The sequence below is a fragment of the Anabrus simplex genome, chromosome 1, assembly GCF_040414725.1.
Source record: "Anabrus simplex isolate iqAnaSimp1 chromosome 1, ASM4041472v1, whole genome shotgun sequence".
Lineage (NCBI taxonomy): Eukaryota > Metazoa > Arthropoda > Insecta > Orthoptera > Tettigoniidae > Anabrus > Anabrus simplex.
The window spans coordinates 924,532,778-924,821,135 of record NC_090265.1 but is presented as its reverse complement, the minus strand read 5'-3'; the positions used below and the strand labels follow the sequence as shown (position 1 = coordinate 924,821,135).

At 39.5% G+C, this 288,358-nt stretch overlaps 1 protein-coding gene across 1 annotated transcript; it reads left to right on the top strand.

Moving 5' to 3' along the window:
* The first annotated feature begins 116,962 nt into the window (after positions 1-116,962).
* Positions 116,963-259,865, top strand: iPLA2-VIA (calcium-independent phospholipase A2 VIA). Its single transcript, XM_067136657.2, has 12 exons — positions 116,963-117,637; positions 134,061-134,151; positions 161,858-161,982; positions 162,083-162,260; positions 165,823-166,062; positions 166,144-166,433; positions 166,511-166,932; positions 183,274-183,424; positions 201,085-201,270; positions 218,472-218,643; positions 233,980-234,075; positions 258,476-259,865. Exons 1-12 carry the CDS (start codon positions 117,414-117,416, stop codon positions 258,695-258,697), a joined length of 2,397 nt encoding a protein of 798 aa, XP_066992758.1. The 5' UTR covers positions 116,963-117,413; the 3' UTR covers positions 258,698-259,865.
* The last annotated feature ends 28,493 nt before the right edge of the window (positions 259,866-288,358 follow it).

Here is a 288,358-nt window from a genome sequence, read left to right as displayed (position 1 = left end):
GCAGAAAATGTTTATTTTTTAAATTAAAACCCAGCGAGTTGATCTTATGGTTAGGTAACGCAGCTGTGAGCTTGCATTCGGGAGATAGTGGGTTCGGACGCCACTGTCGTCAGCCCTGAAGATGATTCTCCGTGGTTTCCCATTTTTACACCAGGCAAATTCTGGGGATGTACCTTAATTAAGGCCAAGACCGCTTCCTTCCCACTCTTTCTTATCCCAGCATCGCTGCAAGAACTATCTATGTCGGTGCGACGTAAAGCAAATAGTAAAAATGAATTAAACTAAAATTTCACAACTCAAATTAAACTTTCTTCTGGTTACCCCATAAACTTCCACGCTAAATGGATCCGCCCGGGGTCATTTGTGTTTTGGTCTAACACTGCGTGAATTTTCAGTTGAAAATGCCAACACAGGATCGACCGGGATTCGAACCTCGGCCATCCATGCAGAAACCCAGCATCTAAGCCACTGAGCCAATCACGTCTCCGAAACTGAAACGACACAAATATGTAAATGAAAAATGTTATTTACAATATTTATTATCCGACTTCCAAGTAGCATCCATTCATCAATTCATAATGCAAGAAATTCTCTCCACAGTTGGCGGCTATGCGCGAATGAGAGAGAGGACTTGGAATCCAGTCCTTTCATTCATGCACACATTCATTCATCCAGTTATTCATTCATTTAGACAGTCAGGATTTCATTCATAATGGAATGTTCAATTCAGTCTATCAAGATATTCACGCACCCAATCAATCACTCATTCATAAGCGAATGCTCCCTCCCCAGTTAGTGGCTATCCGTGACAGGGTGAGAAGAGTAATATTCATTCATTCAATCATACACAACCACAATTCCACCATGAAACCATCCATTTACCAATTCATTCAGTCATCCACTTATTCACTTCAGTCATAATGTATGTTGTAATGGTAGGATAACTCCGTAAGACTTGTGACAAAAAAGTAAGCACAAAATAAGCTAAGGAAGGGGGAAATACATGTTGTCCTAGACTACATAGCATTGTTAACGTCAAAAACTTATATATCTAGTGTGGTAATAGTCAAATAACTCTAAGAGGAAAAGGTAATGCATATATCGAATTTAATAAATTGCAATAAGCGATCCGGAACTAGGGGATGGGAGTATATTATATAAGATTTATCCGTCTTCGCTCACTCTTCTTTAGAGGAACTTCCACTTAACTTATCCCAAGTATCAGCTACCAAGTTAATAATGTTAATGGCTTTACGTCCCACCAACTACTTTTACGGTTTTCGGAGACCCCGAGGTGCCAGAATTTTGTCCCGTAGGAGTTCTTTTTCGTGCCAGTAAATCTACCGACACGAGGCTGACGTATTTTAGTACCTTCAAATACCACCGGACTGAACCAGGATAGAACCTGCCAAGTTGGGCTCAGAAGACCAGCGGCTCAGCCGTCTGAGCCACTCAGCCCAGCACCAAGGGATTAAGCTCGGACGCTATTTCAATAATAATATCAATTTAACTACTTATAATTTGTGTGTATAATTATTACTAGTATTACTATTTTATTCATATAGACAAGTATTACTTTCAGTAGTAGTGTTTAAAATACGCCGATAGATTTTTCTTTTTACTATCTGCTTCACGTCGCACCGACACATGACAACGATGGGATAGAAAAGTCTAGGAGTGGGAAGAAATAGTCTGTGGCCTTAATTAAGGTACAGCCCCAGCATTTACCTGGTGTGAAAATGGGAAACCACGGAAAAACATCTTTAGGTCTGCCGACAGTGGGGTTCGAACCCATTATCTCCCGGATGCAAGCTCACGGATGCACGCCCCTAATCGCACGGCAAACTCGCCCGGTGGATAGATATATGAAACATGTAATATATAAATAGGCTTATTTTTCACCACAATCGTGAAAGTTGGCTGCGCGCTTCGGGTCACGTACCTGCAACATTCTGTTCGATGAGTTTTAATCCCACCGTCTACAGCCCTGAATATGGTTTCCCGTGATTTCCCATTTTCACACCACGAAAATGCTGGTGCTATACAACATTCGTATGTAGTAGATGCGTGCCTTAATGCATAGGTAACGCAAGTCCTTGCAGATTTCAAACGGGTAAGCTAGCGCGTTCATTTTCAAGTTCTTTACACAAACAATATCAGTCCTGAATTTTTTTATGCAATAGATTTGAGATGGCAGCAGCAATCTATTTTTATGACGCTGGCGTCAGTTGATAGTCCTCTATGTTTTCTATTTTTAGCTCTTAATATTACACTCTTGCTCGACATGTTCAAGTGTTTAATAAAATGCAAAATAAATTTAACCATGATAGGTTAATATTGTGTTTGGTCCGTATTGACTAGTCTGAATGTATAATATAACTATTTAAAATAGTTTATTTGAGTCCGCCTTGATCAATACACTCATTAAATGAAAGAAAAAATATTTATTAAACCAAACATGTTTCGGGAAATCTCAACCATTCCCTTCCTCAGTGGTCAGATCAAAGAACAAAACAACATCACACAATCTTTTGTTTTACAATTTAAAGAAGTATTGTCCTAATACACCATATCAAAGACTAGCATATGATCATTTAAGGATCAAAAAGAAGAAAAGATGAAAAACTTGAAGATCCTAACTTTATATAGTATTCTCATTCAGTTCAACCAAAATTTTATGTATTGATCATTTTTATAATATTTCTTTTTGCTCTTTGATATGGTGTATTAGGACAATACTTTAAATTGTAAAACAAAAGATTGTGTGATTTTGTTTTGTTCTTTGCTCTGACCACTGAGGAAGGGAATGGTTGAGATTTCCCGAAACATGTTTGGTTTAATAAATAGTTTTTCTTTAATTTAATGAGTGTATTGATCAAAACGGATTCAAATAAATTATTTTAAATAGTTATATTATACATTAAAATGCAAAATGTCAACGAATTCATTGATTTCATTGACGGTTTTATGAAATACAGTTCTTCAGTTCGATGCAGAAAAAACATAGTCAAAACTTCCCGGAGATGGAACTTACAATGATAAGTTACCAATATTGTACCCTCGAACACGGGATATGGTTGCGATATATGTTCTAAAACCGCGGGACAGAACAAAACTAATGTATTACTTTTCTGAGGAACCTAAGAGCATTTATGATGACCTTGCTAACTGGCTTTTTACAGACATAGCAGAAGAATGTCAATACCAAGAATAATGCTGTTAAACAATTTAGTTACATCTAAAGCAAAGCCACCTCCGTATAGGCCATAGAGCCCTCTGGAGGAGTAAATAGTAAAAGTTCCCACTATCAGCAACCTCGGCACCAAGCGGAATACAGTGTTTAATTCTATCCAGCCGCCTTTTCCCCACAGAAATTAACCTGTTATTCAGTTTTAGCATAGGCTGAATGAACCTCAAGGACCGTTTGTATCTCCAGAAGCTGAAATTTCGTTTGTAAAGTTTTCGGCTTTCTGACGAAGTAACGAACTCATATCCTTCCAGGTGAACCAAGTACACCTTTACATCTTCGACTTGGTAGTCCCTGTTTAGTTACTTAAGCCTCTTGTTAATAGAAACATTCACTTTTGATCCAATGAAGAAGGCGTTGGTTGGTATTAAACCCACCACCTTGGGAAGGACGACAACTAACTCGACTGCTCACCGAGATCAGCAAACATATCGTAGATGATTTCAGTGAACATTTCATATTTTGGTTTTTACTAACTCCTTAATTACTTTTTGAAGCCCTTTTTTGTCTAAGCCGTAAAATATTTTACTAACTGATGCTTTTCCACTTATCCAGTAATATGTGAGCGACCTTCCGTCTTACACTCTTGGTCTCCAAGATAGTCCAATACCTTTATCTGCTATATGAACGTAATTACGCTCAAAATTCAGAAAGAAACGGCCATAATCTTAAAAAATGTACCATACCGTAATTTTCACAAAATTAAAATTGAAGATCTCAGAATAGTATTTCTAGAGTGATTATGGTACATATTATTACTCATACCTGTGTCCCCTGCTCGTCTCAAACAACCTCACCACGCTGGTTAGCACTTTACTCATCCATTCCGGTCATTGAGCGGATAGAAACATACAATAACAAAATCTTTATTCAGCTTATCCCAGTTATTTCTGGGGTCGTTGGAGCTACCCAGGCTCATTTTGAATTTGACCAGGTTTTAAAGCCGAATGCCTTTCCTAACGCCACGTGGTTTTTGAGGTGAAAAAACCAGGAACGACTGGTATTCGAACCCTAGCCTCCTGGATCGGAAGCCAGCAGCTAAACTAAGCCACTGAGCTAATCGAGGTCCCCAAGCGCATATCATTCTAACGGAATTCATTAATAACAAACAAAATCACAGACTTTGTGACTGTTAACCAAGTGAAATGAAATGGCGTATGGCTTTTAGTGCCGGGAGTGTCCGAGGACATGTTCGGCTCGCCAGTTGCAGGTCTTTTGATTTGACACCCGTAGGTGACCTGCGCGTCGTGGTGAGGATGAAATGAGGATGAAGACGACACATACAGCCAGCCCCCGTGCCAGCGAAATTAACCAATTAAGGTTAAAATTCCCGACCCTGCCGGGAATCGAACCCGGGACCCCTGTGACCAAAGGCCAGCACGCTAACCATTTAGCCATGGAGCCGGACGTTAACCAAGTGATCATAAGCCACTGAACTTACAGTTTCATGTGAAATCCCAATCACAGTTTGACTTTTGACTTCAGAAATTCTAGCCGTCACAAGATCTCATGCTCGTAAAAAAAAAATTGCACAAATGTTAAAATAACAGGAAGAATTTCATGACTCCGCCATCCCCATTCTTCATTGTAGGCCTATACAGAATTCTAGGTTAGGTAGTGTATACGTTGTGAGCAAGATTGTATTAAATTGCATCTCTCTTAACGTTACCCTAGATATGTGATGGGGAAGTCACCAAACGTCTTTTTTTTTAATGTGAAGACTGGGTTAGGGAATATTCATTGTAATGGTAGGCCCGCTTGCCTACCATCCAGGATGGGGAGTTTTCATTATAGTGGCAGACACTCACTCTCCACCTGCCTTTTTACATCCTCAGAAAGACTGTATTAATGGTTTTCTCAACTGAAATGAGCATAGGTTATTACAATGACGTCAGTAGGAATAGCGCGACTAAAAGTAATGCTTGCATATGAAATACTCGATCAAATGAAAAACCACACATTTTCTCACTTTTAATGAACAGTACTAAACTGCCGATCTAACAGTCCAAAGTTCCAGAGCTGGAATGACCAAGCCGCAGACAGTCGTGATCCGTGAACACTCTTCATACTTTTTCGGCGCGAGGAGGGAGCAGTTCGAATAGTGGAGAGTCCCTGGGCTGAAAACTGTGCTCTTTTATTGCTCTGCTTCCCAGGAGTACCCGATGAGTCGGAAAATCTCAATTCACTACACTCGCGGCGTTTGAAAAATCTATCTGACTTGGAGGCAAATTTTTCCTCCAAGCCAGAGAGAAACCCCTTCTTCACTGCTAATTTGGAATAAAATGATTGTAGAATTTAATAAAAGTGAAGAGAAAGATGCTTGTCTTGAGAAACGGCTCTTTTCAGACTTGAATTTTGAGTTATTTAGTGCATTGTGGTACTATAATTTGGAATAGGCCTAAATTGTAATTCTGGACCAGGTCATACTACTACTATTACTACTACTACTACTAAGTGAACCTCTGCCTTAGGCCTAAGTGTGCGCACTGCTCATTCAAAACAGCGCGTCAGAGTAGGGATCGAATAGCTGGAAAATACTACGATGAACCAGTGTGTTACGTACCAACGGTATCAGAAATTTATGAACCAGAAATGATCAGAAATTTAATTCTATATAACTTCAGTTATGTAGTATTTATCGATAGGACTACTAATGACATAAATATTTGTGAATTAAATTTTAGGCCTTCCCCTAAACTACCATTTCGCTCAGCGTGAATAAAATGATTCTTAGCTTAGATTGTAGCGGCTCATCCCCCGACTTTGCATGCCGATTTTCATTAAATTCTCTTCAGCGATTTCCTCGTGATGCGTATACGTACATACATACATACATACATACATACATACATACATACATATAGACAGACAGACAGACAGACAGACAGACAGACAGACAGACAGACAGACAGACAGAAATTACGGAAAAGTAAAAATTGCATTTCCTTCTTACTGTGGACATGAGCGATACAGAAATACCATTCTTTTCAAATTCTGAGCAATGTACAGACAAAACTCTTGTTTTATATATATAGATTACAAGGAATCGTACACTTGTTAAGCATCAGATCGACGTGTATGAAACCCGCTTCTGTCTAAATCATTCTCAAATTGCACTTCGCCTTAATGGATGCCTCTGTCATACTGCATTCTTTGACGTCTGTCACAAGCAGTGAATCTTTTTTTCTGCGCCCTATTACACTTGGAGATTTTAAGCTGATTTCCTTGGAGACCACAGCTCACGCGGTAATCCTGTGTGCATTCTTCCATTGGGTGAGGAAGTCAAGAAATGAACAGGGAACGTACACTCCGTTACCAATGTCGCCCTTAAGACAGAAGGAAATGAACATTAGTCATCGAACTGATTAAACAAACTGCCAAGCAAATTTTGAGATTGTCGAAAAATACTTTTGAGCTAGAGTTAAGCAGTAGAAATGTAGACAAGAGGAAAATGGTTCTATTCAGTCAACAAGTGACTATCGTGGTGTGAAAATAGGGCACATGGTCATTGATATTCTAAAAGAATGACAGTACCAAAATTATAGAGGGGGAACATGGAGCTCGAATTTTATTTATAGCAAAAAATGTAAAGAGTAATGACAGTAAAAGTGCAGAAATAAAAACAAAATAAATAGGTATATTTTATAATATGTCTTCACATATTTTATTATTATCACAGAGTAGCACAACACTATCCATGTATTTGCACAACTGAAAAGTTTTCTGTCCGCCTCTGTGCTGTAGTGGTTAGTGTGATTATCTGCCACCCGGGAGGCCCAGGTTCGATTGCCAGCTCTGATATGAAATTTGAAAAGTAGTAGTAGGACTTGAACGGGGTCCACTCAACCTCGGGAATTCAACTGAGTAGAGGAGGTTCGATTCCCTCTTCAGCCATCCTCGAAGTGATTTTCTGTGGTTTCCCACTTCTCCTCCAGGCAAATGCCTGGATGGTACCTAACCTAAGGCCATGACCAATTCCTTCCCTCTTCCTTGTCTATCCGTTCAATCTTCCCACCCTCTACAAGGCCCCTGTTCAGCATAGCAAGTAAGGGCCCCTGGGGGGCGACAAAAAACTATTAATGATCGCTTTACAGGGTGTATCAGAACTATACCGACAAAAATAATCAGGGAAGCTCTTCGTGTTATATTAAGAACGATGTTGCAATCGGATTGGCGGAGAAAATGTTTCTTGTAGAGAAAATGAATATACTTTGTTACTTCTGGGCACGTGATTCAAATTGACGAACTTGCCGTAATTGCTGTGCCAAAGCACAAGTCGCTGCCGTGCTTCAGCAAAGAGAAGGGGAGGGAGGGGAAGTGGGAGACAGAGGTAATGCTCGGTGCAAATGTACAAGTTTCTCGTTCGTTTCACATAGTCGCCTCCCAGTCCCAGTAGGCAGTGTGCATTTTGTTCTGTACAAATTGACTACTATGTGAACCCCGTAGAAAGAGAAGATGAAATGAAATGAAATGTCGTATGGCTTTTAGTGCCGGGATATCCCAGGAAGGGTTCGGATCGCCAGATGCAGGTCTTTCTATTTGACGCTTGTAGGCGACCTGCGCGTCGTGATGAGATGAAATGATGATGAAGACAACACATACACCCAGCCCCCGTGCCATTGGAATTAACCAATTAAAATTAAAATTCCCGACCCGGCCGGGAATCGAACCCGGGACCCTCTGAACCGAAGGCCAGTACCCTGACCGTTCAGCCAACGAGTGAAAGGGAAGATGAACTTTTACCAAGAATACAGGAAGCTTTCCAGGTCATTGGCGACATACCACACGTCCTGAACAGAGTCCAAAGGTCACTACTACAACTTTGTGAACTGTGCATCGAAGTAGATGGGGGCATATTGAACATCTACTGTAATCAAACCAATACAAAATCTAGGGCGGCAGCGTTGTATCTTCGAGCATGTTATATAACAAAGAACGATACTGCGACCAACAATCGAGAGGTGAAACGGTCTGGTGCATTCCTTGAATGACAAGTGTGTCTTTATTGCAGTGTTTTCTTGTACTGTGTGTCCAGTTACGGCGGTTTAATAAACGTACTGCACCTGTGCGAGTCGAACGAGGAAATCTCCATCATACACCCCATTTCCCCTCCCATGAATTTTTAAGCACAGTTGTGTTCATGAAATTGTGGCAACTGGCGACAAGATGGAAGGACATGGCCAAATTGCAGACGACACGTGTGTTGTAGTGATGGGAGATTCGATTCATTTTACTGAATCGATTCATTTGATTCCGTTCACGTTACTGAATCGATACAGTGATCCGATTCACGGCTCATTGGTCACCGCTCCTACTGCATCTGTGTAGTATGTGCTGGTAAGACAGCAGCAACAGCATTCAGTGCTCGCAGCTGCCATCTGGTCTTCATACTATGAACTCCTTTCTTAGAAAAAATGCTAGTTACTCTAATACATCGAAGGTTTCCTGCGACGCAGGGTGGGAGAGGTTAGGATTAGGAAGGTAGCAGCCATGGCCTGAATTAAGGTACAGTCCTAGCATTTCCTGGTGTGAAAATGGGGAAACTACGGAAAACCATCTTAACGGCTGCCGACGGTGGGATTCGAACCCACCATCCCCCGAATGCAAGCGCATAGCCACGCGATATTAACCGCACGACAACTCGCTCAGTCATTTTTGAAAATATGTATTTTTCTATCAGCTGAGGATTTTTTTAATCGTCATATTTTGTACAGGCTACCCAAGATGTACAGTAGCCCGCTGGTTTTCTGATTCAACATACTGTTATTGCGTCTGTCCACATATGATTGAAGTCTTATGCAACGATGTGACATATGAACTGAGAGAATACTGAGCCGTTCTTCCCAATATAAAACAGGTACTTTTGAAAGGTCATGAGCATGACTCTTAGTCATAGGGCAGGCTAGAGTCGAGTTTAGTTGTCAAATGTCAACTGTTATAATACTGATTCATTAAACTAATAAATAGTATAACCTAATAGCCTACCTACTTACTAGCTACTTCAGAATTATGTTGTGACTACCTTTTTAACACTGCAAAAATAAATCCATCTGTTATTTAAACCTCCCTCTAAGAAGAGGACAGTGAATGCAAATGGGTATTATTTTCAAATGAGCTGAGCTCGAGAGTCTATTATAGCATACGATTCTTTCAGTGTAGCATGGCTCACTGTATGTCTCGCTGCAGTGAGCCGGTAAAGAGCCGTGCGTATCTTGTGTCTCACTGAGTCGTGCTCGTTCACGATTCTTTCGGTGTGCCATGGCTCACTGTATGTCTCGCTGCAGCGGAAGCTCGGCTCTCCGCGTGTCCAGTGAGCCGATAAGGAGCCGTGTGTATCATGTGTCTCACTGAGCCGCGCTCGTTCACGATTCTTTCGATGTGCCATGATTCACTGTCTCGCTGCAGCGGCAGCTCGGCTCTCCGCATGTCCAGTGAGCCGATAAGGAGCCGTGTGTACCTTGCGTCTCACTGAGCCGCGCTCGTTCACGATTCTTTCGATGTGCCATGATTCACTGTCTCGCTGCAGCGGAAGCTCGGCTCCCCGTCGACGTCCAGTGAGTGCGCCACTCAGCACTGTCCGCTGGGAGTAAACTGAATCGTGTGCCGTGAGCTCGCCGTTCCTGTGAATCGATTCACTCGGACACTTCAATGAATCGATACACTGCTTCGAATCATGCATTCAGTAGCCAACACTAGTGTGTTGTGTTGTGTGTAACCACAGAGGCATTCTGGAACATCACATTATCGCGTATGTTAACGCTGCCACATTTACCGCCTGAGGGGCAGTGCCCTGGAGTGTGAGACTTGTGGTCTGGGCATACTACTGGGAAACCTCGCCCAGGCGGCCTTACCTGCAATGCTGAACATGGACCTTGTGCAGGGATGGGAAGATCGTAAGGGATAGATAAAGAAGAGGGAAGGAAGCGGCCGTGGCCTTAAGTTAGGTACCATCCCGGCATTTGTCAGGAGGAGAAGTGGGAAACCACGGAAAACAACTTCGAGGATGGCTGAGATGGGAATCGAACCCACGCCCCTCTACTCAGTTAACCTCCCGAGGCTGAATGGATTCCGTTCCATCCCTCGTACGACTTCTCAAATTTCGTAGCAGAGCCGGGAATTGAACCCGGGCCTCCGCGGATGGCAGCTAATCACACTAACCACTACACCACAGCGATGGACCTATGTTACAGTTAATAAATAACAATAAACAAATAGGCAGGTCTTATTCGCTTTGTAAAGTCTCATGAGAATGTATGTGATGTATTACAGTACTTGCGTTAAGGCTTCAGGGTAACCTTGTTAAAACCATTCAAGCTGTGTGGATGGTGTTTTCCTCCAAGTGGATATGAAACACTCAGAATGAACGTGATAGGTTGAATGGCGATGAGAGACCTTGTTCCACCTCCTCTTCTTCTCTGCCTTGCCTTTCTACCGATCTCGTACGTACCACAATCACACGCATAAATCTCTTTGCGTGTGGCTTGCGTTACCTGGCAACAAAGACGAACGCTTTTAAATGTGCATGTAATGGAACGATATTCATTCGTACCGGTATCTGAATTACCGGCCAGCCTGTTTACTTGGAAATGACTTGAGGATTTACAGTGGAGAAAGAATTGGGTATCTATATGCCAGAGGCTGTTTCCACTCTATCTGTCATGTTCTGTCTAAAATTATATTTAATGTTATTAAAACCTTGATATACACAGTTCTTGAGTAGGACGCTTAATTTACTTTTTAATGGTGTGAAGTTAAAGAACTAGCGACTGCTTCATTTCAGTTTTATTACATCAATTAATGGATGTGCTTGATAATATGTATTCTGAGCCCTGCTCTTCTGAATGTGGCTTCATTTAACATGAGCGCATAACAACGTTCTAACTACGTATTTCTCCAGCGGCGAATTTAATTCTGTGCCAGAGAAGGATGAAGATAGTTCCTGTGGGCGCAGCAGTCTACAACCAGGAAGTGACATTAGCATTTGGGGCGAGAACTGTGGCAGAAGAAAATTAAAAACGAGTCCTGAATTGACAGGATTGTTTTGATACTCAGTAAGTTAGCCCTTCCACCGTCATTTGAAGATTAGGTTTATCCAGTCATGAACAATGAGGATTTCATTAGCGTAACCAATAAAATGGATGGATCGTTCTTCAGGTATGCTTAACTGGACTTAATTAAGTGGTGTGGTCAGCTTCCTTCCATCCACTCTTCTGTAACGCAACGGTACAAGGCCACTTACTTAAGTACCAACCACGCTTATCACCACTCGCCATCTAATAATAATAATAATAATAATTTCTTTATGTCCCACTAACTACTTTTGCGGTTTTCGGAGACGCTGAGATGCCGGAATTTAGTCCCACAGGAGTATTTTTACGTGCCTGTAAATCTACCGATACGAAGCTGACGTATTTGAGCACCTTCAAATACCACTGGACTGAGCCTGGACGAACCTGCCAAGTTGGGGTCAGAAGGCCAGCCCCTCAACCGTCTGAGATACTCAGCTTGGCAACTGGCGATCTCACAATATTCCATGTTTCTATACGGCTACATTGTAAACCACTTGCTATTGCATTTATCAACTATGTTCGTGTGATATATTGAAAGATACTTTCGGCTCCTTTGAAGTTTGTCCATTTACTTTTTGTTTCCAGAATAAATAGTTTAATTATAATGATGGGTGATGTTGATTCGAATTAATAAATAAAGACGTAGGGAAAAACTATCAATGCAGAATGTGATAGCTGGCATAATTCTTTAAAGTTAGTAAGAATGTGACAATGAGAAGTGAAATTTCTACTAAAAACGAAATGAGAGGGATAATGTCGGTGACTGAAGAGAGTCTAGAAGAATAAAGCTACAAGAAAAGAAAAGAAAAGAAAAGAAAAGAAAAGAAAAGTCCATGCATTTTGTGTGATATACAGCGAAGTGCTACGCTTAATAAAAGACTGTGGGGAGACAAGAAAATTCAAAGGAAAATGTGTAGATGAGAAAAATATATGCCGAATTGAAAATAAACTTAGTCCGTCTCTATGGTGTGGTGATTAGTGTGATTAGGTGCCACTCCCGGAGGACCGTGTTCGATTCCCAGCTCTGCCACAAAATTTGAAGAGTGGTACGGGCGATGGAACGGGAGGTCAACTGAGTACAGGAAGGGGGGTTCGATTCCCTCCTCAGCCATCCTCGAATTGGTTTACCGTGGTTTCCCACTTCTCCTTAAGGCCACTTAACTTAAATTAAGGCCACGGCCGCTTCATTCCCTATTCCTTGTCTATCCCTTCCCATTCCCCCACAAGTTCCCTGTTCAGCATAGCAGCTTAGGGCGCCTGGGCGAGGTATTGTCCTCCTTCCCAGTTGTACCCCCCGACCCGAAGTCCTACGCTCCAGGACCCTCGCTCCAGGCGGGATCCCTCGCTGAGTCCGAGGGAAAACCGAACCGTGGAAGGTAAACGAATTAAGAAGACAAGAAGAAGAAAAAGAACCTGAACTTTGTGCTCATGTTAAGTTATTAGAAAGAGAATGGAACTAATCAGATAGAACAGCAAAGTTATGTAGACATACTGCCATCAGGGGAATGTGGAAATTAAATCGAAGAAATGTGAGGAGAGATGCACGTAGTAAGTAGTCAGGATAAACATGTTTTATGGCATGTGACCTCTGAAGAGGCCTGACACCTGATAGGCGACCTACACGTTTCTGAGAATGGGGCGCTACCTATGATGAATACTAACACTGAAGAAGGCACACACACCCACCTACCAAACCATCGGAATTAATCAAAGAAGGTTAAAATCGCCGACCCCGCAGAAATCGAACCCGGGTCCCCTTGGACTAAAAGACAGCACGCTGGCCATTTAGTCAAGGAGACATAGGATAAACATGACGAGGTATCCTAGTCTAGGAAATACTTCATAAAATCTAGTATGAGTAATATATTAAGAAATACTTCAGGGAATGATTCATGAAGTATATATAAATTTTTTTTTTTTAATTTTGTTGAATGGAATATTTTCCAGATTTCAACTTAAGATTAAAACAACTTCATGCATTATTAAAGGTTACAATAAGTACTCTCTCCCGCCTACGAATTAATACTTTAAAGTGAATCATCATCATCATCATCATCATCATGTGGTTTGGAGATGTTACATAAAATCAAATGTTCAACGAAACCTCCAGTGCTGTAGCTCAATTAGGAAAACCGACAGATTTGGCTGTTACTTAAATCAAAGATCAGGTATATAAAAGCAGGACGCTTCAAAGAGAGGGTGTTGTGTTGTGTTGTGTTGTGTTGTGTTGTGTTGTGTTGTGTTGTGTTGTGTTGTGCAGCCAGATACGTGTCGTGAACTGAGAGTCCACTGTGTGGAGTTGTCACTTAAGTAGATTATGCAAGTTATCGGCTTTATCTGGAGTCGAACCAATAGTATATATATATGTGTGTGTGTGTTAACTGGGTATATTATCGATTAAATTATTTCAGTACACAGTACAACAGTCAGTTCGTAACAATATTGATATGTTGGAAACTAAGGCACATTTATCTCCTAAAGTTACTGTCAACATTTACTATTCCATGTATCGAAACGATTTCATTTGATTGAAAATATTTCGAGATATTGTAAATATTTGCTAAAAATGCTAAAATGCAAAGGTATAAAACACTATCAATTACATTTCCCATTATTTACGATTCTAAATGTATTATTGTCATTGTACAACCTCATCGACCTTGTTTCAAGCGTTTTAATTGGACACCATGTAGGCTGCCTGAGTGTCAGTTTCAAAGCTTCTATTTACTTTACCAGGCGTCAGAGAAACAAGAAGTCTTAGGAGCAATCTATGACTGAGTTTCAATTAATTTTGTCAGATAAGTACCAAATATGTCACCAGAGTTATTTTACATGCCGACACTGTACGACATGGAGTGCAGAATGGATTTTTCCTACCCTTAAAAAATCCGTCTACCTCTGCCGGGATTGAACTGATGACTTAATATCCAGAGGGTAACACACTATAACTGTTCCACAGAGAGTGAAATATCTGCATCTGATAGTATAAGTGGCGAAATTTGGTACCCTCTCATAAAACGTTTTCCGAAAAGATATATACTTAAAGAAGCTTCCATTATGTGACATATTGTTCTTTTTTTTTTTTTTTTTTTTTTTTTTGCTACTTGCTTTACGTCGCACCGATACAGATAGGTCTTATGGCGACGATGGGATAGGAAAGGCCTAGGACTGGGAAGGAATCGGCCGTGGCCTTAATTAAGGTATAGCCCCAGCATTTGCCTGGTGTGAAAATGGGAAGCTACGGAAAATCAGCTTCAGGGCTGCCGACAGTGGGGTTCGAACCCACTATCTCCCGGTTGCAAGCTCATAGCTGTGCGCCCCTAACCACACGGTCAACTCGCCCGGTGTGACATTTTTTGAGAAGTGCGTTAGCATTTCTTGATATAAGAAATGCTTTGTTTACTGTAGGTCAGTAATATTTTACACGCCGAGATGAATAGCTCAGATGGTTGAACGCTAGCTTTCTGAACTCAGGTTAGCGGATTCGGTACCGGTTTACTCCAGTGATATTTGAGGGTATCGCCGTCTCTGTGGTGTAGTGCTTAGTGTGATTAGCTGTCACAGCTCCCCCCGGAGGCCCAGGTTCAATTCCCGGCTCTGGTACGAGGCCTGAAAAGGGGTTCACTCAGCCTCGGGAGGTCAACTGAGTGGAGAGGGGTTCGATTCCCGCCTCAGCCATCCTCGAAGAGGTTTTCTGTGGTTTCCCACTTCTCCTCCAGACAAATGTTGCGATGGTACCTAACTTAACGCCACGGCCGCTTCCTTCCCTCTTTATTGTCTATACCTTCTAATCCTCCCATCCCCGCACAAGGCCCCTGCTCAGCATAACAGGTGAGACCTCCTGGACGAGGTACTTGTCCTCCTTCCCAGTAGTATCCCCCGACCCAAAGTCTCAACCATCCTCTCTCTAACATCAATCAGAAGGGAGAATGGAAGGGTTCCAAACCTCCAAAGAATGCAGGCAAATAAGAGGAGCAACGAAGGGCGTGAAAATGAAAGGCCTCGCAAACCTAGTACCGTCGGGGTAGGAGGAGAACAGGAACTGACCAAGGAAGGTCGTATAGGAAAGACAAAAGTGAGGAGCCTCGAACAAACAAGTTGAAGCATTCCCAGTCTCAGCTAGGGGTCTTATGATCACCAACCCGCCGGACTGAGTGGTTCAGACGGCTGAAGCGCTGGCCTTCTGACCCTAACTTGGCAGGTTCGATCCTAGCCCAGTCCAGTGATATTTGAAGGTGCTCAAATATGTCAACCTCGTATCGGTCGATTTACTGGCACGTAAAAGAACTGTGCGACTAAATTCCGGCATCTCGGCGTCTCCGAAAACCGTTGTAAATGTAGTTAGTGGGACATAAAGCCAATAACATTATTATTATTATTATTATTATTATTATTATTATTATTATTATTATTATTATTATTATTATTGTCACCAACCCACGTTAAGAAATTGGGAGGATATCCATTCAGTCGCCTCTTACGGCAGGCATAGCGTACTGTGATGTACAGTATAATACCGCCCCCAATTTTGGAGAGAATAAAATTCAAATTAATTAAGTCTTGAGTAGCTTTTCATGTCTAGACCCCCTTAAGACCGTCAGCAGTTCGAATGGACGTTAAAACAGAGCTGATTAAGGGAAAATCAGGCATATCTTATGTTAAGCAGTAGCAACAGCAGCAACACTTTCGTTTCGACTCACTCCCTACGGACCCAACACTGTCAACGAAAGATGTATTCATATCACGTGAATATCGAAGCAAGAGATGGTTTCCTTTCTCTCTTGAGCAATTCATATTCCAGTCCAGAAGGTAGGTGTGATCTAGTTCGAATGCTGTGCGTGTAGCACGTCCTAGGGAGGGCTTGCTCTGTCCTATACCAACAGACGGCGCATCGTAATTTACAGCAGTCGGTGCCTTGCTAGGGGAAAGTCAGCGAGGACAGAATGACTTCTCATTTCTGCTAGCATAGGGATGCGCGTCTACCCTCAAACGCAGTCATTTGTACCCCAACTTAAGGTGCGTGGGATGGCAACCTCGAGGAGCTAGGTAAAAGTTCGCTTATTATTATTATTATTATTATTATTATTATTATTATTATTATTATTATTATTATTATTATTATTATTATTCCCTTAATACTGCAATTGGCTTTTCGTCACACAGATAGGTCTTATAGTGACGATGGAATAGGACAGGGCTAGGACTGGGAAGGAAGTGCCTGGTGTGAAAATGGGAAACCACGGAAAACCATATTCAGGGCTGCCGACAGTGGCGTTTAAGCCCACTATCTCCAGAATGCAAGCTCAGAGCTGGGCGTTCCTAACCACGAGGCCAACTCGCCCAGTAAATTCGTTGCAAACCATGAATATTTTAACATATCCCGAAACTGATATGACGTACACGACTCCAACTGCCATTAAGACTGTCACCAATCAGCCTAGTGACCCCGAAAACTGTGGAATCAAAGCCAATCTCGCTCATTTTAGATATTTTAATTTTCATTCCATCTCAAACCATCTGTCAATGGAGGCTGAAAGAACATGGACTTACGACCGAGCGAGTGTGCAATAAATAAAAAGTTATATTCCTCTGGTTCGGATTCCATGTATAACTGGAGGTCTTGTACCTATAATCGCAGTAACAAAACTCACGTAAAACTGCAAGCTTCCACGGTTGCTTGCATTTTGTACAAAAGTATAAAATAAGATAAATAAATAAACCAAAAATAAGATAAATATAAATAATGTGTCACAAACAAAGTTTGCAGGTTTATGTTCGACGTAGTTCAGTGTGATCCAACAGTTTTCGCCTTGGGGGTCAAATTATTATTATTATTATTATTATTATTATTATTATTATTATTATTATTATTATTATTATTATTATTATTATTATTATTATTATTATTATACCATTTTTCCCATATCTGTGAGGTCGCGGGTGCAAGCTGTGTCGCACAGGTGAATTTGTCACTGTCTTGCAGCCGGATGCCCTTCCTGACGCCAACTCTACATGAAGGGATGTATTATTATTATTAGTATTTGCCGTCCCTTCAATTACTACACGTTTCAAGGGATGTCGAAGTGTTAAAATGTCATTCCCCGGGAGTTCCTTACGTGCCCGAAGTCAACAAGGAACTATCGCATTCAAATAGCCGCAAATGCCACTAATTTCTGCTGGGGTCGAACTCGCAATCTCGTAAACAGAAGGAGCACGTCTAACCGATTGCACCATTGATAGAGATTTTTGAACTGCATTCGTGTAACTGGATAAGTAGCATTCAGTCTCAAACTTTCATTAGTACAGTAACATATGTAGGTGAAAGGTGTACGATTGCTTTGATTGTAACTAATATTAGCAATGCTCTGGAAAAGATGGAATTTAAAAAATCCCAAATTGAATTTTTACATAAAGAAAAACATTATTTAATGCCGCATGTTTCTATGAATGAATGGCAGAATGGTAAGATGAAAGGAAATATGTAACCAACTGAATGAGTGAACGAATGGGTGATTGGAACTGATTACCAGTAGTTAACTGGTTGATTTACAAAATGAATAAGCAGTGATAAATAGTGTGTACATATACATTTACGCACTATTTTTATATAATACATGTAAATAAAGTAAATAATATTTCATACTAAGCATTGGTCTAATTCCAATATAAATGGTCCATTATTGGACATTATAAATTTTCCAGCGAACTCATTCTTGGTTGCCGGCGTTTCGCCCCAGTGTGCCAATTTGGGCTCATGAGTTGGTAACTAGCACACCTACCAAGACGCGTGGCCAGAGCACACAGTGGAGACCTACTACTACTAAAATGTTTTCATTCCTCCACTGAAGAGGGAGGCGGGCCTCTTAAACGGTAACGCCGTCGCTCAAGCTGGGAGATTTGTTACGGTGAAGGAGATTCTCGGAGAAAGGGGGCTGGCGGCCGTGGCCTATACTAGGAACTGTCCCGGCATTCGCCTTAGTGCAACAGAATGGAAAACCACGGAAAACCATTCTCAGGACAGCCGACGGTTGCGGCCAGGCGTAAGGTCCAGCCCTGTCCCGTCTCCCGAATGCAGAGGCGTAGAGCTACGGTAGAGCCGTGGCCACCCCTCCTCTGCTCGGCTGGCCGGTCAGAGTGCAGAGCTGTTGGACCACGGGCCAGCCGTGGCCACTTATGGGACGAAACCCACTCTGCATCTACCGACGTCGTGGAGGCTTTTTTTTTTCATTCCCCTCCCAAAGGGCGGGGCGGGCCCCCTAGATCGTGACGCGATCTCTCGGGCCAAGAGAGGTGAAGATAACTGAGAGATGCGATAAATGAAAAAGGTGGGTAAACGATTTGACAGATTGAAGGAGAAATGGCCCCGGTTTTGTTAATGAAAGAGGATGTGCATTAGGCGTGAAGTTTTTAAAGGAGATGGGAAAAGTGAAGATTTACACAAGAGTGGCGGTTTGAAATTTGCTGGGAAGGGTGAGGTGGTGAAGTGTTGAGACGATGTGGTAGAGGACGGTTGTGAAGTATCGTAGATGTTCAAGTGTCGGCGGTGGGGGGAAAGAGATATTCAGACGGGGAGAAAATGGGCGGACGTAGTGTGTAGGTTGAAAGGATCAATGATCTAGCCGGGTGTGACGGCGTGGTCTAGAGCGGGGAGGAGAAGGTGAAGAATCGACTTTATGAAGACGGCCGTAGAGGGTTGCACCGTTGGCGATGAGATGGTCGACGGCTGCTGCAGTAGATAGTTGAAGACGCACTAAGAACGTGGGGCCATAGGTGTTGTAAATCTTCCGGACTGGAATGGCGTGAAGACGGAAGTGACGTTGAACTTCTGTTGCTGAAAGGAGAGGGTTAACGTCGCGAACGACACAGCTGTAGACAGTAGTAGTAGATGAGGTTGACGGCGGTGATGACAGTTGACTGGCGGCTGCTGCTGGTGCGGTTATAGATGGTGGTAACGGAGTCGACGGTGGTGCTGGTGTAGCATCAGTCGGTGGTCGGCGTAGATTGCTGGGGGGGGAGGAGATGGAACACTGATTGAACGAAGAGGTAATGGCATAGAATGAAAGGCGGACATAAGCGGTGATGGATGGGAAGACGTAAGAGTCGCCATAGGATAGTAGGAAAAGGTGAGGGCAGAGGTCGTGGTGGTGGTCATGGTGTAGAAAGGTAGTGGGAAGGCTAACATCCAACGAGGAGTCGGCCAATGAGCTTTGTTCGGGTCGGCGAGAGCTTGCAGTAAAGATGGATAGCCACCCGGCCGATCAAAAATAACGAGTTTCTTCAACGGAGATCAGCGAGGTCCGCTTCAGAGATGCATTGTCAATAGAGGCCAATGCGTAGGCTACTTGGAGCCACTGGCAGTGCCAATGCACTATGAGATACTTGGTCAGAATTATGGCAAATAATATAATCTTGGGAGCGAGATAACCGAAAGTACAGTCACTAGCTTCTCATCTAGACGGCCGTTATTCAAATCTTCTTCAATGCACGTCGGTTTTTTTAAATGTAAATGACCGTACTGTATATGTGGTTCGGATTCCAAGTAAAAGTGGAACTCTCGCGGTTTTAACCAAGATATCGACATTTAAGTGTAACTCTTCGGTTGCTTGCTTTAATCCTTGTCGTATAACCCGTCAAAGAAATGTCTCCCGTTTTACACAGATACAGTTCTTCCCTAAAATATCAGAATTAATTATTAACAAGCTGTGAAATTCGCAGTTAATATTTATAGGCAATTCAAAATTAATTTCACAAATGAATCCCAAATATGCTGAACTCTGGAAGTCTACCCGACTGTGACATGCAGAGCGAGGGTCATTTGATTACATCTTGTGGAAATGTTGTATTGTATATTCGAAGGTTGGTAAAATGGTCTACATGGGCTGAAGGTTAGCCGCAGGTCGGAAGCTCGACCAGGCTCTGTAGCCTATAGCTGATTCATTTTAAGATACATTAAAGTCACTCCCATGACTCCCATGACTAGTTTACTGAAGAGAAAGTTATATAACCTTCCGAAGAAGGAAGACATCCTGTAAGAAAATGCGGTTGTGGTGGTTTAAAATCGATGCTCGTGATTCTCACTGAAGTCAGTCATCCTTGAAAATTCTTCAGTATTCACTTCACTGTTTTCGAACACTCGTTGGAAGACACTGTCTTTCTTAACTAACCAAATAACTCAATGAATAAACGCAATTACCGCCGTCTTGGGAGCCTGTTATCGTCTCCATGTCAAGTATTGATTCGACCGCTAACACCTACAGTGTACATCAGTTGAACACAGACTGGGGATGGACACACATTCCACGACACTCCGAATAGAAGAGTCAAGAAATGAGTGTGGGTGGAGAGTGCTTTACACTTCTAGATTTATACAGATCCTATAGCACAATTGCTTAGTCTTTTGTAATATATGTCATTCGGGAGATGGTGGCAGCCCTATCTCTGAAGAGAAAGTTATTTAACCTTCCAAAGAAGGAAGACATCCTGTAAGAAAATGCGGTTGTGGTGGTTTAAAATCGATGCTCGTTATTTTCACTGAAGTCAGCCCTGAAATTGTTTTCCGTGGTTCCCATTTTTACACCAGGCAAATGCTGGGGTTGTACCTGAATTAAGTCCACGTCCTATTCCTTCCCACTCCTAGGCCTTTCCTATCCTATCGTCGCCGTAAGACCTATCTATGTGGGTGTGACGTAAAAAGCAGATTGTAAAAGAAAGTAATCTGTGCTCAAGGCTAGGAGATCGAATCCCATCACAGCAGGTTGCTACTTATCCATAAAGGGATCCATGAAGGGATAAATGGGACACCTATAGGATAACGAGGAGGTTGCCATTTCAGAATGCTTAAACATGAGAGATCAACTAGATTTACCAGCACGTAAAAGAGTCCTATTTCAACACAATCTACAGTATTCCGAGTCTTGTAGGGTCGATATTAGTTGTAAAACTAAAACAAAGCTAGGTCACTTACGGCCTATTGAGACCCATTTTGGAATGGAAGGCAAAGATTTCCACTATTCGTATTCAGTATTCGGATTCAGTGATTGGCTCTAGGCTCGGCTCACTTTGCTCACTTTCGGCTTCTGGATACCAAGATTTCGCGTTCAAACTGGCAAAGATAGTCGGATTTTTGAAGGGCGTGAAAAACATAAGTATATTCGGCATTCCACGTCGGCATGTAAACTATCTCTGCTGACACATTCGGTGTTCATCTGACTAAATTAGTAAAAATTCTGTCATAGATTACCCAAAAAAGTTCCACTTTCTAGAAGAGTAAAACAGAATGTTGAAATCGACATGCAGGTAGTCTAAATGGCATGAAGTTGAAATGTCTGAAACACTGTAGCTAAGGGTGTATTATGATGATGATGATTATTATTATTATTATTATTATTATTATTATTGTACCTGTTGTTCAACTTCCCCGGCTATTTAAACTGCGCGCCTTCTCTAAAAGCCATCTATACCAACGGACTCGAACTTGTAAACTTCCAAAGATTTTTGTCGTCTACCGTTAGATGGCTATACCATCGATTTGTAACTACTTGATAGAGTAATATTTATTTTTAGTTGGTAAACCTGATTATGAGGATTTTTTTAATGTATCGAAGTTGTCAACACTTCAGCTGGTTCCTCTTCGACTGTACTCTACAGTACCTATCAGATACTTGGAAATATGTTCTCTAGCCAGTTAAAACCGGAGGTGTGTACAGGAATCAAGCCGATCAGCAAAGAGTTATGGAAGCTTCCCCTTATGGTACTATAAAAGCAGGACACTTTAGGACCGTCTTGTATGAATTGTCCAGTACTTGGGAGTCCGACTTGACCTACGGGAAGCAGGGGCGAGGCCTGCGTGAGGAAGATCCAGCGGCACAAGGTAACGGCAGAATTTACCAAGACATGTGATAACTCATGCGGGTAGTTTGATGGGAAGGTTTCAACCTCTTTTCTTTTAATGTAATTTTGTAAACTAGTGGTTTCAATATAGAATTTTCGGCGAAGTCGTACGACTCTAGACCTATTAATTCAATTTAAATGATTTGCTCATTAGGAGGTATATATGGTTTTGTTGTGTTTTATTTAATATTGCTTGGGTTGGAGTTTAATGTGTTCTCTGTAAGGATCGACTGATTTAATTACTGTACTATCTGGAAGAAATAAATAAATGTAGAATATTCGGCGAAGTCTGAGGACTCTGGTTCTATTCCCTACTGGGAAATCTGTAATGTAAGAGAAGAAAGATTGATGACCCTCTGTTGTTTCCCATTCAACCCTGCATTAGGTGACTAAAGTTTTTAAAACTTCAAAATTTGGTTAATCGTGTCTCGGCCTTAAATGTTCCTCCTTTAGTCACACCTTATGGTATAGGATTAGCCTCTGTATCATTGGGCCATATGCCCACTAAGGGTTTTAAGAATTTCTATAAGGAGTTCTGGTGTTTGGCCTCTTTTGCCTTTTGTTTATGGCCGGTTATGAGCAACCTTCTTTTTACCATTAAGGCCACATAGTATGGGCAATTGTGCCCCTTTTATTTATTTCAGAGTGTAAATACTCCTTTATGTTACTTCCCTTTGGGAACAGTGACTAATGTGACTGCTGAGCAAGAATAAGACCATATCGGGGCAACTGCGCATGAACACTTTAATGTGAGGTGGAATTTTTATTGCGTCAAAATAAACTGTTTGCCTCTGCGAGGCTAGGCTATGGTATTTTGGTGCTCTGACTCCTGTGAAATGTAAATGCTAGGAGCAAAGCTTTATCTTGTGAAATATTTGTACCTTCCCGGAGCAAGAATACCCCTCTATATGTAAACTAACAACTTGTTAAACTATTTTTCGTTATCATTCAGATTTTCTATCCATCAAAAAAGAGGAAAGAAATAAAATGTTCAAATTTGTTAATTTAAAAGTTGCTCTAACTAATTCCTTGTACATCCATTCAACCCAAACACTTCCTAATCCTCGGTGAGCCACGGAAACCCCTAATAATTATTATTATCGATGATTGTCAATTCCTATTGTAGAATGCGAGGTCATATACCTCACTAAAAGCAAAAAATTCGTTTCTAAATTTATCAGTTTCCCGACGGTGAATCCAGGCCATGTCCTTGTTTGAATTATAGATAATATTACTTGAAGGCGATTGCTTATCAAAAACCTACGGCAATGATACTCATCGTTTGTTTACTTGTTACTAATATTGTAACAATTTTAGGCATGCCGTTAGTTTGAGATTGTGAATTAATATTGGGTGAAATGTAAGAGAGACAGTGTTTCCAGAGGAAAAACAAAAGAGACTCAGATTAGTGTTTCCAGGCGAAAAACAAAAGAGACTCAGATTAGATGAGCACAACAAAAACATCCAAATGGAGGGTACAATATATCTCTGGTATAGAACCCAAAAGCCTTTGCTGGCAGGACCTAGTGTTTACAGTGCACTATGTCTTCTGGTATAGGCTAGAGCAATTTTGTTACTTTCATAGATCTGTCTCTGTCTTATCCTTGGCTTTGACAATATGAAAGTGACTGAGGTATGAGCGATGCTAGGAATGCCAGTCCTTATGCAGCCAGTCCCTGCTATGAATGGTGTGAAAATATCGCTCATAGGGTCGGTTGGTGTATGCATTTCAGTGGGCTTGGCAGACTAATATGTAATAGCAACTCTGGCTCGGTGAGGAAAGCAACGGGGAACTACCTCACTCCTCATTTCCCTAGTACGCCTCCTCAGTGATGCCTAGGCCATCTATGACAGCTGATAGCAGAGCTGTTGAGGATCCCACCAGCGGAATCGCTGACGGACTGAACATACATACATAGAATCCAAACTTTCTATGTCAAAATCGTCAACGAATGGAGACAGAAACAAAAATTGAATTGAATATTATGGCATAAGTGTTGTGAATATAATACTGTATTCGAAACTACTAGGAGAGAAAATGACGAAGGTTGTTCGTGCAACAGTTCAGCGAAAAATTGTGAATGTGTACATGTCTTCATGCAAGAACTGACATACGGTAAGAAGTTTGCATTCTATACCATAGATATAAATCAGGAGCTTTCTAAAACAATTATCATCTATATATATAAAAGAAGAGTTTTGTCTGTACATCGCTCAGAATTTGAAAAGAATGGTATTTCTGTATCGGTCGTGTCCACAGAAACAAGAAAATGCACTTTTTACTTTTCCGTAATGTCTGTCTGTCTGTCTGTCTGTCTGTCTGTCTGTCTGTCTGTCTGTCTGTCTGTCTGTCTGTCTGTCTGTCTGTCTGTCTGTCTGTCTGTCTGTCTGTCTGTCTGTCTGTCTGTCTGTCTGTCTGTACACGCATCACGAGAAAACGGATGATGAGAAACTAATGAAAAACGGTATGTAAAGTCGGGGAAAGCCACTACAATCTAGGCTAAAAATCATATTAATCACGCTGAGCGAAATGGTAGTTTAGAGGAAGGCCTAAAATTTAATTCTCAAATATTTATATTATTAGTGGTGCTATCGATAAATGCTGCATAACAAAGGTTATATAGAATTAAATTTCCGATCATTTATGTCTTATACATTTTTACTGTACCGGCTATGAAAACGGAGATATTCATGAATTTGTATTTTTGTTGCTAAGTCCATATCAACGCCCGAGCCACGAGGAAATGGGTAAACAGAATTTAATAAAAGTTGATATATTGAGTCGGGGAATAAGAAACTACAGTCTAAGCTATAAACAATTTTATTCGCACCGGATGAAATGATAGTTTAGGGAAAGGTGCCTAAAATTTAATTTTTAAATACAGTACCTATATTATTGGTCATATCGAATAGTACTACATAACAGAATTTATAGAGAATACTGTTTCCGATCATTTATGTTTTATTCAGTTTTACCGTACCGACTATGATAAGAATTGTATTTCAGAGTCGAAAGAAAACGAAATGTGAACGCCTACAATATCGAAAGCTCATAAAATTGATCAACAATAACATTACGTTGACCATTGTTTGTTGTGATGTTCTTTGTCTCTTATGTTGCCACTCATCTTCGATAGGTGGGAATACTTCTGCGTGCCGAGTATAACAGCTTGCCTGAATATTGACGGGAAATAGCAGAGGAGTTATATAACCTTCTTTTCTAGTATACGATTCACTCTTCACCTGCATTTTTACATCCTCACAAAGATTGCCTCAGTAGCCTCTGATTCATACATTTTCTGATACTGCTGGTCCGTAACACACTGGTTCATCATGGCATTCCAGCTACTCAATCCCTACTCTGAGGCACTGATCGGTATGAGCAGTGTGCACATTTAACGGAATAATGGCAGAGAAATCTTCACGGATGTCTGTGATCTGGTCATTCCAGCTCTTGAACTTTAGACTCTTAGATCGGCAGCGTACTACTGTTCGGTAAAAGTGATAAAATGTGTGGTTTTCATTTGATCGAGTATTTCATAGGATAGCATTGCTTTTAATCGCGACATTCCTACTGACGTCACTGTGTTGACCTATGTTGATTTCAGCTGGGAAATTTACTGAGGCAATCTTTCTGAGGATGTAAAAAGGCAGGTGAAGAGTGAGAGTCTGCCATTATAATGAAAATTACCCATCTTGATTGCGATCGATGGTTGGCAAGTGAGCCTACAATTACAATGAAAATTCCCTATCCCAGTCTTCACATAAACAAAGATGTTTGGTGACTTCCCCGTCGCGTTTCTTGAGTAACGTTAAGAGCTATGCAATTTAACACAAACTTACTCACAACCTGTAGACTACCTAACCTAGAATTCTGTATACAATGTAGAATCCGTAGCGAAGCACGATTACATCAGCTAGTAAGAAATATAGTTAAGCATGTACAACTAAATATCTACTTTCTGAGAACCCGTCTTAATAGAGTAAAATACTTCTTGGATACACTATTAAGTCCTTATTGTAGGTACTAGTGCTATTCACTTTCACAAAAGGAATCATAGCCCATAAGGGAATATCTTCCATGAAAATTGTACCAGAAATTTGAATTTTTAAATGAGGTTTGCTGCTATTTGCATCCCCGTTAATTAAATAAGGAAGATAGTTCACATAATGAATGTATTTTTCCGAAGTTGGTGTTAAAAGGTGAACAAATACCTAGTTCATTAGATATGAACCTGAAAAATGAGTCTTAAAACATGTAGGCTTCACGACCAGATGTCCTTATGTCGTAAATCGACAATCACATTATAGCAATACGTTTTTACACCAAGTGTACATACGAGAATAAGAGAGACGTGTTCCGAATTTCAAAAGTAAGTTTTAAATGAAAATTCGTGCCTTCGTACGGAGGTAGTGCAAATATTTTCAGGCGCATCCCCAACGGAAGTGAGCTGCATGTACTTTTTAACCACATACCAGACCTCCTAGGAATCCTAAATTTCTAGCAGTTCCGGGAATCGAACCCGGGTACCGAGGATGGAAGCTAACAGCGGTAACCGTACATACAATCAAAAAGTGTTTATTCCTCCACTCGGAAGGAGTGGGGTAGGCCACCTAGACCCCACATCCTCTCTCTGGCCAGGAAGCGCTAACATTTATACTACGGAGGTAGACATTTCAAGGGCATTATTCAAATTATGGAGATACTGGATATTTTCTAACATGTATTCCCACTATAGTATAAACCACCTAAAATTAGCCCTGTAATTTTTCTAACAAAGTAGTACATAAAAATAATACAGCTTCGTAAACCAAGGCACTCATGTAGAGACAGAAAAATAATCACAATAATGGGATATGGAGAGCCTCCGTGGCTCAGGCGGCAGCGCGCCGGCGTCTCGCCTCTGGGTTCCATGGTTCAAATCCCGGTCACTCCATGTGAGATTTGTGCTTTACAAAGCGGAGGCAGGACAAGTTTTCTCCGGATACTCCGGTTTTCCCTGTCATATTTCATTCCAGCAACACTCTCCAATACCATTTCATTTCATCTGTCATTCATTAATCATAGCCCTAGAGGAGTGCGACAGGCTTCGGCAGCCGGCACAATTCCTATCCTCGCCGCTAGATGGGGGCTTCATTTATTCCATTCTTGACCCCGTCGAATGACTGGAAACAGGCTGTGGATTTTCATTTTTTTAATGGCATATGGGGGACGAGGTAATGACAACACGGCACCAGGTCTTTGAAGAACACTGTGAGCATATGATAATTGCGTCGAGAAGTGTATATACGCACAGGCTCCTGCACAATGTGTTCTACTTACTTGCTAGTTTCCCCTAGGGCCCTCACACTCTGGAGGCGTAAATAACAGCGAAATGACAATAGAAGACGGGAGTCATGCTCCCTATCGCAGAAACAAAGCGCGACTTCTAGAGAGGAGAAATGAAATTACGAGATACATGGCTGGTGCGGAGATAAAAATACTCCTCCCCTCAGCTCACTCCCGTCTATGCCAGGTGGATTTATATGGAAGAAAGAAAGGCGCGTCTGCTCGTAACATTAAAACTTTGGACCGGACCGTGGAAGGTTCAATTTCCTTTCAAGATTAAAATCGTTATTCCTTTCACGCTTATGCATCACCTGTGGGTTGTAATTCGTGGTTTGTGATATCTGCCGAGATCACAGAAGGAACCTAGATCTTTTAGTGGATATCATTCAAGCATAAATAAGTCTGCAATGGATAGTAGTAAGAGCAATATTTTATGTTTGTTAATAGCAGCTTTTCTGTATCATCATGGAAGGTCCTATATTTTATTTCTTCCTGAATAAGCCATTTTTTCAATTAATTTCGAAATAGCAGATATTATTTCATTCATTATAGGATAACCTGTTTTTCTTATTCTATTGTGTAATAATATTTATGTAGATGGATATAGTCGTTTTATTATTATTATTATTATTATTATTATTATTATTATTATTATTATTATTATTATTATTATTATTATTATTATTATGGAACAACTAGTATTTTGCCCACTCTGGATTACGCTGGTATTTTAGAATATCAGATAATCTCTGATAACCTGTTTTCCATATTTAAATGTGAAATCGTCTTAATCCCTTAAATATAATACGGTACATTATATGAATTATTATGGAACAACCTGAATTTTACTCATTCCAGTACAGGTTAATATTTCAATTAATTTTAGAATTTAATTCATTCTCTGATAACAATTTCCTCCTTTAATTGTGGAAACCTATTAATCCCTTTAAATAATATAGTTTATTTTAATCATTATGGAACAACCTGCATTTTACCCATTCTAGATCAGGGTAGTATTTCAATTAATTTCAGAATAACAGATATTATTTTCATTCATTCTCCGATAACCTGTTTTCCTTATTCAACTGAGGAATAACCTGAATACGCATGACGATTTAAGAATAGTATAGTTTCCATTAATCATAATGGAACATTTTATCCGTTCCAGAACATGCTAATATTTTTGTTAATTACAGAATATCAGATATATTGTACTCTTGGAAACGTTGAATTGGCGATAATCTGCTCTAGGGTTCTGCCACGGCGCTCTGTAATAAAATATACTTACTGCTCGCAGACTCCCATCTGATTGGGCCGCGATCAGTTCAGGATTCTTCATCAAAGTTGGTACATAAGGGAACTAAATACTGCGGGTACTATCGCTACTAAATGAGATTGGGCCAGACCAAACTTCTAATTAATTTATTATCATCGTGAAGTTAATTATATTTCCAAGAATTTAAGCAGACAACAAAATTATTCACAGTTACTCAAATTGTAGAACAACAACCAACAGTTAGGTTACGCCATAGGCAACAATTCTACATAAATCTCTTAACCAAATACTCTTACAAGATCACCATCAATTAAAATGAAAAACTAATTTAAAATTGATTGACGACACCAAAGGCGTGCAATACTGATTAATGATTGGCGTAATCTTAGTTATATTTCATTTTAAAATGTCAAACAAAGTAATCGTGACATAAGGTAACTCTGAGCAGTGATAAAGTTATCTTTAATTAAACTGAGAGTTATTAAAATTAAAATAATAAAAAAGTTACACCGAAATACATGAATTAAAACTCCTCCAATACATGAGAAGAGTTTCCTGAGAACACGCCTCAATTTGGGAGTATACTGCCCCTGCTATACTATCGTTATTTACATCAACATAAAAATACTTATGACCGAGATCGATAGCTGCAGTCGCTTAAGTGCGGCCAGTATCCAGTATTCGGGAGATAGTAGGTTCGAACCCCACTGTCGGCAGCCCTGAAAATGGTTTTCCGTGGTTTCCCATTTTCACACCAGGCAAATGCTGGGGCTGTACCTTAATTAAGGCCACGGCCGCTTCCTTCCCACTCCTAGCCCTTCCCTGTCCCATTGTCGCCATAAGACCTATCTGTGTCGGTGCGACGTAAAGCAACTAGCAAAAAAAAAAAAATACATATGGCCTCAACTGGCCTTTCATGATCTAATATCGAATAGATACTCAAACAAAATTACATCAACTTCTTACATTGCATAATCGACCTGAGTTGGATATGAGCTGAATACGAGCTATCTATGGCCTGTATAATTTGCATATGAACAGGTTTTTTAAGCACTTATGAGCACTTATGATCACTGTGTTGTACACATGGATTCTGTAGGTAAATTACTTTTTTTATTATTTCTTTAGATCACCTGAACAAACCTGCCTAACATTGACATATTAACATTTTACACGCTCACTTTTCACCCTATCGCGTCTGCATAATTCGCAGATATTTTACCACAGTTATCAAGGAGGCGTCTCCGAAAACCGTAAAAGAGAAGTTAGTGGGACGTAAAACAAATAACATTATTATCAGTTATCAAGGAAATGCCTTAGTCTAAGGTTTCACATTTGCAGTCTTATCTATTTACACTTTACAGAGGTCTGTTCAGTGATTGTGATTTAATTATTCATTTGCAATTTGCTTGGATACCGAAAGTGAAATGTTGTTTTAAAAATAGTAACCAAGCTTCCTTCCTTCCGCAAGGTTACTGACCTCATATTTACGTTACAGTGTAGGTTAATCCTGCCACTTTGACCATAAAACAAACTAAATGAAACGAGAAAGAATCAGCTAAGCACCTTTTACCCTAATTATACCTTCTAAACACACTTCCGAAAGAGAAGACATCCTAAAGCACGCCTTATGCAACTATCAGTGATGGGAAAAATACAAGAAATAAGTAATCGGGATGAATTACAGTTACTTGAGAAATATTGCACTAAATTTTCAACAGGTAGTCGGTAAAACTATAACGTACAATTACTTCATAGGAACTCGCTGACATTGTTTCGCATGGGACTGTAATGTTAGACTAAACAGGATATCTTGATATTTTCATAATGATTTTCTCCCAATAATTTTGATGTTAGTGACTTTTACTACATTTTAAATAATTTTCCATTTCTTCTTCTTCTTTATCTGTGCACGCTCCAGGGTCGGTTTTTCCCTCGGACTCAGTGAGGTATCCCACCTCTACCGCCTCAAGGGCAGTGTCCTAGTTCTTCAGACTCTGGGTCGGGGGATACAATTGGGGAGGATGACCAGTACCCCGCCAAGGCGGCCTCACCTACTATGCTGAATAGGGGCCTTGCGGGGGGGATGGAAAGATTGGAAGGAATAGACAAGGAAGAGGGAAGGAAACGGCCGTGGCCTTAAGTTAGGCACTAACCCGGCATTTGCCTGGAGGAAAAGTGGGAAACCACGGAAAACCACTTCGAGGATGGCTGAGGTGGGAATCGAACACACCTCTACTCAGTTGACCTCCCGAGGCTGCGTGGACCCCCTTCCAGACCTCAGACCACTTTTCAAATTTCGTGGCAGAGCCGGGAATCGAACCCGGGCCCCGGGGGTGGCAACTAATCACACTAACCACTACACCACAGAGGCAGACTTTTGCCAATTACTTTACAAAATAATTCCCTCTTTAAATTTTCATCGCTAAACCAAAGTAAATCTTTGCATTTGCTGAAAGGGCACTCTACAGGGGCACTTGAGGGAATACCTGTGTGTAATCCCCAGCAGTGATGGATGTGTTATGTACTCAGATATCATTGGAAGTACCGTCGGCTCCATGGCTAAATGGTTAGTAAGCTGGTCTTCGGTCCAAGGAGTACCGGGTTCGATTTCCAACCGGGCCGGGTATTTTAACTTTCATTGGTTAATTCCATTGATTCGGAGACTGGGTGTGTGTGTGCCGTCTTCAGCATTAGAATTCATCACAGGTAGGGTCCCATACTCACAGACGCGTAGGTCACCTATCACACGACATTATTATTATTATTATTATTATTATTATTATTATTATTATTATTATTATTATTATTATTATTATTTGAAGCACTAGAGAGGCAAGAAAGTTTATGCTCCTCGTGTGTCAATTTCGACGTTCCGTTTTACTCTTGTAGATGGCAGAGAATCCTGAGCTTAGTTGGACGATCTATGGCTGAGTTTTAATTCATTTTCCCGGGTAAGCACTAAATGTGCCACCGGAGATCTTCCACATGCCTTTTTTTTAAATTTCGTGTGGATATTGTCAGCCCTGTACAGCCCTTGTGAGGCAGACCCTCCGACTAGGGTGGGCAGCATCAGCCGTGTGGAGAAGCTGTATGTTACTGTATTGAAGGATAGTTTTATGTGTGGTGTATAAGTTGCAGAAATGTTGGGGACAGCAAAAGGACACGTTCCCCGAGCCAAGAGAATTAACCATTTAAGGTTAAATCTCCGATCCAGCCGAGAATCGAATCCGGGCTCTCTGAACCGAAAGCAACCAGTCAAGGAGCCAGATTTGGCATGCTGAGACTGTACGGCATGGATGCCGTTTGGATTTTATTCGACTCTTTAAAAATGTGAATTTCTCTGGTAGGTTTGAACCCAAGATCTAGAATCTGGATCCGACACTATACTATTTTTGTCCAAGTAATTTCAGGTTGCTCGTTCTCAAATGGTTTTTTGGCGACGATGGGATAGGAAAGGACTAGGACTGGGAAGGAGGTGCCAATGAATAACTGAGATTTTCCTGGCATTAAAATGGGAGACCATGGAAATTCCTCTTCAGGGATGCCGATGGCGGGGTTCAAACCCACCTTTCCCTTTATGCAAGCTTACAGCAACGCGGTGCATTCCAGACAGCCAACTCGCTCGGTGACTCCAGTCATCATAATAATAGCTCCAATCCTCTATTAGAATAAAAATCATATTACGAGCAATACAAATGCTCGCGAGTCATATTCATTGTGCTCTGTAACAGAATGAGTATCCTACAGCAAAGGAAAATGTCAAGAATAAAATATAGGCCTATATCACACCGAAGAGAAAATATAGTATACGTACCATAATTGTGTATATGTAGTATTTTAATGAAATAACAAAAATGTTGGAGAAGATAGTAACATGGATAACTCAGTCTCAGCACTGTAGTTGAATGCTAATCCAATCTCGTCGCCGTGTGATGTATTCAGTTCACGTAGAGGTGTTATATCAGAATATCGGTGTCTGCTTCGCTCTTAGGAGACACAAACACAAGCAATCTGAGCCGTAAGACTGCGACAGAGTGGCTTAACTTATGTCATTCCGGGAGAATTATTAGATTCGCTCTGAGATATATAGATTGCAGCAATACATAGACAGTGCTGCATTTGGTAGGTGTATGTATGAAAGGGATGAAATTCTAAAATCTCTCCCATTTATTGCATGCAGCCATATAATGTAGAGGTCTCCTGCCTGGAGGCCCCGTGTTCGATTCCTAGTCACTCTAAGTATTTTAATTCTGGACTGAGGATGGAATTAGGTTCATTCAGCCTCTTGAGACCACTGAAGAGCTGTCTGTGATACGAAAGGCAGTGAACCCTGTCATAATACGGCTTAGGTTGTTGTTTCACCGACCACGTAGAACTCCAGTATATGAAGGTTATTAATTTTCGCGGTCTAAGGCCCTTGTATCTTTTCTTAATGTTACCGTAAATAATTGTAATATCATAATGGCGTGTGGCCTCTGAAGAGGCCTGTTACAGGTCTTTCAAGTTGATGCCGTATAGGCGACCTGCGCATCTATGTGGATGGGGCCCTGCCTATAATGAATTCTAGTAATGAAGTCATCTTCGAGGTGAGAAAATCAAAATTTATAGAGCGATCGACTTCAAGCATTCTAATAGCGCCCAATGTTGCTTACCTAGAGTTGTCTTTGCTGATTAGATAAGCTCGACAGTGCAAGGCTTCTTGAGAGTGAAGTTTGAAATATCCCCCCCCCCCCTCACCTGTCCGGCTCCATGGCTTATTAGTTACCGTGCTGGCATTTGATCACAGGGGTCGCGGGTTCGATTATCGGCGGGGTCGGAAATGTTAACCATCACTGGCTAATTTCCCTGGCACGGGGGCTAGATGTATGTGTTGTCTTCATCATCATTTCATCCTCATCACGACGCGCAGGTCGCCTACGGGTGTCAAATCAAAAGACCTGCATCTGGCGAGCCGAACCCGTCCCTGGGATCTCCCGGCACTAAAAGCCTTACGCCATTTCATTTTCATTTCCCCCGGCCTCTAAATAACTGTATTCTTAGTCTTATTTATGACTAGCAGTTACCCACGACTTCGCTGGCGTGGATTTCGTAATTTGATAAAAGTAATCGTTCCTCGGGACTGTACTAAGACATTATCTGAAAAATCTCTAAAGCATAAAACATCGCTGAAAAACTGTGTTTCATTTACCCCAGAAACTCTCTGTAAGTCACGTTTGTGTTATTCCCTTTTGGGGCTAAGATGACCGTGCGACATAAAACTGTACACATGAGTCTTCTCTCAAGTCGAAAAAAGAGGTTTCTTTATTTTTAAAGGAGATTCCAAATACGTATTTCCACGTCTGTAACATCTTCAGTTTCTGAGATATAAGTATCCTCATAAAAAAATCAACTTCTTCACTTCTTTCCACGCACCTAAGGTGGAATTTCCGAAAACAAAAATTGCGTGTTTCTTTATTTTTAAAGGAGGTTCAAAATACCAACTTCCACGTCTGTAACATCTTCAGTTTCTGAGACATACGTATCCTCATAAAATGAATTCAACTCCTTCTTTACTTATTGTCACTTCCCTCCCCCCCCCCCCACAAGTCGATTTTCCGAAAACAAAAATGGGCATTTCTTTATTTTTAATGGAGATTCCAAATACCCATTTTCATGTCTGTAACATCTTTATTTTTGAGATATTTCTCATACACAGAATTTAACTCCTTTTTTTCAATTCATTCACACCCCTCCCTAAGTGCATTTTCCGAAATCAAAATAATACGTGTTTCTTTACTTTGAAAGAAGATTTCAAATAAAAAAATCATGTCTGTAACATCTTCAGTTGTTGAAATATCAGTATCCTAATAAAAATAATTCAACCTATTTTTACAACCCCGCCCCTCATTGCCCATTAAGTTCACCCCCCCCCCAAAAAAATGCGTGTTTCGTTATATTTAAAGGAGACTCAAAACACAAATTTTCACGCATGTTACCTTCAATTTTTGAGACATACGTATCCACATATAAAGAAATTAATTTTCTTCACTTCCTTTCACCCTCCCCTTAACTGAATTTTCCGAAAACAAAATATACGTGGTTTTTTTATTTATATAGGACCTTCAAATACGAATTCCAAGTACCAATTATCACGACTTAACATCTTCAGCGTTTGAGATATATGTATCATGAAGGAAAGAATTCAACTCCTGTTTCTTTGGTGGGGTGATAGTTGATTTTTCCCCAAAATGTGCTTTTTAAGGATATTCCAGATACCAAATTTTACTTCTGTAACATATTCGGTTTGTAGATATAAGTATCCTCATAAAAATAAAAATAAAAATAATTCAACTAATGTTTAAATTATTTCAGTCCCTTTAAGTGGATTTTCAAAAAACAAAAGAATACGTATTACTTTATTTTGAAAGGAGATTTCAAATACCAATTTTCACGTCTGCATCATCTTTAGTTTAGTTTTTGAGATATAAGAATCCTCATGCAAAAAATTCAACTAATATTTCAATTCTTTCATCCCCCCGCCCCAAGTGGATTTTCCGAAACCAAAACAAGACGTATTTCTTTATGTATAAAGGAGACTCCATACACTTATTTTCACGTCTGTAATATCTTCAGTTGTTGAAATATCTGTATCCTAATAAACATAATTCAACCCCATTTTCACAACGCCGACCGTCTTTGCGCATTAAGTTCATCCCCACCCCACCCCCACCCCCGCGCCAAAATGCGTGTTTCGTTATATTTAAAGGGGACTGAAAATAGCAATTTTCACGTCTGTTACCTTCAATTTTTGAGATATACGTCACATATAAAGAAATCCATTTTCTTCACTTCCTAAAGACTCTAAAGACTAAGCCTTGTTCCTCCAATCACGGAATTCTGTCTTGAGCTTTTCTGAAAAAAATGCGTGTTTCTTTATTTTGAAAAGAGGTTAAATATACCAGTTCCACATCTGTAATATGTTAAGTTTTTGATATATATACTGTAGATATGCTTATTTAAAAATCCATCCCAACCCCCTTTCAGTCTCTTTTACCCCCCTCCCCTCCTCAAGTGTTTTTTCCATAATACATGTTTATTTATTTTCAAAAGATAAAAAATACCATTTCACATCTGTAACATGTTAAGTTTTTGTGATATACTGTAGATATGCTCGTTTCAAATATTCACCCTCTTTTTCAGTTCCCCTTAAGTGGATTTTCCTAAAACAAATTATCTGTGCTTCTTTACTTTTACAGGAGATTACAAGTACCAATCTTCATGTATGTAACATGTTACGTTTCTGAGATATGTTGTAGATATAGTCTTTTTTAATTCACCCCCTTTGTCACGCTCGTTCAGCCCCCATTAATTAGGTTTTCCAAAAACAAGAAAATAAATGTTTCTTTATTTTTGAAGAACATTCCAAATACCTACCAATGTTTACGTCTGTAAACTCCTAAGTTTTTGGGATATACTCATTTAAATAATCCACCCTCCTTTTCACCTCCTTAGCGACGGAGGATACAAAAACCTTCCCTTAATAAGCACCTACTCTCTAATATAAATGTATTCCCAAAATTTCGTTTCTCTTTGTCCAGTAGTGTTGGCTCGGCGATGATGAATCAGTCAGTCAGTCAGTCACTCAGTCAGTCAGTCAGTCAGTCAGGACATGTTGTTTTATATACAGAGATTTTCTACACTTGTTGGTCCTTTTCTTATTTCTTGCTTTATCATTTTCAAGAACTATTCACAGGATTTTAATGGGACCAGGCAGCTACTTTCTCCATTTTAAGGCAAAATATTAATAATGACTTTTAATATTCATTCGTTCGTTCTCTAAAGTCTAAGCCTTGTTGCTCCAATCACGGAGTTCTGTCTTGAGCAATTGGCTTTATTTCTAAATAAGACGCACAGATCAATCCGGTGGACGAGATTTTAAAATAAGACTATTTTTGTCATCCTCTTCCCCGCTTGCTTACAACTGTTACTCAGACGTGTTACAAAAGTCGTCTTGTCTAAAAATATGACCCGAGCGTTTTTCCTGCCTTCTTTCACTCTCTTTAATGACAATGTTTTCGAAGCTGGGTGTTATTTTTCTCTGTGTGCAACTTTTCGTCTCATTAAAATTCGAATAAACATTTCCAGCTAACTATGGATCCTAGCGGAGGCGATAAAGTTGTGCTTAGTTCACCCAGAAGGAGGAGGGTTCGATTACCCGCCAGGAATTCGAAACATTTAAGAAACAAAATTTCAACTTCTGAAGAAGCTCATGGCCCTGAAGTTCACCTAGCATGCAAAAATGAATACCGGGCAAAGACGACCAGGCATACTTACTACCGAGGTTACAGATGGTTGAAGCATTTACCTTCCACTCCTCCAAGGTCCTTCATGGCCTGTACAGAGATGGCTTTGTTTGTTTGTTTTCTTTTTCAGTTAATGAAGGTTCTGATGCAATTCATCCAAATTTGCCAGAATACGATGTTCATGACGATCATGTGGTCCTGTGATCTCGACACATTTTTTTCATATACCGTTCTCCTGATTTTTTAAACAAGGGTTGTGCTAGAAAGTATTATATATTAATGACCATTAATTCAAAGAACATCAAGGAAGTAATGTCAATCGCTGACTACAAAATCCTACTCTACTTCTTTTACATGCTAAGCACGTCCCGGCCAACGCGGTGGTTGCTCTCAAGTGATGTAATTGTGTTTGAAGTTCAGGGTGTGGTCCTAGTCACGATCGAAGATGAATCACCTCACCTTCTATATATGCACGGTATCCTTACATCGTCAGAAAATGAGTACCCATTGGGCGTAATCACGTTTAAACAATGTCCAAGAGGTCAGTTGTTTTATTCTAGAAAAATATATTTATTTTCAAATCAGAAATACAGTGACTCACGGAACAGTATATCAGACAAAAGACTTCTATCTATTAATGCTTCTGGAGATTTTCGAAAAAATTATAAGAAGCAGTACGAAAAGGTTTACAATTTAATTCTTCCTTAATCCATTTACCCTCCTGGTTGGTTGTTCCGTCGGACTGAGGGAGGGATCCCACCTCTAACGCTCCAAGGGTAGTGTCCTGGAGCGTGAGACTTTGGGTCGGGGATACAACTGGGAAGTGGGACCAGTACCTCACCCAGGTGGCCTCACCTGCTATGCTGAACAGGGGCCTTGTTGGGGAATGGGAAGATTGGAAGGGATAGACAAGGAAGAGGGAAGGAAGCGGTATTAAATTAGATACCATCCCGGCATTTGCCTAGAGAACAAATGGGAAACCACGGAAAAACACTTCGAGGATGGCTGAGGTGGAAATCGAACCTCCCTCTACTCAGTTGACCTCCCGAGGCTGAATGGACCCCGTTCAAACCCTCGTACCACTTTTCAAATTTCGTGACAGAGCCGGGAATCGAACTCGGGCCTCGGGGGGGGGCAGCTAATCACACTAACCACTACACCACAAAGGAGGACAAATGTTTACATACAAAATGTTCCCATCATCCTCTACGTTATGTTTACTGATGCAGGACCAGGGATAACTAAATTCTTGGTTTCTTTGTTATATTTGCAAACTGATTTATCTATTTACCATTCTCAACAAAAATAGCCTACTGTTTGTACATTTATTTTCAGTATAAAACGTTCAACATTCAGTCTACAAGTCTCTGTGGATTAATAAGCGCCTCCACAACCCTTTGTTTCCAAGCAGTTCAGTGACCTCGTTTAATTCCACATCTATAAAGTTTACTTTTTAAATGATTAAAAACTAGCCATCGACCACCTTAGTCTCCCTCTGTTTCTCTTACCTTCCATTGCCGAGTCCATTGTTCACCACCGAAACCCGTTTATGTGTATAGCTTCATCATCGAGCGTTATCTTCTCAAAAATTCCAATGTTTTTATAACAGAGGAACTCACAACTTGCGAGTTCTATTCCAGTGATAGAAATTGACGTCTTGCAATAAATATTTTTTATATATATTTTAGGACATGAATTAAAAAATGGAAACTTAAGTCCAACTGTAAGATATCTTATATGTGTTCGAAAAAAGAAGCAAATACTGGTTGTAAAGCAGTAAGCTTACATCCTGGAAATTGTTGGTTCGATTCCTCCGTCAGCAATTCTAAAGATAGTTTTTGGTTTCCAGTGTTCCTACCAGGCAAATCCCAAGGCTAATTAACTGAAAGCAAATACAGTAGAGACAATACGCAACACTCAGCGAGATAACGAGGGGCAGCTATTAGAGCTCTCTCTAGCGGATTGACCTGAGAACTACGGGTTCTGTCATAAGAGCACGTGTATTTGTATGTGAAGTTCTTGGTGTTATTTATGCGTTTTCAGTGAGTTGCCATAATTAAATAGTAGCGTGTGTCATTCCTTGATATCTTCTCTGAACATGAGGGGATAGGTATGTGCTGTGTTTGGCTGCAGTAACTATGAAGTAGAGAAGAATGCGCGATCTTTCTTCCGTTTGCCTCGTGACTGAAAATGTAAGTAATATTGTGTTTGCATATATATTCTTCTGACTTGCTCGACCCATATTTTAACTGGCTTAAAATATAATACGCATATTTTATTGTATAGTGCAGCAGTTAACCTTCAATACCAATGTGTTGTTGTAGGTGTGATCTGTGGGTTTGATTTAATTCAGGAAAATACATGTACATATACATATACATATACATATGTTCCAAGTTACCCTATTTGGAATGCCGCAATGCGTTGTCAAGCTCTGAAGGAAATATGGGTGATTTAAGAAATGTACATATTTTGTTGAAACAATAGGATGATGCAAATTTGCCTAACCCTAATGCAATGGCATTATTGTAAGTACATCTTATAGGGAAATTTTGAATGTTTTTGAGGCTACATTTATAGATTTTCTTTCTGTTAGTAGGCTTCAAGTTAAAAGGAAAATTGTCCAGCTCTTAAATGTAAATTCATTGAATCATGTGTGTAAGGATATCTTTGTTGACAAGTGTTTTAATATGATGATACAAAGCATGTAAATGAGAAAAAAGAACAATCTAGCCGTAAACGTCCAGACAGGAATTCTAAAGCTAAAGAAGTAATGCATAAATGAAAGGAATCCCTTTGACAGCAGTCCATTTCACATCTTGATTATACGTCTAATTTCAGTCTTTAAATAATAACGTATTAAAAAATTCTTCATTCATTTATCCAGATTGCTTCAGCAACTTTGAAGTTAATATCTTAGTAACACTTTCTTTCTAGACGTAATTTATTTAATCCATTTCCGTATATATATTTCCACTGGTATTTGAATTTAGCGCGAATCTTCAGGTCAAGCCACTAGGAGCGCCACTTGTGACTTGTCTCCCATTTTAACAAGGCTAAATCCGGAAGTGTCGTGTATTGTCTCTACTGTATTTGCTATAAAGCATGACCGTTATTTTTTTCGGTCCTGGTCCTCTTCCACAGTACCCGAAGTTCTTCAAATGTCAATGAGACGTTAAAAAAGACGACTGACTACATACATACATACATACATACATACATACATACATACATACATATATTTACAACTAAAAACTGTATTGTGATCACGATAAAACAAAGCTAGTGTGTAAACAGTGCACATATGAAATTATTACTATTGTTACTTATGATTGTTATCAGACGCCGAAGTGACGGATTTTTTCCACAAGAGTTATTTAGCATACGGAATCCAACATTCATTTAACAAAATTAAATGACATGGACCACTACGGGAATCGAACCTGCTTTCATGGGAACATATATCCAACGTCCAACCGACTGTAGTACTAAGGTCAGACAAGGGATACGAATCCAGTAGATTCTAGACATCTTGTGATATCTGGGACTTGCTCACTAATAGGGAGCTTTTGTACGGTAATCTGGAGTTAAAAGGTCATGTCATGAATGTGGCTTACTGATTAGAATGAATGAAGATAGTAGTAGTTATCTAGAAATGAAGAGGTTATCATGGGTTACAATTGTATCACACTATTTTTTTTTTGCTAGTGGCTTTACGTCGCACCGACACAGATAGGTCTTATGGCGACGATGCGATAGGAAAGGCCTAGGATTTGGAAGGAAGCAGCCGTGGCCTTAATTAAGGTACACCGAGCTCGATAGCTGCAGTCGCTTAAGTGCGGCAAGTAACCAGTATTCTGGAGATAGTAGGTTCGAACCCCACTGTCGGCAGCCCTGAAGATGGTTTTCCGTGGTTTCCCATTTTCACACCAGGCAAATGCTGGGGCTGTACCTTAATTAAGGCCATTTCCTGTCCCGTCGTCGCCATAAGACATATCTGTGTCGGTGCGACGTGAAGCCAATAGCAAAAAAAAATTAAGGTACAGCCCACGCATTTTCCTGGTATAAAAATGGGAAACCACGGAAAACCATCTTCAGGGTGACCGACAGTGGGATTTGAACCCAATATCTCCCGGATGCAAGCTTACAGTCGCACGCCTCTAACCGCACGGCCAACTCGCCCGGTATCAAGAACAACGCCAATATTAGGACTCTAAAGCAAAACCTCTATTAGCCTGAAACTGAACTGACCTTAATTAACATAAAATCAGTTCGTTGACAATTTCTTCTTCTTCTTCTTCTTCTTCTTCTTCTTCTTCGCTCATGCCCTGTATCAGGTTTCCCTGATGTTGGCTACTAATTTGATAAGTTAACATCTGTTCACAGGTGTTCAAAAAATCCGTCCTGCTGCCCAAACTCCTGACCAGTCCTTGATTTTCACCAGCCACGATATTCAGAGAGATGCATTGTCTGATGTTTGTAACTAAGAGTGTAGTATCTGTAACTCGTGCCGTACCTACAAGCTGCCACTACTTCTCGTCAGACGCAGATAGTAGATACACAAACTAATACTGCCGAAACCTAAAGTGATAGATTAAATCAGGGCCTCTCAGAGTGCATGCACCGGTGCATTGCGCGGCGCAAGGTGTAAAATACGACTTTGCTAGGTTCACCAGAGGGCAGACACCCACTCCTGGATTTTAAGCAATAGCTCTCTCTCTCTCTCTCTCTCTCTCTCTCTCTCTCTCTCTCTCTCTCTTTCTCTTACCCTAAGCCTGTCTTGCCCGCTCCGCCTATCTCCCCCTTCCTCACTTGTTCTGCAGCGCTCTACCATCGGAACAGAGTTGAGCTTAATTTAGCCGAGTCACCCAGAGACAAAACGCTGGTCCGAGCCGAGCCGACTCGGGCCGATGCACAGAACCTCTGCACCTCGATTTGCACGCGTGACATTTCGGCCATTTGAAAGGACCTGGATTAAACGATCAGATGAACCGTTTCGGGATTCCATGTCTTTGAGTTTCAGCATTCACATTCTAAACATGTCGCCTTCCATTTCTTACTATTAAATTTTATTTGTTAAACACTGAAATTAATTAACAGCCAAAACCGTTCAGCCATTTTGAGTAAAAAACTAGAATGGAATATTTCTTAGAGAAGCAATGGCCTTTACATACCACCGATCCCAACCGCATCGAGGCATTGGAAATGTGGTGCTATCAACATGTATTTTGCATTCCGTGGATGGCACACAGAATTAACGCATCCGTTCTCGAAAAATCCGACCGCAACAAATATTGTCAACCCTGATACACAAGAGAATGAAATGAAATCAATAAAATCAGTCGCCACTGATCTGGATTTAGAGCAGTCGCCCAGGCGCCAGATTCCTTATCAGTTGTTTATCTAGTCTCTGTTTTAAAAAAAATCAAAAAATTTGGTAAATTATTCCAATTTCTAAATTCCCTTCCTATAAACGAATATTTGCCCCATTTCGTCCCCTTGAATTCCAATTTGATCTTCACACTGTGATCTCTCCTACTTTTAAAAACATCACTCAAACGTATTCGTCTACTAATGTCATTCGACGCCATCTCTCCACTGACAGCCCGGAACATATAATTTAGCCTAGCAGATCGTCTCCTTTCTCCCAAGCCTTCCCAGCCCAAAGTTTGCAATATTTTCGTAACGCAACTATTTTGTCGGAAATCACCCAGAAAAAATCGAGCTGTTTTTCTTTGGATTCTTTCCAGTTCTCGAATCAGGTAATCCTGATGAGGGTCTTATACACTGGAACCATACTATAGTTGGGTTTTTACCAGAGACTTATATGCCCTCTTCTTTACATCCTACTAAAACCCCCAAATACCCTCATATCCAGACATCGGATTTTTAGACAGTAATAGGTTAGATTGCAAACTAATTTGATTAGTAGGAAGTGTCGTGCAACCCGTTCTTCCACAATGTAGCAAGAGTAACATAAATTCTAGGAGTTGTATAGGTGTACCCCTAATATCTATGCAAATCTCATAGCATAACCATTGTACAAAGTGGAGTATATTTGTTGCTCGCTTAAGTAAGTTTGCATTCTAACCTATCAGTGCCTAAAAATACGGACTCTGCTCAATAACCATGGAAGCAGAACTGTTCCCTTTGTTTACAGTTCCATATATGATTCCCCCAGTGAAGATCTTCCCTTGTATTAACACCTAGGTACTTACAGTGATCCCCATTCCTTATGCTCTTTGGGCATATCGCTCGCAGTCCGCGCATAGAAAAGCTGAAGGTCCAGAGGAAATCCAGCACGAAGCGACGACGTGGCAGGCCGTTTGACTGACCTCGTAGAAAAACTGTTCATACCCAGCCTGGAGCAAGCAACCGGGCTGGCTGAACACCGTAGTCGATGGCGAGGAGCGGTACGACATGCACTACGTACCATAATCGAAACATTACAGCCACCATACGCCTGTAAAGACATTTGGAATAGAGACTATCAGAATAGTGTGGGTAGGGGTGATGGAGCTTTTCTTCAGCCAAACCCAGGATATTCGAACCATTTTTCTTTACACCGACATTTCTATCAAATCAAATGCATACAGTGGGTTGAAGGACTATAAAGTGATAGGATTAATTATAGGAGCTCGAGGGACTATTCCTCGATTCATTGTGAATTTTTGGAAGCAGTTTTATTTAGAGGTTACGGATCTACAAACTATGTCTTTGTTAGCTTTACGAGGTTCCATTTCATCACTGATAAATCATTCCTACATGTTATCTCTTATATTTTAAAGACATTATGAGAATAATGTAATCAAAAACATTATTGTAAACCAAAATTAACATTTCATTTGCTTCGTTATGCTTTGTCCATTGTGGCAACCTTCTACAGAGGGAAATTTTGTAAATAATAATAATAATAATAATAATAATAATAATAATAATAATAATAATAATAATAATAATAATAATAATAATAATAATAATAATAATAATAATCTTAATAATAATAATAATAATAATAATAATAATCAAACATAAAAATCACTTTATTTACAAACGAGGTGTCTACCGAGGTGGCAAATGTTAGACAAAAATACACTATTATCAAGCACTAAATTTTAAATGTCCTAAAATACAATTTACCTTAACAATTGTTCTACTAAACACACAGCTCATCCTTAATAAATTTATATTATTTACAAAATTCTACTCATAATATCTTACATACATAATCAACTCATATACAGCATGTAGAATCACTTCAAATAATACTATACAACTGCTAGAAGATCACATTACCTTACATTGCTTTTTTAACCCATTTTTACCCATTTTGGTTCAAATACAAGTAGCCGACTAATGTGATCAAATCTGAGTGTCCATGTGTCTGCTCCACTAAAAGCACTGGCCACCCGTAGCACTTAACCATTCCACTGCGCACTTTGAAGTTGACGTTGTCAGTGGTAAGAAGTGACCAGATCCTATGAAATTGAGACCGGACTACAACAATTTCCAAATCTCAGTTCGCACAGAAAGCCTGCATTTCAGTCAGATGGAGAGTGAGAGGCTTTCTTTTTGTGTGCAATAAATCGCTGTGACATGGAGAGCCAATACTCTGTGAAGAATGAAATGATTATTCACCGCTGCCGCATCAAAGGTGTTTGGAGAGCAATCCAACAGAACGCACAACGTTTAGACCTATTAGCACTTTGTAACTGGAGATCCAGCATTGCAGCGAGCCTAAATAATTTAACATAGCTGTGGGTTAGCTGCTCTCTCACACGATACCAGAACGGCTTCGTCTCTCTAATTACATCATTCATTGTAGAGCCTAATGGCCACTACTTCCATGCACGGTACTTACTAGCTTCTGTCTGCCAGCAAATACTAATCTCATATTCGCTAATGACTAGTTACTGAGATCGAAATACAGATTTAGGCCAGTATTCACCAATGTCAGTTACTTTTGCTGTTATCTTAGATTTCCAAACCTCGGATAACGTTATTATCTCGAATAATGCTCACTTCTGTATTCACCACAGAATGTATTATCTCGGTTTACCAAAACTAAGTTTTCGTTTCAGTCTGGGTTTGAACAGTTTTTTTCTTCATACCGAAACCAAATGACTACGTGCTGCCACCGCTATCGAAATGTAAACAAGTTTTAGATTCGATTAGGGGTTTGCAAATAATTTGCATAAATTATGTCGGCCATTGAGCAGATTTTTTTTCTACAGTATTTGCTTTACGTCCCACCGACACAGATAGATCTTATGGTGACGATGGGATAGGAAGGGCCTAGGAACTGGAAGGAAGTGGCCGTAGCCTTAATTAAGGTACACCCCCGCATTTGCCTCGTGTGAAAATGGGAAACCACGGAAAAACATCTTCAGGGCTGCCGACAGTGGGACTCGAAACCACTATCTCCCGGATGCAAGCTCACAGCCGCGCAGCAGAAACGAAGAAAGAAGCCTAAAATGATTTTCCAAGAGAGTGAATTATTGTTATTGAATTTGGTGGCAGAGAGCATTAACAACAATAGAAAATAAGAAAACAAATTTTAGCCTACACTTTGTATATTTCCCTCAAGAAATAAGGCAGTATTCCTTAATTCTTCATTTAAAAGTCACCCAATCGTGTACCGTACAAGATATAATCGAGAATTCATCTTAGGCCTACCTATGTGTTGGGAATTCCAGGTTATGTTCGATCATGGATAACACTGACAGTATCGAAGCTTTAGATAACCTAGTATATGTCTGAAAATCAGTGTCGTCGTAATCCTCGAAATATATGTCGCACGTTTTTTTATTCGCCTAGGACGTTTATTATTTGCATAATCTTGATCATACTACTCGTCGCTGTGACTTTCTGTAGCATTGTAGATATTCCAGTCGTCTACGAGCAGTCATTTTGGAATTCTATTATCTTAGATTTCCCATTTTACCGTCCAACCAATCTCCGGCAAAATTTTAAACCGAGATAATACCCGTTATCTAAGATAATGTTGTTGGTGAATGCAAACTTAACTGTTATCTCGGTTTACGTAGCATTAGAGATTTTACTCGCGTTGGTGAATGTCTGTCTGTCTGTCTGTCTGTCTGTCTGTCTGTCTGTCTGTCTGTCTGTCTGTCTGTCTGTCTGTCTGTCTGTCTGTCTGTCTGTCTGTCTGTCTGTCTGTCTGTTAGGTCATCAGCCCAGAGGCTGGTTGGATCCTCAAATAGCACCACCAAAGGTTATGCGGTTATAAGGAAACCCCAAAAACCAATGGCAGCACCAAAATGAGGCGTACTAGGCAAGATGAGGAGTGAGGTAGTTTGCCATTGCTTTCCTCACTGGGTCAGAAAGTACTATTGCAGCACGACTGACCCTATGAGCAGTACCTTTCATGACACTCAGACGCACTCGTCATGCTCTGAATGTCAGTACTCAGCACTACCCGTATCCCAGCAGCTTCCATATTGTCACAACCATGGATGAGACTGGGACTTCATGGAAGCTACACTTTACTCCGGCCTGTGCCAAGAGATGGATGCAAAAGTACTGTATCCATCAAGAAATGACAGCAGGCAGCCGTTGGTGAATACGAGCCTTAAACTCAAAAATCTTTGTTGGTGGTAGACTACTTGCTTTAGAATTTTAATGTTGAAAACCTTTCTTAGCAGACAAAGTCTCCATACTACCAAAAACGTAAAATGGAGCAATTTCCTCCATTGTGCCGAAAGTTGAAGGGCTAATGGCCAGGAATGGTTTCAAATTGTAAGTCTTGGAGAGCTCTATCAAACTAAAGAAATCAAATTTTAAGAATCCCTTCTGGTCTATATGCAGTTCCAGAAAAATAGCCTAAAATCGCTTGTTTCTTTACTCGTTTTCTTTTTTTATTCAAAACTTACCAAAATTAACTTATTTACATAAAATTATCCTTGTAATGTGTTCCAAGGTTCAATACCCTCAGGTGTAAATGAAATGAAATGGCGTATGGCTTTTAGTGCCGGGAGTGTCCGAGGACATGTTCGGCTTGCCAGGTGCAAGTCTTTTGATTTGACACCCGTAGGCGACCTGCGCGTCATGATGAGGATGAAATGATGATGAAGACGATACATACGCCCAGCCCCCGTGCCAGCGAAATTAACCAATGATGGTTAAAATTCCCGACCCTGCCGGGAATCGAACCCGGGACCCCTGTGACCAAAGGCCAGCACGCTAACCATTTAGCCATGGAGCCGGACACCCTCAGGTGTTTTTTGATTTTTTTGAAAAATGACCACAACGAAAGTAGTTATAAGGGCTTAAGTGAAACTCTGCATTGACTTACATTAGTGCTCGTAGTGGCAAAAAAAATATGCTAAACTGCTAATCAAAAAGACCGGATACGGATCATTAAGAAAATTTTTAATAATAAATAAGGAATATATTATCATACTTTATTATATTTTCTTTACCTAAAATTCGTAGCTCATATCCCTAGGATGTTTTCAACACTGAGTTGCTTTTCTGAAGTGTTAGAACTGTGGATTTTTGTTTTGCTTTTTCGGTTTTAATTCTCTTACAATTTCAGGCAAGTTTTTAATATTATCGAGCAAGTTGACTGCACGGTTCGCGACCCGTAGATGTGAGCTTGCTTTCGGGAGACGATCCGTTCGAAACTCGACCGTTGGCAGCATTGAATATGGTTTTTTCCGTCGTTTCCGTTTTCACACTAGGCAAATGCCATTCTATTGCGCACCTTGAAGTTGAGGTTGTCATTGCTAAGGAGTGACCAAATTCTACGGAATGTAGACCGAACTAAAAAAATATATATAAATATATAATTATATTTCCAAATCTCAGTTTTGCATAAAATGCTTGCACTGTATTTAAATAAGGCCACGGCCGCTACCTTCTCAGTTCTAGCCCTTTTCCATTCTTGCATCGCCTAAAACCTTCTATGTGCTAGTGTGACGTTAAACCACTAGCAAAATAAAATTCGGCATTCATTTCTCTAGACTAAAACAATAGTTTCCGATTTTTTTATTTTTTTTATAATTTGCTTCACGTCGCACCGACACAGATAGGCCTTATGGCGACGATTGGATAGGAAAGACCTTGGAGTGGGAACGAAGTGGCCGTGGCTCCAGCGTTTGCGTGGTGTGAAAATGGGAAACCGCGGGAAACCATATTCAGGGCTGCCAACAGTGGGGTTCGAACCCACTATCTCCCGGATGCAAGCTCACAGCTGCGCGCCCTTAACCGCACGGCCAATTCGCCCGGTAATAATTTCATTAGCTGTACACAGGAAGAAATTTTAAATATTGAATCTGTAGTTACAAAATAATGAATCGGAAACTTTAGTCTTTTATAGGTTACATTTGTTTTCAAACTCTGCAAATTTATTACGGACACACATATTTGTAGACAAACTCTGAAAAATAAATTAATTACAGTTACATGTATTTTAATTGTCCAATACATACAAAAGAAAGAATACATCAAGGTAAAGTCATATTAGTTTCAACCCGCACTGAATACCGCTTTGAAAAACTATTTGTATATATTCCAGTCTGATTGTTCACTAGAGAAAAGAGCTCAGGTTTTACATGTTTTAACTCGGTACAGTGAATATAAACAAATTATCCTTGACTGAATGGTCAGCGTCGAGGCCTTCCTTTCAGACGGCCCCCGGTTCGATTTCCAACCGGGTCGGGGATTTTAACTGCGTCTGATTATTTTTTCTGGCTCGGAGACCGGGCGTTTATGTTTGTCCAAACATTCTCCTCTTCATATTCACACAACACACCTACACTACCAACTACCACGGAAACAGTAACAGTGATTACACCCCTCCGCATAGGGTTGACGTCAGGAAGGGCATCCAGCGATAAAACAGGACCAAATCCATATTTGCGGCACAGTTCACACCCGTGACCTCACAGGTGTTCAAAAAGAGTAAGAAGAAGGAAAAGAAGAATATAAACAGATTATAACTTTATAGATCTGAGATTGAGTTCACTATCTCTATTGTTGGTTGGTCAGTGTAGTTTCATGTTGTCAACATTCGTTATCTTGGTTAAACGAGTACTAGTTGCACGTCACGTGGCATTGCGGGAAGTGTCCCAATTGTTTTCTTGAGAAAACTGGTGCCCTTAAAATTCTTTCAAAACTCATTCGAGCTTATTCGTCTACTATCGCTTAGTCGAGCAGCACGTCTCCTTCTTCCTAGCCCAAAGTTTGCAACACTCCTCTTTTTGTCAGAAATCACATTCAAAGTGGCACAAGCTGTGTTTGAAAATCAGGAATAAATGAGAAAAGTAAAAGAGAATAAAGACGAAGTATAGATTAATTCTGACCAAAGAAATAAAATGTACAGCAACGGGAAAAAAGTAAATCAATATACCTCCTTCCCTAGCTACTGTATCATATCCCAAAACCACCTCAAACTCAGTTCTTATTAACAAGTTAGTACTGAGCATCATCACAATACTCTATATTCATACTGTGTATTCATAACCTTATGCTGACACACTGCATAGCCACGGGGCGGTCAATTACTCGAGTTTGTGTGCCGTAGAACAACAGTACTTAGGACAATTAGGCAATGGGAACTTATGCGTGTGAATAGCAATTTCATTAGAAGATGTCAGGAATGTTTGAATGCTGAAGGACACCGCTTTCAACAACCGCCTGTAAAAATGGTTAGTATTCATGATAAAGACTATTGTGTGCAATAAGTGTAATAATATCGGTAATAGAATACGAGGCAGATTCTGAATATACTGCTCGGAACATGCATGTTGTCTTCCGGCCCCGCTGAGAGTGGGACACACTGTAGTACGTCCATAGTTCAATGAGTCCCCCTTCACCTATATGAATGGCCCCCAGCTGTGTATACTCATCATCATATTAGTATACATTTATTCGTCAAACTAATATAAATATGTCTTTCGGAGCATCAACTGTGTCTTCTCAAGTGGCTGATTAGTCCAATTCTAGATCCACAGACTCTATTACAGTGATAGTAGTAGCAGAGATCGTAGTATTGTAAGATAGCACCATTTCTCGTTCTCGCTCGTTCTTTCCTGCTATTCCGTCTCTCAGATTCTAATCTTCTTCTATCCTATTCAAAATATTTAAACCATCATATACGATTTGTTGCTTTTTTTTTTCTTATCATTCGCTATAGTTTCCAGTTAACAGTGCCAATTTGACATATTTTCAGATTACATTTCAAAATACCCTTACATCGTCTTAGCTGTCCTCCATGATTAAAGAAGCCATTCTTTAGTTGGGAATTAATTATTTGCTTTGGGGGGTGTGTTTTTAGCATGCAAACGATATGTACAGACCATCGTAGTCAATTCCTGATTATCTCATAAGTATTAACAGCATTGTAGACATAAAGCGTTATTCTAACGCTTATATCAGTTCCGTTTCTCTACGGGGTCGGATATGAAGTGAGATGATTCTTCGCAGCGAGTTTTTACGACCGGATGCCTTTCCTGACCCCAATCTCATTAGAGGAGTTCATGATATGAAATGAATGACGTGATATATAATAGTAGGAGAGAGAGGGTGAAACCCGGTACCGGCGCATAGCCTACTCCTGTCGAATAGCACCAAGGGATCTGCTCAAGGCTTTACGTCCCCATCCGATGGACGAATCATCATCAACAGCGTCATATACCCTTACTCCTTTTGAATACTAGTGATTAGAAATTGTATACCACCACCTCTCATACGCTGCCGGTCAACATTCTGATGGTGAAAATGTCTTCAAATAACAGGACTCGAACCGGTTAACCACGGTGTCAGACTTCACGCCTTAGCGATCATGACCACCAGGCGGGTGACACAGATCAAAAGTACATCCGTCAAATTGTCATTCCATAAACGACATTCGATGAACTTGGAAAGATTTTAAATCTATAGAAGAAATCCTGGAAACAACTTACCTTATGCTAGCAAAGTGAATGTGATTTTGGTGATTTATACTGATATAAACAGAGAATGCAATAGCTGAATGGCATAATCACTGGCTTCTCACCGAGGGGGCCGTAGTTCGAATTCCGAATACATGTGGAGTATTTGAAATGGAAAGTCACGTTCCTGTAGTTAGGATTCATCGTAAAACTGGACGTCCTGTAACTATGACCACGATATCAGAAATCATGTAAATCTACTGTTAGTTGTTGGGTTTTGTAGATGTGTTAGAAGGTTCCTACCATCTCCCGCAGGGAGAGAGGGGCAGTCTACCTGTTGACATCAGCGTGACTACGCTAAGTTCGGAAGACATCGTGCCGGAGTGTGGTCAGGAGTACGGTGTATTGCTTGCGAAACTCAAGTTATGTTTTCCGTTTGGACAGTACCACACTGCCACCACAGCATAGCGGCGTTTACCTTTCCGCGCGACCAAAGATCAATCAATGATCTGCATTTAGGGCAGTTGCCCAGGTGGCAGATTCCCTACCAACTGTTTACCTCGTATTTACATTTATCAGTCTAATCTGAGCAGGCGACGAGTGCAGATGTGCTGGGCTGAGTGTGCTGGTAGTGTGAGGAAGGAGTGTTGAAGGGGAGTGCAAGAGAAAAGTGAAGAGTGTCGGGAGGATGATTGATGTTGAACAATGCAGGGCAGTTATATGAAGATAGGAGAAATTCCATCACTACAAGAGAAAGTCAAAAGTTTAGGAAAGGAGGTGGTCGAATCGAAGAGAGAGACTGTAGCCTACGGCCAGGAAAGGATGAAGAAATGTATATTCTTACACGGGGTACAGGAAGATGGGGCAGAAAGAAAGACACATACTATATACAAAATAAGATTTAAATTAATTTTAGTGAGGTGGACATTGACAATGTGGAAAGAGTAGGTAACAGACCAAGAAAAGTCCAACTGTTATCTACCCTAATGTCAGAGATAATTTTAAGAAATTCGAGCAATCTAGAAGGAAAAACATGGGTTAGGAGAGACTTGGGAGGAGAAGGTAGCGAGAATCTGAGAATACTGAAGAGGCATCAGGGGAGAGCAAGATCGCAGGTGTTGAAGGCGCATTTAAGTGGGCAACAGCTGTTTGTTTCCGACAGAAAATGGAGGAGATTCTGGACCGTAGCAGATCTGAAAATTATGGAAGAGCAGCCCAAGAATGAAGAGGACCTGGGTTCAAAGCAAGGTGGAAGACAGGCTACTGATCAAGAGGAGCAAAGGGTCGAGGTAAGAACTGAAACTAACGAAGAGGCAAGTGCGCAAGGTAGTATGGTGCTAAGCCAAAGTGATCGACCTGGAGGTGGTGAGTGATACCCAAGAAAAACATTGCATAGTCCAAGAGAGATGGATATGATAAGAAAGAAGTGGGTCGAGGGATGACAGGGAGGGGAAAGGCAATATAATGAAGGGGAGAAGTCGGAACTTAAAAGATTTGCGGGGGAAGAGAAATAAGGGTACAGAGGAAAAAGATAGGAAAAGTCGCCAGATATTGTCAACTTATGAAGGGAAGGAGATAGAAGAAGAGATGGCGATGGTGACGAGAAGTAAAAATAAGTAAGGTAATGGTGAAGGTAGAGAGGGCAAGTTATAAATAGACTTGAAGGTAGGATTTGTAAATATTGAAGGCTCACTAAGTAAAATAAGTAATAATGAGGGTGATAAAGGTGGTTGAAAGCTTTGGAATTGTTGCTCTATTAGAGACTTGTGTACCAATACGAAAAGAGATAACCTGGGGTGGGTTTACTGCCAAATGCAAGTCAATAAAGAAACAAGGTAATAAAGGGCGATCGCCAGGAGGAATAGTGGTGTTCATTGAAGAAGAGATCGGTGAAGTAGTAGAAGAAATTGAGAATGAGATCGATGGAGTGGCTTGGTTGAGACTGAACATAGGGATGGAGAAGGGAATAGAATAAAAGGTATGTATGGCGTGTGCTTACTGCCACCCCAAAGTATCTCCATATGCTAACGATAAGTTCTTTGAGGAGCTACTTTTAGAAGTCAGTATTATAAAGGGGAAGTATGAAGAGGACGGAATATTATTACCTGGTGACTGGAATGCTAGAATATGGGAACAAAGCCCAATGCTTAGCAAATAAGATGAGGCAGACATAAGGGTGGAAAGGAAAAGTAAGGATAAGGAAATAAGGGTACAGAGGAAAAAGATAGGAAAGATCGCCAGAAATTGTCAACTTATGAAGGGAAGGAGATAGAAGAAGAGATAGCGACGGTGACGAGAAGTAAAAATAAATACGGTAATGGTGAAGGTAAAGAGGAATTTTGTGAGGCAGGAAAATTCTATATTCTAAATGGTTTCTGGGAGTTGGGCCGAGAAGGTAAATTGACATATATTACAGCACAGAAAGTGCGATTGACTTAGTGATGTGTACGGAAGATATGCTAGGAAAAATCGTAAGGATAGAGGTCGAAGATTGGATTGAATTACACCACGCGCCGGTAAGGGTGTGGCTTGAAAGAAGCGAAAGGGAAAAAGGGAGGAGGTCAAAAAGAGGGCTGTAGAGGGGGGTAAGAGCTATATTAAATATAAATGGGCTGAGAATTCACAAAGAGAACTTGAGGGACTTTTGAAGAATGATATATAATTTATCAGGTGCGGATGGGAAGTAGCCTTGCAGGAAAATTGTATCGACAGAGCCCTGGACCTAATTGAATATCCTATAAGGAGGGTGGCAAGGCTAGAGGAAGGACGGAAAAGAAGTAACAGTAGAGGGGGTGGGTGGTACAATCAGGAATGCGATGTATTGAGGTGCGCAGTAATGAAGACCTTGAAAAACATAGATTAAGTGGAGGTAAGGAGGAAAGAGAAACTTTCTGTAGATTAAGGAAGCAGTATAAAAGGAAAATCGCCGAGAGGAAGAAGTCATGGACAATAGAACAAACTGTGTCAATTAATAAAAAATGCAGTTTAAATCAGGGGAGAGAGTATTGGAAAGAATAAACAAAATCATTGAAGGAGCAGACCATTATATGGGGCGGAATTATGGGGACTTGAAAGGAAAAACGGTACATTAAACCAGATTATTTATAAATTTGGTAAGGTAATTATGGGTCTGTCTCAGTGTACAGCGAATGTAGGGTCGCTACTATTATGCGTAGAATAAATAGAAATAGAGTGCGTCAGAAGAGTTTTGAAGTACTGGATGAGACTGAAACGGGGGGAAGGTGGCAGAGTGCTACAGGAGGCATACAAACAGCAAGAAAAATATATGTATACAGAGAGTTGGTTATCAAAAATCAAAAACTGTCTTGAAAGTGTAGCAATTGGTTATATCTGGTTTGAGACATGGAAAGGGAAAGGGAGTATTAGTCAGAGAGCTCTGATAACTAGAATCAAGGATATACAAAGGCAAAGATTGTTAGAAGGCTGTAGGAAAAGAGCTTCTCTGAGTTTATTTTATGAGGTAGTCCAAGTCTCCAATATTAGCATAATGTTTGGAGAGAGGAAGTGGAGAGAGGGTTTAATTTGGTGGCTTTTGGGGTTACATAAGAATAAGGGTTTGATTAGGAGGAAATATAATTCACTACGCATTCTATGCGGGATCACGATGTATGACTTACATTTATTAGGGGAGTGTGTGGAAGCAGGGAAGCTGAGGAAGATGTTCCTAAGCGATTAGCAGCAAGAAATGTGTAGAATCAGTGATAAACTTAAAGTTGTAACCCAATGGCCAGTGTAACTTTTCCCGATGCTTCAATCTTATGTTGTTGCGCCACATAGGGCGACCGATTTAATGCTACCAACGGGTTAAACATTCTTTGCCCGATACCTCCATTTTCTAACTCGTCGTTAGACAGCCTAGTTTGACGAAATGGAGTCGCTCAGCGGATACCTCAGGGTTTAATTATGGCTAGTAGGACATGTAATCCTACTGTAGAATTCGCTTTACGTGAGTCCATGAGAAATCCGACCCACGAATGTCATCCATCGTTACTCACGTCATTATAATAAACATCGCCGACTATCTTATTATAGTTTAGACCTCGAGAAACCTGCCATGGTTAAATGAATACTTAATTACACGTTACCTTACTTCGCTATAAATTAACTTACAATCTAGATAATAATTAAGGAACTCATGACACCAGCAAATTGTAGAAAAATACCAAGATATTTATTAATAAATATTAAATTACTAATTTCCATATCATGTAACGCAGTATTTAAATTGACTGGTAATATGTATGAAAAAATGAGTCAGCGCTGGCTCGTATGATAAACAAAAATAATATTCAGTATTTAAATTAATAAATTGATCAGTTCCTTTGTGAAGTTGAAATTCAAAAATTACATATTTACAACAGATCACTGGTCCTATTCGAGTTCCACCTCGCATTTGAAATGTAAGTAAAAAAAATCGACACAATAAACTCGTTTCGAAAGTCCACTTTCTTTAGTCTTATTTAAGCAATCTCACTTGGATATAATATCCAGCCGCAATGCATCTCAAATACACTAAATAAGTCTAGTGTGAATAACTTGGAATTCGTTAAGTAATTCTAATTAAATTATAGGAAATCGAGAATAAATCTGAATGTTTCAAGTTAAATTTTAATAAAATCCGAAGTCATGTTTTTGTTGCAAGGATCTCGTTGTGCTTTGAAACTACTTATGAACTAAGGCATTCTTTCCTAGTGCCTGTTAAATACAGCTCCTACTCTAGTCTTTCCCTAGCTGAAGTTCGTTAAAAAAAATGTACGTTAAAACGGAGAATATTAACTGATCTAGCTATCTATCTAACTTCAGTATAATCTTTGGTTGTCCCACACATGCCCTTATCGGTTCAATGTCCCATTAAGTAGTTATATTTCAATAACATTCAACCACAATGCAAGCTACATTACTCTCTTGCAATTAACATGGAAGCGCTTTGCTGCGAGGTTTGGAAAAACATAATCTCATAAATATCGGTGTTGTAATGTTTCTGGTTAACTACTGCTATTCAAAGTCGTAGAATTCTAATATTCATTATAAAACATCTACACTGAAATGTAATTACGTCACGAGCATACATCTATACTAATAAATCCAGTTCGTACCTTGACTTGTGCAGCTCCTGCGGTGTGGGCATTCTTACGCAAATAAAACATAAAATTCACTTATAGTGTGGCACAACTTAACTTGTAGGTACACGATGGTCCTGCACCGCGTAAAAACCTTCTCAAATCACAATACATAACTCGACACTTTCATCCAATCTCATATTCATATTCTCATTACAACATCAATCTAATATAAACACCGTAGCCTCCATAATAATATAACGCGTTCCCAACTTGACGACTACGTTAAAAATACCACACTGTTTCTTAATAAAATATACAAGTCGCAGATCCTCATAACCTACAGACGAGTTCAATGCCCCTTTTATGGACCAAACAAATGCGTAATTCCATGTTTCTATCTACACCGCACACAACCATTCGTGACGTCAACGTTATGCATTACATCAATGAAATCTGTATAATCTCTCATTATGTCAATTCAATCAGCTGTTCCATATTTCTCTTCAAACCTCACGCTTCCTACAAGTATTCTGGTCGATATAGCATAACTTCTGCAATGTTATTCAATCGTAACCAAGACTTAATTATCTCACACTTAGTTGACAATCATCACTTGCATTGCCAAATTATCGGTCTACAATTAGCCATCAGCACATACCTAAGGTACATGTGTAAGCAAACCAAAAATTATGCACTAAAATTTTATGAATGACTTAGCTCGCTGATAGTTGTCCCTGGTCTAGCTGTTCCATTCCCATTGGATGTAGATGGGTCTTCGGTTCGGTCACGGGTATGACATCTGGAACGTCATACGCTCCAACGCTCTGGTAGTTCTATCTGGTTACCCGTCGCCTTCTTTCGTCATGGCTCGGTCGGATGGTTTCCCGTCGCCTTCCTTGACATCTCCTGGTCATTTCCTGGTCGTATGGCAAGATGAATTGATCCCAGGTCGGTCCATCATGTGAATTCAGTGCATCATCTTGATCATCTTCTTGACAGACTCAAAATTGAAGCTAATAATATTACGATATGCTGCCATTTTTCTATTCTTCTTTGACGTCGTTTATCCTTAATTTTTTTTAATTTCCTTCGTAGCTCTTCGTCGTATTCGTAATTTCTTCGTAACGACTTCAGTACTTTTATTTTCGTCTTAACCGACTTTGAATTTTGGTAAAGACTGATACTTTATTCTTATTCAATAGTTGTATTCTTTCTTTTCTTTTATACGCAATCCTTTGCTTCTCCAAATGAAATATTACGATTACGGTGATTACGTCCGCTCTCGATGCCTTGCAAATTTCAAGATGAAGATTTTCAATAATAATGTTTTTCTATTTTTTTGAAAACAATACTGTGCACCGTCCACTGTCCGTCTTACTCGAATACATGACCATTCCATGAAGTATATGGCCCTCTGAGACTTCATAGCAGGCGACTATTCCTTGCTTGCTTTAGATTACAAGGCCCATACCTTAGGTCGGCGCCATTTTGTAATCTGTCGTGGACGTGCGAACGGGCACATTTAGACGTGCGAACGGGCACATTTATTATCCCCCGTCACGAACAAAATATATTGGTCACAATATATTTTCCTTTCTTAAACTCAAATCATAAATGTGCCTTCGCTTCTTATACATATTCATTGTCCTATTGTGACTGGCAAATCGATTTTAATATATCGACCGTTTATTATCGCTCCTGATTTAGAGATGTTCTTTGCTACACTCGACTGTGCTTATGTAATCAGCTGATTCTTTCCTACAATAAACATAATAAATCGTAATTTCAAATGACTTGCAGACGATAACTTGTTATTGGTATGTAGCTTATACATTCTTGTCCCTTTATTCTTCTAGTTCTGTGGTTCCATTAGTCTCATTCTCTTGGTAATAAGGCTTGATGTTAGCGGCATTGTGTATATTTCTGTACTTTCCATTCATGCTCGTTAATTCGTATGCATTATTTCCTAGCACACGCTCTACTTTATATGGGCCGTTGTATAATGGTAGGAACTTCGCACATACTCTATTCGGTGCATTCGATATTGGTACCGTTTTAATTAATACAAGATCACCTCGTTTATAAGGTGCATGGAATTTCTTATTTTGCATCCTCTTTAATCTTTTTCGTGACTGTTCCAGTAGTTTTTCCTTTATCATAGTCTCTATTTGCTGTGGATCTGGCTTCCTTTACGTCGCATGTTTCCTCTCGAACCAAGTCTTCTCAACGGATGTCCCAGTGATCAAATTGTGTTATTATTCAACTACGAATTTTGACAATGTTCCTATTTTCCCGATCATTTACATCTTCCAGCTGAGTTATTGTTCCATCGGCGTTTTTTTTTCTAACCGATGGTTCGGAATCAGGCGTATCTCTCTGGGTATTGTTTTCTCTATATCTCTCCTCTTCTCTTTTCCTCTTAAAATCTTGGAGCTCGAGACTCTCGGCTCCTTCGAGGTCTCCATTGATATCTTTGTCTCTAATAGCATCCTCCCATCGAGTCTTATTTTGCCTTTGCTCCCTAAGCTCTTGTATATATCTTCTATTTTCTTCATTTCTATTATACTCATTAGGCCGTCGTTTTTCATTATACCATCTTCTGTTTCTTGGATAGGGTTGGCTCCTATTTCTATTATATCGAATGTTGTTCCTGTATTGTGGGTTACTTCTGTGATCTCTTGGTTCCCATCTCGCAGGTTGCTCTCCGCTGCATCTACAACAATGTCTCTTTCGTGCTTTATCTTGAGTGTTAAAATGATTCTCCGTCCTGTCTTGTTCAGATCCGCTCACTCTACCGCTTGTGCCTTCATGCCTAATAGTATTAATCGCTTCTACTTGCCTAATATTTCTGGAATTTCTCCCTACCAGGCATGATGATGTCATATCAATCTGCCTCAGCCGTTTCTCCATGTCTACAGCGGTCTGTATATCCGTGGCAGCTAACAACCTCTGCACCTCTAACGGTAGTTGTCTCTGTATAGTCTTGATCGCCTCTAACTCACTTGGTGCGCAATCTAAGTCTTGGAAACGGTGAAACTGGTAAGAAAAGAAATCGGAATAACGTGTTTGCCCTGCATTAGAAAATTTCCTAGAGTAGAGCTCCAATCTCAACTGCTGTTGTATTTCTGAGTCCCAGAATTTTCTCAGGAAAGCCGCTTTAAATTCATCGTAAGTGTGAAAAGTGTATTTAAATGCTCGAAACCATATATTCGGGTTCCCATCTAAGTGTTTCTCAATTATGCGTAATTTCTTATCCTCCTGTATTCTCCCTTCCCTAAAGTATTCCTCGATATCTCTAAGGAATTGTTTGGGAGAGATCTTCGCTGAGCCGTCGAAATGCTTGGGCCGATCATCATAATTTTTAATGATATTAATAATGGGAGTGCTATCACTCTGGTTGCTTCCGTTCATCATTTCCATGTCTCGCCTGTTCGAATCGATTATTACCGAAGGTGTGTTTTCTCTTTCCTGTACTTGTGTTTCCATAACTCTTTGCCGTTCACTTGAGTTCGAAAACACGGATTTCGCCGATTGGTTTTCTACCCTCATCTCCTGAAGTTCTTTCCTTAATTGTTTCATTTCCTCATCGTTCTTCTCCATCTTCCGCTCTGAATCAGCCTTATCAGTTTCCATTTTCTCCTTCAGTTCATTTATTTTGTCGGCTACCTGATCTGAAGCTCGGTTAAATTTTCCTACTAAGTCTTGTTGTTTCAGGCTTAGTCCTTCCATGCCTTTCGCTATTTCACTTATCTTCTCATCTTCTAATCTCTTGATAGTTTCCTGACCTTCTGTTATCTTCTTCTTTATTTCGTTTACTTCTTCCCATTTCTTCTCATTAGTGCCTTTGATTTCTTCTAGCTTGTCAGTCAGTTTGGCAATTTCTTCATCCACCAGTGCTGTGATGATATTCGGATTCTGTGCCACTTCTGCCCTCATTCTGTTTATCTCCTCTCGCATCTCTTGGTTTTTATTTTCCATGGTTTCGGTCAACTCGGCACGCAAACCTTGTATTTCATTCCTAACTCCAAAAAATTCTTCAGTCATCTTTTCCTGTTTCCCTTTTAATTCTTGAATCATCCCTTTATGTTCGCTTTCTATTCTGCTAACGATTTCCTCCATAGTCTCCTTTTGCTTTAGTTGCCACTCTTCCTGTTTCTTGTCCAACTCCTGTATTAGTTCGTGGCGTTCTTTTCTCCTTTCTTCCACTTGCTTCTCATATAATTCCTGTATCTCCTTTCCTCTATCCTCAACTTGTTTTTGTTGCCATTCTATTAATCTTCGTTCCTTTTCTGCTCGTCTTCTTTCCTTCTCCTCTTCCTGCCTTATTCTTTCATTCTCACGTTCATGTTTCTCTCTCTGTCTTTCTTCTTCCTGCTTTTTCTCCTTCTCTTCGCGTTCCTTTTTCTCCCTCTGTTTTTCTTCTTCCTGCTTTTTCTCCTTCTCTTCGCGTTCCTTTCTCTCCTTCTGTTTTTCTTCTTCGCGTTCCTTTTTCTCCTTCTGTTTTTCTTCTTCCTGCTTTTTCAAATACTCTAAGAACCATATCGGGGTTCCGTCGTGTCTCTCCTGTATTTCTCTCATCTCTTCTTCCTGTCCCCTTCTGGTCTGTACTCTTCCTTGCATTGCCATATTTCCGTCAAGTAAAATTCTATTTATGCTATTATGCTTTCTTTAAATTCCTAACAATTTTTCAATTTTCCTAAGGTACTCTAAGTTTCCTAGCAATACTCCAAGTTCACAGGGTATAAATACACATACATATATATAACACAATTCACAACTCCTTAAACTACTTATACTAAAATAGTCTCTTATATCACTATTGTGCACTAGCTTAAAGTTTATTGTTTTCAATCACTTATGATATGGATGGACCTTGCTGGAAACAGCATCATCTTACCAGGTAGACCATGAACAACTAGACCATGAATTCGGATTTTATCATTTTGAATTCACTCCGGAACTGATCTCAAAAGAAATAAATAAGTTATTACTATATGGCATCTAACCTACCTTCAACATACACAAGCCTACATAGTGTTTAACATATGCAATATATTTAAAAAAATCACTTAAAATTAACTCATATTATTAACATGACCAGAAGAAAATAAACATTTAACAAACCTCAATCACTCCTCAACATTGACCATTTCATTTAATATAACTTTATACTCATATATATTATACCTCCTTCTCCTTCACAGATTCTCGTCATATATCTTGCAAATATTACAAACCTAATAAATCCTTTCCATACAATACCTCTACATATTATTATCTATGTTGACCAATATTATCTGAACTTACTGTATTCCATAACAATACGTTCCCACGGCGAATTCTCTTCTCGGTCACAGTATAGGAACTAGCTGAAATATTCTAATATTCAATCTCTTTCTTAACGATCCCGCGGTGTCTTTCACTTCTGGTCAACGTTGGTGCTCCAATTTAATGCATTATACTCCCACGGTGTCTTTCTCTTCTGCACACGTTGGTGTGACAATTTAATGTGCTTTCCCGCGGTGTTTTTCTCTTCAGTTAGGCCCCACGATTGGTATGACATTTTATAACTTTCCCGCGGTGTCTTTCTCATAAATAGCCTCACGATTGGGCAGCCAATTAAATGTGGCCGCGAAGTATTTCTCTTCAGTTAGGCCCCACGATTGGGCACCAATTAAATGTAACCCAATGGCCAGTGTAACTTTTCCCGATGCTTCAATCTTATGTTGTTGCGCCACATAGGGCGACCGATTTAATGCTACCAACGGGTTAAACATTCTTTGCCCGATACCTCCATTTTCTAACTCGTCGTTAGACAGCCTAGTTTGACGAAATGGAGTCGCTCAGCGGATACCTCAGGGTTTAATTATGGCTAGTAGGACATGTAATCCTACTGTAGAATTCGCTTTACGTGAGTCCATGAGAAATCCGACCCACGAATGTCATCCATCGTTACTCACGTCATTATAATAAACATCGCCGACTATCTTATTATAGTTTAGACCTCGAGAAACCTGCCATGGTTAAATGAATACTTAATTACACGTTACCTTACTTCGCTATAAATTAACTTACAATCTAGATAATAATTAAGGAACTCATGACACCAGCAAATTGTAGAAAAATACCAAGATATTTATTAATAAATATTAAATTACTAATTTCCATATCATGTAACGCAGTATTTAAATTGACTGGTAATATGTATGAAAAAATGAGTCAGCGCTGGCTCGTATGATAAACAAAAATAATATTCAGTATTTAAATTAATAAATTGATCAGTTCCTTTGTGAAGTTGAAATTCAAAAATTACATATTTACAACAGATCACTGGTCCTATTCGAGTTCCACCTCGCATTTGAAATGTAAGTAAAAAAAATCGACACAATAAACTCGTTTCGAAAGTCCACTTTCTTTAGTCTTATTTAAGCAATCTCACTTGGATATAATATCCAGCCGCAATGCATCTCAAATACACTAAATAAGTCTAGTGTGAATAACTTGGAATTCGTTAAGTAATTCTAATTAAATTATAGGAAATCGAGAATAAATCTGAATGTTTCAAGTTAAATTTTAATAAAATCCGAAGTCATGTTTTTGTTGCAAGGATCTCGTTGTGCTTTGAAACTACTTATGAACTAAGGCATTCTTTCCTAGTGCCTGTTAAATACAGCTCCTACTCTAGTCTTTCCCTAGCTGAAGTTCGTTAAAAAAAATGTACGTTAAAACGGAGAATATTAACTGATCTAGCTATCTATCTAACTTCAGTATAATCTTTGGTTGTCCCACACATGCCCTTATCGGTTCAATGTCCCATTAAGTAGTTATATTTCAATAACATTCAACCACAATGCAAGCTACATTACTCTCTTGCAATTAACATGGAAGCGCTTTGCTGCGAGGTTTGGAAAAACATAATCTCATAAATATCGGTGTTGTAATGTTTCTGGTTAACTACTGCTATTCAAAGTCGTAGAATTCTAATATTCATTATAAAACATCTACACTGAAATGTAATTACGTCACGAGCATACATCTATACTAATAAATCCAGTTCGTACCTTGACTTGTGCAGCTCCTGCGGTGTGGGCATTCTTACGCAAATAAAACATAAAATTCACTTATAGTGTGGCACAACTTAACTTGCAGGTACACGATGGTCCTGCACCGCGTAAAAACCTTCTCAAATCACAATACATAACTCGACACTTTCATCCAATCTCATATTCATATTCTCATTACAACATCAATCTAATATAAACACCGTAGCCTCCATAATAATATAACGCGTTCCCAACTTGACGACTACGTTAAAAATACCACACTGTTTCTTAATAAAATATACAAGTCGCAGATCCTCATAACCTACAGACGAGTTCAATGCCCTTTTTATGGACCAAACAAATGCGTAATTCCATGTTTCTATCTACACCGCGCACAACCATTCGTGACGTCAACTTTATGCATTACATCAATGAAATCTGTATAATCTCTCATTATGTCAATTCAATCAGCTGTTTCATATTTCTCTTCAAACCTCACGCTTCCTACAAGTATTCTGGTCGATATAGCATAACTTCTGCAATGTTATTCAATCGTAACCAAGACTTAATTATCTCACACTTAGTTGATAATCATCACTTGCATTGCCAAATTATCGGTCTACAATTAGCCATCAGCACATACCTAAGGTACATGTGTAAGCAAACCAAAAATTATGCACTAAAATGTTATGAATGACTTAGCTCGCTGATAGTTGTCCCTGGTCCAGCTGTTCCATTCCCATTGGATGTAGATGGGTCTTCGGTTCGGTCACGGGTATGACATCTGGAACGTCATCCGCTCCAACGCTCTGGTAGTTCTATCTGGTTACCCGTCGCCTTCTTTCGTCATGGCTCGGTCGGATGGTTTCCCGTCGCCTTCCTTGACATCTCCTGGTCATTTCCTGGTCGTATGGCAAGATGAATTGATCCCAGGTCGGTCCATCATGTGAATTCAGTGCATCATCTTGATCATCTTCTTGACAGACTCAAAATTGAAGCTAATAATATTACGATATGCTGCCATTTTTCTATTCTTCTTTGACGTCGTTTATCCTTAATTTTTTTTAAATTTCCTTCGTAGCTCTTCGTCGTATTCGTAATTTCTTCGTAACGACTTCAGTACTTTTATTTTCGTCTTAACCGACTTTGAATTTTGGTGAAGACTGATACTTTATTCTTATTCAATAGTTGTATTCTTTCTTTTCTTTTATACGCAATCCTTTGCTTCTCCAAATGAAATATTACGATTACGGTGATTACGTCCGCTCTCGATGCCTTGCAAATTTCAAGATGAAGATTTTCAATAATAATGTTTTTCTATTTTTTTGAAAACAATACTGTGCACCGTCCACTGTCCGTCTTACTCGAATACATGACCATTCCATGAAGTATATGGCCCTCTGAGACTTCATAGCAGGCGACTATTCCTTGCTTGCTTTAGATTACAAGGCCCATACCTTAGGTCGGCGCCATTTTGTAATCTGTCGTGGACGTGCGAACGGGCACATTTAGACGTGCGAACGGGCACAAAGTTATTGCGTGGATCTCAAAAGAATGGAACATCAAGTGTAATTTGAATATACTCCTAAGTGCTGTGAAGAAACTATGCGAAAGGAAAGTGAGATTAGCATGTGGTGGTGAGGTAAGAAACGATTATGTAAGCGCACAAGTAAAAAGGAGTTTAAACGGTAATGAGGACGGTCTTGAGCCAGCAGAAAAGACAGTTCACTCAACAGAAAGTGTGGTGTTGTCAGAGTTGACTGGTAGTGATATAATACCAGACTAGCCAACTCAAGCAGTAAAGTTGTGGGTCAATGCCAGGTGTCGCTTGTAGAAGTCGATTGCCTTAGTTTAAGTTATTTTTTTACATAACCTGTTGACAGGTCACGTCTTAACTGCCAACATTGTCAACTGCCATAATTAAGAATTTATATTTATTTGTGTTCAGGTCCAAGTTCACGGTCTTACGTTCATATACGTACCTGGTTTTGGTTCATACTCATTTTTTTATAGTTTTAGAGTCAAAAATCGTGGAACACTCTGTAAAGACTGTTTGAATAAATACATAAATATTTACATTTATTTATAATTGTTTACCTACACCTGTCCGTTCTTCTTGGCCATTGACAGATGTTAGAGGATGCTGATTCCACTTGGCTCAGGAATTGTGGAGAAAAATTCAAAGTTCAACAGTAATAAGTCGGAGATCGGCAAACTTCTGAAACTTTTCTTTTCTCTACCCCTACTGCCTCCGTCACAGGTTGAAGACTGCTCCATTAACGGGAAACTAGATGAATGTTGACATAAATATGTCTTTCTTCACTTTCGAAAGTCTTAGAAAAACTCATGCATGAACAACTGCTCCAATATTTGATGCATCATTCGTTACTTGATCACCTGCAATCTGGATTTTAAAAAGGACATAGTACATCTACTGCTCTTCTAAAAGTTACGGATGACGTAAGAAAAGCAATGGACGAACGCAAAGTGACCGTGCTCATTCTCCTAGACTTCAGCAGTGCTTTTGACACTATCAGTACGGACATATTAATAGCGAAATTGCATTCCTTCCATTTTAGCCACGCTGCTCTCAAATTGTTCGCTTCCTACCTCCATAACCGACGACAGTGTGTTGTCATGAATGATAAGAGAACGGAGTGGAAGTACAAAGTTAATGGTGTGCCACAAGGTTCTATACTCGGCCCCCTGTTGTTTATTTTATATTTGAATGACATCTCTTCTAAGTTGAAAAACTGCAACTACCATCTCTATGCCGACGACCTTCAAATTTACTGTCACACAAAAGTGAATGACATAAATGTAGCTATTGAAAATATGAACCGAAACTTAGAACAGATCAGCTGTTATGCAGCTGAGAATTCTCTCTCCATCAACCCAACGAAAACACAAGCTATTATACTAGGCCAGAGAAAACTGCTTGCCCATCTACACAGTCTACAAATTCCAGTCATTCAACTAAATGGCGTTGCTATCCCATTCTGTAAATCAGTAAAAAGCCTTGGCGTCACTATAAATGAAACTTTAAACTGGGATGAGCATGTCACTAACGTATGCAGGAAAGTTCACTCATCACTTCATCCCCTTAAGATTCACCAGACCGTATTACCTCTCAACTTAAAAATAAAACTGGTTCAAACATTGATACTTCCAATTTTTAACTATTGTGATGTTGTGTTGCTGGATGCTACCAGTGAACAAAATAGGAAATTGCAGAGAGCTTTAAACTCCTGCATTAGATTTATTTTTTCATTGAATTTTGCCTCGCATGTATCCCCTTTTTATGCACAACTTTCTTGGTTAAAAGTAGAGCAGCAGAGGAATCACCATGTATCAACCCTTATCTATCGACTCTTGACCGAAAATATACCTGAATATCTCTCCAGTAATTTCCGTTTTCTATCCTCCTTTCATGACCGTGACACGCGATCTGGGTCAACAATTGCAATACCTCCACATCATACATCTGCCTTCAGTAATTCTTTCCTTGTGTCCGGCGCTAGAATATGGAATGCTTTACCCCCTGAAATTAGAAATTGTTCCTCACTAATTACCTTCAAAAGACAGTCTAAAGATTTCCTCTTGAATACGTAGGCTATATCATGTAGTTATGTGTGAATGTGAGAGTGAATGTCTGGAGTAAATAGTTCCCAAAAGTTTACATAAATTACTGTTATATTTTATGATTTCCACCTAGAATAGTTAATATTGAATTTATTTTTCTAAATTTAGACTTAGGATCTAATCTTTTAGTTTTAGAGTTTATTAAGTTATATTACTATTATATTATATACACTGTGTTAAGTTTGAATATTAAGTTTGGATTCAGTATTAAGCCGCATAATGTGGTTAAGTGTAAGAGAGGGCCAAGAGCCCTAACTTCGCCACAAATAAAGACATCAATAAATAAATAAATAAATAAATAAATAAATAAAGCTGGAGGGTCATCCGAAAATTTGTGTTACGGAATGTGGAGTCATGGAATAAAATGAGTGACGGAAGTGTAACCTAGCAACCGTGCAGTGATTGGTGATGGTGATTACTGTTGTAAGAGGAAGTGCAACTAAATACACTATAGACAATACTGGACACTTTCGTATTCTCCCGTACTAAATTGAGAGACAAGTTGAAAGTGACGCACCTGGCGACCCGACCTTAAACATCAGGCAGCAAGATTGAAACTACAAAAGTTGCATATTAAAATATTGATAAAAATAATTAAACTAAATAGTGATTTTTGCTTTGTCCGAATCCTTGGCTGAATGGTCAGCGTTGATGCCTTCGGTTCAGAAGGTCTCGGATTCGATTCCAGGCCGAATCGGGGATTTTAATCGTGGCTAATTAATTCTTCTGGCTCGGAGACTGGGTGTTTGTGTTTGTTCCAACACGTTTCTTCTCATATTCAGACAACGCACTACACTAATAACCACCACAGAAACATGCAATAGTGATTACTAGACCATGGATCATCCGAAAACCGTAAAAGTAGTTAGTGGGACGTAAAGCAAATAACATTAGACCTCGGATTTTTGGGTGATTAAATGATATTTTAGCTGCCTAAAATAGAGACTCAAATAAGTTCTAAAATATTTTTAGGCGGCTTCACATTCAATAGGCATCAATTACAATACCATGTTTATTTTGCTAAATTGATAATAATTCGTTAGGTGTAAATATAAAACAAGTTTCACACACCTCTTTGCTGCAGACGTCACAGAATATAATTTTACCATCCGGTGTAAAATGGGGAAACTCGTGTAACCACTATCTTGGGAAGACGTAGGGCAGAACGCATGGTTTGAAACTTCTAGAGTTTTAAGTTACAATATTGAAATTTTGCACCAATATTTATAACACAATTGTGCACATGTGTAGTTGATTTTATTGAATTTTATTAAAAATTAAGACCTCCACAGAAAATATATTTCTCAATCACTTACAAATACCAACACGGGAAGATAACTAGAATGTAACGTGAAAAAAGGTCGTCCACAAACTTTCCACTACACAACATATCGTCGCTGCCGAGAAAAACCTCCTATGTGAAATATTTTATCTTAGAACTCTTTGCAGGGTTGAGTGGCTCAGACGGTTGAGGCGCTGGCCTTCTGACACCAACTTGGCAGGTTCGATCCTGGCTCAGTTCGGTGGTATTTGAAGGTGCTCAAATACGTCAGCCTCGTGTCGGTAGATTTACTGGCACGTAAAAGAACTTCTGCGGGACTAAATTCCGGCACCTCGGCGTCTTCGAAAACCGTAAAAGTAGTTAGTGGGACGAAAAGCCAATATTATTATTATTATTATTATTATTATTATTATTATTATTATTATTATTATTATTATTATTATTATTATTATTATTATTAGAATTAGAATTTTGGCCGGTAAGGTTCTGTCATCTAAGGTGCAATATTGTGTGAATATTGTCAAGGAATTCTCGCTCTTTATAATGTATGTGCTGTGGGTCAGTATATCTCCAAAAATATTAGCACATAGGAGGTTTTATCCCGGCAATGAAGATATGTATTTATAACATACTAGTTGATGTACCCGTGCTTTGTTACGGGATTCTCAAAAAGACTGTCTTTGTGATTTTCTAGCTGAAGTCAACATAGGTCATTACAAAAATTTCAGTAGGAATGTAGCGATTAAAAGCGTTATCATCATACAAAATACTCGATCAAATGAAAAAAAACCGCACATTTTCTCACTTTTAACGAACAGTACTACAGTGCCAATCTAACAGTCCAAAGTTCCAGTGCTGGAATGACCAGGCCGCAGATAGCTGTGAACACACCTCTGCCATAATTTATGTAAGTGTGCACATTCTACATTCCTATCAGTGTCACAGAGTAGGGATTGAATAGTTCGAATGCTATGATGAACCAGTGTGTTACGTACCAGCAGTATAAGAAAATTTAGGAACCAGAAAGAAGAAAGTTATCTAACTCCCCAGCTACTTCCCGCCAATATTCAGACTGACAGTACGACCGGGCGAGTTGGCCGTGTGGTTAGGGGCGCGCAGCTGTGAGCTTGCATGCGGGAGATGGTGAGTTCGAACTCCACTATCGACAGTCCTGAAGATGGATTTCTGTGGTTTCCCATTTTCACACCAGGCAAATGCAGGGGCTGTACCTTAATTAACGCCACGGCCGGTTCCTTCCAACTCCTAGCGCTTTCCTATCCCATTGTCACCATAAGACCTATCTGTGTCGGTGCGACCTAAAGCAAATTTTAAAAAATACTCCGTACGCAACAGTAATCCCATCTATCGGAGATGAGTGGCAACAAAAGACACAAAGCAAATCACAACAAACAATGGTCAATGTAATATCATTGTTGACAAATTTTATGAGCTTTCTATATTACAGCCCTTCACATTTAGTTTTCTTTCGAGTCTGTGATATTAGGGCGTCTTATAAAATTATTTATAGCCTAGATTATAGTTCCTTATTCCCCGACTTTACATACCGATTTTCATTAAATCGTGTTCACCCATTTTCTCGTTACTCAGCGCGGAGATGGACTTAAGCAACAAAAATCCAAATTCATGAATATCTCTGCTATCATAGCCGGTACGGTGAATTTGTATAAGAGATAAATTATAGTAAATTTAAAACTATATAACTTCAGTTATGTAGTATTTATCGTTAGGACCACTAATAACAAATATATAATGAGTCAAATTTTAGGCTTTCTCCTAAACTACCATTTCACTCAGCGTTAATAAAGTTATTTATAGCCTACATTGTAGCGGCTTATTCACCGACGTTGTATACCGATTTTCATTAAGATAGGACCATTAAAAACATAAATATTTGAAACTAGATTTTAGGCCTTCCCCTAAACTACCATTTCTCTCAGCGTGAATAAAATTATGTATGGCCTAGATTGTAACTACTTATTCCTCGACGTTGCATACCGATTTTCATTAAATTCTCTAGTGATTTCTAGTGATGCGTGTACATACATACAGACAGATAGAAAGACAGACATAAATTAAGGAAAATTAAAAAGTTCATTTCCTCGGTACTGTGGGCACGACCGATACAGAAATACCATCCTTTTTAAGTTCTGAGCAAAGTGCAGACAAATATCTTATTTTATATAATTATATAGATCTATATATTTATAGCATATAGTACAGTATGTGCAAAAGACTAACTGTAATATTACAAAAGTAATTCATCAATGTTATTTCTAAAAATTAAATATTTTGCAGGGATTGAAATACATCAAATTATATATTTTGCTTTTCTTTACATGTATTTAAACTTTACTGTTCTCACATCAAAGTCTAATGAAATCGGGCCATGATGCCTGCTTTCTGGGATGAAAAATCATTGATGATTTCATTGACATCAGTGGATCTTGCTTGCTCTTTCACGTTGGATGCTGAGGAGGCTGATTTCAGTAACAGGAAGGGTTAAAAATTGGAAAAATGCCATGCATAAGTCTGGGACACTTGCAACTATCTACTGCTAATAGGTTTCTTAAGTCATTTACAGAAGTCACACAAGTTGTTTGCAGTGTCTTTGTGAGTGAACGTGCTACTCATGTTACGAGAGACGGCTCTGTTACACTCAAAATAATAATAATAATAATAATAATAATAATAATAATAATAATAATAATAATAATAATAATAATAATAATAATAATAATAATAATAATAATAATAATAATAATAATAATAATTCTTTAAATTCCTGCGGCTGAGTTGCAAAGTGTACCCAGCAATATCATTTCACGCTACAACGCATGACTGCAGGCTGATGGAGAGCATCCTCAACATTTGCTCCAATGTGATATGTACAGTACTTCATCATTTTATTTTAAATTTCATTATTCCGTAGCAATTGGTGATTTTAATACTACGGGAAGGTGCGCAGCTGTTGACGGCCGTAGCGCTTGCCATATCCCACAGTTGTCGCGCACGAAACTCGAATCGTAGCAAATATCACCATGCAATTATTTAGTAGGGTTAGATTTAACTACATGCGGTTGCACTGGGAACAATGATGGTAAGTTCATTCTTCCTCTAGTAACATGGCATCGCGGTGCCTTCACGATTTTTTCAAAAGGGAATAATTGCAGCGCAATCGTTGAGGCGGCACATTATAGGTTAGTATGAGCTAGACCAGAGGTGCTCAGCTGGGCGCCCGTTGAAGCTAGCGCAGTGCGCCCGGGCTGGTCTGACGTAAATGCGGGAAGCTTACGTAGCAAGCATACGTCAGAGTGAAGCGAGAGAGCGAACACACTTTGGAGGGAAGGGAGCAGGGACGTTCGATTGTGACTACGAAACTCTCCTCCACTACACAGCGAAATGTTGATTGGGGTACAGCATCAAAAACAAACCAAGAAGATGCTATAACAGCAAGAAAACAGACCTTTTCAACATATCCCGGTTTTATTTATACTTCGCTCGATATAAACAATTTTATTTTCTTATACATAAAAAGAAAACTGACACGTTATAATTTGTGTGTTACAATTTACATAGATACAGGGTTTAAGCGTACGAGTTACGATTTACAATCCCTTGGATGGGAATGGCAGTACTTCCTTTCAAAAAGTAAATTTCCTGTCATTAATTCAGCAAAACGTAATATATTTACATAATTCAACAAGTTTACTACTTGGTTTGGCACAGTGTTGCGGTGTTATGTGACTTTCCCTGTTCACTGAATTTTTGACAATAGTATTTAAAACTTATCAGGCGTCCGATGACAATAGCTGGCCTCTAAAAGGCGAGAGAGTTTCATCACGAGTGAGGACACAGATATTTACTATCCAAGATTAAAGTACACCAACAATGTAAGTGTATCAACCAAATAGATGTACAGAACTTCTTCAAATAAATAACCTAACTGATGTTATTCCCGGTAAGCATGATTGTTGGTGAGTTTGTGAGATCATTTAAACCCAAGCAACCACAAGCAACAAATTATCTCCCTCAACTCCGTATTATATCAGAAATATGTCTAAAGCACCTCTTAAAATATAATAGTGAAAACTGTAATTCATTTAAGTACAATACAAACATATTTGATGTTGTAGGCCTAACTCTTTATTGTATCCGGTCAAAATACATAAACCGCAATGAACATAAATAACTTATTTCTTACAACGTAAATTGAAAATGACGTGGATTGCTACCCTCTTGCTTTCATTATTTTCTGCCTCCATTTCAAACTCGGGTATCACCGCAGTAATTGATAGCAGCTGGGAGAACTTGCCCAACCTTCACGGCCTGTGACGTAACCACGACACTTAAGGCTCTATAAGATGGGTATGCTTAGCCGCCATTTTGGTTCATACATGTGCAGTGGGCCATGGGATCAAACTCTAGTTTCTCCTATGAGCGCTCGCTTCGTCAGTGCATGGACCGAATAGTGCTACATTTGTGTAGATATTTATTACATTATGGTTGGTTGTTCTGTACCTAATTGTAGTAACGTCTCTACTGCGGAATAGAGGTTGTTTAGATTCCCTTAGATCTGCATTATGCCTCCACTGCCTCTGCTACACCTTCTACTTCAACTGCTGACTTAATCCTACATCTAGCTCGCACTGACATTACTACACCCCTTAATTCAGTCACATTGATCATTCAGTATTCAGTTCTGCCCGAAAGTCTGGCAACAGGAGTTCAACATCCAAACACCACAGTTACAATATTAGTAAAAACTAACTTCATATGACAGAAATAATTTGTTTAACACTGGTGGTAGTACAACAAATGCATGATTAAAAACCAAGATCTGTGGTAGGCCTATATGCCGGCAGGTTTCAAACTATGAGCAGTCTGACTCAAGTTCTGAAACATTCGTTTTTTTATTTGGGTGATCTAAAGAAACCAAATTGTGAAGTTATGAAATTAATTTGTAACTGTGAGGTCTTCTATAGGGACTATAAGGATTATATAATGCAAAATGGTGCAAATCTTGGAAAAAAATTTGAATGATAAATGTACCAGTACATGTTCTCTAATTTAAAAGAAAAAATGTTAGACACTTCTTCAAAATTCGATCCTATGCTGTTGTGACTCTAACAAGAATGTACGGAAACGAGGTAAAATGTATGGGACAGCTTCGGAGAAGAAGAGAAAATTGTAAACAAGGAACTGAATGTTATTGTTTTGTAAATACTGTAATAAAAGGAGACAGTAAATTTGTAAAATATTACTTAAATATAATTTTTATTAAATGTGCTGCCTGAGCAAGTTAACTAATTTTGCAGCGCTTCAAAGTTTAATAAGGTGAGTCGTGTTGAGAAACCATACTACTTCCCCTCAAACCAGAGGAATCCCTGTAAAAAAAAAAGTACTATTAACTTAGCCAAAGTCAAAAATGTTCATTATTCTCCACAGCCTGTGGGTCACTCCCCTTATAAGTCACTGGTAACTGATTATCAGTGCAATACCTCAGGTTGGGAGAGAAGATTCAGCTATAGAAGTAGTTACTCTATTCCTATTTTCTTCCTGAATGTAATTTATAATAACATTTGTTTCATGAATGTTCGGTTGAACAAACTAAAATCCTCTGTTCATTGTAACTGAATAAGCTGATGAGATGAGATTCATAACACTCGCCAAAAATTAAGTTTATTTTTTATATAGAATGTCTTTTTTAAATACTGGTAAATAAGAAAAGGGACTAAATTTTAGAAATAAACTTAAAGAATCCCAGTTACTTGGGTTTATTCGTCTTCGTACATCACATTTCAACGTTATTTTAGTTCGAAGAGTTGTTTCTTATAATTTCGACAACATTGAAAATAGCGCTGTATCAATTTCACCCAAGTATGAAATACCGACTGAGATCATATGGTATCAAAATCTTCTAGCACAATTTATATATCTTCAACACTGACCGATTACCACGTCAAATTCCAAGATTTAAGAATGACAGTAGCCTATATCTGTACCACGGTGTCCCTCATTTCATTTGACGGTACCGCGGCGCATAGCTTACGAACAACCTATTCTACTTATCAATAATAATAATAATAATAATAATAATAATAATAATAATAATAATAATAATAATAATAATAGATTTATTAGTAAGCTACTTTTTCTAATATTTCTCCAGTGAGAGTACATGCCCAGTTTGTTTGTTTGTTTGTTTGTTTGTTTGTTTGTTTGTTTGTTTGTTTGTTTGTTTGTTTGATTGTTTGTTAAAAGGCAAATTATCAATGACCTTGCTTTTACAATCTCCGTCTCGAGTAAAAATTACACAATAATGTACGAAATATACTAATATTTATGTTTAGTAACCATTTGAGTAATATTGAGACTGAGTATTTTTATAGTATGTTAGTTCAGCATTATTTTCTAGCGTAGAGAACACTAAAAAGAGGCATATACAAGGCTAGGGTGGTCAGCTGCCTTACCAACGTAGCGCAGGAATGAACCATAATGGCAGGCGAGCATACCTAGTCTTTAGAGAGCCCTAACGATACTGTGACTGAATAGCATACTCTAATCGCCTGCCTTCCTGCCCGCCCGCTTACAGTTATGTGTGCCCGCGGGACGAAATGTGTAGCGTGAGCACCTGTGAGCTAGACAATTCGAGGACAAGCCGCAGCATTTTGAAACTAATGAATCACATCAGCAATTATTTAAACCGCTGTCCATAATTTTTCAGAAAAACTAAGAGCTGACAAGTGTTTCATAAAGGAAATAAAGTGGAATTTTAAAAATCAAAATACCTCCTTTTATGAATCAGCGGTAAAGTGTCGGCCTCATTGTCCAAGGATAGAGGGTTCAAACCCGACAGAGAAAGTCAAATTTTTTGAAGGATGGAACTCCGTGTCGTATGATGTCGACATGAAAAAGATATCTGGTGACACATTTGCTGTTAACTCAACAAAATTCATCAAACTCAGACACATACGCCCAAGAGAGTTTCAGTTTACTTTGCCATCTAGCAGGCCTAACGTAAAAAGGGTAAATCGAAATTGACGAGTAGGCAGCCAGATGGTGTCAAATTAAAATGCATGCGCACGATAGCAGCCATACGATTATTGTTATTATTATTATTATTATTATTATTATTATTATTATTATTATTATTATTATTATTATTATTGGTACGGGGTTAACCGTGCAGCAGCAGAGGTAAAAGAAGGTGCCGGGGTGAATGGGTCTAACTACAATGTCACAAATTGATTTAAAACTTTAACAAATGTTATATTTCTTTAGAATTTCAAAAATCAACAAATAACCATGTAACAGGTACAAGTAGAAATACATAAACAAGTCTAGGAAAGACAAAATTGGTGGTATAAACAGATCTTGGGCTTCAAACCCTCACTTTACAGTTCCTGAGCTCCTAGCTCAAATTTACAAAAGGCACAAATTTTCACAAGGGCAGAAATCCCCTAATACCTGGAGCACTTGCTCCCAAAATGGCAATGTTAAGCCTCCCAGAGGCACTTTTACAACACATGAAAAAGAGCTACGTGCTCTCAGTTTTCCAAGCCTATTCAAGGCGATATCAGAAATTTACAATCACTGGCCATCAAGGCACAACTTACAAAATTTGAAACAGGGGTATCTAGTATCCAACCGATTGGGACGTAGAGGAAAAGAACAAGTAAATTGCCCGAAACACAAATTGAATGGAGGCGTGAACTTGCACTCCTAAATATGAATTCTTAAAACTTAAAGGGCACTAGGCCGATGAAACAGGGGCTATTCCCAAACTATGGAGGTGACTCGTATAAGAATAATTAAGACTACGGAAAGGAAGAAAACCAGTTACAAAACGTAGTCACCTCACACCAACATGAAGGGGAGCTCGAGAGGGTACATCACTCCCTATCCCAGATTTACAGTTAAAGATATTATGCAGTTATTACATAAGCCGGCAGAAATTACATTTTCAGAAGGTAGGTTACATAGTTAAAGTTTCGGACCTCTCCCTCGGGTTAAACTGCGGAGCTAGCAAGAAATAAAGATGTTAATTGGCCATTACCTTGCAGAAGAACTGCTGCCAGATTAAAGAGGCGCCTCCCGCCTCCTGCTTGACACACACACTTAGTTAGATGACGATCAAATGGCCAAAAGACGTGAAAATCCGCAATTTATAAACCCTCGGGGAAAGTTCGAGACCTTTCATGAATTATCAAGACACACCCACAGGGTTTTATTGGTTAATTTAAAAGTTCCACACAAAATTGAAGAAGAAGCCTGTGATAGGCGGAAAAATAATTACAGAAATTCTTGATTGGCTAAATTCAAAACTGGCGGAAAGAAAAGATCAATATTGCCAACCCAAAAATGAATGAACATTATTTAATAAAAAAACTTATGAATTCAAAACTTCTTCAAATCAAAAGTTCTTCCACTTCGCACCAGGGTGCATGATCATAGTTATTTTTGAAGTGACATCTGTTGAAGAAAGTCCAAGCTTCTTGATAAATGGTAAACAAAACACGTAGAATTTCATACAGTACATGAAACTTCACAATAACAAAATTACGTCAAATTACAGTAGTGACATCTTCTGAGTAAATATTTAAGTAGGTCTAGGTTCAAGTTCACGGATCCTCCAGTAGAGGAGTACTTTTAGACGCAAGATTTAAATGTGCGGCATAGAGGTGTACCTCCCGGTACTATTATTATTATTATTATTATTATTATTATTATTATTATTATTATTATTATTATTATTATTATTATTACCGTGTTTTAGCGGTAGGTAGAGGTGAAAGAAGGTGCGGGCGTGAACGGGTCTCAAACTACGGAATCAAAGTTAATGTAAAATTTAACAAGGTTATATTTTCTTTCCAAAATTCAGAAATAACAAGAATGGCAGGTACGGAGTAGCCAGACCACAAGGTACAATTACAGTATTTACAGGATTTGGGCTTCGAGCCCTGAAAACACAATTCTTGAGCAACTAGCCCAACTTTACGATATACAAATTCCAACAACGGGGCAGAAGACCCCAATCAAAACCTTGAGCACTTGCTCCAAATTACACAGTAAAGCCTCCTCGAGGCATACAACACTCAGTTTTCAAAAAAAAAAAAAATAAGAGCCACTCGCTCTCAACTTTAAGCCTATCAAAGGCCACACCAAACTCCACCTTCAAGCTGTCCTCAACAGACATAAACACAGGGGTAAAATACCCAATCTACTGAGGCCTATTAAGTGAGAAAAGGTTAATTGTATGGCCTCTAAAATACCAACTTGAAAGGAGGCTCTCCGCACTCCTAATACACTTTATTTAAAACCTACTTGGCGCTAGGCCTTTAAAGCAAGGGCTAATCCCATACTACAGAGGTGACTTCAGAGAAGAACAATTTACATTATATTAACGAAGAATAGGTTGAGAAAAATAAGTTCACCTCAAAACAATATGATTGGGAGCTCGAGAGGGTTAAGCACTCTCTATCCCGATATGCAGTTTAAAAGATGGAATAGATACCAGTTTCTTTACATTTTAAGGAAGGTTACATAATGGAAAAACTTCGGACCCGCCCCGAGAGTTAAACTGCTGAGCAAGCAAGAAGAGAAGTAATTAATCGGCCATTACCTGGTTGTTGACTGTCGCCGAAGAAAGAGGCGTTTCCCGCCCCCTGCTATGTACTTTACACACTGAAAGATGGAACAGAAGTGGCGCAGAGACCCAAAAATCAGCAGTTTATATACTCTCGCGGAAGGTTATAGGCGTTAGGGGAATGAAAACACCCGCCCACAATCACTTTATTGGGTAGGATACAGCAACATATTCAAGTTGGGGGAAGATACCTCGGATTGGTCAGAAATAAATTGAAGAAATTCGGGATTGGATACATACAAAACAAGGGGAAAGAAAGGGTTAATATTGCCAACTTAACTAATGACTGAAAGAAATTTAGCAAAGAACAAACTTTTGAAATTATATTTTCTCCAAAAAAACACAGTTCTTTCACTTCCCACCAGGGTGCACTATTGTTGATCTTCAGTAGTGTCCTCTAGAGGAGAAAGTTCACATTTCTTACTTCAAGCAAAACAAAAACACATCAAAAATGACACAGTTCTAAAGCTCCAAAATTTCCAGGTAGTGACATCTTCTGAGAAAGTAGAAAATTAATACCGTCAATAAAGTTCAGACTTCCTCCAGCAGAGGAGTTTCAATTGGCGCACATTTTAAATTAGCGGCGTGTAGGTGTACCGCCCGGTACAGACCTCCCGCCCCCAAAAGTTCCTCCAGGGGTGACACATGAAGTTTGTTTGCAAACAAGGTCCAAGTTTTGATGTAGATATGGAGATTAATTGCCAAAAAAAAATTTATAAGATTTTCTTAATGTGGTTTGATTCAGTTTCAAAAATTTTGTTGTTGCAGGTGAAGTAAAGTCTTTATGGTTGTAGAAGTTGAATTCAGAAGATAAACTTTTAATACTTGAAAGTGAAGAAAAATTTTGCAATGTCCACCAAATATTGCTGTTGAATTCCCAAGTGTAGTCATTGCTTATAGTAACTGTTCATGTAGTTGATGTTGATTAAGTTGGATGGTCAGACCGGCCGTTGCAGCTTGCGTCCAGAGGAGGCCGCTCAGACCCCTCAAGTACCCTGAGATACCGCTCGCCCGCACTATGAAGGGAGCAGTGGTGTTGAAACACGCCGCGCCCGCGGTGAAGACATACAGGCTGCGGGCAAGTAGCAGGTCGTGCGCCGCACATCAGCCTTGGCCGGGAGGAGAGCTCCGGCTCGCCGTGCACATGTCGTCCTCGCTGGGGTCGAGGGGGCCCGTCCTCAAACCCAGTCGCGGCACAGCGCCGCGCGGCTGCGGGGGCACTGAAACATTAAAGCTAGGCGGCAGAATATTGTTGGACCATCATCTTTTTTGAGGGCACAGGCTTGGTGGAGAGGTTGAGGGGCCAGCGGCGTGCAGATATCCATGGCATTTAATAGAAGCAAGCCACAGTGTGTATAGCAGGAGACGGGAGCGTGGTAATGGCCGTGGTAAGGACAGAATGGCAGCTTAACGGTGCGGGGAGGGTTTACAAAAATGCTTAAATATGAAACTAAATTTTATAGAAGGGGCAGAAAGCCTTAAAAGTGAAACTCAAAAAATATAACCTTCATATTCCTTTCAAATTATATGAAGCAAGTTGACACAAAATTTACACTGGTTTCACCTGTGACAGGTGAACCCTAAATATCCTCTCGGTGGCTGGATTACTTAATAATAATGTGACCGGCGTAAGGAAATCGAGAATGATACAAGGCCCATGAAATCTTGGGGCAAGCTTGCCCGCGGGAACAAAGTTCATGACCATAACTTGGTCACCTACCTTCAAAGGGGTGGGTCTCCGTCCACGATCATACCTTTCCCTAACCTTTTCATGAGAGACTTTAAGATTGGCTTTAGCCTTCTTCCAAAGATCTTTGATGTTGTCCGGATCTATTGTCTCGGGTAGAATGTCACTCAGAGACCAGAGGTTAGAGAGCGGCGTGTTGGGAACAAACTTGAACATCAAAGAGGCTGGAGTAAATTTATGTGATTCATGAACCGCCGAATTCAAAGCAAAAGCTAACCAATGCAGGGACGTGTCCCACCTGGAATGATCTTCATGATGATAGGCAATAAGCGCGGACCTGAGATTACGATTAACCCGTTCAGCCAGAGATGGTTGAGGGTAATAAGCAGAAGTAGTTACATGAGAGATGGACAAGTCAAAGCATAATTTACGAAATAAATTAGATGTAAAAGCCTTAGCATTGTCAGATACAATATATTGGCACGGACCAAAAGAAGCAAAAATAGAATTTAAGCAAGTAATGGTGGACTGAGCGGTAGCCAGCTTAGTCGGAAATAACCAGGAAAATCTTGTAAAGCCATCTACGCATACAAAGATGAACTTGTTGGCATTTCCCTTTGACTGGGGGAAGGGTCCTGCATAATCAATATACAGGCGTTCCATGGGGCGCGACGCTTGATGCGAAGACAAAAGGCCTACCTTGGTGGACATTGTGGGTTTACTAAGCAAACAAGATTTACAAGCTTTTACAAGTTCACGGATTTCACCGTCCATACCTTTCCAAATGAACCTTTCACGAATCTTTTCACGAGTTTTAAAGATTCCGAGATGCCCGCCCAATGGGGTCTCATGATAGTACTTGAAGATCATAGGTACAAGAACAGCTGGAACGACAACTTTCATCATCTTATCATGCCTCGAAGGGCAACATAAAACACCATTCCTCAGAACATAAGGGACAACATGTTCCCCAGAAGAAAGGGTTTCCATTATCGGAGCCAGCGTCGGATCTTCACGTTGGTATTTCTCGATATCCCTAAAGAGCATGGGAGCATCTGTTAAGATGGCATTAACATCAAACAGTATGGACTCGGGAGGTGATGAACTGTCGACCGGTTCATAGGTCTCGACGTCGTTGGAAAACATACGGCTGAGTCCATCAGCAACAACATTTTCAGTACCTCTGATATGCCTGACATCGAATTGGAAGGCAGAAATACGGATGGCCCAACGGGCTATACGACCAGTACGACGCGGCCTACCTAAGACCCAGCTTAAAGCTTGATTATCTGTCTCCAGGTCGAATTTGACGTGTTCCAGATAGAGACGGAACTTTTCTAAGGCGAATAAGACTGCCAAACCTTCGAGCTCATAGATGGAATACTTGGCTTCTTGAGCCGATAGAGTCCTAGATGCATAGGCGATGGGTCGCCTCCCTAGTTCAGTCTCTTGAAGAAGGACTGCCGCTACTGCTGACGACGACGCATCGGTTTGGACGATGAATTTCTTCGAGAAATCAGGCATAGCAAGTACAGGGGCATTACAGAGAGCTAATTTAAGATCTTCAAAAGCGGCTTGTTGAGAAGGTCCCCACTCGAATTTGATGCCTTTCCTACGAAGAAGGTTCAAGGGCGCCGCTCTATTAGCAAAGTTAGGAATAAACTTCCTGAAGAAATTCACCATACCAATGAACCTGGCGATACCTTTAATGTCCTTGGGAGGTTTAAAATCACGGATGGCCTGTGTTCTAGAATGATCGACTGCTACACCATCAGGTGACACAATATGCCCTAGGAATGACATAGAGGGCTTAGCAAAGGCAACCTTGGACAACTTGACAGTTAACCCAGCCTTACGAAGGCGATCGAGAACTTCTCGCAGATGATCTAGATGTTCTTCAAAAGTCTCTGAAAATACGACGACATCATCCAAGTAGTGATATAAGTACTCAAATTTGATGTCGGAGAAGACCCTATCTAGTAGCCTAGTGAGTACAGCTGCTCCCGTGGGGAGCCCGAAAGGCACGCGGTTGTATTCGTATAAGTTCCAGTCCGTGGCAAACGCTGTAAGGTGTTTAGACTCTTCGGCAAGCGGAATTTGATTATAGGCCTGATTCAAATCCAAGATAGTAAAGAACTTGGCCTTACGGAACCATGAAAAACAAGAATGAAGGTCGGGAAGGGGCACAGATTGTAACACCACCTTCCGATTGAGAGCCCTATAATCGATGACAGGCCTGAAGCCTCCTTGGGGTTTCGGGACTAGAAAAATAGGCGAAGAATACGCCGACTTAGAGGGCCTAATAATACCATCCTTCAACATTTGATCGATGATTTCTTTCAATGCCTTCATTTTAGGTGGAGATAGCCTATATGGAGGAAAACGGACAGGAATCGAATCCGTGACCTCAATTTTGTATTCAATAAGGTCAGTAACACCAAGAGTATCCGAGAACACCTCAGGAAATGACTGACATAATTTACGAATACTATCAGCCTGCTCCTCAGGTAGATGTCTAAGGTCTAACAACATCTCATCCTGGGTAGGCGAAATAGATGAACATGATACAGAATTACACTTTAACAAGGGAATTTTACAATTGGACGCAAACTTGAATGTGCACGACCTACTCTGGAGATCGAGCACGAGACCAGTGTGAGAAATGAAGTCCGCTCCCAGTATGATGGGGCAAGACAAGTGCTTAGCCACAAACAGTTTGATTTTCCATGTAAATTTAAAAATACGAATTTTGACCTGTACGGAACCTAGAATTTCTAATGGGAATGAATTAGCCGAAACATATTGAACAGTGGATGAGACATAGTCAGGTAGTTTACAAACAGATTTCAATTTAGAATACCATTCAGCCGAAATAATCGAACAAACACTGCCTGAATCTAAGAGAGCTGTTACAGGTTCATTATTTAACTCAATCTTAAGAAAAGGAACAGGTGCGGGGGTATCCGCCGCAATCCTAAGACATTCTTTAGGGCATTCAAAAGATGAATTTGAAGACTGATCGTTCCCTGAATTCACGACCTTTTTGTCAGGGGCTGAGCCTTGGGAAGCAGAATTAGTCGACTCAGCCGAAACCGCTAGTCACATTTTATTATTGGCATTGGTGGAATTTGCACCAGAAGTTGAGCAGGAGGGGGTGCTATTTGAGTTTGGGCAATTCTTGGCGATATGTGAGAAAGCCCCACATTTAAAACAGCCTTGTGATGAACCAGCCCCATTCCTTGTCCCACTCGACTTGATCAGTGGACACTTATTGCGAAGATGGTCAGGCGACCCGCAAGCATAACATTTACGGGGTGTGACTGGTCGGCGAGGTGGAGGCCGATTATTACTAAAGGAAGGTGGGGGTTCTTTCGCGACACGCAAGGAATCGGCGTATCTAACTCCTTCCGCTGAGACGGCCAATGCTTCAAGTTCAGAGAAAGTTTGCGGGCACGCCGCGAAACACAAATATGACCTATAGGGTGGTGAAATGCCTTCTACAATGGCTTGTACAATGTGATCCTCAGGGAAGTGAAGAGCAAACACCCTAGTATAAAACTTAATGTCCTGTATGAAATCAGCCAAGTTTTCATCCAAGCGTTGTACACGGTAATAGTACTTCTGAATCAGAGATGACCTCGCGCGGGCGGGAATAAAATTTGCAAGCAAGTGTGCATGAAAATCTTCAATAGATGACTGTTCAGCTATGGCTCTTACTATTTTATCAGAGAGAATACCAATTGCATAAGGATAGATAATTTGCAAAATTTGACATGGAGAAAGAGAAAACACAAGGGCATGATCCTGAAATTCAACTAGAAATCTTAAAAATGAAATTACTTCACTAGTGGTATTAACTGAAAACTTAGAGATACCCCTGAGCAACATTGCCAATGGATAGGGCAAACTACTGAACCCAGGTGACATAGTCGGTAAAGGTTTAAGGGGCAAAGAAGTTAATTCAGAACGTACATTAGTCAATGAGTTACGACGTTCAGACTCGTTGTCTAATGGGGCAGAGATAGTTTGAGCAGCAACGGTTTTCCTATTTGCTTCTCCCTTAGGAGGCTCTTCCTCACTACCTACATTCACTGTGGTGGGTAGATCGCTTTTGGGCGGAACCTCCCCCGTTAACAATTGAGTGACCTTGCTAGATAATTCAGACATATTTTCAAGCAGCGTACTAGCTTCCTTCTTCTGAACGTCATTCAACTTTAGAGACAACAGATCGTTAACTCTATTTGAAAAATGAAACAGCCTAGCTTGCACACGCTTAATTTGATTAGGAGAAGGATCATTTTCATCAAAAAAACTAACTACCGAAGCTAGCCCAGTAATATTCTCCGTGATCGTGGAAAGAGAGTCGTCAATTTCTTTCTCTCCCAAATTGGGGATGGAAATGGGCAATTCAAGGGACTCTCTAAGCTTGTTGGTGTCTACTGCAACCGTGCCTCCAGATTGCACATTTCTGATAGTTAACTCATAGATCAACTCCTCCTTGCGCAAATAGTTAAGATGGAGAACATCGCGAGGGCCGGGCATGATGACAGAACAATTTTGAAAAAATCAAAAAAATTCCAGCAACTGAGAAAATTGTTAGAGTTCGGAACAAAATAATGTTTAGCCGTCAAAAGGGGCTAAAATGAGACCCATTCAACCACGCTCTGCTACCACTTGTTACCGTGTTTTAGCGGTAGGTAGAGGTGAAAGAAGGTGCGGGCGTGAACGGGTCTCAAACTACGGAATCAAAGTTAATGTAAAATTTAACAAGGTTATATTTTCTTTCCAAAATTCAGAAATAACAAGAATGGCAGGTACGGAGTAGCCAGACCACAAGGTACAATTACAGTATTTACAGGATTTGGGCTTCGAGCCCTGAAAACACAATTCTTGAGCAACTAGCCCAACTTTACGATATACAAATTCCAACAACGGGGCAGAAGACCCCAATCAAAACCTTGAGCACTTGCTCCAAATTACACAGTAAAGCCTCCTCGAGGCATACAACACTCAGTTTTCAAAAAAAAAAAAATAAGAGCCACTCGCTCTCAACTTTAAGCCTATCAAAGGCCACACCAAACTCCACCTTCAAGCTGTCCTCAACAGACATAAACACAGGGGTAAAATACCCAATCTACTGAGGCCTATTAAGTGAGAAAAGGTTAATTGTATGGCCTCTAAAATACCAACTTGAAAGGAGGCTCTCCGCACTCCTAATACACTTTATTTAAAACCTACTTGGCGCTAGGCCTTTAAAGCAAGGGCTAATCCCATACTACAGAGGTGACTTCAGAAAAGAACAATTTACATTATATTAACGAAGAATAGGTTGAGAAAAATAAGTTCACCTCAAAACAATATGATTGGGAGCTCGAGAGGGTTAAGCACTCTCTATCCCGATATGCAGTTTAAAAGATGGAATAGATACCAGTTTCTTTACATTTTAAGGAAGGTTACATAATGGAAAAACTTCGGACCCGCCCCGAGAGTTAAACTGCTGAGCAAGCAAGAAGAGAAGTAATTAATCGGCCATTACCTGGTTGTTGACTGTCGCCGAAGAAAGAGGCGTTTCCCGCCCCCTGCTATGTACTTTACACACTGAAAGATGGAACAGAAGTGGCGCAGAGACCCAAAAATCAGCAGTTTATATACTCTCGCGGAAGGTTATAGGCGTTAGGGGAATGAAAACACCCGCTCACAATCACTTTATTGGGTAGGATACAGCAACATATTCAAGTTGGGGGAAGATACCTCGGATTGGTCAGAAATAAATTGAAGAAATTCGGGATTGGATACATACAAAACAAGGGGAAAGAAAGGGTTAATATTGCCAACTTAACTAATGACTGAAAGAAATTTAGCAAAGAACAAACTTTTGAAATTACATTTTCTCCAAAAAAAACAGTTCTTTCACTTCCCACCAGGGTGCACTATTGTTGATCTTCAGTAGTGTCCTCTAGAAGAGAAAGTTCACATTTCTTACTTCAAGCAAAACAAAAACACATCAAAAATGACACAGTTCTAAAACTCCAAAATTTCCAGGTAGTGACATCTTCTGAGAAAGTAGAAAATTAATACCGTCAATAAAGTTCAGACTTCCTCCAGCAGAGGAGTTTCAATTGGCGCACATTTTAAATTAGCGGCGTGTAGGTGTACCGCCCGGTACAATTATTATTATTATTATTATTATTATTATTATTATTATTATTATTATTATTATTATTATTATTATTATTATTATTATTATTATTATTATTATTATTATTATTATTATTATTATTATTATTATTATTATTATTATTATTATTATTATTATTATTATTATTATTATTATTATTATTATAGCAGCTTTAATAATTATATCCTGATTATAAAGTTTTGAACCGCGAACGGTTAATTGCTGCCAATGGCCATATCAATATAAATAAGTACATAGGAAGTCTTATCATTCTGTGAAACAAAAAATGACATGGTATCTACCTCATAGCTCCCCACAACGGGAGCATACACTTTCTGAATCAGGGTGATGAAGCAATAATCTTCTGCATAACTTATGGCGGAAACCATTCACCGCGAATCTAGGCATTGCATGCCGCATCTCGTAATTTGTTCGTTTCAAGTCTTGCGAGATCATCGCATCAGTGGAAAAGAAGTCGTCTCAGATTCCCGCCCTCTTTGCCGATAAATCTGGAAGTGGCTCGAAGTAGCAGCTTAAACCGTAGCTCCTGTATGTATTATAATTCCCTGGCTGGCACGTATACAAGACGGGATGGCGTGAAATTTGTTAAGCAGAGGGCTTTTTTGAGAAAAGTTGATTTTACCCATTCGATGTCTAATAATATTGTTTCTTTGTGAGATGTGTCCATATGTTTTCTAGGGCATATGTAGCGATGGGTGATACCTTAATAGCTGTTTTATGTCATTCATTGATTGTATTGCTGTATTTATCTTGTTTTTCATGTCTAGGGTAAATGCATTGTCCTGGCTTTGGAATGTCACGCCTAGGTATTTAAACTTGGTCACGGAAGATATCTGACGTGACTTGTGTAGAAAGACTGCCTGTTTTCCATCTCTTCCAAAGGACATCAACACGGTTTATCCCTCGTTTAGAAGGAGTTCATCTCTTTCCACCTAGGCTGCCAGTTAATTAAAGGCCTTACTTAAGGTGCAGTCCCAGCCTTTTCCTGGTGTGAAAATGGGAAACCACGGAAATCCATCTTCAGGGCTGCCGGCAGTGGAGTTCGAACCCACTATCTCACTGATGCAAGCTCACAGCTGCGCGCGCCTAACCGCTCGGCCAACTCGCCCGGTAATACGTAACTTGTTATAGATTATTTCTCACTTTATATTGGTCGTACGGACGAACTTTGATTTTACTAACTTCTGACCCCAACTTGTCAAGTTCGATCCTGGCTCAGTCCGGTGGTATTTGAAGGTGCACAAATACGTCAGCCTCGTGTCGGTAGATTTACTGGCACGTAAAAGAACTCCTGCGGGACAAAATTCCGGCACGTCGGCGTCTCCGAAAACCGCCAAAAGAAGTTAGTGGGACGTAAATTCAATGACATTATTATTTTTATTATTTTACTAACATTTGTACTATGGTGCTGTAGGCGCTGCCATCTGATATGTCGCTGTAAACGCAATTATCGCTACACAGAGCAAGCAGGCAGTATAGAGACGTTGCCTACGTTATACACTCACAAGGCCGTGAAAGAGCCGTTTTGAAAAGCGGCTCGGCGTTATTTGAGAATGCACCGCTAGATCGCCTTGCTTAGACCTGTTCAACTGTAGGATTTTATTAGGCGTGGATACGTAATGAGTCAAATTTTAATTAATGCATATGAAACATTTATGGAAATAAGAAAACATTAACTTCACCTTTTAATAAATAAAATGTTTTAATAATAGACGTTAAATACCTGTAAATACTCTGGTGCATAATGGGAATCATAATTTTAGCAGTTTCCGACTTAGAGGATTTCTCATGAAATTCTTCACGAAATCAGTGTCATTTGTAACATTTATTGCATAATTGTAAAGTATTGCTTTGAGGAACTTCATTACAATAACGTCAGGGAGTGGCTGGTGATTACATTCCTCACATATAATACCAATATAAACGGTCCGTTATTGGACATTATGAATTTTCCAGCTAACTCATTCCTGGTTGCCAGCGTTTCGCCCTCGTGTGCTAGGTTGGGCTCATCAGTTGGTACCTAGCACACCTACCAAGACGCTGGCTAGTGCATACCGTGGAGGCTACTACTACTACTACTACTACTACTAAACGTTTTCATTCCTCCCCTGAAGGGGGAGACGGCCCTCTTACACGGTGACGCCGTCTCTCAGATCGGGAGATTTGTTACGGTGAAGGAGATGTGCGGAGAAGGTGAGGGGTTAGGCGGCCGTGGCCTATACTACGAACTGTCCCGGCATTCGCCTTAGTGCAGGAGAATGGAAAACCACGGAAAACCATTCTCAGGCCAGCCGACGGGTGGGACCAGGCATGAAGTCCGGCACTGTGCCCCAGGCCCGTCCCCGAATGCAGAGGCGTAGAGCCACGGTAGTTGGCCCGTCAGAGTACAGAGCATATGGGACAACAACCCACCCTGCATCTACCGACCCCGTGGAAGCCACTGCGTAGGCTACTTGGAGCCACCGGCATTGCCAATGCGCTATGAGAGACTTTGTCTCTACCAAAAATTGATGCCTGCTTGGCTATCAGATGATACAGATGTTGATTCCCATAGGGAATCTGAAATATTTACCCCGAATGAGTAAATTTATAATACAAATATAAATGGTCCGTTATTGGACATTATAAGTTTTCCAGCTAACTCATTCCTGGTTGCCAGCGTTTCGCCCTCGTGTGCTAGGTTGGGCCCATCAGTTGGTACCTAGCACACCTACCAAGACGCTGGCTGGTGCATACCGTGGAGGCAACTGCGTAGGCTACTTGGAGCCACCGGCAGTGCCAATGCACTATGAGAGACTTTGTCTCTTTACCAAAAATTGATGCCTGCTTGGCTATCAGATGATATAGATGTTGATTCCCATAGGGAATCTGAAATATTTGTCCCGAATGAGTAAATTTATAATACCAGTATAAATTGTCCGTTATTGGACATTATAAATTTTCCAGCTAACTCATTCCTGGTTGCCAGCGTTTCGCCCTCGTGTGCTAGGTTGGGCTCATCAGTTGGTACCTAGCACACCTACCAAGACGCTGGCTAGGCCACTGCGTAGGCAATGCTGGTGGCTCCAAGAAACAGTGGCCTCCACGGTATGCACTAGCCAGCGTCTTGGTAGATGTGCTAGGTACCAACTGATGAGCCCAACCTAGCACACGAGGGCGAAACGCTGGCAACCAGGAATGAGTTAGCTGGAAAATTTATAATGTCCAATAACGGACCCTTTATATTGGTATTATAAATTTACTCATTCGGGACAAATATTTCAGATTCCCTATGGGAATCAAAATCTATATCATCTGATAGCCAAGCAGGCATCAATTTTTGGTAGAGAGAGAAAGTCTGTCATAGTGCATTGGCAATGCCGCTGGCTCCAAGTACCCTACGCAGTGGCCTCCACGACATACGGTTGCATGTCCTTGATTTTTCGACTGGCTGGCACTCTTCTCTGCTGCAGGTTAGTGGACCCAAGAATAATTAAACGGACAGACGCCTTGTTGGCTGTCGCCCCTCCCCCCGCCTCTATTCGCCATGAATTGTCATCTTATCCATGATGTGGACACCGCTATCGACGAATCTCAGCTTTTCGACATTCTCCCAATCCGTTCTGCCATTCGGCTACCGGATCGCACCACTAATGACATGTCAACGCAGATCTTGGTGCAATTTGTTGATGACGTCGACACGACAGCTTTCCACGCCAGTGGAGCAAACATCAACAGACGACTTTGTAAAGGGGTCCCCATTCCTGAGTACATCCTCCAACAAATGCGCTCTGACCCCAGCACTATTCCCAGCGTTACTTCATGTCCCCCTAGCACACTTCTGCATTTGCCACCGCTCCCCACCTCCATAACGACTATCCTCACTACTACTACTGCCACCACCTTCAACACTTCTGCACTTCCCCTTCTGAGTACTTCCACCCTTCTTCCTACAACTAGCCACCCCTCTCCAATCATGTCCACCCCTGCCACCGCCCTATCCGTCACATCACCCAGCCCCCAAAAGCCCCCTGCCAACTCCCAGGATGCCACCACCACTGCTCAGCCAACTTCCCACGGGGAGTCTGCCACAGCCTCTCATCGGCCTCCATCATCGAGCTGTGTCCTTCGTTGCGTCGATCCTGTCATCACTGAACAAGACCTCCTGAACGACCTACACTTGGCAGGTGTCCCAGCACGACGAGTCTATCGTATCTTCAACACCGACGGTCCAACGTTCAAGGTCCGCCTACAACTTCCCTCCGATGAAGAGGTCAACCGATTGATCTCCAACGGTGTCCGACTTCACGGGCGAACCTACCGCGTGGAGCCCTCTCACTCCCCACCCCGTACGGTGCGCTCTTCTCCTCATAACCCTCCTCCTAGCCCCCGACCGGTTCCGCTACCCACCCCACCACCGCAAGCCCACTATCAACCTGCTCTCCAGCTTCCCTTCTTACTACCGCCTATCCCTATCATGGACCTTCTTCGCCTCCTTGCCACTTCCATCACCAACATCACAACCACCATCTACTACCTCATGTCGCAACATTACCCTTACCCTCCTTCCTACCACTTCCTCCAGAACCCTCAAACTGTACCCACACCATATTTGTAACCATTTTGTCTGTGATTCTATGTACAACAACCTTTCTCAGCATTGCGCGCCCGGGATGCCAACCTAATCCTTTTGTTCAGTTTTCTATGGTGTTCGTTGGGTTCTGCTTGGGCGGGGTGTTTTGTGGGTCTCCCCTGGGTTCCGGCTTGTTGTCCCGGTGACCCTGCGCCATTCCCTTATCTTCTATCTTTCATGTATGTACGAAACATACACCCACATTTATCTTCAATTTCTATTCTCTTCCTTCTAATCAACGGCCGAAGATCTCCTCGTTGAGCGGATGGCCCGCCCCCTCCTATAAGGAGAGGGAATGAAATGACCTCATGATGCGATGAAGCCTCCACGATATGTACTAGCCAGCGTCTTGGTAGGTGTGCTAGGTACCAACTGATGAGCCCAACCTAGCACACGAGGGCGAAACGCTGGCAGCCAAGAATGAGTTCGCTGGAAAATTTATAATGTCCAATAACGGACCATTTATATTGGTATTATAAATTTACTCATTCGGGACAAATATTTCAGATTCCCTATGGGAATCAACATCTATATCACCCGATAGCCAAGCAGGCATCAATTATTGATAAGAGAGAAAGTCTCTCATAGCGCATTGGCAATGCCGGTGGCTCCAAGTAGCCTACGCAGTGGCCTCCACGGTATGCACTAGCGAGCGTCTTGGTGGGTGTGCTAGGTACCAACTGATGAGCCCAACCTAGCATACGAGGGCGAAATGCTGGCAACCAGGAATTACTTTGCTGGAAAATTTATAATGTCCAATAACGGACATTTATATTGGTATTATAAATTTACTCATTCGGGACAAATATTTCAGATTCCCTATGGGAATCAACATGTATATCACCTGATAGCCAAGCAGGCATCATTTTTTGGTAGAGAGAGAAAGTCTCTCATAGTGCATTGGCAATGCCGGTTGCTCCATGTAGCTTACGCAGTGGTCTCCACGGTATGCAATAGCCAGCGTCTTGGTACGCGTGCTAGGCACCAACTGATGAGCCCAACCTAGCACACGAGGGCGAAACGCTGGCAACCAGGAATGAGTTAGATGAAAAAATTATAATATCCAATAACGGACCATTTATATTGGTATTATAAATTTAGTCGGGACAAATATTTCAGATTCCCTATGGTAATCAACATCTGTATCATTTGATAGCCAAGCAGGCATCAATTTTTGGTAGAGAGAGAAAGTCTCTCATAGTGCATTGGCAATGCCGGTGGCTCCAAGTAGCCTACGCAGTGGCCTCCACGGTTCACTTCCGGTATTTGACTAGTGGCGCCCTCTTGCGGATAAATTTGAGTTCTGCCATAAGGGCCAAGTAGCATTGTTGGTAGTATTGTTGTTTGCGTTTTTATTCTCCAAGAAACTGTGAAAAGTGACTTTTCTGACTTGTGACATATTAAGTGATATTGTTCAGTGACAGAGACACACTATTAAAAGTTATTGGTGTTATAAGTGCGCACATTATCGATAGAAGTGACGTGTCGCGTCTAATAACTGAACAACTGTCAATTTATAATGTCAGGGAGGGACGATCCCATCCCTAAAAGACGTGATGATCCGACACCCGCGGCATCCGCAGTCCGTACTCGCTCTCCGCGGAAGAAACGTTCGAAAAAACGTAATCGTCGAAAGAAATTATCGTCTAATGATTCGATTTCCAGCAAGTCCCGTGCGCGCACCTGTTCTTCGTCGTATGACTCAGAAGAAGATAGCCTCGCACAGGCACCTGCGACAAACTAACAAACCCTTCTAATATACCGACCTCAACATCAACCTCGACGCTTCACCGGCAGCAGCAGCAGCAGCAACCTCAATTCACGCAAGTTGTTCCAAATTTACATAGAATGACTAGCTTTCCTAATCTTCCTCTCATCTCTCCCTATCCTTCTTCTCCAAGTCCTTCTATTCCATACTCTACTATCGCTGCTACTTATTCTAATTCTCCACCAGTTCCCCTCATGTCCATCCCACTCCCCAATTATCAAGTCTCTCCTCCTAGTACCCCTCAATTTACAGTACTCCAATACATAGTCGCCCCTAACCCTACTACCACCCCAGTCTCCTATCTTCAAAATTCAACTCCACCTCAAATTCCAACGTCCAGTCCATCGCCAAACACTCCAATCCCTCAGGACAATATCTTCACCTATCCTTTAGCAAACTTCACCGAACCCAGACCCGAATCTAGAGGGGTACTAGATTCCCCATTACTAGAGCCCAACCACTTATTTCTGTTGTTATCCGTGAGGTGGACACGAGCTACACGAATAAGGAAATATTCGATGAGTTATCCTACCACCAACTTCGGATGTCCAAAACCATCAGAATTAGAAACGAAAGAGGACCCATCACACTTGTACGAGTACTATCATCCGACCAGGCCTCCATTGATCGACTACTATCGGAAGGAGCGTACATCTTCTGGCAGCGCCATAAGGTTGAGCCATCCAAGACTTCCACTCCAGCTCCTCTTCGTTGTGACCGATGTCAGGTCTTCAACTCTCACTCTACAGAACATTGTCCGAACAGACAACCCATCTGTGCTCACTGTAGTCAACCTCACTCAACACGCAACTGCCCCAACCTTCAAATTCCCCCTAAATGTACTCGGTGCCAAGGCAATCACCCTGCCTACAGTCCACGCTGCACTAACCGCCCCCAGTAGACACTACCAAGTCTCAATTCACAGCCCCACTTCGTACCGTAGACCCCATCACCCCACCTCAATCATCTATTTCTCCCGCCCCTCCCTCAATAGAAGATCTAATTAGATTTGTTACCGTACTATCTGTCTGCAAAACCTTCACCCTTTTGACCGCCCTAGAGTTCTGGAAATTCTACATTTCGCTGCTAGGACCACATTTGGGATTAACATGCAGGCTACCACTTCAGGCCAGAAAGTCCACTTCCACTTCAGGCCCATGGATACTTTTTAAATTATGGGAAGTTTAAATTCCGAGGCAGGGTCCGTTGGCGTGCTCTATTCTAATATTAGATCTCTCAACGAAAACCGTCCTCTCTTGGATATCCTCATCGAGGAACATCATCCTACTATTATTATCCTGAATGAAAATTTCCTTAATTCCAAACATTTCCCTTCTTTCCCTAATTACACTATATATCGTAGTGATAGACCCTGTAAAACCCGAGAAGGAGTATCTATTGCCGTCGATAAACAACTCCCATCTCGTCAGATCCAGCCCACTCGTTTTATCCATCTCCCTGAAACTTTGACTGTTATAGTTCACCTCCCTAATACTTCAGTTCTTATATCAACTGCATATACTCCTTCTCGTGAACCAATTCCCATTGAACTTCAAGAACTACCTTTTTATCGGAGACATTAACATTAACAGTCTCACAGCTAGAGACAATGAATGGAGAACGACTAGACATACCAGATTTTACAATTCCAACTAGCCAGAGTACACCTGAAATTGCTCTTAGCTCCTCTTCAGTATCTAGAAATTACTCTATGAAACTGTTGGACCCGGTCGGTAGTGACCATCTCCCCTTCCTACTTAAGCTTCCTGCCCTCTGTTTACCTAACCAAAATCACAATAACCCTTCGTCTTTTAAGCAGAGGAACTTTAATAAAACCAATTGGGAACAATATCGCCATTTTATAAAGGGGTCCCTAGTAGTGCTACCATCCCGCACGACACCAATGACCTTACAAATTTAACTACATTGTTGGAGTCCACCATATCACATGCAGATGTAATATATATTCCAAGAACTACATTTACTCCCAGTAAGCCACCACTTCCTCCTAAAGTTATTCAATTACTTAAACTCTCTAGAGATTTATATAGGGCCTACTGCAGGACACGAGACCCAGACCTACTAACCAGACACAGACAAATTCAAAGACACGCTGGGTCTTATATAAAAACAATTTTAAAAAAACGATGGAATGATGTATGTAACAAGCTTGCAGGACTGACTTCAGCACGTCCATTTTGGAGGACTTTCAGAGCTCTTACAGGCCAAACAACTACGCAAAATGCCTACCCTATCCGTGAGACTGCTGGACATCTGTTCACAGACAAAGACAAAGTTGACTCTGTTTTGCTGACGGAATAGATGACAGACACAACTACAGTGACTACGGTGAAATATCAAATAAAACCAACCTTAGCCTTCCCCTCCTGAAGCCCAGTTTCGACCATCTTCCGACTGTAGATCCCGAAACACCACTGAACGATCCCATCACAGTTGACGAAATCAGGGACCAGTTACATAGACGACGAAACACAGCACCCGTGACTGACAATATTACATACAGGCATATTAAAGAGGCTCCTTTCATCTTTCTATATTTCCTTTCAATAATCTGTACATTTATTCTACACACAGGAAACTTCCCTTCTCATTGGAAGAAAGCTAAAATTATCCTTTCAAAAAACTGACAAACCCCCATCCCTCCTTTCTTCATACCGACCTATAAGTCTTCTGAGCGTGTTCTCTAACATATTTGAAGCCATACTAGCTGCTAGACTATACAAATATCTACACGCTAAAAACATTATTCTCCCCACCCAGGCTGGCTTCAGAGCAGCCTACTCTACTCACACACAACACTTCCGTCTAGCAGCTTTAGTAACTCCTCACATAAACAGAGGTTTACCGGCGGCCTTCCTAATGCTGGATCTAGAGAAGGCCTTCGATCAAGTATGGCACAAAGGCTTAGTATTCAAATTAATGCAGCTAAATCTGCCAACAACAATTACTCGCGTCATTAGTAATTTTCTCAATAATCGTTCGGCCTTTAATCAGATTAGATCTACCACGTCTCATACCCTCTCTATGTACTCTGGTGTTCCTCAGGGCAGCCCAATTTCTCCGCTGCTCTACATCGTATATTGCTACGATATGCCCCCTCCCCCATGCCGACGACACAGCAATTGGGAACATGCATCATTTTCAAAAATATTTTTTTTGAAAAGTACACCAATGAAATAGTACGTAAACGTATTACATTGTGGTATGTTGCCTTGTTTTCTACCACTAAAAAAATATTTAATAGTGCCTTTCCGCAAGGCGAGTGAAACGGCCTCTGACGTAAGCGGCGCGCTGTGACGTCACGATCCAGTACCGCATGGAGCTCTACCAGCCGTTGTGCATCAGCCGTTGCTAAAAGCCGATTGTTTATTATTGATGATCGCGAATAACTTAGAAATGACGGAAGAAAGGTTCAAAACAGCACAGTCAGACAATCTATCATGTGTAAATGTCATCATTCTTGAAAAATAGTGACTTTTATGGTCGCAGAAATTCGCGGATAACAAGCAAGTTTGTAAGTGGTGTCTTTTATATACGTGCAATGTACTGTAACCCATAGTATTAGGATAACAACGAACCTGGATAGATATCACATCACTTTCAACATTTCCTTCTAGACTGACTCCCCTATTAAAGAATAACATTACATTTTCGGGCTTTCAGCATTAGTAAAGCAAGAAATCGGATTTCAGCACTAACATAAACATATAGGTAGAATTATAGTACTAGTCCGCTTCTGTGGTGTAGTGGTTAATGTGTGCCACTCCCGGAGGCCCGGTTTCGATTCCCGGTTCTGCCATGAAAGTTGAAAACAAATAGTACGAGGGCTGGAACGGGGTCTACTCAGCCTCGGGAGGTCAACTGAGTAGAAGGGTTTCGAATCCCACCTCAGCCATCCTCGAAGTGGTTTTTCGTATTTTCCTACTTCTCCTCCAGGCACCTAAGGCCACGGCCGTTTCCTTCCCTCTTCCTTGTCTATCCCTTCCGATCCTCCCATCCTCCAACAAGGCCCCTGTTGAGCATAACAGGTGAGGCCGCCTGGGTGAGGTAATGGCCCTCCTCACCAGTTTCATCACCATACTCAAAGTCTCACGTTCCAGGACACTGCCCTTGAAGTGGTAGAGGTGAAATCCCTCGCTGAGTCCGAGAGAAAACCAACCCTGAAGGATAAACTGATTAAGAAAGAAAGAAAGAAGGAAAGAAAGAAAGAAAGATCATAGCACTATAGGGCTATAATCTATCATTCCCAAAAAATATATATATTTATGGTTGGGACAACTGGCCTACCCACTTACGGGGCCCATGAAAGAGAATTAAATATCTTTGTGGAAGGAAAAAGTTAAACATGATAAAGATAAATATGACTTCATCTAGTTTTCACAAGTCGGGCCGAGTGGTTCAGACTGTTGAGGTGCTGCCCTTCTGACCCCAACTTGGCAGGTTCGATCCTGGTTCAGTCCGGTGGTAGTTGAAGGTGCTCAAATACGTCAGCCTCGTGTCGGTAGATTTGCTGGCACGTAAAATAACTCCTGCAGGACTAAATTACTGCACATCGGCGTCTCCGAAAATCGTAGAAGTAGTTAGCGGGGCGTGAAGCCAATAACATTAATTACATTTGGCTTTTAACAAGCTGAGCATATCAGGAAAGAAAAGTGTCCTGGTGACATTTTAGTCGCTCAATACAGGAATGTCTTTGGGTGCTGTGACTTTTATTTTTTTGCTTTACGTCACACCGTCACATATAGGTCTTATGACGACGATGGGATAGGAAAGGACTAGGAATGGGAACAAAGCGGCCGTGGCCTTAGGTACAGCCTCAGCATCGAGCTCACAGCTGCGCGCTCCTAACCGCACGGGCAACTCGCGCGGTATTTTTACCCTTCGGTTTATTGACTTGGCTTGTATAACCTAAAACTTAGGATAAGTTGGATAATATTTTAAACACCTACATCACTATTTTCACCTGTGTGCAATTATGTTATTTATTTCATTAATATTATGATAATTATTATAATTGAGCATTATTAACCTATAAGACCCCAACAGACAAGCATTGGTTTTGTGTAGAGTTATACATTTGTTAAATTCACGTTGTTTCCTTTCATGATGTACACGCTATTCTTTGTTACATTATAGAGTATTTAGATATAGCCTAAATTTCTTTACCAATTAAGCTCTTCAATAAAGACATACATAACTGCCCCATGCCAAGATATATTGGTAGAATTAGAGCTGTCACAATGGTTCATAACCCCTTTGATTTATTATCTTGACATGGATCACCCAAAACATAGGTTAGGTTTGGAGAATACTTTAATAATCAGCATTATTTAATGCACTGTTTATTACTTTCATATTCCAAGATGTAATTGAAGCATTTAAATAAAGCATCATACATTAAAATTTAAAGTATTACCACTAGAACAGCTGACATGGAAAAGTGATTTGAAAATTCAAACAAATTCATCTTACGTTAAAATCTTCAAAAAAATAAACTGTAGACTTTTCCGATATATCACCAGCATTTCTCCAGCTCGCCAAAATCCATTTCTCCCTAGTTTTAGCGTCTTTGGAACGTTTATAAACAATTTGTTTTGTATGCTATTGAACATCGGAACTCTACACCATTTATAAGTTTTCTGCCTCACTGTCTGCGCAGGATTCATTTTAAGTCTAAAATATACCACTCAGATTATTATCCAATGTATAGACCTCGAATTTAACCATACTAGACACTAACGTAAAGTAGAAATACGCGAAGTGTATCCTGCTTCTCACAGCACACTGTGTGTTACTTCGTCTGCTAATTCAGTCAACCTGTACGATGACGTCAGGCCAATGAGATCGCGTACTTGCGTGACGTGACATTTTCGTAGATTTTTATCATGTTTCGAGTTATTATTTGTACATTCTGATCACATTTTTGAATTCTGCATGCAGTTTTGAATCAGATTAGCATATTTTTAATTAAAACCCCGGATCATGCATGTTCCCTATTCTTTCTCTTTCTAACAATCTAAGTTCTCTCTCCAAGCGAATGCAGTCTTACCTAGATAAACTCACAGCCTGGTTTTCGAAATGGCATTTCTCTATAAAGGTCTCCAAAACACAATTAATCTTATTTGGTCCCCGCTCTTCTTATAATCAATACCGCCCTTTCCACATTACACTTTTCGAAGAAGCCATTACCCCTTCCCGTCAGACTACATATCCAGGTGTTCGTCTTCATACTTTTCTTTCCTGGAGACCCCATGTCCTGGAGATGACTTATAGAGCACGCCAACGTCTATTCTTGCTTCGACGTCTCCGGGGGGTAACGTGGGAATTGAACCCACACCAAATTATAAATACATATAAATCTTTTGTCAGACCTTTGCTTAAGTGCGGCCAGTATCCAGTATTCGGGAGATAATAGGTTCGAACCCCACTGTCGGCAGCCCTGAAAATGGTTTTCCGCGGTTTCCCATTTTCACACCAGGCAAATGCTGGGGCTGTACCTTAATTAAGGCCACGGCCGCTTCCTTCCCGCTCCTAGCCCTTCCCTGTCCCATCGTCGCCATAAGACCTATCTGTGTCGGTGCGACGTAAAGCAACTAACAAAAAAAGACCTTTGCTTGACTACTGTCCATTGGTCTGGGTGGGAGCGACTGTAACTTGGTATAATTTACTCAACTCAATAGAGCACTCGGCACATAAGATTGCGTACCGAGTGCCTATGTGGTCCGACAGTCAAATGCTCCCCCGACCCAAAAATCTCCCCCCACTGTTCCATCACTTACACAAAATCCGTCGAAGATATATTCAGTCCATAGTCTGCGGTAAACACCCAACCACTCCAGTCACGTGCAGACAGAAACGCAAATCTAAACCTCTCCCACAAACACTAGCCCTAGACATCCTTCACCACAATATTCGCCCCGATAACTCCCACATCATCCCGACTGACACACTTCCTCCATAGACACTGAGCACAGTGGGCTTCCAAATTGTTGGTAAACCTTGTATTTCAACTGTAAATTTCCTCCCCCCTTTTGCAAATTAATATGTGACATCATCTAACCTGTATCGGTCACTTCTCAAGAGAGAAGATTAAAAGTGCAAAGTGAAATACCAGATTAAAGTGCAAAGAAGAAATACTGCATATAAAATCATTTCCACATAAAAGTGCAAAGAAAAATAGTGCATATAAAATCATTATTTTCACATAAAAGTGCAAAGAAAAAATAGTGCATATAAAATCATTTACACATCAACAATATGAACTTTTGATATAAATATTTTATATTTATATTTTATGTATAATATATGAATTGTAATTTGAAAAATCGAAAAATAAACGGGGTCACTTTCGGAGGGGGGTGAACACAACGAGGTGCACATGCGGACCTCCCCTGGGGTATCAGCGTTGGAGTAACGGTAACCCAACAAATAACTGTACCCTCAAATATAACCCCTATAAATTCAAGCTCCAATTACCGAAACCCATATGGCTGAATAACGCCGTAGTAGCGTTGGCGGCCCGCCCTCCTAAGGAGGGAATTGAAATAACCCCTTACTTGACTTGACTTGGCCTCCACGGTATGCACTAGCCAGCGTCTTGGTAGGTGTGCTAGGTACCAACTGATGACCCCAACCTAGCACACGAGGGCGAAAAGCTGGCAACCAGGAATGAGTTAGCTGAAAATTTATAATGTCCAATAACGGACCATTTATATTGGTATTATAAATTTACTCATTCGGGACAAATATTTCAGATTCCCTATGAGAATCAACATCTATATCATTCCTCACATATACTGTAAATATTTGTATGAATTTGGAAACAACAAATACTTTCAATTTTTATAGAACATTTGCATTTTGTACATATTTTACGGCATATGAAGTGAATTTAAGACTATTTCTTAAGAAAAAACATACTTTGTCTATGGGAAACGCAAGGCGCCTCGATCTTGTGCGTTAATTAGACACATCAAAGGGCTGTTCGTATTGATTCCAGGAAGTTACGGTACTCTAAACGGAACGAACATTGTGAGTTTTCCTCAGCAATTCGAAGCAAGTATAGTATGCGCGAACCGTTTCTTGATACCTGAGCTCCTTAATGCTGAATCGGAACTTGGTGTCAAGAAAAGGTCCGTTTACTATATCTACGTGTCATGGCCAGTGATGTCAGTTCTATTGAGATCGGGCATTCTGAAAAGGACAAGTTATGGATTGTTTACTTTAGACGTCTTATACAAAGGAAAGACAATTTGAGTTAGGCCTAATTTTCTGCATCTGTACCTCGGCACATTGCTGTTTGATAGCATCTAAAGTCTTGAACGTATTCCTTTCCTTATTACTTGTATCCAACGATGTTGTTGCTTTTTTTTGCTAGTGGCTTTACGTCACACCGACACAGATAGGTCTTATGGCGACTGTGGGATGGGAGAGGCCTAGGAGTTGGAAGGATGCGGCCGTAGCCTTAATTAAGATACAGTCCCAGCATTTGCCTGGTGTGAAAGTGGGTAAACCATGGAAAACCAGAGCTGCCGACAGTGGGATTCGAACCCACTATCTCCTGGATGCAAGCTTACAGCCGCGCTCCCCTAACCGCACGGTGCACGGCCAACTCGCCCGGTCAACGATTATTTACCATGCCGATTTTTAATGTTGTTTCCATGGTATACAAGTATGTTCTCATATCCATCATGTCTTTAAATCAACCTTTCGTTCGTAAATGACTGAAGAAGAGTTCAGTGTCATCATTACTCAGGTTGCGACTTGAAATATAATGGAAACCAATAAAAATACCGTTTATATTTCACAGTCGAATTTGTTGTCAGTTGGATACCCTGGTGTGTTTCTTAGCTGTTTTTGAAAGTTTGATCTGCATTGGTTTGAATCTTTTCAATAAACGGCAGAAAGGTCTCCGTTAACCACCAAAAGTAGTGGCTTTAAAAGACCTGCATTTCACGGCCTTGTAATATATAACGTAGGCAACGAAAGAGATTGAGAAGGCGATGTCACAAACTAACCTGAGACCTGAGACAAATACAGTAGAGACATTACGCGACACTTACGGATTTAGCCTTGTTAAAATGGGAGACAATTCGTCGGTGGCGCTGCTAGTGACTTGACCTGAAAAGTCGCGCTAAATTCAAATATCAATGGAAGTGCATATACGAAAATGGATAAATAAATTACGTCTAGAAAGAAAGTATTATTGAGATATTAACTTCGAAACTGCTAAAGCAATTCTGGATAAATGAATGAAGAATTATTTAAAATATTATTCAAAGACTGAAATTAGACATATAAACAAGATGTGAAATGGACTGCTGTGAAATGGCTTGATATTTCATTTATGCATTACTTTTTTTTTTTGCTTTAGCATTCCCACCTGAACTTTTACGGTTAAATTTGTCTTTTTCTCATTTAGAAAACCATTGTACCATCAAATTAAGACACTTGTCAATACAAATATCGGCACATTCCTTACACACATGATGCAATGAATTAACATTTAAAAGCTGGACAACTTTCCTCTTAACATGAAGCCTACTAACAGAAAGAAAATCTATAAAATCCCGGCTTTAATCTGAGAAGAGGGATAAAAGAAAGAAAAGTATGAAAATGTTGTCGATAGTGATGCTTTGAGGAATATTTACGTACAATTAGAGTAAAAATGTAACATACCCACTGGCGTAGCCAGGGGGGGCCCAGGGGGGCCGGGCCCCCACCAAAAATATTTCCTGAAACTAGAGCGAGGATTAGCCGTTGCTTTACGTACGGTACGAACAACTTAAAAACGTACGCCGAAATGTTAAATTAACGTAGCGACAAGAATCTATTAGTAGGGCTCAATAGGGACATACATAATTCTCCATACTTGTACTGCTTGAATGAAAGGAAGACACTTAGGATTGTGATGCGCGAGGATATTTTCCTGTAGAGGCCTCAGTATTGGGAATGAAACCGTGTATTAACAAATGTCAAGACATGAAGAAAGGGCCAATTAGCAAGGGATTACTCAGTAGGGGGCCGGAACGTGACCACCGAGATAACGGGGGCCACGTCCAGAAACAGCTGCAAGCTTACAACATCGTGTCAGCTTTTGCAGATCGGTTCCAGGAAACAACAATGTCCTAGGGATCCTCGGGTTGTACCGTGGTTGAGAGATGTGCTGTGTTTGAGTTGCAGCGTTGGGAAGACTGTGACAGGATTGTGATCTGCACGTTAGTTCCTCATTTTGTGCCATATAAGTAACATTTTTTGAAGAGGGACCGTTTTGTCACTGAAAAGCCAACACTATGTGCATCCTCGGTAAGTTATGAAATTTTTTAAAAAAATTCTTACAGTGCCAAGACAATCGCGGATGCGTGCCTAAGTTCGATAGGTAGGCCTATATACTTTTTCAAATGCCCGGGGACTGATTGGAACCTCAAATGGCACCATCAAAAGTGCGGGTAAATACTTTATAATTGGCGGGCATGATAACTCAGTTCCAATGCTTCTATCTTCTCATCAGGACGGCCCAGGCTTGAATCGCAGTCGATACATGAAACATTTTTAAAATGGGAAGTTACGTTCTATTGATACGGATTCTACTTAAAAACTAGATCCCGTCCCTTACCTTTCCTTATACTTTTGAGTCAGAACCGCATCATTTATGGTGGTGTATTTTGAGTATCCAACCATTCTTCGGACTTACCTTGTACCTTAAATGGTGAGTGGATGCAGTGGCGTACCCACAAAATAATTTCTGTGGGTGTAAGTCCAGGCCAGTAGTGTGGATACAATTTTCCCTTGGAAGGGGTTGTGAAAAGAATTTTTATTTTTTATTTAGAATTTGCTTTACGTCGCACCGTAGGTCTTCAATGGCGACGATGGGAAAGGAAAGGGCTGAGAGTGGGAAGAAGCGGCCGTGGCCTTAATTAAGGCACAGCCCCAGCATTTTCCTGGTGTGAAAATGGGAAACCACAGAAAACCATATTTAGGGCTGCCGACAGAGGTGTTTGAACCCACTATCTCCCGGATGCAAGCACACAGCTGTGCGCCCCTAACTGCACGGCCAAGTCGCCCGGTGAATATGAAAAGAAAGCCGGTCCTACCGAGTGCGGTGACGGATCTTCAGTAGATATTGTTGGTTTTGATTGTTACCATGTACAATCATAGCTTTTGTACTTTTAACATAAACCGGCTGCATTATTGATAATATCGTTCTTCGTTTGTGAGGAACTAGAATCTTCATTTAATTTGTCTTCTTAAAAAAAAAAAGGAACCACTTTGGTACTACACCCCGTGAAGGTGACTACCTTCCAGGCCGTATATATTTCGATTACGAGAGACTCAAGGAAAACTCTACTGCACCCAAAAACAAGGCTGTATCCTTCCCATCCCATGCCTTTCTTAACTCTGTCAGTGCCGGGAATCGAATGCAGGATGTCTTAAGTCAAATTCGAAAATAAGGAGACCTAAAAGTACCAGCCGGCCCCACAGTGTACGGGTAGCGTGCCTGCCTCTTACCGGAGGCCCCGGATTCTATTCCCAGCCAGGTCAGGGACTTTTACCTGGATCTGAGGGCTGGTTCGAGGTACACTGAGCCCACGTGTTTATAATTGAGGAGCTATCTAACGGTGAGATGGCGGCCCCGGTCTAGAAAGCCAGGAATAACGGCGGAGAGGATTCGTCGTGCTGACCACACAACACCTCGTAATCTGCAGGCCTCCGGGCTGAACAGCCGTCGCTTGGTAGGCGATGGCGCTTCGGGGCTGTTACGTCATGGAGTTTAATTTGGAAAAGTGAACAGAGAAGGAAGCGACACCCCTGCAAGGTTCCTTAGCTTCCAGCTAGTTCTTCTATCCGGCCTCGTGCGTTTAGGACAGTAAGAAAACGTACGCCTTAATAAATGCTCCTCATAAAACCTTTGTAAAAAAATACTAGCTGCATCTATTTATAACAATAATCACAAACGCCTCCTTTTCATGTGGCTCAGTTGGTTGAGTCGCTGTCCTTCTGTGTCTGAGTTCGCAGGTTCAAATCCCGGATTGGATAGGTAACCCTTAAAACGGTGTTGAAATGGCAACAGCTCAGTGTCGTTGATTTCTGGCACGTTAATAAAAATTATAGATACGAATATTAGCGTCACGAAACTCTAACTTTATACTACTATATTCTGTATTCCAGACTTGCGTGGAAAAGTAATTAACAATTTACTTTACGTCACACCGACACAGATAGGTCTTATGGCGACGTCGGGATAGGAAATGCCTAGGAGTGGGAAGGAAGCGGCCGTGGCCTTAATTAAGGTACGGCCCCAGCATTTGCTTGGTGTGAAAATGGGGAAACCACGGGAAAACATTTTCAGGGCTCCCGACAGTGGGGTTCGAATCCACTATCTCCCGGATGCAAGCTCACAGCTGCGTGGCCCTAACCGCGTTGGAAACTAACAGGACAAGGTAAACCCTACATAGCATTTGTTGTAACGTGTATTTTTCTTTACCAACTAACAAAATATCTATACCCATACGCTTTACATTATTTATTTATTTATTTATTTATTTATTTATTTATTTATTTATTTATTTATTTATTTATTTATTTATTTATTTATTTATTTATTTATTTATTTATTTATTTGTCTGTTTATTAGTGCCTTCAGTACAGTGGCGAAGTTAGGGCTCCAGGCCCTCTTGTATACTTAACCACACACTAATCAAAAATCTTAAATAAAATACTGAGACTCTTAAAATAGTTAAAACTACATAAATTAATAGAATTTAAAATATATTTAAACAAATTACTTACTAAATATTCGGTGGTGGGGTCATGTGAGCCGAATGGAGGAGGATAGGTTACCTAGGAGAATAATGGACTCTGCTATGGAGGGTAAAAGAAGAAGAGGTAGACCAAGACGACGATAGTTAGACTCGGTTTCTAACGATTTAAAGATAAGAGGTATAGAACTAAATGAGGCCACAACACTAGTTGCAAATCGAGGATTGTGGCGACGTTTAGTAAATTCACAGAGTCTTGCAGACTGAACGCCGAAAGGCATAACAGTCTATAATGATAATGTATGTATGTAAATTAATATTAGAACTAATTAATATTAAAAACTCTTAAACATGGCTATTCCTCAGGAACGCACACATTCATATTTCAACCATTCAGTCAGCTGTCCTCAGCAGGTAGTCTCGGCAGGTGACCTTAAATCGTGATTTAAAAAAGCTAGTTTCTCTGACCTGAACTGGCAGGGAATTCCATAATCTGGCGACAGTCACCACAAATGATCTAATAATTTTATTTGTGCGGTGCAGTGGAATAGAAAGAATGGATCTAGAACGTGTATTAATGTTGTGAAATGATGATAAAAAGACGAATTTAGAAGAAATATACATTGGCTGACATTCAGCTACCACTCTGATCACCATCGTTAAAGTGTGCAGCTGCCGACGTTTATCAGACATCAGCCATGAGACAGCCTGATAGTATGGGGTGATATGAAAATCGTACGGTACTCGATATTGTAAATAAATCGCAGGCAGGAATTCAGTGCTCGTTGAAGTTTAAGTGTTTCTTCTCTCGTCATGTCAACTAAAACAACGTCACAATGATCAAGAATAGGGAGAATGAGTGTCTGTATTAGTTTGGCCTGTAGCTCAAATGGAAATGAATTCCTCTGTCGTTTAAGAGGGTGAAGTACTCCAAAAATCTTTTTACGTATTTCTTTCGTTTGATCAGACCAGTCAACTGTTACATTCATCATTACGCCGGGATTTTTAACCATTTTACTGTAGGGAATAATGTTATCATTCAGTAGGATAGGCGGGATTGCGACATTGCTTGAGAAGCTCAGTAATTTTCGTGATCCTTTTATAATTGTTTGAGTTCTTTTGCAGTTTAGTATAAGAGAGCTTCGTTGTGCATATACACTGAGTCGTCGGAGGTCCATGTTAATATCTTGTCTTGCAGTGTCGATATAGCCTATTTAAAGATCGTCAGCACAGAGGTCATGTGTGTTATTTCCTGTCACAGATGGTATGTCATTGATATAAATACAGAAACTTAGGGGCCGTAGAATACTGCCCTGTGGGGCAACACTAAGTTTCATTTTCCATTTAGAGGCCTTGTCGTTTACTGTTACACGCTGTTGACGGTTACTCATAATGTTATGTACAAAAGTAATAGGAATATCATATACACCTGTAGTCTTTGATTTAATCGAGTACAAAGCCTTTTAACCTGATTTTCTGTGACACTGTGAAATGTGAATGGCGGATTGGCTGGAGGGGAGGGCGGTGAGTCGGTGCAGTTAATTTGGGTAGGTTGAATATTTATTCTACTAAAGTAATCGTTCAGTTCGTCAAGTGGAATGTCAGGAGTTGTCCGTCTCTGTTGATGTTTTCCTATTCCCAGAGCTCTAAGTTGGTCCCATGCGCGATTAGAATTTAAGTCGTTAGCTGAAATCCGAAAATATATGCATTTTTTAAATTTCTGATTAACTGCTTTGTGGGATTTCTTAAGACGCAGTTAGATTCGAAGTCTGTGATCTAGGGTTTGTTTATAATGTCGAAATAACGAGTCACGGTGGGCCATCATTCTCTTGCCTTCATCATCTAGCCATGGACAAGAAGGACGAGAAACCTGTATTCGACGCGCGCTTTGCGCGTGTGTGTTTGTGTGTGTATCTTTGCCGCATTATTTGTATAAAATGTCACTTCTTTATTGCTTATCACATGACCATTATTATTATAACATTACCGTATTTGTTCTAAACCAGAATATTGCATCCTTACTCAAAGTGTTTATTCTTGCATTCATTTCACTTCTACGCGGAATATATGAAATGCTGCAGTTATGTTGGGGTGGGAGTAACAGAGGTAGCCGGGGGACAGGGTTGTCGTCCAAGGAGTCCAGACACCCCAGGAGTTTTAACGAAAGTTCTTTTATTGAGCATTTTATGTATAATGTGCATTAATATTAGCTTCCGGAGTCCGACTCATTGGCTGAATGATCAGTGTTGAGGCCTTCGGTTCAGACGGTTCCGGGTTCGATTCCCGGCTGGGTCGGGGATTTTAATCGCGTCTGAATTATTCTTCTGGCTTGGGACTGGGTGTTTGTCCCAACATATTCATATTCAGACAGTATACTGCATTACCAACCACCAAATAAACACACAACACTGATTACATCCCTCTATATAGGGTTGGCGTCGGGAAGGACATCCGGCCGTAAAACAGGGCCAAATCCACATGTGCGACACATTTCGCACCCGCGACCCCACAGATGTGGGAAAAGTGGGGAAGAAGAAGAAGGAAATTACTATTAGCTTCCGGAATCCGCACGAATCCACCACTCTTACTTGGATCCAAGGACACTCATTTCCTTTTTCGGTATTCTACACCACCTAAACTATGGAAGTTTGGATACCTATCAAAATAAAATTCTGGATGAATGGGCCCCCCCCCAAACTGAAATCCTGGCTACGCTACTGAACATACCCATGGCTGTATAGTCGATTTTTAAAGTCGCTGGTCTGGAAATGATCTGAACAGATCTTATAATTCTTGTATAAGCGTAACGTCCCTTCTTACTTGCACACCTTATCCAAATCACTTCTGTGACATTTCATAAACCCACAGATCACACCTACAACAACACATCGGTATTGAAGGTTAACTGCTGCATTATACAACAAAATATGCATATTACATTTTAAGCCAGTTAAAATATGGATCGAGCAGGTCAGAAGATTATGAAGTACTATGAAAATCTCTTTGTCACTGGAAGAATATAAATGCAAACACAATATTACTTACATTTTCTTGTCACAAGGGTAGCGAAAGAAAGACCGCGCATTCTTCTCTACTTTATAGTTACTGCAGCCAAACACAGCACATACCTTTCCCCTCGTGTTGAGAGGAGATATCAAGGAATGACACACGCTACTATTTAATTATGTCAACTCACTGAAAACGCATAAATAACACCAAAAACTTCACACATAAATACACGTGCTCTTATGGTAGAATCAGTATTTCTAAGGTCTACTCGCTAGAGAGAGCTCTAATAGCTGTCCCTCGATATCTCGCTGAGTGTCGCGTATTGCTTCTACTGTATTTGCCTGAGATTCCTATATCGATAGAGTCAAGACCATCTACAATAATATCAGATCTTAATACAAAAACAACATGGCCGACGCATCGGTTCCATGTAAACACGCCTGTGATACATAAACATACCCTTTTGATTATCGTATTGAATTGCTGAGTTGTGAATAATAACGAACAGAAACTTTACTTTGGGTAATAGATCAACACTATCTAGAAACAGCCTATGTTTAGATAAGCAATATGTGGATAATTCAAAATATAGGTACATATTTTCTATGAACTAGTATGGTAAAGGAAATAGGTAATATAGGATTGCATTCTAAAATAACAGTCCTGGGGGGAATATTTGATACGTTTCAATTCAGTCAATTAATAGTTCACCTATGATCTGAATTTAGGGCTGTCAACCAAGTGGCAGATTACGTATCAATTGTTTACTTAGTACTTAAGTGATTTCAAAGAAATTGGAAATTTATCGAATTGGTGTAGGAAGCACCCTTGGTAAATTATTCCAGACCGTAATTCTTCTTCCTATAAATCAATACTTGTTTTATAAATACATTTATTTGAATGACCTTTCTATTACCGTATGTTTTAAGTAGGCCTATAATAGCCTACCTCGTTCAAGAAATTTTTTAGAAACATAACCTTGTCGAGAATTTCAATTCTCTCATAATAATGATTCTGATAGGCCCTAATGATACACCAAACTGCTACATCTGTTTCACTTCAGAGAATCTATAGGAGAATGAACTTGAAATTCTCTGGTAACATATTTATTTTCGTTTAAAGCACTTTAACACCCACATCGTTGGCAACGTAAATACGTACTGTCCTCTAATTTAACAAGGAGAATATAATATTCATTCACAGATGAATAAATAGCTTTATCACTTTTTATAACCTCACTTTTAAAATCCTCAAAAGGTATAGTAATTGAGAAATGTACTAGGATTGGCACCAACACAGAGTTTTGGCCTTATCCGGAAAAAGCAGCTCATCAAGTACACGAAACACATCCTCTCTATTGACAAATTTATCCTCGAATGTTTTAATTACTTGTAACTACGAAATCGTCACGATGCATTAAGTACACTTGATCTGAATGCGAGTGCATCTCCTGTAATATGAATTACATCCAGGCATACAATACGATCGACACGTCCTAACATATCAAAATAGTTTTAAAACCATATTTCAAAAAAAAAAAACATGACTACACTAACGTTTTCTAATCAATCCAAATCAACAGAAAAAACTAAACAGATGCTTCGCACATGCTCATGTTTACATTTGAACAAACCGATCGGGCCGCCATTTTAGCTAATATCGATAGCTGGATTAAGGTCCATATTCAAACGTGTAACACGACTTACAAACAAACTGCCGCTAGATCGCAGCACCAGACGTACCCAGTTATCGCGTGAATACAGCTAGATAAGCATACGAGCAAAATTTAAAATCTGAAAGTAACAGGAAAATTAAAGAATTGTACCCATAAAGTGGTGCTCTAGGGAGTGATAGCTTCAGGACTTTTCGAAAAAGAGATTTCGACGAACAAGAAAACCTGGAAACTTTGTCTGTATAGTACTTCCCTACATTACTACGCAGAGGTTTCACGAATTTGGCCACCTCAGTTTCTGACACAAGTTCCTAGTGCTTACTGTTACAAAAAGCCTTTAAAATCTTACAGTGGCACAAAGAGGGTAGATCATCGTTTTTTATAGTCTGGAGCAGACTTGCAGATTTCTTGCAGTACGGTAGAGCCGCCTCAACAATTTTTTTCTGTAGCCCCATAATTAGGCCAATAAATCGTTGCTGGGGTACAGTAGCGGCGATAAAGCGGGGCGAGGGAGGCAGTCGTCCCCCTACTTTGTGGAGAAAAATTATATTTTTATTCCATTTTAGCCACCTAAAACAAGGAATGATAGAAAAGCAATGGTATGTAAGCCCTGTTGTCTGTTACATAATTATTTTTAAATTTCTTTAAATATTAAAAATCTTTCTTTCTTTCTTTCTTTCTTTCTTTCTTTCTTTCTTTCTTTCTTTCTTAATCCGTTTAACCTCCAGGGTTCGTTTTTACCCTCGGACTCAGCGAGGGATCCCACTTCTACTGCCTCATGGGCAGTGTCCTGGAGCGTGAGACTTTGGGTTGGGGGTATACAAATGGGCGGCCTCACCTGCTGTGCTGAACAGGGACCTTGTGAGCGAATGAGATGATTTGAACGGATAGAAGGGGAAGAGGGAAGAAAGCGGCCGTGACCTTAAATTAAGTACCTTCCCGACATTTGCCTTGGGGAGAAGTGGGAAACCACGGAAAACCACTTCGAGGATGGCTGAAGTCGGAATCGAACCCAATTAAAAAAATTATTGGAATACGCAGAACCTAGACATCTTCGTATCGTTTCCTTCCTTCTGTCATGATATTTCTCATACAACTTAATTGTCCTACTTATTATTTCCTGTTTCTGCTCTTGTATTTAAATATATTTTCCGTTGTTTATGTCAATCAATCAATCAATCAATCAATCAATACTGATCTGCATTTAGGGCAGTCGCCCAGGTGGCAGATTCCCTATCTGTTGCTTTCCTAGCCTTTTCCGAAATGATTTCAAAGAAATTGGAAATGTATTGAACATCTCCCTTGGTAAATTATTCCAATCCCTAACTCCCCTTCCTATAAATGAATATTTGCCCCAGTTTGTCCTCTTGAATTCCAACTTTATCTTCATATTGTGATCTTTCCTACTTTTATAAACGCCATTCAAACTTATTCGTCTACTAATGTCATTCCACGCCATCTCTCCGCTGACAGCTCGGAACATACCACTTAGTCGAGCAGCTCTTCTTCCTTCTCTCAATTCTTCCCAACCCAAACTTTGCAACATTTTTGTAACGCTACTCTTTTGTCGGAAATCACTCAGAACAAATCGAGCTGCTTTTCTTTGGATTTTTTCCAGTTCTTGAATCAGGTAATCCTGGTGACGGTTCCATACACTGGAACCATACTCTAGTTGGGGTCTTACCAGAGACTTATATGCCCTCTCCTTTACATCCTTACTACAACCCCTAAACACCCTCATAACCATGTGCAGAGATCGGTACCCTTTATTTACAATCCCATTTATGTGATTACCCCAATGAAGATCTTTCCTTATATTAACACCTAGATACTTACAATGATCCCCAAAAGGAACTTTCACCCCATCAACGCAGTAATTAAAACTGAGAGGACTTTTCCTATTTTTGAAACTCACAACCTGACTTTTAACCCCGTTTATCAACATACCATTGCCTGCTGTCCATCTCACAACATTTTCGAGGTCACGTTGCAGTTGCTCACAATCTTGTAACTTATTTATCACTCTATAGAGAATAACATCATCCGCAAAAAGCCTTACCTCCGATTCCACTCCTTTACTCATATCATTTATATATATAAGAAAACATAAAGGTCCAATAATACTGCCTTGAGGAATTCCCCTCTTAATTATTACAGGGTCAGATAAAGCTTTGCCTACTCTAATTCTCTGAGATCTATTTTCTAGAAATATAGCAACCCATTCAGTCACTCTTTTGTCTAGTCCAATTGCACTCATTTTTGCCAGTAGTCTCCCATGATCCACCCTATCAAATGCTTTAGACAGGTCAATCGCGATACAGTCCATTTGACCTCCAGAATCCAAGATATCTGCTATATCTTGCTGGAATCCTACAAGTTGAGCTTCAGTGGAATAATCTTTCCTAAAACCGAATTGCCTTCTATCGAACCACTTATTAATTTCACAAACATGTCTAATATAATCAGAAATAATGCCTTCCCAAAGCTTACATACAATGCATGTCAAACTTACTGGCCTGTAATTTTCAGCTTTATGTCTATCACCCTTTCCTTTATACACAGGGGCTACAATAGCAACTTTCCATTCATCTGGTATAGCTCCTCCGACCAAACAATAATCAAATAAGTACTTCAGATATGGTACTATATCGCAACCCATTGTCTTTAGTATATCCCCAGAAATCTGATCAATTCCAGCCGCTTTTCTAGTTTTCAACTTTTGTATCTTATTGTAAATGTCATTGTTAGCATATGTAAATTTTATTACTTCTTTGGCCTTAGTCTCCTCCTCTATCTCGACATTATCCTTGAAACCAACAATCTTTACATACTGCTGACTGAATACTTCTGCCTTTTGAAGATCTCCCCTTGTTCATTAATTATTCCTGGAATGTCCTTCTTGGAACCTGTTTCTGCCTTAAAATAACTATACATACCCTTCCGCTTTTCACTAAAATTTGTATGACTGCCAATTATGCTTGCCATCATGTTATCCTTAGCTGCCTTCTTTGCTAGATTCAATTTTCTAGTAAGTTCCTTCAATTTCTCCTTACTTCCACAGCTATTTCTAACTCTATTTCTTTCCAGTCTGCACCTCCTTCTTAGTCTCTTTATTTCTCTATTATAATAAGGTGGGTCTTTACCATTCCTTACCACCCTTAAAGGTACAAATCTGTTTTCGCATTCCTCAACAATTTCTTTAAATCCATCCCAGAGTCTGTTTACATTTTTATTTACCGTTTTCCACCGATCATAGTTACTTTTTAGAAACTGCCTCATGCCTGCTTTATAAGCCATATGGTACTGCTTAACAGTCCTACTTTTAAGACCTTCTTTTCTATCACATTTATTTTTAACTACCACAAAAACAGCTTCATGATCACTAATACCATCTATTACTTCAGTTTCCCTATAGAGCTCATCTGGTTTTTATCAGCACCACATCCAGGATATTTTTCCCTCTGGTTGGTTCCATCACTTTCTGAATCAGCTGTCCTTCCCATATTAACTTATTTGCCATTTGTTGGCCATGCTTCCTGTCGTTCGCATTTCCTTCCCAATTTACATCTGCCAAATTCAGATCTCCCGCTACAATCACATTTCTTTCCATTTCGTTTCCCACATAGCTGACTATCCTATCAAATAATTCCGAATCCGCGTCAATGCTACCCTTTCCCGATCTGTACACTCCAAATATATCAAGTTGCCTATTATCTTTAGAAATGAGCCTTACACCTAGAATTTCATGTGTTACATCTTTAACTTTTTCGTAGCTTACAAATTCTTCTTTCACCAGAATGAACACTCCCCCTCCCACCATTCCTATCCTATCTCAACGATACACACTCCAGTGCCGTGAGAAAATTTCTGCATCCATTATATCATTTCTCAGCCATGATTCCTATTACAATATCTGGTAAATATATATCTATTAAATTACTTAATTCTATTCCTTTCTTTACAATACTTCTACAGTTCAACACTAACAATTTTATGTCATCCCTACTTGATTTCCAGTTCCCTGTTCCCTTATCACCGCTCCCTAGGCCATCCCGTTTCCCTGAATGTACCTCCCTATTACCCTTCCAAACAAATTTCCTAACTTATATGTACCACTGCGGTTTAAATGAAGGCCATCTGAGCGCAGATCCCTATCTCCTACCCACCCATTAGGATCTAGAAATTTCACTCCCAGTTTCCCACATACCCACTCCATAGTCTAATTTAAATCGCCAATCACCCTCCAATCAGTATCTCTCCTACACAGTATTCCACTAATAACAATCTCCGCTTTCTTAAACTTCACCCGTGCTGCATTTACCAGATGTAAATGCGTGTTATGTAGAATTTTACAGCTTTTATTGTGTATATTCGTGTACTTTGTAAATATATATCTTTCATTTTAGATTAATGTCTATTGTCAGTAATTCGGCGTTATGCTGTTGCTGATCCTGGATAAATAAATAAATAAATAAACAAATAAATTTAAAAATGCCATTCGAAGCAGCTAACGGATTTTTCAGCGCCACAGCAAGTAGTGGAGACTCGCACAGCAGCGTGTAGAAGCGAGATCTCAATCTGATGGCACAGAACCTTAGATGCGCACATTTGTAATATTGTTCCTACGGTGAAAGTTTTATTGTATAGAATTGGATCAAAATGTCACAAAACTACTATGATCACAGTTAAGATGCTAAACTATCAGCCTTTACTTATCTGTCAAAATCCGCTCAGAGAGCACCAAAACTTATCATTTTGTAACTATTTTCTTTCAATTTTGATGTCTACCCCGCACTATATTCCCCAGACCACCGGTACATTTTGTTGTCTATAACTGCCCCCCCCCCCCCCCACACACACACACTTCTAATTCCCAATCGCCGCTACTGGCTGGGGATTGCGCAGGCCTCCTCTATCCGACTGTCTGATTAAGTTCGTCAACGGGTATGCATTAACTGAGGTGGAAACGTTACTCAAGCACGTGCTGCATTGTTTTTTCTTCGATTACACGCACTAAATAACCACACACTAATGCATGGGAAGCAGTTTCCAAAGTGACACACACCGACTCAGGGGGCTCACGAACATCTTCCAGTAAATCAAGTACATACTCAGCGGGCATCACTGGTTCTGGTTCGTCATGTCCGGGAGAGGATACTGAGGCAGAAAATTTTGAATTTTGCTTATGGATAACGTTAGCACCATCGGTGGACATTAAAATACCGGATTTCAGAATTCTCTTTATAGAATTCTGAGTAGCCCGGGAGCAGTGGCGGTGGGCTCTCAGGAGCACAGGAGCACGTGAACACCCAGTTTTATTACATATTTACGCATTCATTCTTTTCTTTCGATCTGATTTCGACAATCGATCGAAAGCATTCGACAGTCGACTTATATCGAAGCTCCGTTACACCGACAGTTGTTCGTTTTGACTGACAGTGCAGCGAGCACACTGGATAATGCGCTATTGTGCTGAAGACTATACGCATACGCAAAGCAGATGACGTCATGGTTTTCTGCACTGATATTCCCATTAGCGAGGAGCACGGTAAGGTACGTGCCTTGTCGTCTAGAGCCACCCTCAACCCAGTGGCAGTATTACAGTTGACCACAAGGGTCCGCCACCTCCCCTATTATGGTTAGCCATAGCCTCCCAGGAGCTACTATCGCATTACATTACCGGCAGATTTCGCTAGTACCCTAATTCTGAATAGGCATTTTGGTGTCTATTCAGACTCTTTTCCAGAAAGAGAACTGAATACAGTGGCGCATATGTAACCCTGCCTAAATAAGACACAGCTGAAGACTGAACTAGAATTATTGTATATGAGAAATGGCTTTCAGAAAGATGATGGGGCCATTTTCATGTTGCAGTTTCTGCTTGACAATGAACTAGATAGGGACACATTTCCACAAGTATGCGAATTACTCCGAATTGTCACAACCCCAATTACGACAGCGGAGCCCGAGAGGTGTTTTTTCTACTTTGAATACGAATTAAAACGTTTCTGAGGAACACCATGACTGGAGAACGACTGTCAGCGCTGGCTATGCTTGCTATTGAGAAGAGATTTGTCAGAAGAGATTTGTCAACATCATCAGTGACTTCAATCGTAAAGTGATTGAGAAATTTGCGCGATTGAAGGACAGAAGGATTGCTTTCCTGTACAAATAATCAGCATTTACGTGAGTTGCTAATCTAAATCCTATCATTTAAATAAGCATGATCTAGTATTGTTGGTTGTACTGCATGCTAAATTGTTTAGAGTAGTGGCTATAATTTGCAAAATGAGAATAATTACCATGTGAAACAGTAGAACCTGACTAACCGAGATAATGTGGAGACTATTGGGGTCAATTCGGAAATAATTATTTTAAAAAATTTACCGGTAAATGCGGTACACATTCCTTCTATGCTTCTCGTCATATCCAGGTGAACTTCGTGCTGTTTAAAAACCAGGACTAGTGCTCGCATCCTTCAGTGTTCGCAGTGCAGTAAAGCTATTATGAATTTTGCTACTGTTCTACACTAAGACAGCCTGCCCGCGGTGTAGGGGTAGCGTGCCTTCCTCTTACCCGGAGGCCCCGGGTTCGATTCCCGGCCAGGCCAGGGATTTTAACCTGGATCTGAGGGCTGGTTCGAGGTCCACTTAGTCTACGTGATTACAATTGAGGAGCTATCTGACGGTGAGATGGCGGTCAAAAAAGCCAAGAATAACGGCCGAGAGGATTCGTCGTGCTAACCACACGACACCTCGTAATCTGCAGACCACCGGGCTGAGCAGCAGTCGCTTGGTAGACCATGAGGTTTGGTTTGGTTCTACACTAACACCCAGGTGAAATTCGTGCTGTTTGAAAACCAAGAATAGTACTCGCATCCTTCAATAATCTCAGTGTAGTAAAGTTATTGTGAATTTTACTTTTGTTCTACACTAACAAATTAGTCTCGTATAAAATTTATCCTCGGTTACAGGGGTTCTACCAAAGTATTTGTGAAGAAGGAACCGTACAAGGAACTGTTAGTGAAGTGATTTATGTACCTATGTTACTTTTTTGCTGATTTGAGACATGAACAAAAATGTTGTGAACCCCCTAAAAATTTTGTCACGAGCCGCCACTGCCCGGGAGTCAGTCATGTCATTGCACCCTCCGCCTATTCTTATAGAACTAAACATGGCTTCAACTGGATCTCCTGAAAAAGCCCGTGTCATGGAATGAAATACCACGGCATTCTAGTTTCCCTTTCTTTGATTTGCAGAAAGGCACGCAGCAGTACACCATTTTCACTGTAAACAAATACAGTACTACCATAGTTCCCGCTATTTCATTCCGACAGTTCAGGAGCCGGCTCGTGCTGCCACGTGCTGTGGGCATTTGTAAACGGAGTGTTTCATTTAGTGCCATGTTAAAATGTTGCATTGAGCAGGCAGTATAAGCAGCCATCAGATGCAGATCGAGCAGGCAGTGAGTGGAGACTAATATATCGAAATATGTCGATATCGATACCGATTGCTCTCAGCGCCACTTCCGTACAAAATAGTATGTTAAATTTTAGTGTTGCCTTGTCCTTGCACTAACCGCATCGGCATTTTGGAAATAACAATGCAAAATACTTCTTTTTCTTGACGTGTTAATATTCTGTTTGAAAATTTGCTGGCATTATATACAGGAGGACCTTTCCTCCTTTATTTTGTAAATACCAGATGTTCATCAACACCAAAGGTTACGGGTGGGGGAAAGTCTTCGTTTCAGTCTGCAGTCAGGTGACAAGATCATTTCTGATCTCTGACAGCTCCTTGGTATTGTAACCGTGGTGTTTTTCTTACATTATTTAAAAGGTCGAATATCTTATGAAGTGGTTTCACATGTTCAGTAATCCTGATTTCTACGTGCTTCGTCTTATTGGAAATAAATCGTACGGGTGTGTGCCTACATAAAAGTGGAATTTTCCTTATTTTGGGGATATTTATTCCATCACAACATGACTTCTTGGCTTGGAACTTTAAATTTTACCGCAGGACTTGTGAGAAATCTCTTGAGCCAAGAAGCAAATCCGAATAAAGTTCTAAACGTAAGATCGGAGAATTACAGTAACCGTGTCATCCACAGCAGAGAAGATGGTATTGTGCTCTATGGCCCTATGGAAGATATCTATGAAATAGTACTCCACAGACCTTGTACGGAAACTCTGCATCAAGTGTACAGGTATTTTATCAAACGCATTTTCTAAACGTTCTTCCTTAACCTCAAAAGTTGTGTGCATATAGCGTGTCGTTGTTGAACAGGTTAATTTTATGAATAATATGGAATAATCTTCCTATTTATGTGAAAGTAAAACAAGCTATTGGCACACAACATGTATTGAAAAGACCTCTATTAATGATAGTCTCAGTTTTCTAATAAAGAGATTAGAGACATATCTTTTCAGTTTGCATTGAGAACTCTAGTTAGCAAAGGTCGAGCCACAGTTATTTCATTCTTGACCAGCTGTTGTTATAGGCTACTTTTGTCTATTTTCCTGGGTTTCTGAGAGTTATTGTTATGTTCTTTCTAGTCTGTTTCGTCCTGACTCTCCTAAACATAGTAGGCATAATATGTGCAGTGTCTTTTTCTCTAGTATTTGGCTGATAATATTTAGTATGAAAAATTTGAAATGAGGACAAAATGATACCTTGAAAAGACCACAAAAAATGCTCTGCTCCCTCAGAGGAGGTAGATTATACTTGGATATAGGCCTCAATGGTTCACAACATTGAAAGGTGAAAATGAACAGCCATAAATAGATTAGAATAGAACATGAATGGTAGAAAAATTAAAGAACTTAACACAATTAGGCTATACAAGCATTATTAACTCAGTGCCCTATGGTTAGTACAGTACCAGTACTAGGTGTGAATATGTTGGGGATCCTTTTCATTAAGTATATACTTTAGAATTTACCTTTTATACTATATAAATCTATAACTGTTGTTTAGAATTGTATGATGATTAAAAAAAAAAATTGCACCGAGCTCGATAGCTGCAGTCGCTTAAGTGCGGCCAGTATCCAGTATTCGGGAGATAGTAGGTTCGAACCCCACTGTCGGCAGCCCTGAAGATGGTTTTCCGTGGTTTCCCATTTTCACACCAGGCAAATGCTGGGGCTGTACCTTAATTAAGGCCACGGCCGCTTCCTTCCCAGTCCTAGCCCTTTCCTGTCCCATCGTCGCCATAAGACATATCTGTGTCGGTGCGACGTAAAGCCAATAGCAAAAAAAAAAAAAAAAAAAAAAAAAAAAAAAATTGCGCTAATAAGCCAACGAGAAGAGAGATCTGATCTGAGGCCATGTCTGTCTTCTTGCTTGTATTAAGCTAGACATCTGGATGATACTGACAAATGGACTGCTGCAATGCTTAATAACGTTGTTACATCAGGTAGCCGATGGAGGAACACATTCCAGGTGATTGGATGTGAGTCATGGTGAGTGTAGGCCTACTGTGTTTTGTGAACTGCTTCAGATTTTGAACCTAATGTTTATTCTCTATCATTTTCAAGTACATTTTGTAAATTTTTAAAATAATTAAGAACGAGAGCAAAAATGCTCTGTAGATTTATCGACCAAATAAATAAGTTAAAGGAGCAATAAACTACTGACATAAAGTAGTAACGTCAGTGTTTTGTTCACTAGCAATCCAGATTCTGTGCAAGTGCCTTCTGACCTGTGAATGAAATACAGTACTTTTCTATTTCAGAAATCTGTCTTAAGCAGAGCATACGCTTAAATGCCAGGGTCGTGCTGTATTCTAATATTTAAGGAAATTGATGTTATGCTGTCACCTCCCAATGCCATGCTTGTTTACATGGAGAAGTGATAGGAATAGAAAAGCATTCCAATTACTTTAAAAGTCACATGTTAAGGTATCTGAACTCAGTCTGCATTCCCAGTACCTGGACACAGACATCTGCTTCTGGTCAAATTTTGCAAAATCGTTCTCTTCTCATTGACTTGATTAGTTGTATCTCTTCATTTGTAATCTGATGATGCTTGTTGTTTAAAGCGCCCTAACATCTAAGGTCATCAGCCCTGTAATCTGATCTACCAATATCACATTCACCTTTCTTCTGTAACACTACATTCCAAAAGCTTTTATTCCCTTATATGCAGTTGCCAAATTTCAATTCCATACAGTACCATACTCCACACAAAAGCCTTCAAAATTATCTTTCAAATACAGTATTCAAATCTACAATGAATAATTTCTTTTCTTAAGGAAGGCTTTCTTTTCTAGCACAAGTAGTATGCATTTTATGACCCCTTTACTTTGCCATTGTTACCGGTTGTTACCCAAGTAACAATATTCATCTGCTTACTTTAAAACTGTTTCCTAATCTAATATTCCTTTCATCACGTGCTGTTGTTTGACTGCGTTCCATAAAACATTTTTTGTATGTCCAACTATAAAAAAGTATATCTTACCAGCTGACCACCAGACTGTTTTGAAAGACGTGCTGTAGTAAACAAGTGAACAGTATAGAAATGTATTCAGTCAGTGTAGTGCTCTACTTAATATGTGTACTGTATTGGAGTGTTATATTTCTCTTTGCATGTTTATGCTGTTTAATTACGGTATTGAAACTCAGTAAATGCGTCTTGACATGCTTGACTTATGTCCTTTTACTCTTTTACAGAGTTTAGGGCTTCGACAAAGCAGCGCCAGCGTATCCTATTTTGAGCCAGGGTCTTGAGTTCTCCAAAGGTCTTTCCTTCTTGTTTTGCCTTCTCCATCACACTGCGTCTCCATGACTTCCTGGGTCTACCTCTCTTCCGTTGTCCTTTTGGGTTCCAAAACAGAGCCTTTCTCTCCACTGCATTCTGCTGCTTCCGCAGTATGTGGCCGATCCATTTCCATTTCCTCCGCTTTATTGTATGCCTTCACCAGGCCAGTTGGCCATGCGGTTAGGGGTGCGCAGCTGTGAACTTGCATCCGGGAGATAATGGGTTTGAATCACACTGTCGGCAGCCCTGAAGATGGTTTTCCATGGTTTCCCTTTTTCACACCAGGCAAATGCTGAGGCTGTACCTTAACCCCTTAAGCGGGGAGCTCGGTACACACTGGCTCACTCCCAGGTGGGAAGCGATTTCCCTGATTGAAGAAAATATTTAATTACTTGATTGAAAATAATCATAGACTAAAATGAGCTATTGAAGGGCCCTAAGAGAAATATTTACTTGAACATAATGTATTAAATTTTTTAAAAATCCTATTTTGATTTTTTGATACTTTGTGCAAGAACGTAATAAGTGTTTTCATACTGCGATATCAAGGTTGCTTCTTCCTAATAGCAAAGCTCTGGTTTTCGTTTATACAGTAACTTTTACCTGAATATTTTAGGCAGTTTACTAACAATCTCTGCCTAGAAATAAATGTTGCTGTATATGTAAATTGTAGATTTACAAAGTTTACATGTGCTTAAACGATTTACATTGGAATAAATTATAATACACATGAAATTTTCTGTTATGTTGTTTAGCGCTTTTGAAGGATCAAGTTTATATAGCCTACCTACAATTCATAACTGACACACACGGACTATATTACACAATAATTCAGGTAATATTTACAGTCTTCATAGTGTTATGTCTCTTACAGCTGTTCATTATTATACACATGGAAGCAGATCATGTTATATAACCTGTCTCGACTTCGCATAATTTATGATTCCATTCCAAAACGCGATTGTTTTCTTGGTATGTAAACTTTCCACCGTAGCCACCCTTTCCGTACCAAGAGGTTCTCATCAATTGGCACTTTGCCATCAGGGTTATAAGTTTCCGAAAATTTTGCAAACAGGTGGTCAAATACTGGATTTATCTTATATATTTTGGGAGGAATTTGTCCATTATTCACCTCATTGTCAGAGATATGTAAAATGCTGTGGAGGAAAATCTTATAAAATAATAATAATAATAACGATAATAATAGTAATAATAATGTTATTGGCTTTGCGTCCCACTAACTACTTTTACGGTTTTTGGAGATGCTGAGGTGCCGGAATTTAGTCCCAAAGGAGTTATTTTGTATGCCGGTAAATTTACTGACAAGAAGCTGACGTACTTGAGCACCTTCAAATACCACCGGTCTGAACCAGAATCAAAACAGCCAAGTTGGGGTCAGAAGGCCAGCGCCTCAACCGTCTGGGCTACTAAGCCCTGCGAGAAAAAAAATCTGTCATCAGCTCATAGAAAATAGGCGCAGTGAACAAATTATTGCGAGAAATATAGTGTCCTAATTTAGGTTTCTGTACAATCCCCTGCGGCAACAGTATGGCCATAAGAAGCTTTATTTCGTCCTTATTTGTTCGGACCCGGTCTTGATCTCTACTCTTTCGTTTCATTTTACTAAGCTGGGTTTTATGAACGATTTTCTGCTGGGCATCTTTTGTTTGTTCAGCTATGTTCTGGCATATCTCGTCATAAAAAGTTATTGAAATATTTCGCTCGGTTTTTGTTTTCTTAAAAACTCTCCTTTTACATTACGATGGAATTTTGGATCAAAGCAAACTTTCTTTGTCGGTTTTCAGTATAAGTTGACGAAGAACTGCACTGGTTGGATTGTAATCAGCATTATTGTTATCACTGTCGCTCATAATCGATACTTGAACTGGAATCGAATACGTGTTGTCTCTTTCGCAAATGCTGAACATTCACATCAGCTAGTTCCCGAACCCTGTACATTCGAGACTGAAGTACTTATTGCAGGTAAGTTCCTGTCACTTAAAATTCCCCTTCGGCAGAACTTACTTCACTAAGATCACTATTCTCCCCACTGAATTCCAACATTTCGTTTATCATGCCCCGTAAATCATCTTTCTCTAACGGTGGGGGCTGGTTAAATTCATTTTAGACATTTTAGCGGAAAAAATGTAAGAAAAAGGATTGAATAGAACCCTGGTCTCTGCAGTTTGGATGGAAATGTGCCTGTATCACGGATGCGTATGATAATAAATGTTGTGCAACCCCCAGTGAACAAACACTCCAGTTGTGAAGGAAGAACTCAAGACTGGGGATAATAAATCAGGTCACAGTTCTCAAATGTCATCAGAGAGGTCCATTCAGTATCATAATCTCTAGAAATCCCTTCTACAGCAATATTATTACATCCAAGGGACAATTAGGCAATGAGCTAAAGCTTTAGCTGGGGCTGTACCTTAATTAAGGCCACGGCCGCTTCCTTCCAACTCCTAGGCCTTTCCTATCCCATCGTCGCCATAAGACCTTTCTGTGTCGGTGCGACGTAAAGCCCATAGCAAAAAAAAAAAGCTTTAGCGCGAAGCTATTAGGCCTTAGGTCGTTCTTGCCCGGACGTAAGCTGCGTTCTTTATGATGCAACTCGTGGATGACACAATGGTACTGGGAGAAGATATTTGAAAAAATTATCAGAGGGCAGACTCATCCAGAATACGCTGCTGAAAAAGAAATAAACTTCTGCAGGCAGGCAACCGAGAAAAAAATATTATTTGAATTGGCGGATATATCCGCGTTCCCCACCGAGCAAGCGACTTGTAGCCCACCAAACGGATTAATTAAGGCCACGGCCGCTTCCTTCCATGTCCTAGCCCTTTCCTATCCCATTGTCGCCATAACACCTATCTGTATCAATGCGACGTAAAGCCACTAGCAAAAAAAAAAATTTGTATGCCAATGGGCTCTTCTTCTGTTTGTTTCCAAAGACCTTTGTTTGAAATTACCTTTGCCCAAAAATGTGATTAGTTCTCCTTAAGCATCTGTTTATGAATACCTGTAGTTTATGAGTGATCTCTGAGGTAACCTTACAGGTTTCACAACCATATAACAGTTCTGTTTTTACATTTGTTCAAAAAATGCAAAGTTTGGATTTCATTGAGATTTCTCTGGCCCTCCATATCAGATAGTTGTATGAATGCCGCATTTACTTTGTGCATTCTCATTTTGACCTCAGCAGCTGCTCCTCCATCCTGCATAACCACACTGCCAAGATATGTAAACTCTTCAACTTCTTGAATGTCTTCATCACTGACTCTGAATTTCTGTTTGCTCTTCACATTGATATTCATTGCTTTTGTTTTCTGGGCATTTATCCTAAGGCCCACTGCTCCTGCCTCTCTCCCTAGATCCTGTATCTTTCCCTCCATATCAGTATGTTTCTGACTCAATAGATATAAATCATCAGCATACTCCAAAGCCTCCAGTCTATCACCCAGTCCCCATTGGATACCTCTTTGCCTTCCCTCCGTAACTTTCCTCATGATGTCATCCAGAACAAGGAGAAAGATAGTTGGAGATAGGACACACCCCTGCCGTACACCAGAATTTATGGAAAAAGGCTCCAAAAGCTTCCCTTCATGGATTACTTTACACATGAAGTCATCGTCTCTTTGATGATTTTGCTGATTTTAGTTGGTACGCCATACTTCTGTAGTGTTCTCCACATGGTGTTCCTTTTCAATGAATCAAAAGCCTTCTCAAAGTCCACAACAGAAGATATAGGCCAGAATTGTATTCATTAAACTGTTCAATAATAATTCGTAGAGTGTTTATTTGGTATAGGCATGAGCGGTTACTCCTGAAACCTGCTTGTTCATCGCGCAGTTGGTTTTCTATCCTTGCTTTTATCCTGTTCAGAATCTCCTGTGTCATCACTTTACTGGGAATTGAGAGCAAGGTGATACCTCTCCAGTTGTGACAGTTGGTCATGTCACCGTTCTTTGGTAATTTCATAAGGAGTCCTTCTCTCCATTCCTTTGGCATTCTTTCCTTGTTCCAAATTTTTTGTGAACAGTGGATGCAACAGATCGGCCGTCATATTGGGGTACACAGTTAAAAGCTCAGGTGCTACATTATCCACTCCTGGGGCCTTTCCATTCTTTATTTGGCTGATCGCTTCTTTTATCTTATTTTTTGAGGGTGGTTCAGTGTTGATACCATCAGTTTTGCAATCTTCATTCACCTCTACCATTAGTCTATCTGACTCTACATTTTCTCTGTTCAACACCTCCATGAGGTGTTCTCGCCATCTATTCAACTTAGCTTCATCACTAGTGAGCATATCTCCTTGTTTGTTCTTAATGGGTCTACTTTGTTTAAATTTCTTCTTGACGAGTTTCCTTGTGATGCCAAACAAGCCTTTCATATTTCTGTCTCTTGCTGCAGTCTCCGCTAATTCAGCAAAGTCTAATACGCATTTTTTTCCGTCTGCTTTTGCACTCTTCCCGATCTTTAGCATGGTATGCCGCTGCATACCAGGGTTCGTGTCCTGCAATTGAAGCGGTGCGCCGAATAGGGGTCTATCCACCAAAAACTGTATTATGAGTAAATTGCGAAAAACGTAGTTAAACCTAATTTAGGTATAAATTGTGCCATTATGTGCAGATTGATAACTAGTATGTTGATTGAGACAATTAGACAGTCCACCAACTACGTCCAAAAGAAATTATTTATAACAAAAGGAAAAAAATGTGGAAGAGGGATCTAAGTGGCTCACTTATTTTTACCCAAACAAGTACCGTTCATTGAGAACCAACCGATAGTTGCTCATACTGGCTGATTTAGATGTCATAGCGGATAGATACTCCAACGTGGGCTATTTTATGCACAAAAATGTTTTTATTTCTCCTCCTTTCATAAAAAGGTCACAATATATCAAAAAACATTTTCCATGTTCATGGTTGCATAAGTTTATTTAGAGCTAAAAACAACAAAAACACAAAGAATAATAGAAAAAAATTACAATAAACACATAATATATTGCCCAAAGAGGGTGTAAAATAGCAATCACTAAAATCATTAGCCACAGTTCACATTTACAAAGATAAAATACCTTCATAGTAACTCCTATGTTCTGGCAAGATATACTGAAGCATGTCAGTCAAGTCTTTTTTCTTTTCCTCTCTGAGGGGTAAGGGCATGTGATACGCCTTAGGTAGTTCCTCTGGTATAATTAGGGATTTCGTGATCGCATTCCTTTTCTTCAGTGAAACTAAGTGGTGCGAATTCCACGGCTCGAACACATTGTGAGTTTTACGCACACGTATGGAATTACAGTCATCTGCACTTAACTGAAGCCACATTACTGTAGTGATTTTGAGGTGTGGGTCTCTCTTTATCCCTTTTTCAACGTGTCCAAAATCAAAAAAGTCGTCTCTGCTCATCATTGTCACTTCAAAGGGATTTGATGGTCTCGCAGTGGCAAATATTTCCAATAGTTGAGTTGGAATTTGCACTGAACTCAAACGAAGTTTCCGTTCCAAGAGGGCAAAGTCCCTGTCGCACGGTAGAAATGAATGTCCCGATACAAGGAATTTTTGTTCAGCTGTAGTAAAATAGCCCAGTCGAATTAAGTAGAGCAGTAGAGACACAATCCGCCAGTTGTTGTTCTGTCCAACACATCTGTCGGACCAAAGGATTAATTTCCTTTCGGTATGAGGGGTAAGAATGGAGAAGTGAAACCTCACATATTTTAAGAGGCAGGATGCAACTTCGTTGGAACCTCTTTTTCCAATAGTCTCATTCCATACGAACATATTCGCTCCACCTGTACCTGCATTGTGAACAGCCATGTTGTAGCACGAATGCTGGCGTTGATAGAACATTGAACTGTGAGTGAGTTTGAGTAAAAATATAACTTGTTGCAGGTCAATGCACAGCACAATGACGTTCGAATTTTCCTGTGCACAAATTGTGTCATTTGCTAATGCTGTGTAGCCTTTCTCAGCCTTCCTATGATGGAGCTCACTCTCTCTGTATATCTTCTCCGTCTCCTCGGGTGTCTCAGCTGCAAGCTGTTTTACGTACAACTTATCGCAGTACTTGCAAGTGTCCGATCTCGGCTGACCGAACTTGAGCTGAAAATTGTTGTGGAACACATTTCGGTAGAGCCAAAATTTTACTTTAGAGTCACTATGTTTTTCTAAAAATAGTCGCTACATTGCTTTCAATGAAAGGTTTGGGCTGAGATATTCAGAGTTCCCAATATTCTTCCTGCGCGAATAATGGTTTTCATACGTTGGAAACGAGGCGATATGCTCCCGTATAAGTTGCTTATCGTCGTCTAATATTCGGTATGGCCGATTTTTATGTAATCCCCGTCCATCTTTTGGGCTGCATATTCCACTTTTCATTTTCATCTGTAAGTTTTGTATACGTTTATGACTAACAGCATAAACGTCACACAATGTTTTCTGGCACACACGTAAACGCTTTCCATTTACAGAAATTGTGTACATGTAGGTGGCACTTCGTCTTGATTCCTCAGCATCTGCCCCTGTTCTACGTTGAACTGGAACAAGTGACATGCACGCAATAAGGATTGCCGATTGCTGATCATAGCTCCCGGCATAGTACTCTCTAAAGAGATCGTCCTTCAGTGCAGGGGTGAGTGTATCACATCCTTCATACCGGCATTTACATATTTTATTCTGTAACAATAAAACAGGAAAAATGTTTTAGCTTCGAAATATGCGCTGTAAGAGCCATCTGTATACTATTATGTTTCTTAAGTAATGGAAAAAGTAACTGAAATATATTAGCGATTACATATAAACATACGCATGGAAATAAGTAGGCTATAATGAATAAAGCAGTAGAGGAATTTACGCTTAATAATGTGTCGTCTTGTTCTATATAACCCTAACCCCATGGCGCAACAGCCCTGAAGGGCCTTGGGTTACCAAGTGAGCGCTGCTCGTCCCGAAGGCCTGCAGATTACGACGTGTCACATAGTCAGCACAAGGAATCCTCTCGGCCGTTATTCTTAGCTTTCTAGACCGGGGTAGCTATCTCACCGTCAAATAGCTCCTCAATTCTAATCACATAGACTGAGTGGACCTCGAACCAGCCCTCACATCCAGGTAAACATCCTTGACCTGGCCGTGAATCGAACCTGGGGCCTCCGGGTACGAGTTAGGCACGTTAGCCCTACACCACGGGGCCGGCCCTGTTCTAAATAGTCATAGAGAAATAATGCCTTTGTTAAAAAAATTATATCTCTACTTTCCAATAAGCACACACGAAACTCTTTTTATAATTGGTTGGGATCAGGAGTTACGAAGAAATCGGCCATGGCCTGTTCGAAGGGGACTATCCATGCAGTTGTCTGTGAAACACGGTAAACCACGAGCTCGGTAAACGGCGGCACTAGTCACTGAAAGCTTGAAAAATCGTACTCGATACACTAACCAACTCCACTCCATACACATAGATCTCTATTCCATGCAAGCATACTCACCGGTTCTGGTGCTTTCCTCCCTGGAACTGCGACACCTTTCCTTGAAGTATATGCCAATCCATCATCCCTAAGATGTTTGCGCTTGACGTCCTTCCATTCATTCACATTACGTTTGCGTTTCTTAGTTGAATTTTCATGTTTTAATGCACTCGTTGTCACAAGCAAAGAACTATGCTCCGCCATCTTAGACTGGAGTTAGATCCCTTTTCCGCGCGAGACAGATGTTCTCCACCCCCTAGCATAGCAACAAGTTCCGAATTCTTCCACATGACTACGCCACTATGCATAGATGTCCATATAGATCCTTATTCCGCTGAAATCTCACTTTTGGAAAAAATGTCGGTTAGATCCCTTTTCGGCGCATCGCTTCAATTATTCTACTTTAGTTTCAGCTCCCTACGTTGTTCAGTACATTCCCAGTATTTGATGTAATCCAATCTTTCCTCCTGATGTTCTTGAAGCCAATTACCTCCTCTGCTGTGTCTGTCAATGTGATTTTAACTTTCTTCCGGTGTTCTTCAGCGTCATCTTCATCTAACTGTAGTGCTGTAAACCTGTTAGTGAGGACAAGCTTGAACTGTTCCTCGCTTCTATCATCCTCTAGCTTTCCAACATCAAACCTTTTCGTTTGTTGCTCAAATCACCTTTTTGCAGTTGCAGTCTTAATTCGGATGTTGGCAGTCACTAGATGGTGGTCGCTGCCTATATCTGCACCTCTTCGATTTCTGACATCCAAAAGAGACTTTCTCCAGCTTCTGCTAATTGCCAGGTGGTCAGTCTGGTTTTGAGTTCGCTGGTCTGGTGAAATCCACGTCACTTTATGGCATTCTTTATGAGGAAATAGGGTTCCACCGATAACAAGTTCATTGCTCGCGCAGAAGTGTACAAAAAATTCTCCTTTCTCATTCCTAGTACCTAGTCCATGTCGCCCCATTACTTGTTCAAGTCCCAGATTTTCAGAACCCACTTTGGCAGTGAAGTCTCCCATAACAATCACAGTAACCCTTTTGTTTATTGCCTGCATTGTAGTTTGTAATTCTGAATAAAACTTAGCCTTATCATCTGCTTCCGCTTGTTCTGTAGGTGCGTAGCATTGGACTATTGAAACATTCCTGATCTTCCTCTTGAATCTTGCAGTGATAATCCTTGATGAGATAGGGTTCCAATCAATCAGACTGTTCTTTGATCTCTTGTTGACAAGAAATTCCACTCCTTCCTGATGTGGGTCATCTTCATTTGGCTTACCAGAGTAGGGGAATGTTTGTCCCCTCAAAGTTCTTAACTCTCCAGATGTTTTCCACCATACTTCACTAACTCCTCTTTCTCTACGTCTCTGCCTCAGTAGCAAGTTATGTTATTTTCCCAGTCTGATACAGTGTTCTGATGTTCCAAAATCCAATTTTCATGTCCTTTTTTAAGCCAGAGGTCATCGTCTTAGGATCCGTCCGGCTGCTTTTCTTAGTTTCTTTAATTAGTTTTAAGTGAGTGCGAGTTGATTAGCCCACATTCACCGAGTGTCATGGTGGGGCTGCCACCTTTAAACCTTGACACTTGCTCCCACCCCAGATGTTACGGGTGGAAAGGATGCCATTTACTGCATCCTTAATTGTGATATGGTTATTCCGCCATATATTCGGTTGCCAGAGCCTTGTCTGTGGTAACAGGGAGCACCACGGGAAGTTGAGGTTGACTTTTGCAATTGGAGAGGCTGTTTGTTGCGCATCCAACTGCCTTACACCCCCAGTAATTACGTACATCCTCATTATAGCCTAGACCAGGGATGGCAAACCTTTTCCAGCTAGTGTGCCCTTTTAAGTCTGGTTTATTATTAGGAAACTTAAATACAAATAAATGTTATAAGTTTATTTACAACATATATTTAAACTTGGAACTAGTTTCGACGCTGTTTGGCATCATCTTCAGCCAAAATGTGGGAAATAACATAACTTACAACATTTATTTGTATTGAAAAGGTGGACCCTTTTAAGTTTCCTATCTTACGTTCTCAGTTCAATACGGACAAAAATGAAATTCTTAGATTTAAATGGTTTATTATTCTCAACTATTCACCGTGCCACTTGTTATTTTCCTTTAAGGACTGGCTAACCTCCCACTCCCTTACCTAATTCCCAATTATGCTCCATAATATGTTATTAATGTATTCATTCATTCATTTATTATTTATTAATTAATTATATCTTGTAAATGAATTTGATTGCATATTCTGTGGTCGTAATTTACATATTTATCAAAAATACATTTTTAAATACGTACAGTTTGAGAATAATAAGGTGATATTGTAACACATTTCATCATTAAATATTATTACATATAACAATAAAAATACTAATATTGCCAATGGACTTTAAGTGAAATATCGTTCTCACATTTAGCGGTGAAACTTGTTGCTGAATCTTAGTAGCCATGTCATTTTTGTTAGGTTCTTAGCATGATGTCTTCAGAAACACACAAGAAGCACTTAGGTCTGAAACAAGACTGTTGATAACTGATGCCTTCACAAAGTTCATTGTAGAAAATAGCTGCTCGCAGGCGTACGATCACCCAAACAAAGTAAGTAGCGCTGTAGCAAGTTTCTTCACGGCCGAAAACTGTTGTGGGAGGCGGTTTCACTGTTCAAGTATTGAGTTCTCTGGCTTCTGAAGAGAGTATTCACCATCAACGGCACACTTGATTTTCACCAATGCTTCACCAAGTTGTACGACTGTTCACCCATGCACTGCTTTCTTGAAATTCAATCAACTCCATTTCTAAATGGTCAATAAAAAATTGACCTTAATATCTCTCATGAACAGGTCAAGAGAGATGCAGATGAAATGAGACTTGCAGCAGATCTGATCAACAATACAAAGGAGTTCAGAAGCCGAACTGATATCAGGATATCGGAAGAGAAACCACCAAAATACGTATCGTTTTCTCCAAATGTCAAAATTGGGGAAATCTCTTGGAAATTATTTGTTTTGAATTTTGTGAGACGTCCACATAATTCTTACAAATACTTTTTGTGTCTTCAAAAGTTAATTGATCTGAAAATTTTGACATCAATTCAATTTGTACTTTAAGTAAAGGAAAGTTCTTAAAAGTCTTTGTTTCAAAATCCCTGACTAATGCTTCTAAGTTTTCTCTGGAATGATTTTATGATCTCAAACAATCTATCTGCAGTATGCCCCTTTCCTTGCAGTTCCTTATTTATATCATTGTATACTGCTGTAAAATCACGGAGAAACATTCAACACACAGCCAAATAGGGTCCGTGTGTTCTGGGAATTCTTCCTGTTCCCTGTAATTCCTCCCTCACCACATTCCAACAAGGAAATCGGACAAAACAGCTATCTTTGCTTGTAAGGTCACATGCGTGCTTTCATTACGGCATACTGAATACATCTGGGAGACATCCGAATCACCTTCACATTTTCACTCGTCCTTATTATTCTGCGCTTGACAGTATTTCTGCTGGCTGGCATTTCTTAATTCTATTAATTATTTGTGTTTTATTAGAAAAGTCTTGAAATCAATTGTTGGACGTCAATAAGAAAGTCTCTTTCAAGAACTCGCTGTCAAAAAGCGGTTTCCTATGCTGTACTCTGCAGTGAGACAGATGGAAACAGCCACACTGATATTATTCCTTGTCCTGAAAGATGATGCAAAACAACTAGTTTGATTTTTTGTGAAACGAGCTCTCTTCTTTCTTAATTGGACATGTAATGAACATTTGAATGATTCGTCTCAAAATGGCGCTTTACATTAAATGTGCAGGATACAACTGTTTTCGAACACAGGGAACACAAAGCTTTATTGCCTCTGTCACTCCAAATTCCCTTGTCCACTATTCTTGAAGAATCCGGTCACTACCATTATTAAGTTTCTGTTGTTTTTTTCGGCACCGAACACATGCTTGTGAGGTCTGTATAGAAACAACATTCAATAAACAGTTATACACAAAGAATAATTACCCGCTACTGGCTACTTCACACAAGTTAACCTTCACTCACTGACTGACTAACGGCCAGATTTTCTATATTTATTTCTTACACGTAAAACACTATGACTATACGATGCACGAGGTATGTATAGTCTGTAATAAAACTGTAGTAAAACCCCATGTGACGTGCCACCGAAATCGTGTTTGCATGTCACCTAATGACATGCGTGGCATAGGTTCGCCATCCCTGGTCTAGACTGTTATGCCTGCAAACCTCTGTGAATTAACTGAGGGTCTATACAATCCTCTATTTGTTACTAGTTATGTGGCCTTGTTTAGTTCCACACCTCGTATCTTTAAATAATTAAAAACTGTGCCTAAATATTGGCGCCTTGGTCTCCCTTTTATTTTTTTTATTTTTACCCTCCATGGCTGAGTCCATTATTCTCCTAAGCAACCTATCCTTTTCCATTCAGCTCACATGACCCCACCACCATTTCATTTTCTTCTATTGAGTTCATTGTTAACTTGACTTTTATCTGCTCATTCTGAGTACCCTTCTGCCTTTGTTCCCACCTCTTTGAACCAGCAATCATTCTTACTATTCTCTTGTCTTTTATTACTTCTCATTTATGAGTAAACGACAATACCGTGAGTCCTCCCAGCTTTCATGCCCTTACAGTAAAGTTTGCCCGGGAACAAGTCATTGTTAAAAGGTCTTGTCTGGGCACTATCTTCTTGCTTGCAGAATAGCGTTGATGGCAACTGTGAACTCACTGCATTAGCTTTGCTGTACCTTGGTTCATTTTCATTTAACTTACTATAACTTATGCTACTACCATCTTGGGAGAATACACTCCTAAATGCTTGAAATGATATAGGCCTACCTGTTCCAGTTTTGTATTCCTAAACTGACATTCGATCCCCTTAGGTTTCTTTCATACAGATGTTACTTTGGTCTCACTGCATAGTGATTATAATGAGAGGGAACATGGATGGAAGAGGTGTTATAAAAGTCAAAGGAGAAAAAGTAGAGGCAGCAAGCATTATAAATACTTGGATAATATGGTGCGTCAAGACAGGACTCTGATAAAATTTCCAGCAGAATACAGTTAGCAAGAAAGTTTTATCAGAGCACAAGAAATCTGCTATGGAATGGCCAGGTATGAAAATGTAAACAAGCTCTATATCAGACTCATATTGTGACTATCCTTACATATGGAGCAGAAATATGGCTTACAGTATTTATGGAGGAAAGCAGAGCAGACTTCAAGGAATGGAAATGAAGCTACTAAGAAGTACATTAGGTAAGACACACAAAGATAATATAAGAAATGGGGAAATAAGGGCTAGGTTTGCAACAAAGTTACTGGATAAAGTAAAAGATCGAGGATCAACTAATTTGGTGTTATGAATAGAATGGAATAAACAAGAACTCCAAAAGCAGTGTTAAGAATAGGTTTGGAGAGTAGAAGACCTAGAGGTAGATCAAGGAAGATGTTGATACAGAAAATGATGGAGGCAGTGGAGCAAAGAGTTGCAGATGGGGAGAGTGATGTAACAACGGACAGAAATGCAGGTTACCGATTCATTATCTTCCCCGACAAGGAGTTGGATAATGGGAAAATGAAAGACTACGACTTACTGCACCTCTTTTCAAATTTCAAGATATTGGATTTTTGGCTTTCAGCACAGTTTTTTTAAGACCAAGAGGTTGGTATAGGCCAGGCTGCTTATTTCCATCGAAGTGAATCCCTCTCTGCTAATCCATGTAAACTATGAACAACAGAGGGGAAAGATTACAGCCTTGTCTAACTCCTGTAACTAGCTTGTGGTCCTAAAAGCCCCTCTGTGGTCTGAAACCACTCTGGTTTTCATCCAACTTACTCTCCACCATTGATCATACTCCTTAGCATGAAATTTAGTAAATAACAAATTTTTAATTTGTTCTAATTTTATTGCAAATATCTCTTTTGTCACACTGACTCGTTTAGGTTTTATGGTGACTGTAAGAAAGTACGGGGCTAGGACTGGGAAGGAAGTGACCATGGCCTTAATTAAGGTGTGAAAATGGAAAACTATTTTCAGGGCAGCCAGCATTGGAGTTTGTACCCACTGTCTTCCAAATGCAAGCTCATAGCTACACGACCCACACCACATCCCCAACTCGATAGTTTTATTGCAGACAAATCACTTCATTATTGCCATACTGAATAACCATAACTACACTAATTATACACCAGTATATTTGAGATATGAAAGAACATTAACAAACACTCACAAGGTTGTGGGACTGAAGGCAGTGATGTTCGTAGTCTCCAAAAGTAAAGCAGTAACAAGATTTTTATGAATAAATTTGATAAATCAAACATAACTGTAGAGTAATTAAAGTTTCCTAATCATAAATTATACATTTCTTCTGTTTTTTTTTTTAATATGTTACAGTATATATCGTTCTGGTAATAAGCAGGAAGCTGAAACAAAATTCTATGAAGTGAAGGATAAGTTACCTGTGATAATGGAAGTGTCTAGAGATGTAAGTACCTTTTCCATTTAATTATTGCCAACTGTGATTGAGAGTGTACGGTACTATGGAAATAGCACTGTGTTCCATGAACCAATTCATCCACTTTCCTTACTATAACTTTTGTATAATATTACAAATTCAGGAACTAGTTTGGAATAAACAAATTCATGTACAACTCCCCAAGTATAGTAACCTCTTGATTATCTACAGTAATTGGGAGCATAAAAACTGTGGATAATCAATAACCACGGATATCCCACACATATGAGGTGAAATAAATAGTGCCAAAGCAGTTTGCTACATTAAAATACAGTTGAACCTGACTTATGCGTATATCAAGGGGAAAAGAAAAAACTACTTGTAACTCAGAATTACTTAGAAATCAGACTTACGCAATAAGTCACAAATTTACTGAAAAACCAATGGAATAGACCTACATGTGTAAATCCTTGCAAATAATAAATACGTTAAGACAGAACATATTATTTTGAACTTGGCCCAGCCTTAAAGAAATCAGATAGTTTAGCTTTTTCACTTTTCTTGCATTAAGAGTATAACCTCCTTTAGCAAACTTTGTAATGAATTCAAAGCATTTTCACTACAACTTTTCGCACTGATGTAACGCCTACACACTTCGATTGCACTTTTAGCAAACTTTGTAATGAATTCAAAGCATTTTCACTACAACTTTTCACACTGATGTAACGCCTACACACTTCGATTGCACTTAACACTTCACTCAGTTCAGGTGTCAAGATTCAAGTCGTTATCTCCATCTCCATTGTCACTGTCGCTTGTAGCTAGTCCATCCGCGTTGTTGGCATACATCAGCAATAATCTCTTCATCCGGTAGTTCTCCACATACAGCCAGATTGGCATCGAAATGCACAAAAATATCTAATTCTACACCCTCCGGTAGCGTTAGCTCATTGCCAGGCAAAACTTCGTCCCCATAATCATCATTAGAGGCAGCCTCTTCTAGTAAGACACCAGCTTTGCGGAAACAGTTGCTGATTGTGGAGGATGACACCTGCTTCCAGGCAGCTGAAATAAAGTTGATGGCTTGTAGCAAATTAATGGAGAGAGGTTCATTTCCTGCATCACTCAGTGTTATTAAATGTTGAACCAGCATTTTTCTATAATGCACTTTGAAATTTGCAATGATGCCCAAATCAAGCGGTTGTAGAACACTGGTACAGTTAGGAGGGAAAAATTCCATTCGGACATTCTCCAGAACGATTTGAGGTGAATGTGTTGCACAACGGTCCATAAGAAGAAGGATCTTTTCTGTTTCTTTTTCATTTTAATATCCAGTTTTTTCAACGACTGTTCCATTGGATTCATATTCCTTAGGTTTTGTTTTTGCACCCTCAAAACACCTCGGATTCTTCGATTTTCCTATCACAAGTGGAGGAAATTTGTCAGATCCATCTGCATTGGTGGCGACAAGTACTCACTCTTACACAAATTTTACTTTTCTTCCCTCCATGGCATGTGTCACCTTTTTCAGCTAATGTTTTATTAGGAAGGAGATTGTAGAATAGGCCGTTCTCATCACAGTTGTAGATGTTTGGAGGCTGATCATCGCTTGCGATACCCGACAGAACCTCTTCTTTCCATCTCTTCTTTAAATTCTTGCAACCATCCTAATGAAGCCTTCAAAGCAGCAGTGATACTCATCATTTTAGCTAAATCTATCGCCGTTGCCTTCAGCATATCTCCACTAAGTGGTAGAGCTGCGACCCGCTTTTGCTGGAACAATGTGAAAAGTACTTTCTCCAAATCTATGTACCATCCTTCTTGCTGACGGCTGCGCTTTGCTGATTTTGAACCCAGTTTTAAGAACTCATCCAAAATAGCGTTTCTTTTACTGATGACTGTTCATAGCGTGGTATAAACAATCCCTAAGTCTGAAGCGATTTCAGGTTTTGTTTTGTGTGGATTAGCGTCCACTTCTCGTATAATGTTTCCATTTTCAGTTCTCCATGGCTAATCAAAAGCACTGAATGGCAAAACTACTGTTCAACCGTAAACACCAGATACCGGCACCGTGGACATTTTAATTCTCCGTTGTTCCCACGAAAGTAATTCTCACATTCAAACAAATTTACTGTATTTTCTTTTGTTTCCACACCAAAACTGCTCACTTTGCTTATAATATATCCTAATCTTTGGTGGTGTATCAAAAACGACGAAGGGAGAGGAGGAGCGAAGAGGACTCTCCTTTGTTAAGCCGCTAGTAAGTAAGGGTCGACAATGTCACTCAGCGAAACTATGTGTTCTGTTTCAGCACCGAAACCCGATCGCTCTACTTCCGCCTTCGCCGACAAAGAGGAAACTTTGTAAATAAAGTAGTTTCTTTTTAAAAAGCACATTCTCATTACAATTATGCAAAACTCAGTTTTATTTCACTGACAATATGTATAACAGCGAATTACGTATAAATGGATTACGTATAAATAAGGTTTAATTAACACGCTTTTAAATTATATTTTGCCGGGATCTAAAGGAAATTACGTACAAATACGAATTATGTAGAACAGAGTTACATATAAAGCAGGCTCAACTGTATTATGAAGTTAAATGGAGTGAAATTATTTTAATATACAGTATCTAATGGTTACAGTACTCATCAAGTTTAAACATTTACCTTTACAGTTAATCTTCACACAGTGAGTTAACACCACTTGATGCACAGTACCGGTAGTTTTTAATTGACATTCGTTTTTGTAATTTAGCTTGGTTTGTGCATATGGCACTTCAAATTTTCCTCGATACCATCTTATCGGAAATGGATACATTTTGCTGTTCCAGGTAGTCATTAGGCCTCCAGCCTATTACAGTGCAGATGATAAACTTCTTCAGAAATAGAGGACTTTTTTTTCTTAGTTCATTTTGTTTCCTTTCGTAGACCTTTTTCTCGCCAAATAATATCACTGTTGCTCAACACCTCTTGATCTTGTGTGACATAGTAGACTTCAACTCATTCTGAGATGTCACTGACAACATTCTCACAGCATGCAAAATAGCAGCTAGCATACTTGCTGAACAGGGTAGCATGGCACAACTGCTCATCTACGGCCTCTTGCTCTGACTCCATTTATGTATGTATGATCAGTGTTACTGTAAATTTGTTGCATTTCTTCCTGCACATCATCTTGCATCTCTTCAAAGGTTCCTCGAATATCATCTGGTGGCACGAATACTAAGGCAAGTATAGTAATATGCTACTCTCTATCTTCACCATCCTGTCTGCACCATTTTTGTACGCGCTTTATAGCCCTCCACCCTGAATCTTCCGGTACACTGACTGAACTAGATTATGAAGACAGCAACTAATGAGGGTAGTTGGAAGTACCTCCTTGCAGCTGTTTATAATGCCCTTGTTAGAGTTGGACATTATTCTGTTTATTTGGGAGTGTAAGTGGTGACAATGTACATGTGAATAATAAAAAATTGTTGCATCTCTGTAAACGTGAAATATAAGAAAGTCTAATTCGGCTATGTTCGGCTTTGTACAATCAGTTGCATGTGTTTTGCAACACGGCCCATAGTTCTCACTCATTGTGTCGGTAATGTTCACTCTCCCCTCTCCCATCTCTCTCCTTGTGACTGCATGTTCCCGCGCAGCTAACACGTGAATTGTGAGGCTCTCGGAGAAAGTGAAAATAGAAGGGGTAAAACAGAGAAGTGTGCGTTGAAACTGTGCTTGTGTTCCATGTATAAAGTGTGTTTAACTGGTAGATAAGTACCATGTACAAAAGAGCTGCAGTTTTAGAGTTTTATCATTATCTTTAAAATAAGTGATTGTTTTGCAAAGTTGCATCCAAGCCAAGTGGAAGAGCTGCCAACCCTAGCATGGAGGATACCATTCGGCGCGTACTCCAGGAGCCTGACGTAGTGTGTGTGCTAACCGACGAGGTTGCAGCCAGCATTGAAAGCAAAGTTTTAAATAGAGTAGAGGAGGCACTATCAGAGTTCAAGACTTTGAACTAGGAACTGGGGAAACAACTTAGTGTAAAGGACAGTGAAATTGAACAATTGCAGTAAAGCTTCTAAAGAAGAAATTATCTCTGTCTGATGTGATGACTTCGAGCAGTACCAGAGGAGAGACAGTCTGCGCATGTTTGGTGTGCCTGAGACTGAAGAGTAAGACACTGACCAACTTGTACGGGAAATTGCACGAAAAATAGGAGCAGACATTCAATTAGTCAATATTTCGCGCATCCACTGTGTTGGTCCAAAGACGGGGCAGAAACGTCACCCAGTAATAGCTAGATTTGTTTCATACAGAGACCGCAGCACACTGTTCCATAACAAGTGGAAGTTTAAAGGGAATGGGGTCCCCATCCGGGAAGATCTGGCGACCTGCCGGTTGAGCATCCTTTACGCAGCAGTGGAGCTCCATGGATTGCGTAACGTGTAGACCATTAGCAAACCAGACGGCAGCAAAATACGAGCAACACGGATGGAACACATTACATTGTAAATAATATTTAACATTATTTCCCGTAGTTATGAAACTCTGTGCCCACTATTGTGTACTGTAACATTGATATTTCAGTATTACTCTATTTGTATATACCTTCCCTATTTTGTAACATTTCATTTCTAATTTTAATTAACTTATGAATTTAACTTTTGCATTCTTATTTTTTATTATTAACTAGCAAGATACCTGTGCTTCTCTACGGTATTATACTGAAATTTATAATTAAATGCTTAACATTTTATATATCATCCGCCAAAATTTGCGATCTGACTCGTTTTCTGAGAGATTACGGCAAAGTTCCTCCCATTTTTCAATCTTTCTTTCCAGCAATCGATTTCGTACTTCCCGGGCTAGGTCCAGGTATTTCACTCACTCAGTTGGGTCCCTAAATCTTTGCCATTTTTTCCTTAAGATCCGGTGTGGTGTCGTCTTAGGTGCCTTGGCAGTACTGAACCCACGGCCGGACTGCATTCGTAGTCATTACCCAGCCAGGACCCGTTTCCAGCGCGGTCTGCACATTTTGACAACGGTCCAGTACATTATTATTAGGGTGGGTGATATTGGTTGAATTTAGGTTATTATTATTATTATTATTATTATTATTATTATTATTATTATTATTATTGCTGTTCTGACCCCACAGCAAGATGCAAGACCGCTACTTGGCCGCAAATTAAATCTGCTGCCATTGTCATTACAATGTGACCAGTACCATTGCCGTGCATAGGCAAGTGCGCGGGATTTCTGGCGATACGAATGATATACTTCAGTGCATTATTGACCTTATTATAGATGTGGATGATTGCACGGTCAATATCATTCGTATCGTTTATTTCAAATGTGTTTAAATTTTCATTTATATGCTAGGAGAATCTACTGTGATCTAACTTTTAAGTTTTCCAAAGGAAAAGATGGCTCTTGGAAACGAACCCAGGAAAGATTAAAAATGATCGGTTTATGATCAGAATAAGTAGTTTATGAACAGTAAAATAAATTGGTCTCAACAACTTTTTCACCCCACCGACGTTAATTTGACTTACCCCCGCCCCCAAGAATAAAGAGGTGTGTTTCTTTATGTTTAAAAGAGATTCCACACCTGTTACCTTCAGTTTTGAGATATGAGTATCCCCATAAAAGTAATTCCCTTTTTTCACTTCCTTTCACACTTGCCCCCCCTCCCTGAAGTGAATTTTCCGGCAAAAAATACTTGTTTCTTTAATAGTAAAGTGTCTTCTAAATACCAATTATCACGACTCTACCATCTTCAGTTTTTGAGATATGTGTCCTCATAAAATGAATTCAACTCCTTTTTACCCCCACCTCCCAAGATGATCCCCCAAAATGCGTTTTTCTTTGTTTTTAAAGGAGATACAAATACCAATTTTCACGTCTGTAACATCCCGCCCTTTCATTCGATTTTCCAAGAATACGTGTATTTTTAAAGCAGTTTCCAAATACCAATGTTCATGTCTGCAAAATCTTCCATTTTTGAGATAGTAGTATCTTCATACAAATATTTCAACTATTTTTTCAATTACCCTCCCCGCTTTAAGTGGATTTCCGAAAACAAAAACTACGTATTTTTTTTATTTCAAAGGAGATTTCAAATACCAAATTTCACGTCTGTAAAATCTTCAGTTTTTGAGATATCAGTATCCAGATTAAAAGAATTCAACCCCTTATTCATTCACTCTTAACCCCCCCCCCAAGTGGTTTTTCCAAAAGCAAAAAATACATGTTTCTTTATTTGTAATAGAGATAAAAATATCATTTTTCACTTCTGTAACATATTACAGTTTTTGAGATATACTGTAGAAATGCTCATTTTAAAATTTCACCCCCTTTTTAGCTCCCCTTAAGTGGAGTTTCCAAAAATAAATCACCTATGTTTCTTTACCTTTACAGGAGATTCCAAATAGCACTTTTTACATCTGTAACATTTTACGTTTCTGAGATACACTGTAGTTATAATCTTTCTAAAAATTCACCTCAATTTGTCGTTCCCGTTTAACCCCATTAATTGGATTTTCCGAAAACAAAAATATACTTGTTTCTTTGTTTTTAAGTGAGATACCAAATACCAATTTTCAGATGTGTAATGTCTTCAGTTTCTGAGATATATCTTCATTAGAGGCATTTAACCGTTTCTTCACCCTTTTTCATCCCTCCTATTGGGATTTCCCAAAAACAAATAATACTTGTTTCTTTATTTTTAAAGGAGATTCTAAATACCAATTTTTACATCGTAAATTTTTAAAGTTTTGAGATATAGATACACTTTTTAAAATATCACCCCCCCCCCCATTAATTGGATTTTCCAAAAACAAAAAATACTTGTTTCTTTATTTTTATAGGGGAAAATACAAATTTTAAGGTCTGTAATATCTTCAGTTTCTGAGATATAAGTATCCTGATTAAAGGCATTCAACCCCTTTTTCACCCTTTTCACCCCTCCTATGGGTTTTTCCAAAAACAAAAAAATAAGTGTTTCATTATTTTTAAAGGAGATTCTAAATATCAATTTTTACATCTTTAAACATTTAAAGTTTTTGAGATATAGATATATTCATTTTAAAAATTCACTCCCCTTTCACCCCGCTTTAATTGAATTTTCAAGAAACAAAAAAATACGTATTCCTTTATTTTTAAAGGACATCCCAAATACAAATTTTCACGTCTGTAATGTCTTAAGTTTCTGAGATATAAGTATCCTCGTTAAAGGCATTCAACCCGTTTTCCACCCCTCCTGTTGGGATTTTCCGAAAACAAAAAAATACGTATTTATTTTTAGAAGAGAATCTAAATACCAATTTTTGGATCTGTAAACTTTTAAAGTTTTGAGATATAGATACTCGTTTCAAAAATTCACCCCCCTTTTCACCCCCTTAGCGACGGAATATCCAAAAATACTCCCTTAGCGAGCACCTACATTGTAATATAAATGTATCCTCAAAATTTCATTTCTTTATGTCTTATTAGTTTTGGCTCTGCGATGACGAATCAGTCAGTCAGTCAGTCAGTCAGTCAGGACAAGTTACTTTATATGTTGAAACAGGAACGCCTGTACTTCAGTTTATCGGAGAGCATGAGAAACGACAAGGCGTGTACGGCCCATGCTAAGAGAGTGAGAGAGAGAGAAGGGTAGTGAAAAAAATTAATGATTAAGTGGATCCTTCAGTTTATTCAATAGATATGCAAAGAATTATGTCACCTTTTACAGCTGAATCGTGGGGTTGTCCTTGAAGGCGTGGAGGGGACGTCGTCCTGCGGCGTCTGCGTTGTCTTGCGGTCGGCGTCAACGTTGTCTTCCGTCGTTGGTGTTTTCTCTGTATTAGTGTTGATGGCGACTCGAACCTGAGGCAGGAACGGGGAAATGTGGAGCTTCCGCATCGGACGTCATGGGACTCTGGTGTGACACCTCTCTAAGGCGAAGCACACCGAAATAGTTCCCACAGTCAATGATGTTGAATGCACTTTAGCAGCAAGGATAAAGTCAGAGTCACAGTTCCATGAGAATAAGATGGAAGGAATTATCGTATTTGGAATAATAAACAAACGAAAACAATCTAGGACCTTCCGAGGTGCAGTGATTAAGCACTTCACAAAGAAAATTAAATTCACCGGGTACAGTCTCTGCACTGTACACCATGAGCACAATATTCACACACTTGTTGAAATAAACGACAGTCCAAGTTCTGTTACGTCGTAATTTTCAGAAGATATCACTGGCACTTAAGATCATACGTGATTCCGAACAGGTTATGATGGGAATTGGCATGGTCCCTCGGAAAGAAATTATGATACCGTATTCCACAAGTTAATACTGTCTTTGAGAGGGAATGTTGGCACAGTTTATTACGAACACAGTTCAATGGATAGTCACAGTCTTTAAATGAAATGAAGGCTGGCACAGTTTTATTACGAACACAGTTCAATGGATAGACACAGTCTTTAAATGAAATGAAGGCTGGCACAGTTTTATTACGAACACAGTTCAATGGATAGACACAGTCTTTAAATGAAATGAAGGCTGGCACAGTTTTATTACAAACACAGTCTTTAAATGAAATCAAGGTTGGCACAGTTTATGCTAGAAACATTCATAGTCCACAAACGAAATATAATCGCCCAGTCGTACAGACTGATAAAAACGAAATTACGTTTTTGTTCATGCACAAAGTTCAAGCCCACGGAGAAAGCTTCCAACACTAACGTTTCCGAACTCAAGTACACAGCCGGACCGAGTGACGAATTATATCGTGACGTGCTTACTTGCACACACACACACTGAACTCACGGCTTACTGCCGACTCCTCTCACTCTCTCTGCCTACGGCACACTGCAGCTGCACACTGCCCACACTGCACACTCTCTGCTTTACCCCAGGCTGGCGATTCGCTTATATTGCCGAAGGTCGGTGGACGTGGCTACACCTGTGGGCCCCAAGAAAATTTTATATCTTGGCCATCTTTACACCGATTGACATGAAATTTCGGCTAGCAGCGATCATTATTCCTGCCTGCAAGGTGACGTTATTGAAATATTGATATCACATTTCGTTCATGCTGCAATGCTATGGAACACGAAAGAACCTTCTGCGTGACGTCGCTTGACCTTGGCCGGTGTTCTAGAACAGCGCGAGCTTGCTTGCAGTTCCCACAATGCCTGTGCGCTCGGCGCAAGTTTTAAATGCTTACGGCCGGGTGTTAGCGAGTTCCTCTTAATAAATGAATGAAACGTGAATGCTCGTAGGGCATTCCCGTTTCATCTCCCCCCCTGCTCGGGAAAAAGAAAATTGCTGGGCGATTTTCTTTTCGCTCATCTCCTAGTAAAGTATTTCTTGAGGTTGGCCGAGTTGAAGATTTCCTCAACGTCGCTATCTGCCCTTCCTACTTCGTAGGCACCATTATCTAGTGCGGTAAGTATCCTGAAGGGTCCTATAAATAAGGGACAAAATTTGGCGTAAATTCCCTGGTCAGGGTGCGAAACTGCAGGCTTGCATATTAATACCAGGTCACCCACTTGTAAGGGTTGTCGAAACTTGTGATGTCGTAACTTCCTTTCTCGGATTTGAGCAGCATGTCGTAATTGCCGAAGTGCCTTGGTAATGCGAGCTTGTTGGCTCACCGCTGCATCAGGTTGATCAGGCAAAGTTCGATCCCAAGGTCTGTCAGGAGTGAGGCCTTTATGTACACTCAAAGGGATGTCCTGAATAGACTCATGCATGGTGGTATTGACGATCCTTTGCATAATGGGGAGAACTTCAACTCACTTCCAATGCTGTTGGCCACAATACAATCTACAGAATTGGCAATTTCTCGCATAACCCGTTCGGCTGGGTTGGCTTCCGGGTGTTGGATGGAGTTCATGATATGCCTTATCTCAAGTTCTTCCAGTGCAACTTGGAATTCCATGGAGGTAAACTGACTTCCATGGTCTGTTAAGAGAAATTCCGGCTTGCCCATCTCGGGAATGATGTTTCGACGAATCCTGCGTAGAATGTTCCCGGTGTTTGCCTTCTGAATTGGAAGCAACATAGTGTATTTAGAAAATGCATCTATGGTGACAACAATGTATCTGTTGTCACGTAATGCCTTGGGCAAAGGTCCATATAGGTCCATTGCAAAGATCTGGCCAGGTTTTTCAGGTATTAAAGGTCGTGGATATTCCCAGAGGAGCCTGTTATTGGGCTTGATCCTTTGACAAATATCACAAGTCCTAATGGTGTTACGGATGTCACGGCGTAAGTATTCCCACGTAAACCTTTCTCTAATCAGGTTTAGGACCTTGTCCGTATCGGCGTGTCCAGAAATGGAATGGCAATGCCATATAATAGCGGTCCTTATTCGAGGAGGAGCATAAATACGATCTGTTGTTCTAGCGAGGTCGACGTACTTGTGAAGTAGGCCATCATGGTAGCAAAATTTTTGAGCTATCGTAGATGTACGAGGATACTCGTCGTCGTCTTGAGGGATAAATCCTTTAAAAAAACGAATCAGCTCATAGCTTAGAGGATCTCTTCCTTGAGCTTGCGCTAGGTACTTTGGTCGTCGCAAGAACTCTTCATCTTCATCATTCATGACTTCAATCGCATGGATCGAAACCTCATCTGTCGGATTCCGACTTAATGCGTCGGCTAGGATATTTTTCCTTCCGGGCCTGTGAACGACATTGATATCAAATTGCTGTATAAACCGCGCCCATTGGGTTATCCTTTCGCTTGTAATGTCTGATTTGAGAATAAATGTCAGTGCTTGATGATCTGTGCAAATAATCACTGGATATCCAAAGATTATCTTCTTCCAGTAAATGAGAGAATGTACTACGGAAAGGGCTTCTAACTCTGTTATCGTATAAGCCTTTTCATGGGGTCTCAAATTGCGGCTCATGAATGAGAGAAAGATGTGAACTTCAGGTTCCCTTGGATCAATTTGGAAAAGAGCTGCACTGATCCCTATGCGGCTGGCGTCACATTCAATATAAAAGGGTAGCTCATAATCAGGATAGGCCAGTTGAACACTGTCTTTCAACATTTGTTTTGTCGCCACAAATGCTTTATCGCAGACATCAGTCCACTTCCACCTGTTGTTCTTCTTCAATAACTGCTGCAGGGGTGCTACCGTTTCAGTAAAATTAGGGCAATGCTGCGCGAAGAACTGGCAGAGGCCTAAGAATTGCTTGATGTGCTTCATTCTGGTGGGTTTAGGAAATTCTAGAATACATTGAATCTTAGCCGGATTGGGCTTGATCCCATTCCCTCCAATAAGATGGCCTAAAAACAAAACTTCAGTTTTGAAAAATTGGCTTTTCTTGGCGTTAATTTTAAAGTTTTTGGTCTGTAATTCCTCCAATACCTTATGAACATCTCGTACATGTTGTTCCAGGGACTCGGACGCGATGATAATATCGTCCACATAAATGGTGGTGATTGCCTTTACTTCATCGGAGAGTTGTTCCTCTAAGGCTCTGATAAGAACTGCACCAGGGTTCTTAATGCCAAAAGGGAGTCTATTAAAGGCATAAGTGACATTATCAAAGATGAATCCGGTAAATTTCCGACTATCTTCATCCAATAAAATGTGAAATTATGAAGAAGCCATGTCCATAGCAGAAAATACTTTCATGTTATGAAATCTCCTAATTACATCCCGGAGTAGGGGAGGGTGATCATATTCTAGCACAAGCCTATCGTTCAAAGCCCTCGCATCGAGGCATATGCGCAGATTACCATTTGTTTTTCTCACTATAGCCAGAGGATTAATGTAAGGTGTGATGCATTTTGATATGATTCCATCATTCTCCATCTGTTTAATGATGACCCGAGCTTCTTCCAAGTACTTCATGGGTATCGGATAAGGCCGTTTCTTATAAGGTGAAGTGTCAGTAACATCTAAGTGGTGCTTGAAACCCTTAGTGACTCCAGGTTTCTCGGAAAATACATCTGAAAACTTCTTGAAAAGCTCTTGGATTGCCTTTGTTACTTCATCATCATCGTAATCTGGGCTATCAGCTACATTGGCGTAAAGCGTGAAGTTGTAGTGGTCCTCGTTCAACTCATCATCGATGATGGACGCCATCTGGTCCTCTACGGGTCCCACTTCCTCGGGTCTCCCCTCTTCGTGGACGCTTTCTTCGACAGGCGGAGCCTCGCTCATATTGTCTTCTACTATGTCCACCGGGGTCTCACATTCCGGATTCTTCACGTCATTATAAGTAACCAACTGTAGCTCTACAGATTCGACGTGGAAAAATTTAATCACATTAGCGGGATAATCAATGATTCCCCCATGTTGAATGAGAAAGTCTGATCCAAGGATTAAGTCAAATTTCATTTGCGTCAAAATCAAAAATAGATGTTGGAACTTAACACCACCAATTTCTAACTCAAGAAACGCTTGGAATTTACATTTAATAGCTTTGTCAGGAACTATGCCTTTAACCTTAACTTGAGCAACAGGCAAGATGGAGATGTAGGTCGTCTCCTGCGCCACATCTATTAATTTCTGCGAAATTAGTGAGGCTTGTGATCCTGAGTCTACTAAAGAGTGGACAATCATATTGCTTAACTTAATGATAATGATCGGTAAGCCGTGTTGTATCTGAGGCTGTCGTGGTGTTGAATCCTCATATAGTAAATCTGCATCCTCTAAATACCAATGGTTAATGAGTGCGCTACATACTACTTCTCCTCCCTCCGGGTTTTCAGGCAATCTCTTTATTGCTTCGTCAAAGGTTTTTTTTTGTACCCGTAGCTCTGGGATCCATTTCCATTCTCTCATTTCTTCTCTGCATCTCTGCCTGGTATTCCAAAGAAGCTGCTCCAGGTAAGCCCTCTTCCCTGTTCTTATTCCTTACATATTCCGTAGTCTCTCTCCAAAGTTTCTCTAATTCTTCCCGCTGGGAGTTCCTATTATCATTGGGTTGGTTAACTGCATGTCTCCATGAAGGTCCAGGTTGAAACAGCCCTCCCTTCGTAGGGACGATTCCTAGATCTTCTGTACCGAAACGGAATATCTCGGCAAGTTTCTCTTTCTTCTCGCGGTTCTGGATTTACTTGAACCGGAGTCTTCATTTCCGTAAAGTTGGTCGTAGTTTCTTTGGTTCGCCCTGCTTTTGTTACGCTCTGAGTGTACGCAGTATCGAGTCTCCTCAGGACATCATCGAGCTGCTCCAAGTCCTGGGGGTTTGCTGCCACCAATATTTCCTGAACATTTGGTGGAAATTGCAGCGTTATGACCTGAATAAGTTCTTGCTCCGGCAAAGGAGGGTCGAAAAACTGCATCTTTTTAACCCCTCAGCGTCGCAGCCGTTTAAAGAGCTTCCTATCCCGCGGCCGGATGAGATTTCAACTATGCGCGACTGAAATACATTGATTCACTTACAGCGTTACTACTAGTATAAGAGTGGCCCGATATTCACGAAATTTGGAATTCCTTATGGTAGAACTATGTACATGAAGATAATTACATAATTGTTTCACATTTCCTTAGTAATTTAGTTCCGTGTGATAGAGTTCGAAGCACTCTTCGAGACAGAGACCCAAGGCACACTCCTGGCAGCAGTACACCGATGTCTTCTTTTCACCGTGTTTTGAACACGCAATATAACGTCTCTGAGGTTTGGATTTCTCACTCTTGGGTGCTAATTTCCTGATAAAACGTATTTCCTGCAACCTTGGAACTGTATTATCTGATGCGCGCCGGCCTTGAATATTTCGTTTCCCGCCCGAGAAGCGTATTTTGTACTACGTAAACAAACCTTCCATCAGCTGAAACTGATAAGATAACTGCTCAATGTTTGTCCCTGTGACTTGTCTAAATATTATTGGAGAATCTAGGAATCATAATTCACTGTTGAAAGCTTCCCTTTGACCTGTATGCGTATCTATAGCCTCCTACACGAAATTTCCAAGTACTGGTTCCTCCTCATCGTCACTCTCATCATTTACCACTGCTACATCATCTATTTCATTATCACTACTGCTAATACTGCCACTACTACTTCCGACTAAACTTTCATTTGAATTATACAATATTTCAAGCACGCTACACTCAGCAGGAGCTAGCCATTGAGCGCGGTGCGTCACACAAGCTGATGAAGCTGCAGCGGGACCGAAAGCGGCAGGACGAAACTGAATGAGGGGAATAACATTTATGATGAATCAAAACAACTCGATACATATTTCAAATTAAAAGGCCGATACATCGTCTTTCAAACGAGATATATACCATGCACAACTGCTTCTCGTGTCGTATGACAGAAAGCAGCACTAACTGATGCCTATACAGAGTACTCGTAGAGAGTTACGAAAAGACTACAAGCTGAGAAATAAAGACAAATATAATAAATAAACCGCACTCTTAATACAAAATTAGAGCAAAGAACATCACACAAAAAGACAAACTTCTCAGATCATCATTTCTTTATTTTATTCTGTGGGAAAGAATGAAGCAAACGGACTATTAAAAAAGCAGCAGTTCAGCTTAAGCCACGAAGGAGAGCGGACGCATGAGTAGAGAGCTCGGGAGTGGGAGTAAGGAGTGAGTGCTGAGTGCAGGAAGCTTGTGAGGAGTTTGACAACAATGATTGGAGTAGATCAATACAGGGCGGCTATTGGAGGATGGCAGAGGAGAATCAAGAAAGAAGAAGTAAAATCAGGTGGGTGTAAAGTGGATTTGGTAATCAAAGGAGAAGTAGTGTTAACAGCGGCGGTAGTTATAATGTTGCTACTGATTGGAGGTGTAGAGCCTAACCCAGGCCCGACATCTAGTGGAAATGAGGGATGGGAAGACATAGAAGAATTCAAAAAATGGGTAAAAGAGACGGTGGTAGAAGTGTGCCCCTTTGAGCAAATTAAGAATATGATCCAAGAACAAACCAGGGAGTTTGGAAAAATGAAGTTATGGCTGCGAGAAATGACGGACGATATAACATCACAAGTGAGAAAGAACGACGAGGAAGTGGCAATATTAAGAGAAAGAATAGGACGACTGGAAGAGGAGACCTTGAAATTGAAAGCGGAAGTGAATGCCAATACATTGAATCGCAGGAAGAAGTGCTTATTTATTTATGGGGTGCCTGACGAGGTGAGAGAATACAAAGTACGTACAATTTACAAAGTAGTCGACTTAATACAGGGGAAATTGAAACTTAACTTTAGCGAAGTGGACATAGATGACGTACAGAGAGTGGGAAGAACTAGGGGCAACAGGCCTATCAAAGTAGAACTGTTTTCTACGTTGATGGCTGATGCTGTGATAGGCAATTCGAGTAACATGCAGAGAGAAAAAATATGGATCAAGAGAGACGTGGGATGGGAGGCTATTAGGAATGAGAAAATACTCAGAAAACACAAGATACGTGCGATAAATCAAGGACTGAGAGCTACTATTAAAGGACAAGAGCTAGTGGTATCAGGCAGAAATTGGAAGAGGAACTGGTCTGTGAATAGACTGCTGGACTTAGAAATGAAGATTAAAAAAGACGAAGAAAAAATGAGCAGTGCAACGAGAGGTGGGGAAGTGAGGAGAGATAACAGTAACAGTGTAATGTGTGAAGAGGGTCAGAGAGAGGCGCTAAGTGAAAATGTAACCATTAACAGTGAAGAAGTTCAGGAAGAGGCGACAAGTGAAAGGGTGACCATAAGCAGTGAAGAAGAAAGGCAGAGGAGTGAAAGCAGTGAAGTAAGGGAAGTGACGGGTAAAAAGGTGACGTCAGAGGCAACCGGAAGATGTCTCAATAGGAGTTGGGAAAGAGGCAAGGGCAGAAGATTAACGGAGATGATGGGAGCTGAAGGTGGAGGCAAAAGAACACAACAGAGTGAAGATGGTGATGAAGCGGCGGCCAAAAGAGGTGACAGAAAAACAGGAAAGTATAGAAAACTGACAGACATGTGGGATTCAGGTAGAAATGAAAAGGGTGTAGTCACTAGAAGTAAAAAGAACAATAGTATAGGGAGTAGTGAAAATAAAGATTGTTAGATGTAAGAATGTAGTGTTGAGGAATGAGTGTTTGGTATTTGTAGGTGAAGATGAAGTGATATTTTGAAGGTTGTGATGGTGTATGAGTGTGTGGTATTTGTAGATGGAGATTTATTTGATGGTAGACGAGTGTGTGCTAGGGCTGAAATGTGGTGTTGGAAGTAGAGGTGGTATATGCTGAAATGTGGTGTTGGAAAGGTATGGAGAAGTGGTGGTGCACTCATGCGTAAGTTGTATTTAATGTGATGGTATATGAGTGGGTGATATTTGTAGATGTTGAAATGTGGTGTTGGAAAAGTATGAAGATGTAGTAATGTAATTTGGCTATTTGTAAATTTTGGTTTGGTGGAAGATGGAGTTTTCGGTAGGTAATTATGATGGGTATTAGGATGAGTATGAGTGTATGGTAAATTGAGTATGGTAGATGAGTGTGTGCTAGAGATGAAAGGTGGTGTTGGAAATAGAGGTGGTATATGTTGAAATGTGGTGTTGGAAAGGTATGAGAAGTAGTGGTGCACTCATGAGTAAGTTGTAAATGAAGGTGGTTTGGTATTCAATGTGATATGAAATTTGGAGATGGAGAAGTGGTGGTACTTTTCAATGGCAGATTTTAAGTGTTGAGAGGGACGAGAACTGAGAAGTGGTGTTTGTTTAAGTGTTGAGAGGGATGTGAACAGAGAATTGGTGTTTGTTTGTAAACTTTGGTTTGGTGGACGTGATGACAAATTTCAGGTGGAGTATGGCTTGGTATTTAAATTGATTAAGCATGGCTGACAAGGATAAAATTGCAACGTGAGCATACGTGAGCATGACTACGCAATGGCAGAATGTAACGTAAGTCTGGACTCAGCAACCTAGAGTGGGTCAAGTAAAAAGGTAGGAGGAATGGAATGTGCAAGGGTTTGCGTGTCTAGTTAAGAGAGGCATGAAGGTCTTTGACATTCTTAATACTGCTGATTTTATTTCAACTTTATTATGTATTTTAATTATGTTTATTTCAACTACACATTCTGGGAAAACAACAGGAATATTCAGCAAGGACGTTGGACGTGGCATGAAAGGGCCGAGGATGACTACCGTGGTGACCCTCACTTTGGGGGTTACGTTTCCGGAGTATCTGAGGAATTTCATGGCATGTCCATGGAGTACGTTTGATTTTTTTATTTTTATTAATATTGTTTTGTTTGCTTATTTTTGTTCTCTGCGTGTTTTATTTTTCTTTTCTTTTTTCTGTACAGTATGTAGAGTTTGAAAGAGTGAATTTTGGCATGGGCTGAACATGTTATTTTTCTCATTTAAAGGATCAAATGGGTATTATTACTGTAGATCTAGAGAAAAATAATAAAGTATCAAAGTATCAAAGTATTAAAAAAGCAGGGATTGGTGCTCAGACATAATTGACATATACTTATCCTTGCAAAAGCAGCTACACTTTAACGATTTTCAATACTTATTTAGAACACTGATAAACCCGAAAATGTCTTCTTGGAAACAAAACTATTTGCATATCCATAACACCAAAACTCTTCGCGCTATAGCCGTAAATGCGAAACCATGTATGGGTCTATACCACGTATAGAGGTCGGCGCTGAGGGGTTAAGCTGAGATATGAGATAATCTGAATATCGCGAGGAATTAACGGAAGTGTTATACTTTCTGAAGTTTTATCAGGTGCTGAGCCTCAGCACTCCAAAATCGTCTAAGTAAGACTTCCTTAAACTCTTCGTAAGTGTTAATACTGAATTTAAAAGTGGTAAACCACATTAACGCCTTGCCTTCTAACAATCGAGATGCTATTCGTAATCGGCGGTCGGTCTTAAAGTGATTTTCTTGAAAGAACTCTTCGAGGTTGAGGAGAAACTCCTTAGCAGTATACTCCTCCTTCCCTGAAAATTTGGCTGGTTTTTCCTCTGTCATTTTAAAAACTGTGGAAACATTCATGGATTCTCTACTAGTGTTGTGAAGGCTAGATGATGAAACATCCTGTTCAATTTGCGATACTTTGCTGTTGAGAGCTTCTGTACCTCCTTGGAGTTCAAGTTGTAGGGTTTTAATTTTCCCCTGTACGGAATTCTCAATTTCCTTGACCTCCTTTTCTAAGTCGGTCTTGACTTCTGCTACATCGCGACAGATACAAGTAATCTGCGTGTGAGCATTATCTAACTTAGTCTTGACACGTTTATCGGCCTCCTCTTGATGACTTTTCAGAAGAGTAATTTCGTTTCCCAACTTCATGAAATTATTTTTAACAGATTCATGAAGTTTGTCTTGAATAGAAGCGATTTTAGTTTGCGCAAGAGATAATTGAGCATGGGACTCTTGAAATTCTTCCTTTAAGCTTTCTACTTCTTTAAGGACTTCCTGAGAAGACGGGAAAGCAAGTTTTAAGTCCTCCGCCACTTGTGATTTTATGTCTTGCTTAATGGTTTCTAAGTCACATGTTAATCTTTCATTTATTTCCGTAAACTTAGAATTCATTCTTTTGTTAGATTCTTTAAATCTTTTTCAATTTCGGCACCTGCACTATTGAGCCTATGTTCCAAATTATTATTAACTTCTGCAAACTTTTGATCAACAGATTCTGTCAATTTTACAATGTTGGCATCATTAGCCTCCCTAAGTTGAGTGATATTACGATTAGTTACTTCATTAGCCTCCCTAAGCTGACCTATACTAGCCTTAGTGGCTTCCATACGACTTTCCAAGGCCGCGTTGGATTCTTTAAGTTGAGCTCCTAAAGTATTATTAGATTCAGCAATCCTACGCCCGAGATTAGTGTTACTTTCCGTAATCCTGTCATTTAGACTGATTTTTAAAGCCTCAATAGCAACTAGTATATTTTCCATATTAATGTCGTTATTTTTACAAAATGCAGAAAATACAATCATTCACTTCATACGTAAAATCACCATTATTGCCCAATGGTAAAGTTCAATATTTCACCAACACAAAATATCACACACTTGTGCATAAAATTAAATATCACCATTATTGTCCAATGGTAAAGTTCAATGTTTCACTGACATAAATATCAAACATTTATATGAGACTGTGCATAAATATTGTGCCTGAAATGTTTTACATAGCAAGAGAAAGAGAAAGGGAAAAAAAAAATAATCACTTGTGCCATAAACTTAATCAGAGTTCTGTGCCAAAAGTTTAAAATTTCGCCAAAGTCATTGAATTGAACTTCGTAAAATTTTAACACATTCACTGAACTGGAATTAACGTATGTACTATGCACTTTTATTTGAATTAAGATATCACTGATTTCAAAGTTAATTTTTATCACTTTACTCTCTTTAATCGGGTCCCAACGTCACGGGTGCCACTTTACTATTCACTACCTTCTCTCTGAAACAGGAATGCCCGTACTTCAGTTTATCGGAGAGCATGAGAAACGACAAGGCGTGTACGGCCCATGCTAAGAGAGTGAGAGAGAAGGGTAGTGAAAAAAAATTTTTATGATTAAGTGGATCCTTCAGTTTATTCAATAGATATGCAAAGAATTATGTCACCTTTTACAGCTGAATCGTGGGGTTGTCCTTGAAGGCGTGGAGGGGACGTCGTCCTGCGGCGTCTGCGTCGTCTTGCGGTTGGCGTCAACGTTGTCTTCCGTCGTTGGTGTTTTCTCTGTATTAGTGTTGATGGCGACTCGAACCTGAGGCAGGAACGGGGAAATGTGGAGCTTCCGCATCAGACGTCATGGGACTCTGGTGTGACACCTCTCTAAGGCGAAGCACACCGAAATAGTTCCCACAGTCAATGATGTTGAACGCACTTTAGCAGCAAGGATAAAGTCAGAGTCACAGTTCCATGAGAATAAGATGGAAGGAATTATTGTATTTGGAATAATAAACAAACGAAAACAATCTAGGACCTTCCAAGGTGTAGTGATTAAGCACTTCACAAAGAAAATTAAATTCACCGGGTACAGTCTCTGCACTGTACACCATGAGCACAATATTCACACACTTGTTGAAATAAACGACAGTCCAAGTTCTGTTACGTCGTAATTTTCAGAAGATTATCACTGGCACTTAAGATCATACGTGATTCTGAACAGGTTATGATGGGAATTGGCATGGTCCCTCGGAAAGAAATTACGATACCGTATTCCACAAGTTAATACTGTCTTTGAGAGGGAATGTTGGCACAGTTTATTACGAACACAGTTCAATGGATAGACACAGTCTTTAAATGAAATGAAGGCTGGCACAGTTTTATTACGAACACAGTCTTTAAATGAAATGAAGGCTGGCACAGTTTTATTACGAACACAGTCTTTAAATGAAATCAAGGTTGGCACAGTTTATGCTAGAAACATTCATAGTCCACAAACGAAATATAATCGCCCAGTCGTACAGACTGATAAAAACGAAATTACGTTTTTGTTCATGCACAAAGTTCAAGCCCACGGAGAAAGCTTCCAACACTAACGTTTCCGAACTCAAGTACACAGCCGGACCGAGTGACGAATTATATCGTGACGTGCTTACTTGCACACACACACACTGAACTCACGGCTTGCTGCCGACTCCTCTCACTCTCTCTGCCTTCGGCACACTGCAGCTGCACACTGCCCACACTGCACACTCTCTGCTTTACCCCAGGCTGGCGATTCGCTTATATTGCCGAAGGTCGGTGGGCGTGGCTACACCTGTGGGCCCCAAGATAATTTTATATCTTGGCCATCTTTACACCGATTGACATGAAATTTCGGCTAGTAGCGATCATTATTCCTGCCTGCAAGGTGACGTTATTGAAATATTGATATCACATTTCGTTCATGCTGCAATGCTATGGAACACGAAAGAACCTTCTGCGTGACGTCGCTTGACCTTGGCCGGTGTTCTAGAACAGTGCGAGCTTGCTTGCAGTTCCCACAATGCCTGTGCGCTCGGCGCAAGTTTTAAATGCTTACGGCCGGGTGTTAGCGAGTTCCTCTTAATAAATGAATGAAACGTGAATGCTCGTAGGGCATTCCCGTTTCAATATATAGATTATTAATGTAATAACTTTTATTTTTAAGTATCTTCGATACTTTACTATAATTTATACTTCATTTATTTTAGACACGCCACCCGTAATTTAATTGTACTTTATAAATAGGTAATTTTATGCACAGTTGATTCATTACCTTCACTCCTTTGCTTCAGTTAATGATAATTCGTCCTAGCTGTCCGGCTCCATGCCTAAATGGTTAGCGTGCTGGCCTTTGGTTACAGGAGCCCCGGGTTCGATTCCCGGCTGGGTCGGGAATTTTAACCTTAATTGGTTAATTTCACTGGCACGGGGGCTGGGTGTATGTGTCGTCTTCATCATCATTTCATCCTCATCACGATGCACAGGTCGCCTACGGGAGTCAAATCAGAAGACCTGCATCTGGCGAGCCAAACTTATCCTCGGACACTCCCAGCACTAAAAGCCATACGCCATTTCATTTTCCTCCTAGCTGCACGTGTTTATTTATTATTTGAGATTTACATTCTTACAAGTTGGTTACAATTGTGAGTGACAATGCACATTTCTCTGACTTCACTAGTCGATCGCAGCTGTCACCGGACCTGCTACCATCTCCCGTCCTTCTGGTGTCTGCACTCCCCTCACCCTGTAGCACCAACCTTGACCAAAATACCGCTAGTATTCTTAATCATTTCACCTCGCAATATCCCAGAGCCCTACACATCTGTCATATAAATGGACAAAGCTTATTAGCAGCCAACAGAATGGACGAGCTTACAGAAATATTCACTCCAGCTATTTTCCATCTACTGCTACTGTTTAACTGTTTACTGTTTAACAGATAAGAGCCCATCTTCCTTGTCATCTTGAAGGCTACTTGCTTCTGAGAATTGACCGTACACGCAAACACGGTGGAGGAGTTTGTGGATATTTCTTAACCAGCCTCAAACCCAAGTTGTTGGGTCATTCGCCAGGCAGGTACGAGAGGAAACCAGGATACATGCTTGTAGAAATAACAGCGAACAGGATTAAAGCCCTTGTAGTAGTCTACGAATGTCCGAATATAGGTTACTTAGATTTTGAAGCTGACTTAACTAAAGCTACTGCCAGACTACCCTCACAATAATTATGGGAGACATTTATACAGACTTAATTGACGTAAGTTCTTCCGGAACCACGTGACTCAAAACATTGTTTCAAGCCTATAATATTAACATCTTGCCTCTCTCTCCTACTCATCATACATCTCATTTGCATACACTATTAGATCTTATAGTTACCAGCAACTCAGACAGAGTTCTCAATGTTGGTCAAACCTCTGTACCTGGTATTTTTGCACATGACGCAATATACATTTTGTGTAAACTCCGGCCATTGAAACACTCCCAGAAATGTATTACCTGTTGACCATCGAAAAAATATAAATAACGATAGACTCTTCGAGGACGCAGGCAAAATACCCTGGCCATTTGTTACAATGGCCTATAACAAACTAGACGACAAAGTTACCTTTTTTAACAGTAAAGTAACAGAACTATTTGACAAGCATGCCCCAAAGCGGCGAGCGAGAATATCCAAAGAACTCTCCCCATACTCAGTATAAACTTTAAAGAACATTCGTATTGAAATGGACAGGTATAACAGTTTGACAGATATAACAATACACAACTACAGTATTGTAAAAAATTGTTCATTGGCGGTGCACTGATCCAGTTGTTTATCCTCACTTCCAGCATCCAAGCTTTGTATCCGTACAAGATCTGATAGCATTACCCTTCTAAAGATGCCTAGATACTGTATAAAATAATTTTGTTAAGATCACTCCAGTGGATTATCTAGAACCATTTATAAAGATGCTGTTTGGAAATGTTTATTTGTAGCTGATGGAATTTTTGACCTAATTTATTATAAAGGGTTATACATAATCAGTTACATTACTGAGTTTTCTTTAAGCTACATCATGATTTATCAGGATGATAAAATAACCTGGTATTGTGAGTATGAATGGTGCTCCAACATTCTGGTAACTCATTACTGGGCTTACTCTTTGTGTATACTAAAAAGTTGTATTTAAAAAAAATATTTTACACCCACATTGGAGCACTTTAATCAATCCATATACATTTAAGTCTTAAGAGTATTAGCTACAAATTTGGCTTATGTTTCTTCTTCTGCTCCCAGAACTTCTTCATTCTTTCCGACCTGGCTGCCCTTTCTTCGTCAGTTATTATGTACTGTTTGCATAGTTTTCAGTTTAAATCTTTATGGTTTTTCTTATAACTGCATGACCTTTGGTGTTGCTATTTGAGGATCCAACTAGCCTCCAGGCTGATGACCTAACAGATAAACACACATGATTTATTTACTGTATGCTTCAAATTATGGACTAGGTACAGTCCTCACTTACGGTTAATGTACTGTTTCCATGTCAGCTCTGGGTCAGAATGAATACTGAAAAATTTAACATACATCGTAATTCATTCCTTTGATTTTTAACATTAAAAATTTCGTTTTGAGTTTTTTAATTTTAATTTTCAGAAAAGAAAGCCATTTGTATTAAAGTATGATTTAGTTTCTTCCAATATGTGGTCAGATAGCAACAACAGTTCATCTAGATTTTTACACGAGTTCAGAACAGTGGAGTCATCTGCATATAAAACAGGATTTAAATTTATTTTCTCCTCCAAATCAGGTATCATTATCATTTTACCTCAGCTTCCTTTGAAGCAACTTTATTAACCTCCACATACTGACTTTGACCAAATAAATACGATCTGAAAAGTTTAAAGTTCATTTCCACTAAAGCTATAATAAGCAGATTTTGCAAGCAGATACACAGGACTCAATCCAAGGACCTACTAATTATTGTGAAATCCGAGTTCTTTTATCATGCCCCTCGAGTTGTTCTGTTGTTGAGTCATGTTTATATAAGAAGTAAATCCCCGATTCCTACATCAAGGGATGTGGGGAAACGAATAAGTCTAAAATATCACAGTGTAGATTTCCAGATCCAGTAATCACCCAGTCATTGTGAAATTTCTTCATGATGTCTTCAGTAATAGCAGTTGCTTATACTCAACTTGGTTTGGTGGAAATTTGTCATTCAGAAGTCGCTACAGGAAATTGATTCTCCTCCATCCAGTTGAATTTATTTATTTATTTATTTATTTATTTATTTATTTATTTATTTATTTACTAGCTGATGTACCCGTGCTTCGTTACGGGATTCTCAGAAAGACTGACTTGATGGTTTCCCTAACTGAAGTCAACATAGTTATTGCAAAAACGTCAGTAGGAATGTAGCGATTGAAAGCAATGTTATCATATAAAATACTCGATCGAATGAAAAACCGCACACTTTCAACGAACAGTACTTCGGTGCTGATCTAACAATCCAAAGTTCCAGAACTGGAACAACCAGGTCACAGACGGCCATGAACACTCCTCTGTCATTATTCCGTTAAATATGCACACTACTTATTCCAATCAGTGCCTCAGAGTAGGGATTGAATAGCTCGAATGCTATGATGAACCAGTGTGTTACGTACCTGCAGTATCAGAAAATGTATGAACCAGAGGAGTGGCATGCTAAAGAAGAAAGTTTTCCAACTCCCTAGCTATTTCCCGCCAATGTTCAGTCAGGCTGTTATACTCGATACGCAGTAGTAATCCCATCTATCGGAGTTGAGCAGCACGAAGAACATCACAACAAACAATGGTCAATGTAAAGTTATTGTTGATTAGTGTTATGCGCTTTGGATATTGTAGGCCTTCTGAAATACCACTCTTATCATAATCGGTACAGTAAAACTGAATGAAACATAAATGATCGGAAATTGTATTGTCTATAACTTTTGTTATGTAGTACCGTACTTTTCGATAGCACCAACAACATAGGTACTGGTATTTAAAAATTAAATTTCAGGCGCCTTCCCCTAAACTACCATTTCATCTCGGGAAAATAAAATTATTTACAGCTTAGACTGTAGTTTCTTATTCCCCGACTCTATATAGCGGTTTTCATTAAATTCTGTTAACCCATTTTCTCGTGGCTCGGCGTTGATATGGACTTAGCAACAAAAATACAAAATCATTAATATCTGTGTTATCAGAGCCAGTACGGTAACAATGTATAAGACATAAATGATTGGAAATTGAATTCTATATTACTTTAGTTATATAGTATTTATTGATAGGACTGCTAATAATATAAATATTCGATAATTAAATTTAAGGCCTTCCCCTAAACTACCATTTCACTCAGCGTGAATAAAATGATTTATAGCCTAAATTGTAGCGGCTCATCCCCCTACTTTACATACCGATTTTCATTAAATTCTCTTCAGCCGTTTTCTCGTGATGCGTGTACATACATACAGACAGACAGAAATTATGGAAAAGTAAAAAGTACATTTTCTTGTTACCATGGACATGACCGATACAGAAATACCATTATTTTCAAATTCTGAGCAATGTACAGACAAAACTCTTATTTTATATATATAGATTTACAGGGGTGAACTTGGGGCTCATGGCCCTCTCTTACACTTAACCACATAAATTACAATTTAATACATATGGTATATAAAAGAGATGCACTGTTCTATTATAAAATCAAGTATATCCAACCTAAATAACACATATGGAGAACATATAAAGAAGAATGAAAGCAAAACTCAACAAATAAAACAAGATAACAAGAAATCCAGAACATAAAAGTAAAAAAAATAATAGTCATAATGAAAATGTTACATATGAACTGAAAAACATAAGCAGTGCCTGAACAGAACACAATACGTAATAAAGTAACAGAAATACAAATGTGCCAATAAACAGTGATCTATGTACATGAGTTAAAAGCTAAATATCATTTACATTTACTCTATAACTATAAAAAATAAAATAACCTAATAATAATTATAAAAACAACAGTGTTCTTCAGCTGTACAGTAAAATGTCAATGTTACAAGCCTACATACCACAATCACACAACCTATCACTCATTGCCAATCACTCAAAACAATCAGCGGTATTCAACAGCTAATCTCTGCATGCTATTTTAAATTTTATTGTTGATTCAGAGTTCCTGACAGCAGTTGGAAGTGAATTCCAAAGTTGTGACCCAGCCACAACGAAGGATCTGGTATACATTGAAGAGTGGTTGATGGGAATAGCAATAGGAAGGGAAGCGGTCTAATGTTACAATTATGGAATGAGGATAATAAATGGAAGTTTTGAAGAAATGAATTTGGGTTAATTTTCCTTCAGGGTTCGATAAATCAACGTAAGTATGCGAAACCTCAGTTGCCTTTCGGATTTCAGCCAGGAGAGAGCTGTGTAGCTAGGGGTTATGTGAGCATCATAACTAAAGTTAAAAGCAAATCGAAGACCAGAGTACTGGGCGAGTTGGCGGTGCGTTGAGGGTCGCACAGCTGTGAGCTTGCATCAGGGAGATAGTGGGTTCAAACCCCACTGTCGGCAGCCCTGAAGATGGTTTCCCATTTTCACACCAGGCAAATGCTGGGGCTGTACCTTAATTAAGGCCACAGCTGCTTCCTTCCAACTCCTAGGTCTTTCCTGTCCCATCGTCCCCATAAGACCTATCTGTGTCAGTGCGACATAAAGCAAATAGCAAAAAAAAAAAAAGAATTCAATGCTCATTCAAGTTTGTTCACATGTCGCATCAATGAGGATGATGTTGCAATAGTCAAGTATTGGTAGTATCAATGTTTGAAGAAGTTTTATCTTTACGTCTTGTGGCAAACTGTCCTTATGTCGTTTCAGAGGGTGTAGCATCACATACATCTTTCTACATGTATTTCTTACGTGTGCAGACCAGTCAAGAGTTTGTCAGGGTCATACCTAGGTTCTTCACTTCCTTACTGAACGGAATTACGGTTGCATTTAATGTCACCGGAGGAATGGTATGTTTATACATGGCTTTTAATAATTTCTGAGAACCGATTATAATTGTTTGAATTTTTTGAGGGGGGGGGGTTAAGGAGGAGAGAGTTTTCACTGGCGTACACACTGAGTTGTTGAAGGTCGAGGTTAATATATCTTATTGCATGCAATATATCTTTTATATAAACGTGGCAGTAAATTTCAAGGTCATTGGCAAAAAGGTGATATCTATTATACTCAATTTTAGAGAATACATATTCATTAATATAGAGGGAAAACAGGAGCAGACCCAGGACAGAACCCTGTGGAGCTCCAGCCTTCCTGACCTGCCACTGTGAAATAATATCGTGAGCTATAACACGTTGCTTACGGTCTGTAAGATAAGAGCGGAAAAATCTTGAAGCTTCAGTACCAAAAAGTGATTCATGTTTTTTAACAATATCTGAATATTGATGATATCTGAATATTGATGATGTCAAAAGCATTGTTGAAGTTGCGGAGCGTGAGTATAGTTGCTTGTCTTTTGTCCATTGCTTGTCTCATGTCAGTCACTTTCAGTAAGGAAGTTGCAGTATTATGGCCTTTCTTGAAGCCAGACTGCAGCAGATCCAAATGACAAATCTTTCAATATATACAAAATTTTAAGTATTATATAAAAGATAAGAATCTGATATTATAACCCTGTCATGATTGTGAATGGAAGTATTCATATGATACACATCTTGATACAGTGTACCATTGTTCATTATCATTTCAGGAATATTTACATTATTAATTAGTTAAGCAATGACCTGTATTTATTCAATGAAATACTATAATTTGCAATTAGCATAGGTAACTATTTCTGTAAGTGAAATTTTTCTCTTGTTTATAGATGTGTAATTTACAAACCATTCAGAAAATCTGTGATGCTTTGCGGGATCATCCATCTTGGACAGTAGCTCATTTAGCTGCGTTCTTTGGCATGTATGAATGTTTTCAAAGTCCTTCAATTCTAAGGTGAGTTCAAATAATAGTTATTCTTTCTATGTTTATATACCATACTGTAATTGTTATTAGCACAGTCAAGCGATGACTTGTTTGAATTATGTGATTTTAGTTACTTGAATTCTTCGGATGTTGTTACTGGTGTGTCTCCTCTACAAGTAGCAATTAGAACTTCAAACTTGCGTATTGTTCAAGCTCTATTAAATGCGAAAGCTTCCTTAGAACATCTAGATAATGAGGGCAATGCGGTATTCCACTATGCTGCTAGCACAACAAGAGAGATAATTTTGGTAACTATGAAATTTTTATTCTTTATATTTCATGAAATTTCAACTATCCCATGAATTGAATTTATGTAGTAATATTTTCTTTCAAAATATTGTTGAACCAAGAAAGTCAGGAGCAGATTAGAAGGAAAGTACAGTAGAACCTCGATTATACGTTCCCGGAAACTGCGTTTTCCCGTATTATTCGTTCAAATTACATGGTCCAGCGAGCATCCTAATTAAATCACGTTGTAAAAATCCTGCATTTTCCGTTCCTCGAAGAAACAATTTCCCGGATCAACCGTCCAGAAATTTCAGTCCCATCAGTGCTACATCCTCAATCACGCATTTTATCAAGAAACTGTATCTTACGAAAGGACGGCTACGGCATACTTCCGGATCTTGGTGTTGACGTCCCGTCATTGCTCTAATTTGAAGAAGTACTGTACTGGAAAAGTGATCGGCGGTGAACTTGCATAAGGGATCATCTTAGCATCGCATTCGGGTAGTATTGTTTAGAGAATCCTCGGAAATCATAAAGCAGACAGTGCCCACGACAGTTGAAAGGAGACAGAGCGCATTTCGACAGCTCTATTTGAAGACGGAACAAGTTTCGTCAAATGTTCGTACTTGCAAAACGTCTACATTATGTCCAGTGTTAGGTGTTTATTTATTTTTTTTTTTTTTCAAGTGTACCATCGAACAGATTACGGCATTTCCCTCAGGGCACTGTATAGTCACTGGGCTTTCAGGCAGGAATCGAAACTGCTCCTCTTAGTAACACAAATGTAGTGTTTTAATATTATCGTATACGATTATGTTATCGAGACCAGAACAGATGTTGCACCTTATGTCCATAAAGCCATGGGAGGTTTTGAGATTGCCCATTACTGTTTTCATCCTTATATAAAACTGGGAATTTCACGTTTTTGTATTAAAATGTTATAAAAGCCCCAGTCGTTTTATTTGTGCACGTTACATTTAAAATCTTTGCATAATTTCGCACTCGTACCAACTTGTACAGTGAGCGCTCTTTCCAGTTTGATTGTGATTAGTAACGGGCAGAACTAAATACAGTATAAGGCATTTGAGAACTTGAGGATTGATACTTTCGAAACTATATTCTCGAGTTCAACATAACCTTTAAAAGTCGATGTACCGGTAGGCCTCATTTACGTGGTACAAGATTTCCATAAACTGACTAGGAACAGTATACCGGTGCCAAATTACAATGGAAGATTAAAAAAGAAAGGATTTTGCCATCATGTTGGATGCTTTTGTATCTAATGTGCTTTATTTTATTAGATTAGAGAATGAAAAACTACTTGTGGTCGATTGTTGTTTGGCTTGGAGTTACGGGTATTAGTTTTTTCGAAGAGTTTGGCTGATCGAAGTTGCGGAACTGAAAGAAGTTTTCAAAGGAATATGACGAAATTTTTAGAGGAAACTGACAAAGTTTCCCCGGTAAAACTAAATGTAAAGTTTCGAGATTTTTAAGTCGCGTACCGGTAATTAACGCTTGAAGCCAGCCCCGCGGTCTAACTTGCCTGCCTCTCACCCGGGGGGCCCGGGTTCGATTACTGGCCAGGTCAGGCATTTTTACCTGGATATGAGGGTTGGTTCCATGTTCAGTCATTCTACGATTACCTTTAATTCAGGAGCTATTTAATGGTGTTATGGCGACCCTGGTCTAGAGAGGCAGGAATAATGGCCGAGAGGATTCGTCACACTGACCATCCGTCACCTCGTAATCTGCAGGCCTTCGGACAGAGGGCGTTCGCTTGGTAGGCGGAAGGTCCATTGGGGCGATAGTTTGGTTTGGTTTAGGGGCGTTTGTAAGATTATAGGTATACATATTTCATTTTTGTGATGTTTAGTCAAATTGTTGATGGTTCATTCCTTCCCGGATTTTCCGTTTTCCCGTGTTGTACGTTTTTTCCCGTGGTCCTTCCAAAAACGGAGAATCGAGGTTCCACTGTACTTGGAATAATATAAGTATTTGTTCTGTTCTGTTTTTATTACACTGGCTTTTGACAAGCTATATTTTATGTGGCAACTATATTGAAATTCATGAAAATTTCTCATTACAAGAAAACCTTTGAGGTCATTTTCTTAGACACTGAATGTCAGAAAGTTTGTTATTTTACTGTTTATGTTGTTTTATCTTCAGTGAATTTTCAGTTATCCATCTCGTCAGTTTTGTAATTTCAGAAAGAATTTTTGCATGTAACCTTCACTGTGTAGTAGAAGTAGATTCATGATTTCTGATTGCGTCATAATTAAATACGAAATTATGTTGTCAGATTTTTAATTAAAAATTGTATTTTTTAAATGTGGATGTGAAGAATTTATTATGGGATTTTTAACTGACTTTTTTTTGTATACTCTAGGCTTGTGAAATCAAAGGCAGTGAGCATATCACTAAAAATCATGTGTTAATTCATAGCCCACCTTAATTATATAGTACTAGTAGTGGAGTGCCATTGTTTGTAATATAAGAGATCCCACGATGTTGTTCAGTTGTATTTCCCTTCATTACATAATTTTCCTATCACAAATGTGCTTAAGCACGGCCGTGTACTTGCACCTACACTTTTTACCATGCTAATAACACAGGTGTAATATTTGAAAACAGTTTAATGGAGGACACAATTCAACAAGACTAACCAACATCGCATGGATAACAGAAAAGCAGTACACTTCTGTAGCTCACAGATCTGAGAAGGCTGAAATTGTCTGTGTGCTACTTCAGCAGTCATAGGTAATAAATTTCATATTATTCCGTGTTGAAGAGAAATATAATATGAAACAAGAGCTAAATTTCTACCTATTCAATACGTTTTGTGCAAGACCAAAAGTAGTTTCAAATACATGTAACATTTTTTAGGCTACAAAATAGGTGGAAACCTTTTTGTTCTTGTTTTACACTACAGTACTTCAGTATGGTATATGAGGTGTAATTGAAATATATGAAGTCCATTAAACTGTTGATGGAAGGTCTTATTATAAGCAAAAATCTTCAAAAAAAAATCTACTCCTATCTTAGTGTACAGGAAATGAAATTGCAAAACTTCAATGTTTTTGAGGAGTCAATAGCCAGATTCCCCTCCTCAACACAGCTGATTTCCCTATTTCATCACCTCCTCCAAGCGGCTGTGCTATGTTTGGAGGTCAGTGCTCTCTTCTCCTCCCTGAAAGTGTTGTTACAGTGGTCTTGGGCACATATAATGCCCATAAAATCTCTCTGACCAAATGCCCGTACTTGTGGGCCCCATTTGAGCTTGCTCAATTCTGTACGTTGATTCTTCTTTGTCTTCTTCTTTTATGACATTGATTCAGTGTAACAGAAAAAAACATTTGAGGTTGACGCATTGTGCCTGCACTTATATACCCTCAGGTACATTGACAGATGTCTCACAGAGGATCAGCGGGGTATTCAGAGACTTCTGTCTACCGTACATAGTGTATTTATGATTTTATTAATTTCTAGTATTGCCAGCATTTTTATAGATTTTATTTTACTATTCATTCACATAATTTCAGATTGAGATTTTATAAATTATCATTTAGATTTCTACTGTTGCAGGCTCTGAGTGCTGAATCAACCAAATGTCTGAATTTACGCAATGCAAACGGTCACACTCCTCTTCATATAGCTTGTTTATCAGACAAACCAGAGTGTGTGAAGGCACTTCTTATAGCTGGTGCTGACGTGAATATTGCAGCTACCCAGGCTAGTGTAAAGCCAACTTCAACCTCATCCACTACACCACCAGGCTATGTTGGTGATTTTCTTAATGAAAACTCATGTAAACTAAATTCACAGGTAATTTACTCTGTGTACCAGTGTTTAAATTCTAACATTAGTTCAGTCATTTCAAATAATGGTAATTATTTTTGTTCATAGGACATGAAATTTGGAGGCACTCCTCTCCATTGGTGTTGTTCACGGGAAGTAATAGAGGCTCTCGTTGATATGGGTTGTAATATTGATGCACTTAACTTCGATGGGCGTACAGCTTTACATTTAATGGTTTTTAGAAATCGCTTGGAGTGTGTGGTAGCTCTTCTGGGTCGAGGTGCAGATGTGAACATTGGTGACAATGATGGTAATACACCACTACACATTGCTGTGCAGCATGCACCCGTTCCTATTATCCAGGCCCTTGTTGTATTTGGAGCTGATCTTGCCTACAGGTAAGGACTTCTTTGTAGTAGTATTCTGTATAATCCCTGGAAAATTAGAAATGTATTTATTTTCACTATTTATCTAGGAACAACTCTGGAGCTATACCTCGTCACTTAGTTCCAACAGATGCACGAGGTGATCGTGTTTTATATATCTTACATGCTGTCGGTGCACCACGGTGTAGTGTTGACATGTTGGGATGTTCACGGAATTGTAGTGCTGCGGAGACTGAATATAAGGGAATACCGCCACCTGAGCCTAACAGTGCTGCATCTCGAGAGATTCTGGATCAAATGCTCACCGTTGCAGGAAAGACCGTTGCAAAGCCTCGGAGTTCTATGCGAGGAGGTCGTGTGCTGTGTCTTGATGGTGGAGGTATCAGGGGCCTGGTACTGACACAAATGCTTTTGGAATTGGAAAAGGAAGTGAGACAGCCAATCATCCACTGTTTTGATTGGATTGCGGGCACTAGCACTGGAGGTATCCTGGCTCTTGGACTTGCTGCAGGTATGTGTATTATCTAAGTAAATAAGGGTAGCAATAACAGACAGATAACATTAGTTACATATTTTTTTCATGAAAATGATCAATATAAATAATAAAACAAATGTTTCACAATTTAACATGCTTTTTCCTTAGAAAATTCAAGTAATCCATTAATTTTGTCGGTCAATGTAGTTGCACACCTCTTGAAACTTTGTCTCCCTCTGCATATCTTAGTTGGTTAAGAAATTGTTTTCAGTTATATTAAGGAATATGTTCGCAATTATTCCTGATAATGGAGAGCCCATGGTTAACCCTTCCTTTTGACAGATTTTTGTTTGTGAATGCAAAACTGCTTCGGTTTAAGGTTGTTCTTAAAACATTACCTATTTTCTCGCACAATTAACGCCCTTGCGTAATTTACGCATCCCAATATTTTTGGGCCCAAAGTGGAGAAAAAAGAAATGTTCACGTATTTTATGCACCCACTTCTTCGAACATCCATCACGCAGCTCTGGATGCGTTTCGAAATAAAGATCTCAACTACTCAGGTAGCAGCCTTCCTATTGCAAAATTAGGCATTTCTTGCTGTTATCAGCCGGTAGGAAATACTACTGCACTAGTTCAGTGATGAATCAGCGCAGAAGTGACTTGTGACGCGCTATTCCAGTCTGGTACAAACGTATTTTACGAGTGTTTCGGGAACAGGACATGCGTTTTCTGTGATCTCAGAATCGTTAGCTAGTACACAGTGAGCAAGAATTCGATTAATACTGCATCATATAAACTCGCGGTGACCAGTTACGCCGAAACATGCGGCATAGGGCAGCAGGCCACAAGTATTCAGTGTCTGAATGCAACATGTGCTATCACGGTAACAGAGAAGTGCACTTCAAGCGACCAACAAATCTCGCAAAGCATTTCGAGGACCAAAAGGTGGCAAGTTTCCAAAAGTAGAGGAGGATCTACTTTAAATATATGACTTCGTTACGCAGTGCTGGATATGCAGTTTCTCACAAAATGCTGTATTTTAAAGGATGAGAAATAGCTGTTACACATGGAATCAGTATCTCGGATTTGAAGGTTAGCCAAGGTGGGATGATTACTTTTATGAAGAGAAATTTTCTTCTCGACAAAGAGCAACTTTATGCCAAAAAATGCCAAATGATTTCAACCAAAAGGTAATTGATATTCATCGCTTTGTCATTGAGAGTGTAAAGAGAAGCAATAGTTGCTCTCCCAAATAGGAACCGCATGTCAGACGCCATTCAGTTTCCATATGCCACAAAGTAGAACAATCTATAAGAAGGGAACATCGAGTGTTATTGTACACACTACCGGAAGTGAAAAACAACGATGTACTGTAATGCTTGCTGTAACAGGTATTGGCAGAAAGTGTGCATCTTACATTGTTCTAAAACAAAAAACAATGCCTGATGTAAAATTTCCGCAAGGGACCCATGTTCGTATCGAAGAAAAAGGGTGAATGGACACATAACTCGTATAAGATTGGATACGAATGGTTTGGGGAAATCTATTAGGGTCCTTCCTTCGATGCCCGACCCTTCTCGTGTTGGACAGTTTTCTTTTTTGCGAGTGTATCATTATATATGCAGTTACATGAATTGTACTTTTATGAGTTCACGTTTATTTCATGTCAGGTCATATTGCCAGCTGGTAATGGGAGGAATATTTTTCCAGTGTCGATACATCAAACCAACATGTCCAACTTACCTGATGTACCCTACTTCACTTTTCAGAAAAAACATCACGTCAGAATTTTGTGCCAAAATGACAATAACCGAAGATGAGTTGAACCAGTTGTGGGTATATTATATTTGATGTACCTTTTAAATGTAAATGAATCTTAAATAATAGTTTAAATATCTGAATTCCTTGAATAATTTATGCATCCAAATTTTTCGCCTGTATTTTTTGTCAAAAAGGTGCGTTAATTACGCGAGAAAATACAGTATATCGTACATGATTTTCCATAAATGTCTGGAAAGATACCAGACTCGCACAAAAACGAATTAAAGTTGGTATGAAACAGCAATCAGTTTGTTTAAACATTTTTGCAGATGTTTTCCAAGCAGCGGCTTACTCATTAGCATGTATTTTCTAATTCCAATCATCTGAACATGCACATTCAGTTTCATTCTAAAAAAATGTAATAGCATCACTCCATAGGCTTGTGGCAAACATTTCCATTTTCTTACTTCGGACAGCATCGCCTAACCTAGGTTTACCATGCACGTATTATGAAAACATAATTCAAGCTCTCTGTCGAATAATGATAACCTTTTCACTTTAAATTTATATGGGAACATCCTTTCTGAAATGTAAAAAGACACAAAAGTACATAACCTAACCTTTGAAATTAGTTATGCACACCACTGTATCTTGAGAAAAAGCATCACATTCTTATTTTATTTCAGTACATAGTATTAAAATTAAGCAATCGTTTACTTCAGCCTTTATTTCTAAGGAGTTAACAACTTCTGTCATTGCATTTATTGCAAAAACATGTCCTCCCATGTTTATGTTCGTTTATACCAGTCGGCGTTGTGAGGATGAGGAGAGCTTTGGCTCACTAAAGATCTACTCCCTCTTGCGTAGCAATGAATCGATACGGAAGATGATCGATCACGTTCAGTATAAACGCTGAAGTAGAGTATGAATATTGAGAGCAGATGAAAACTAACATGCTCAATTTGCCTGTAATAACGGGTGAATCAGTAAAAGAGTTCTCATTGTAACCGAAGAATATTGCACAGATTAGTATAGGAACTTTCAAAATGGCACATTAACATTGTTGTTAAAATGAGGGTTCTCTTCTACTGTACTACTGCGGCCGCGGTCGGATGTATATCTTAATCCGACATCTCACTTTAGCCCTAAGTGACCACGCTCTAAATTCCTCTTTTGCCTTGAATCATACTCAGCAAGCTTATGACGTCTTTTCTATAGGTTCTCGATATCTCATAACCAAAACAAATAGAAATAAATATTTGAGAATTTTAACATATCCTTAATGCTAAATGCAGGTTTTGCTCTATTGTGAATTAGATTAAATCGAATATAAAATTATATTATTCTTATGGAATAATTTTCGGGACTTGAAATTTCTTCCGTTAAATGCGGGTGTACGCTAATTCGAGGTCATGCAAAATTGAGGTTATACTGTATTTTCTTTCTACTGTAGCTTGATCATTTATTTAATGCATTTGCTTTTTTAACACAGGTCAGAACAAAATGTAGTTTCCATTGAGTTTCGGTCTCATTTATGGCTGTGATGAAAGCTGCTATGGTATGGGTGATGCTACATTTGGAGTACAATTAGTGTGTCCGGATGGTCTTTTTTTTGCTACCGCTTTTCCCACACCTGTGGGGTCGCACATGGGGATTTGGCCTTGTTTTATGGCTGGATGCCCTTCCTGACACCAACCCTCTATGGAGGGATGTAATCACTATTGCATATTTCTGTGGTGGTTGGTAGTGTGGTATGTTGTCTGAATATGATGAGCAGAGTGTTGGGATGAACAAATACACCCAGTCCCCAGGCCAGAAGAATTAATCAGAAGCGATTAAATTCCCCGACCCGGCCGGGAATCGAACCCGGGACCCTCTGAACCAAAGACCAGTACACTGACCAGTCAGCCAACGAGTTGTATCTGGATGGTCATGCTCTCTTTCTGGTCCAGTGAGGGATGTTGTGGCAAACTACATCACTCCTCACTATGACTGGTACACCTTATTACATCACCACCACCACTGACGTTTGCAGTTTCATTATAACTGCGTAATCTCTGGTGGTGCTGTTGGATGATTCAACCAGCCTCTGGGCTGGTGATCAGAAGATCTCATTGTTATATGACTAAACAATAATCGCTGAACGAATTTGCTATGAGATTAGGGTCGCGTAGCTACAGACTTGCATTCGGGAGATGGTGGGTTTGAATCCCACTTTCGGCAGCACTGAAGACGGTTTCCTGTGATATCCCATTTTCACCCTAGGCAAATACTGGGGCTGTACCTCAATTAAGGCCACAACCGCTACCTTCCCAATCCTAGCCCTTTCCTTCGATATGTCAGTACAACATTAAACCACTAGAAAAACAAAACAATAATAATCAATTAGTGAACAGGAAATAAAATAATTGGAGCATTCGTCGCCTCTTACCTCAGGGAGGGGATACCATGGGTGTTATTCTACCGCCTCTACCACAGAGGGATTCATGTTGTGATCTTTCCTACCTTTAAAAGCTCCATTTAAGCATATTCGTCTACTAATGTCATTCCACACCATCTCACCACTGACAGCTCGAAAACTACCACATATAAATTTACTCATTCGGGACAAATATTTCAGGTTTCCTATGGGAATCAACATCTATATCAAGTACCACATAGCCAAGCATCTTGTCTCTTTACGCGCAAGTCTTCCCTGCCCAAAGTGTGCAATATTTTCGTAACACTACTCTTTTGTCAGGAATTGCCCAGAACAAATTGTGCTGCTTTCTTTTGGATCTTTTCCAGTTCTCATATCATGTAGTCCTGGTGTGGGTCACATACACTGGAATCATACTCTAATTGGGGTCTTACCAGAGACTTACATGCCCTCTACTTTATTTCATTATTACAATCCCTAAATACTTTGATAACCATGTGAAGAGATTTTTAACCTTTTTTAACAATCTCATTAATATGATTACCCCAATGAAGATCATTCCTTATATTATACTTGGGAACAAAACATGACAGCCTTAGTTCCTGAAAGCGAGCTGGCAGCCAGCAATTAATTAAAATTACAATTAATCACACTCTGCACATTAACAGGTTCTGAGTGACCCTTGTTTGGTGAGGAGATGTTGCCAAACCACTTTCTTCCACACTCTCTGCAGTCTTTACCCTTTCTTCGTGTTAAGTATAGATAGTAGACGATTTAGCATCTCCGGCTACAGTAGACATATTAATCCTATAAGTTGCTAATAGACACTAGGCTGTCACTGGACAGTAGTGGTGTGGGTGGAGGTCGTCATGTTTTGTCCCCAAGTATAACACATAGGTACTTATATTGTTCCCAGTGATTAATTAAAATTAACTCAGAGTACTTTTCCTCTTAGTGAAACTTAAAACATAACTTTTCATCCGCTGTCCATCTCACAACATTGTCTAGGTATCTCTGCAGTCGCTCACAATCCTGCTACCTATTCTATACAGAATAACAACATCTGCAAATAGCCTTATCTGTAATACCAAATTCTTTGACTAGCAGATAGGATAGATAAAAGTGAGAAGCCTGGCACAAGTGAGTGGAAGCAATACCAGGACTCAGCTAAATTGCCTTATATATAAGAACAAAGGTCCAATTATACTGTGCTGCAGAACCCCCTCTCTTAATCACTACAGGATCAGATATCAATTCGCATACTGTAATTCTCTGAGTTCTGTTTTGTGGAAATTTAGCCACCCAATCAAAAACTTTTTTGTCTAGTTCAATAGTCCTTATTTTTGTTAGTAATTTCCCATGACCTACCCTATCAAAAGCCTTGGATAGGTCAATAGCAATGTAGTCAATTTGACCTGAATCTAAATTATCTGCTATATCTTGCTTAAATCCTGCAGGTTGAACTTCACTGAAATAACCTTTCCTAAACCCGAACTGTCTTCTGTCAAACCAGTTAGTAATTTCACAAACATGTCTGATATAATCAGTAAGTGAACTGTCAAGCTAACTGGCCTGTAATTATTCATTTTATGTTTGACACCCTTTCTTTTGTACATTGGGGGTACTGTTGCAACTCTTGTCATAAATTGAAAGTCCCGATACTCATCATATTAAATCTGTATAAAAAATACCTCACTTATTGTGTCACAAATTTTTGCTATTACCGCTTAGTAGATCACATTTTACCTTGTCTTGAAAATGTTACTGTATTTGATATTCCTTGTGAAAAAACATGATTTCCTTGTGTTGCTTGTTGTTTAACGGGCCTAACATATAGGTCATTGGCCCAACATGATTTTCAACTCAGATAAGAGCCATCGCCACAGGTGCATGATTAGAGGAAAAGGTCTTCCTGAACTTCAAAGAATAAGTTTCAGTTTTTGGGAGCAAGCCGTTAACCTCAGGAATGTTCAGTTTTGCTTGCCGGTTAATAGCAAGATCGCTGAATAGCAGAGTGAGCCTGTTCGTACTTTTATTACGCATTCCATTCAGAAGGTTGTATTTTGTGTTGAATGGTACAGTGAAGTATGGTTAATATTTGTCATGTTATACGGTAGCCTATATCTGGATTAGAAACATAATCATGTGAAAGTGACTAGCGTGGTGCATATTTGTCTTGTGATAGCCCAGTTATGGATACGGAAAATATTGTGTAATTCTTTAATAATGAAGTCAAAATTAAAATCTGTTAGAAAGTGGATTGACATAAGTACACAGAGGTCGTGAATGTTGAAACTCACACCTTCGAGTTTCAACTCGATGACTCAAGTTGGTTGAATGTTTGTGTGATTCAAAATTATGGCCAAAATTTCCTTGCAGGTCGCACTTACATATGGTTGAATGTAACCTCCAATTCATTGTCTATGAGTGTGTCCATAAAATAATGTTAAATAACCCACTGGTCCTAAATAAAAGGCTTCTACTAACATTTGTTTTAGAAAGAGTGTGGTCTGCAATAATACTTCGATATTTTTGTTGGCCCCTGTGCACATGTTTTCATATTCGTTCTTTCATGTTTTTTACACCTTTTAATACTTTTCTCTCATCTTTAGAAATGGTAGATAGGACTATACTTTTCACCGTAACCGTGGATACACGATGTAAAATGTCCTCATTACACATTATAATTCTCATGTTAGGTCCGTATTGAAGTGTACGTAAATACAAAGTATGGTACAAGTGTTACTTGTTTAATATCCACCTATTCAATAAAAAGAGATCTTTTTTTAGAATTAAATATTATTATAAAATGTTAAGGGACATGTTTCACCCATATTAAGGGCATCTTGAGCCACAAACTCAAACCTGTATGGTGAAAAATCAGGATCCTGATTGTTCTTACAAGTCGTAAAAAGAGGATATCAATGTAGGTGTTTGTCTAATATAAAAATTATCTTAACATATGAAATTAACATCTTTAACAGTCTATCAGCTTTACTCTTTCTTATCCTCCAACAGGAGTATTCAAGGAAACACATTTCGATTTCATTATAAAGATTGAGCTGTTTATTGCCCTACCCTCAACAGGTTTTGGGTGCATTGACTCAGCGCTCCGGAAAGTATATTCTTGAGAAATTGTGACATGCAGCTTGATACTACGATTTTAACCAAGGACATTCTAACAATTTTTATGTTAGACAAACACCTACATTGATATCCTCTTTTTACGACTTGTAAGAACAATCAGGATCCTAATTTTTCTTTTTTGCTATTTGTTTTACGCCGCACCGACACAGATAAGTCTTATGGCGACGATGGGACAGGAAAGGCCTAGGAATGGGAAGGAAGTGGCCGTGGCCTTAATTAAGGTACAGCCCCAGCATTTGCCTGGTGTGAAAATGGGAAACCATGGAAAACCATCTTCAGGGTTGCCAACAGTGGGGTTCGAACCCACTATCTCCCGGATGTGAGCTCGCAGCTGCGTGCTCCTAACCGCATGGCCAATTCACCCAGTGGATCCTGATTTTTCACCATACAGGTTTGAGTTTGCTGCTGATGATGCCCTTAATACGGGCCAAACATGTCCCTTAACATTTTATAATAATATTTAATTCTAAAAAAAGATCTCTTTATATTGAATAGGTGGATATTAAAAAAGTAACACTTGTACCATACTTTATAAATGTCCTCATGTCGAAAAATTCATATCTAGTGTTTCCGTATACCTGTTGGATAGTTTTTAGTCGTATATTCATTAGCACGTTTTCTCACTTAACACGTTCTTTTTCTTTGTCCCCTGCGGAAACATCTTCACGAGGTTTCACTATATATCCTAACTAGCAAGGTACCCGTGCTTCGCTACGGTACTAAACTGAAATTTATAATTGAATGCTTATTGTTTTAGATGTATAATCCGCCGAAATTCGCGATCTGACTCGTTTTCAGCGAGAATCCACCAAAATTCCCGATCTGACTCGTTTTCTATTAGATTACGGCACGTTTCCTCCCATTTTTCAATCTTCCTTTCCAGCAATCGATTTCGTACTTCCCGGGCTAGGCTCAGGTATTCTTCCCGGTCAGTTGTGTCCGTAAATCTTTGCCATACCGTATTTTCCTATAATCATTTTTAATCTGGAAAAAATCCTTCAGGAGATCCGGCGTGGAGTCATATTGGGTGCCTTGGCGGTACTGAACCCACGGCCGGACTGCATTCTTAGTCATTACCCGTCCAGGAGCCGTTTCCAGCGCGGTCCGCACATTTGACGACGGTACGGAACATTATTATTATTATTATTATTATTATTATGTGTTGCTGGGATGAACGATGACAGGGAAAACCGGAGTATCCGGAGAAAAACCTGTCCCGCCTCTGTTTTGTCCAGCACGAATGTCACATGGAGTGACCGTGATTTGAACCACGGAACCCAGCTGTGAGAGGCCGGCGCGCTGCCGCCTGAGCAACGGAGGATCCTTATAAGTACATTAAGAACAGTAAAATCAATTAGTCTCACCTCCTTTTACACCCCACCGCCGTTAAGTTTTTACTGCCAACCCCCCCCCCAAAAAAAATTAAAAGAAGGCGTGTTTCTTTATGTTTAAGGGAGATTAAAAACACCAATGTTCACGTCTATTACCTTCAGTTTTGACATATAAGTATCCCCATAAATATAATTTACTTTTGTCACTTCATTTCAAACTACTTCCCCCCCCCCCCCCCCAAGTGAATTTTCCCGCAAAAAATACTTGTTTCATTAATAGTAAAGGATCTTCTAAATACCAATTATCACGACTCTAACTTCTTCACTTTTTGATTTATGTGTCCCCATGAAAGGAATTCAACTCCTTTACACTCCCGCCCCAAGATGGTTTCCCCCCCAAAACGCGCTTTTCTTTGTTTTTAAAGGAGATCCAAATACGAATTTTCACGTCTGTAACAACTTTGGTTTTTATTAGATGTATATATTCTCATACAATTAAAGTCAATTAATTTTTCAATTCTTTCACCCACCTCCCCCCCTTCATTGGATTCTCCGAGAATACGTGTTTCTTTACTTTTAAAGCAGATTGCAAATATCAAATTTCACGTCTGTAACATCTTCGTTTTTAAGATATGAGTAGCCTAATTAAAAGAATTCAACACCATTTTCAGTCACTTTCACCCCCCCTCCACCCAAGTGGTATTTCCGAAAACTAAAAATACACGTTTCTTTATGTTTAATAGAGATAAAAATACCATTTTTCACTTCTGTAACATGTTAAGTTTTTTTAGATATACTGTAAAAATTCTCATTTTAAAATTTCAACCATTTTGGGTTCCCCTTAAGTGGAGTTTCCAAAAACAAATCACCTATGTTCCTTTACATTTACAGGAGATTCCAAACACCCACTTTTTACGTCTGTAACATTTTACGTTTCCAAGATTCTTTCAAAAAATTCACCCCAATTTGTCACTTCTGTTTAACCGCCATTAATTGGATTTTCCAAGAACTAAAAAAAAAAAATACGTGTTTCTTTATTTTTAAAGGAGATCCCATATACAAAATTTCAGTTCTGTAATATGTTCCGTTTCTGAGATATATGTATCCTCATTAAAGGCATTCAACCCATTTTTCACCCTTTTACACCCCTCTTATTGGGATTTACAGGAAACAAAAAAATTTGTGTTCCTTTATTTTTAGAGGAGATTCTAACTACCAATTTTTACATCTGTAATTTTAAAGTTTTAAGATGCACACACATTCATTTTAAAAAATTCACCCCCCTTTTCACCCCCCAATATTTGGATTTTCCAAAAACGAAAAAATACGTGTTTCTTTACATTTAAAGCAGATCCCAAATACCAATTTTCAGGTCTGTAATATCTTCAGGTTCTGAAATATAAGTAGCCTCATTAAAGGCATTCAACCCATTATTCACCCTTTTACACCCTTCCTATTGGGATTTTCCGAAAACAAAGGAATATTTGTTTCTTTATTTTTAAAGGAGATTCTAAATACCAATTTTACATCTATAAACTTTAACAGTTTTGAGATATAGATACACTCATTTTAAAAAATTACCCCCTTTTCACCCCCCCCCCCCATTAATTGGATTTTCCAAAAACAAAAAAATACGTGTTTCTTTATTTTTAAAAGAGATCAAAAGTACCAATTTTCAGGTCTGTAATATCTTCAGTTTCTGAGATATAAGTACTGGTATCCTGATTAAGGGCATTCAACCCATTTTCCCCATTTTTCACCCCTTTTCACCCCTCCTATTTGGATTTTCTGAAAACCAAAAAATACGTGTTTCCTTATTTTTAAAGATGATTCTAAATACCAATTTTTACATCTGTAAACTTTTAAAGTTTCGAGATATAGACACACTAATTTTAATATTTCACCCCTCTTTTCACCCCCTTAGCGAAGGAATATCCAAAAATCCTCTCTTAGCGAGCACCTACATCTTAATATGGATATATCCCCAAAAGTTCATTTCTTTACGTCCAGTAGTTTTGGCTCTGCGATGATGAATCAGTCAGTCAGTCAGTCAGGACAAGTTATTTTATATATATAGATGTATAGCCTTTAATATATCACCAGATATCTTATAAATCCCAGCTGGTTTCTAGCTTTCAACTTTAATAATTTTTTTTGTAAATGTCTTTATCATCATAGGTAAATTTCAGTAATTTGTTAGCTTTAGGCACCTCCTCTATCTTGCATATTATCTTTATATCCAACTACTTTTACTTTCTGCTGACTGAATACTTATGCCTTATGTAAGTCCCCACATATACACTCACTCCCCTTGTTCATTAATGATCTTTGGAATGTCCTTCCTGGAACCTGTTTCTGTCTTAATCTATACATATCCTTATATATTGCTCACTAAAATTCATATAGCTGCTTATTATATTTGCTATCCCGTTATACTTGGGTGATTTATTATTTTTTTATTTTGCTGAATTAAATTTCCTAGTGACCTCCTTCAATCTCTCCTTACTCTTGCAACCATTCCTAACTCTTATTTCTTTGTAATCTGCATCTCCTCCTTAATCTCTTTATTTCCCTGGTATAATATAATGGGTCCATACTATTTCTTACCATTTTTAAGGTGTATATCTGTTTCCACACTCCTCAATAATTACTTTAATCTCATCCCATATGCTGTTAACATTTTTATTTACCATTTTCCATTGATGATAATTGACTTCTAAAACTATCCCCATTCCTCTCTTATGAGCCATAGGTATCGCTTAAGTCCTACTTTTATGACATTCCTTTCTATCACATTTATTTTTAACTATACACGTATATCATCTATCACTTCAGTTTCTCTATAGAGCTAATCTGGTTTAATCAGCACCACGCCTAGAAAATTTTTCTCTCTAGTTGGTTCCATCACTTTCTGATTCATCTACCCTTCCCATAACAACTTATTCACCATTTGTTGGTCATGTTTTTTGTCGTTCGCATTCCCTTCCAAGTTAACACTTGGCAAGTTCAGTTTAATTTGCTACAATAACGTTTCTTTCTGTGTCATTCTCTGCATAGCTGCTTATCTTATCAAATAATTCTATATCAGCGCCAGCCTTGCCAGGTCTCTCTCTCATTCTCCTCAACCTGATGGTTGGTGGGTAGCATGACTGTCCTCGTCCAACGACCTTCTATCCTGAGCCAGCTGCTTGATTAGTTGATATGGACGTCGCCCTTTAATGCCATCGAGGAACCCTGCTCTAGGTCGTCCTCTTCTAGTCTTTCCTTCCAGTTTCCCGTCAAGCAGTGTGGTGCACCATGATGAATGCTGGAGTAAATGACCTGTCCAACTACATCTTCTTTTCGTGATCATTTTCTCTAGACTGATGGTTTCTTCAGCTCTCTTGAGAACTACTTCATTTGTTAGCCTGTGAGTCCAGGGAATTTGTAACATTCGACGCCAGCACCACATTTCAAATGCATTTATTTTCTTATCAGCCTGTAATAGAGTCCAGGTTTCAGAGCCATATGTCGCAATGCTCCAAATGAAGCTCTTAATGAAATGCCTTCTTACTGGTAGTGATATTGCCTTGGAGGTCAATAGGCTTCTTTTTTTATTGAAAGCTTCTTTAGCCTGGGCTATTCGAGAACGGACGTCCTTTTCACACCTCCCATCAGATGTAATGATGCTTCCCAAATAACTGAACTGATTTACTTGAGTCAATTTTTCTCCTTCCAACAAACATTAACATCCTGTTTACCATCCGGAGTACATTTCATTATCTTGGTTTTTGTTTTGTTAACCTTCATATTACATTTTAGTTTTAGTAGATCATTCAGTTTCTTTAGTGAGGTCTCTATCTCTTTCTCAGTTTCAGCTATGAGGGCAATATCATCCGCAAAACGTATTGTTTGGTATAGTTGGCCATTTATTTTTATTCCATGGGTGGAGGTGGCTGAAAACTCTTTCATTGCTTCTTCTAAATACACATTGAATAATAGGGGCGACAGGCCACATCCTTGCCTTACTCCTTTTCTTATTTTCGCGTTGATTTTCTCCTTTCCTATAAGTGCTGTCGGGTTCTTGTACAGCTGATAGATGATTTTCCGATCTCTGTAGTCCACTTTCAGACTTCTAAGGGCTTTAAACATAATATTCCAGTTAACATTATCAAACGCTTTCTCTATATCAATGAAAGCAATTAGGATGTTCTTATTGATTCTTAGGGTTTGTTCAATAATTGTTCTAAGGCTCAGAATTGCTTCTCTTGTTCCTCTGTTTCTTCTAAACCCGAATTGATCCTCTGAGAGATTTTCTTCTATTCTTTTCTCCATGCGATGTTAAACAATTCTTGTAATAATTTTGGAGGCATGTGTTACCAGGCTTAACGTTCTATAATCTTGACATCTCTTTGCATGATTACTTTTTGGGATAGGTATCAATATAGTTTTCTCAAAATCTTCCGGTATTTCTCCGATAGTATAACTTTCATTTACTAGTTGATATAAGGAATATTTTGCCTTATCCCCTAAAGCTTGTAGTATTTCCACCTGGGATTGAGTCTCCTCCAGGAGCTTTCCTTTGTTTTAGCTCATTCAAAGCTTTATCAAATTCCTCTCTAAGTATACATGGTCCCAAATCATCTTGTTCTATCTCACTTTCATTTTCTGTTACATCGTCGTCTATTTGTCTTTCATACAGGCCTTCTACATATTCTTTCCAAATTATAGCTATCTTATCCTGCTCTATTATCACATCTCCATTGCTTCCTTATATTGCACTCAAGGGCTTTATCTTTCTTTGGAACTGCCTCCGGACTTCTGTAAAAGCTTTTTCGGTGTTACCTTTGGTTATATTTTCATCTATCTGTTTACATTGTGCTTCGATCCACTCTTCCTTTGCTTGTTTAGTTCTCAATAGATTTTATTTCTTATTTTCTTGTATTCTTCATGATTTCCTTTCCTTTTGGCCATCTGGCGCATGTTTATTAGTTCCAAAATGTAGGGTGTAACCCATGGCTTATAGATTTTCCTCTCTTCTTTTCCAAAACTATCTTCTGCTGCATCAATTATTTGTTTCTTGATTTCTTCCCATTTTTCTTGAACACTACTTCCAGCCAGTACTTCAGTATTAATTTTGTTATTAGTTTCTTCTTTGAACATTTTTATAGCCTCACTGTCTTTCTTTAACTTACTCAAATTCCATTTTGGAGGGCGTCTTTCTATTCTTCTTTTCTTAAGTTTCAGTTGGCCTGTCATTATCACGGGGTTATGATCGGAGTCAATATCAGCCCCAGGATAGCTTTTACTTGATTTTACTTGATTTCGATACCGTTCTCTAACTATTATATAGTCTATTTGATATCTACTACCATTTCCAGGCATTGTCCATGTATATCTTCTCCTTTTTGGCTGTTCGAAGAGAGTATTTGTAATTACAAGGGAGTGACTTTGACAAAATTCTATGAGCTTTTCTCCCCTTTTGTTTCTGGAACCAAGACCATAATCGCCCACCGTATTATCTTCTCTGCCCTCTCCAACAACTGCGTTCATATCTCCGAGGATGAAAAGATTTTCTTCATCCTGGACCTTTAGTAACACTTCTTCCAGTTGTTCGTACACTTCCTCCACTTCGTCATCTGTATAAGCAGAGGTGGGCTTGTACACCTGGATTAGAGCTGTATCTCTAGGTTCTGTCTTTAATTTTATGAGCAGTATTCTTTCATTATATGGCCAAATACCTGACACTCGCTGTCCTAACTGCTTTGTCAGTATAAATCCGACACCACTTTTCCATCTGAACAGCCCGAGTACAAAACTCTGAAATCTCCGCTCCATAAGTCTCCGCTATCTGGCCATCTTACCTCACTCATTCCCAAAACATCCATTCCTAGTCGCTTCATTTCGTTCTTCACATTCTCCAGTTTACCACACTTTTTCAAGGATCTCACGTTCCATGTACCTACTTTATAGGACTTGCTCTTTGCCTTCTCCTGTATCCCCCTCCGGAGATCCGAATAGGGGGCTATTGCGGAATATTTTACGTTCAAAGACATCATCATGCTTTCTATTCTTGGGATATCTCAAGGACCTTTAATGTGTTGGTTTCCCGTTGCCTTCCACATCCTATGCCGTTGACCTACAATTAGGTTCATCCGCCTTAAGAAGTAATTTCTTACTCCAAGGACATCAGGGTGCCCTGCCCTCTTTCCGCTCATCCACCCTCGAAGAGGCTGTTGGCACTTGGAGGAGGTGAACCACTTATACCGGTAGTTACTCGGTGTCATACTCTATTGATCCCGAGTATTGGGCTTCCACTTCCGCCATCTATACCGTATCGAAGTTCATCTTCTCCGCCATAGATGTCGTTGAGGTCTTCACTCTTAATCCTGAGCTGAGACCCTTACCAGATAACACACACCGGGTCAGTGTGCTCTGGGACTCACATTGGCAGGGGCGCCACTCCCTGGGTAGGGCTGTACGCCCCAAAACATTAAGTCTTAAACCTATAATTTCATGCTTCTCATCCTTAACTTTTTCATAGCTTACAGATTCTTCTTTCATCAGTATGAATACTTCCCCTACTATTGTTCCTAAACTGTCTCGACAACACTCCAGTTTCATGAGAAAATTTCAGTATCCTTAATATCATTTCTCAGTCGTGATTCAATTCCTATTACAATATCTGGAAAATATATATAAAATTATGTAATTACTTTATCGTACAATACTTCTATAGTTTAACACTAACAATTTTATGTCATCCTTGCTTGACTTCATGTTTCTTATACTGTCATCACTGCTCCCTAGTCCACTCCGTTTCCCAGAATGTACCTCCGTATAATTCTTCTAAACAAACCCCCTAACTTATATGTACCATTGAAGTTCAAAACTTTGAAAGCAAGGGTTGGAATGACTCATAGCAGCGGATATTTTATGTATTTTGTCTGCCTTTATTCATTGTAACCCTAGATATACATTGGTTTTTGACCTATTTTTAAAACTTGTATAATGATGGGTGACGTTCTCCAGGATGGCTTCATCAATCGCCATGCAGCTCGCTTCCTTGGTTTTGATTGGTGTTTGTTTTTTCTCTCTTTTGACATCGACAAAGATTTTGACTGTCATGTATCAATTTCCAACTTGACCTTCGTATAGCTCCCTCAAAGTAGTTGCCAGTTTTTTTTTTCAAGTCTGTTGAAGAGAACTGTCCTCTCAAGAAACTAACTTATTGAATCAAGTCATTTGATTATACTTAATAGAATTATTTATTTCGGGTTACGTGTACGCTTGAAAATTTGCTGTGTAGAAATAATAAAGTCAGAGAAGAATGTCATAAATTATGACCCAAACTGCTGATCTTAGTCTTGCATATGGCTGTGACAGGTCAGGAGATTTAAATTTTGGAACAAAAATGTTGAATGTTTACTGTATTAATCAGCAGATATATTTAGGTACAAGATTGTAGAGCTGGAGTTTCTCTAGTTTTCCAACTTACAAATGAAATAAATGTTTCCATTCAGGGATAGCTGCCTTTTCAGGGGAGTCATGAAAAACATTGAATCAATGAATAATACCCATTTTTTAATTCAAAATGTTACTTAAATATTGTTTGGAAAAGCTGATTATGCGGCTGTATCTTCATGGTAACCCTTGTACAAGGCCAGCTATCCTTTCTGGTCTCTCTCATTATGGTGCCTTATCCATCAAGATAATTTCATTAATGTGTTATTCCAGGAAAAACCCTGAGAGAATGCCTTTGCCTGTACATTCGCATGAAAGAAATTGCTTTCATGGGAAGCCGTCCATATAATAGTGAACCTTTGGAGACTATGCTGAAGGAATCTCTCGGAAGTAATAATGTTATGACTAGTATAAAGCATCCTAAGTGAGTACCATATATGAATCTGTAATTTTAAATTCTTTAGAATTATGTAAGCAAGTCAAAAAAGATTTATTACTCCAAGATAAAAGGGCATAACTCACTGCAACATGTACATAGCTTCTAGTATGTCGTGACATTGTCACCATATATCATATATATGTGAATAATCTGCACACCCTAATTTTGAGAGGGAATTTTTAAAAAATATCTTTAATTTGTGTTTTATTTACAAATGGTGGCCAAGAGTGAGAGGCCTCGATGCCCTCTTGCTTGATTCCTTTGTGGGAAACCTAGTTTTCCAGAAAGAATGCCAAACCTGACAAACTATGGGAGAAACAACGGCTAAGGGTGGAGAAGGTCTTTCATAGGAGGCTTGATGAAGCCTTTGATTAGGAAATGGCACATAAATTCATCAAAGTGATGGTGCCTTGTAGATAGAAATAAGGGAAATACCCTGACAGAAAACCTTCTGCAGTGTTAGGCATAGCAAGCCGAGGTAAATGAATGGTGCTTTCAAAACTAAAACAAGCCTTGGATATAAAAGTATTCAAATTGCTGGACGTGACAATTCGTCAAGCAGATCACTAAATTAGGACTGCCAACAACCCAAAGCTCAACGAAGGTGCAGGAAGAGACAGACCTTACCCAGGAAATAGCTGAGAATTGAAACCCTCAGCATCCTCGCTCTCACTAACAAATGTGAAGAACTCGTAGACCCTATGGACAGGCACAAGTTTTGGATATTGGGGTTGAGTGAGACTACTGTCAAATTTTTTATTATGGACACTCAAGTTTAGGCTGTCAAGTTTAGGCTGTAATAATTAATGAACCGATGGCCTATTGCAAAATAAGTTATATCAATATTTTCCTTGTTTAATTCTGCGTTAAAGCGTATAAGACAAATTATTTTTGAAGTTAATTATTTTTTATTTGTGGTTGTATTAAATATTATCCAGGTTTTTGGCTTCTTCTCTAGGAAGCGCTCACTTAAAAATATACGTGGAAAACTACTTATCTAATGGTAATGAAATTTTTATATATTATAGCCACACATATTCATAGTGTAATACACAAGTTATACTGTTTTTCAACCACCCCAGAGAAAGTTCTTATAATTTTTCTACAGCAACGTTTTCTTAGCCCAGGATGAATGTACAACAGGAAACTTGAGTTTGTTTTGAAGCACTCATTTGTGGTTATCAGAAACTACAACCACTGTAACTGTACAGTGTGATACTGAATTTATGAAGTGTTATATTGATGGGAAGTTGTGTGGATGCTGGAACATGCAATTAACAGTGGGCAGGGTGGTGAAATCGGGTACAGCGTTGCCGCATTGAGTCGTAAATGCAGCGTGTAACGAATGCAGCCTTTTGTTTACTTTCAACCTTTGATTTTATTTTCTCGTAAAAATTCCACTTCCCATCGCCGTTTCTCATAAGGACTTAGAGCGTTCAGTTGCAGGTTTACAAATGGTTGGCTTCGTAATTTGAAATGTCACAATCTTTACAAGGGTTATTTACATATCTTTACAGTATTTAATTTTGTCAATATTCTTAGTCGGAAAAATCACTATGTTCTGCTGTCATTTGTGTTGATTTCGACCGGCTCGAAATGAGATACCTTTTCAGACAGTCCATCTTTCTCCCAGAGGTAATCTTTCAGTTTCTTAGCGTGTGTTTTTACATTGTTTTCAGAGTTCCGAAAGCTAGTAATTGACATAAGTAAAATCCCTCATATATTTCAACAGTTTCAGGTGGATGCTTTTAATTGTAGTGAATGCCTTACTCATGAAAATATCGTGTATATTTCCTCGTATTATGGCCAAAGTAAAATCATAAAGTTGGATTTTCGAATGACAAAGCCTCAAAAACTACTTCTGCTTCTTTCTTGACCTGGATGATATATTTCTAATCATTCTTCTTCGAAGCGGCTCCTACTCTCTTTCTTGACGACAACAATAATCCAAGACAATTTTCCACTTTCTGGTACAAACTTTGAAGGAGACAAATAGCATTCAAAACCTTTGCAAGTTTGCCCTCTGACAACGGTGGTCTCAGAGGCATCTTGAAGTCGTGTGGCTAAAATCCAGAACACAGGCAGACTGCCTGAGGCAAGGGTACGTGGCGCGGCAACCCTGTACCCGGTTTCACCACCCTGCATGCTGTTATTCACACGGACCAGCACGCATAAAACATCCAATCAATATAACTCTTCATAAATTCAGTATCACACTGTACGGTTACAGTCGTTGTAGTTCCCGGTAACCACGACTGAGTGCTTCAAAACAAGCCCAAGTTTTCTGTTGTATGTTCATTTAAGTGAGTGGTTTCTAGAGAAGAAGCCAAAAGCCTGGACAGTATTTACTACAACCACAAATAAAAAAGAATTAATGAACTTCAAAAAAATTTATTTTAGACACTCTAATGAAGAATTAGACAAGGAAATTATTGGTACAGTAGAACATCGATTATATGTTTCCGGAATCTGCGTTTTCCTGTATTACATGGTCCCGCGAGCATCCTAATTAAATCACGTTGTAAAAATCCTGCATTATCCGTTCCTCGAAGAAACAATTTCCTGGATCAAGCATCCAGAAATTTAAGTCCCATCAACACTAAATCCTCGATTACGCATTTTTCAGAAACGGTATCTCACGTAAGAACGGCTATGGCATACTTACGGTTCTTGGCGTCATCGTCCGTCATTGCGATAATTAGAGGAAGTACTGTACTGGAAAAGTGATCGGCGGTGAACTTGCATAAGGGACCATCTTAGCATCGCATTCGGGTGATATTGTTTAGAGAATCTGTGGAAATCATAAAACGGAGAGTGGCCACAACAATTGGAAGGAGACAGAGTGCACTTCGAAAGCTCTACTTACAGAACGAGTTTCGTCAAATGTTCGTACTTGCAAAACGTCCACATTATGTCCAGGGTTAGATGTTAATTTTTTTACTTTTTTCTATTGTATCGCCGAACAGGTTTTCGGCATTTCCCTCAGGGCATTGTATAGTCACTGGGCTTTCAGGCAGGAATCGAAATTGCTCCTTCTAAACACAAAGTACCAGTATTTTAATATCATCGTATACGATGGTTATCAAGACTAGAACAGATTTTGCACCTTACATACATAAAATTATGGGAGGTTTTGGGATTGTCTATTACTTTCTTGGTCTTAATATAAGCCTGGAAATTTCAGGTTTTTGTGTTAAAATGGTATAAAAACTGCAGTCGTTTTATTTGCGCACGTTACATTTTAAAAGTTTGTAGCATTTCGCACTTGTACAGACTTGTACAGTGAGCATGCTTTCCATCTGAGCTCAAGGTCACGAATAACCGTAATTTATGGAGTTTTGATGATATTTTTTCTCCTTCCAATTTGATTGTGATTAGTGATGGGCAGAATTGAATATAATGCATTCGAGAACTTTTGAGAATCGATACTTACATTCGAAACAATCGAAACCATATTCTCGAGTTCAACATAACCTTTAAAAGTAGATGTAGGCCTAATTTATGCGGTACAAGATTTTCATAAACTGACTACGAACTGTATTCCGGTGACCAAATTAAAATGGAAGATAAGAAAAAGGGATTTTGCCATCATGTTGGGCGCTTTTGTATCTAATGTGATTTATTTTATTAGATTAGAGAATTAAAAACTACTTGTGGTTGATTGTTTTTTGGCTTGGCGTTACCGGCATTAGATTTTTCGAAGAGTTTGGTTGATCAAAATTGCTGAACTGAAAGAAGTTTTCACGGGAAACTGACGAAGTTTCCCCGGTAAAATGAATGTAAAGTTTCGCGATTTTTAAGTCGCGTAGCGGCAATTAATGTTTGAAGCCAGCCCCGCGGTCTAACTTGCCTGCTTCTTACCCGGCGGGCCCGGGTTCGATTCCCCCTCAGGTCACGCATTTTTACCTGGTTATGAGGGCTGCTTCCAGGTTCACTCATTCTATGATTACCTTTAATTGAAGAACTATGGAATGGTGAGATGGTGAGATGGTGACCTCGGTCCAGAGAGCGAGGAATAACGGCCGAGAGGATTCATCACACCGACCATGTGTCACCTCGTAATTTGCAGGCTTTCGGGATGAGCAGGGGTTGCTTGATAAGCGGATGGTTCATTGGGGCTGTAGTTTGGTTTGGTTTAAGAGAGTTTGTAAGATTATAATAATACATATTTCATGTTTGTGTTGTTTAGGCAAATTGTTGATGCCGTGGTTCATTCGTTCCCGGATTTTCCGTTTTCCTGTGTTGTACGTTTTTTTTTCTTTGTCGTCACTCCAAAAATGGAGAGTCAAGGTTCTACTGCATAACTCACTTTTAAATAGTCCTATCGGTTCATTTGTAGTTAACGCCTAAACTCGAGTGTCCATAATAAAAGATCCGACAGTACATGGAAAGGGTGTGAAAAGAAATCTGAGAAATGGATATATAGTAGAAGTCCGTTGTAGCGAGAATTCAAAACAGCGAAAAATTTGCTCGCTATAACGGATTGTCGTTATATCCGATTTTTATATAAAAGTCGGAAAACCCTTCATGCAATTTAAAATCGGTATGAAACGGCCATCAGTTTGTTCAAAACTTGCGTTTCCGCAGATGATATCAACATTACGGCTAACTTGTTTGTTATTTTCGTAATCCGATACTACGCGAAAGTGTATGTTTAATTTCATTCTGAAAAAAATATAGTAGCGTATTTCTCTGAATCCAAGATGAACCCCACTTTTTCCTTCAAAAAATTAAAATCAGGCTCAAAAAGAAGTTTGTAAAATAATTTTAATGTCTTGTTGTACAGTAGGCCTACGCATTTTTTGACTATTTTTAGACGCCGAACATTGACTTTCGTCACGCCGTATTTCTTTTTGTTTTTGCGGCTGCACAATTATTCTTTATTTCCGTGTGTTTAAGGACCATTAACTTAACATTGGCATCATAATACCGAAGAGAACTCGTTGAAAATTTTCCGGCAATACCTATTCCGTGCGTCTCTACAATACAACGATCCATCAGGAAATTATTCTTGCTGTCTATAAAACGGTTACCGGTACTTTTACGCAGCGTCAGATATAACCGGCTACCGCTATACGCACGTCTCGCTTGTCGGGTTCGGCCAAATTCAGCGGCTAGTGATAAATAGGCCTAATCGCGGACGTTGAAAGTCAACGAACGAGTGTTTTGCGCCACGGTATGGCCATTCCGCCCTTGCGTTTTTCGTGCACATACCTCACAATTTCATCTTCGACTTCTTTAAAGCGTCCTTGTTGCGGACCATTGAATGCACTTTTTGTACAGTACGCGTTTTTTTTAGCTCTTTGTCTTCACGCTAACGCCAAATATTGGCTTTAGTTAGGCCTATGCCGTATTTTCTTGCGGCTGCACAATTATTCTACATTTTCGCGTGTTTAATAAACATTAACTTAAAATTGGCAATATAATATCGACTAGAACCCGTTGAAAATTTGGCGGCAATACCTTTTCCACGTGTTTTTACAATACGACTATCCATCACGAAAATATTCCTGCTGTCTATAAACCTTAATTTTACTAAGCGTCAAGTACAATAGACGCGTTATGACTCTGCCACTGAGTAGCCATGGCTTTTCTAAGAATTGGAAGGGTCGCATGTTTTGATGCCATTCTGCAGATTTGAGAAACACACAGGTACTGTACAACCGGTTGTCGCGGCTAGCGATGTGTAGTAAAGAGGCGGTCGTTTATTGTCAACGAGTTCTGTGCGCGTGTGAAAAGAAGCAGCGTGGTTGCCGCGGTAGTTGCCAGTGGTATCCATTAGCTTACTGTTAGGCCGCGAATGCAACAACCCTTGAGTTTTCGCATGAAATTCTGAGAGAAATAAGTCTTGGATTCGGTGAAAATATACGGTATCACTCCCGAGATTTCTGTGGCAAACACCTCAGCTTTCTTCTTCCAACAGTGTCACCTAACCTAACCGTATATGTAGCCTTTCATGAAAACATATTTGAAACGCATGTAGAGAAATAACCTCCTCGAGAAAAATTTACAAGTAAATAGCCGTAACTAGACGCGAGAAGATATGAAATATCCTCTGAAATCAGTGATGTACTGTGCCATATCTTGAGGTGTATAACATTCTTACTTAGGCCTAATTTCCATATATAACATTTAATTAAGATATCGTTTACTTCAGTATTTTTAACGAGTTAACAACTGCTATCGGCCACGTTATTTATGCATTTATTACGAAAACGTGTTATACTCTTTTATTTCAAATTGTCTTTAGAGAACAGCAGTCGATGGGTATTACTAATAAACTCCAACATCGCCTTTGAATGCCAACGAGAGAGCTCGCAAATGCACAAAGTGAGCAAACTATACCGTACCGGTACCGAAGATGATCGATCGCATTTTGTTGCAAACGTTTCAGTTTTCTTATTCAAACAGCGTCACGTATCCTAACTTAACCGTACTATACGTATGATGAAAACACACTTCAAGCGCCAGTAGAGAAATTATACCTTTCATAATAGCTTTTCCGTAATTTAATCAGACGCGACAAAATATAAACTAACCTCTGAAATCAATTAAGCGCTGTGCCATATCTCGAGGTGTATCCAATTCTTACTTAATTGCAGTATTTAGTTTCAAAATTAAGCGGTCGTTTAGTCAGCCTTAATTTTTAACGAGTTAACAACCGTTATCGGACAGGTTATTTACGCATTGATGTTGAAAATTTGTTCTCTTTCATTTCGAATTTTCTTTACGGAACAGCTGTCGACGGATATTACTAATCGATTCCGACATCGCCTTCGAATGTCGACGAGAGAAATCGCTAGTGCACATAGCGAGGAAACGATGCCAAAGGTAATCGATCGCATGCAATATCATCGCTGGGGTGCATAAATATCGGAAACCTAGAAATCGCGCGAAAATCGCTCGTAATAACGGATGCGCCAGTGATAGGGTTCTCGCTGTAACCGAAGGACGATACACAGTTTAATATAGGAATTTTGAAGGGACCGAAAAATGTCGTCGCTATAACGGAGCTCTCATTATATGCCGTACTCGCTATAGCGGACTTCTACTGTAATTATATTATATAGGAGTGGGAATATGAATGATTCAATAATGGAGTTGGTCTCCTTCATAAAGATATACAGTGAAACCTGATTCTCCATTTTGGGGGTACCACGGAAAGAGAACGTAAATACGGGAAAACTGTAAATCCAGGAACAAATTATAACCATCAACAATTTGGTTGAACATCACAATAATTGAATACATATCGTTATAATATAACGCTCCTAAAACAAAACAAACTACAGCCTTTAATGGGCCTTGGCCTACCAAGCGACCACTGCTCAGTCCCAAAGGTCTGTAGATTACGAGGTGATGCATGGTTAGTGTGATAAATCCCCTCAGCTGTTATCCCTGGCTCTCTAGACAAGGGTCACTATCTCACCGTTTGAGAGCTTCTCAATTAACAGTAATCACTTCAGCTGAGTGGACCTAGAACCAGCCTTCATACCCAGGTAAAAATGCTTGACTTGGCCAAAAATCGAACCTGGGGCCTATGAGTGAGAGGCAGGCAAGCTAGACCACGGAGCCAGCTTCAGATATTAATTACATGAGTTTAAAATTTCGATATAAACATTCAGTTTTCCCGGGGAAACTTCGTCAGTTTCCTGTGAGAACTTCTTTCATGTCAGCAACTTTGATCAGCCAAGCTCATCGAAAAATCTAATAAATAACACCAAGCCGAACAAGAATCGATCGCAAATAGTTTCTAATTCTGTAATCTAATAAAATAAAGCACATAAGATACAAAAGCGCCCAACATGATGGTGAAATCCTTTCCTTTTTTTTTTGTTCTCTCTTCCATTGTAATTTGGTCACCGGTATCCTGTTTGTAGTAAGTCTCTGGAAATCATGTACCGCGTAAATTTGGCCTACATCGACTTTTAAAGGATATGTTGAATTTGTGAATATGGTTTCAAAAGCCAGCACGCTAACCATTTAGCCATGGAGCCGGACTTTATTGGGGTAATCACACAGGATTATAAATAAAGGTTACATATCTCTTCGCATGGTTATGAGGGTATTTAGGAGCAAAGGATGTAAAGGCATAGGCATATGTCATTGGTAAGACCCCTGTTAGAGTACAGTTCCATACTACAAGAACTGGAAAAGTTCACAAGATCATCTTCACTTGTGCATCTCGCTGTGCATGATTCTCTGCCCTCACATCACCAATAACAATCCACATTCTTAATGGTGAATATTGTACTTATTTTAATTACTGGACATTATGGTACATTACTGTACAGTACCTGGTGATTGATTGATTGATTGATTGATTGATTGATTGATTGATTGATTGATTGATTGATTGATTGATTGATTGATTGATTGATTGATTGATATCAACTTTCTGTACAGTATATAAATGGCAAATTGCAGTAATGTATAGTCACTCATAAAAGAAAAATGTGAGTGCATGACATTGTATAAGTTCCTTGCAGGTACTTTCTCAGAAACAATTTCTAACTGATGAATATAATGCATGCAGGAGATAATGGCAGAATCGAAAATCAATTTTCTTTTAAAATCCTATCCACTGTGTATTACTGGCTGAAGCTTGTTTTCTTTTTGTCAAAGTTCTACGTATTCTTCTCTCTTGAGTTTGCTGTCTGTCTTTCAACCAGGACAGTACATAGTCTTTGCGAGAAGAGAATCAATCACCAGATACTATACAGTAATGTACCATAATGTCCAGGTTGCGCTGTATAATAGGATGCATTGTCAGGGATAGCAGTACAGTGAAACCTTGTTAGTACGTTCCTCATTCACACGTTTTCCCGCTTAGCATGTCATAAATTTGAAGTCCAACGCCCATCGTATTAAAACTCTATAAAGAATACCTCACTTAACACGTCATGATTTTTTGCCTTTACTGCTTAGTACAATCATATATTCCCCAGACCTTAAAATGTTCTTTGCCATCCCTTGTGTACAAATGTAATTTTCAAGAGAGATAAGAACCTTCGCCACGGGTCGGTTGGAGAAAGTTGCGTGATAAGAGGAAATGACCTTGAATTCTTGAACACATAGTATATTGCACCTAGATGTTAGCTTACGTGTCTTTGTTTAATTATTCTCGGCTGATGATGACAGGGAATCTGTCGAAACCGGTACCGAATGTACAAAAGTTGTGATGTTTTAACTGTAATGTAAAACTTTCACACAATATATAGTATTGAAAAGGTGGAACTTATTGTCCTTTCTTTGATATAAATCTTGTTTCAATACGGAACCTAAATATGAAATTCTTAACGTTAAATGATAGAGTCAACCAGGCAAAAAGTAAAGCTCATTATTATATGAGCCTGAGAATCAAAATAGGAAAATTAATCAAAGACATAGACTTTATTAAGAAATGCATTGCTCATAATTTGACTCCTAATTTTCTAAAGAACAACAACAAGAGACACGTTTTACCACATCAACATAAAGTCTACCATAAAACTAACAAATTATGGCTCAAAAATGAATTAAAATTTCTACATAAGAAAAAATCACTCTTAAATAACCGATTATATGAGACTCACCTCGAAGTTGCTACGTTGTTATCAGACTCACAATGGAATATTTTCCAAGAAAAAGTTTACAGTAAGCTATCCACTTTACTTATTCAAAAACAGTCCACTTTAAATAACAAGTTTCAAACTCTCCTTAACAAATCTCCCACAACCAACAAACCATCTAATAACCCGATCAGCCTAGACACTGCCAGTCACCCCATAACCGAATTTCATCCCCCATTCATCAACTTATCTAATGCAACATTCGATGACGAAGAGATCGCTATTTTATCAAAGGGCCCTAAACATAACTGGCCTAATTACAACCCATCAAATGTTGCTAAAAAACTAATAGAAACAGAAGCAGCGATAAAAAAGATGCCTTACGACATACAAGATGAACTCAGACACGAAGCTAATAAACAATTAAAGAAAACTTTTATATCACCAACCCTGAATATCACCAAATCACAACTTGAAGATAGAAATAAGATCATTCAACTTAAAAAGAAAATAAAAGACAATCATACCATCGTTTCGAAGGTTGATAAAGGAAACACCACTGTAATAATGAACCAAACAGAATACGTATCCAAAACTAAAGATTTTTTCACAGACAGCACTTTTACAATAATTAACAAAGATCCAACACAAGCCATCCAACGGCAGTTAAAACAGACACTTAAAAATACATCCTTTCTCTTAACCGACAGTGAAAAAAGTAAACTAATTCATATGAACCCAGGACTTCCCACTGTCAAAGCACAACCTAAAATACATAAGACTAATGTCCCAATACGCCCTATTGTAAACTATAGACCTAGTCCTTTGTATAAAGCAGCACAATTCACTCAACAATTCCTCAAAAAACACTACACCTTTCAGTCCAAGAAATCTATAAAGAATACACTTCAACTTATTAAACAACTAGATGACTTTACACTTCAACCATATCACTCTTTACACTCGTTTGACGTTACTAATATGTACACTAGTATTAAACCAGAAAAACTCCTTCATGTTATCCCTCAAAATCTACACAACCATAGCCAACTTAGTCAACTTGAGATAGCTGACTTTATGTCTATCTTGAAGCTTTTAATCAATAACAACTACTTTACATTCGATAAAATAATATACAAGCAGGACGGCCTAGCCATGGGTTCACCAGCCTCCGGCATTTTAGCAGAAATATATCTAGATTTTTTAGAACATGCAAAAATAGACAATAATGCAACATTTAACAACATACATTTCTGGTCCAGGTACATCGATGATGTATTTATTATTATGGACCAACGCACTATAGACGCAGCTACCACTCTAACACATCTTAACACAATCGACACAGACATTAAATTTACACTAGAATCCGAAGTCAACAATACCATCAATTTTCTAGATCTCACTATCACTAGACTCCCATCTTCCTTTAAATATAAAGTTTATAGAAAACCCACACATACTGCTACGACAATACAACAGGACTCTACTCATCCCCCTAATCATAAACGGGCTACCTACAATAGCCTAGTACACCGAGCATTCAATATTCCTATGTCAAAATCAGACCTTAATAAAGAATTAAACACTATACGCAATATCGCATTTCATAATGGCTACAATAAGAATTTTATAGAAAATATAATCAGCAAATTCAGACATCGCCCAAAATCGAACCTAATTAAACAAACTACTAAATCAAAAACTTTTTCAACTTTTACCTATAACCGCAATATCCATAATATTACAAATATATTTAAGAAGCAGAATATTAACATTTCCTTCAGAACTAATAATAGAAACCTAGACATTCTACACAACTCTAACTCAATCAACCCTTCCAACCCCTTTGAAAAGTCAGGTGTCTATAGATTTCATTGTAACGACTGCCTCGGTACCTACCTCGGACAGACCGGTAGATCGTTCAAAATTAGATATACAGAACACGTAAATGCAATTAAATACAGAAAATTCTCCGCAGTAGGCCAACATATACACGACTATAAACACAAATTTTATGGCATAGACCACGATATAGACATCATTGAAATAATAAATAAAGGTCCTATACTTGATTTCACTGAACAATTTTACATCTCACTCGATCAGTACCATAATTCAAATTTTAATCTCAATGATTTATCCGACAAACCTACGATTTTATTTGATACGTTTATCAAAATATTGAACAATCTTAAAATCCCCAAAAATCGATCTATCTTCAAAACAATCCATAACACGCTTACATATTACCCCTACCGCCGTCCGCGCCCACCCGATTATAGTCCCGCCTCCACCACGCTCCCTCTTCCCCTCGCTCAGTAACTCCGCCCCTCCTTGCTTCCTTCTGAGGTCCGTCTCTTCACATTCAGCCTGTTAGTTCCACTCCGATACATTTACTACCAACTTGGCACCTGAGGTGAGTCCTTCATTTCGCTAATATTTCGCGAATTTTTATTCCTTCCGATTTTCATATAACTTTAAATAGCATTTTATTTCTTATAGGTTCCGACTTGGATCAGGATCTTTCCAAATCATTTATGTATTCACAACTTACAACACAAGATCTTCAAGTACCACCTTAGCAAGAACCTCAATTACTATTTCTCAAAATAATGTAAACCATTCCAGAATACAAATCGACATATTGAACTGTTCAATGGACATTCTAATTATCAACATCAATACATAGTGGAAAAAAAAAAGGAAAAAAAAAAATTAACTCATCTATTTCTGCTTGCATTGAACATTAATATAATTCTTCCATTCTTAAGTCCAAGTTGAAGCTCCAATCGGATTTTATTGTACATATTTTATGTGGAACACCATTCGACTAAATGTTTGTTTACCTTTTTAATGTGTCAAACATGGCTACATAACTTCAATGAATTGACTGGTCAAAAAGTTAAAATATTACAGAATTAAGCCTACAATCAAATTTCACTATAGGCCCTAATTATATATCACAAGAACAAAATTTCTTTTAACAAATTAACCGTTTAATTAGAAATATTAAGGTGTACACCTCATAGAATAATGACCATTCCCATTTTACTTACCTTTTATTTGTGTGTGTATATATATATATATATATATATATATATATATACTATTTTAATCATATAATGTACATTTTTAATCCACCATTGTAATCACACCATAAGAATCATGATCTATACGTGTCTTTGTTTAATTATTCTCGGCTGATGATGACAGGGAATCTGTCGAAACCGGTACCGAATGTACAAAAGTTGTGATGTTTTAACTGTAATGTAAAACTTTCACACAATATATAGTATTGAAAAGGTGGAACTTATTGTCCTTTCTTTGATGAGCTTAAGTAAAGTCGAGTTTTGCGTCATTGATTGGCAGCAAAGACTTTACGCTAGAACAAGACACAGTAATAGATTCCACTGTGGCTAGGAGCGCTGAATTCAGTTTTCACATGTGGGTGTTTTTTTCAAGCTGTCCTGTTGACATACATGGCTTATGGCTGGGAGTCATCCGAAATTATGCGTCACGAAAGTTACCACCACAAAATGCGTAACGGAAGTGTAACTCTAGCAACCGTGTAGCCATTGGAGAATGGTCATGACCAAGAGACATATTTATGATCATTTGATTTTCTCAACGGGAAAAGTGGTTTATTTTTTGTTGTGTGCTCTTTGTTCTATGGAAAGATCTTTGTTGTCAGTGAGATTGTTGAATAACCTAGTGCGCTTGATTGTGCTTGTAGTCTATTTCGCATTCCAATCAGAAGTTAGAAATTTATTTATTCAAAATCATTCTTTTCAACTTCGGAAGCTTTCTTTTGCACATTCGTTTTCTTTTTCCGTTTCTATTTTGCTTGTACACATTTTCAATTTTATCTCTGTTGCCCACAATAGTATTGAAAGTAGAAGGTGGTAGTTTTAACGTTTGTGCCAACTCTATGTGCTTAAGATGTGGATTCCTATCTACTTCTTGAAGGATTTTAATTTTTTCTTCATTAGCGAGTGGTTTCACAATCCTTTTCTTATCCATAGCTAGGCTATCACAAGACAGATACCGTATGTACCGCGCTACTTAACTTCTCACAATTATCCTGTTAGTCTGTAAGTAGGAAGTAGCCTGTCACGCGACAAATAATCACTTTACTTCTTTTCACCACTCAACACAATAAATTGAAGGTAATGCCAATGACTGTTCTTGTGATAAGATGATTTAAATCAGTGTGGTACGACTGAAGATAAAATAAGTCTATAGTGCAGCAATAGCAGATTTTCGACAGGTCATTTGTGAGTGCTGTTAAGTAGTAAGGCTTCCATATACTGTAGGCCTATCCCATTAAAAAGTTATGTAAAGATGCAGGCAATGGTAAAGCGGTGTACCATTTATACAAAAATACAAACTACCAGTTTGACAGTTGGCACGTTTTTATTATTCCCCGGCAAGTCTGTCCGAACCAATGTCGAGTACTGCCGAAGTTTCGTGTTCAAGATGGCGGCCGAAGACACTTAATCGTGTATGGCTAGTGTAACCTCGCGAGAAATCAGTGCTCGAACAAGGTGATCAGAAAACATTGTTTAATTACCCCCAGTCAGAAACCTAAGGCTTCAACTAACAATTCATTATACAGTCGTTTTAGGAAGAAAGTGATCTGCTATAGTATGTAGGTACTGTAGCTACTTCTGTGAGTCCAAGGGCAAAAACATGTCATATCTGTTCTTCCGTGTTTTTCACATCTTTAAATAGCCTCTTGTTACTTTATCAGGCTCCATTAAAGAATTATTGATATTTGCACTCTCGACTTTTTCACACTTTTTAGTGCTCTCCTTTATCTCCTGAAAAGGAGATTTTACACACACACACACACACACACACACACACACACACACACACACACACACACACACACACACACACACACACACACACACACACACACACACACACACACACACACACACACACACACACACACACACACACACACACACACACACACACACACACACACACACACACACACACACACACACACACACACACACACACACACACACACACACACACACACACACACACACACACACACACACACACACACACACACACACACACTGTACTAGTGGGTAAAGTGATACCATCTCCCTGTTGGATACTTTTGAATGGGATATTCGATAGTACGTTTTCCCGCTTAACACAGTTTTTTCATTGTCCCCTGCAGAAACTTACTAACGAGGTTTCACTGTATATCCAAATGGAAGATTAGTAGAGTAGTGTTACGAAAATGTTGTAAACTTTGGGCTGGGGGAAGACTTGGAGGTAAGGAGACTGTCAGCCTGACTAAGCAGAATGCGATAGATGTTGATTCTCATAGGGAAACTGAAATATTTGCCCCGAATGAGTAAATTTGTAATACCAATATAAATGGTCCGTTATTGGACATTATAAATTTTCCAGCTATCTAAAAGTAATTGGTAATGTGACATAGTCTCTCAAATTGCATTGGCACTGCTCATGGCTCCAAGTAGCCTACACAGTGGCCTCCACGGTATGCACTAGCCATGTGTCTTGGTGGGTGTGCTATTTACCAACTGAAGAGCCCAACTTAGCACACTAGGACAAAACGCTGGCAACCAGGAATGAGTTAGCTGGAAAATTTATAATATCCAATAACAGACCATTTATATTGGTATTATAAGCAGAATGTTTCAAGATGGCTTGGAATGACATTAATAGATGAATAAGCTTCAGTATAGTTTCTAAAAATAAGGAAGATCATAAAATGAAGATAAAATTGGAATTCAAGAGGACAAATTGGGTCAAATACTCATGTATAGAAAAAGGAGTTAGGGATTGGAATAATTTATCATGAGACATGTTTAATACATTTCCAACTGCTTTGAAATCGTTTAAGAGAAGACTTGATTGATTGATTGATTGATTGATTGATTGATTGATTGATTGATTGATTGATTGATTGATTGATTGATTGATTGATTGATTGATTGATTGATTGATTGACTGGGTGTTATAAACTTACTATACAGTACATAAATGGCAAATTAAATTACAGTAAGGTAGTCATTCAAAACAGAAAAAGCTGAGTGCATTGTTAGGGTTTGTATCTACGTGAGAAGTGAGTTATATTTCTATAATATTGAAATTTTGATAAAATATTAAATTTAAGGAACATTCAATATCATATGCTCATTTCTTTTCGAATGACTATATAAAATACATAATTGTGTATGTATTACTTCTTTGAATTCTGTATGTATTTCATAGGCAGTGTAATCATAGTACTGCCAAGCTGTGTGGCTCAGGCTGTTTAGGCATAGGCTTTTTGAGCCCAAATTGGCAGGCTCAATCCTGGCTCGGTCCGGTGTTATTTAAAGGTGCTCAAATACATAAGCCCCATGCCAGTAGATTTACTGAAACGTAAAAGATCTCCTGCAGCACAAAATTCCAACACCTCTGCATCTCCAAAAACCACGAAAGTAGTTAGTAGGACATGAAACCAATAACTTTATTATTAAGCACAATACTCAGCATAATGTTTCTTTAAACACTCAGATAATTTCATTCAATCGTTGACTTTATCAAAGAATAAGAGCAGTCTGCTAGGAATTTAGTAGTCAGTGACATAGTTGACAGAATTCCATGTTTTACACAGATTATAAAAAGTTAATTTCAAATACATGTGACATGCAAACTAATTTCTTCTTTCGTTATGGCCTCTGTAGGACCACAGGTAGCTTTGTCATGGTTTGGGTTTTCTTCTTCTCCCAGCAACTCTTCATCCTCACTCACTCTCTCTCTTTCTCTCTCTCTCTCTCCTTCTGTCCTGTTCTTCACCTGATAGTTTCAGTATCCTTTTCACTTGTCTCCCTCATTGGAAATTTTCTATCCTGTTCCTGTAACTTTCTTTGTCGTTGAGTTCTGGCATATTGGCTAGTGTATATTTATTTCATCCAGAATTCCTCATACATACGGGAGACAATGCAAAGTGATGGATGGCAAAGTTCTACATGGACATTCTCCAGACTGGACAAATCCCACCTGACTTCAAGAAAGCTAAAGTTATCTCCATATTGAAGCCTGGAAAACCTGCAAATAGACCTGAAAGTTACAGACCAATAGCCCTCCTTAGCTGTTGCTACAAACTCTTTGAAAGGCTTATCTACAACAGAATTGGTTCAGCCATTTTATCATTCCTGTGGATCAGGCAGGCTTCAGACTTAACCGAAACTGCTGCGATCAAGTACTTTCATTAACATCTTACACTGAGGCCGGATACCAGCAAAAGCTTGAAACATCTGCTGTCTTTGTGGATCTCACTGCTACCTTTGATACCGTGTGGAAGGAAGGATTGATTTATAAATAACTCAGAGCTATACCCTGCAGAACGATTGCACAGCTTATCAACAACATGATTGACAGGAAATTCCAGGTCTTTTTAGGTGAAAAGAAAAGCTCAATGAGAAAACTGCATAATGGTTTGCCCCATGGATCAGTTTTATCGCCACTACTGTTTAATCTGTACATCTCTGATCTTCCAGAAACAATACCCAGAAAGTTCTGCTGTGCTGATGACTTGACTCTGGCCACACAACACAAGACCTTTGAGAAAACTGAAGGCATTTTGACTCAGGACTTATCCACATTGGCAAAATATTTCAGGAAATGGAAACTCAGACCCAGTACAGCCAAGACAGAGGTTTCTTGCTTCCAGTTGAGCAACCGGCTTGCTAACATAAAACCAAATGTTACCACCTTCTCCAATCGAGTACTTGATCACAATAGGTATCCAAAATATCTTGGTGTTACCTTGGACCGGACTTTATCATTCAAGCAACATCTTTTGAGCTACGGGCTTATCCAGATAGATTGGAAGACTTCCTATCTCCAACAGTGGAAGCACTACAGTGGATTGAAAAGTTGGACATTCAGATATAACAGATAACACTAATGCCTGAAGTGAATCAACGTTTTTTGTTATTGTGTATATATTGTATATTGTGTATATAATTTCCTTGCCATATGCTAATAATAATAATATTTCTTCAGTTCTCTGTAAGCTAATTTATGTGTAATTTTGATTTTTAGGCTCATCGTTACTGCGGTGCTTGCGGATCGGAAACCTGTAGATTTACATTTGTTCCGAAATTATGAATCGCCTAGCAGTCTTATGAAAGTACCAATAAATAATGCATTCCAGCCTCTGCCATCTCCTGATGAACAGCTGATGTGGCGTGCAGCCCGTGCAACAGGAGCTGCTCCATCCTATTTTCGGTATCTTTATTATTTTTTTTGTAAAAAAAATTTCCTAATTATAAATTTGAATAGCTTTCTTGTAAGAATATTATTAAGTTGTGTGGAACTTTCATACCAAGACAAAATAGTTTATATTTCCTTTAGTAAACCAGACCATGTAGTATGAAGGATTTGGTGGAAGCCAATGAATGTGCAATCTCGACAGTTGAATACTGGAGAGACAAAGTGTAAATAGAGTATTTGTAAATATATTGTAGTGATTTTGGACACAGATAAATTAAAGTAAACCAGACACCCTTATGATTTCAAAAAATCTTTTTGGGTCTTATCAGATCTTGATCCCCTTTAGACAGTTTCCTGTCATGGGAGTCTATTGCCATACTTACTCACGTAATTGGCGCACATTTTTTATTAAAAGTATAGGCAAACATTTGTTGTGTAAATTATTTGCATAATTCTGGCATATCAAAAGTTATTTACAAAGAAAGTGAGATCCATTAAATACTGTATAAACATACCCATTAAAAAAAATTGACTGTCATTTGGCATAAAATTGTCTGTTTTCTTCTGAACAGTCAAGAGCATAAGATTACTTGTGACAAGTTGAATACATGGGTTTGAAGTGACCTATGGGTACTGGAATGATGTTCTTCCCATTGCCAGCTGATAATAGCATCTAAAGTAAAATAAATACCAACTAGAAGACCACTGCTGCTCTGCAGCATTCATTATGAATAGGTGAAATAATGTGTCTTGATATGAAATTTCTCCATGCATTGTCCGGGTACTTTCTTGAAGGTTTATTTTTAGGATATATATTACTTGTTGTTAATTTTGTGAGAGCCTCCATGGCTCAGGCGGTAGCATTTTGTCGTTCTAGATTTATTGTTGTGTGTTTAATTATAAGTTTTTAGTTTTAGATTATTTTGTCTCGCATGGAAGTTTGTCCTTGTTGAAGCCCATATAGTCTGGGAAGTAGCCTGTCCTTTCAAACAATTAATAAAAATACGAGATAATTGTACGTGTTTATGCATCGTGCTATAGATGTAATGTACACGATTCCAGCTGTCATTGGGACTGTCACCAATTTGCTTCCTAAGAACTGTGTATTCAATACTAATCTCGGTCATTTGGACATTTTCTTTTTCAACCTGTCTGACTCCAATGCCAATGAAGGCTGAACTTGGACTTAAAAATAGCATCCAGAGTGTCGCAGTTCATCTCAGCAATCCCGAAAAGTATGAATTTGTCACTAATATTGTAACCTTTGTTACATTATGTTAATACATGATAATGATCAAAGAAGGAAATTTTGAACTTGAAAAAACTTATTTTCAACCAAAGCATTGCAACACAAAATATAAACAAACAGGTTAGGAAACATAACTACAGAATAGATGTGGGAAGTGGAATGGAACTTGAGAGGTAATGGAATGTAGCTTTTTGCTATGAAAGAAAACTGAGAGGGTAATTGCCCTTAGATTAGAGCATTTTATTTTAAAGCAATATCATTTTCAAAACAAGAACAATTTAAAACAGAACTCTGGCAACATAATCAAAATGAAACAAAAATATTGACATACCTTGAGACATGCGCAGTGCACTAAAGAAATTTTCATAAATTACCTGTTCTTTGGCACTAAATTTAAACAATCTATAACTTGTTCGAACAACACATGTTGATTAAATACTCAAACAAATATTGAAATAAAACCAAACACGGAGGTACTGTGAAATTGCATCATAAACTAAAACACTTCAGATAATGGGCATAGATTTTCCGTGCGTATGAAAGGAAACACAGTAATACCGGGAGGCAAAGCCGAGGGATAATTACAACTTAGTACAAAGATAAAGAAAAGGGTATTGCCTCCAAACAAAATGAGAACACACATGAGAAGCTAGACCATTTGGCGTAGAATTAGCAGCAAAGGTGAAATTCAAAGGTGAACTCCTGCATAAGGAAAGAAATTAAATTTTCACATTTGAATGAAGTTAAAAATTGAAATATGAAAGAAACAATGCTTACCCTAAGATGGCCAAGGTTCCCAATCACGGACCAAGGATGAGCACATCCGCTTACTAAGATGGTCCGATGATCAAAGACATAGACGCTATATCGCTCCCATCAAAGAAGCCAGGCAAGATCGTGAAAATGGATTTGGTGCAACCATCAAAGAAAACACAATCAGAATGCAGAATTCAACTTCGAAATTCACATTCACCAGTCACATTTAGTTTTATTTTCTCCAATCAAAATACTCTTCTTTCTCCCTGACTCAGTGGGAATCGAACGTACTAGAAAAGTTCACACTTTGTGCAACAGAAAATGCGCTTCCGAAACTGTGCGTGCTAGTACAGGGTGTTGCACAATAATTTGACTAAAAACAAAAATTTTGAAATCTACAGATTAAATGATAATGTTTGCTACAAATAAGAGTTTTTAAAACAGTCAATTTAAAATGTTCTGTATAAGTCCAACTTTATGAGATCAAAACAATTTTTCCAAGTCCAAAATTTCAGTCCAACACTAAAATCTTACACCCGAAAAGGAAATGTGTACAATAAAATGAGAAATTTCAAATCAATTCCCACTGCTGTCATCATACTGTCACAAATATTTTTCGATTAATTTTTCATGCCATTCCTTCCCAACCCCCAACAGTAAAGGTGCGGGGGTGTTTTACCCACATAGTATTTTTTTCTCCAGATAGTAATTCATATACCGGACGAGTTGGCCATATGGTCAGGGGCGTGCAGCTGTGAGCTTGCATCCGGGAGATAGTGGGTTCAAGTCCCACTGTCGGCAGTCCTGAAGATGTTTTTCCGTGGTTTCCCATTTTCACACCAGGCAAATGCTGGGGCTGTACCTTAATTAAGGCCACAGCCGCTTCCTTCCCACTCCTGAGCCTTTCTATTCCCATCATCACCATAAGACCTATGTCGGTGAGATGTAAAACAAATTGTAAAAAAAAAAAAAAATTAGTAAGTCTTATGTGTATCTAGTTTGATTGAGAGCTGTGCTGGAGCACACGCATCCATAATTTCGGTCATTTTGAACATTTTATGCTTCGCCCTTTTTCATTCCCGATGCCATTGGAGACTTATTTGTCATCCACAGTGTCACTCTTCATCTCAGCTATGCCGAAAAGTATGGATTGGACATAAATATTGGTTATTTTCAGTGATTTTTTTTCATGTCGCTCCTTCCCAACCCTCCCACAGTATTTTTCTCCAGATAGAAGTCGTATGTGTACCAAGTTCAGTTGAAATTGCAGGTTTGCCTATAGACACCTGTCATTTTTAATCGTTTAGCTTCACCGGTAACTTTATGTAAAGATGTTACTCCTTAACTCTGTGAAACCCACTAGCCTAAGTACAGAATGTATTGCAGGATAGGGCGATTCTTCGCCAGCAATTATTGGAGTGGTCATTTAGTGGTTTAATTTTATGTTTACTCAAAGTTGACTGAAATTAGAGACCTATCAATGCCTGATGATTCACTGGCAGGAAATTCCGGAAGGAATTCCGGACTAGTATAACAGCCGGATGGACTGGTCAAAATGTTTTTAGTAAACCATAGTAGAAGTCCGTTATAGCGAGAAATCACAACTGCGAAAATTTTACTCACTATAGCAGATTGTTGTTATATCCGACTTTTTGTAAAAGTGGGGGTAAAACCCCACACACATTACAGTTGGTATGTAACGGCAATCCGTTTGTTCAAAACTGGCATTTTCGCTGATTTTCATACTGCGTCCTACTCGTAAGTTATTTTTCTAATTCCGAGACATGGACGCGGATGTTCCAGTTTCATTCTGAAGAATTGGAGTAGTATCACTCCAGTGGCTTCTGTGGCAAACTTTTCAGGTGTCTTATTCAGACAGATTAACTTACCTCATATGTGTCATGAAAACATATTTCAAGCAGGAGTAGAGTAATGATAACCTTTTCGCTATAAATTACTCAGGAATAGCCTTTCCGAAATTCAACCAGATGCGAGAAAATATAGTGTAACCTCATATTGCACGTTCCTCATTAAGACAATTTCTCACTTTTCATATCGTAAATTCAAAGTCCTAATTCATGTTGTTTTAAATCTATTTAAAAATACCTCATTTATCGCATCACAAAATTTCATTATTACCTCTCAGTACGATCACATTCTTCCCAGGGCCGATGACCTAGATATTAGGCCTCCCTAAACAACAATCATCATCATTATCATCATCATTCCTCCCAGCCCTGAAATTGTTATTTATCATCCCTTGTTAATATAACGTGATTTCCAGCACAGATTAGAGCACTCGCCACAGGAGCCAGGTCGAGGAAAGTTATGCAAAAACAGGAAATGGCCTTGAATTCCCGAACTTTAGAGAGTAAATTTTAGCTTCGGAAAGCAAGCCATTAGTTCAGAAAATTTCAGTTTTGCTCTGCGGTTTTCATTGATATTGCTGAATAACCCAGTAAGTCTGTCTGTGCTTATATTTTGCATTCTATTCAGAAGTTAGAAATGTATTCTGTGTTGGGTAATGCAGTGAAGGGCAGCAAATATTTGTCGCATGATAGACTACGTAAGGATTAGAAACATAATCATGTGAAGTTGACTAGCGTGGTGCATATTTGTCTTGTGGTAGCCCCATTATAGATACAGCAAAAGTTGTGAAATCGTTTATTAATGGCGACAAATCCAGTAAGTGGACAGGGATCTGCATCTTTCAGCGGTGGCACGTATGTTGAAACTCTCACAGTCTAGTTTCAACTCAATTCGATCTAAGTGTTATCGCATTCAAGATGATGTTCAAAGTCATTTCTCTCGCACATGGTCAAGTTTAATCACCAAATAATTCATGTTTGAAGAGTGTGATCTGCTATAATGCGCTGATATTTTTACAGCACCCCACTGCAAATGTTTTTATATTTATCAGGTATTTTACACACCTTTTAATACACTGGTTTATTTAAAATGCCCCAGTGGGAAAGGTTTTCATATTTTCTCTTTTTTTCTTTTTTCATGCCTTTTAATACTCTCTTCGCATTTTCAGAAACGGTAGATAACCTGTATCTTTCTATGTACCCATACCTACACAACGTAAAATGCTTGCACGTCGGAAAAAGCATATCAAGTGTTTATATATTCGTGTTAGATAGTTTTGTCGTCGGTGTGACATCCTAACTGTTGCAAAACCTTCAATTATTATGTTTAATATATTTGAATTATGTTTTATTAAATGGTAAATTATCTTTTATTAAATGTTAAATATAACTAATACATGGTTTCCCTATAAATATGTATTATAAATTTGTATGACCTCAAATACGTATGGTGTTCAAGTTTAACCTCAAAATGTAGATAGTCAACCTGGCAGAGGTGTGGAATAACGGTTGATCCCAGAGTAATAAAAGACAGCTACCATAATTTCATGGGAGACTCGAGAAGTATCCTAAAACATTTCTACAGACATCAGAGTCTCTATTGGGTAGGACAAATATATCTACGCAAATATCAGCCAGCAACTAAAAGCATCAGCAGGAGCTCAAGCCTTGACTGGGAGGAATTCAAGAAAGAATTTGTCCAGAGATTTGACTCTGAGGTTGTCCAAACTTCGGTACAAAGAAAGTTCCTAACTGAAGCACAACCCAGTAGAATGAGAGCAGGAGCTTTCGTAATTCAAAAACTCCAGCTCTTTAATAGAACACTGCCCGGAAAACTAGCTTGGGACCGTTCGAGTCGGAGCAAGGATGGTTCTGGAAGAAGGAAGAAGCCCCAGATACATTACACCTGGCTAGAAGGTAAACATATTGGTCAAATCTATAGTGACGATAAACCTAATCCACCCCACCCAGCTATTAACTTGACGATTAATGACAAGCCTTCCATTGCAATCCTTGACACTCAAGTTTCACACTTGTTTGTGAAAATGAATGTGGCAAAATTATTAACCCTTTCCGGCCCTTAGCGCCCGAAAGCGCCCGACTGTTCATTTAGCCTTCCGGTCCTTAGCGCCCGAAAGCGCCTGGCTGCATTATCTGCATTCGTCTGCGATCTGTGCGATAGTTTTTTTTATTTTTTCTCATCAGAGAAGTGTTTATAAGGCATTTATGAACACGCAGTGCAATCTACAAGTCTTGGGGAATAAAGGAAGAGAGATAACTGGTCTTGAACTTCCGCGAGCGCGGGTCAGCTGTTTCGTCCGTAAACATGGCGGGATTGAATATCGCGTATATTGAAACTGAGCTGAATATGGGCGAAAAAAGTGACACAGAATCCTTGAGTAGGGGTGCAGGTGAATTTTTAATGAGTGAATAATGTATCAATGAAGATAATTTTAGTGATAACAGTGATATGAATGAAAACGAATATCGATAAATCGGACCTGATGGCGATGCCACGGCAATTCAGGTAACACAAATATTACGTTTCGTTACTCCGAATGATTAAATGGATGATGTTGAACCTGCGCATAATTCGGAAAGAGTATTAGGGGAAAGAGATTGTTTTTACGTCTGTTAGGAGGAGAAAAACTATTCAGTGACATAGCCTATTGCGCATATAACAATGCAGGCTTCAAACAGTCGCATTCCGGTAAGATAAAAACAGAATGGGAAGACCCTTGCCCAGATGAAATAAAATCTTACATATATGGGCATCATTCCACTTTCAAAATCACGTGATTATTGGTTTTGAGGGATTCAGACAACACGGGAATGTGACAAATGCAGACTGTCTCTGTGTCGAGTATCACGAGGAGGGGGGGGGACACATTATGACTCAATAAACAGAGAAATGGATGTGATGGTATATTTTCTAATGTTATTGAAAATTTGAATTCATTGTGACCAATAGTTTTTACTGTATTTAATTTTTTCTGAAACAGTACGGTCTGTTTCAGTTTTTGCTAAATAATAGGTTGAAACCTGGGGATAAGCGGAGTGAAAATGCGGGCGGGAAAGGGTTAAAACCTGTTCGTCCTGCTTAGGGGGCAACCCATGACATACATTACAAGATTGAGGGTTGTACGTTTCTTCAAGCCAAGTGCTCTACTGAAGTCTTAGATATACCGGTAAAGGTTGTCAACCGGGCGAGTTGGCCGTGCGTGTAGAGGCGCGCGGCTGTGAGCTTGCATCCGGGAGATAGTAGGTTCGAATCCCACTATCGGCAGCCCTGAAAATGGTTTTCCGTGGTTTCCCATTTTCACACCAGGCAAATGCTGGGGCTGTACCTTAATTAAGGCCACGGCCGCTTCCTTCCAACTCCTAGGCCTTTCCTGTCCCATCGTCGCCATAAGACCTATCTGTGTCGGTGCGACATAAAGCCCCTAGCAAAAGAAAAGGCTGTCAAGGATTTGATACCTGACATAATATTAGAACATGACTTCTTAACTGAATATGGGGTAGTGATAGATTATACAGCCAATGAAATATTCTTTGGTAATAAAAACAGAATTAGGTTGGCATGGGTAGAAAATAAAGCCTTTGAGTCGGAAACTTTAGAAACCAATGTATTGGCCGAATTGAAAACAAGGCTGTTGAGGTTGGAGGAGAAGGAAGACTTTGAGAAGTTGCTGAACAAGTTCTCTGAGGTCATTATTGATAGAATCGGATTTACCACAACGGTAAAACATAAAATAATTTGTAAGGATAATGCCCCAGTTAAACAACAGCCATACCCACTTAACCCAGATAAATGAAAATTTGTAATAGAAAAAGTCAAGGAAATGGAGAACCAAGGATTGATTGAACCTTCAGTATCAGGATGGGCTCCTCCAATAGTACTACCTAAGAAGAAAAATGGTGATTACCGACTTCATGTGGACTTACGTCAGGTAAATAACAAGACTATATCAGATGCCTATCCCATGCCGGATGTCCGACATCCAATAAAGCAGGTGAGTGGGGCAAAAGTTTTCAGTACCCTCATTTTGAACTCTGGCTACTGGCAAGTGGAAGTCGAAGAAGAGTCTCGACCAATGACTGCTTTTTCCACCCCAAGGGGACTCTATCAATTCAGAGTCATGCCCTTTGGTCTTAAAAATGCTCCAGCTGCCTTTATGCGCCTGATGGACGAAGTCTTATCCGGATACACAGGCGTATTTTGCCAGGTCTATCTGGACGACATCCTCGTGTACAGCAGGACGTTTTCGGACCATTTGGAACGCCTAACTAGAGTCTTAGAGAGGTTGTGGATTCACGGACTTACCTGCCAAGTCAAGAAGTGTCAGTTCGCATCACAGTTGAGTATTTAGGTCATGTATTGACGGACAAGGGGTTGGAGAGACAAACTGAGAAGAACAGGGCTATTGAGGAACAGGAAAGGCCTCGTACGAAACGCCAGGTACATCAATTTTTAGGCCTCTGTGGGTGGTATATTAGCTTTGTACCACACTTTGAAACGAAAGCTGCTCCACTAACCGACCTCCTCAATAAAAACATACCATTTAAATGGACCCAAATGGAAGAAAGAGCCTTCCAGGAAATAAAAAGATATATTTGTGACGCTCCAAGCCTAGCTTATCTGGATAGAAGCCGGGAGGTCTGCTTGCAGACGGATGCGAGTGACATTGGTCATGGGGCTGTACTGGTCCACGAGAGAGGAGGAGGAGGCAAGGATATAATTGAGTATGCCCGTAGGAAACATTCTGCTCCCAAGAGAAACTATTGTACAGCCGAGGAGGAGGCATTAGCAGTTGTATGGGCTGTTGGAAAGTTCAGAGGATATCTCGAAGGAAGGAAGGAAGGAAGGAAGGAAGGAAGGAAGTTCAGACTCTTTACAGACAACTCTTCACTTCAGTGGTTGAACAGAGTTTCTGGAACTAAGTCCAAACTGATGCGATGGGCCTTGATCCTTGCCGATTTTTACTTTGAAATTTGTCATGTTCCTGGCGTAGCCAATCAAGCTGCTGACTATCAAAAAATCCTGAGGACGGACAGAAATCAATCACGAATTTACCAGAGAGAAAGATTCCTCGGCCAACTAAAAAGTATACAGTAACAAAGTTTTATTATGAATCCACCTGTTCAATACATTATAATGTTGTCACATTTAAAATATCTTCATTAGTTAAAAAGTTATATATGGGACATGTTGCGCTCACTTGCAGAGCATCATCAGCCAAATCTGAATCTCGAATAACTGTTATGTACGTAAATAATGACTTGTCATCCTTTAGCATTTTCATCCACTCACGAATGACTTTTTTGAGTAGGCAGTTAAAGAGGATTGGAGATAGGCCATCCCCTTGTCTAACACCTGTTTTGATCTCAAAGCTCTGGGACAGTTCTGCTCTGAATTTGATTCTGGCTGTAGTGTTGGTAAGAGTTGCTTTCACTAGATTCAAGGTTTTCTTATCTCGTCCAAGTTCAGCAAGTGCCTGGAAGAGTGACTCCCTATCTACTGAATCGTAGGCCTTCTGAAAGTCAACAAATGTTGCCGTGTAGGGTGAAGTGCTTAGGTTCTTGTAAGTGATGATGGTTTTGAGGTTCAGGATTTGTTTGGCGCATGACCTTGACTTGCGAAACCCAGCCTGATACTCTCCCTGTAATCGTGCATTATAAATTTGTATATAGTGATACCGGGTGAGATGGCGCAGGGTAGGCCAGTGCGGCAATCGCCCGCTAGATCGCTCGACCACTGCTTCTTGTGTGTACAGTGTGTACGTGAGAACAAAAGCTATCTGTTGGATGTCACATGGTGCGAGTGATTTCGCCTGAAATCCTGGATATTTCTGGCAAGTATGTCTTCTCTGCCTTCAAAGTTTTGCTACGGCATGATATAAAAGCCCACTGACTGGGTTGTTCAAGCTAAATTAACTTTGCATTTGCACAGGCGGGTGACTAGGTTAGTCAACGACTATGCTGGTGTGATATACGCCATGTTGGGCCAACACAGTTCCCGCGGCAGGGGTGCGCCATCTCTCCCCAAATGTCGGATGAGATGGCACGCTACATTTCCGGGAGAGTTGGCGCGGCATTCTTTGAATTTCCATTCAGGTGTAAAATGTGTTCCATTCTCCGATCAGCTCCTATATGTATTTTGTTTAATTCTGTGTCAAATTATACTAATTATGGAGAAGAGAAAGCAGCCACAGCCTAATCGAAGTTTGTGGTACATGCCTTTAATGCAGCTTTAAAGCGTAATATCTCTAACAAAAGAGAAATCTCAGCGAACGAAAAGAACAAAGTGCAAAGAAAAATTGCAACCACTACCACAACGGGAAAGAATAGGAAAGGAGAAAAACCTCATTCCAATGAAGCAGCCAAAATGATTCCAGATGGGCAAAATAATGCAATATCTGATGATTGCAACTAGTGTGTGGAGTGCTGGGAGAACTATCATTTTAAAAAACGAAGGATGATTGGATTAAGTGCACCATCTGCAACAAGTGGCTGCATGAATTGTGTTCAGTGTATAAGAACTTACGTGATGATTGCAGAGAAGAGAGAGTAAGCAAAAACATATCCTAAAAGGACTGAGGGATAATTCTTGAAGTTTAAATAATTGATTTATCAGTGGCCAAGGAATAGCAGACAAGTGAATGTAAATGAAGTAAATAAATGTATTAAACCTGTAATCATAGTTCACTTCTTAATTTCTTCCCTCCTTAGCGTATCAAGTACATAACGCCATCTCACCCGGATACTACGGGAGAGATGGCGCAGGTGACACACTTTCAAATAAACTATCTCTTTTTGCAATCTACTTACATTAAGACCATGTCCTTCAAAAGGCAGTGAGGAGAGACATAAGGAATGACGTCTAGCATAAAAATAAGCTAATCGAAATGTAGGCGAAGACTTGCTGCACGATCATTACAAAATGTGCGCCATCTCTCCCCGACTTACTCTAACCTGAAATATGTATTGTGTATAAGTTTAACCTCAAAATCTAGATAGTCAAAAGCTGTAGAAAACTGTATAATGTTCGTATATTAGGTGTATTCTGCTATAATTTGGTACATATGAAGGGTTCTGGAAACTTACTGTAAGGTTTATTATCCAGATACATGTAGAGGCATTAGGAATTTTGGAGAGATTTCCATGCATATTGGTAAACAGTAATCGAAAGTTTGAGCTAGATCCATTACTGGAGTACTCCATTCAACCAGCTGTTTCGAGTGTGTTCCATTTAAAGTGTTGTAAGAACCTTTCCAGAAATCGATAATTCTAGACGGTTGATGAAACAGTATATATATCAAGCTGTCGGTCAGTGAGCAAGTCAGTTCAAGAGAGTGTGTGTTATAGTGAGCGAGTCAGTGTTGTTGATATCTATACTTGTCAGAATCGACTTCAGGGTACTCCGCTATTAAGTGTTGTAGTGTCACTTGCTGTTGTGTGTTGTGACTTACAGTGACAAAGTAGTTTATACAAGGAAGTGAACGTGTCCTCATGTGATATTTATTTATGTCAAATAAAATCGCATTTGAGTTTTCTTGCAATATCTTTACTTGTCCCCTGCAGAAATGCCTAACGAGGCTCTTTTTAATAAACTAACCTCCGAAATCAGTCATCCACTCTGCACCGTATCTTGAGGTATATCACATTCTTGCTTAATTTCAGTTCATAGTTTTAAAATTAAGCGATCATTTACTTCAGCATTTATTTCTAATGAGTTAACTACTGCTATCGGCCTTGTTATTTACGCATTTGATACGAAAACATGTTCTCTTTCATTTCAAATTTTGCTTATATAAGACCAGTCGATGAGTGTTATTACTAATGGACTCCGATATTGCCTTAGAGTTCACATGTCGATGAGAGAGCTCACCAGTGCACATAGCGAAAAATGTATACCGAAGATGATTGATCACACCACACCCCCTGCGGGTGGGGGACGCACATGTAGAATACACCCGCGGTATGAACTGCCTGTTGTAAGAGGCGACTACAAGGGGCCTACTCTTGATTTGTACCATCATGCGGGGAACACCATGGGTTGCATGTACTTGCGAGTAGTATCACTAAATTGGTACGAAATAGGTTTGTGATTAGTTGCAGTAAAAAGCCTGGCCTGGTGGTTTCCAGTACCCGTGTGTCGTACCCATGTGAGCAACACCGCGGGTCTGGGCGTAGCCTGTGAGTTGTACCGCTAGATGAGCGGCACCGTGGGTGAGCGTTGCCTGTGATTGGTACCCACTATATGAGGAACACCACGGGAATACCGGCGCCCGTAACTAGTACACCTAGGTGAGGAACCTTACCCGTTTGCGTTGGCTATGAGTGGCGCCATTGTGTGAGAAACACCATAGGTCTGCGTTCCCTGTACGAATTGCAATACTTGTGAGTAGTACCATCTTGTGTGGACCACCGTGAGTCTTCACTACTTTTGATCAGTACCCCAAAATGACAAATACCATGGTTCTACTTTACTCGCGACATGTACCATTCTGTGGGACCTTAGACGTGAATTTAGCACCCCTTCGGACATCAAGCATCATTGTGCTTTATAAATGGTCCGTTGGTCAGTAATACTATTATTCACGATTTTTTTTGTGTCTGATCCACTGTTTTTGTTTGTTTTTGTTTTTTGTAGGGTTCATGTCCATCCATTCATTCTTCATGACATTTTTTATTTTTATTTTGGTCAGTGGATGAATTTGAATTTTTTGTTATTACATTTCGTACCATTAGGGGCCGATGACCTCGATGTTAGGCCCCTTTAAACAACAAGCATCATCATTATCAGCATCGATGCTTGATCACATCCAGTATAATCGCTGGAGTGCATAAATATTGATAATGGAAAAAATGACGCATGCTTATCGCTCGTAATAATGGATGCATCAGTGATAGGGTTCTCGCTGTTACCGAAGGATAATACACAGTTTAGTATAGGGATTTTCAAGGGATGGAAAAAAGCTGCCGTTATAACTGAGTTATTATATGCCGTACTCGCTATAGCGGACTTCTACCGTTATAACTGAGTTCTTATTATATGCCGTACTCGCTATAGCGGACTTCTACTGTATTTTAATATATACATAACTCTTATTAAAATATTTTGAGATTTTCTAACCCTATGTGGGGGGATGTACAGTGAAACCTCGTTAGTGCGCTTGATACGATCACATTTTCCTAGCCCTGAAAATGTTGTTTGTTATTGCTTGTGAAGGAAACTTGATTTCCAACTCGGATAAGAACACCACAGTAGCTTGATAACGAGAAAAGGCCTTGAATTCCTGAACTTCACAGGATAAGTGGCACCTTTGGGGAGCAAGCCACTAGCCTCAGGAATGTTGGTCAGTAATACTATTATTCACGATTTTTTTTGTGTCTGATCCACTGTTTTTGTTTGTTTTTGTTTTTTGTAGGGTTCATGTCCATCCATTCATTCTTCATGACATTTTTATTTTTATTTTGGTCAGTGGATGTATTTGAATTTTTTGTTATTACATTTCGTACCATTAGGGGCCGATGACCTCGATGTTAGGCCCCTTTAAACAAAAAATGTGATCTGCAATGATACTTTGATATTTTTATGGGCCCCTGTACAAATGTTTTCAAATTTGTTGTGTGATGTTTTTCACACCTTTCAGTGCACCGTTGTTATTTTATAAGCGCCAGCGGGGAAGGTTTTCATGTTTGTTCTCTCGTTTTACACATCCTTTTTTACTTTCATCTTTAGAAATGGTGGATATAGTTTTCTCTTTACCTACGGATAAACAACGTAAAAAGCTCTCATCTCATAAAAAAATCTTATCTAGTGTTTCTATATCTATTTTAGTTTTTATTCATATATTCAGTAGTATGTTTTCTCACTTAACACACACTTTTTCCTCGTCCCCTGCAAAAAACATCTTAACGAGGTTTTATTGTATTAACTTTTGCTTGCTCCTGTGGTGGTTAGTGATGTGATGAATTGTGTGTTTATAGTAATATTAATAATCATTATTATAATTTTTAAAAATTAGCGTATTCACCATCCAGAGATATGAGACTTTCATACTCACGTTGGTTTTTGAGGGGAAGGCAATAAGACTGATCGCCAATAATAAAATCCTTATAATTATCCCAGTCAGCAACAGTTTTTGCGACAGTGTGTAAACGTAACTCACGACGATATTCATTTTGATATAAACAGTACAGAACTGCTCTAAATAAGCAAATTCCATCACCTGTTATAGGTATAATCCATTGGGTTTCCATGACAGGAAATTAGGTGGACAAAGTTTGTGACAGAGAAGTGAGATGACTGAGCTCAATAGCTGCAGTCACTTAAGTGCGGCCAGTATCCAGTATTCGGGAGATAGTAGGTTCGAACCCCACTGTCGGCAGCCCTGAAAATGGTTTTCCGTGGTTTCCCATTTTCACACCAGGCAAATGCTGGGGCTGTACCTTAATTAAGGCCATGGCCGCTTCCTTCCCACTCCTAGCCCTTTCCTGTCGTGTCGTCGCCATAAGACCTATCTGTGTCAGTGTGACGTAAAGCAAATAGCAAAAAAAAAAAAAAAAGTGAGATGGAAAAGACAAGTAGGAAGGCGAAAATTTGAAATGGGAAGATGTAGAGGAGCAGAAACTACTCTGGTAGAAAGAAATGGCGAGTGCTTGTTCACCTCACACCTGGGAAACTGGACCTGGAAAATAGTGATAATGATAAATGTTTGTGCAGTCAACGTGAATTACTCTCAACATAACATGACTGACTGCTCGGTTATGTAGACTACAGTGGGAAGACATCATAATGGACGGCGCATACATGTGTGCCCTTTAGAATTTCCGTTGCGCACATGGTCTTAAAGTACTGTCGAGTGCTTTAGCCGATCATAATGCTGTTTCTTTAATAATTTAAAAATATACCACAAGAAATTTTATGCTTTTAAAGACACGCTACAAATCTTCAGGCCAAGAGCTTTCATCAGAATGCTTTACGATGTCAATTGGTTGAGCCGTTCTCTCAAACTCACGGTAACAAAATTCAGCCTAGTGTTTTAAATATATAGATTAGCCAAGATACCAGTCAGTGCATTTATAATGGCATACTGGCAACAAAAAAAAAGAAAATCCATACCTTTATATTATTATGTTATTCATCATCGCTACTGCAGGAAGAACTGTTGCTGCTGTCATCACTTGCAACTTTCTGGAGCAAATCATCTTCACTCCTGTCTAATGTGTTCAAGATTCCCATTTCCTTGAAACTGTTTTCAGTTATCTCCGAAGAAATTATGTCCCAGGTGCACAAAATCCACTGGCAAAGAAGTTCTTCCGATTATTTCCATATCTTGCTGGCTGGAGTAAGTTTTGCACACTTTCCGCCATTCTGCCCTGATAGAACTTTCATACATCGACCTTGGAAAGCTTATTTACTTAAACGTCCAAGGGTTGAAGTATGGAGGTCAGTCCACCAGGAATTGCCACCAAATTGGTTTTCATAGTTTCTAGTAACTTCTTGGTATTGTCCAACAAGAGAGGAACTGGGCATCGAAGGAGGGATCCAGGCCAATTTTCCCAAACTGTTCATATCTAGTCATGTACACAAAAGTGGATCCCTGTGGAAATTTTACTTTTGGCATGGTTTTTCATTTTAAAACCACATACAACTCAAGTTTTCTGCCATCAGCTGTTACTGCAAACATTACTGTGCATCTCATATTTCTCTAAGAAACATTTTACCTCTCATATAGATTGTTTCTATTTTGTGGCATATTGAAGGCGACTGAATTCTAATCTGCATTTCCAATTTAGGAAAGGAGATGATTGTTCTCTTTACACTTAGCTATCGCAAAACAACATAAGACGATAATCTTTTGGTTGAAATCGTTCGACATTCTTGACACAGTGATGTTCTTCGTCACAGAGAAACTTTACTATCCAGTCTCAGCTTACCTTAAAATCCAAGGCACTAATCTTGTGTGCTGGAGCTATTTCACATCCCGTAAAGTATAGTATTTCATGAGAAACGGCATATCCATTGCACGCAACATATCATGTATTTCAGAAGTCCCTCTTCTGAACGCGGAAACTTGCTAGTTTCCAGGCCACGAGGCACTTTATCACTGGTTAGTTGCTTGCTTGAAGTGTTTTTTACTGTTTCTACTTGTGCCACACACGCACTATAACACTGAAAACTTACGCCTGCTGCCCTATTCCCATGAATCTTGGCATAATTGATTACCAAAGTTTATATGATTCATTATTACTTGCATACTCTGCTCATTGTGGATTTAATAACAGGCAGTTACAAGATCATAGAATACATGTGAATCAGTGGCACAGAATATAACTTCTTAACTGATGGCACAGAGCATTACTGTGTCAGGTCAGCTCTGACACACGCACACACTGAAATAGTTAAGCGTTGCTGTCTGGAATTACCAGATTTCAAAGTAGAAAGGCTGCTACTTACCGCGTGCATTTTCCGATACAGAAGTGCACAGTAAATGCTCGAGAAAATGGGTACATCAAATATGGCGAGTGGGGGAGGGGCGAAGAATTTCCCCACTTTGAAGAAAAAAGTTGGAGTGCGTAAATTATGTGATGGTGAGAATTACGCAGGTAAATATGGAAAATCAACAGTATTTTCTCCATACCACTTCATCAGAGTTAATTCCATTTTAACTCTTATTAAGTACTGTATACTGATCTACCCAGTATTGAGATACATAACTGTGAACTGAAATACTGTTTTTATACTTGGTATTTGCACTTTTGATCAATTCCTGTGCCAATCCAGCATGTGTAGCCTGCAAGAGATCTCATCAGCCTCATTTCACATACTGTTTATAGTCTGCATTCCTCCTTACAGTCCATCTCTCCCAAGACTGGGAACTGTCTTTAGGAAGGTTATATACCAGCATAGTCACTAGTTGCTGAGTCTCTGAATTTTACCCTTAAAACCACAATCATAAGCATCTCTCAATATATCAGTCTTGTGTTGGAGATCTGATGCTTTGAAAAGTTCTCTTTAGGCCTTTATCTGAGAGTTGTTGGTATACCCGTATTTTCTACCAGGTGATGTTGCAAGTTTGCATGCAGAAAGCCATTTCCATGGTTGGATTTAAGATAGTGAGACGGAAGCAATGTTGGGAAACAACTATCTACCTACCTCTTTCACAAGTTAAGATTTTCAGATATAACATTCAAATTATAAACAATAGTAATCAACTTTTGTACTTGTAGCTGTAAAAATATATTTTGTGTGCTGTATTTTTTAAAAAGAACTAGGATAATGATGTACTTTTTTAGCAAATTATCTACATTCAAAATATTCTGCTTCATTTTAGGGCATATGGTCGCTTTCTGGATGGAGGCTTAATAGCAAACAATCCTACACTGGATGTTTTAACAGAAATTCATGAGTATAATCTTGCCTTAGAACAAGTGGGTCGTAAAAAGGAAGTTTGTCCTCCCACTGTTATAGTCTCTCTGGGTACTGGCCTGATACCTCTAAATGAGGTATGTATACATTTCTCTAATAGTCTATTTCTATGTTGTTGGTTTTTTATATATATTTTTATATTATTCTCTTTCATTTTTTTTTTAAATACCTATATATTCATAACATAGCCTCTGTATACTATAATAAGATCATAGTTTAACAGATGCAGGGATGGAATATATTCCTGGATAAGAGAACTCACATCTATAAAGTGCTAACAGCTTCTTTGGAGGGTGGACGAGCAAATTGTAGATGATAGGGCACTTGGGGTAAAAAAAAATTGCCACAAAAGGCAGAAGAACCAAACATATGGTTAGTGGCATTAGAATTCAGAAGGCAGGAAACCATTGCATTAAAGACCCTTGAGGTACCCATAGTGTAGTTTACATGGCTTCAATGTCCAATATAAAATTCAGTTCCAGAGTAATTCACCCAATTGGATTTCTGGGGTGGGGAGAATGTTGAACGTAGAAGCATTGGAACAGAAGAAATTTACACTGTTGGTGAAAATAGGTACCTAGAATGTTCAGACAGTGTACTTCACAGTTTAAAGCAAGAAACTCAAAAGATGGTTGTAGAAATTATGGGAAACTGTAAAATGAGATGGCCGGGACACCGTCAGTGTGTATCTGGTGGTTATACATGTTGGTGCTGTACCGTTTTCATCGTCCTGATAACGAGATAAACGGGGTCATACGGCGTTAGAATTTGCCATGCACGCGAGAAGATTCACTTGGTTGGGCTATACATTTTTTTTTTAAATATACGGACTCAGAGAATCAAAGGGGCCGTGGTTATCAAAATAATAAAATACGGGTGCAGAAAGTCAAAGAAGCCGTAACATGTTGGAGAAAAATGCTGATTTGGCGATGCAGACAGGCCATGGTTTCGGGAGTTAGATGTGTGGACCGGCAGAATCCATGCGGCCGTGATATAAAGAAAGAATAGAATCCATTTGGGATTGTTAAAAAAAAAAAACAGTTTGACAATAAAAAAAATTTCACTGCAACGGGGCGAGATTTTCTACGCAGAAGAAACCGTCGTATTTAGAAGGGAGAAAATTAAGCTAAAGAATTAGTACTTCAAGCGAATCTTAAAGGATCACACCAAAATCTAGCGTTTTACCGAACAGATTAAATAATTAAAATCAAGAGAGAAGTAGTTTAAACACTTCGTCGGTAGCCGTAACTCCAATTCAAACTTCGTGTATTGCATTAAACGAGATAATATCTATACACTGAAGATATTAACGACAGTGAAATTGAGAGCTGACTAGATTGTATTCTTAAACTCTTGACACTAGATTCTATCGTTGAAGTTCTGATTTGGATTACTTGTAGAAAAAGTTACGAATTAGATCCTGAATAATATATTGCAGAAGACTATGTCCCTGATCCTAATGACAATGTTCAATATTCTGTCGCATGTAATCATCGCCGTGATCATGAGGAGCTAAACTAGAGATGGATCTGACAACCTGACGGAAGCCGCCCTGCCGATGCTGCTATCCCGAGCCTGCTATCCCAAACCTGTATTCCAGTGCATAATCATGACGCAGTAGATGTCCAGTGCCAGCCCGCAGGCCGTGGATGATCAGATGGAAACCTAGCCCGGTCTAGTAACATCGGCAAATGACAGCTAAGTTCCGATATTTCTTTTATTGGCAGTAGTAGTTAGAAATGTTAGAAGTAATATATAAATTAAGCTGTGAATTTGTAGTGCAAAAGTTGTTATTCGTGTCTTCGAGAGAAAATTCCAATCGGCAAAATCTTCGCAAAGAGTTTAATCTGGTTCATTGATACGTGTGGACGTAGGTATTCTTCAATAATGTATAATCAATGCCAATACGTAGGAATGTTTACAATCATATATGCTGAGATTTAAGGTGATTTTCTTCCCGTGTTAAAATGAAACGACGTATTTAATACGGTAAACTTTAACCGTAAAACAGAAAGAAGATAATAGTTTACGTGTTATTAAGACTTGGTTGCCGATTCACCACAATTACATGTGAGTAAATATGAGCTTACGTTATTCAAATATGTATTTATTTTTTCATAGTAACGTAAGTATTTGGTGATATGACTGAAAACTAACCCAGTTATGCAACGTCGTAGTTTCAGTGTGATATGTTGAAATGTTATGCCGCGGGGAAAGTGATTGGTAGATAAGGTTATGAGAAATATGTTGTGGAGAATATAGATATGAATATTCGTTGAGATACATGTGAATTTGAGTATGGCGCGATATTATGATATTCCCAAATGATATATGGAAGGGTGTATCCATATTTGAAAGTTGTTGGTAGTAATTATAACTTGTTACTAACCATTAATATTATTTGATATTTTTGGGTTAGATATAGGTAAAAATACGACGTTACGTAACATGATGTAGTGGTAGGCTAACCGGAACTGTCTTCAAAATACAATCTATAAATGAAGTATAAGTAAGGATAAAACTTGATGTCTTCTTAGAAAATTTCAAACGGGATAATGAATATTATTTGATATTTATGGATGAAGCCATATTTTAAAGGGAGAAATGTCTTCTTAAATTTTATTCTCTGCCATAGGCAAATGAAATACGTCACCAGCTGTATTCCTTGGGATGTTATGAAATATTATTCGGACCCGGATGCGAATTTAAGGCACGTCAATGACATCGATTGATAGTATATCATTGCTATTATATAGTACCTACCGGAGATATTAGAATACTAGATGGTTAGATTTACATATTAATGACATGATAAAATGATTGATATATATATTAATTTTTTTTTTTTTTTGATGGAAGATAATTAATATAGCTGAATAGAGCTATTGCTTTGGAACTTGGCTGACATTGCAGATGTTATAAATATACATTTTTTTTTTTTTTTACAAGATACATGAAGATGGTATAAATATTTTTTTTACAAGGAACTGAAAATAAGTGCATTCAGAATTGAAATTAAGTTTATTTTGTTTGATTTATCTAATTTATTCAATCCATGTAACTACTTTCATTTATTCAATCATCTGATTTGATTAACTTCTTTAATTCATTTAACAGCTACAATTTATGAATGTAGGCAAACTTTTCTTTGTTTTTCATGAGGCGATTAAGATATTTATTCTGAAGGAATGATCGAATTATTTTACAGAGGCGATATAATATTTCAAGGAAAGCATGATGAATATTTGTTATAGAAAGTTATATATATTTTTTTTTTCTCTTTTCTTCTATTAATTCATGATCATGAATAATAAAAATTTAAATTTTAAAAAATATTATTGAGGATAAATTATTTTTGATTTAGCAGATAAGTTTAGGTTGAACTTGCATGATTAACGTGCTATTGCAATACTGATTTTTAGATAATAATTGAGAATTGACATTGCCGGACGAATAATTTTGGTGGGTGAATCTTAAGTATGAAGAAATGGGTTCCCAGTTGAACCTTACGTAAAATATATATTCTTTTTGTTGGTGATGCATAATAAAAATCCCTGAGAAATGTCGCGTAGCAGCTTAGAGAATATTTTGACGATTGCAATGAGTCGAAGAGATGGAATTACTATGTCGGTTGAAATGATTTTGACATAATAAGTTAAATTTTACACGACGTATGCAAATTTGGTTAGCTGCCGACATTTTAGCATCATATATTTATTGCATTGATCTGTTCATTCGATCCGAAGACATGACAGACATAATAGGGGAAATAGCCGGAGCATTTGACTGATCGCCCAATATGGTGCAGAAAAAAATAATTCCCCGTGGATCGGTGCAATGCTATATATACGCAAATACTCCATGTATATTTTTTCTGGAATTTAGCAAAGAATAGCTTGGGTGTGTACATTAATTGACATAAGGTTGGTACTGCTTTGCCACAAACATTGGATCCCATTATACTTTAGCATTGTCCAGCCTTGGTATGTGTGGCAGCTTCAGTAGCATGTTAGAAATGAAGTGTGAACCACGTATTAAGTATGACTACAAGTTCTCATAATCACTTGTTTACAGCTAAACTAAAGCTTATGGTTATTGATGACGTAGAGAACAGTGGAAACCGTGCAGCAGGAAGAAAGTATGTCGGAGAAAGTTTTACTTGTAACTAGCGGTAAAACAAAACAAGACTTCAAAAAACAAACAGAAATCACCAAGCATCTCACACAACACGTTCCTATACATCTAATGCCACTCAGCATGCTCATTACAACACAAGGCAAAACTAGCTGATTACAAATATCAGGGAAAGGTGAGCAAACAGCTTGACAGTTCTGATCGAGAGGGTTGCCTTCCCAACAGCATGTAATGATTATTATGCATTTCTTAAACCAAATGTATTACCATATTTACGCGAATAATACCCGCATATTTTTTAAAAAAATTGAAGCATTAAATTGGGGTGCAAGTTTTATTTGAGGCATTTCTTTTTCAAAATCAGCCTCCCTTCAGGGATTTTTCGGTGGCAGGGATTATTCGCGTAAATACGGTACTTTATTCAGTTTTGGAGTACATCATTATGTAGGATTAATTTCTTGTAAATAAAACCTAAATTAAAGCCACTTTTCCTTTTTTTCCCTGAAGATCTACATAAACTATTGACAGAGATTGGTAGAGGTACCATGGTAATAATTATGGGCGACTTTAGTGCAATGGTTGGCCATGAAAGATACGAAAATCTAGTTGGTCCTTATGAACTGGGTGAGAGAAATTACTGAGGTGACCATTTGATAAGTGTTTTGTGATGCTCGCCAAGTAGTGGTACCTATTATAACAGGTCTGTACATAATTAATCACAATTATCGGTAGTCGTCGGCAACTGAATACGCCATGCCATGTTGACATCAGCATGGGTGCTCCAGGGAATACAGTAGCTCTACATACCCGGCATTATTTTGTTAAATGCAGGAAGGTTTAAAGAAAGAAAGACTACACCATTTGGAACTTATAATCTTGCCTGTAATTTCATCAATAATCAAAAAAATACAAGGTGCATAAGAGAGAGAATTCTTATGTAGCCCGTCACCTACTGTCAGCTAGAAACTACGAGAATTCTCAGTGCTCATCATCCATGTGGCACATCAGTTAATGAATCTGAATATAAATGTTGAAATAGTTTGTCGTCATATAGGGGACGTTGGCATAAGAATACCCGTGTATATACAAAGTTTCCATTGCTACAACGATCGTACAATAAAAAATTACACAGACACTAAAATCTACGATCCCTCTACCCCATAATATGATTGAAAATAGTTTAAATTATAGCCAACAGATAGCGCATCAAGCTGCAAACGATACCCGTGCGTCAAAACGTAGATCTCCAACACCCGTCGTCAACCGCTGGCCGCAGTACTACGGAGATCTCCGGGGCCAGTCGTCTATGTGTTAATAAAAGGTTCTGCAACAATCGTTGCTACGGTTGAAACAAAGTTAAAAAGATAGATAAAATCGAATGTCATCAACAAAATAATAGAGACCCATTTACTGAAAGATGATGTAATCAAAATAAAAGATCTTAGCAATCAGTTACTTCAGAGTAGTTGCAAGGAAGCTACGAAATAAAATGTTGCACAAAAACATCTCACATTGGGCACCATCAAGAAGAAGGATGGATGATTGAAGAAATTCTTCATATGATTGAGAACAAGTGAGAGCTTGCGAATATTGGCCAAACAAGTTACAAAACAACTGATCAGGAAGTGACGAGGAAAATTAAAAAGGCGAAGGAAGACTGGTTGAAATCGAACTTTGAGGAAATAGAAGTTCTAGAGAAATAAACATGATAGTGTGTTGTGATTTTAGCTTGAGCCAATTTGCTTGGAAAACTGATGAGTTGTCAAAAGTCCAACACATTATCAAACAGAGAAGCGAGGAGGTATTCTTATTTGTAGAAATTATTAATGAATTCTATCTCACTCGGATTTGTGATTTCCGTACTAGAAATGATAATTTTCTAGACTTAATTTTAATCTCAAATGAATTACTTGGGAGTGGAGAGTGTGTCAAAGCTGAAAATGTAATTCGCTCTGATCACCAAGCCATGGAAATCTTCCTGCCTATGCCAAGGACATTTCGCTTCAAACCACAAAACTCATATTTGCATGGAAGGAAGCTGATTTTTTTTTTAATGAGGGACCTTTTATACCTGTACCCCTGGGATATGATTAAAGAATCCCACTCTTGAAGCTATAAGCACTTTTTATGACTTACTATATGCAGTCTTAAAAGACAGTGTACCATTTCGAAAAATCAACGTCAGAAAATATCCATCTTGGTATGACTCAGAACTAATCCAGAAACTGAAGGAAAATGAAAGGGCAAGAAGGAAATACAAAAGATCAGGCCAAGAGTGCGACTGTGTGCAATTTTCCATATTACGAGGTGAATCTAAAATAACCGCAGCGTGCCAAGTACAGGGACTACTGTACGTTAGTTCAGTAGATGATGTCATCATCCGCCCTAAGCGCTTTTGGAATTTCATTAATGAAAATCTTCCCATCTACCTCCCACTATGCTAATAAACGGAATGGAAATCCACAAAAAAGATAACATTCCAAACACGTACGCATTTGCGAAGTACCATCCTCCTTCCGAGCCCTGCAATGCAAGTTTTTCTCCCCCATTTTCAATAGGTCCAGTGTCTCTTCATACTTCTGTGACAGAAGTGACAGGGATCCTGTCGTCGGTAGATATCAGCAAATCGTGTGGACCAGACGAGATAACCTGGCATCGTCCTCCGTGAATGTGCTTCCCAACTGGCAATTCCACTATGTGAAATTATAAATAAATCATTTAAATGTGGGTGTTTTCCAGCCGAGTAGAAAAAGTGTTACGTAATCCCTATCTTCAAGAAAGGTGATAAGATATTATTCGATAATTATAGACCAGTAATGCTGCTTTCACTTTTACCGAAGGTGGTGGAGAAAGTCGTATATAATCCCCTGTATGACTCTTTTAGTCAGTACATAGACCCATCACAGCATGGATTCGTTAAAGGCAGGTCAACTGTTACCAATCTGGCAGTTTATTTATCTTCAATATCTGATGCATTAGACAAAGGTAAACAAGTTAATGTGATATACACCGATTTCTCCAAAGCCTTCAACTCTTTACAACATGAGGCCTTGTTAAAGAACGAATATGTTTTGTCAAGTCTGAGGGTTTGATCTCTGACCCCTACCAACCTTTTATCTGGTGTCCCACAGGGATCACTGTTAGGGCCTCTTCTGTTAGTTTTGTATCTGAATGATATTAGTACAGTCGTTCAGAGCAGTGAATGTCTCTTGTACACTGACGACTTGAAACTATACAAAGACATAGATGAAGACAGTGATGGCGATTATCTACAAGAAAATTTGAAACAAAATGCGAGTGGTGTGATAAGTGGTCCTTCAAGAGTAAATAAAGTTAAGTGTAGTGTCATGTCATTTACTTGAAAATTAACACCTGTATTTTACAGATATAAAATCAGTGGAGAAGTTTTAAATTGTGTGGAAGAGCTTAATGACCTTTAATTCTTAGTAACAGGAATGGCTTATCCTTTGAGAAACACATAGATAATATTATAAAGAAATCTTTCAGACTACAGTGGTTTGTCAAAAGGAATTGTAAAGATTTCTGTAATATTACATGTGCCAAAACACTGTTTTGTTCCTTGGTAAGACCCTCTCCAAAGTATGGTTGTGAGGTGTGGCTCCCGTATCATAAAGGCTACATATACCATCTCGAGAGAGAACAGATAAGGTTCGCAAAGTGGATTCGTTTTGGATTTCTGGGCATGGCACTCTCTTCAAGCAGGTATGAAGAATTTATGAAAATTCTTGCAATGAATATGCTGGCAACGCACCGAAAATGTGAGAACGCAATGTTAGCGACTAAATGCTTGAAGACTAAAGTGGACTGTCCAGCTATACTGGGGTTGATTCCACTTCATGTTCCAAGCAGGCAAACATGCCAGAAATGCACATTCCACCTGCCCAAATGTAGGACGATTGCACATGAAAATTCTTGGTTCATGCAAGCCCTTGGGACTATAAATCAGCTGGAAGGGTCACTCGACATTTTTGTAAATTATGTGAATTATTATGTGAATAGTCTGTAGAAAATATGTGAAGGTGTATATCTGTATGTTTTTCTATATATGTATATTTGTATATATTATTTAATTTTCTATCACATCATCCGTAATTGGGACATCCTGTAGGTGATAAATAAATATATTCTATACATGATAGCTTTAATCTTCATAAAAGGGTTAAGGCTAGGCTAAAAATATTGCATTTGCCATAAATGCGAATTTTTAAATCTTGTACTGAATCCAAGCCTACCGTAATTCTAATGTGGAATAAAATCATTTTTACGCATAAATAGAAGTGCAGCAAAATGCGAATTGTGACCCAAAATGCAAAATTAGTATGAATATGCAATTTTGGTGCAAATTCTGTAAAAATAAAATGCTATTTTACTGGCAAAAACAACATATTTCGGCAAAGTAGTCAGAAATACTCAAAGTATGATGCAAAAATATTTCGACCGTTCCGATCGGTGATGAAAAGTAGCCAATCTATTGCTTCTTGCTGACTGTAATCGATATTTACAATGGGAATAGCAAAGGGAATAATATCTATATCGATTATTATCTAAATGTAAATCGAGTGTCACGGAAATAACGAGATAGACGCAGCATTGTTTTCCTGCTGTTCAAAACTGAAACTATTGAAGAATAGAAAGTCGAGCGATCGTTTAGGTTATGGGGCGCACGACAAAAACTGCGCACGAAAGGGCTCAGCAATATGCAAAGGATAGTTTATATGCCACAGATTCAGCGACAGTGTTTTGCAAGTATTTTTAATTGCAGAGTTGGATGGGGAAAAAATATAGCATTTTGAAACATGTTAAGTCTGGAAAACACGTGGGTAAGTGACGCGATAACGAAAGTTCAACCCCTGCTGCTAGTACGTCTCAGAGAAAGCAATCTTCTTTGCCATCACAGTTAGATAGTTGTAAACGGCGAAAAATTTCCAGAGATAACTTCTCGATACGCACAGCTGAAGTATTTGCTAAAGCAAATATACCTCTGGAAAAGCTGGAAAGCAAAGAGCTAAGAGCCTGGATTACTGAGTTTTCTAATGAAGAGCTGCCATGTGTGAGAACTCGACGTGAAGTATATTTACTGGGTAAGTTTTTATTTCATTGATCGGGTACGGTTTAGGTATTACGAAATCGAAACCATGCGCAAAATTGAAGGATACCAAATTTGAGTGTGATTTCCATATCGAACTGCTCTTGTGCAGTTTTAGAAGCTCTGCGCAGTTATAGTGTACCATATGATGCAGTTAAAGTGTTTGTTAGTGACAGTGCCCCGTACACGACCCGGTGTTATGAAACATATAAGTGTGGTCATAGGGGATCATTTAATGCATGTGCAGTGCTGGGCACATAAGGTCAGCTTGGTTGGCAATAGTTGGGTCGCAGTGATGACAGATTTAAATCATGTAGTTGCGATGGTAAAGTCTGCATTTTTGAACACAAGAAAGTGAAAATATAATTATTTACAATTCTTAACCTCAAAGTATGGTGCTTCAAAGGAAGCAAAGCTTTTTCCTGCACCTGTCATAACCTGATGGAATAGCTGGTTTCAGGCTGTCTTCTATTTGAGTGCTTACTTTACTGATGTTATTACATTTTTCAAGGCGTCTGACATGAAAGACATCAACAACTGATGTATTAAGTACAGTAGAAGTCCGTTATAGCGAGAATTCATAACAGCGAAAAATTTACTCGCTATAACGGATTGTCGTTATATCAGTTTTTTGTATAAAAGTCAGAAAACACTTCATGCACTTTAAAATCGGTATGAAACGGCAATCGGTTTGTTGAAAACTTGCATTTCTGCAGATGATATCCACACTACGGCTTACTTGTTTGTTATTTTTTGTAATCCGATACTACTTGAAAGTGTGTGTTTAATTTCATTCTGAAAAAAATATAGTTCCTTATTTCTCCGAATCCAAGATGAACCCCACTTTTTCCTTCAAAAAATTTAAATCAGGCTCAAAAAGAAGTTTGTAAAATCGTACAGGCCTATGCATTTTTAGACTATTTTTAGACGCCGAACACTGACTTTCGTCACGCCGTATTTCATTTTTTTGCGGTTGCACAATTATTCTTTATTTCCGCGGGTTTAAGGACCATTAACTTAACATTGGCATCATAATACCGAAGTGAACTCGTTGAAAATTTTCCGGCAATACCTATTCCATGCGTCTGTACAATACAACGATCAATCAGGAAATTATTCGTGCTGTTTATAAAACTGTTATTTTTATGCAGCGTCAGATATAACCGGCTACCGCTACATGCACTCTCACTTGTCGGGTGTGGCCAAATTCAACGGCTAGCGATGTATAGGCCTAATCGCGAACGTTGAAAGTCAACGAACGAGTTTATTGCGCCACGGTATGACCAACCGCCCTTGCGTTTTTCGTGCACATACCTCACAATTTCATCGACTTCTTTAAAGCGTCCTTGTTGTGGACCACTGAATGCATTTTTTTAGCTCTTTGTCTTCACGCTAACGCCAAATATTGGCTTTAGTTAGGCCTATGCCGTATTTTCTTGCGGCTGCACAATTATTCTACATTTCCGAGTGTTTAATAAACATTAACTAAATATTGGCATCATAATATCGACTAGAACCCATTGAAAATTTGGCGGCAATACCTTTTCCACGTGTCTTTACAATACGACTATCCATCACGAAAATATTCCTGCTGTCTATAAACCTTCATTTTACTAAGCGTCAAGTACAATAGACGTTATGACTGCCACTGAGTAGCCATGGCTTTTCTAAGAATTCAAAGGGTTGCATGTTTTGATGCCATTCTGCATATTTGAGAAACACACAGGCACTGTATGCTGTACAACCGGTAGCAATGTGTAGTAAAGAAGCGGTCGTCAATGAGTTCTGTGCGCGTGTGAAAAGAAGCAGCGTGGTTACCGCGGTAGTTGCCAGAGGTATCCATTAACTTACTGTTAGGCCGCGAATGCAACAACCCTTGAGTTTTCGCATGAAATTCTGAGGGGAAAAATAGTCTTGGATTCGTAGAAATACGGTATCACTCCAGAGATTTCTGTGGCAAACACCTCAGCTTTCTTCTTCAAACAGCGTCACGTAAGCTAACCGTATATGTAGCCTATCATGAAAACATAGACTATTTGAAACGCATGTAGAGAAATAACCTCCTCGCGAAAAATTTACATGTAAATAGCCGTAACTAGACGCGAGAAGGTATGAAATCAGTGATGCACTCTGCCATGTCTTGAGGTGTCATTCTTACGTAATTTCCGTATATAACATTAAAATTAAGATATCGTTTATTCAGTGTTTATTTTTACGAGTTAACTGCTATCGGCCACGTTATTAAAGTATTTATTACGAAAACATGTTATCTTCTTTCATTTCGAATATTCTTCAGAGAACAGCAGTCGATGGGTATTACTAATCAATTCCAACATCGCCTTTGTCAACGAGAGAGCTCGCAAATGCACAAAGTGAGAAAACTATACCGTACTGAAGATGATCGATCGCATTTTGTTGCAAACGTTTCAGTTTTCTTATTCAAACAGCGTCACGTATCCTAACTTAACCGTACTAGATTCACAATTAAGTATTTATTTATTTTCCACCTAGTCGATACAATGATTGCTTAAGGCAATTTTTAATGGTCAAAAGTGGTACATGTTTCGTATATTATCAACATCTTCAGCCACATAACACTGTTTAGATGAAAAATATATAAAACTGACAAAGTAATGCTTTAGAGGAAGTGACCTTAAAATTAACATAAGATTGACAAGATGAAAACAAACAAATAACTCAAGAGAAAATATATAAATTATTTCTACAATAGAAAGCAGTCGTCAAGGAAACACTTGTACAATATTCCATAGAGAAATTGTCTTAATAAATATTCTTTTCTTAATAATTCATGAAAAAAGATCAATTTATAAATTAAAAATTATACAATTTATAAGTAATTATCGAAATGAAGAAATCCTGATATCACAGTGCGGCTCATATTATATTATTATATTTTCATCTATGTTAATAATATGAGCCGCACTGTGATATCAGGATTTCTTCATTTCGATAATTACTTATAAATTGTATAATTTTTAATTTATAAATTGATCTTTTTTCATGAATTATTAAGAAAAGAATATTTATTAAGACAATTTCTCTATGGAATATTGTACAAGTGTTTCCTTGACGACTGCTTTCTATTGTAGAAATAATTTATATATTTTCTCTTGAGTTATTTGTTTGTTTTCATCTTGTCAATCTTATGTTAATTTTAAGGTCACTTCCTCTAAAGCATTACTTTGTCAATTTTATATATTTTTCATCTAAACAGTGTTATGTGGCTGAAGATGTTGATAATATACGAAACATGTACCACTTTTGACCATTAAAAATTGCCTTAAGCAATCATTGTATCGACTAGGTGGAAAATAAATAAATACTTAATTGTGAATCTATTGAAGTGCGATACGGACCATGAAGCTGATTTTATGTTAACCGTACTATATGGTACGTATGATGAAAAAACACTTCAAGCGCCGGTAGAGAAATTATACCTTTCTCGCTATAAATTTTCATAATAGCCTTTCCGTAATTTAACCAGACGCGACAAAATACATACTAACATATGAAATCAATTAAGCACTCTGCCATATCTCGAGGTGTATCCCATTCTTACTTAATTGCAGTATTTAGCCTCAAAATTAAGCGGTCGTTTAGTCAGCCTTAATTTTTAACGAGTTAACAACCGTTATCGGACACGTTATTTATGCATTTATTATGAAAATATGTTCTCTTTCATTTCTAATTTTCTTTACGGAACAGCTGTCGACGGATATTAATAATCGACTCCGACATCGCCTTCGAATGTCGACGAGAGAAATCGCTAGTGCACATAGCGAGGAAACGATGCCGAAGGTAATCAATCGCATGCAATATCATCGCTGGGGTGTATAAATATCGGTAACGGAAAAAATCGCGCGCGCTTAATCGCTCGTAATAACGGATGTGCCAGTGATAGGGTTCTCGCTGTAAGCGAAGGACAATACACAGGTTAATATAGGAATTTTGAAGGGACAGAAAAAGGCGTCGCTATAACGGATTTCTCGTTATATGCCGTACTCACTGTAGCCGACTTCTACTGTACCTGACTGATCTGAGTAACCGAGAAGTGAATAGGCTTCACTCCCACGTGGTTTTTGTCATAGATCATGCAGCTGGATTGTTGACCTCCTTACTGAAGTTGAAGGGTCTCTGTACCCTACCTCTCATCTCCTTTACCCCAAACTGCATACCCTTGACGCCAGTTTTACCTTCATTTGTGAGGGGAATTTTTCTGCGGCAACTAATGATGCTTTGATTAAGCTCACTCCTGTACAGCAGGCTGCATGTAGAGACACATTTGTCAAAGCTGCTCATTCTTTACAGTGCAAGCTAGCCACGTTGAAAGCTAAAGACCCCAACCATAAGCATTTTGTCAATTTCTCAAGCTTTGTATCCAAAAAATATAATTTTGAATAACACTGATAAATTAGATGAGCTTGAGAAATTTTTGGAGTAACAGATCTCTCACAAAACAATATCTGGTCGGGTTACTGTCCTCTGAAACATGCAATTCAAACCCAAATGAAAGAAAGTGAAAAATGTGATGTCATGCTTGCATTAACTGCAGTTCAGACACAGTTCAGCATATTTGCTAAATACTGTCTTGAGTTGTTGTGGACCCCAACGAACAATGTAGATAGCTAGCACGTGTTGTCTCATTACAACACAGTAGTTACAGACAGGCGGTGCAATTTGAAAAAAATCAATGCCAAAGTACTGGCAATGCTTTCGTTTGAACAATGAATTTGTATTGTGTGTGAACCAAGGAAAGAAATTGCATTTCATAAACTTGGAATCGTTAAAATTAATAATACCATGTGATTATTTTAACTTTGTAAATAGAAGCTAATTTTGGAAAAATAGATGCTAATTTTGGAAAAAATATATGCTAATTTTGAAACATATAGATGCTAATTTTTCAGGTCCCTAGCTATTGGTATACATCGACCTAAGGGTACACGCACAGTGGGAGCTGGTGACTCCTTTGCTTGTTGAAAAGCTAGTCATGCTTATCACTGGTACTGAGTCAAGGTGATGGACACATGCTAGAAGCAGGGTGTCTGCAAGAAGACGAGCCACTGTTGGACAGAAATGAGCTCCAGCGATGATGAACTGCTTCTCATGGACTCTGTATTGTCAAAGTGCATAGAAACAGACATTGATTTTGTAGAAATAACTGTGAAGTACATTTGCTTGTTGAACAATATAATCATAAACAAGGAAGGAATGCTGGTAGCCAGCAAGCAGGTAAACAGCTCCCACTATTCACATACCCTAAGACAGTATTGAGACTTGTAGATCAGAATGGTGATATTATTATGGACAAAGGGGAGAGGGGTGATGTGTGGAAAAGGTACATAGAGGAAACTTCATGATGGAAACAGACATGATGTGGTAGATATCAATTCTGAAGCTGGCCCTGGTATTCTCAAAGAAGAGATTATGAGAGTAATAAAACATGGCAGGGATGGAAAGGCACTAGGATCCATTGGAGGCCTCATGCAACTTTTGAAGCTATTGGGTGATAGAACCATTAGAATCATCACACAACCCTGATGATGGCTGCTGCGTTACTTGATATTGAATACTCTAATTGTAGATGATTATTTCTTTTGGTGTAGTTTTTTTTGTGTGGTAGGTATTTGAAATTCTTGTACTATCATATTTGATGGAAACAATGGGGTTTGGAACTTATGACATGGTGTGTGTTTCAAACACTGGACCCTAAATTGAAAAAGGGAGAAATGATAGTTAGAAATGACTGAACAAAATATTAAGGTCATTATCCTATAAGGATTATCTTAAGCATCCATCCTTAGTATATAAAAAAATGATCATACCTAATGGACACTGATTTTAAGTTATTTTCATGCAATGCCATGACTTTCCTGAACCTGAAAATCATCTCACTTTGGATGATTAATCGTAATAATCTTCCCCATCAATCAAAGATTTTTAGTATTTCATTTTGGTAAAACGCAATATTATAAATTGTGTTACATATAAGTCAGGTAACAATCAAGAATAAAAATGTAAATGTATTCATTACATATAACATTGACTGATTTGTGGATAGTCATACATTTGATTGTTACCTTTCCATTAGATACACTGTATATTAAACTCATTGTAATTGGTGATTGATGCTTTTCTCAATTTTATGCAGTTGAAGGGAATTGATGTCTTTCGACCAGAGAGTTTATGGGACACGGCCAGATTAGCAATTGGCATCTCAGCCCTTGGAAACTTGCTGGTTGATCAGGTGAGTTCTGCTAACAAATTTTAAGACATTATGGTTAGGACATTATTAGTAGTAAGTAACCTTCAGAAGTTTTCTTCTAACATTTCTCAGAACTTTGCTTATAGATTAATTGGTATGCTCTATTTCATATGCACCAGTTTCTTGTTAAATTTTGTTTTCAGCCATCACTCGGGTAGGAGTATCTGGATCATACTGGGGATTTTATGCATATCTTGACATAAATATTTAAGACCTCTATATTCAGATGGAGAAATCATTTATGAGGTATTTAATTGATCACTGCAAGGTTTGAATCTATTGCACAAGGGGAGGGGAAGAATCGTCAAGGTTCATGCCTCTTTAATCGGCTGGTTGTTGAAGTATTTTCATGTATGAATGAACCAAATTATTGCACCCATCTCGGCAAATATTGTTAAGGTGAATTTCTATTTATTTTTTTTGTACATTTTATAGATTAATGTAGTATTGAACATGATTTTTACTCGTCCTTGGTTTATTAGAAGTATAAAGTTGTAAATAAAGCAAATGAAGAAATGATTTCCCAGATCAACCGTCCAGAAATTTCAGTCCCATCAACGCTAAATCCTCGATCACGCTTTTTTCAAGAAATTGTATCTTACGAAAGGACGACTACGGCATGGATCTTGGTGTTAACATTCCGTCATTGCGGTAATTTGAGAAAGTACTGTACTGAAAAAGCGATCAGCGGTGAAGTTGCATAAGGGACCATCTTAGCATCGCATTCGGGTGGTATTGTTTATAGAATCCTCGGAAATCATAAAGCAGAGAGTGTCTGCAACAATTGGTAGGAGACAGAGCACATTTCGACAGCTCTACTTGAAGACGAAACGAGTTTCGTCAAATGTTCGTACTTGCAAAACGTCTACATTATGTCCAGGGTTAGATGTTTTCTTTTTTTTCCCCGAGTGTATTGCCAAACAGGTTTTCGGCACTTTCCTCAGGGCACTGTATGTATAGTCTCTGGACTTTCAGGCAGGAATCAAAACTGCTCCTTCTTAAGTAACACAAATTTAGTATTTTAATATTATCGTTTACGATTGTGTTATCGAGACCAGAACAGATGTTGCACCTTACATACATAAAGCTATGGGAGGTTTTGGGATTCCCTATTACTGTTTTGATCCTAATATAAGACTGGGAATTTCACGTTTTTGTGTTAAAATGTTATAAAAACCTCAATCATTTTATTTGCGCACGTTATATTTAAAAACTTTGTATCATTTCGCACTCGTACCGACTAGTACAGCGAGCACGCTTTCCAGTTGAGCTCAAGGTCACGAATAACCGTAATTTCAGAAGTGTTAATGTTATTTTTCTCTTTCCAATTCGATTGTGATTAGTGACAGGCAGAATGAAATATAATGCATTTGAGAACTTGAGGATACATACTTATATTCGAAACCATATTCTTGAGTTCAGACATAACCTTTAAAAGTTGGCGTAGTCCTAATTTACCCGGTACAAGATTTCCATTAACTGACTACGAGCAGTAGTATACCGGTGACCAAAATACAATGGAAGATTTTAAAAAGGTGATTTCACCATATTGGGCACATTTGAATCTAATGTGCTTTATTTTATTAGATTAGAGAATTAAAAACTACTTGTGGTCGATTGTTGTTTGGCTGGGCGTTACGGGTATTAGATTTTTCGAAGAAAAAAGCTGATCAAAATTACTGAACTGAAAGAAGTTTTCAGAGGAAATTAACAAAGTTTCCCCGGTAAAACTGAATGTAAAGTTTCGAGATTTTTAGGTCGTGTACCGGTAATTGAGGTTTGAAGCCGGCCCCACGGTCTAACTTGCCTGCCTCTCACCCGGAGGGTCCGGGTTCGAATACCAGCCAGGTCAGGCTTTTTTACCTGGCGGCTCAGTTCGGTGGTATTTGAAGGTGCTCGAATACACCAGTCTCGTGTCTGTAGATTTACTTGCATTAAAAAAGTACTGCAGTACAAAATTTTGGCACCTCGGCGTCTCCAAAAACCGTGAAAATTAGTTAGTGGAACGTAAAGACAGTAGTAGTAGTAGTAGTAGTAGTAGTAGTAACATTATTATTACAGAAGTTCTAATTAAACGGGTCCATCACAGTCATCATTTTACCTATCGGCACCTACTGACGAGTAATAAGCCTTCTGTCCGCCTTTGTGGTGTGGTGTTTAGTGTGGTTACCTGCCACCCCCTGGAGGCCCGGGTTCGATTCCCAGCTCTGCCATGAAATTTGAAAAGTGTTATGAGGGCTGGAACGGGGTCCACTCAGCCTCGGGAGGTCAAATGAGTAGAGGTGGTTCGATTCCCACCTCAGCCATCCTGCAAGTGGTTTCCCGTGGTTTCCCCCTTCTCTCGGCAAATGCCGGGATGCTACCTAACTTAAGGCCATGGCCGCTTCCTTCCCTCTTTCTTGTCTGTGTGTTTAGTCCTCAGCCCGAAGGCTGGTTGGATCCTCAACAGTTCCGCCATCAGCTGTCATAGATAGCCTAGGCATCACTGAAGAGGCGTACTAGGGAAATGAGGAGTGATGTAGTTTCCCGTTGCTTTTCTCACCAAGCCAGAAGTTGTTATTACACATCAGTCTGCCAAGCCCACTGAAATGCATGCACCAACTGACCCTATGAGCAATATTTTCACACCATTCATAGCAGGGACTGGCTACAGAAGGAATGGCATTACTAGCATCACTCATACCTCAGTCACTTTCATTTTGTCAAAGCCAAGGATAAAGCTGAGACAGATCAATGAAAGTAACAAAATTGCTCTAGCCCATACCAGAAGACATAGCGCACTGTAAACACTAGGTCCCGCCAGCAAAGGCATCCTTTCCAATCTTCCCATCCCCCCACAAGGCCCCTGTTCAGCATAGCAGATGAGGCAGCGTGGGCGTGGTATTGGTATTGGTCATTCTCCCCAGTTGTATCCCTCAACCCAATGTCTCACTCTCCAGGACACTGCCCTTGAGGCGGTGGAGGTGGGATCCCGCGCTGAGTCCGAGGGAAAACCGACCCTGTGGGGTAAACCGATTAGGAAAAAGAAGAATAAGCCTTCTATTACAAATGCCCGGCAGCAATACCACAGTAGCTCTTTTTCCTTCGAGCAATGTTCACGCATGGACGCAACACCATTTTTTGTAATTTGTCTCATTAATAACAATTTCACTAAATAGTTATAGTCTTTTCTTTCAGTGTCCGCCGTCCTTTCTTTCACCTGAAAACTTTATGAATAAGCATAGATAACCCGCATTGTCTATTGTCAGAAATTCATCGGAGACTGTCACAATAACAGCACAGAAATGTTGCACCAATTTTTCATTTACTTATTAACTATTTCCTTTCATTTTGTCAGCTTGGATCACAGAGTAATGGCATTGACGTCTTTTAAATCACACACTACTACACATGTATGTGCTGGTACGGATTTTCAACGTCACTGTAAGGATTCTGTGTACTTATCATACAGAGTACCCTAGACCGGTTTACGAGTACAGCAAGTGGCTGCCTCGTGAGTCAAGCTCTCCTACTTGCCAAGCCTTTAGGGGAAGTCCACAACATGTGTTGGCCTGCAATAAGAAACAGGTCAACAAGCCCTATAGTCTGCTACTGTTTTTCCACTACACGTGGACAGAATGACATAACCAGCGTATCCTGCTACGGCCGTTTAAAATACATTAGGTCCTGAAATATTTGGCTCAGTTATGGGAAAACTAATAGGACAAGGTAAAAAATACACAGCATATATTGTGAGGTGTATTTTTCTTTGCCGACTAGTGAAATATCTGCACGTATACCCCTAACATTCTGTATATAGAGTATAGATCTTTCCTGCTCTGATGGCGGGCGGCCTACATGTTGTCAGGGGAAGTGGGGTGCGGGCAGTATGTCACTGCCCAATCAGACAAAAGATCGCCTAGCGGTGGCGCTGAGAACTATTCAGTCGCCCGGGGAGTTTGCCGCGCTCACTTCGATTCATGAACTGCTGTGTTGCCGAGTAGTCTTACAGTGTGCATTGGGTATTACAAAGCGCTTGTTTGGCGAGTTTGTTTTAGGATTATTCTTGTTTTGTGAGTAATTCTTGCCGCGGCCTTTACTGCATTGTTCGATTAATGTGTTTGTGGCATGTGATGTGACGTTAGTTTGTTTATATTCTATTGTTTCTATTTGGATTGCTCTATGTTGTTTTTGTATATAATAACTGCACTATATATCTTACAATGGCAAAGAGAAAGGAGATAAGGAGCCAGGGTAGAAAAATGATCAGCAATGTTCATGAATATTTTCAAAAGGAAGCAGAAAATAATGGCCTTTTATAGTGAGTGTGTATAAAGTGCAGCAGAGTGTGTCAGAAGCTTGTCAAGTTAGTACGCGAACCGTTCAGCGTATAGTAAAGGAAGGTAAAGACAGTACCCAGTAATCTGGTTCCATCTCGTTTCAATCACCGCGCAAACGAGTCAAAAGGAGCTGTATAACAAAGGTAATCGACGGATTCTGTAAAGATGTAATTAGAAGAACTCTCCTCAGTTACTACGTAAAGGGTGAATACCCGACACTGAACAAATTACGTGGTGATTTAGAAAGAGATATACAATGTAAATGGGAAGTTACTTCATTGTGAGGATACTGAAGTCTATGGGGTTCAAGTATTAAAAAAAGCAACGACGGGAGAAGATTTTTTATGGAGAGAGCTGATATAGTAACAGCCAGAGTAACGTTTTTGAGGAAAATGCATCTCCTAAAGTATAACAACTCACCGAAAAATTGAGTGTCATTTACCCCAGAAACTCTTTGTAAACCACGTTTGTGATACTGCCTTTTGGGGCTAAGATGATCATGCGATATAGAACTGTTACATGTAAGAAACAGTCTCCTCTCAAGTCAAAAACAAAAAATGTTTATTTTTAAAGGAGCTTCCAAATATCTATTTCCACGTCTGTAACATCTTCAGTGTATGAGATATAAGTATACTCATAAAAGGAATTAAACCCATTTATCAGTCCTTCCCCCACCTCCACCTAAGTGGATTTTTCCAAAAATCAAATATACACATTTCCTTGTTTTTAAAAGAGATTCCAAATACCAATGTTCACATCTGTAACATATTCAGTTTTTGAGATATATGTATCCACATAAAAGTAATTCTATTCCTTTTTTTACACCCACCCCCAAGTTGATTTTCCCCCAAAAATGAGTGTTTTTTTATCTTTAAGGGATATTCCAAATAACAATTTTTCATGTCTATAACAAATTTCACTTTTAGATATAAGTATCCTCATACAAATAATTCAACTAATTTTCCTCTCTCTCACCCCCTCCCCAAGTGGATTTTTTCAAAAACAAAAGAATACATGTTTCTTTATTTTTAAAGGATATTTCAAATACCAGTTTTCTCGTCTGTAACATCTTTAGTTTCTGAGATATTAGTATCCTCATACAAATAATTCAACTAATTTTTCAATTCTTTCACACACACACACACACACACACACACACACACACACACACACACACCAAGTGCATTTTCTGAAAAATAAAAAAATACATATTTTTTAAAAGAGACTCCAAATAACAATTTTCACGTCTGTAACATCTTCACTTTTTAGATATCAGTATCCCAATGAAAAGAATTCAACCCCCTTTTTAGTTCTATTTAGCCCCCTTTTTTAAGTGTTTTTTCCCAAAAGCAAAGAAATACATGTTTCTTAATTTTTAAAAGATTTAAAGATACCAATTTTCATGCTTGGAACAAGTTAAGTTTTTGAAATGTACTGTAGATATGCAGGGGCTGCCTGGCTGAGGCGATAAAGGCATGCTCGGTTTGCCCAGAAGGACGTGGGTTCGAGTCGTAAAATTTAAGAAACAAGATTTCCACTTCCGGAGGTGCATATGGCCCTGAGGTTCACTCAGCCTACACCAAAAATGAGTACCAGGTTAATTCCTGGGGGCAAAGGAGGCCGGGGGTAGAGCTAACCACTCTACCCCATCACGTGTTACGGTTAACAATGGTGGAAGCCTTTACCTTCCACTTCTCCAAGGGCCTTCATGGCCTGTACGGAGGTGACTTTGTCTTTGACTAGATATGCTCATTTTAAAATTCACTCACTTTTTCACTTCCTCTTAAATGGGTTTTCCAAAAACAAATTATCTGTGTTTTTTTTTACATTTACAGAGATTCCAAGTATTAATTTTTATGTCTGTAACATGTTACATTTCTGAGATTTACTGTAGATATACTCATTTTATATATTCACCCCCTTTGTCACTCATGTTCCCCTGCCTCCCCATTAATTGGATCTTTCAAAAACCAAAAATATGTTATTCTTTATTTTTAAAGGAAATTCCAAATACCAATTTTCATGTCTGTAACATCTTTAGTTTTTGAGATATAAGTATCCTCATAAAAGGTTATCAAACCCTTTTTCACCTTTTTCTCAACCCGCTTGAGAGGATTTTCTGAAGAAAGAAATACACATCTCTTTATTTTTAAAGGAGATACGAAATACCAAATGTTATGCCTGTAAACTTTTAAATTTTTGAGATCTGGATACATTCAATTAAGCAATTCATCCCCCTTTTCACTCCCCTTAATGATGGAATACAGTGTCAAAAAATCCTCCCTTAGCACCTACACTCAAATATAAATGTATCCCCAAAATTTCATATCTTTTTGTCCAGTAGTTTTGGCTTGGCGATGATGAATCAGTCAGTCAGGATACGTTATTTTGTATATACATAGGTCTAGTCATAAATTGTGTATGGGAACTATTTTTTTTCTCGCGAACAGGAGACAACACGGAAAATCTAATATATGCATTTGGAAATGTACGGTATGTACTTGCGTATGATGCACTAGATAGTGTATGTAAACAATGTGGGCCTAAGCATGCCCTCAAGTTCAGTGTGTGAGTGAGAGCATCACAAAATGGAAGTCAACACGCAGGAGCAATGATCGTATATTAAAATAGCAGTTCTCTGCGGCAGAAATGCACACCAATACCATACAGGACTGCAGGAAGCCTTAGGTGTGCATTCCATGCCCTATAGAGCAGTGGCGAGGTGGGTGGAGACGTTCAAAGGGGGTAGAGTATCAACTGCCAATTTGCCTTGCCCAGGCCGTCCAGTGTCCATGGACAAAGAGTACGGATAATGGTGATCGATCAGTGTTTATATGAGGACAGGCGCTAGACTCTAGCAGAATTGCAAAGTCATGAAGCCATTACGTGGACAACAGTTTGCTAAGAAAGAGGACATCGTAACAGCATTTCGGAGAGAAGTGTAACATGTTAGTGATACACTTGCAGCGAATGGTATTCAGCGCCTGCCCCACCGCTGGCAACGCACAGTGGAAGCCTTGGGTGTTTATTTTGAAGGTCTGTAACCAGTGGAGACCTGTCCTTTGTGTGTAATCTTGTGTATTTGCTGTCTATACCATAATTAAACAGTGTTTACCAATGGCTTGTGTGCTGTCACTTTCCTACGAGAATCTCCTGAAGTCAGAATTTGTCTTCCGGTACTGTGCAGAAGTACATGCCCTATATTTCCAAATGCATATCTTAGATTTTCCATGTTGTCTGTTCGCAAGAAAAGAAATAGTTGCCATGACTTATGACTCGACCCTTGTATATATGTAGATTATTGCAGATCACACTCTTTCTAAAACAAATGTTAGCAGAAGCCTTCCATTTTGGAGCAGTGGGTTATAAAACATTATTTTCTGCTCAAACTCATAGACAACGAATTGGAGGTTATATTCAGCCATGTGTGACTGCGGCAGAATGGCTTTGGCCGCCATTTTGAAATCTTCAGCCAAGTGGAATCAGTCGAGTCGAAACTCAAAGGTGCAAGTTTAACATTCCTTTTGTGACCTCAGTGCACTTAAAGATGCGGATGCCAGTCCACTCTCTGAAAGATTTTAATGTTGTCTCCATTAGAAAGGAATTTAACTTTTTCCATATTCATGCCTAGCCTATCACAAGACAAATATGCACCACGCTAGTCAATTTCACACGATTATGTTCCTAATCCAGATATAGGCTACCGTATCAAGCGAAAAACTTCACTGTACCACTCAACATAAAATAAATTTCTAACTTCTACATGGAATACAAGCACAAATAGGCTCATTTTTTCCATAATCATGCAATTGTGGCAACGGCTCTTGCCAGCGTTGTAAATCTGGTTTCTTTCACAAGGGATGACAACATTTTCAGAGCTAGAAAAATGTGATCGTACTCATAGTAACTTAAGAGTTAATAACGAAAATTCATGATGCGATAGGCATGTTCGTAATCCTGATATATGCTACCGTATCACGCAATAAATATTCACTTCACCTCACTGTACCACTCAACACAAAATAAATTTCTTAACTTCTGAATGGAATGTGAAATACCAGCACAAATAGACTCACTGTGTTATTCAGCAATCTTGCTGCTAATAGGCAAGCAAAATTGAACATTCATGAGGCTAACAGCTTGCTCCCTGAAGGTGCAACTTTTCCTGTGAAGTTCAGGAATTGAAGGCCTTCTTCCGTAATCATGCAACTGTGGTGACGTATCTTAGCCGAGCTGGAAACCATGTTTGTTTCACAAGGGATGACAAATAACATTTCCAAGGCTAGGAAAAATGTGATTGTACTAAGCGGTAATAGTGAAAAATTTTTATGCAATAAGCAAGGTATTTTTATATAGATTTATTACGTTGAAAATCAGGACTTCGAATTTACGACTTGCTAAGCAGGAAAATGTGTTACCGAGCTCAATAGCTGCAGTCGCTTAAGTGCGGCCAGTATCCAGTAATCGGGAGACAGTTGGTTCGAGTCCCACTGTCGGCAGCCTTGAAGATGGTTTTCTGTGGTTTCCCATTTTCACACCAGGCAAATGCTGGGACTGTACCTTAATTAAGGCCACGGCCGCTTCCTTCCAACTCCTAGGCCTTTCCTATCCCATCGTCGCCATAAGACCTATCTGTGTCAGTGCGACGTAAAGCAAATAGCAAAAAAAAAAAGGAAAACGTGTTAATGAGGAACGCACTAACAAGGTTTCACTGTATAACTCCCCAACATTTGAATTATTGTTGAATCATTATCTTCATCGCTGGTGACAACAAAACTCCAAATGGTGACACCACACTACTGTCCGTTTCAAAGTATGTATACTTGAGATTAAATGTCAACAAAGAAAGATCGGATGGACCCGTCTCAAACCTAATCACACCAAATTATAGCTGCATTCTTTCTATATTTAAGGGTGGTGTAAAATATTCTTTTACCTGTTCAGTGCTTTAGATATATATATATTTTTTTTTTTATCAGAATGGAAAGAGAACCTGTTTTTCAGCCTTCTACGGACAAAGCTTGAATTCAAAACTCTCTAAAATAAAAATACACCATCCAATTATAATAAACTCAAGATATTGTAAGCTAAATTGTTCTTAACCAGTTTTCGAAATTACAGAGTTTTATCATCATTGCTGAAAATGTTCTCTGTTTAATGTGGAATAGGTTCCTCAGCACTGCTAAGCCAGACAAAATTATGTTTAACATCGTTGTGAACGCCGAAATTGCAGTTTTCTAAATCAGTGTTTGCAGAAAACATACTATCTGTTGATCTGTGATTAGGTTTCAGATTGGTCCACCTGCCCTTTTTTTTTAATTGATGTTTAAACTCTAGTATCCATACTTTTGAATCTGACAGCAGCTCTTTCCGTGTGACAAAAAGCAAGCCTTAAGAATGTCCTGTTAACATAGTTGGAAATTGATTGCATCGGCTGTGACAACCATCTGATTGCCATATGGTACAATAGTTCCTTAAATTCCACATCTACAAGTTATCTACGTGTATGGAACCCGGTCTAGAAAGCCAAGAATAATGGCCAAGAGGATTCGTCATGCTGACCACACAACACCTCGTAATCTGCAGGCCACCTCCTGCGGGTGGGGGACGCACATGTAGAATACACCCACAGTATCCCCTGCCTATCATAAGAGGTGACTGAAAGGGGCGACCTAGGCGCGGTCATGGATTGCGGTCGGATATCATGTATTGGACCTCCTGTGGATGGGAGGGGCTGAATACATTCACTGGTAATCCCTGCCTGTCGTAGAAGGCGACTAAAAGGGTCATGTGGCTATGGTCCCCTCTTTATTTTTTTATTTTTTGAGGGTTAGTTGTAGACTTACTCAAATTTTTTGATGTGCATGCTGCTCGGAGATGGGCCTCCTATGTGTGCGACCCCGGGCAGTACCAGGTATGACCAGCTGGGTATTGCCTTGGTTGCTTAGTTCGGCTACAGAGACCCCTGATCAGAGTGGGTGGCATTCGGGGAGGATGATTTCGGGCATGTCATCGAAACCACTTCCGCCTGCCCCTAAGGGGGGGGGCAATCCCTTGCGAACAAGCTCAGTGTATTAGTCTGGGTTCCAGCTTCCCTAAGTTGCTACCAGAACCGATGGGCAAGATTTCAAGCTGGTCAAATTGATTCTTTTCAATCGACACATCAAGGGTGTATACGGTGAACTTGAGGATCTGAAGAAAATGCACAATGGTGGTTTGCTTCTGAAGATGAGCACTGCGCTCCAAGCAGATCGGTTGCTTAAGTGCGACCACTTTGGCGAAATCCCCGTCAAAGTGGAAGAGCACAAAACGTTGAATCTGGTTCGTGGAGTTATTTTCCACCGTGTTCTTGTTCTGAACACTGACGATGAATTGATGCAAGACATGAAGCACCATGGTGTGACACACGTCCAGCGCATCACGCGCAAAGTCAATGGTGAAGACGTTGCCACGGGTGTGTTCATACTCTCCTTCAAATCGTGAGTGTTGCCAGAGAAAGTCAAGGTAAACAACCTGTCGTTGCGATGTGAGGCCTCCTATGCAATGCTATCAGTGCCAGAGATTCGGACACATGGTATCTCGTTCGAATCCCTCTATGTGTGGTACGTGTGGAAGATTAGCTCATGGCACGGAAGAATACACAACTCCATATAGGTGCGCTAACTGCCCTGGTCTTAATTTTCCTCGAGATCAGAACTGTCTGGTATACATGAATGAGAAGAAGATCCAGGAGATTAAGACACTGGATGATCTTTCCTACCAGAAAGCGCGCCGTAAGTTGAATTCTCTGAATGCACCGGCCAAGACACTAGACTTCAACATGATAGCACAGTCTCTCCCAGGTTCGTCATTTTCCACTGGAACACCTTCCCAGAAGATTGCTGCGCCCGAGGCAGCAGTTGCTCCTGTGAGCAACGCCGCAAAGAGAAAGAGCTCGAAGGCGGGTCCATCCCAGCCTTCGACCACCAATAAGCCTGTGCCGGCTTTCCCTCATGAGGTCGGCGAAAGCCGCGCCTAGGCCGGCGGAGGCGACATCGTCAACCAGGGCTGGGAAATCACCTCCCAGCCCGTCTAAGCAAGAATCGACGGCGGGAAAGAAGAGCAGCCTTACAAGGCGTTCTTCCACTTCTACAAATGGAGTGTCCCGCCCTCCACCCGGAGGGTCTGAGTCTGCACCAGTGGGTTTTACTCCTGGAAAACCTGCGCGCCCCCCTCGTAGGAAGAAACCCCTCCCCCGGACTACGTCGAAGAAATTCGTCTGGTGACGAGGTGATGCACGTGGAGCATTTATCTCCATCTTCGGATGGGGATGTGAGTGTAGGTTAGGTAGCATTACACTGCTTTTAACCTAAACCTCAAAAGTCCACACCAACACTATGGCACTGTTACAATGAAATTGAAACAGTTATGATAGGCATCTTGCTGAGCTATACCAGCTCATTAGCGAGTATTCGCCGAGTATAGTCTGTATTCAGGAAAGAAATTTCACACCAGGTCATCATACGGTCTTGAGAAATTTTCGATTATACTCGACAGAACTACGTTATGATCACCGGGCTTCCGGTGGCATTGTCACCTTTGTCCATTCTGATACCTACAGCAAAGAGATTCCTCTAAGAACCCCGCTGGAGGCTGTAGCAGTTCGCGTTCTGCTGCCTGTCTTAGCAACAGTGTGTAATGTTTATTTTCCACCAGGCCAGCCTCTTGACATAAATGTCACTGATCTTATAGATCACCTTCCCCCTCCCTTCCTCTTATTGAGTGATTTTAACGCCCATCACCCCATATGGGGCTCTGAAGCGCCTTGCCCTAGGGGAAGGACGTTGGAAGCATTAGTAACGGAGCTGGATTTATTTCTTTTGAACACAGGTGAACCAACTCATTTCAGTGTACGTTATGGCACATACTCTCACATAGACTTATATCTATGCAGCCGAACGTTGGTTCCACTGTTTTGGTGGAATACACACGATGATCTCTGTGACATTGACCAGTTTCCCATTATTCTTACTTTGTTAAAACAAAAATCTGTCAAGGCTCCTCCTCGATGGATTCTTAAACATGCTGATTGACCAAAGTTCACATCCCTAACTGTCTTTAACGACGATACCAAGCGGACCGTAGACGGCAAAATAACTTACATAACACAAGTTATCCTTGCTGCTGCTGAGGAGTCCATTCCCTTCTTCTCAGGGACTCCTCGCCGAAAACTTGTTCCTTGGTGGAACGTAGAAATTGCAGTAGCTATCAAAAACCGCTGTTGCACTCATAAACGTTATCGTAGGCAGCCTACTGTGGCCAACTTGGTAACATTTAAAAAACTCTGCACTAAGGCGTGAGTTCTTACTCGCCAAAGTAAGAAAGCTTCTTGGGAGAGATATGTATCGTCTATGAAGTCACGTACTCCATCATCTCGAGTGTGGACTAAACTTCGATGTATTTCGGGTATCCAAGGATCATCTTCTGTACCGAAAATTTCCATTGCAGGCAGTATCGTCACTGAACCATTCTCGATTGCTAGCCATCTTGCAAGTCATTTCGCGGATGTGTCTGGCTCCGGGAATTACCATTGTGATTTCCTCGCTCTGAAGCGGGAGGCAGAACGTCATCACCTTAGTTTTGCCACTCAAGCTTTGGAGGACTATAACATGCCCTTTACAGAGTGCGAACTCCGCAGCGCCTTGGCTCTTTGCAAGGACACGTGTCCTGGGCCAGACAATGTTCATAACCAGATGTTAAAACACCTTAGTGAGGATAGTCTATTCTATCTCCTTCGAGCATTCAACTTACTCTGGATGGAGGGTGAGTTTCCTTCTCAGTGGCAAGAGGGCGTAGTTATTCCTGTCTTCAAGCCTGACAAAAATCCTAAGTATGCAGGAAGCTATAGACCTGTTTGTCTCACTAACTGTTCGTGTAAGCTGTTTGAGAGGATGGTAAATTGCCGACTTGTGTGGTGTCTGGAGAAACAAGGACTTTTGTCCGAGTACCAATGTGGTTTTCGAGCCGCCCGCTCAACCACTGGCCACCTGGTACGCCTGGAGAGTTCTATCCAGGATGCATTTCTCCACAAACATTTGGTGGCTGTTTTCTTCAACTTAGAAAAGGCCTATGACACCACATGGCGATTGGGTATCCTTTCAGTCCTGCATCATTGGAGATTCCGAGGTAACTCGCCCGTATTTATTGCAAATTTTTGTCCCGTCTATTCCATGTCCGAGTTGGGGGGCATATTCGCAATACCACGTTCAAGAAAATGGAGTCCCTCAGGGATCGGTTCTTAGTGTCACTCTGTTTGCGATTGCCATAAACGGTATCGTCGCTGCTGCTGGTTCAGCAGTAATACCGTTGCTATATGTGGACGATTTTGCTCTGCTTGATGGCTCGCTTAATATGGCAGTCGCAGAGTGGCAATTACAGCAAGCTATAAAGAGAGTGGAACAGTGGACTTTAGAACATGGCTTTCGGTTTTCAAGCAAGAAGACCAATGTTGTCCACTTTTGCCGAAAGCGAACTCTTCATGCGGATCCTGAGCTTTTCTTAGGGAATGTTGCTCTTCCTGTAGTTTACACTTACCAATTTCTTGGGCTCCTTTTCGATAGCAAATTATTGTGGGAGGCACATGTACGGCAGTTGAAATTACAATGCACCGAGAAGTTGAATATCATAAAGTTTCTTAGCAGCACTAATTGGGGTGCAGACCGCACGGTGCTCCTACGATTTTATAGGGCATATATATTATCCAGGTTAGACTACGGCAGTGCAGCATATGGATCAGCAAGGCAAAGCGTCCTTACGCACCTGAATAGCATCCACCACAGCAGTGTTAGGTTGGCGACGGGAGCTTTTCTTACAAGCTCCATTGCTACCCTGCTCACTGAATCTGGTGTGCCGCCTTTACGCCTGAGGCGCCAGCAAATGCTTCTGTCCTATGCTGCAAATTTGCAACAGATGCCTCTTCACCCAAGCTATCCTTGCGTATTTCACAATGGAAACCGTCCGCTGTATGATGCTCATCCTCAAGCAACGCTGCCAGTTGGAATACGCTTGGATAGCAGTCACAGAGTGTTTGATGTACCTTCAGTTCCCTGCCTTGTCAGACAACCAAGTAGGGTACCTCTGTGGATAATACGACGACCTGAAATAATCCTGGATCTGCACACTGGCCCGAAGGAAAACATGAACCCTTTGATTTATCGGAGGCTCTTTCTGTCCGTTGTTGGTCGATATCCAGGTTCAGTCATCATCTACACGGATAGTTCAAGGACAGAAACGAAGGTGGGCTGTGCGTTCATTGTCGACAATGATAGGTTTCTTTTTGCTCTCCCGGAAACCTGTAGTGTGTACACAGCAGAGCTCTATGCTATCTGTCCGATGAGCGCCGACACTTTCTTCTGTGTACCGACTCCTTCAGCTCACTACAGTCTATTGATACCTGTTTCCCTCGGCACCCTCTGGTGTAGCGGATCCAGGACCTGCTGGCCGGATGTTCAGATGCCGGCACCAGAATCACGTTCATGTGGCTCTCAAGCCACATGGGTGTAGAGGGAAACGAATTAGCAGATCAGGTTGCCAAGGAGGCAGTTACACTGCCCCCATTGCCTTACAAGGTTCCAGCAAGTGATTTTCGCACTCAGCTGAGACATCTGGTTATGTCCCATTGGGAGATGGAGTAGCAGGCCATTCCACTTCCAAATAAGTTGAGAGCGATAAAAGGAACAACGAAGATATGGAGGACTTCCCTTCAGGCTTCTCGGAGGGAAGCAGTGGTATTATGTCGTTTTTGTATCGGCCACGGTATACTAACGCACTCTTATTTACTGAAGGGAGAACCTCCTCTGGTGTGTACTTGCGGCGATCATCTTACCGTTGTACACATCCTTACATAGTGTGTGGACTTGGTCGATCTGCGCCGTAGGCTTAACCTCCCAAGTACTATCTCCCTCATCCTGCGAGAAAACGAGCAGTCAGCAGACCTCGTCATCCGTTTTTTGAGGGATAGTGGTCTTTTTTTTATCGTGTGTAATGATGTCCTTTTGTCCTAGTGTATTTGTGTTAACTGCGCTTTTATCCAATTGACTTTATTTTAGTTTGTGTTTGCGTATTTTAATGTGTTATTTTAACTTTCAACTTGAATATTATATATATATATATATATATATATATATATATCTGTACTTCCAGGCAATGTCTTATTCCTTTCTCACCTGTATTTTCTATTATTTTATTAGAAAATAAGGCTTTGCGAATTAGATCCACTGATTGTTCTAATCTCATAATCATTTTTCATCACCATTTTTTTTAAACTCCAGTCAGTGGATATATTTTAAAATTTTAATTATCATATCATGTCGTCCATCTCGTTCCATTAGGGGCCGATGACCTTAGATGTTAGGCCCCTTTAAACAACAAGCATCAATCTGCAGCGTTCGGGCAGAGCAGCGGTCGCTTGGTAGGCCAAGGCCCTTCAAGGGCTGTAGTGCCATGGGGTTTGGTTATTTTGGAAGAAGTTATGTTGCTTGATGATAAAGAGGATTAGTCTTTGGTACATGTATCAAGCCTCTTTCTAGTTTGTCAACTTCCCCACCACAGTGTCAGCAGTGAACTGCTGCACTTAAAATAAGATGTATAGATTATGGTACTCAACAATGTGGATTATTTAGAGGAACTGTGGTATAAGAAGTCGTAGTCATAACATATGGTGCTCTGAATGATAAAGCCTTGTTAAGGTGATTGTACAATTGACATGGCCTATGGCCCTGTTGCATATGCATATTAATACACATGTGAGTAAATTATTGCAGCCATAAAGGTAGCACACATACTGCCCGCCTGACCCATTTGGAATTTAAAGCCCCCTCCCCCTGCCGGGAGGAGGAGTTTGGTTAGATTTGCTGGTACCGGTGCAATTTAATGCTCCTCACCTAGCCGTTTTGTGAAGTTTAGTATTTAGAAGAAAGTTGAATGATTGTTTTAGTGAGTATTATGTAGTTGCCATTAATGCTTTCACCCCCCGTACTTATAGACATGATATTGTATAGGCTTTTGGGCTTGTGCCGTGTCAAGAAAATAAGGTTTAACGTTTCGCAGAAAACAGTGCTCTGCGTCCTCAGAAGAATTCTCGACTGTCCACGAGAAAGGCTTCTTAAACTTTAGAATTTGGAACGTTATAATAGAAGCAGAAGTGGAAATGGTACGTTCATTCACCACCAGATGGCTCCTAGGACGTGGCACAATGCTAGCGTTCGAAGCGGAAGCTGACCGAACCATCACAATCGGACTAAGTGGTTCACATAACGTGTTTGCATAACATATGACAGGTGTAAGACATAGACATAAGCCTGGAATGAAACATCTGGAGACGAGGAACGTACGAATTTGGAAAACACCGAGACGAAATAACAATAGTGAAGGGGCAGGGAAGGGAACTACCTACGTAAATTCTTAATGGCTGGCAACCAGGTATTACTTAATTGATAGCTGGTGTCCCTGTTGAAATTGTTAGGATTACTACGTATTTCCACAGCTTCCCGTATAATCCTGGACCTGTAGTGTCTAGTGTGGGTAAGAACTCGAGCATCTTGGAACATGACATCATGACCTGACGATAGAGTGTGCTCAGCTATTGCCGATTTGTCAGGTTGGTTGAGACGAATATTACGTTCATGTTCTTTGATGCGGGTACCAATGAACCGGCATGTTTGGCCGACGTATACTTTACCGCACGTACAGGGAATTTCATATACCCCAGGAAGTAAAAGTGGGGACAATTTGTCCTTGGTTTTACTCAGACTGTGAGCAATTTTAGTGGCGGTACCAAACACGGGTTTTATATTGTGCTCTGGCTAAATACCTAAGGAAATTGCTTCAGCCACACATAGGACGTACTGAATCATACGTCAGGGACTCTCGGTATTTCGTCAACAAGCTGTCAACCATAACCCTTCAACCTAATGCACTTTTGGTGAGTTTCGATGTGGAGTCCTTGTTCCCGATTGAGTCGGTCATGTCTCTCATTGAACACTTGTTCCCTGAGGACATTACTAAGCTATTTTACCACTGCATGATGTCCAGCTATTTCTTGTGGGATGGGAATTTTTACGAACAGACGGACGGAGTGGCTATGGGAAGACCACTTTCGCCCATAGTGGCTAATTTCTTTATGGAGCATTTTGAGGAGGAGGCTATTGCTTCGGCGCCCGTCAAGCGTATGATATGGTGGAGGTATGTTGATGATGTATTTGTGATCTGGACAGAAGGTCCTGAGAAACTTCATTTATTTCTAGACCACCTAAATCAGCAACATCCGTCAATAAAATTCACTATGGAGATGGAGTCGGACGGGTGCCTTCCTTTCTTGGATGTTCTAGTAAGAAACCGGACGGCTCCTTAGGACATACTGTCTATCATAAGCCTACCCACACAAATCGTTATCTTCATGCAGATTCTCACCAACATCCAGCACAAAAACAAGGCATCCTCAGAGACACTCGCCAAGAGGGCGAGACAAATTTGTGAGCCATCACATATTCAGATGGAGATGGACACACTCAAAGTCGCATTTAAGGGTAATGGTTACAGCGATTTGCAGATTCATAGAGCCCTACATCCCAGAGAAACAACCAAGCAAATCTCACAGAAGGAAAAAGTGAAGGGAACTGCCTACTTGCCTTAAATTCACAACACCACAGACCAAATTGCCAAGGTACTCCGCAAACACAATTTAAAAACCGTGTTTGGCACCGCCACTAAAATTGCTCACAGTCTGAGTAAAACCAAGGACAAATTGTCCCCACTTTTACATCCTGGGATATACAAAATTCCCTGTACGTGCGCTAAAGTATACATTGAACAAACATGCTGGTCCATTGGTACCCGTATCAAAGAACATGAACGTAATATTCGTCTCAACCAACCTGACAAATCGGCAATAGCTGAGCACGCTCTATCGCCGGGTCATGATGTCATGTTCCAAGATGCTCGAGCTCTTACCCACACTAGACACTACAGGTCCAGGATTATACGGGAAGCTGTGGAAATACGTGGTAATCCTAACAATTTCAACAGGGACACCGGCTATCAATTAAGTAATACCTGGTTGCCAGCCATTAAGAATTTACGTAGGTAGTTCACTTGCCTGCCCCTTCCCTATTGTTATTTCGTCTCGGTGTTTTCCAAATTCGTACGTTCCTCGTCGCCAGATGTTTCATTCCAGGCTTATGTCTATGTCTTACACCTGTCATATGTTACGCAAACACGTTATGTGAACCACTTTGTCTGATTGTGATGGTTCGGTCAGCTTCCGCTTCGAACGCTAGCGTTGTGCCACGTCCTAGGGGCCATCTGGTGGTGAATGAACGTAGCATTTCCACTTCTGCTTCTGTTATAACGTTCCAAATTCTAAAGTTTAAGAAGCCTTTCTCGTGGACAGTCGAGAAGTCTTCTGAGGACGCAGAGCACAGTTTTCTGCGAAACGTTAAGAAAATCACCTTATTTTCTTGAGACGGCACAAGCCCAAAAGCCTATACAATATCATGTCTATTATGTAGTTATTAGTGAAGGTTGATATTAGTGGATAACAAAATTGCAGACATTGGTCACCCATCCAGTGGATGACCATGCCCAATGTTGCTTAACTGTGGTTTATTGAATTTAAATTTTAATTGAAGCGTTTTATTAAATGCAGTTAAATGGGACACGTCCGATTATTCACTAAGCATATGGCTGATGCAGTAATTCATGTTTCAGATACATGGCCTTGTTGGAATGGTCACCCATCCAAGCACTAACCACGCCCAGAGTTTACCTTTTGATGGGGTAACGGGCATTGATCTGGTAATTGCGCAGGGACTACACATTTTGTAAACTGTTGCGTTATACGTTTAATGTGAGTGTGCTGATGTAATTTGGAAAACAGCATTACTAATGGGAAACAACATGTAGCGCTCCGCCTCAGTCGTACCCATAGTTCCAGTGCTTTGAAGGCCGTGATATTAGGAAGTGAGAACTTGTATAACTGGGTAGGTTTTTACATGGTGGGGTGATTTTGATGGGCTTGGTAGGTTTAATTCAGGATTAGTTTTTCTGCTTGGCATGGTAATGGGGTGTGGGTCTGCTAGGAGCTTGAGTAGCAAAAGGTTGAGCAGGGTGGGGGTGTTTAGGTTTGGCTGGGTGGTATCATCTCGGACTGGAGGATCAGGGTTCGAGGGTGATGGAGTAGTGAGACTTAGGAGTGGGGGAGGTTTGTTGTGTGAGTGTAGATTTTGGGCTCGTTTGTAGTGAGCTTTAACTGCCTGCTTCAAGAAAGGGCAGCGAGGAAATGAGGTGGCATGGCTGCCTTTCCAGTTGACACATCTCACCTGGTCCCTTGCCACCTTACAATCAGTGTGACGATATGGTCCGCCACATCTGTTGCAGCGGGTGGACTCAGAGCACGTAGCTGCTGAGTGGTTTAACTTGGACCAGTTAAAGCATTGTGTAATGAGTGTGGGTCGGGTTTTGAGTCTCTGTCTTGTTAGTGTTGCATGTTGGTGCTTTACTTGACCTATAAGTTGGTTTTTAATGCCAGCTCTTCGTCGGAGTGTATTTGGATTGAGTGAACGGTCTGACACCGTTGTTAGCCGTTTCAAGTCCCATTGGTTGAAAAAAATTTCACCATCAGAATGTTCGCCGGCTGTGAGACTGATGAGATCTCGGTTCCAGACTCAGGAATAGGTCTGAATAGGGCAGAAGTGTGTGAAATATCTGTGATTGGTTATGTGCACGTGCCCGGTTGTGAGACTAATGGGGTCTCAGTCCCGGGCTCGTTTTCGTGTTGGGGGAGAGGGGGGCAGTGCTTATGTTGATTAGTGAATCTTCTGTCTGTGATGTTTTGTGTTCATTGTTTGGATGGGTTTGTGTGAATTTGGAGAATGTGAGCGGTGTGGGGTTGGTTTGTGCTGCTGTGTGTTGCATGTCAGGTTGTGTGAGTGGCTGCGTCTGCATCTGGGATGAATTCTACAAGAACTTTATAATGGACGTTATGAATTTTTAGGTGTTCCTGGATTGAATCGTAACTTGCTTGTGAGTTTTGCGGAAAAATAAGACTATATCCGTTATCAAGCTCCTGCAGAAGTTGAATGTGGTGTCTGACTACTGCCTGCTTGGTGGCCATGATTGTTAAGGTATTGAAGTCTTAACGGTCTGACACTGTTGTTAGCTGGTTCAAGTCCCATTGGTTGAAAAAAATTTCACCATCAGAATGTTTGCTGGCATGTAGGGGAGGTGGTGGTATACAATTTCTAATCACTGGATTTCATGCCAAAAGCCTGGATTCAATTCCAAACCTCTCCACAGTGCTCGTATGGAGTGAGGACTCATGACGTTGTTGATGGTGATTCGTCTGTTGGATGGACGTTAAGCCTCTCCCTTCCTACTATCATATATCATGTCATGCATTTCATCTTAATAATTCCTCTGATGAGGTTGATGTCAGGAAAGGCATCCAGTCATAAAAACGTGCCATGACAGATTCATCTCACCTCATGCGCGCCCAACCCGTAGAGAAACGGAACAAGGGTTGGACAAACAAACATAAAGGTAGCACATACATAACCAAATGTTGTTAACTTTCAGTCAGAAAGTCAGGAAAACTGTTCAATGGGAAGAAAGCAAGAAACCATTACATAGTGGAATCATATAATATGTTCAGATTGGGTAAAATATTTCTTGCATAGACTTGGCTACAGAAATGCTAGTATTTTGGCATGATATGGCCTGGATATCAAAATGTGTAAGTCTAGGAAGAAGCATGTTACTAGCATACTGTGTTGTATAGGTTGAATGCAATAAGCCTAAATCCCATTCATGACAGTTTTAGAACAAGAAAATGTGAAGTGGCACTGAAATTGAGTTTTTATGAATCCGAGTCAGTGCCTGCTGGACCACACCCCCTTATGCTGGCTAGTGTAAAACTTAACCCATTGGCATCCTATTTAAATAATGTAGCAGTTCACTGAGAAAACACATTTAAATCCTTCACTACGACAGTTGTCTGCACAGTATTATTTAAAAAATCATACAAAACCAACCAATAAAGATTCCTTTTTGAAAATTTGCATGCATAATAACGAAGAAATGAGCTTACCAATGCTGCTTTTCTACTCCATCTGCTGAGTGTGGTACACCTCAAAACATTCTTCTAAGTGAAGTGCTACACCAGACATTTTTCACTGCCAGCAACTTTCATTTCTCTTACCCCGGCTGTAGCACTCAACACACCTTTTTGTGACTTTTGTTTTCTTCTGTTGGGGGAATATGCATGGAATATGGCCAATCTGAACATGCTATATGATTCCACTATGTAATGGTAGGCCCATGATTTAGCTTGTAATCTGGTATGGGTGGTGCTCCCTGAAGGTCGACCTCGAACAGAGTACTCCGGCAACTGAACAGTTTCAAGTAGCTGCTTTGCAATGCTAGTTCTGAAGTCAGTGTAGCTCGTCTTTTTGTTAGCAGCAATATTGTGATACACAGTGAAGGAATTGAAAATGCTTGTATCTAGGAGGTAAAAAATATTTTTCTATATCCTTTTACTGTGTGTCGCATGACAGGGAACAGAGCTGTCACCTGATCCTGAAGGTCAACCCCACCCATTCCCTTCTGGTATTCAAGGCCACACTTGGGCTTTATTACTTCCTCTGTAGGGGTTTGTCCTCTCTTTTGTCTGAGTTTGCCTGTCCCCGTAATGTCAACAGATTTGTGTTTAGTGGTGAGAAAGCAAACATCGTTATCTTTCCACTTCACACATAATATACCGTTGGAAGCCCATGTCTCCTACTCTCCATGTTTGAGTTTTGTTTTACTGATATCACGAGGCGTCTTTTCGGTTCTGTCTAACAGTTCCAATTACATTTGTCTTCTTGTCATGAAGCCTTTTGAATAAATCTGGGGAGGAATACCAATTATCTAAAAGCAATGTATGCCCTCGGCCTAACAATGGTTCACACATATTGAGCATAACGTTTGTACTCGCCAGCAGACAGGATCCATTACATCATCACCTATATAAATTTTGAAGGTTAGACAGTAGCCAGAACTAGATTTGCAAATTTTGTAAATTTTTATTCCAAACCTTGAACTTTTAGACCTATTGCACTGGACATATGAAAGACGGCCTCTGAACTTCATTAGACTTTCGTCTAGAGCAATGTCTTGTGAAGGTAAATATAATTCAGAAAATTTGGAACAGAAATGTTGTGTTATAGGTTTGAGTTTGAGTTTGTCACTACTATCGACTCGTGTATCGTCAACAAAATCTAGAAATCGTGAAATTATAATTAATCTTCGCCTGCTCATGGTTTCACGAAAAATGGGAATGTCTATAACACTTATTCTTACTCCAGTATAACTGAATTCTTGACTTTTGCACTTATGACGGTATAACTTACGCAAAGTATGCCCTACTTTCGTCGGGTGTAGTCTCAAACCATTTGTCATACTCATTCACTTTCTTTCTGTCAGGATTGCTCAACTGTGTTGCTGCATAAGCATTTGTCGTCAGATATTTTATCAAACAAAGGGTTCATGTATTCACAAAAAACTGCGAGTTCAGATAGTGGCTGCATATCAGACTTTTTCAATAAGTTATTACTAACCCCGCTGTATTCACTAAACATATGTACAACAGGGATATTGTCACTTTTTGTCCAGTTCGAGTCATTCAAGTTACAGAGGTATGAACTCGTTTCGGAAGACTTACCCACCATCGTCATTTGTATCACTTTCCGTGTCATCAGCACTATTACACGCATCACTCGACCTTCAGGGTCTGTTTTTTCGTCACAAACATCACGTTTTCATAATCACTCTCTAAAACACTATCTATTAGCTTTCGTATTCCATCTCCATCAACATCAACACATCTGCTTGATGCCATGATTGCAACTGATGTGAGCAAAATAATATGAACAAAGATTCTTTTTTCTCTTGTTCCAGTGTGATAACCTGGAGCGTGGGAAAAAACCGAAGCCGCATGTCTAAACTTCAGCTCAGAATGCATACAAGTGGCATTTGTGAGTTAGTAACTGAACTACATGTATTGACATGATACCATCAGGCTCAGTCTGGTTCGGTCAGCTTCCGCTTCGAACGCTAGCGCTGTACCACATCTGGGGAGCCATCGGGTGGTGAATGAACGTCCCATTTCCACTTCTATTATAATGTCTAAATTTAAAGAGCCTTGTTTAAGAAGCCTTTCTCTTGGACAGTTGAGATTTTCTTCTGATGACACAGAGCACAGTTCTCTGCGAAACAAGAATTTCACCTTATTTTCTTGTCACGGCATAAGTCCAAAAGCCTATACAGTATCATGTCTATAAGTACGGGCCGTGAAAGGATCAATGGCTACATATATTGCATCGCCGCGAGCTGAGCTCATCATTGGATTCATATGTCACGAATAACTTTTGCAAGTTAGGGTCGTCAAATGATGCGACTGGGTTAACTAATATAGAAATTGCTCTAGGGACTAAGGCCTGTTGTCTAAAATCCTCTGAACCTTGCATTAAATGGACACCTCCCCTAGGATGTATTTGTTAAATGATCCAGATTGGTGGTTCTGAAGTTTGGTAGACCCTGTGTGAGTGTAACGTTTCAAAAGAGTGTAAAATGAATACTGACAAATTTCTCTTTGAGTATGGACATTTATGATGGTTTAATTGAATACCTTGTGTCATTATTTACACTAAAATTCCTATTTTCATATAATTGATGCATGGTTTAATCACAGCCTCATCACTTGTTTTCATAGACTTTAGAGATGTATGCATGTGGAATAAATTTTAAAAATGCAGGTATGTATAGAGGTATAGAAATGAAGCACCTCATAGTCTAAATTTGTATGTCGGAAAATATTAGTTTCTCAGTCCTCTTGTAAACTGTGCGTGTGCCTTTTGGATAATCTTGTAGTAATGTGGTCCTTGACATAGAAATAATGTGAAAGCCCTTGCATAAAACATTGTTAGTGAATTCTTCATGCCTCTGCAAAGTTATTAGTGTTTTTATTATTTCTGATTTCTGTTTCTCAGGCTACTGCTAGTGATGGACGAGTGGTGGATAGAGCCAGGGCATGGTGCTCCATGATAGGGGTTCCATATTTCCGCTTCACTCCACAATTATCTGAAGACATTGCAATGGATGAGAAGAATGATGAGAAGTTGGTGAACATGATGTGGGAAGCCAAGTCATATATGCATTCAAATTACACTGATGTTAAGCAGCTAGCGTTACTTCTCAATAGTGATAAATAATAATAAATATTTATTTTAGTTTTTTCAGGCCCATGAACGATGGATCATGGAGGGTGTTGGCACATATCTCATAAAACTAGAGGTTTTGTATTTTATTTAGAAACCTGTTGAACAGGTCTGTAACACAGAGCACAATTTGGTTAGTTAAATTGTGAGATTTGCTCTCTAGTTTAAAATACCAAAGTTATTTACTTGTTATAGATATGTGATATTAGTTGTGATAGTTGTGATATTAGTTTTATTTTATGGGTGTCTCTGCATTTACAAGAGCAAGTATGTAAGATGTGTGTACACATCACAAGTTCAATTGCTGAAAACTAATCGTGATAAGTGTTATCGCACATCAGGTCTTCCCACATGTGCTGTGTGTAATTACAAGAAACCACTCCTCTAGAAGTTGAGTAATGGTACAGTTACCATTAGACTTTTCTGTAATGTGTGTATAAATATATTATTTTGCCTGCATACCTGGCAATATAAAATTTACATACGATTGCTATTATTCTAATTATTTTAATTGTATACAAAGGTTAAAAAATGTATTCTTAGAGAAATTACGTGGAACAGTGACATTTGTATCTGAAGATGTTTATTGCTTTATTTATATATATATTGTACAGTATTGACACAAGTGTATTGAGTGTGAATATAATTCTTACTTTTTTTATTTTTTATTTTTTTTATGAGGAAGTAGTACTTCTATTGAATTACTAGCCATGGGTAAACATTTTGAAAGATATACCTAATATAAAATTGATTTAGGTCAAATCTCTATTTTACATACATCAAAAGTTCATCACTGAAAATCGTAACATAAGGGTGATTAAACTATTGAAAAATGTCCTTTCATGTCATCACAGCTTGTTTTGAAAAGGCAGACAATAAGTAGCATATTCACTTTTATACTAGATTTCAGTAGAATTATTATTTACCTTTTACTAAAACATATTCCTGGAGTGGATAATTCAAATTGTGTTAATATATAGAATGATATAGGATCTTTTTGTAAGAAATGTGCATTATAAGAAAGTCAGAATTAGAGTTCCATATAGAGTCTATAATTATACTTGGCCATTTCAAGTTTGTGTATTAAAAGTGGATATAAATTCATCACTTATGTTTAAATCAGAATCAGAATGAAATCTGAATGAAATGGCTTCTCGTTGTGCATATTCAATTCTTTATTTTTAAAAAAATTATTGAAAATATTCTCATTTAAAATTTCATTATGACATATCTGTAATTTAACCATGGTTGGATCCATTTTATTTTCTAACCTTGGGAAATCATTGACATAATACTGCCATTTGGTGGATTTTCATCATTAAATGGATGAATTAATCTTATAATTCTATTAAGAATTGAAAATGTCTTAAATATCATATTGTAAATGTCTTATTTTATTATAAATATTACCCTTGTACATTTGGTATCAGTTTACAGAGACTGTAAACATAGTTTTGAGCATATTAGTGGGTTTTTTAAATTTGAAAATATTTCTTTATTTTGTTGCAAAATATACAAGATGAGGTTCTTATTCATCATTGTAATCTGAATGCAGTTTCTTCATTTTTTAAATTAATTATTAGCTAAAATAGAACTGTTCCGATGGTTACTCTGTTTTTAATTGATAATATTTAGTTCTGAATACTCATTGGGAGTTAGGTTATCTTTTAAAAAAATTTAAAGTTATATTCTTAGCTGTGATAGCTGCATGCCTTTAGAATCTGTAAACATGGATTGAACTATTAAATTTACTCTCAGATGTATTGCTATATAATAAAAGTGCCATTTGGTCACCTGTTCTGTTTTTGTACCCAACAGTTTATTGGATTTTGTTTTGTGTATACTTCGTTCCTCCGCCTTCTCCTCCTCCTCCTCCTCCTCCTCCTCCGCACCCTACTCTTGAGTAGTCTTTTTATTATAGTTAATGATGCCTTGGTTGTAACTGTGAAACCTTGACAACATGGCATATATCCTGTCTCAGTCTTATTATATGTCATCTGTTGTATACCTGTCATTGACAAGTTCATTTTTGTAATTGCAGTAGTGATGCATGTCATCTAATGGCAACAGAAGAGACAAAATACACCTCAACTAACAAAAATAGAAAGTCAGTGTAATGTTATTGTTGGCTTGGCTTGGCAAGTTTACAACTTCCGACCTCCACCTCCCTCCTGCCATGAATCCTTTTTGCACCACCATCGCCTATTACAGTGAAACCTCATTAGTGCATTCTTCATTAACACGTTTTTCCCGCTTAACACGTAAACTCAAGGTCCCGGTTCTTATTGTATTAAATCTATATAAAATTACCCTACTTATCACATCACAAATTTTTGCTATTACCGCTTAGTAGAATCACATTTTTCCTAGACCTGAAAATGTTACTGTATTTGTCATCCCTTGTGGAAGAAACGTGATTTCCAACTCGGGTAAGAGCCTTAGCATGATTACGGGAAAAGGCCTTCCTACCGGGCGAATTGGCCGTGCGGTCAGGGGCACACGGCTGTGAGCTTGTATCCGGGAGATAGTGGATTCGAATCCCAGTATCAGCAGCCCTGAAGATGGTTTTCCATGGTTTCCCATTTTCACACCAGGCAAATGCCTGGCTACGGCCGCTTCCTTCCAACTCCTGGGCCTTTCCTATCCCATCGTTGCCATAAGATCTATCTGTGTCGGTGCAACTTAAAGCAACTAGAAAAAAAAAAGAAAAAGACCTTCCTGAACTTCAAAGGGTAAGTTGCACTTTCTCGGAGTAAGCCGTTGGCCTCAGAAATGTCCAGTTTTTCTTGCCGGTTAACAGCGAGATCGCTGGATAGCAGTGAGCCTGTTTATGCTTTTATTTCGCATTCCATTGAGAAGGTAAATTTTTTTTTTTTGCATGATATGGTAGCCTATATCTGGATTAAGATCATAATTGTGTGAAATTGACTAGCGTGGTGCATATTTGTCTTGCGATATGAAATTCCTTAATAATGAAGATAGAATTGAAATTTGTCAGAAAGTGGAGTGACATAAGTGCCCAGAGGTCGCGAATGTTGAAACTCGCACCTTCAAGTTTCGACTCGTCGCTCAAGTTGATTGAAGTTTTGTTCGATTCAAAATGGCGGCCAAAATTTCCTCGCAGTTGCACATGGTCGAATGTAACCTCCAATTCATTGTCTATGAGTGTGATCAAAATATAATGTTAAATAACGCACTAGTCCAAAATAAAAGGCTTCTACTAACATTTATTTTAGAAAGAGTGTGGTCTGCAATAATACTTCGATATTTTTGTTGGCTCCTGTGCACATGTTTTCATATTTGTTGTCTGATGTTTTTCATAGCTTTCAGTGTACCAGAAAAGGTTTTCATATTTGTTCTCTCATGTTTTTCACATCTTTTAATACTTTCCTCTCATATTTAGAAATGGTAGATAGGTCTATAGTTTTCACTGTACCTGCGGATACACAACATAAAATGTCCTCTTGACAGAAAGAATCATATGTAGTATTTCCATATCCCTGTTGGATAGTTTTTATTTGTATATTCATTAGTACATTTTCTAGCTTAACACGTTCTTTTTCCTTGTCCCCTGCAGAAACGTCTTAACGAGGTTTCGCTGTAGTTCATTACCATGGCAACTGAACAATATTTCAACGTTGGCAATACCATTAGGAAATACTGTAGTAATAAAAATCTAAATTTGTGAATATATTCATAATTATACTTCGTAGCTTAAGAATGTACACAGATATAAAATATTGGAAATTAGATTTTCTATCATATTGAGCTGTCCACATTTTGGGTATTATACTTTACATAAATTCCGTTTTGTACAAGTTTTTCAATACATCTAATATTAAGGGAGAAATTTTACATTTCCTATTTTGGCCCTTTAATACTGCTGACGTAGTATACTAATCACATAATATGCAACATAGTGCACACTCCATCTGTCCCTATAATTAAACACTGTATTGAGTTTCGAAAAACTCCATTAATCATGGGTAATAAATTTCATATTATTCCATATTGAAGTGCAATATAATGTAAAACAAAAGCTAAAAGGTTTTCAGCTATTCTTCTTTCGGTGCCTATCCATTTCGGATGTTGGCGATCATGATGGCTATTTTCGTCTTGTTTGTGGCAGCGCGGAACATTCAACTGATGATATACCGCACCAGCCTCTAAGATTGTCGAGCCAAGATATTTGTCTTCTTCCAGGACCTCTTTTGCTGTTGATTTTCCCCTGGAGTATTTTTTGGAGTAGGCTGTATCTATCTGTGTTGCGCATTATATGTCCCAGATACTGCAGCTTTCGGCATTTCACTATCTTGATCAACTGAGGAGTTGTGTTCATCCTTCTCATTACTTCCACGTTTGTTATTCTCTGGGTCCAAGATATTCTCAGGATCAGCCTATAAAGCCATGTTTCAAAGGCCTCCAACTTCTTCTCTGTGTTTTTATTTAACGTCCATGTCTCTACACCATTTAAAAGAACAGAAAATGCATAACAGTGCAGAAGTCTGATTTTAGTCCCTTAAGTTAGATTGTGGCTTTTAAACACGTTACTCATTTTCTGGAGCACACTTCTTGCTTTTCCAATGCGTACCTTGACTTCTTGTGAGCAGTTCCAGTCTTCCTTTATTATGGTTCCAAGGTATGAATATTGTTTTACCCTTTCTATACTCTTTTGATTTATAACCAAGTTTATTCCGGAAATATTTTCCTTACTTATAACCATGAGTTTTGTCTTTGCGGTGTTTATTTCAAGCCCATATTGGCTGCTGACTCTTACAATTCTATCCATTAGTGATTGTAGCGCTTGGATAGTATCAGCAAATACAATTGTATCATCAGCATACCGGGAAAACATATGATGACTCAAACCAAACATTCACAAATATTGATCAAGTTATAAAAATCTTAAAAAGTAGTCAATAAGGGCTGTCTGCTCAATATCTTTGAAAATTGTTTCATCTACCTGGATCAGTACTTTCAACCCAATTTCAAACTTAATGAGATATCAGAAAAACCAAACCCTTTATTTGATCTATTAATTCCTGTTTTCATAAAAAAAATTAAGGACTCTAAACCCCCTTTTTTATTTTTTTCCAAATTCCCTCCTGCGATCACCCATCATTCCACATCCCTCAGCCCCACCTTAGGTTACACTATACCTTGCCTTCTCTTCCTTCTCCCATCTACAACTCAGCTCTATTATATTTTTTTGCTTTTTCAACTTTTTCAATGATCCATATTGGAAACAAATGAACATTTCAACACTTTCCCATCAACATTATTCTGTTCACCCTTGTTTCAGCTGAACTGAATTCAGGAAGATTCTTCAAGTGCTAGTATTTTAAGTGTTTCACCTGGTCTTTTGTGAACTACATTCTTCGAATTGTAAGAAAACTTTAAGAACTTACACAGGACGTGTGATCATGATGAGTGTTTAACATTCAGCTCCTTACTTGTGTTGCACCGAATATCAACAAAACACGCTTGCTTCATAAATTTTCTCTATAATTCACGCCTTGCCTTAGCTTTAATGATTTGACTGATAATGGTCTCTAGCGAGACCGAAACTAGTTTCGTCAGATATATGTAACTTTTTCAGGTTACAATAAATAGTACTGAATAGGTGAAAACCTTTCTGCTTTTGTTTCACATTATAAATTTCATTAAGTTCAGTAGTTCTGCATTGTAGTCTAAGTTTTTATATGTTTAATTTGTTAAGATTTGTAGTTACATATCATTCTAATTCTGAAAGACAGGAACAGCTGTCCCTAATTTTACCAGGATAAATAAATGATCATTACCTATCAGCCATTTTTCTGCGTAGTCAAGACAAACGGACAGACTGGCAAAAATTGAACTGAACCTATTTTCAATTTTTGTATACCTCCGAGACAAGTGCGAAGTACGAGACAATTTTGAAGTGTACAGACAAAATTATAATTCTATTTTGAGTAGAGAGAGATGCATGTGCCTATCTCATTATCATAGGTATTTACTAGTTGACAAGTATAATAATGTATTTCTTGCACATTAGGGTCACAAATAGAGATGGGGTGCTCCCTTTGCTTGATAATCTGGAAGGCCAGCAGCAAAAATCTTGAGAATTTCATAAAACCTCTCAAGTCAAAGTAAATAGTGTTGCGCTCCCTGTGTCCATGTGCGAACCAGAACATCTGGTGAACATTTCTCTCGCAAAACACGGGACTCGAGGAGTTTTTATCCAACTGGTCATAAGTCACAAGTCTAGTGACCAATGCTAACCTAACTTCCCACTTCAAAAACAGTTAAGTCAACTTCTGTCTTCCAGTAATACAAATACAAAGAACAAAGTAATAACTAGACATAGCACTGCGCAAAGTCCAATGAAGTACAAAGAAGATGAAATGAGGAGGATCACATTTTTAATTTGTTTTGATATACGCACAGCAATTTTTACAACTTCTTGCCTCCAAAGTGCTGTATATTGATCTTTGTTAATAACAACTGCTTATTTGCAAAAGGAAATGAAATAGAACAAAACTCAGTTTAGGAATTCCTACAGACAAAATAGTCTGCAAGAAAGAAATTAGGCCATGTGTTTAGATGTTCCTAACTACATTGTATAAATACATAGTAGGATTGGAACTGGACTGTTACAGCAATAACATGTCATGTTTCCTTAACAGAGGGCTCTACTGTCATCTGGAAGTTTGAGAAATATCGGTGTCAGTTAAAATATCAGTGCCTCATTTCAAAGTGTGTGTGGCTATTGACCTGTGTGGATCATAGTATTTACAAGTTATGGCTGATTGTGTAGATCAAGGTAGGCAACAAAGGAAGCAGCTGTTGTCCAGTGCATTTACACTCCTTCAAGAAGGCTATTTGCAGACTGACAGGGGTTACTCAGAATAAGTTTTGGTACAGTATATGAGGAAATGTTTCCAGGAGATACAGTTTTCGAAAAATCATTTGCACTGACAGCTAAGACACTGGCATCCTGTGCTGTTCTTGCATGAATCCTGTTTCACATTACTTCTTCAGATGGTAGTCTGTAAGTCTGGAGAAGATGTGGGAAGCGATTTCATCTTTACAGCTACAGAATCTACCGTTGCTTATGGAGGTGGATCTGTTATGGTGTGGGCAGGCATTACGGCTTGACACAAAAACCAATCTCCTGATCATTCGCAATATATCTGTAACTGCTCAAAGTTACATTGATCTTAGTGCCTCATGTGATTCCTCACATGCAGCAACTTGGAGAAAAATTATTCATGCATGATAATGGTAGAGTACTTGATGCCGACATCGTGCAGAGATTCATGCAAGAGCACCACGTGGAACGAATGGAGTGGCTATCCAGAAGTTCCAAATTTAATCTGGTCGAGTAAGTCTGGGACCAACTGGAGCAACACATACGAGTGAGAAATCCACCACACCACACACTTCAAGTGCTTGAAGATGCTTTGTTTGAAGAGTGAGGACATCTGCCTCCACTGAAAATGCAACACCTTGTCAGAAGCATGAGAAGGCATTGGAAAGCTGCTATCTATGCAAAGGGTGGTAATATCCTTATTAAGATGCTTAATTACCAAGTAAATGTTTCGGTGTATGACCAAGGATCATTTGGTTTATGACATGTTGTGCAATGATGTATTGGGTGTCCGAAGAATACCTTTCAATTCTTAATTGTTGTAAAGAAAGTTGGTTTTCATTGCATGTCTATTTTCATTTCAATATGTATGCTTATCTTTGAGGTATGAACATACAGAGTGTATCTTAATTATACCGACAAAACAATAAGGTATGCTCTTTGTGTTATATAAAGAACAATGGTGCAATCAAATTGTCAGAGAAAATTTTTCTTTTCAAGAAAATGAGATTACTTTGTTACTTCCTGGCAACACCCCACTTCCCCTCCCTGAAACACAGCAGCAGACAGCGATTTGCGCTCTGGCACAGCAAATACAGCAAGTTCATCCATTTGAAGTGATGGAACCAACCAGAGGGAAAAATATTTTGGATGTGGTGCTGATAAAACCAGATGAGCTCTATAGGGAAACTGAAGTAATAGATGGTATTAGTGATCATGAAGCTGTTTTTGTGCTAGTTGAAAATAAATGTGATGGAAAGGAAGGTCTTAAAAGTAGGACTGTTAGGCAGTACCATATGGCTGATAAAGCAGGTATGAGGCTGTTTCTAAAAAGTAACTATGATCGGTGGAAAACGGTAAATAAAAATGTAAACAGACTCTGGGATGGGTTTAAAGAAATTGTTGAGGAATGCGAAAACAGGTTTGTACCTTTAAGGGTGGTAAGGAATGGTAAAGACCCACCTTATTATAATAGAGAAATAAAGAGACTAAGAAGGAGGTGCAGACTGGAAAGAAATAGAGTTAGAAATGGCTGTGGAAGTAAGGAGAAATTGAAGGAACTTACTAGAAAATTGAATCTAGCAAAGAAGGCAGCTAAGGATAACATGATGGCAAGCATAATTGGCAGTCATACAAATTTTAGTGAAAAATGGAAGGGTATGTATAGGTATTTTAAGGCAGAAACAGGTTCCAAGAAGGACATTCCAGGAATAATTAATGAACAAGGGGAGTGTGTATGTGAGGATCTTCAAAAGGCAGAAGTATTCAGTCAGCAGTATGTAAAGATTGTTGGTTACAAGGATAATGTCGAGATAGAGGAAGAGACTAAGGCCAAAGAAGTAATAAAATTTACGTATGATAACAATGATATTTACAATAAGATACAAAAGTTGAAAACTAGAAAAGTGGCTGGAATTGATCAGATCAGATTTCTGGGGATATACTAAAGACAATGGGTTGGGATATAGTACCATATCTGAAGTACTTACTTGATTATTGTTTGGCCGAAGGAGCTATACCAGATGAATGGAGAGTTGCTATAGTAGCCCCTGTGTATAAAGGAAAGGGTGATAGACATAAAGCTGAAAATTACAGGCCAGTAAGTTTGACATGCATTGTATGTAAGCTTTGGGAAGGCATTCTTTCTGATTATATTAGACATGTTTGTGAAATTAATAACTGGTTCGATAGAAGGCAATTCGGTTTTAGGAAAGGTTATTCCACTGAAGCTCAACTTGTAGGATTCCAGCAAGATATAGCAGATATCTTGGATTCTGGAGGTCAAATGGACTGTATCGCGATTGACATGTCTAAAGCATTTGATAGGGTGGATCATGGGAGACTACTGGCAAAAATGAGTGCAATTGGACTAGACAAAAGAGTGACTGAATGGGTTGCTATATTTCTAGAAAATAGATCTCAGAGAGTTAGAGTAGGTGAAGCTTTCTTTGTCTGACCCTGTAATAGTTGAGAGGGGAGTTCCTCAGGGCAGTGTTATCGGACCTTTATGTTTTCTTATATATATAAATGATATGAGTAAAGGAGTGGAATCGGAGGTAAGGCTTTTTGCGGATGATGTTATTCTCTATAGAGTGATAAATAAGTTACAAGATTGTGAGCAACTGCAACGTGACCTCGAAAATATTGTGAGATGGACAGCAGGCAATGGTATGTTGATAAACGGGGCTAAAAGTCGGGTTGTGAGTTTCACAAATAGGAAAAGTCCTCTCAGGCAATGAGCATATGGTGTTTAACCACAGTGATGTGCTTAAGTCACAGGCCATGAGCGCTGGGTGAAGTTCTCCCAATCACTCAATCACTGCTGCGATACCCGAGTTTTAAATAGAGGCAGAAAATAATGAAAGAAAGAGGGCAGAAATCCACATCATTTTCAATTTACGTTGTAAGAAATAAGTTATTTATGTTAATTCCAGTTTATGTATTTTAACCAGCTACAAGAAAGGCCTACAATCTCAAATATTTTTATAATGTACGTAATTAATTACATTTTAAGAGGTGCTTTAGAAACAGTTCTATATAATACATAGTTAACTGTTTCTAAAGCACTTCTTTAAATGTAATAGTGAAAATTATAATATCTGATTCCTTCACCAACATTCCAGTCATGCTTACCGTTTATTTATTTTCAGAAATTCATTGAGCAAGGAAAGTCACACAACACTACAACACTGTGCAAAATCAGTGTTGCATTATGTAATTAGATTTCTTTTTGCTTAACGAATAACAGGAATTTTTTTTTTTAAATGGAAATACTGTCATTCCCACCCAAGAAATTGTAAATTGTACCTTGTATGCTTAAACCCTGTACATCTATCTGAAATACATTTACATTGTTGTTGTTGTTGTTGTACTTTAATCTTGGATATTAAATATCCTTGTCCTCACTCGTGATGAAACTCCCTCTCACCATGTAGAGGCTAGCTATTATCACTGGACACCTGTTAAATTTTAAGTACTATTTTCAGAAATTCAGTGAACAGGGAAAGTCATACAACATTACAACACTGTGCAAAATCAGTGTTGCATTATGTAATTAGATTTCTTTTTGCTTAACGAATAACAGGAATTTTACTTTCTTTTAAAATGGAAATACTGTCATTCCCATCCAAGGAATTGTAAATTGTAGCAAAACTTGTACCTTTGTAGATTGTAACACAATTATAATGTGTCGGTTTTCTTTGAATGAATAATTATAAGAAAATAAAACTGACTGTTTATATCAAGCGCAGTATAAATCATATCGAAATATCTTAAAATGGTCAGGTTTTTTGTTGTGATTATAGAGTTTTATTTTAAATGTATCCCAGTCAGCACTTTGCTGAGTAGGGGTGGAGAACTTCATAATCACAATTAAGCATCAATGCTCCTTTGCTTCCCTGCAAAGTATGTCTGCTCTCTCGCTTCACTGTTATGTATGCTTGCTACGTAAGCTGACCGCTTTTACATCAGGCCAGACCACACTGGGCGCCCAGCTGAGCACCTCTTTTGTATAGCATAAAGAGCATTCCTGATGTTTTTGTCTGTATAATTCAGATAAACCCTGTATAAAAAATATTTTTTAGTAGTGTATTATCTGGGAAATAATTCAAATTGTTCAATTCTTTCCATTCCTGTGTATAGTCTGAAGAGCTTATAATAAGTGATTACTTCCACATTTTATTAGAACAGCCTCCCGTGTCCAACCCCTCGTCCACGTCGTGGGAGGTGGGCAATGGCATGAAGTAAGGGATTGCCTGTATGAGTACAGCGGGGACTGTGTATGCCCCAGGACCGCTTCAGTAGCTGTGAAGACCCTCCAGGAAACCTGAAAAGTGATGGCTAATGGGGCTCTGGTAAAGTCCTCAAAGACAGAAAACGACAAATCTGGCAGACGAGGCGACCCTCTTTCCGTGGGGTTAAAGAAAGAGGAGGAACTACTGCCTTGTGGTGAAGAGGGATCTTCAAAGGCTAAGGGAGACAACCCCTACAGAAAACAGCAGGCTTGGAGGATCAGATGGAAGCTCCACCATGCTTAGGTGCTGTGGGCTAATAACTTGCACATCTTAAATCTAATTATTAAAGAAATTGAAGTGAAATGAAACCGTATGGATACCTCAGTGACAAACTTTGGCATGAAACAGAAAATGAGAATTGGTTGTTGGAATGTTGGAACTTTGACAGAGGAAGGTAAACTAAAGCAGGTTGAGAAAGAGATGCAAGATTATGGCTTGGAAATTCTTGGCTTAAGTGAATTTTGGAGAGATTATGATGCAAAGTGGGAACACATTTATTAATTCTGGACAGTCTGGGGAGGATGCTGAATGGAGAAATGGAATGGGTATGTTGCTAAGTAGGACATCCAAGAACAGACAGAATGATGACAGCTAGGTTTCAAGGTGAAATTTGAAATGTGACAATAGTAATTTGTTATGCAACAAGTCCAACCCCGCCTCCCCGTGGTGGGAGACTGGCAACGGCATGAAGTAGTGGATAGCCTGCAGGGGTGAAGTACAGTGGGGACATCATGTGCATCGGGACTGCTGCAGTAGCTGTGAAGGCCCTGCAGGAACCCTGAAAGATGACGGCTAACGGGGCTCTGGTGAACTTTGTTGAAGTCCTCAATGGCAGTGGAGACGGAAGGAATAGTTCCTCGAATGGCAGAAGAGGCAACCCTGCTTTTCTGGGATAAATAGAATTAGCAACCATTGCCTTGTGGGTAAGGGGAGGGATTCCCAAAGGCTATGGGAGCCACCCAGACAGGAAAGAGAGCCATCTTGAGGGCTGAAAGGGGGGCAGCCCCCCCAGAAGGTTATGCGGTGGGCCAACGACCTAGTCATGTAAACATCCCTTGTAACGAGGCAAAATAATAGCAAAAGCCGGATGGATTTAATGATGACAACCATGCATGGAAAAGGAAAATGAAAAGTTGTGTTTGCCACATGGAGTGCCCGGAGTCTCCTCAGAGCAGGAGCATTCACCAATCCGAAGGAAGTCGTCAAAAGTTACAATATTTCCATGCCCGCCTTGCAGGAAGTCCTATGGAAGGACGCTGACATCATGGACTCACAAGATTATACCATCTTCTACAGTGGAGCAGTGAGGAGCCAGCTTGGTACGGGATTCGTGGTTACCAGAAGACTCGCCGGCAGTGCTGGAATTCAAGCCTGCGAATGAGAGATTGTGCTCATTGAGACTGAAGTTCTCCCTGTTCAGTGTAACAGTGTTCAGCGCACATGCACCGACTGAAGATGCCTCTGAAGAAGAAATGGATGCCTTCTATGCTCTCCTTGACCGAGAGTACTCTGCTGCTCCGCATCATGACGTCAAGATCGTCCTTGGTGACATGAATGCTAAGGTGGGGAGGGAGAAGGTGTTCAGACCAGCGATTGGACAAGAGAGCGCACACCCAGAGAGAAACTTTTTTTTTCTTTTTGCTTAACGTCGCACTGACACAGATATGTCTTATGGTGACGATGGGATAGGAAAGGTCTAGGAAGTGGAAGGAAGTGGCTGTTGCCTTAATTAAGGTAGAGCCCCGGCCCAGAGAGCAACGACAACGGCTTCAGACTAGTGGACTTTGTCATCGACCATCAGATGAGTATTAGCGGCTCTTACTTTCTGCGGAAGAGGATCCATACGGTAACATGGAAGTCCCCTGGCGACAAGACACAGAACCAAAGCAACCACCTCCTCATCGGCTGGAGGCACGGATCTGATGTTACGGATGTGAGGACGAGGAGAGGTGCAGACATCGACTCGGATCACTATCTGGTTGTCATGAAATACAGACAACACATAGCCAATATCAGGAAAGTTCACGTCCAGAAGATGAGAAGGTTCGATATCATAACCTTGAAGAATAATGCCGCCATCAAGGATGAGTACAGGGAGATGGTCGAACCAAACTTGCAGACCAGAGGGAGAAACAAGAAGGCACCACTGTAGAAAATCTATGGGGAACAATGCAGGACGCCATCACGTACGCAGCGACAAAATCTGTAGGGTTCCAAGAATCAAGCGTAAGACCCGAGTGGTTCGATGCGGAATGCGAAGGGGCCGTCCAAAGGAGGACCAAAGCAAGAGACAAGAGCGACAAGGTCAACAGAAGAAGACTACCATAGGGTGAGAGTAGAAGCAAAGAGGGTACTCTGGAGGAAGAAAAGACAGCGAGAGAAAGAGCAGCTTGAAGCCATCAAGGAGCTGGAAAATAAGGAGGAGGTTCATGCCATGTTCTAGGAAATAAGGGAAATCAAGAATGGGTGTGAGCCCAGAACCTCATACTGCAAGGACAAGAAGGGTGTTTTGGTTGGAGAGGAGAAGATCTTGTCACGATGGGCAGAGCACTTCGAAGAGCTTCTAAACACTGAGGAGGCAGAAGCAAAGGTGCCTGATCAGGTGACAGCTGACCACCCACCTACTGACAATGAGCATGAGCCAGTCCCCGAAGTGACGAGGAATGAGGTGAAGGAGGCGACTGACCTCATGCGCAATAACAGAGCACCAGAAGAAGACGGCCTACCAGCAGAGCTGTTCAAGTATGGAGGAGAAGAGCTTGCAGATAACATGCACTCCCTGACCCGATCTATATGGGAAAATGAGGAGATGCCAAGGGACTGGAGCTCGGCCCTCATCTATCCCATGTACAAGAAGGGTGGCAAGGCAGTGTGTAGCAACTACTGAGGAATCTCTCTTCTTAGTGTGGCCTACAAGATCTTTTTGAAGGTGCTGACTAGGAGACTCGAGTCCTTTGCTGAGAGACATCTGGGAGACTACCAGTGTGGGTTCCGGCGCAACAGATCAACAACAGACCCCCATACTAACCCTGCGGCTCATCCTTGAAAAGTGTTATGAGTACGACATCAACATTCACCAGCTCTATGTTGACTACAAGGAGGCTTACGACAGTGTGGACAGGTCAAGGCTGTGACAGGTGTTGGAAGAGATGCAGATGCCGACGAAGATCACCAACCTTGTCCTGATGACTGTGAGAAGTACCAGAGCCAAAGTGAAAATCCAGGGTAGGCTCTCCAGGGAGTTTGAAGTGCAGAGAGAGTTGAGGCAAGGTGATGCATTGTCAACCACTCTGTTCAACCTCTGTCTGGAGCATGTTATGTGTTGAATACCTCACCGGGCGAGTTGGCCGTGTGCGTAGAGGTGCGCAGCTGTGAGCTTGCATCTGGGAGATAGTAGGTTCGAATCCCACTATCGGCAGCCCTGAAAATGGTTTTCCGTGGTTTCCCATTTTCACACCAGGCAAATGCTGGGGCTGTACCTTAATTAAGGCCACGGCCGCTTCCTTCCAACTCCTAGGCCTTTCCTATCCCATCGTCGCCATAAGACCTATCTGTGTCGGCGCGACGTAAAGCCCCTAGCAAAAAAAAAAAAAAAAAACCTCTGAACCCGGGGGTACCATTTGCAACAGAACCTTCCAGTATCTGGCCTTCACGGATGATGATGTCCTACTCAGGAGAAGTGCGAGCTACCTGACGGAAGCTCTGGAGCACATGAGCGGGGGATCACAACATCTGGGCTTACAGATCAATAAGGACAAAACCAAGTACATGGTGAACACCCGAGACAAAACAAGATTTCACAGTGTGAGAGGACTGGAATTTGCAGGAAACACCTATGAGAGAGTTACGCAGTTTAAGTACCTGGGAGCCCTCATGACTGAGGACAACAAGGTCAGTGAGGAGATAAAGGCTAGGGTGGCAGCTGGGAACAGTTGTTACTTCGCCTTCCAGAAGTTACTAAAGACTACAACGCTGTCCAGAAGATTAAAAATCACCATGTACTGGGTTATAATCCGTCCATTTGTACTGTATGCGTGCGAGACGTGGACACTAAATGATCATGACAAGAACTTTCTATGGGTGTGGGAGAGAAAGATCTTGAGAAATATTTGTGGCGTGTTTCATGATCAAGAAGAGTGGCACATCAGGACCAATGAAGAAGTCTATGCCCTGTATGGTGACCTTGAGATAGTCACAGAGGCCAAAAAGTGGAGACTTCGGTATCTCGGACTCATCGTAAGGATGGACCAGGACCGGGCAATGAAGATAATCCTTGACCAACATCCTAGCGGCCAACGAAGACGGGGGAGACCAAGGACAAGATGGCTGGACAACGTCTTGAGAGATTTGGAGTTGATAGGGATCCAGGGGTGGAGAAGGAGAGCTCTGGACTGAAAGGAAGGCCAGGCTGTTGCGCCAGGAGAGTGAGTGAGTGAGTAATAACAGAAGTATCTGATGCTGACATGAAGGATCAATTTTATCACTAGTTGAATGAAACTATGAAGAATGTAAATAAAAAAGATATTGATATTATTATGGATGATATGAGTGCAAAGATTGGATCAAATAATGAGGGACTAGAGCATGTGATTGGGAAACATAAATTAGATTAAATGAAAGATAATGGAGAGAGATTTGTAAATTTGTGTGCCAGCCAGGAAATGGTGATTGGAGGGACATTCATTTCTCACAAAGGTGTCCTAAGGTTACATGGGTATCACCAGATCACAAAAAAGAAAATCAGGTCGACCATGTAGCTATTAGTAAGAAATTTAGAAGATTGTTGACAGATGTGAGGAACAGAAGAGGAGCTTGCGTTGGTAGTGATCATCATCCAGTAGTAGCTGAGTTTAAAATGAAAATGAAGGCTGCATCAAAGAAGTTTGCAACTAGAAAAAAGAGTTCAACATACAAAGGTTAAACAATGAAAAGAGGAGAAAAGAATTTAGTTTGGAGTTGAAAAATCGGTTTGAAGTCCTTTCAAATCTTAAAGAAGAGGAAGAGATGAACGTGGAGAGAACTTGGGAGAATGTTATGAATACTTATATACAAACGTGTGAAAAAGTAATTGGTTATAGGAGCTATCAACAGAAAGACTGGATGTCATAGGGAACATGGGACTCAACTGACAAATGAAAAGGGGCAAAAGTTTAGTAAATCAAAGCAGAGCAAGACAGCAGAAGTCGGAGGCCCAAATGAAATATTCGGAAATTGACAAAATGGTTAAAAGGAGTGTGAGAAGCAATAAAAGATGGATTGACCAGCAGGCACAAATTGTAGAGGAAGCTGAGAAGAAGGGCGATATGAAATAACTCTATAATGTTACAAATAAGTTGTCATGAGGAGGTTATAGCAAGAGTAAATGAATGAGAGATAAGCAAAGAAATATGTTATCACTAGAAGAAAAATTGAGAAGATGGCAAGAGTATTTTTCAGTAATGTTAAACAAAGATGATGGAAATGAGCAGTAAATGCAAGAAGAAATAAATTAATACCGGTACTTAGAGAGTGAAGACTCAAGAATAAAGCTGGATCCCCCTACAGGGCATGAAGTTAGGTTAGCATTGAAACAACTACAGAATGGTAAAGTAGGAGGTATAGATAATATAGATCCAGAAATACTAAAAGTGGATGAAGAGGCCACCATTAATTGCTCCTACCATTATTGGGAAAAATATGGAAAGAAGAGAGAATTCCCTCTGATTGTAAGGAGGGACTGATTGTGCAACTTCCCAGAAAATGTGACAGCACAGTGTGTATAAGAATTGGAGAGGAATGACACTACTGAGCGTCATCATCAGGATTTCCTTCCAGCAAGCCGGGTAGGAACTTTGTGAACAATGTGCCTCCACTGAATTCTATCCTGGTATAGTTTCTCCCTCTCCACTGCATCCAATGCTACTCCTCTCCTTTTGAGATCTTCATTAACCTGGTATGTCCATCTCTTTCTAGGGCGTCCAATAGGTCTTCTTCCGAGCACCTCTATCTCTAGATACTGGCGTGGAGTTCGAGTTGGGTGCACTCGCTTCACACCTAACCACTACAGTCTCACAGCACCTATCCTTTCCACCATGGTCAAGTTCACCTGCAGGTCTCTCTGTACATTCTTGACTCTGTCTCTCCTGGTTTTTCGTAGAGCTGACCTAAGGAACTTCATTTCACATGCTTGTATTTGACTCACTTCTTTCTTATTTATGACACAGGTCTCCAGACTATACATCATGATTGGCAGGAGATAGGTTTTATACAGTATATTCCCTGTTTAGCTCTTAGAGGGACTCCCTTGTCCCAGATTAGGTTTCGTACTTGGTGGAAGAAGCGATCCTTTTTCTACTCTTTTTAATACTTTTAGTTTACTACTTCCATCACATGATATGACACTACCCAGATAATTGAAACTTTTCACACTTTCAACCTTCTCTCCCTCCAGTATGATGTTACAAGGTGTGGGCATCCTGCTCATCTGCATTGCCACTGACTTGCTCTTACTCCCAGCCAACTTGAACTCTTTACATTTTGTATTCCAGTAATCCAGTCTCCTCTGAACTTCCATTTCAGTCTCTCCCCAAATGGTGATGTCATCAGCAAAAAAAAAGCATTGAGATCATTTTCTACTTCCTTGATTTCTTTCATATTTGTGTCCATAAGTGTAATGAAGAGTAATAGGGAAAGTGAACTGCCTTGCTGAACACCTTTCTTTGTCTAAAATCATTTTGATCTTCTACCTCCCACTTGTACACTGCTCTCACAACCTTCATAGTCCGACTCGTTGGCTGAATGGTCAGCATACTGGCCTTCGGTTCAGAGGGTCCGGGTTCGATTCCTGCCTGAACTTAGTCATCCTTTCACACCAGCCTACTGATGTGGAGGATGGCCACCCCTGAAGCATGGATGTGCCAGACAAGAATTACTCAAGTGGAGAGTAGCGAAGGTGACCCTATCTCCCTTGAGCCGGGTTAATGGTTGTGTATGATGTTGCAACCAAAGGCACTGCTGAGAATACCAAGTAAAATTCTGTCCAGAATAATTCTAAACACAGTGAAGGACTCCAATGAGCAGCGTCTTCGAAAAGAACAAGCTGGTTTTCTAGACTGCGCAGCTGTGTTGATCTAATAAATATGCTAAGAATAATTAGAGAAAAGTAATGAATGGCAGGCCACATTGTACATGACATTCATAGACTTTGAAAGAGCATTTGATTCAGTCAATAGGAATGTAATGTGGAAGACCTTGGCAAAATAAGGAGTACCGCATAAGATCTTGAATCTCATGAAGGAAATGTATGAAGGTTTCAGATGCAAAGTAGTACATGAGGGAAAGCTCACAGATTATTTTAATGTCACAAGTGGAGTTCGCCAGGGATGTATTTTTTCACAACAATCTTTTTAGTGGTGCTCAATAATATCACGAGAAAAATGTTGGGTAGAAGGAAAAGAGGAATACAATGGATGGGGGAAAGACTGGAAGATGTAGAGTTTGCAGGGGATATTTGTCTTTTGTCTTCAAGAATTTGTGATATGAAACACAAGTTAGAAGGATCATGGTAGGAAACAGAGGCTGCAGGACTCAATATAAATGTTGTTGAGACCAAGGAAATGAGAGTAAACACTAACATTGATGAAACATTGTTTGTTGCAGGAGAAGAGATTGAAGAGGTTAAAACATTTACCTACTTGGGAAGTGACAAGAGAAGGAGGGGTGGAAGAGCATGTGAGAGCTAGAATAAGGAAATCAAATGGAGTCTTTATGCAGCTGTATGCAGTGTGGAAGAATAAGAACATTTCAAGGAAGAAAAAAATAAACATTTTCAACACAAATGTTAAATCATTCCTTCTATATGCTTGTTAAACTTGTAAGGTTACACTAACTATCACTAATGTCTTGTGAACATTTATAAACCATTGCTTACGACGTATCATAAACATCAGATGGGCTGAAATTACATCCATTGACGAACTTTGGGGAACAACAAACCAAGTTCCAGTCGCAGTGGAAATCAAGAAGCGGAAATGAAAATGGATAGGTCATACTTTGAGAAAGCCAGTGGGATCTATAGAACACACAGCACCCAGCTAGCCTACTTAACCTAGAAAACGTAATTTACTGAAGACCAACTGAATTACTTGTTATAAAATTTAAATAAATATCACTACTCCCAATTTCTACCAACAAGCACTAAACACCACTATATAAATAGCACTAAATGAATCACAAATACAAAAAATTAAGCTATTTCACTAGGTTTTAACTACTTTATCACTACAATAATGCAAGAGCTCTCTCAACAGCCAACCGTTCTCAAGCGCATCCAACAATGCAATCCTATTTTCTAGGACTTACTCCCTGAGTTGTGATTTTCTTTCAGTAGCCATCAATGTGGACTAAACATTTTAGTCAATAAATTATGAGTAGAAAGTCACAGACCTTTCCTCATCATCATCATCATCGGTTTGCCCGTCCTATCCACCATAAATTGAAGGATCAGGCTCAAATGAAATGTCGGGCCAGGCTGAGTAGCTCAGATGGTAGAGCACTGGCTTTTTGGGCTCAACTTGGCAGGTTCAATCCTGGCTCAGTCTGGTGGTATTTGAAGGTGCTCAAATACATCAGTCTCGTGCTGGTACATTTACTGGCATGTAGAACTACTACTGGACAAAATTCTGGCACCTCTGTGTCACCAGAAACCATAAAAATGTACAGTGGGATGTAAAACTAATAACATTATTATTATCATGAAATTGTGAAATTATTGTGAAATGTTGGATTGTGGGTTGACTAAGTTAAATCAATCTTGCACCATATTTTTACCTTGTTTATATAAACGTCTTGGCTATGAACAGAAGGATAAACCACCACCTAACTCGTCTGCTGGTTGACCATGACGTCACAGTGTGTTATTGCTCTCAGCTTACTGCATTTCCCACCCCTACTGCTGTCATAAGAGGACATCTAATGAAGCATGGACTGATTTAGGTACCATTTTGGAATAGAATAAAACCTACTGAATATTTTTTTGGACAATTTGTGTTTCATCTAATTCTACACATCTTCAGCTACTTTTCCACATAATTTACATTTTTGGTCCAACATTTGTATCATGAGATAAGTTTTTGTAAACTCTCATGATAGACGTCTGCTTCCTGAAATGGGAGCCATATCTTAACTGTTGGTTTCACTTCCTCGTCATTGTGGAAATGCTTGCTGGCGAGGAACCTCTTCTGATGAAGGAAGATATGGTAGTTACTAGGCGCAAGGTCAGGGCTATAAGGGAAGGTTTTGATTGAACTTCTGCCAGCCAAACTATTAAAGGTGAGCTTGTGTTTGAGCTGCAAAGTGTGGTCTTGTATTGTCATGAAGAAACAACACTCTGGCAGATGGAAGGCCGTGGAGTTTATTCTGGATTGCACAGTGAAGTTTTATACAATATTAAATAGAAGGAAGGATCCACCTTTTCAATACTCTGTTATTAAGTTGAACCAAACAGAAGTCATACTTTGAGAAAGCCAGCGGGATCTATAGAACACACAGCATTGGAATGGAATCGGGAGGGGAATGAAAACCTTCCCTAGGTCCAAGGTGGAATGGAATCTGCAGGGTGCACACTTTTAAACATCACAATTCTTCTGATTGTTCAAGAACACAAATAAAAGTTAACAACATTTGCTTAATCAACAAAATTAAATTCCTTTATAAGAAGAAATTGTTCCTGAACTACTGTCTTTATATAAGTCTCACCGCGAAGCAACTCGCCTATTATCAAGCGCACGATGGGACTTTTTCAAACCGATGTAGATGATAAGTCATTCATTACTTTCCAAAAAGCAATCAATTTTAGATACGGTAGCAAGCTTAACATCTCAAAAACATCTATATGACAAGAAAACCTTTTACTAAATTATCTAAAGAACCGAAAAATCATGACAATATAATTGGTAAGTTCCATCGCCCTGTTGTCAACTTATCTAAGACAATCCTAGATGACAACTTAATCCTCTCAAAAGGCCCGAAACATAACTGGCCTAACTTAAGTAAAAGTAACACAGTCTTTAATATAATCACTGAATCTGAATTAGCTATCAATTAAATGCCCTTAGAATTACAAGACAAAATTAGACTTGACGTTAAAAGAAAACTCAATAAGATTTACACCCCTAACGATAATAGCAACAGTATTTCCTTCACTGAACCTCTCTTACAATATGATTTTGGGGACGGACTTCTTGTCAAAGACCAGATTAGTTTTGGATCTTCAAGCTAGAAAATTCTCCTTGAAATTTTCCCCAAAATCACAATTTAATTTAATTGATGTTCCATTGAGTACCTTTAACGTTTCTTGTGTGGGTGTCTCAGTACCAGAAGAAATTAGTGAAATTGATCAATTGGACCTTAATCATTTAAGTAATGTGGAGGCTAATCAAGTCCGTGTTCTTTGTAACCAATTCCCTGATGTATTCACCAGCAAGTTAGGTCTAACTGATGTTTTAGAGTATCAAATTGAGTTGTCCGACAACCAACCGGTTAGATCTCCCCCTTACTGCCTTTCACTTCCCCACATGCTTGAACTCAAAAAAATTATCGACCAAATGTTGCAAGAAGGAGTCATAAGACCATCAACCTCTCCTTATGCCACTCTGGTCTTCCTCGTACCTTTATCATGCACTGAATCGCAAGATAATTTTGCAATCCATCCCCTTGCCCGACTTGCACACTTGTTTTGGGTGGTTCTCAGGAGCGAAATTCCTTGCTGTATTAGACCTCATCAGGCCTACTATCAGGTGCTGTTGTCTAAAACATCTATTCCCATTACTGCTTACATCATGGACTGGAATATTTATGAATTCTTAAGGTTACCCTTTGGTCTATCACATGGTGCTGCTGCTGTTCTTACCAGGCTGTTAGATTCAATACTTTTGGATAATAAATTCCAATTCGTCTTCAACTATTTAGATGACCTGGTAATTTTCTCAAACACCTTTGAAGAATACATGAGCCATGTTAGAGAAGTCCTGGAATGTTTGAGGAAAGCTGGATTAACGGTTAAATTGTCAAAGGTTGCATTCACTAAGCCAAGTATATCTTTCCTTGGGCATGTGGTTTCCTCCTATGGGATCTCCATCAATCACTCTAGGACCCAGGCCATCAGAGACTTTCAACCTCCTAAGGATGTCAAAGGTATCGCATGCTTTGTGGGTATGGTAAACTTTTTCCACAAGTTCATCCCAAATTTTACGAAGATAGCAGCTCCTCTTAACTACCTGAGATGTAAAGGTGTCAAGTTCTCCTGGGCTCATCCCCAGCAAGAAGCTTTCGAAACTCTGAAACTTACTCTAATGAATGCTCCTGTATTGGCCATTCCAGATTTCAATAAGCATTTCATTGTGCAAATAGATGCCTCAGGGAAAGCTATAGCCGGTGTGCTCCTACAAGAGTATGAAGATGGATGTAGACCTGTGGCCTATGTATCTAGGATTCTCACCAGCCTAGAAAGTAAATACTCTATTTACAAGTTGGAATGTCTTGCTGTATTGTTTGCCCTTGAGCAGTTTAGGCCCTTAATCGAACATGTAAATTTCACCCTCAAAACTGGCAATTAAGCTCTCTCGTGGGTATTGAATTGACCCAAAAGAACTGGTAGAATCACTAGGTGGGCACTTTGAATTTCATCTTTTAGTTTCAATGTTAGACATATCAGGGGTTCGGAAAATGTCTTCGCTGACAGTTTGAGTAGAATGTTTGATGGTGATTATGGTGCTGATGCAAAATCTGATGTTGAAAAACTTGATGAAGTTAATGTTGTTGGCGTTAGTGCCATCCTTTCAGATCTTCCTTTACTGTACCACGAATTTGGGGATCATCAAAAATCAGATCCAGAATTGAAAGAGATCATTGATAAAATTAATGATGGAACTGAGGTAAAGCCTTACTCTTCAGTTAAGGGTATTCTTTGTTGTAAAGGACGAAAGACCATAATTTCAAAATTGTTGTCCCTAAGGTCCTCGTCCCGGACATATTTAAATATTATCACTATTCTCCTATTGGCAGTCATTTGGGTGCCTTCAAAACCAGGCTGAAAATCAGACAGTTCTTCATCTGGAAGAAGATGGACAATGATATTAGAACTATCATTAAATCTTGTCAATCTTGTGCAATTAGTAAGCTTAACCTGAACAACTGTGTTGAATTGTTGTCATCTTCGCAGGCCTCTCGCCCTATGGTAAGGCTATTCATTAACTTTGTGGGCCCTCTTCCTTGGTCTTCTTTGGGAAACACACATATTTTTGTGTGTATCGAAGCGTTCCCTCGGTTTTGCTGGATCTTTTCCACCATATCTACTAACTCTTGTACATCTATCAGCTATTTGAATTCCATTTTTGCATCCTTTGGTCCTCCCAAGTTTTGTAGTTTCTTTCAATGCCAGTGCCTTCACTAGCCATTCATTTAAGGGTTATCTGAGTTGTACATCTTGCACGTTACAACTACTCCGTAGTATTGAAACCCATCTTACGCCAAGAGGATGAATAGAAATCTGAAGTCCACCCTGATAGCATATCATAATAATAATCAATCGAAGTGGGACTCTTGCATACATTGGTTGGCCCATGCATTCAACTCTGCTTCTCATGAATCACATGGTAAGACGCCTATATCTCTCATATTTTGTTATACCCCATATTTTCCAATGTCCAATGTGCTTTGTATTGATGATCTTCTGCCCAATCTGTCTAAACCCATCATCATCATCATCATCATCATCATAGGTTGTTCTGCCATCCCAATGATGTTCAAAAGATTTGGAATGAAGCCAGGGAGAATTTGTCCATATTGTATGAGAAAGTCCGGAATAGGTATAACGAAGGTAGAAAATCAACAAGGTTGAAAATTGGAAACCAAGTCTTTGTTAAGTGTTACCCCATCAGTAAGGCCATCAGTAAGTTTTCAGCTAAGCTTGCTCCTAGGTATCAAGGCCCCTGTACTGTATTACAGTTCTCTGTGTTGGTGAGTGATCCTGTCGCTAAGAGAATTAGGCGAGTCCATCTGTCCCAGATTAAACCTGGTTGATGTGTAGTATACCTCAATTTTTTCCTGAAGATGCAACCTTGTGAAGTGTGTTGTGTGTTAGTTTGGACCTGTGGCTAGGAACTACATTTCAATGAGCTAATTTAATTTAATTCTTGTTATATTGTTTAATGTAATTATTCTTGTTGAGTATTTTCTGTCTTGGTGTGTCTGTATTGGTTCCTGGGCTTATGATTGTCTTCAGTGTGAGCATTGGGTTCAGTAATGTGTGAATAAATTACCATGTGGACGGTTTCTTCGCTGATATTTCTTGCTGTGTTGGTTCAGTCATGTATACCTTTAGATTTCTTTAACTGGGTTTTCGGCATTTATACCATGTCAATTTCGATGTAACAGTGTTGTAGCACCGATGCATTGGGTATTTATTTATTGTTACCAAGTAGGTCTTGATTTGAAAATGGACTGTTATGTTTTGGTAACCCTTGGCCTGCTGTTATTCTTGAGTGTTTAATGCTTATTTATCCTATAAACAAAAACTTCTGATTCTGTTTCTTAATTTATTCACTGAAGTGAAATTTTGTTAAGATGTTGTGCCTTAGATCAACCTCTAAGTGTTTATTACTGGTGTGTTATGACCTATTGCTGGTGATTTGACTCTATTTCTACTGTGCGATTGCTGACCGGTGCTGGTTGTATGGCAGTTGTGTGCACATTGCATTAACGGCTTAGCGTTTTAATATTGTTTTCATAAATTGTGTGGGATTCCTAGTTACTAGGCAGCAGTTGGTGATATATTCTCTATGTTAAACTTTAGTGGGCAGTTATTGGTTATGGTAAAGCTCTGTTGATCGGTATTAGAGTGGGTAGCCTGTTTTCCTCATGCATGGATTTAGCGTCTTTACTGGTTCCCTTCTCTGACTATTGGTAGCATGTGCTTCTCTATTTCCAATACTTCTGGTGCCCTCTTCTTAATTATATCTATTACCTGGTTATGGAATGTCCATCTTGAGTCTTCCCCGCCTTGTAGATTTTCTGGTGTGGAATTAATTTACCTAACCTATCTTCCTTGAAATTTTAATTTTATTATCCATTCCTGGTAAAGGTTGTAATGGTGTTATTCATTATCATATTCAACAGTCTCATATGGTATTTAGTTCTGTGCTCTGCTGTAAGCATTATTTGCTGGGTTCCTTGTTTCTAAATTTATATCCTATTCTCGTATTGTGCCGTTCCATTTGAGTTGTGTGCTGCATGTAGTACGAGGAAGGTCCTTCCTTATATATTATCCGCACACTTTATCTTGGTGCATTTACACCCTAGTGCTGAAACGGTCGACCTCAACGATCTTCGAGATTCGTACTGGCAACCTTTGAAACACAAACTATGAATCGCTTAAGCATCGTTGTGCGACATCTGGCGCACACTTTACGTACTAGTACTGTTGTTGTTTACACAACAAAGCCAAAGTATAGAATTCATGCTAGGAACAAGATTCGCATCGAGAAATGTTGTATAATGTTATATAATGTGTATGTGACATAGTTGTTGGCTTAAGATGATAACGGTTTAGAAATTTCATATCGATCGATCATATTCTCGATTCAATTCAGATTTCATTTTCATTCAGTTGGCAGCACCAGGCAGCACTATCGATACCAGGACAGCTCTCTCCTTACTCCTCACCGCCGTACACAAATGCACCAAGATAAAGTGTGCGGATGATACTTGTTATTGTGGTATTGCATTGTGCAAGAAGGATCCTTAACCTCCAGGTAGAACAACAGAGGGAAGATGAGGGACAGGGAATTGTTGGTGAGATGTGTGGAAGTAGGAGGAAGGGAAAAGGTAGGAAAGGGAAATGTAGAGTAGAGAATAGGAAAAGACAGGTGGAACAGGGTCATGGGAAGGAGAAAAGGGAGGAGCAAGTAGCTTCTGCAGCTATCAGGAAAGATAGGGCTGACCAGGAGGGGAGGGGATCAAATGAGGTGGGTAGGGTTGAGGCTCTGGTCATGGGGGATTCCATCGTTAGACACGCGGGGAAAGTGTGTGGAGGAAAGGAAACCAGCGTAGAATGTTATCCAGGAATTAGGTTGAGGCAGATGTTGAGGAAAGTAGAAGAGAGGGAGGAGGGGAAGGAGAAGGTGATAGTGTTTCACGTTGGTACCAACAACGTAAGGCAAGCTGATATAAGTACCAACATAGTTGGAAATGTGTGGGATCTGGTAAATGCAGCACGGGTGAAGTTTAAGAAAGCGGAGATTGTTATTAGTGGAATACTGTGTAGGAGGGATACTGACTGGAGGGTGATTGGGGATTTAAATGAGACTATGGAATGGGTATGTGGGAAACTGGGAGTGAAATTTCTAGATACTAATGGGTGGGTAGGAGATAGGGATCTGCGCTCAGATGGCCTTCATTTAAACCGCAGTGGTACGTATAAGTTAGGAAATTTGTTTGGAAGGGTAATAGGGAGGTACATTCAGGGAAACGGGATGGCCTAGGGAGCGGTGATAAGGGTACAGGGAACTGGAAATCAAGTAGGGATGACATAAAATTGTTAGTGTTGAACTGTAGAAGTATTGTAAAGAAAGGAATAGAATTAAGTAATTTAATAGATATATATTTACCAGATATTGTAATAGGAGTTGAATCATGGCTGAGAAATGATATAATGGTTGCAGAAATGTTCTCACCGCACTGGAGTGTGTATCGTAGGGATAGGATAGGAATGGTGGGAGGGGGAGTGTTCATTCTGGTGAAAGAAGAATTTGTAAGCTACGAAAAAGTTAAAGATGAGACACATGAAATTCTAGGTGTAAGGCTCATTTCTAAAGATAATAGGCAACTTGATATATTTGGAGTGTACAGATCGGGAAAGGGTAGCACTGACACGGATTCGGAATTATTTGATAGGATAGACAGCTATGTGGGAAACGACATGGAAAGTAATGTGATTGTAGCGGGAGATCTGAATTTGCCAGATGTCAATTGGGAAGGAAATGCGAACAACAGGAAGCATGACCAACAAATGGCAAATAAGTTAATATGGGAAGGACAGCTGATTCAGAAAGTGATGGAACCAACCAGAGGGAAAAATATCCTGGATGTCGTGCTGATAAAACCAGATGAGCTCTATAGGGAAACTGAAGTAATAGATGGTATTAGTGATCATGAAGCTGTTTTTGTGGTAGTTAAAAATAAATGCGATAGAAAGGAAGGTCTTAAAAGTAGGACTATTAGGCAGTACCATATGGCTGATAAAGCAGGCATGAGGCAGTTTCTAAAAAGTAACTATGATCGGTGGAAAACGGTAAATAAAAGTGTAAACAGACTCTGGGATGGGTTTAAAGGAATTGTTGAGGAATGCGAAAGCAGGTTTGTACCTTTAAGGGTGGTAAGGAATGGTAAAGACCCACCTTATTATAATAGAGAAATAAAGAGACTAAGAAGGAGGTGCAGACTGGAAAGAAATAGAGTTAGAAATGGATGTGGAAGTAAGGAAAAATTGAAGGAACTTACTAGAAAATTGAATCTAGCAAAAAAGGCAGCTAACCTGATGGCAAGCATAATTGGCAGTCATACAAATTTTAGTGAAAAATGGAAGGGTATGTATAGGTATTTTAAGGCAGAAACAGGTTCCAAGAAGGACATTCCAGGAATAATTAATGAACAGGGGGAGTGTGTATGTGAGGATCTTCAAAAGGCAGAAGTATTCAGTCAGCAGTATGTAAAGATTGTTGGTTACAAGGATAATGTCGAGATAGAGGAGGAGACTAAGGCCAAAGAAGTAATAAAATTTACATATGATAAAAATTACATTTACAATAAGATACAAAAGTTGGCAACTAGAAAAGCGGCTGGAATTGATCAGATTTCTGGGGATATACTAAAGACAATGGGTTGGGATATAATACCATATCTGAAGTACTTATTTGATTATTGTTTGGTCGGAGGAGCTATACCAGATGAATGGAGAGTTGCTATAGTAGCTCCTGTGTATAAAGGAAAGGATGATGGACATAAAGCTGAAAATTACAGGCCAGTAAGTTTGACATGCATTGTATGCAAGCTTTGGGAAGGCATTCTTTCTGATTATATTAGACATGTTTGTGAAATTAATAACTGGTTCGATAGAAGGCAGTTCGGTTTTAGGAAAGGTTATTCCACTGAAGCACAACTTGTAGGATTCCAGCAGGATATAGTGGATATCTTGGATTCTGGAGGGCAGATGGACTGTATCGCGATTTACCTGTCTAAAGCATTTGATAGGGTGGATCATGGGAGACTACTGGCAAAAGTGAGTGCAATTGGACTAGACAAAAGAGTGACTGAATGGGTTGCTATATTTCTAGAAAATAGATCTCAGAGAATTAGAGTAGGTGAAGCTTTATCTGACCCTGTAATAATTAAGAGGGGAATTCCTCAAGGCAGTATTATCGGACCTTTATGTTTTCTTATATATATAAATGATATATGTAAAGGAGTGGAATCGGAGGTAAGGCTTTTTGTGGATGATGTTATTCTCTATAGAGTGATAAATAAGTTACAAGATTGTGAGCAACTGCAACGTGACCTCGAAAATGTTGTGAGATGGACAGCAGGCAATGGTATGATGATAAACGGTGTTAAAAGTCAGGTTGTGAGTTTCACAAATAGGAAAAGTCCTCTCAGTTTTAATTACTGCGTTGGTGGGGTGAAAGTTCCTTTTGGGGATCATTGTAGGTATCTGGGTGTTAATATACAGAAAGATCTTCATTGGGGTAATCACATAAATCAGTGGGTAGGGTCTGACACATCCCACTCTGACGAGTCTAATGTCAGACCTAAGACGAAATGCTGGTTAATAGAGCAAACGCCTGAAAAGCCATACATCTAATTTTTGATATGCTCTATTGGTGGAAAAATATCTAATTCCCTCCATGGGAATTTAGAATTTCCATTTGGAATTGCTAGGCGGGCATTAATTCCATTGTGGAGTTTTATCTCCCGTATGCAGTTATCAGACTGTGCCTCATAAAAGGCTTCTGATAATTTTCACCTGCAGGATGAACACCTGCTCTGGTTGGAGAGGGGAACACACATAACACACGCCCGAAATTTTTCGGCTGGGTGGCCATCATCTTTAATAGCTCACTCAGTCGGCCCACTATAAACACAAACAGGCAGACGCCTAGTTGGCAGTCGCCTATCCTCATGATGACCTACTGCCTCATCCCTGGCGTGGAACTCCACATTCCCGAAGATCACATATTTGAAGACCTCCAAGCAGACGACGTTCCAGTTCTCAACGCCTTCAGACTACAGGACGGTCAGACCGCAGCACCATCTACTCACGTTTTAGTCCAACTAGAAGGAGAAGCAGCCCAACGCCGCCTGTTCACCACCGGAGCAAACATCCATAATAAAACCTACGCAGTGGTGCCAACCCCCACATGCATCCTGAACCAAATAAAAGCCGACCCTTATCACATCCCCATCATCCAGGTGCCCCCATCG

Bases quoted from the DNA above. Each gene is read 5' to 3' on its own strand.
- iPLA2-VIA (XM_067136657.2), top strand. From the start codon at position 117,414: ATGACTTCTTGGCTTGGAACTTTAAATTTTACCGCAGGACTTGTGAGA. The intron at 161,983-162,082 runs GTGAGTTCAAAT...ATGTGATTTTAG, and splicing joins CAAAGTCCTTCAATTCTAAG to TTACTTGAATTCTTCGGATG. The intron at 234,076-258,475 runs GTGAGTTCTGCT...TCTGTTTCTCAG, and splicing joins GAAACTTGCTGGTTGATCAG to GCTACTGCTAGTGATGGACG.